Source organism: Anopheles coluzzii, chromosome X (genome assembly GCF_943734685.1).
Source record: "Anopheles coluzzii chromosome X, AcolN3, whole genome shotgun sequence".
NCBI lineage: Eukaryota > Metazoa > Arthropoda > Insecta > Diptera > Culicidae > Anopheles > Anopheles coluzzii.
In genome coordinates this window covers 15,671,357-15,934,537 of record NC_064669.1, presented here as the reverse complement: position 1 = coordinate 15,934,537, position 263,181 = coordinate 15,671,357, and the positions used below count along the sequence as shown (strand labels likewise).

Here is a 263,181-nt window from a genome sequence, read left to right as displayed (position 1 = left end):
ACGAGGAGTGAAACTCGAGGTTATCAATGGGTCGATTCGGAGCTTCCCGTTTTAAATCCTTCTATAAGCGACTAGCAATTCGTCAAATGAACGAAAGGAAAATAATAACAAAAGACAGACCCCCGCTGCTCATTGGCGCAAGCACGGTGTTGTATTTAGTTTTCGTTTTTTATTTTAAATCATTATACCATTTCCTCACACTTTTCCAGAGAAGCTAATGGTTTGTCTTTCCTTTCAGCAATGTTCACATGGGGTTTCGTATTGTTTCTTCTTAGTTATTGATTAGTTGCCGTAGTACTGTTCCGGTCTTTCTGGTTACCCTGCCCTCTTCCACTTTATCCTTGGTACAATCAACTGTTCTTTATTGACTTCCTTGTCGGAAAATGCGTGTATGCGTTTTCGAGCGTATGTGAGTTAGTGGGAGAGTGTTCTGGTTTTATTTCCATGGTCTGTTCGATGTGCAGTGTTCACCAATATGTTTTGCTACTTTATATGAATGGTTTCACTGTTTTCTCGCTGTTCTATTTCAGTCAAATTGTAGATCTTTCTCTGCCTGTTGAGTTTTTTGTAAAATTTTTGTTTTTTGTTTTCTTTTTTTGAATTTATTTCAATTTATTCTCCTGCAGTATGAGAAAAATTTCTTCTGCTGTTAGTGCAACGAATATATGCGTTCAGCATTGGTATCGGATTTGCTGGACGATCTACCAGAAATAATACATGTTTTGCGAGAATACACCTTTACGCTTCAATTGGCGTTTTCACTAATAGGGTTACTGAGAGGGTTCCAAAGAACGCATTGATGTGTTATCTTCCTTCTTATCAATTCGTTTGTTATCTCTTTTCTGTATCTGCTCCCGCCCATGCCTACAAACATACGTTCAGAAGTATGTCTGTTATGTAAATTTTTACTAATCCGTAGCTTCCGCTTTGTGTGTGTAGGAATGCGTTTTGCTACATTTTCTCATCCACTGTTGTTTTCTTTCAACAGGAAATGTCATGTCCAGCTTGTGATGTTATTTTATTTTTATATAGTATATATTTATATACGTTATTTTATATCTATGTATATTAAAGATGAAAAAATGCTGTTTGTTTTTGCTTTACTGTAAGTCGCTTCCTTCCTCAACGTGGGGCGAGGAAATGAAACGAACTTTTGTAATTCGCTGATTGACGATAATGGTTGGGGAACCGGGCTTGTCCAATGAGTGTGACTTCTTCCATGTTCTAATGCTGTTTGATGTAATGTGTGTATGACCTCATCTCATACATCCCTTTTCATGCTTACTGTATGTGTTTGTATGTGTTTTTGCTGCCCTCTTATCCCGCCCTCCCAGTTTCGTCTAAGTTTAAATTTACATGCTTGCCTGTTCCTTTCTCAACTACAATACAGGGGCGGTCCACAAACGGAGATAACGCAGTAAGGAAATATTTTACCAAACGAGACACGTTGGAATACAGCACAGCAATATGAGATAGGGGAGTAAGCAATATTGCTGTCCTCTCCGAGGCTATAAATTATGTTAATTTCTTTTTTTTACTTTGCTTTTCCGTTCGTGTATGTTTTTTTTTTGTTGTTGTTAATTTTTGTTTTTGGTTGTATACTACAAATGTACGCCTCAACAGAAAGAAAAGTCCCACCTGAATTATTTCTTACATGAAATCTTGGCATTTCATCGAGTTCCGAGTGCAGTGATCTTTAAGCGAGCTTAGTTAATTAATGATTGGAACATGTGAATTAAAAAACAAACAAAAAACATTGCAAGATAGTATAGCCTAACATCACATATACTTTCACGTACAGAAATCCGATTTTTGTCTAAATAAATCTGTTAAAAAACACACAAGAGCCCGCACGACCTGCCCTACTGACAACAGTCTGTGGGATACTAAGAGTAGCGATTGTTTCAGTTTACTGCCTGTTTGAGTGTCTGTGTGTGCATGTATGTCTCTATGTATGTGTTCCCTGCCATCCAATTGCCTTGGCGACACTTACTACCCACCACATCCGCACACTTATCATCGAGTAGCAGTCCGAAGCGTACTCCTCACCTTGACAGTCAACCACCTTCAAGGGTTGAATGAAAGAGCAGATGATGATGATGATGAAGAGGATGTGTGTATGCTGCGAAGGTGTAGATTTGTTCGAGGTGTAAAATTGTGCACTTGTTGTAGCTTGATTGTTTCCCTGGCCCATTTCCGTGGCCACCTCCACCTTCATCAGGGTGAATAAAAATGCAACTAGCCCATCTTTTCTCCATCCGTGGTCGATGTTGAGCAATTAAAGTTTCCATTACTTTGTTGTTTTTGTTGTGTTTGTTCGTTTATCAGCCTTTTTTCTACCCTTTTTGTTTTGTTTTTGGTAGGTTCGTTAAAAAGTAAGTAGTGTGAGTGTCTTTTAATTGCATTTTAATCTACCGGCCAGTATTTCGTTGGTCGTTCCTTTTCGTCTCCTGCCTTTCCCCACCAGCCAATAGAACACACATGCACATCCGGCAGTGAAGTTTGCCGTACATCACGCGTGCCGTACACCAGCCAGTGATGGCCAGTGTACTAGGTAACAGCTACTACCGCTCGATCTAGTGTATTTAGAGCACGCAAGAGCGGAAAGAGGTAAACAGTACTGTCTTTCCCCGAGTTACACGAATAATGCGTGCTGGAGACATTTGTGCTACTCAAATATCACTTAGTTCGGCCAAAATATTGTTGATAAAAGGTTATTTTCAATTAAATACAATTCAATTCAATTCAATTAGTACGTTGATGCACTTAATTACAAATTCTATACACATCGTACAGAAAATTCGATTATTTCTGTTCGATTATTCAAACTTTCAACAATAATGCAATTTATTTTGCATTTCACTATTGTTGGAGAAAATTGTACTGATTTGGCATATGAACTAGTGATGGATAAAATTGGCAACAATCCGGAGTCAAATCCAATCCGACTCCGATAATTAAGGAACCAACTCCGGAAGGTAGATCTCTCCAGCATTATCCGAAGTCGGTCGGAATCGCCAAGTGTCGTCCTGAGTCGTCTGGGGTCGTCCGGAGTCGGCCGGAGTGGGCCTACGAAACAAAGGGCTACGAAACACGCGCAAGGTGAAAGACGAAAAAACACAACGAAATGAAATGCCTGTTCACAAGCACATTGCACCGGACGGCTCCTGTTGAACCGACCGATTCTGATTCCAGTCGACTCCGGACGACACCGGACGATTTCGAACGATTCTGGCCAACTTTGGCTGACTCTCGACAACTCCGGACGACTCCAGACGACTACGGACGACTTCGAACGACTACGGACGATTCCGGACGGAACCAGTGGATCCCATTTTTCCAACTAGTGGAATCGTACTAACAAGAGTCGCAGTCGGATCGAAGTCGTGGATGTGCTCCAGAGAGCACATCACTAATATCAACTGTCACAATTAAAAGGTTGTGTAACTCGAGGAAAGACTGTACCGCAATAAAAGTAATCTGCTAGAGGCAGAGAGAGTGTGTGTGTGTGTGTGTGCGCCGTACAAAAGAATTGAAGGTACCGTGCACAATCGCCGAACCTTTTCCGAACTTCTGCCTGCTGTCGAAAATTCGAGGTAACCGTCACCTGATTTAGTATTTCCGTTGATTTACGCGTAAGTGCTGCCGTTGGTTTATTTCGTGCTGTACGCACGTACTCGAGTTGTGTGTATGTGTGTGTGTTTTGGTTAGTAAAGTGCCAGTAGTACACCGAACAGCGTTGCGGTTGTTGTTTTTCTTTGCGTATCTGCGTGTAAAGAGACACACTTTGAGCCGTTTCGGGTAACAGCGTGACTGACACTGTCGTTCAAACAATAGTTTGCAGTTTGCAATTAGGCTAGGTACGCATCCAGCCAGCCAGGCGAGAATGCTGCTGTTGATACGACGAATTGGGTTGCGAGTGATTGTAAAATCGTTGCCTATCGGTCGCCGTTCTGTGCTCCCAAGCTCCGTGTCTGCCCTGTGGGGGGGTGGGGGAGGATGGGGGTCTGTTAACTTACAGCGCCTACATATACACGTACATCCCTCGTGCCCCGGTAACTTCCTCGGTAACTCCCCTCTTTAAGCTATGACGTACAAACTGAGCAGGTGAGTTGAAAGATGTAAAAAACGAAAAAACAACGACAAAAAAACAAGAACAGACACCCTCACTCTTTGCACCTCTCACACCAAGTCCCGGGTACGGGCAGGACCACAACGTAACTTGCTAGCAAAAGGGAAGGGAATCATTCGAACGAAAGCCGCCACCGTACCGTTTCTACCACTAATATGCTTGTATATCTCTATAAAACTATCCTTCCTTAAGACGGGAACGATCGCCCCATGACACAGAGCAAGCCCGGGTGTGTGTTGTAGTAATGCCCAGTTGCCGCGTGTTTGATACTTGTCAATCCTTTTAATTCATAATTTGCATACAATTCCTGCCCGGTCGACTCGCGCCACAGTCACTCCAATTCCTGTGTTAATGTGTGTGTTTGCGTGTTTCTTCTTTTTTTGCCTTCCTCCCGGTATCTCGTCCGCCTCATTCGGCAAAATATCCCTAATCCTTACTGGGTAGTGTAGTAGTTTACGGTAATGTGTACGATAAGTGTGTTACGAGTGTTTTTGCGCTTCGCTACATGAATTCGACTATTTTGTTTTTAGTTTTTGGCCGCGTGTCAGCGTGCTGCGGTGAAGGACCTTTCCTATAACTTTGTCTCCATGTTTCACCGGAAACCGGAAAAGAAGATAAAAACAAGCCAAACTACGAAACAAACTCAACTCAACGACACAAACGACACTTTTGCATACTTCGAGGCGTAGTTGCGGAAAACGATGCGCCCAAAAGTATGCGATCTGCACAACAAAACCCTTCCGTTATGGCTTGCTCGAGCACTGTTACAGCAAGTTGAACAGATCTTTTAGTAAGCATCAATATTGTTTGCTGCTTTAATTGAACTTACGGAAGCAAATGTTTTTTTTTTTGCAACACGGAAATTGGTAACTTCTTTCTGAAAAAAAAATCTTAAACGAATGGGATTTAAACCGTGCAGCAGAAGAAAAAGAAACAAAAAATGGCACCAAAATTAGGCGTAAGTTTGGCGCAAAAATCCTTCACGAACCAAGTGTTGCCCTTCCCCGCCAACAAAACCACGCTCCACAGCCTACCGCTGACACGATGGATCCCACGACCGCTCTGTACACGATTCGCACGGGTTCGCAAAGGGCACCATACCCTGCGCTTCTCCCCACCTTCCCCAAAAACACTAGCATTAGCATCTAATTGTAAGAATTGTTTTAACCTTTAGTATTCTCCTTACCGCACTAGTAACCGACCCTCTCTTACAATTTTCCTACAGCGCTAAGGTGTATATGTGTATGTGTGTGTGTGGGTGTGTCTGCCTGTGTGTGTGTTTGTGTGTGTTTCTATATATATTTACGATTAGCATTTGTTCGGTTTCGTTTACTGCCGCATCGCTTTCCGGTCGATTATTGTGTTCGTTTCCGTTTTTTTCGTCCTGTGTGGTCGTGTGTATTTGCCTGTAACAATAGTAGGTGTCTTGCTGTGTTGTTCGTTTGCCCACCGATTGGCATCCCGCCCAAGGGCACAATCGGGCAGTGAAGACCCTAAAGAGTTCCATCCTTGTTTTGTTCCACGTTTTTTTCTTGTTTGTTGCACTTCAGCCGCTTTACAGCTCGGTCACCGCGTAGAAGCTGTTCTCGTCGTGCCCTGGCTTCTCCGCCAGGGCCGAGGTGTCGGCCCCGTTCGGGTCGCCGTCCCCGTTCGGCTGGCCGGCCGCCCCACTCTCCAGCAGCTCCTCGCTCGTCGGTGGCGGTGGCAACCGCAGCCCCGGATCGTCCGGGTCGCTCTGCAGCTCGAGCGGCGGCGGGGGCAGTGGCAGCGACTGGATCTGCGAGGTGGTCAGCCCGGCCGTGCCGTACCCGGACGAGGAGCCGCCCGACGAACCGGACGACCCGCCCGTCATCGGTAAGGGTAGGGGAGGCGGCGGCGGCGGCGGCAGCTGCTGGGCGGCCAGGTCGGCCGCGGTGTGCTTGCCGTTCAGCCCGTTCGGCTCAATCTTGGGCGCCGGGATCGGCTTGAGCGTGGCAAACTTGCTGCCGTTCGGGTGGTCCGTCAGCAGCTTGCGCTTGACGTAGATGTCGTCCTTGCTGGTGGGCGCAGCGCCCGCCACCCCCTTCGGTATGTCCGGCAGGGGGCAGTTGATGATCGACGGCAGCGGCTTGCTGCTGTAGCCGGGCGTCGAGCTGAACGTGGTGGTGTTGGGGTTCTTGCCGCCAGCGCTGCCCTTGTCGGCCGGGCCGCCCTCCACACCCTTGCCGGGGGCTGGATGCGGTTGCTGCTGCTGCGGCTGCTGCTGCTGCTGCGATGCCGTTTTGCCGTTCGGATCGTACCGCCCGTACTTGGCGGTCGAGTAGATGTAGATCTGCTTGTCGGTGCCGGCCCCAGGGTCGGTCGTGCAGGCGTCACTGCCCGCGACGGTCGCCACCGGCTGGGGCAGTAGCGCCTTCTGCGGGTTGCGCAGCGGTGGCAGCGGGGGCGGCGTGTCATCGCCGTAGACCGGGGGCAGCGTCGGGTGGGCCCCCGGGACCCCTGCCGCCCCGTGCAGCTTGCGGTTGATCGTCATCGTCTGGGCGGGATGAGCGTGGCCACCGGCGTGCTGCTGCTGCTGCTGGTGCAGATGGAGATGGTGGGCGGCGGCGGCGGCCGCCGTCGCTGGATCCAGCATCGCGCGCTGCTGCTGGAGCTGCTGCATCTGCAACTGCTGCTGCTGCGGCGGGTGGCTGTGGGCGTGATAGTGCTGCTGCGGGTGCATGGCGGGTGGATGGAACTTTCTATCGTTACAGGCGGCGTAACTTCAGTAGAAGTCGTTCGCGTCGAGCGTCTTGCAGTGCTTACTGAGAGTGGCGTACTTGCCGTTGTTCGGGCCGTGCAGGTGAGTCGGGCTGCTGTGGGACGGCAGCCGGCCGAGCGTGTGGGTGCCGCCGGCCCGCATCATCGCCTGGTGATGGTGCATCATGTGGGCCTGGGCCTGGGCCGCCTGTTGCGCCGCCTGGGCGTGGGCCTGCTGGTGGTGCAGCTGCTGCTGCGCCTGCTGCTGGGCCTGCTGCTGCGCCTGCTGCTGCATCTGGCCCAGGTCGTGCTTGGCGCTGCGGCCCGGATGCGCGATCGTGTGCGACCCGCTGATGACCGGCGGGCTGCATCCATACCATGAAACGAAACGAGAGCGGAAAGGGTGGAGAGAAAAGGGAGGGTTGAGCGTTTGGGTGCCCACTGGTCGCGCGACTTACCCCTTGGGATGATGTGGGAGTGTGCGAGTGTTCATGTTTGGATGGCTCTGTGGATGCAATTGGTGTGATACGTACGACTGCTCCTCGACCTGCGCATAATCATTTCTGCAAGAGAAAAACACACACACACACGCGCACAAAACCATTGCCCCGATGTGGGTCGAGATGGGGGTGGGTATGGTGGGATGGTAGTGTGAATGGGATGATTTTGTTGTCGTTGTTGTTGTCAAATTTTCCCCAATTTTCACCCTCCGGTTCATGTAAATGACTATATTCCCCATTCCCCCCTTCCCGTGCGCGCAACCTACCTCTTGCGGATGTAGATCCACGTGTGCGAATCGACCCACACCATGATGGTGAGCAGGATGGCCGCCATGAAGCTGGCGATCAGCATCAGCACCAGCCCGAGCAGGCCACACTCGCACAGGCCGCGGGTCGCCACGAGGTAGCTGTAGTGGACGGCGCGGCAGTCCACCAGCGCGGTCAGCCCGGTCAGCAGACGCTCGCACAGCTTAATGTCCGCGTTGACCGACCCAAGCTTGGGCGCTAGGCCGGCGTTCTTGAACAGTACGGGCGAGATTCTAGGAAGCGAAGCGGACGGAAGAGAAAGTACGTTAGTGTAAAAGAACAGAAAGCAGCAGACGACGAACCCCCTCCACCAGCTCAGGCTTGGCTTTGGGACAACAATGATAACTTGGCTTAATTTTTATCTAAAAGATCGATGTTTTAGAGTAAAACCTAACTGCTGAGTCCCTTATTGATTATTCTTTTCATCAATGAAATCTATAATGTTGTACCTCCAGATGGCCATTTTCTATATGTATTTATGTAATTGTTTGTTTATTATTTTATTTATTTATTTTAATTGATTTGAACGCTATGAATAAGTGAAGATTAATTCCTATTAGAAGCAAAAATTGCTTTATTCAGTATGTAGTTAAAGTGAGAGAAGAGGAGATGGGAACGGAAAGAAGGTACAGTATCGGACAGAAAGATAGGGCATTGGGTTTTTAACGCACCGTGCACCCGTTGGGCCAAGTTTATGTGTGGTTTGTATGTGTTTGTGTGTGTGTGTATGTGTGTGTATGTGTGTGTGTGTGTATGTGTGTGTGCATGTGTGTGTGTGTGTGGATGTATGTTTGAATGTGTAGTGATGTGTGTGTTTGTTTCACAAGTAGGTCGTTTCGGATAGATTTGTAAGTAGCTTTTTTGTGTTTTGGGTTAGGTTTTTGGTGTGATAAGCAGGACCACCGCCCTCGCGATCAGTTTGTTTTTGATATATTAACAATGTTACGGTCTTCTTTCGCCGTGGTCTTCTGAGGACATCCGGATGACTGGCGCGTTTCGGTTGTTCAAGCGCGTTTCAGTTGTCTAAGCACGTTTCGGTTGTCCGAAGCGCGTTTGCCACAAAAGTGCGCGATCGTTCCATTACGAACTCGATCCTTTTGCGCTTAATGCCAGCAGCAGCCATTCGCTTTTACATATGGCGCTGATAATCGGTACAACGTTTACCTCGACCCATTGTTACTAACATTGCTTGCTTGGACCGTCAAGAACGCGCTGGTTAAAAACTTGGACACGGCTGATCCCGTGCTCTGCCTGCGTTCTACTTCTATACGCGATGAATTACATCGTTGTCGAGGAGCGAAAACATCGCATGGATAAAAACTATCAACGAGTACGCGAGTAAGCGTCTTCCCTTCAAAATCGAGAACAGAATACTGCCGCGCTCATGAAACAAAACGCCCATTGAAAAGAACAACTGCGCGCCAGCTCAATGCACGCACAAAGTTTACCATTCGCACACAACGTGCAACGCAGAGATGCACGAAGGCCTTTCAATGGCGTGCACTGGAGAAACACCTGTGAGAGAATGCCGAGTTCATTGCTATTGTGCGTGTGTCCATTTCGCACCGGTGTCGCATTCACATTCATGAAACAGCACACCTGCGTTTTCGTCCGAGGAACAAGGGCTGCTGTCGATGCAAACTTTAGTTTTTATCCAAGTGTAAACGCACAATGTTTCACATGATAACACACATAATAAGAATAATTTCAACGCAATATGACATCATGGCAAGCTATGTTTTTCAGACACAAACCTGCGCACTTGCAAATACACATTAAAAAGCACACTCACTTTCTACTACTACACACACACACACACACACACAAACACACAAACACACACACACACACACACACACACACACACACACACACACACACTCACACACACACATACACACACACAAATACACACATACACACACACAAACACGAGTAACGTGGCAAAACAAGTGCACGGTGCATTGAAAAAAAGGGTCCTATCTTAATGTCCGTTACTGTACTGGGTTTTCCAAGTCACTTTAGAATGTTAACAGTGTTTTTCATCGCGTGCAAAATTTTATTCCATATCACTGTGATATTTCATTATTATTATTATTGGAAATTAGATATCAGAGTGATGTGGAATAACATTTTGCACGCGGTGAAAAACTATGTTTACATTCGAAAGTGACTTGGAGAACCCTGTATGACAATACAAGCGTCGACGTGTGGGGATAGCCAATTGAGGAGGGAGGGCAGAGGGATCTAGAAGGAACGTAGAAATGAATGGTAGAGAGATGGTTAGATCAACATCGATAGTGCCTGGGATCAAATCAACAGTAAAGCAAGACTGAGTAATATGCCGTATTTTTTCCTAATGAATCACATCCCATAAGTTGACAACGGACTGGATATGGGGTAAAGGAGACTTTCAAGCCGACTGTCAAGCCATCTTTAAGGAGAGGTGACTTTAGAGGAGACCTTCAAGTCGAGTAATGCCTCTAATACTGGTAGGACTTCATATTATGCTGGCATATTTTAATAGAGGTCAAACTAGAGCAACATACAAAATTTTAAAGCAGCAAGCAGGATCATTGAAGTCAAGTGTTGAGCGAATTAGTAGGTAGATAATTTGGCTGATTCTACTAATGATGCTATCTATATGGACAGAAAAGGTTAGTCCGTCCTCAAACAGTAGGTTTCGAATTAGATTAACACGATTTAACTGCATACCCATAAACAAATAATAATATATCAACGTACTACGAGCACAAGAAAAGGTTACTACCGAGCATTTTTCTGAACACACATTTAAAAAGTTGGACGAACACCAGCAGTACAAGGAGTTAACAAACAACTGATGGGTGAGGCGATCCCGCTCAGTTGCGATTGGAAGAAATATTTTCAAATCGTCGGCGAAGAGGAGATGGCCAGGACAGGACATAAGGATTGAACAGACATCATTTATGAAAAGAATGAAAAGAAATATGCGGATGACATCAATTTCTTTCCTCTGATTCTTTGTGTACTGATTGTGAAAAACTTCCACTCATCCTAAATTCATTAGTTGAATGATGTTCTGCTAATTGCATGTGCCTTTGTCCCTCTTTTACTCGTCCATATGCCTTCGATTATAAGCTACTCGATTTAACTCTGTCTCGAGTTTCCTCTATTTATGACCTTGGGACTACAGTTTATTGCCAGTTAATCTTCAAAAAACAATTGGAGGATGTAATAACTAAACCAAATAAAACCTTGGGATTCATATTCAGGGCTTTACCTGATTTTAGAGATCTTTCCTGTTTAGGAACTCTTTACTGCAACCTAGTTCGTCCAATTTTGGACTATGACATGGAGTTCTGCTAGTATTGAGCGATGCACTAGACTAGGAAATGTCGATGTATCTTTGGCTTACACAACTCCTTCTCTATGACTGCGACTACAATTATTTATTTTGCCATCACTAAGCCAGCGCCGTCCTGTGAGTCAAGTTTTATCGGCGGGTTACTTGCTTCATCTATTGATACTCCAGATTTGCTTGCATATGTGTCTATATGTATCTTCCCGTGGCATCAGTTGATGTCATCCTCTAGACATTGTATTGTCATACAGGGTTTTCCAAGTCACTTTCTAATGTGACATTGTTTTTCACCACCTGCAAGATGTTATTCCAAATCGCTCTGATATTAAATTTTCATCAAAATAGTTTTTAATTTCAAATAAATTTAATCTGAGATGAAATGTCGGATTAATATAGATTCACATCTTGTTTCACATTTGAAAGAGACATGGAAAACGATCCTCTGTTATCCTGTTTCAGGTAGTTAAACTATTTTCAGGATCTCTTTGAATTTAATTCGTCTTTAAATGCTTAGCTGCTCTTCTGCTCTTTTTCTTTTCAACAGTCTTCCTAATCTCTCTTTCTGTTTATGTATGTATATAAATGTATATATTTGTGACTTTTTCCACATCCTTGAATTATTGTTATTATATTGAAGTCAAGATACGATACTCAGTTAAACCTTAAAGCCAGACTGTGAAAGTAATAAAAGAATTAAATGAATTAAATGAATGAAACTCACTTGGACACGGTGCTCATCGCGTTGCGCGCATTGTTGATCGCGTTCTGTGACTCGCGCAGCCGCTGGGTGAACGGGTTCGAGCGGGAGATATCGCACTGCGTGTAGTAGAGCAGGATGTCGGCCGGCAGCTCGTGCGGCGCCTGGTGCACGAGAAAGTCGGCCGGATCGTTGCACAGGTCGCCGACGGCCACCGAGGTCGAGAGGTACAGGCCGGACATGAGCCACGAGCCGGTCACGGCCAGCAGCCCGCACACGCTGAACAGGATGAGGGCGCAGCGCGAGTGGCGCGCCACGCCGACCAGCAGCACCGCGCACAGGACGAGCAGCAGCGCCAGTATGGCGACCGTGCCGGGCCAGCGTATCAATTCCCACTGGTCTCCTTTCTGCAGCGAGACCAGAGACAAAAAACATTCGAAACTCATAAAAACCCAAGATATAAACAGGGACAGAGAGAGAGAGAGAGACAGCTTACCGTGAGGAAGTCGGTGATGGTCAGGCCCACCAGCGGGCGCCGGATGTCGTTAGCCGCGTTCTTTGCGATCGTAATGTTGCCCTTCGCGGTCAGCAGCGCCTGCTGCAGCTGCGCCAGGGCGGTCTGGTTGTTCGTCTTCTGGTCGAAGATGTCCTCCAGCTCGGTCAGCTGCTGCTGGATCTTCATCGTGAGCGTGTTCTCGAGGATGAAGGTTTGGTTGCGCACGGACGAAACTACGCCGTCCACCTTCCGGCCGGCCTGCAGCACCTCGAGCAGCCCGTTGTGCAGGTCATCGTTGCCGTACAGGCCGAGCCCGATCGCGGCACAGCACAGCACGGTAACGATCGAGAGCGTCACCTTGAGGCTGGTGATCGAGTGGGCCGGCCGGGGCTTCCGGTCGCAGCAGCGCGTCAGCAGGTAGAGCAGCAGCCCGAACAGCGACACTATCAGCAGGGCGGCCGGTATCGAGCCGAGGATTCCGAGGCTCTAGATTTGGTGGTAAAAAGACGAAAGGAATAAGAGAGAGAGGGAGAGAGAGAGAGAGAGAGAGAAAGAGTTAGAGAGATAAAGAGACAGATAATGTTAGTTCCAAGAGTCTAAAGCAGACATTCAACAGGACACAAATGTGTCAACATGAGGTCGTCTAACCGTTCGATTCATCCATCATTCTCACTGAAAGAGATGAATGAGGCCATTCAGTTCAAATTAATTATTATTCTTAAAAAAACCCGTTCCCATCCCAAAACAAATGACCCAAAAAGACATGGATGAAATGGAATTAAATTGCTCGTCACGGCACAGCCGCGGAGAAATCAATCAATCACATTCGCGAAGTAGGCTAGGCCGCGACATGTCGTCGTTGCGGTGCCAAGCATGGTCGGATAGCGGGCACCAACGCCCTATTGCAAAATGCAAATCTCCCGCCCTCCCCAGAGAGGGCATACTGCCAAATGAGATCATTAGCAGCAGGTACAGTCGGTAACAACATTTGCCACATCCGCTTCCTCTTGGCAGGCAAGTGAAGTAAAATAGAACGCCAAAAAGAGTAGAAGAAAGTGCCCTGAGCGCACAACGAACTACAAGATGTATCGAACGTCCCCAAAGCGCCTTGAAGCACCTAATAAGCACGAGACGCTGTACGGGTTGCAGAAATTGAGGCGCTCCAGAAGCGAAATCAAGTGGATAATGCAAGGATAATGCATGCCACCACCCGAGATAGCGGGCAACCATTGTTGCATATTCTCGCTCTACCTTACTACCACACTCGCATGCTTGCTCTCTCTCTCTCTCTCTCTCTCTCTCTCTCTCTCTCTCTCTCTCTCTCTCTCTATTATATACACACGCGCATACTCACATTCTACGGTAAGAAAGAAAAGCAACAACAACAACAAAAAACGGTTCAATGCAAGTTTAATCACCTCGAGATAGACATCATTTGATGGGCGAAATGTGTTGTTGATCCGGTGGAAGGTGATGTTGTAGTGGGGCAGGGCGTGCAGCAGCTTCGCTATCAGCGGCACCCGATATTGATCGTCGTCCTCGGCCATCCCCAGGTAGCCCATGGTGGCGGCCGGGGTTTAGGAATGCTTCCGCCGCCCGCTAGCGACCCTTTACACCGGGGCAGACCGCGCTGTGCTGGCCGTCTTCAATGCAGCTGGTTGAAGCTGATGTAGGAGAGAGGGGAAGGAGGGATGGGATTTGTGCGGAAGAGTGAGGAGGAAAAGTGTGTAAGAGAAAGAGAGAGAGAGGAGCGGTCCCCTCGCTGGCCCAGTTTGAATGGTGCGGAGTTTGAGCTGATGGATGATGGACGCCAGCACAACACCGCACGGCCAGCTTTGGTTCGGGAGCGCACTACGGAGACACTACGGGAGTTCACTTCCGTTCTTTTTGTTGTTTTTGAAGCAGCCAGGACTCGCGGGGGAGGTACCACGACGTCTTCCTGTACCGCGGAGAGCGACCTGAGCTGAGCGGATGTCTTCCCGATGACGCACCAGGGAGGAGACAGTGCGTCACCAAATCCCTGGGATCGCTGGGTGCCTGGTCTGCGAGACGTGCCAGGCGACGGTATCGAACTCTGAAGAGGCTGCTCTTGAGCAAAACCTAACTCCCTGTGCCTGTGCCTCTATTGTCTGGGAACGCTTTTAAGATGTTCTCGCTTGCCAGCTTTTCGGCTTTTGAAGTTATCACTGCAGTGCCATTACTTCGGCACACATACACATACACACAAACGACACTCTTCTCTCACTGTGTCTGTGTGAGATGGCGATAAGCGGAGGCCCTCCTGCGCTGCTGCTACTCAGGATCTTCAATGTCCATGCGGGCTGCCGGGCAGATGTTTGCCCCGACGACCCTCCGGGGAAGTTGGTTCCGCGCCGCGGGTTGTCGCCCAGATGCTCGGCCACTGGGAATGGCTGTACGGGCTGCACACCCACACCCGACGACGGTACAAGGCTCTGCTGCTTCTCGTGCGATGACGGCTCACTGGCATTGCGTGCCGTGCCAACCACCGTTGCCGTTGCCCGTCGACTGCATCGCCGCAAAAAAAGGTTGTCGCCCCCCCCCCGGGGTCTCAGCAGCCTTCGTGCGCCATCGCCCACAGCTTTGACGGATGAATCACCGGGACTTACTCGCTAGGGTCTAGCAGGGAGGTGACGGTGTATGTATTTTTTTTTTCTTGTATATTTCCTCTACTCCTGTAGGACAAAAACGCAAATTCTGTGCTATCACACACACTCACGGTACACGTACACAAGGATAAACACGCGCGCACACGCACCCAGGCTCTTTGTTGTGCGCACCCGAGGCGCGTCTGTGCGAGACAGCGAACGAACGAGAGTGAGCAGAGCGTCCTTTTTTTTTGCTTCTTCACTTCTGTCCCTTCCTGCCGTTCTGCTCCCTTTTGCACGGCTGCGAAATAGGGCGCAGGGAGCAACGCACGGGATTCGTGCTGTTCTGTCACGTTTTTTGTTGCACACGAATTCACTTTAATTTCAATTTTGATTGGAGTTCTGGATAAAAAAAAACTCCTGCAGGATTTTCACCGGGCGCGTTTTCTACAAGGTTCTGGCTCACAAATCACACCCCTTTTTTCTGCTGAGTTGAACGCAACACAGCACTGTTCGGGGACTGCACGCTTTGCCCTACTTTCACTACAGCACACCGCGCACGTACGTGCCCAATCGACGATCGTGTCACGAATTCGTGTTTGCACGTTTTGCGTCCCAACGTCCCAAGGCAACACAACCGACCAGGAGAAACCGTGCGGTACTCGCCTAAACGCAAACACGTCGTCGTCGTGCTGGCGTTGCCTTCAATGCTCCGGTCACACCCTTGTTTTCTTTTTTCGTCATCCTCCGACGGCGAACGCTGGCTTGGGCCTGGAAGTCTGGACTGTGGTCGGTGCTGCCTGCCTGCCGTGCCAGGATAACTCGGGCTGCGAGAGCGTCCCTGACGAAATTGCCGGAGAGTCCGAGCGAGCTGGCGAAGGTGTGAAGAGCGAGCAGACAGAACAATGCTGAATGAGCGGGAGAGTGAGAGAGACATCAAGCAGACATGTCTATGGAAGTTGAGATTGCGAGAATACCCGGTTCGGCCACGGAAGTGAGAACAGAGAGTGGAAAACTACGGGAAGTACGAAGGGATGATAACAGGAAGAGGGGTGTCGTTTTTGTTTGCATAGAAGGGAGTTGTAGGGTAAAGGACCTTTCACATACTCTCGCTCTCTCGCTCAAACACATACATACACAATGACATCTGCGAAGCTCTCTTCTGACTTGATTCTCAGAACAGCACATGCTTTCCCAAAATGGCTCTCTTGGAAAATAGGATCTGCTGGAAAAGCCCGAGTACGAGCACCCAGAGTTTCTCAACCCTCGCAGCTCTGCCGACGACGACGACGGCTCCCCATTATCCGGGGCGTACCGCTTTTACGCTTTACGATCTCCAGACCGAAACGGGCCAGCCACACCTCTTCACTGCCAACTGTATTCAACATTGGGACAAGGTTCTGCAATCAGTTTGCTGCTATCGTCCATCTTGTGGAAAGACTCTCCTAGTGGCTAGACAACTCAGCAAACCCAAAAAGACGTCACGCGAGTAATGAGGACGCATGATCGTATCTTCCCGTATGTGACACATCAGACACGTTGCTTTATTATGAGGACCACGATATTTATTCTAGTGGTATCCGTTCTTCCCAAAAGAAAGACACCGCACACACACACACCCCTCACAGACGTCGAGTGGCAAACGGAGGCCTACCTCGCATTTTTGGCACAGTAAAAGCAAAGCCTGGGTAGCGGACAAGTTGACAGTGTATTTTAGCAACCTCAGGACGGCACCGCTGAAACGCCCTCCTATTCCGGTTATCGTTCCAGGTTGGGATCGATGCGACCGAAAGCCCGGGTGTCCACGGTGGACCGTCAGATCGAGCACTGGCAGGCGGCCGCAATGGTGACCGTCTTGAAACGCCAGTACTCGCGCAGCGGCTCCGGCAGCAGCGTGGAGTGGTGGTCCTGCTCGCCCGACTCGTTGTCCGACCGCTTGGTCAGCACGCGCACCTTATACGGGATCTCCTTGCAGCTGGAGCCGCGCCAACACTTCCGGCTGTTGGCGCTCCGGTTCTGGCAGATCGCATTCACGATGTAGCGTGGGAAGTGCGTGTAGCCAAGATCGAGCAGCTCGTACTGTGGGAGAATTCGAAACGAATGATCTACCGAGCTCCTTTCCTGAGAATGTCCCCGAGCACCGAGGATCGGGACGGACCTTACCTTTGTCTGGCACGCACATGACGATGGGTACTGGGCGTACAGGTCGGTCGATATCTCCCGGTTAAAGTCGGAACGCTTACGGGTCACGAACCCAGCCATGCTGGAGCCGTCCGGCGCTTCGGGGCGCTCCTCCGCATTTCCCGGCGACGCCGGCGAGTACCCGGCAGCCTTTGCCGAGCCCGCCGCCAGATGGCGCAGATAGTACCGGGCCCAGTCGTACTTGTGCAAACGGTCGGCCAGCGGGAAACAGTTCAGTGGTCCCCCGTCGGTCGGTTCCGATGGTTCCGTTTGCTTGCCTGGCCCGGATTCGGATGGGTCACGCATCGGCGGACCATCCGAGTCGCCGAGCTTCTGGAACGCTTCGCTTGGGAACACCTCCGCGTACTTTAGTCGGCCATCGATGGGCGCCAATATCAAACCGAACAGAAAACCACACACAACCAGCTGCGGGACAGGAGTACAAAGATTTTTAGCTCTTCTTTAGCAAACTCCTAAGCAATGCCTCTGCACTCACCGTTAACTTCATGTTTTGTTGAGCTAAACTAGAGCCTGTTGCAATAGCCTGCAATAGCTCCCTTGGGCGATGCCAAATCCACCAGACACTTCACCAGTTCATCACTACGCCGCGTCCAATTCAGAGTAAATCCAGCAACAAGATGGCCTGGCACGGAGATTACCTGGACGGCCAACAACTGGTGTACCACTAACCAGCGTCCACGTACGCTTGCTACGCTTTTATAATACACCGGGGCTGCGTAGCTCGAATTGGAGTGCATCCAGTGGATGGCGTCGTTGCCAGTGGTTACTAATGGACGACAGGTCGCCCCCGAAATGGCGCCACGATATAAAATTACCTTGCTATACGGAGCTAAACCATTGTGTTTTGTGCATCTCTATCTTCATCCACACACGAGCACGGATTGGACCTACTTCCTGTTGTTCCTGCCTTGTTATCAGAACTCGTCTTCGCTTTTCCACGGATTCCAGCAACGGGTTTGCTGCAGGTGCGTTGAAATAAGAACAATGGAATTCCGGTGGGTGTGATGACGCTTGCTCATTGATAAAATGTATGCCTTGGAGGAGGAGTTATTATACGTGTACTGCGGTAATATGACTCGTTGACTGGGACGCGTGTATTTCGGGAAAATGATTCAACCGCCTTTGAACTAGTTCTGAGCTATAAGCTACATCTCTATTGGACAGTTGTTGTAGTTTGTGTTCTTTATAGAGGCTCTGGCTACAATGAAGTTCTTTCGCAATGAAGGTTAATTGCGTTTGAAAAACAAAAACGAAACATTACTCCTGAAAACTGAAGGTCATCGGCGTCGCACCAACCCGGAAGATGCACGTGATGCGTAAAGTCGCATCACTTGGCTAGGCCGAGTAATTCCTGATTGCATCCGTTATGGCGTTGCGAACGGGGCGGCCGTTAAGCTGTAAAGGCACGCCACACCACTTGATGGTGCAAACCCTAGAAACTTGAAGGGCGGAAGAGAAATGGATACCCTCGCTCACACACACAAACACATACACTCACACACAAATGCACACCGACCAGGCTGAGACTGCGGCGAAAAATGTTGGATTGTTTCCTTTTTACATTTGTTTTATTTTTTCGTTTGTTGTCCCAAAGTACTGACAGGAAAATGGTACTTAAATCTTTAGATATTCCCCAGGCTAGTGCGAGAGGAAACGAGCGGGTGGGGGAAAAGGGAGTTCTGGACTGTAAGGAATTCGAACACCGCATGTATGGGTTTCTGGACGCTACAACATTCCTTCAAAAGCCCTGAACCTGAGGAGCCTCAATATGGTAGAGCGAAATAGAAGCTGTAGAATGGTGCGCGTTGTCAACCCCCCGACCAACCAGTAAGCCACCAGGCGGGGAGGAGGGCCGGGACATAATCGCAACAAGGTATTGGATGAATGGGGGGGGGGCTCTACCTGGAACTGGAGGGACGGGGTGGGTCCTGCAATCGGTACCGGTGCAATCGAAGGGCGATTTGCGCTCCCCGTCCGGTCGGCTTACTGCGGCAACTGGAACTGGAGCAGCCACTCGACACTCTGCAGGCGCTTATGTCTCGCGACCCACGACGCCCGGGAAGGCTGGCTGGACGGGACGCGGGCAGAGACAAAGAATGCACACACATACACACGCGAACTCCAGGCAGGTCCAGCACTTCACGGAGGCAATGGAAGCCGTAGCAATGTCCCGTCCACCATTCTGCCCTGACAGGTACAGGCACAGTGTAGAGCGTGTCGCGTCCAAAACGCACGCTGATCGGATCGATCGATTCCTGCGGAAGGTGATGGCAGTGCACACCACCAGCGCCACCACCATCACCACCGATAAGGCAAAGTTGAGAATCGAAGAAGCGGTGCACGGCTGCGAGCGACACAGTTCGATCCGATGCGACCGACCGGACGGGCCAGAAACGGTTACCAGACATCGCACCAGCTGGACGCAGGGCCGTCTGAATCCCGTACTATACGCCTCAGGGATTCTTCTGGTTCGCCGTGATGAAGCGAAAGCAGCGCCGCTACAGGTATGGCACCTACGCCCACACGATGGACTAAGTGGATGTGCAAGTGATTATTAGTGGCGGTGGTGGGAAGGGGAAGATATGAAGAGTATTCGCAAAGCACGCTATACGCAGTCCTTGGATAGGCTTACTGTGTGGTTCTGTTACAGTTTTTCAATCGATTTTCCCTTGTGCTCAGTTTATAGCAAAAAAAAACACGTTCTTATGAAGTTTGCACGAATGACAAATTTCACAGTGATCTTCCTCAAACACAGAAATCACCTAGAAGAAACCCCTTGCAGAACACACTGGAGCATAACACGTTCCAGTATACCTCCAGCCTTATCAGAGCGCATCTCTGCACATTCAAACCTCAAAACAGTGTGCATCCTCAAACAGCACGCCCTTCCACACTAATCCGCAACCTTCTTCAATCCGCCTTCCAGAACGACGTTCAACTCGCTCCAGCTGCAGGAGCTCGAGCGTGCCTTCCAGCGGACGCACTACCCGGACGTGTTCTTTCGCGAGGAGCTGGCGGTGCGCATCGATCTTACCGAGGCGCGCGTCCAGGTCTGGTTCCAGAACCGGCGGGCCAAGTGGCGCAAGAGCGAAAAGACTACCGGTGGCGGACCAGGCGGCGGCGACCCCGACCAGGACGGGCAGGACGTGCTCTCCACCAGTACAGGGGCAGCGACGACCTGTCCGCGCGCAGACGGCACGGGCGATACTGGGCTGCTGGGTGCTGAGGTGGGCCTGCTGGTGGACGCGGCCGATGCGACCGGCAGCAGCCGAATGCTGAACGACGACGAAGACGACGATGGGCTGGGACTTTCGGACGAGGTCCTGCACGGGATGGGCGGGGGACTGAAGTCCCAGCACCATTCCCAAGCGGTGGCCTCACTGGGCGGGTTGGGTAAAAGCGATGCGATGTCGGGCGAACAGGCTGGACATCACCTGCATCATCATCTACAGCAGCAGCAGCAGCATCACCAGCACCATGTAGGACCTGGCGCGAGAACATCACTGCTGGATACGGTGGATGTGGTGCTGCCGGGAAGTTCGAGCAGCTCGGGGCTTACCTTCGACGGGGGCTCCCTGCACGGTATGACGCTTGGGTTAGCAGACGATCCGACCGGCCCGGGTGTCGTCAGCTCGTCCGGCTACAGTGTAGTTGATGCGGAGCTGCCCCGCCTCACGATTGGCTCGCTGTCGTCGCCGGGCCGACTGTCGCCCAACCTGTTCCTGAACCTCAACTTTGACCATCTGAACTCGCTCGATGGCAGCCGGTCGAGCAGTTTGACGTTCGAGTGGAACAGCTTTACCGGCGCCAGTACGACCACCTCGTCCACGACGAAGCTAACACCCACCGGCACACCGTACACCACGACCTCCACCTCCGTCAGCAGCTCTGCCGACGGCTGCCTTGGGACGGTCAGTGCGGCCAGCCAGGATAGTGGCGGCTGCTGCACGCTACACTCAAACGATGGGCCCGCGCAGTCGCTACATCACCATGCACAGCAGCAGCAGCTTCAACAGCATCAGCACCACCACCATCATCATCATCAGCAGCAGCAGCATCCGAGCTCGGTGTATGAGGACGAGATGAAGTTCCTGCACGTGGACCACTTCGGTGCGATGGAGAGCTTCAAGCACGAGTCCCTCTTCAACCTCGATCAAACGTTGCTGAGCGCGTCCGGACCACCGGGCGCCAACGATCAACCGATCACGCTGCTTCAGCAACCGTCCACACACCATCAGCAGCTGGCAACGGCACACCAGCAGCACCATCACCATCAACAGCAGCAGCAGGTACTGTGCGGCACACATTCGGCGCAAAAGAGTTCGCTCCAACAGCAGCAGCAGCAGCAGCATCATCATCATCATCACCATCACCATCATCATCATCAGGCTGGGTCGGTGCAGCATCATCACCACGGGCACCACAGCCTTGGTGTGCTGGTGGACGAGCTGTCCGGCTTTCCGTCGCTCGCGGACCACCATCATGGTGGTGGGTCGGGGGAGGACGAACCGACCAGCGGGCAACCACCTGGAGCTGCTGCTACCTGCGGGGACGATCCGCAGCGGAGCTCTCCGTCCGAGCTGCTCGACCTCGAGCGCCCGATTAACATCCACATTAACGTGGAGGACGGACTCGACACGCTACACTCGGATGACGGCAAGTTTTGACGGCAGGCCCCATCCCCGCCAATCCGTATGTCGATGATTGAAACGCCATTTTACAGCTAGATGCCAGTAGGAAGGGAACTACACCTCCCGAAACCAAAAAATAACAGTGCCAGAACAGTGGTTGAGTGTGTGGGTGTGAAGGCTCATTTCAGTGAATCTTTATCGGTCGGACTTCAGCAAGTTACCAAGCAACGACAGCGCACGCCACCGATTCACAAACCCTTGTAGCGTGTATGGGTTACGGTTTTTTTTCTGTTTTGTTTCTTTGTTATCTATTTATTCTCCCGACGACAGCCATCAAGCGTTCTTCACCAAGTGCTCAAGCGTTACCTTTTTTTTTGTTTTACGTGTACGTTACGTGGGGAAATTTTTAACCATACTGTGCCATGCTCGCTACACGTCATCTATTTGTGTGTAGTTGGAGTTGAAGGTTTGAGATAAAATAAAAAGATTTAGACCGTGTTAGACGAACCTGTTTCACAACCAGTTGTGAGTGTGTGTTTGTGTATCTCTCCATGTATTTGCTTTTTTGGAATACTAATGGCCAAGCAAGTACTCAGGATCCTTAGGATTTTCATTATCTTTACCTTGAGCCGAATACAAAGAACTCTCGAGAATGCCCACTTCAGACACCGAGCTCTTTTGTGCATCATCATATCCTGCTCGTCTTCACCATCGTCAGGATGTCGGGGTCTTCAAACGACCAGATAAATCGCCGAAATCTATCGCCTTGGGGCGCATTTCGAGCACTTTAGAAGGGACACCTGCAAAAGTGAACTCATTTCCACAGGGTGGGGTTTTTGCTGAATAATTTTCTATGTCAGATGTTGAGCTCTAGTAATTAATGCTATTTTGAATTTGATGTTGCCCTCAAAATCTCAGAAAACATTCCACCAGCCACGATATTTTTGTTCTTTTTTCATTTTAATATTGGTTATTACGTTAAGTTGAGGTTGAACTTCTTCAGCTCTTTGCTGTTATTACTCATTGCGAGCATTTTAAGTTTCATTTCGGTTACTCATAGGAGATTAGTAAGGTACGGATTAGTTAGGTTTGGGAACTGTTAAACCATTTGGATGACAATTTGGAATAAACTTGAACTTGTACTTCAATGACAAGATCTGTGATGTTTGAGATAATAATGTCTAGATTGGGAGCGTAGTTCCTGTTCTTTCCAATTTCCAACAGGGAAAATCCAGCCACTTAAAACCATGAGCCATGCCTTAATTGGGACGTACAATCAACACAAGTCTATTCTGGAATGTCTGTTATCAATTCTGCCCCAATTCGAGTGACTTCAGGTAAAATATTTAATATATATATATATATATATATATATATATATATATATATATATATATATATATATATATATATATATATATATATATATATATATATATATATATATATATATATATATCATTTTTCCTCTTTTTAAGAGCTGTCAAGCCTTGATCTCGTTTCGGATTTCAATTCGGAGTCCAACAGCAACGCAAATGTTTACACCAGGCGTCGCAGCAACTCTTCCAACCCTTTTGCTAGCTGAAGCAAACTGCGTACATGTTGCTTTGGTTTTGACTTGTTTTTTTATTGATTAATGATGATGTCTTAATGATTCTGTGTTGCTGCTCTCCCGTCATACTCTTATTAATCCGTTTACGAAAAATACACCCACGCACACCGTACCCAAGCATTGCGAAACACACGCGTGCGTACTCCGACTGTCACAAGATTTGTTCATTGATTTCATCCAAGTTGTCTTTTACTCTTCCCCGTTAGCAAATATAAATCTTCCATTCGTCCATTGCAGAATCCGACTGAGGAGTAGGCTCTATAGTGGAGTTATTGCACCAGTGGCACTTGTGTCACAGGCGGGCATGCGTGTGTCCCCAAGCGATAGTTCGGTGAGCGGGGGGGGGTCGTTAAACGTTAAAGTTTGACGTTCGGTATCTCGCTGGTACATAGAAACACGTTTAGCAAAAAAAATGGTTTTATCACTTCTCACATCCCTGCTCTTACTACCTTGCTGCTCTGCACATTGCTTTTCTGTTTTTCCATTCTGGACATGTTCGCATTCTTCATTTGCTAAAAACTAGCATTTCTTCACATATCTTTCTTTTTCGTTTAAACCTGATTGAAGCTTTTGGGATCGTTTATGTTTCTTTTCGCTTGTTCACAAAGAACACTTCACCCTTCCCTGTTGCTGGACGACCGTCCTCGCTTACAGATTTTGAGGGTAAGTATTAAATATATTCGAGTGTGTGTTGTGTGTGTGTATGTATGTAATATATGTATAGCAATAGAGTTATAAAAAAACTAAATTTTCCTCGATACACGAGAATCCGCCTCTTTCTTCCCCGTTCGTGCTTTACTCTGGGTTACTGCAGTGGTTCATTTTTAAGTTTCACTTTTTAAATAAATACAAAGGTTTGCTTACTTTTTCCTTCTTGCAATCGTATCCATACAAGGAGACACACACACACACATTCACACCCACACAAATGCACAGTTTCTTGGGAAGATTGGTTCTTCGAGCTGCTTTCGAGCTGTTTTTGGAGCTCAACATTCTACGTTTGGACTGAAGTAAGTGTCACAGCAGTGGGTTGCTTGCGTGGGTATGTGTGCGTGTGTATGCTGTTGGTCTCTCCCTGGCTGGTTGCATATAATACGTATCAATATACTACTAGGGCTAAATGAGTGTAAGGTGTGTATCGTTCGCTTCGGTTTCCCCCTGATTTCTGATGTTATCATCATGCCGTGCGATTGTGTTTTACTTACTACACCCGCTATAGTATATGTGTGCATGCGTGGGTGCCTATGCGTTTTATGTAGATAATAGAGTTTTAATTGCATTTTACGCAGGCACACACACGCACGCACACAAGCAAATGTTTGAATAAATATCGTAAATATCCGTAGCGCGTTCTGTCAAATAAGCTTCGACCGATGGCAGTGGAGGCTTGTCCTAAAACGGATCCGGCATCCTATCCAACCACACTACTAGCTCCCTTATTCTTCGTTGACTGAGGAAAGGAAGTGAGAAGCACTGCTACAATCGTATGTTATTTTTCCATTTTTTTAACTCGGGACGGGATAGAAAGACAGAGAAGAAGAAAAAACACAATTTGACGACTTTCCCGATCAGATTTGGAAAGTTTGATGTCTGCTGAGTGTTGCTGCTGCTACGGCTATAGCTACTGGACCGATGCTGGCCTTTAGTATTCCCACTGGGTGGCCGTATCGTAACCGGTGTCGACGAGCTTGAACGTGCCATTCTTGGTGGCGCCCAGGTAGCGGCCATCGCTCGAGCGCAGACAGATGCGCGTCGGTTCGCGCAGCTCGATGAAGAACCCATCGCACGGTACGTCCGAGTCGGCCGCAATGCCTTCGCCATCCACGCGCCAGTACTTGCCATTCTGACCTACGAATTTCACGAACAGAGAGAGAGAGAGAAAGAGAGCGTGCGTATTAGTAAAAGAAACGTCACATGCTGGCAGTGGATAGCTGGCAGCCTTACCCTTGAAGTGTACAATGCCCTTCTGGGCTCGCTCGACCAGAATCGTCTCGTAAATGGCTTTGTTGCACTCGAGCTTGTTGCTGCCCGGCGCACGGTAGCCGACGAAGCCCTGCTCGCACTTGAGCACCAGAATCGGCCGGTTGATCAGATAGAAGTAGAACTTGGTCGTCTCCTCGATCGCCTCAGCCGTCGCGAACAGGTGGCCGGAGCGCTTGGTCGCCAGCAGCTTGCCGTTGTTGGCGCGGAACGACACCGACCCGTCGCCGTGCCATTCGAGCTCGAACAGTGCGTCAGCCGAGCGGCGGTTGCCGGTCGCCTGGATGCCGCCTCCGGTCGACAGGCACCAGTAGCGGTCCTGCGTGGTGCGCAGCGCCCACCGGTGGGCGGACCAGTCGAACTCGAGCTGGAACGTTTCGTTCTCGCCGATCTCGTCCTGGTTGGCGGTCACGTCCACGCCCTGCTTCACCGACACGTACTTGCTGTTCAGTGCGGCGATGAAGGACGCCTGCGGCAGCGAGTCCTCCAGCGAGAACAGCTCGTCGCGCGTCACCGTCTGCGAGCGGGACTTCAGCACCGCCTTCGAGCCGATCGGCGACAGGTACAGGCCGTGCCGGTCGCGCAGCGCCAGATGGCCGCTGTGGTACTCGGCCGAGAACAGGCAGTCGTCGGTGCACTTGTTCTCCAGCTTGCCGTTCGAGTTGAGATACCTGGGGAAGTGCGGGGATTAGCCGATTAGATGGGCCATTGGAAGTCGGGCGACCGGCGCTCAACCCCGCCGTACACTTACTTGTTGTTGCACGTGTGCAGCGCATAGCGGCCGTCCTCGTCGGCACGGAACTCCAGCGTGAACAGCGTGTCCTCGCCCCACGGAATGTTGGCGTCGACGTGGATCTCGTCCTGCGTGTCGGACAGATGGGCGAAGCGCTTGCGACCGACGGAGCGCAGATTAACCTACACAGCCAAATGGGGAAAGGGAAGTTGTCAGCATCGTTTGTCGACGTCAGGCACAGTGCTAGCACTACAGTACACCCAACAGGTCCATCAACCTACCTGCGGCCGAGCGGCAAGATGGACGCTCCACAGCTCACTCTTGCCCGGGGCCTTCGCCGTGCAGGTGAGCTTTTCCGGCGTGCCGCCGAGGAAGTAGCCGCGCTGCTCGTTCTTCAGCGCCCAGCGGCCCGAGTTGTCGTCGGTGATGCTGATCTGGAAGCGGCTGCCCGCGTCACGTTCCTCCGACTCGCACAGCACGTTGCCGAACGTGTCCACCGACAGGTAGCGGCCCAGGTGCGACTTCAGATAGATGATGCCTGGAGTTTGGGGTTGAAAATTGGAGTTTGTAAGTGTGAGGTACTTCGCCGTCTAGAGGTTTCGCTTCTTCCGCTTTCTCCAGACTTTGGTCCCTCCCCTTCCTTTCACCCGGGCGCACCTATCGGAGCTAAGCCCAAAGCTTAAAGGCGCCGTGTGCGAGCGTTTGGCAAGCGCTGGAAATGTTTTTTGTCTGCTCGCACACGCAATCTGCGAACCGAAGCATCCACCAGCCGGCCAGCCAACCGGATCATGATGGATGCATGCACACACACACACGCCCAATGCGTGCCAATAAAGCAAAAGGCGCCGGGAACGAGCCGGCACGCACCGGTGCACGCGATCTTCCTCATCGCAAAAGCTCAGGCAAACGCACGTCCGAGTTATATTAAAAATTCAGCGCAGCGAGGAGAAAACGCAAAGAAAATTGCCCGAATTGGAGAGGAGCAACATCGGTGGCCGATCTTCTGCACCCGAGCAAGCACTCCAATCCGGTATCTCACGAAATGACAGTAATTTATGGGAAAATGAAATCGGTAGCCTCATCCACGCGTTCGTACGTGTGCCTGTGCTCCCGTTTTTTGCTTCTACTTCTTTTTCTCCACCCCTGCCCAAGCCAGAGATATTCGAGGGCGCATCAAAAAATCAATCGACCATCGTATGCTCTCAGACCCTCCCCAAAACCTGCCGATAACGGTAAGTAGTGGTAGAGCTGTGCGCCATTTTCTCCATCATGCCCGTGCAGCTCTTCCACAACAATCAAAAATCGCAGCTCTCTCTCCCTCTTCGGAGTTATTAATTATGATACAATTATATGAAAGCGCTCAGATAGCAAGAAGCACACGGCAGAGGAGTGTGTACAGCGGACGAAGCTCATCCACTCGGAACCACTCGGGGATGTTATCTCTAAAGCCTAGTGCGCCCAACTTACTATCGCCGGTGGTGGACGGTTCCAGCGTCCAGAGCTGCTTCTTCTTCAGGCTGGCCCCGTTCGCGTTCAGCTTGTAGCCGAACGTTTCGGCCGTCATGTATTTGTACTGGCCATTGATCAGCCCGATCGTCCACCAGCCCTTCTGCTGGTTCTGTAGCAGGATGTCGCCGTTTGTATTTATCTCGTAGCCGGAACCATTCATGGTGGCGACGGTCGGTTGGAGATACAGGGTGACTGCTTGGGAAGCTCGAGCCGAGCCCGCGGGTTTGCACGCAAAAGATGGTCCGGTGACGGTTCCGGGCACGACACACGCGATTCGCTGGTTCTGTTGGTTCTGGAATTGGAAATGAAATGCAAGCAAACGAAAAGAACGATCAGTCAACTTCAACTAGCAGCACACGCGCGGTGTGTATTTTTTGTTTGGGAAGAAAGTTCTTCGAACATCCAATATCCATCGGAGCTGCCAACATTGCGTCTGATGATGTCGGTTAGTGGACTCGCGTAGGCGTGGACCTTGAATATCCATTAGCTGTGCGCTACCGTGTGCCAGACTAGATATTTCCTCCCTTCCTTTCTGCTTAAAATCCCTCACAGCACTAACAAACAATGCCATTCTTTTCTACTTTTGTGTCTCGTGCCTGTTTCATTCCAATAGAACACTCGCCGTCCCGACTTCTTGGAGAGCATCATCGGTAATGCACTGCACGTTCGGCAACCGTTGCCTGGATGGGTAGAAACTTCATAACAATCCATCACTTGATCATTCAAGCCATTCAAAACCATCACTCCCACACTGGTTGGAGGTCCCCATATTTAGATTAACTATTCCACACAGCACGTGCCGCCATTCGCGGTGAGAATAACTGAGAGCCACCACGCCAACACTTCTTGCCCGACCTTTCCCAACGAAGACGTTGAGCGAGAGCATGCCTAACGATCGCCGGAAGCAGAAGTCATCAACTCTTCACAAACACACACAAACATACAGCTATACAATAACACTTAAAATCTGTGGGAGTTCCATAACTTCCGCAAAGCCGTGCAGCGGTACAGCGTATTGATTGGTGGTTGTAGGTGGACGAACTTTTCAGAAGTTGTTGGTGTGGTTGAGGACGACCGATTGGAAAGGATAAACCGTGACAATAGTGCATCCTTACAACAAAAAAACGCACACACACAACATATTCACCTTGAATTTACTAAACCGAAGATACCCCCAAAGTCACTCCCACGAAAAACAGCTAACGCGAAACGATCACCTCGGACGGACGGCACACCAACTACCCTCAGCCTCGTGCGGACTTCAACTGCAGACTGTGGACCGGTGTGGACTACTGCGACGCACTACTCAGCCAGGCCCGGGGGCCCACCGAGCTGCAGCTGCTTTGGCTCAGTGCGTTCATCCAGCTCCCCCACCACGAGCTCTCTCCTTCGCACTCGTGTGCGCTTTCTCTACTCGCGGTGCCCCTTCCCGTTCCATCACTCTCTTTCGCCGTCCCGTTTCGCTTCGATTCGCAGCCCGGTAGTCAGGGGAATACCCACGGCACAATCATCGGTTTTCGATTCTGTTTTTGTGTTTTTGTGCTTCGCTTACTCGTTGCCGGTGAGGGCGCAGGCGGTGAGAGCCTCCAAGCATTTGGGTTCTTAATGATGACCGCCCGGACCACTGCCCGGGGAAGGCTTCGCGATTAGCGTGCTACACAGCAGCACTACACCCTCTCAAAAACCTCCACCCCGTCATGACTCATCGTTGGGAGTGGGAGAGAGAGGGGCAAAATAGAAAAAGAAAACAAAATTGCTTCGGCAAAATTCTTGCCACTTTGCCGTCCCGAAACCTTGGCAGCAATCGATGCATCCTCCCGTACGTTGCCCGTTCGCCGCTTATCGCCAGTCCAGCTTACTTTCGGCGAGCTGCAGTTGTTCGTCGAAGCAGATGCGGAAAGCAGACTGATAAAGATGACGATGGCCGGTCGCTCCGGGCTTGGCGAAGGTTTTTTCGTGATAAGGGTATGACTATTGGCAATGTTCAACAGCCGCTGGCGTTATCCCCGGACGCAAACACACAGAGTAAACACACAAAGTCGCGTGCTGATTTCTGGAGGTTGCGCTGCCGTTTATCTAATGCAAATATTCCGCTTCAAATCGGTACACAAACTTCACGAAAACCAACGGAGGGGACCCAGCTCAAGACCTCTGGGAGATATTCAGGAATATCTGTTGGTGGATTTTTCGTGTGTCTGTGGGTGTTGCGCTTGTCCTCGAGCCTTAACACAGGATGTGTCACGTACAAACGCGCACGTCCCGTATGCCATCCATCATTGCTTCAGTCGCACCACTTCGTCCGGGCGTTTGAAAGATGGTGAGGCACGAGGTACGCCATATTTCCATAATGTTAATCCCGAATGCAGTGCGCGCGCACACACACACACACACACGCAATAAGGAAAACGGCTTCCAGTTTGAGTCGGTGAGTCATACGCGCCACTTCGCCCGTTCCTTTGGCCCTTTCCTACCGACCTAAGAGCTGCATCCGGTAAAACTATTGCCATTGGACCTTTGTACATATATATTTAGATTCGTCGTGTTTTCCAGCGTCGTGTGTCGCATGCTCTGTGCATATGCGCCTAAATTTGCCCTCCGCCCGGCAACATGCATGCATCCAAACAACGCAACGACGTTGAAAATTGAAATGAGCAAACAAAACGACCCAAAAAGGAAGTCGAAATGAATTTTAAAAAAACGCACGAGGCGTTGCGCGCGCTCCCTCAAGGTCAAGAGCAACGACGGAGCAGCAGTCGTTACAGAATAAAAACCTTTATCGCTGTTGTGTGCCCTCTTAGCTATCGGGGCCCAGAACTCAACAGCAGAAGAGAGCACATACGCTGTCGGGGCTCTGTTCCAAATTTAAACCATTTCTTCAGGGAAACTGCAACACCGAATCGGCCGCGAAGAATGCACAAGCGCCTCTTCACCGTTCACTGCGGGCCGGGTGAAACCTAACGGTGATCGGTACGGTGAAAGAGAGGTGATCTTTGTCTTGACTGACACGCACACGCACAGTGAAAGCGGGGCGAGAGAGTTTGTAGCCTTGGCGCAAATGAACAACAACACACCGAAAAAAAACAGTCCAACGGGCTGGAATAGTCGCGCATGCAACACGGTATGGTATCCTCAACACGCGAAGAGACAGCGTGAGGGTCTTAGGGCCGAGGGCATTCCCCCAACGCGCTTCCCTCCTCCGCAACAGCTATTTTCAGCGCGAGTGATCGCAATCTTTCGCGCAATCATTCCCATCTCTTTGTGTTGCGCACTGCCGCAACATCGGTTTTTCGCGATCTCGAGACGCACATGTGTTTCACACCCCTCCCTCGTGCTGCCCGACACCCACCATCATCCGCTATCGCGGTACTTCATATTTTCGCTTCCACTTCGATCTTCCACTACAAAACGGACTACACTACTGCCCAGGCGGTGTTTTCCTTTTTCCCCAGTTTACTCTCCCCCCTTAGCTCGTGGATCATCTCTCTTAACGACTTTCTTTTTCTTCTGTTTTTTTTTCCTTCTTCTCCTGTGTGTGTGTGCTCTTTACTAACGGGCGTTGCACTTTTTTTTTCATTGTGCCGGTACTTTTCTCCACTTTATGTGCAAATCGGGCCTAAAGTGAGTGAGTTTGTTTATGGTAGCGTTCACAATCAAGATGCAGACGCAGGGTCATGTAGGGAGTAAAAAACATGTATGTGTACAGTAAACATCAATATAGCTGTTTTTTTTTTTTTTAATTTCCTCCAATAAGCAAACGCTTCAGAAATCTGAGCACAAACATAGAAGCAAAACTAACATATTGAAGTTCGAAAAAAAAAACATTTTAAATAACACAAAAGTTTGGTAAAGAGGCGAACAACCAGTGCGCAATGACTGTAGCCCGACCATTGGCTCACCAACAATCTGATTACGCCTTACGAAGCTGGAAGATTGGGAGCAAGATTCGCAAAAGCATTCAACACAAAAAGAAGGAAGCCCAAAGGAAGGAACCCAAGCAAAACGAAGGCACAATAAACAAATTCGAGCGAGTAAAGTAATAGCAACAACAACCAACAAAAAAACAAAAACACCAAACAATCCAGAGAAAGAAAGAACAACGTTTGCGGCTAATTGACTCTCCATACACCCGGGGGCCGGACTAATGAACACCTCATTACGGGCAGCACCTTTCCAGGAGCAGGACAGAGGAACAGGAAGGAAAACAAAGGAGAGGAGAAAGGCCTGCGCGCTAAACAACAATGCGCACTCTGTTCATTGTGGGCTTCCCTGCTGCCCTCATCATGTGCAATCGGCGCAACCCCTTCTTTTTGCTGAGCTAGATCTGCGCACCGCGATCAATATTTGCACCATTCTCTCCTACCAGGGTTGAAGATAACTACACACATACACACGCATTCATCGAAAATCTGCTTTTACAATGAGGTGAAATGTGGATTGGAATAAAAAAGCGCTTGCAAGCGCATATACTGTTTGTTTCCTTCTTTTTTCCGCTGCTTATGGCTCTTGACACTCGGTTGCCAATTAATCTACGACCTTACTGAACCAATGCGAGGAGGGGTGGCAGATCAGGGAAAGGGGTGGAAGAGTTTTGGGGTGAAAAAGATGATGTACCACACTGCACCGTTACAGGCACAACCCCTCCCCTCCCTCTTTGTATACGGCTTTAAGCCTTGAAGGATTTCTATTTTTTACTGCTGCCTTCGATTATCATCTTTGTCAGTTTATAAGCTGTTGTTTTTCTACTTTTAGTTTTAGTTTTTTTTTGCTAATGAAATGTTACAATTCCGTTTTTTACAGCACCTTGCGTTCCACCTGTTGTTTTACTATCAGTTTTCTTCCAAATTATTGCTGCGCAGTAAAACATCGCATTGGTGCAATACTACAAATTTGGTCCTTCGAGCCGGATCAACACTTATTTTTGGCGATGTTTTTGCTTTTTTACAACCCCAAGCATTAGGGATGTTTTTTTTTTTGTTTTTTTTGCTGTCTCTATGCTTCTTCCCGCACTCATTAATCCACCACCTTATCCTCCCCGTTTCCTACCCGCCTGCTAATCTCTATCTCCTTCTCCGTTCGTCATCAATCATTAGAGCCACATTTTTTTCATCGGTCATTCCAAGAGGAAAAGAAGATGAGGAGAAGACAGCGAGCGCAAATGGCCTCGTTTTTCTCTATTGCTTTTACTGTTGTAAAACTCCTCTTCTTCTTTTCTTCTCCTTTCCCGTTTTTATTTCGGCCGGTGTGATTATTTATTTACACTTAATTTTCCTCTCGCCGGACCCAATATATATATACGGACCGTGGTGCACCGTTGCCTAATTAGATGTAACTGTAACCGAAAGAGCGCGAGAGAGAGAGACATACAGAGGGAGAAAGGCTTTCGCTTTGGGGCATAAAGGCTAGAGGCCGCACAGCTGAAAGAAATGGACAGAGCGCAGCAGTAAGCAACGAACCCTCCAAACCGAGTGCAAGAAAAAAACAGCACGTACACTAACTGCACGCGAAGAAAAATAGGAAAATCCCTGCCAATTCGCCGGCTGCTCCCGTTCTTCCCTTTTCGTCATATAGCCCCGCAGGCTGTGAGTGTGTGTGTGTGTTCGTTGCAAACGGGGCCGAAACGGGATTTATTTGCAAAACGGTATCGAACAAACAGTGACCGAAAAATCGTACACCACACACCCATCCCACCCCTTTCCCCCAATCACGCACAAACACACACAAAAAGAAATAGGCATTTGAATTACATTTTGTGATTTCCTTTCCCTCTGCATACCGTTCAAATTTCCATCCATATTGCCGTTAAAATGGTGAATAAAATATGATGCCTGTTGGTGCCAGGTGGCAACGGGGGGGAAGGTGGGCAGGAAGGAAGCTAAAAACTGCACCATTTCTTTCACCACTTCCGCTTCAGAAATCATGCGGAAGGAGGTGGAGAGATACGGTTATTATAATTTTCTACACTGTATTTGCGTGTGTGTGTGTGTGTTCTACACGTTCCCAACCCAAGGAAAGGGTTAAATTGGCCACCGCACGCATTAGAAAGGAATGATTTCCTCCGCATCGGAATCTGTAAAATTGCATTACCTTTTGTGTCTGATTTGTGTTGCAGCAAAAAAAAAAAAACACACAAAAGCGCGCTTCCGATTGAGAATGGCAACGAGAGAGCCGCATAACATTTCCGGACCAAAGCTCGGCATTACTCGGGGAAGCAGCGAAAAAGAAAACAAACGCCGACTTGCTTTATTGCATTCAACGGCCGTTAACGTGCCTAATGAGATGCAAGCCCGCTGTATGGGATAGTTCACAAGGTAAAGCGCATTCCACTCCAGCTGCATCATCTTCGTGCCTTTTTTTCTCATTGCGAAGGCTGGCACTCTGCTGCCGGCACTCGTCATTCGAAATGTAATAAAAGTGTAAAAATAGAATGAGTCATGGCTAGCGGAAACATAAATGTGCCCGGGCAGTCGAGCGGGCGAGCCTAGCGGGAAGTACTGCGGGAACAGCACAGATGACTCAAAACCCTCCTGAGCGTGTGTGTGTGCTAAAAGTGCAAATCGAGCTCGCCTCTCAACGTGTGCTCGGGGTTTTACGGCCCGCAAAAACCCTTACAACCCTGAAGCCCCTGTTCTGCCCCTTGATGAGTGATGGCACTGGATGGAAAAATGGAAAGAAAATAAAAACATTCACACTCATACTCCCTCGATATGTTTCTCCCAGGTCGTTCCGCGTTCCAGGGAAAAATAAAACCAACCCCAACACACAACACATGCTCGGCAGACACACACTCATCTACCCGAGAATGCAACAGTCGCTACTGCTGCTGCCTAGGGAACATCATACAGCCATGGGTGCAAGGGCGTGAAAACCCCTCATTCCATCATCTGTGCAGCACATTGTTATGTCCTCCCTGGGCATACGGTAACCAAAGGGATCAACATCCCACGTATCGAAGAGTGTGTAGCCTTTGTATGCATTTTCCAGACTCGCACACTTCACAAAACATTGGTGCGCACGCGGCAGTGCGAGCAGGAGCATCAAAGAGAAACCCCCTACAAAACAGGGAGCATTGCGCAGTGGAAGTTTCCGCTGCCAGAGACCGAAGGCAAACACAGACTCTGCGCAGTTTGGGAAAAGCCGGTCCCTAAAGGTAGACAAATAAATATGACTGTTTCCTCGTGCTATTTCAGCGTTTCCTGTTGCAGATGATATCCTCAACTGAAATCCTCCTGAAATTCATGTGCTACATGTAATTCTAATCAAAAGTTCAGGGAAATAATGTTCAATGCTATGGGGAGGGAAACTGCTATACGCGTTTCTCAGTCTCTGGAAACTATTCGGAAAAAGTCATTTTTCGAAACAACAGGATGACTTGCCCATTACTCAGACGTTGCTAGGATACAGCGGTGCCAGGGAGCCCGCAGGACGTGTTGACATGGCAATACACTTTCCCTTTCTCGTTTTATTGCTCTCGACGCGGTCGCTTCCTACACGACTGCGCAGTGGAGAACGAACACTTCGGACGAGCTAGGAAACAGAGAGGTTGATGTACCTCCCTGTATCGATAGTTTTTTTTCCCCTGTGCTATACCACACCCAGATGACAGCAGCTCCGAGCAAAACAGAAATCCTTAAAGCGACATTTCCTGACGACCGACTCAGATTGGGCGTTGGTCCAGGTTTTCTTGAGGTTAGCGCCGCGCCGCAAAAGAGACTTCTTCAGCCTTCCAACTGAACAACAAAAAACTACCGGCAAATGGAACAGAAGGTACTATGAGATTCTTCCAGTTCCTCACCAGAGGTAATTCCCTAAAAATATACACCACACAACAATCAATAATGCATAAAGAGTTCAATAGCCGCGGTTCAATATTTCTCTCGCAACATCGTTCTAGGGAAGGAATCTTTTTTTTCCTTTCTTCTTCTTCTGATGGATCTTCTCGCCCACGCACTATAAATCTGCCCGCTGGGTAAAGAAGGCGGCAGAGATCGAACGGGAGGAGTGGTTTGTTTTGTTTTCTTCTTTATTTATAGCCATCGTGGATCGCTTGCCGATGGATTTAACCCCGTGTTTAAGAGGCGAAAGAACTCCGTTGGAGCCAAAGCCTCTATAAACTATTCAAACAACAACAACAATCTAACCCCGTGTCGGAGCGATAGCAGGAGCGATTGATGCCCTGGAAGAGTCGAGGAGCTCGGGTCATTCGATTAATCGCTCCAGAGGGTCGTTTACCTATACACTCGGTTGCGTTTTCATCTTCTCCCAGCAGCTCACTCACACACTATCTGGGGCGTCAACCCAACATTACGATCTTCAACTGTCAGTATCAATCTTGTTATGATATGTTTTTGTTACAACCCGGGTTTGTTGAAGGGCATGGACTTTCAATTAGTTGCAGAGTGACATCTTGGAAATTGAATTTAATGTCCAGTTAATTGTTTTCGGCAACTATCCAGTTTAAAGAAGAAGCATTGTGGTACATCGATGCTCCATAAAGGATCAATCTCTAGAGAAAATATATTTCCAATGTAGATGAACAAAAAGCTGCCTAGCGTACTCTTCTTAGTCTGGTTCATGTAGTTTCTATCTCAGGAATCGAGAAGTAAAAGTCCCCCAGCGCCAGCAAGTACCGTTTTTCTCTGGAGTGACGTTGGAGATGCCAGAGATCGTAGATGACGGATCTCGCACCGTCATTCATCAAAGCGCTGGAGCTAGGCAGAGGAATTGAGCCAAAGAGAGAGAGAGAGAGAGAGAGCTCGACGGCACACGCAATCGTACGCGCCGCACCAGAGGTACGCAGAGAAACTAACTGTACCCGTAGCGCAATTGCCCAGAGCCGGTGGTGTTTGTGTTACGCTTCTGCGATTACGCTTCAGACCACCACTTCGCCATCATCATATGCCCGTGAAACGAGATGCACTCCAGCGCTCGCCGAGCCCCTACACTCTGTTTCTGCTTCTTCTGCCCGGGGGATCAGATCATTGGCCGATCCACATTGCAGACGGCTCGCTTCTTTCCTCCACTTCATTCCACCACTGTTCAAGCCACATCGGCCGGCTTCTTGCAGAGCAAGTTGACCATGACCGTGAGGAGCAGAGCGAGCGAAAAGGAAGGCTGGCAGACGCGTGCGGAGGAGGCAGTGCGCGTTTTGTACCGCGACGTCTCGAAAGCCCATTGTTGTGCGCTACCTCCAAAACACGTTGATTATTATCGCACGCAATGGAAGCAAAAAGCACCCCGCCCCCTTCGGCTGGGTAGAGCACTCAACCCAAGCCGCTAAACGTGACGTGCGGTTAAGCACACACAATTGGTTGACACAATGCAGCGCGTTGCACTAACGAGGTAGTGGTTAGCGATAGTAGGTGATTCAAGATTCAAGATGTGCAATCTGCATGCCAAATTGCACTCCTGCCCCTAGCTCCTCCAGGCACCCCACCCTCGTTGCGCTGTTTTATTAACTCCTTGTGCACAAGGGATTTCACACAACCTTTCTTATTTAGGAATAGACGACGAACGCGCAGAGAGTGCGAAAGGGAGAAACCGAGCGAGAGATTCTTACAGACCATGCCATCGCCATGTTAGCTTGCCTCACAATACGACAAGAGCAAGTCGCAAGGCCCAGATTTCCCTCCCGGGTTTACAACAAATATAACACAACAGACGGAGTCCCTCCCCCCACCAGCCTCTACCTTTTACCAAACTCGCGCTCAAGTAAGCTTTTTCTCAAAATGCACTCACACACACAATATGCCCCCGCCCCATCCAGCGTGTCTGGGTGCATTGGTGCTGCACATGTGCATTGCGTGCATGCCTTTAATAATCCCCCGCACCTACTCTCTCCTGAGGGGTAGGGTCTAAGGCGGGGCTTTTTGAGGAATAAGGGCAAAAGGAAAGGTGTAGGAAATTGGTCCGCCTGGGACTGACGAACGCTCAAGATAGTTAAGTAGCACCCTCTCACGGCCTCCCATGCGCAGCCACTTAATCAAGGGCCTAATATAACACACTGCGTGGAGCTGCTGCGTGGAGGAGCAGGCCTATTTGTGGCGAGGAGGGAGAAAATTGAAAGAAAAACATGAATAAAGCACCCATCCATCGCCCTGGCTCCAGGTGAAAATCTCATCCAAAGTCCACACGCGCCTTCCCGGGCCGCGCGAGACGCGTTCAAAAAATCCATCATCACCATCAGCGGCGAAGGCCCAGCTTTCCAATATCCAAGTCCGAACCTCACCCCCCCCCCCCCCTCTTCCCTAACGCTGTAGGCTCTCCCCTTGCGTTTGCGTGCTGAGATAAGCGAAAGATGCTATCGATTGCACTGATTGTGGACTGGCGAGTTTTGCTCTGCTCAAGTTGTAAGTGGGGTTAGGCTGCATTACACCACACCACACGCGGATCGGATAATTATGGCAGCGCACGGCCCTGAAGAGTTCGCATGATATCATACACCCGGATCCAGGGCGTTGTGTCATTCCATTCCACGTTTCGAGATGCCACACAGCAGCTCCCGCGCATTCTCGAAGTTGTTGCAGTTGTGCTCCCAAAGCACTTTACGTTCCGGGTGAGCTCTGCTATCCATCACGAGTTGGGCCTGGAGTCCGGCCGCGTTTGGGCACACCAGACTGATGGAAACTTACAGCCATAAAATAGGTCGCTCCAGAAGCCGGAGGACCGGTGTGACACCTGGTTCCAGCAACTCGTTTGGTATGAGCGTTCAGGTGCGACACATTGCCAATAACTCTGGAAGCGCACAGAAACAACAAACCGTTCAAAGATACAAGAAGACATTAGAGGAGCTGGACCTGTTCTACCATCCACTTCTCTGAAATCGTAACGATCCGTAACCAATAGCAGCAATCTTCTATTTCCCAAGTACATTACTTACTCTCTCTTCTTCTCTATCTTTCTCTTTCTATCCCTGTCTCTGCTTCCAAGATCTCCCAATAGCAACAACAGAAACGCACATGTCGATCGACGACTCTCTACAGCGCGCGTGTGCCGCACCGCACGAACCGGATATGCGCTCACTTGCTCCGGATTGGAAAATACATATTAATTCGCAGCAATCAACACGGGAGAGAATGGGCGCAAGAAGCAGCAACAGAAAGGCATGAGATAGTTTATGGAGCCTCTCGTCTGAACGCACCGCCGCAAAGCCGCACCGGCAATATCACCGTTTTTTTTTTTTTTTTTTCGGGTGCCCCCCAACAGACCACATTTTTTTTTTGTTACAAACCAACCAAGCGGACATAAAATAGATAGTGTAAAGCATGTGAGTGTGTGTGTCTGTGCATTAATAATCTGTCTCAAGATCAATATAAATCCCCATTTTCTATAGCGTTGGGAGAATAATGGGGGAGAGCGGTTAAAAAGACACCGGTAAGACAGCCGAAGCAAACCGGAACAACCGGAGCTGAAAGCCCGAATCACACTCCGTCAGCAACATCGTCGGTGGGGAATTGGATATCCGAAAATAAAACTAAAAAGTTGGAAAGAAAACCCAAACCTTCAAAGTCGATGACATCTCAGGCGAACTTTGTAAAGCGCAACGACTGCTGCTGCCAGAGAGGGGGGACGAATTTTTGGAAAGTCATGTCTGCGGATCTCCCGGGTTTCGGAGTGGATTTCCTCTTCAAACTGTGCGCAAAACAACAAAAACAACAAAAAACTGTCAAGCACACACCGAACCTCCAAACATTTCCAAGTGTACATGTCGGACGTTCCCCTGCGGCTACCCAGCATGTTCGTACAATATGGGTGCATTAAATGTTTTTTTTTTCTTTTGCTTTCCATTCGACTCCCTTCTACACTGACCAAACATTAGGCCCAAATGGAGCTGCGTAGGATAATCGGTTTTCGCGCTGGCTTTCAAAATTTACCGAGAACTCCTCTCGTTCGGGCGTCCGTGGAACGGGGAAACCGGGAACGATAGAAATTCGAAACGCATATTGAAGTTATTACTACATCGCCGCGCATGCATTTCCCAAGGTTCCGGCGGGGCCCAGGATCTGTGGCCCTCAGTTCTTCAAGGTCCAACAGATCTCGAGGCATTGCGGGAAGATATGCGGAGGAAAACCGAAACATCACATCAGGCTCTCTCTCTCTCTCTCTCTCTCTCTCTCTCTCTCTCTCTCTATCTCTCTCTCTATCTATCTCTCTCTATCCATTTTACGTCACCGATGTCTAACGAGTTCTCAGCGCATTTTTTTTTTGGGAGTCAGCCGCGGAAGAAGCCGGATAATTGGGCAACCGAACACCATTGGGCAGGCAGGCACTGCTCAGCGCCATCAACAGGCGTGGCAGCTACAATTCCCGAATGTACCGGTCCGGCGGAGTGAAAGACCCCGGACAAGAGCGAACAGTGAAAAAAATACCACCACCAGCACCAACCGTGCATAATTATCCTTTTCGTGCCAGGTGGTATGTTGGGGGCATCGTACAGGAATTCCGTTGCATTAGAGCGCTCGAAGCAACCAGAATCTCGCCTGCCATTAAGGCTACTCGGACAGCTCAAGGCGAGTGTGGATGTGAGTTTGAATCGTGTGTTAGCACTATAGAGAGCGAGGACTTTGGAGCATGAAGATGTTTGGTCCATTGTTTTTCGACTCAACAGAACAGTGGCGATAGATTCCAGGCTACATGTCGACCTGACTTCCTGCTTTCAGTCACTGTCACCTGCTCAGGAAAGTGGCAGCGTCGCTGCCTGTCTCGAAAGTGTCTACAAAGCAAAATGCTTCCAGAAATTTGAACCGCAACAAACAGCAAATGATTGCGACTTCACCGGTCAAAGTGTGACATCGTCCAAACACCTGTCTTCATCTGATCGGCTATTCGCCCCCACTGTTGCGGATCTTTTCATGGCTGTCCAATAACAAAGGCTGTTGAAAATTGAGATAACATCGAATTCAATTAACCTCTCCTGCCCCATTTCTTCAGGATATTGCCTTCCGGCTGTCAACTTCTTCGCAGTCGAACCAGTGTCCGGAGTCAAACGGAACCGTATGTCGTTCGGGCAATCCCGCCACCGACACCAATGCGCGGCTAATGGTTCGTGAAACCGTTTTCCTTTGCCGCTCAGTTTCCGCGCATTAGTTCGCCTTGGGGGGGGGGGGGGGGCATAAATCCCTGGCGAGGGTAGGCGATGGGCGGGCTAATGTTTCCGCCGCGCCTGCTGCTGCCTCCGATGGTGTGACGTACATCGAAGAGCACATTTTTTACACATTCTTTTCCATAACCCTTTCCATATTCTTCGAGCAAAACTAATTGGCGTAAGAAGGCCCACACAGCACCGCAGAGAGGTTGTTTGAGGTTTATTTGTTAATTTTTTTTTTTTGATCCGCGGGCTCTTTCTTGATGCAAATATTGTTCTAGAACCGAGCCACATATGCTACTGCCGGGCCTTATTATCCACAGCCTCCGTTTGTTGTACTTCACCGGTAAGGGGGAACGGGGACGGAGAAGACTCTTTAATGAGCATGGGCCGAACGCGCGCCCGCGCTCTCTCAGGCTACATAGAAAAAACATGTTTCGCTTATCGGCCTGCGCCGCTGCTGGCGCATTTGTTTGTCCGAGCATTTTTTTTTTACCTTGCTTGGCTTTGTTATGTTTCTTTTTGCTGTTGCTTTCGATGCCCTCGTTTGCAACCGTTTTTTTTTTTTTTGTCTACACGCTTCTCTGGGAGAGTTCGACGGAAAGATTCGTATTGCTGGTACAACATCAAAGAAAAAAGGGCAACACACCAAACGGAGCTCAAAAGTGGAAAAGTAAAAGAAAAAATAGCGGCGCTTCTACCGAGAAGCAGCCAGGCAGCATGTTTTGAGTGAGTTTTTTCTTTCTTTCTTTTTCTATAAACCCTTATTATTATTTTGTTTTTGCTTCCTACGGTAACCACCGACCAGGATATGCAAGATAAATCCCCTGCAGCGAAACAAATACCATATGCAGGGGGGGTAGGGAAGGCAGGGAAACCGTTGGATGGATTTGGACTGAAATCCATGGCCACGTGTTTTTGGAGCACGTGGTGCAACACACAATCAATAAAAAGTCGAAACAAATAACATGACATTCGCAGATAAATGATGTTGCAAAAAAAAATGCAAGAATTCACAATAAAAAAAAAAAACAAAAAATCACTCTCAACAAACGAACGATCGCAATCTTCCGGTTTTCTGAAAGCACAAAAAAAAAAGGAAGACAAGTTTGCGAACGTGATAATGGAAAGGTATGCGAAAAACCACAGAAGCGTGTGCTTGAGCTGCGGTAAAGAATAATTAGCGAGCGAATGGCATGCGAGCAACAGCAAGAAAGGAGCGAACAAAGCTCATCCGCAAGAAGAAAACGGCAGCACAGTTGAACGCATCAAACGACTCGCAGAATCAAAGGACGGGATGAGTCAGCCGGCATGAACGGCAAACAAGCAAAAAAGGCAGTTGCATTGACATCGGCTCATTCACGTCGAGCGGTAAGAGCGACCGAGCAGTTCGTCGCTCACGCCACTCAATACCGACGTTAGACCGTGGTGACGGGGCGAGCTTTGCATTGCGTGCACATTCGCCAGTACACAATCGCCACTCACTACGCAACACCGCTCACACAAGTGAAAGATATTGCATTTTGATTTATTATTATTATTATTTTGTGCTTAAAATGCAAACGCACACCTCAATGAGATGCCTTTCCTGTTTGAAAAGAGATTAGAAAAACACACACACACACAACGGTGCGTTTATGCCTTCTCTTGGGAGTGTAGCAGCGAATGACTGAGATCAGTCCCCCCTGGAGGCTTCACTACTTTCGGGCCTTTTTTCGCTTAATTTGGCAGTTTAGAATCGAACGCGCGGGTTAGGCAGCGAAACCTTCCAAGCATTGCCGATTATTGCTCTTTTTCGCAAATTGCACAACCGTGTGTGTGATGGTGTATGAGTTTTGGGAAAATTCACTTCCTCCTGGGGTTGATTTTAGCACATGCGGCAGAGGGGCGTATGTTCTTGCTTCTCTTTCTTTCTTTATATTCCTTTTTCTATTTTTTTTCCTTTTTTGGTTGAACATCCTTCCGTTTCGAACCTCAAAGTCCATTTCCATTCTTTACGCTGCTGCTGCTGCTGCTGCTGCTCCGCCGTTACGCTTTAATGCCGCACGGATGCGCAAAGGCCCAGCAGCAGCACCGAGCCCGCGCGGGAGGAAACGCGAAGCACACACACACACACACACACACAAAGAAAAGGTTCGTTGCACGCGCTGCTGCTTCCCTTTGCGCAGTGACGGTGGTGCGATACCCGCCCTTCCATTCGTTTCCACCTTTGCAGACACACCTTTCGGAAGAATTTTCAAGTTCGGTGTGTATGCCAAAACCATTCCCGGGGGCCTTTCCCTTTGTTCGGTTAATCAAATCACCCGTATTCCGTGGTTCGGCAAGGGCAAGGGCCGAACGGCGCAATGCACGGACACACCGAACAGGGAAATAAGCTACTCGAAACGGTCCAGAGACTTATGATTTATTCCTTTTTGTTTCCCTGTATTTTTTTTTCACGCTACCGCCTAGGGTGTGTGCTAGGACATCACCGGCCCGGGAATGACGTGTCCGGGGAGAGGTATTTTATGTTTTGGCTGGACAACATTGAAATATACCATACAGGGGGGGGGGGGGGAATATGATATGCCAGCGCATTCAAACGTGGTAACTTTTTTGGGCCACAGAAAAGACTTAAAATGTGTTGTGGAACGCCAAAATAAACGTTTATTGGAAAAAAAATTGTGTAGGGACAAAAATCCAACCCATTCAAAGCAACAAAAATTCAATTTGACCCCATGCAAAGGGTGTCTGGAAATGTCCTGCCCATCAGTACCTGAGCTGAGGCTCAATTTACATTTCCACTTCCGCAGAATTGTTTTCCAAAAGTTTCTCAAAATGTTTCCCGAAACAACGACCGCCGTAACGATCGGCAAAAAGAGATAAAAAAAACCCCTTAAAGCGGATCCAGGATAACACACACTCACCTTTCCCTTTCACCGTTAGACACACAAACACACACATAAATAAATACTGACAGACGCACAAAAACGGGCAAGCGCTTACGCACTGAGAAAATGTCCCTGCCCAACAAACATGCGCAGACAGAATGAAGCCATCACAGGACGAGGGCAACGAGACAAGCAAAAAAAAAAGCATTGCCACTTTTGCACCGGTACAACACACCGGCCGGTCTCGGCGACCCGTCTGCATTGTTTTGCGAACGAAGGAAATTGGAATTATAGCAATATTTTCGTGTGTCTGTTTTCCCCCTTTTTTTAACAATCATTACAAACTATTGCCTACCGCTGAAGGACGCTGCTGCTGGTGCCGCTGGGAGTGCGCGTGTGTTGGTGGGCTGTCGTGAGTTGTTGGTGGACGTGGAGTAGTGCGTAGAGCGGGCACAGGAAGTTGCTAGTAGTCTGGAGGGAGGCTGCGGTGCCTGGCGATTGCAACGCTTTTCTCACACACGGTCTGAAACGGTATCTTGTGTGCACTTGTTTTCTTTCGATGGCTTGCGCGAGGATTGAGGGCAGATTGAGTTGGTTTGAGATTTACCGAGAGGACACCACTGCGAGCAAAGAAAGGGGATGGTTGCGGTTAAACTTTGGTTTTGATTTGTTTTTTTCCTATGACGACACTTTCGCGGCAACACGAGACACTAACTACCCGCAACAACAAGAACAACAACAACAAAAAACCGGGGATATTCACTGTTTCGCTGGCGCTGGCGAGAGTTTGTTTCACCTGGACGACGACCGCACGACGCCTTGAGGTTTTGATATTGGGTTTGATTGAATTTCACCACACCGGGTCCCGTTCGCTGCAGCAGGGACCAAAACAGACACGACAGAGGGGCGGATGGGTAGGATGGGGATGGGGTTGAGATCTGGCAACAACACACCGAGCGAGGGTTGGCACACGGGGGGAAAACGAGTGGCCGATTGGCGTTTGCTTCGACTCGAAAGGCTGCACACGGAGAAAGGAGCTGACCGGAGCGTACCACTTGGCTGACGGAGCACAAATGAAGTTGGTCGGCGAGCCGCTTACACAGTTATTAGTAACGGGGCGCATCGGCCGACACGCACCACACCACCACTACACCGCGGGCTTGTCGCACGCGCACACCAACACACGCGAAACCACCCGCAACGCGCGGTGCAGCGGAGAGAGTGAGAGAGACCGACAAAACGTGAGAAAGAGCGAGCGAGAGAAAGAAAGCGCAAGCGAGCGAGAGAGAGAGAGTCGCTCGGCATTCTCCCGAAATTGAACGCAACCGGCAGCAGCAACGCGTTGCGGAGGATGCTGTGCGGCGCGGCAGGCAGCCGGGAAGCCTGGAAAACGTACCGTGAGCCGCAAGAAATGGAAATCCCTTTTTGGGAAGGGAAGGTGTGCAGGTTTGCAGCCCAGTGCTGTCTTCTCTGCAAACCGGAGAAAAGCGCGACAGAGATGGAACGACCCTGGACGCCGCCCGACAGCTTCCCCGGTGGAAGAGGGGCAAGCGTTTTGCTGCAAAAGCTCCAACCAACCGCGCGCGGTGAGCACTGTGAATGTGAGCGTTTCCTCTCACCGATCGGATTGATTCGTTAATGCAGGGTTAGTTTCTACGTTGATTTGGTTTCCTTGTTCCCTTTTTGCCCGATAGATTTAAGCTGTCCTTTAGGAAAATCACTGTTATGTTGAGCTATTATTGATGCATTTAGCTCACATCAGTGCGGTTGTGCGGTTTGCAGCAAAAGCAATAGTTTATGTGTATCTGTATGACTAACTTAACAATTATTTAATCAAAAGCTTCGACGAAAATAAAACTCTTCGACGAATGATAAACTCGTTGCCGCTAAGTTTAGGCTCTAGGACATCTATTTTTGACAGTTCGCATCAATTTTTGACTCTCACGCACCTATTTTTGTCTCTAAGTAAAAAAAGTGTCTTGAAGTTGTCATGATAGATTTTAAAAGCCCGATTGATTTGATTTAACCTTGACAACTGTTATTTGACATTACTAAAACACTCTCCAAAATTTTGTTTTAAGATAATACAGGCGGTCCCCGAGATACACGGTTAATGGGGACCGAAAACGGCCGCAAAATACCGCGTAATTCGAATCTCACTCATTTTCGTTTAATTTTGGAAGTAAGGGATGGTTTTAGCCCCTAACCATATTTCTGCACATGTTTTTTTTTTTAGTTTTTTAGAATGTTTTCAACTCATTTCTTCAACTACTTCCCTGGCCATGACGCTTTTAAATTTTTAAATGATTGCTATAACGTACAAGAATCAGTTAAAAAGGTGTCTGGCCACTAGTAGGTCATGCTGCCAAATAAATAAATATAAATAAATAAATAAATATTTTCTATAGGTTAGTTCACCACCGGAGGCATTCTTAGCATGTTTGCTAAAAACCGACTCATAGTGTAAATTTGTCTATAATTTTAAATAATCGCGTCCACATGCATTGAAGTACATTGGCATTCATTGTAGAAGTAGTTATCATCATGATAACTACAGTGTTTTACCATATGGCGCTCTAAATATTATTAAAACACGAATTTAATGCTGTCATTTAATACTACGAGGACCGACATTCTGAATCAAGTGTTCAGACCTTAAAACAATTTTTCAATTAAAAAATTGTTGTGCGTATGTGGATTTGAACATTTTTCCGACATTTTGTCCGAAATATGAAACATGAAGGGAAAACCGTCTGGAATATGAATCAAAATATTCCTGTATTTTCATGAGTTTTTACAATGTTTCGAGTAAAATTATCGGAAATCCTTTTTTGTTCCATTTTGAAGTTTTGCTCCAGTAAAGTGGGTTATAGAGAGGCTTGACCGGAAAAAAATGAATCAGTAAGAAAATATGAAATGCCAAAAATGCCTTCAATATCCGCAGTTCTAAGCGAAACGGTACATTTTACAGCCATTGTTTACACCTGAAAATACGTGCCAACTTTTTTAAAACGATTAAAATTTCCAAGATTGGCATCAACAAGTAATATTTCAAATTCTTTCATTGCAATGTTTCACTACTTAACTTAAATCTAACCTTTTTCTGAACAAACAGGTACAGATATTACGTTAAATTTTGCAAATAAAGCGATTAACTTACATTTTTACAGCTTTAGAGGCAAAAATGGATGCGCACTGTCAATAGTTTGTGCTTTAGAAACAAAAATAGTTGAGTTAAGGCCAGCATTTAGTTGCAACGACTGTATAAAAAGGAAATTAAGCTGGCTATCGAATATAATAGTGCCAAAAGCCAACGTGCTAATCTCATAAAAGAAAACATTAGAAAAGCGGATTTCAAAATCCATCGACCATACCGGACATTACAGCTATGTGTCAACCATGCCAGGGAAAGGAAAATAACAGATCGTGTGTTTGTGCGCATTTCCTCGTCCATCTCGTCCAACACAGGCACAAGCAAGCGTAAAGACAGGGCATCTTTTTTATTTTATTGGCTCCCCAGTGTTGGCGAGGTCTATGAGCAGCTCGGATTGAGGGTGAGCTGTGCGGTCGGGACTGCCCGGAAGGTGTGATTAAAAAAAATAATCAGCTGCAATCACCCACCAGCACTCGCTCAACCGCGACACGGAAGTCGGATGCGGCAAGATCGATTGATTCGATACAGGATCTCCCGCACTTCCCTCCCCAAACGGAGGAGAGAGAGATAGCTGTACGGGTGAACGAAACCGCGAAGGTGAACTGAGCATTCGAAAGATGTTGCGAATAGATGAAAAAGAAGGCAAAAGAGAGCGAATGAGTTTGACTTGCGATAGTATGGCGGTGGAAATTTTGGGGAAAAACTGTTCAACCTTCTCCTTCCTGTGCGCGTGCCGAACGGAAAATGCAAATGCATCGTGCTTGCCTTGCAGCGCTTGACCAGAGTGAAACGAAAAGGGTTACCATTTGAAAGCTCATGAAATTTTATGGCTCTTCGATACTATTCCGATAAATTCGGAGAAACGTCACCCGTACATGGTGGAAAGCGTTCCCTTCATCCGCCCTCCCCCATCGGCGTACTCTTTTGGAGCTACGTTCGGCAGATGGTAAATCATTTTTCACCATTTTATTTGTTGTTTTGTTTTCTAGGGCAAAAACGCAAACTTTTAGCTCCGGCAGGCACACGGGCACACATTGCGTTTTACTTTTTTTTTTTTTCATCATCAGTAGTATAGTGATCACATGAAACCGCAATGGGTGTCTCTAGCGAGGAAACTCGCTTTCACGCCTCGGCTAAACAAGATACGGTTTGAGGGGGTATACGGAATTCGGGGTCGAAAAAGGGAAGCGTCAAAATTGCGATCGTCAAGCACGCCAGCACCACCGCCCGTAACGGGTGATAAAACCTACTCGTCCATTTAGCCAACCGACTCCGGGCTTTTGGGTCCGTGTGCTGCCCACATTCCAGGGCATTGTTTTCCGGAGCGCAACGAAACGCCTTGATAAATCATCCTCACGGTTGTGGAACGTGCGCGAGCGGGGCCTTTTGCTGAAACGACCGAACGTCCGGCCCGGGAAGAAGCAGTAAAAGCAGAAGCATCAACCGGCATTAGCCATACGATCAGAACGACACACGTACACACCGGTGCAATGTGGAACCAAAATCGACCGTCTGACGATGGCCACTGGATGTGGTTTGCCCCGGGAAGTGGAGAAAGAATGAAAGAGAGAGGCCTGGTACACTACTGTATGTTTTGATTAGATGTCTTTCTTTTGGTCCTTTTTCCCGTTATTATCAACTGCTGGCAGCATCCCCTGCCCCACGATGCACAACCATTATCATACATTGACAACTGTAGTCAGTGTTGTACCGTGGGGTAAATAACTTTTAACCTAGTATTTATTTTTTGAGTTTTCATTATCGTTTTTATCTGCAATTTTCTACATATTCAATTATTAAAAGCAAATACGTTTTATTCGAATTGAAGGCTCTAAGGATTTTATGAATTCTTAGAAAGCATGTCTCGTTACTAAGTTGAAAGCACAATTAATCAAAGCGTTGTGCCCTGTACATTTGTACCATAGATCTAGCAGATCCAACTACACAGCTAATTTGATAAAAAATAGACTCGAACGAGTTTATACACTACATGGCCTTGAAAAAGGGAAGTGACAACTGTGCCAAAGATCTTGAAGCAAGTTTGACTGGATGCAGAACAAAACCGCGTTACAGATTATCCACTGCTCGAGCATGGAAATTGACGTGTTTGTCGTGCAATTACGGTTCAAGCAAGGGACTTTTCTCTTACTGCTGTAATAGATGATATTTCACTAGTCAAGGGGTGTCGCTGCAACCTCTTTGATCTGCGGGCCACATTAAAAAATCCCATGCCATCCATTATATCTTCCATCCATTATATATTAACATGTCCACTTTTACTTCAAATTTCCTTCGGATACCGTTCTATAGTAGGCATGGCATATGCACCAATTACATTCAACAGGCAAGAACCGACATTAGCACCATTGAGAAAAAATCAAGTTATCCAAAAGAAAAAAATTTACCGAGTAAATAACCCGTGGATTTTTTCCAGAAATTTAAAATACCCGATTTGGTACATCCCTGACTGTAATCATAAAGCCTGTACGGGGTACGATGCGGCTGGTGCTTTGTCAACCATTTTGATTGTTTTGATTTTTCCGTTGACAGGCATCTACCTTCTCCCCTCGTTCTCTCTTTCTCTTCCTCCAGCTTCAATAAAGCTGTGAGGTAAATTCGTGCAAAGTTGCTAATTTTATATTGTTTCTTTCTTTTTTATTGCCCTCCACCACACGCTCCTGGAGTGGGAGCGGAATGGGGCACATGTCCGGGGCGTCGAGTTGATTTAGCTTCATTTCAAAGCCGTATTTTGAGCTGATGAGTGATTTCCCTGTTGTTATTACTGTTGTATTGCTTTTGTTTATTGCTTTCTTTTCTTTTTTTATTTCACACTTTCTTACCTTGATGGCGCTATCTTTTGCCCAATTGTTCCTTCATTTGCTTACCGAGTTGGGCATTTGAGATGTTATCTGTTTTGTCTTTTTTTCTCTTTATTACCTTACTCTTTCCCTCTTATATGTTATGCTCAATTAAAAACCATTTCTCCCACTTTCCGCTATGTCGGTCTGTTTCATCAAACTGCATTGTTGCTTTTGGGTGTTCTGCTGCTCATTAACATGACGGAGTAATTGTTACGTGTTAGCTCAATTGCATCCCTTATCCTGTCGCACGCAAACTGCCCGTCCACATTACTCGATAAGAGCCTTTGTCCATCAATCATGCTCATGGTTCGAGCTGCAACCTGAAAAAGAAAGATTCAGAGAACGACGGGCATACCGGGAAGCGTCATATAATGAGCATTTGATTGCATAAAGACTTCGAAGAAGTGCAGTATGATATGCACTGCTTTGGGGGAGAATATCTAGAAATTGCTAGGTCTCCGTTCCCCCGTCAGTGCCGGAGGACGGTGCTAAAATGAATGTTTAATTAAGATAGCTAGTGTGCCGGTCGGAATGATTATTATCGCGTTTTAAGTGCACTGCAAGGAGAGTCGTTTGAGTGACAGTTTACGGGGATTTTTGACGTGTAATCTTCACTGGAAACCACGGATTTGACCTTATTTTTTTTTTGTTACACACACATCATGTAATGTTTAAAATGTCACAGTCAGCCACATGCAATCAACTAGAGAAGGTTCCGACCCCATACGTCCAACCGTCTCTGCATCGTAAATATGCTCCAATACAGCTTCAAGAAAACGGAAGCGATCCGATTCAATTTGGAACGTCGCCAACTTCCTCACGTTCAAGCTGGTTCGTTCGGAACCATGCGTAGGTGTCATGCTACCCGGTCTTGCCACAGACCATACAGCACCATTTTAACCGAGGTCACGTACATAAATTGCACTCGTTTAGACCTCAGGCTGCCACAGACAGAGGTTTTGTTTGGTGACTGTTTTTTTCTTATGCTGTTGGAAGTTTTCATTTGCTTCTTGCTCCATTCGCTTTTCGGCACGTCCCTGGTCTCGTCTTACCAGGCATCAGATCGGGCATCAGACAGCCCGAGCAGACGGGTACGCTTCTCGCATCAATTAGTAATTTCCTCGCGCAAAACTGACACTTCCCAGCCAAGTAACAAAAAAAAATCAAGATCCCCCCTTTCAACAGATCACTAGCGGCACACGTTGTACAAGGCTACCCTTGTGCATTTTGACAGCAGAAACGTTTGCTTACTTCCTCTGGTTTATGTTGTTGTCGCTGTACTGTTTCGCGGTCTGATTTGCATATCGGGAGGAAGACGCGCTGATGAGAATAGAGTCAGCCCTAGCTGTGCACCGGGCAACCGAAGCAGGAATAAGAAAGAGTATTGCGAACGCAATGCCACATGTGTCACCGTCCCGATTCCGGAACGACAGTGACGTTGAAAAATTTTGCTCATAATCATGTGCATATGTGTATGTCTGTTGTCTTTTATCCCATTTTCATTCCCCTGACCACCGTCACAATCGAAATGCTACCTAGACAAGTTTGAAAACTTCAAAACTTAAATTTTATCGTCAGCTCTAAACTTTCCGAATATTTTCCCGTCATTGGAGCAAGTTCCCCAAAAGTCATTCTCCTGGATCTTAGTCAGCAAGACAGCTCCAAACATTCCAATAATGTTTGAACGTTATTGAAGCAAGTCCCTCAAAGATCACTAACCCAAAAACCATTCTTTTGGATCTCAGCCAACAAGACATCTCAAAATATTCCAAAAACGATTGCCCGTCATCGCAGCAAGTCCCCCAGGGTTCACTCCACCAAAAACCATTCTCCTGGATCTTAGTCAGCAAGACATCTCCAAATATTCCAAAAACGTTTGCCCATCATTGGAGCAACGCCCCAGTAGAAGATCCCCTTGCCGTGTTATCATCGCAATCATTGAAGGAGCAAGCGCTAGCACGAGCGCTCCAGCACACACAATCAAACGCTGGAGCGTACAGAACGGCTCTCCCACACTGATAGTGCTCCCACACTAGCAGGCGCTATAAAGCAGCGCTAGATTAGGGCGAGCAGATTTAGTACGCTTCGTCACGCGCCACCAGACACCTTGCAGCCTGGATGGCCGCATGCCCGGTGACAGTCTAGTGCGGGTGCGTCAAGCAGGTGCAAGCAAGTAGTGTGTCGGTAGTGACAGAGAATGTACTGCCTGCTAGCGCTCGTTTACATCATCGCGTCGTGCGTTTGGCCAGTGCAGACGGAGCCCGAACCCTCGGAGGTGCTGCTAGAGTCGCTGTCCTCGCCTGCCCCCGGCAGCTGGCAGTGCAGCCGGCCCGGCCGGTTCCCCAATCCGGACGATCCGAGCTGCCGCACCTATCTGACCTGCATCCCAGACGGCGACCCCGGTCGGGGTCCGTTCACGCTGCGCCAGGATGAGTGTGGCCCGAGCGCATTGTTCAGCGGGCGATACCAGCGCTGTATCACCGGCACCGACTGTGCCGCGCTGGAGGATTTCTACGCGATCGAGCACGAGTGCTACGAGTGCGGCAAGTTCGTCCTGCCCGGCACGACCGACTGCCGGCAGTTTGTAAATTGCCTCAAAACGAAGGACCCGGGCGTGTACGTGCCAATCCGGCAGAGCTGTCCGGCCGGGAAGCTGTTCTCGGGCGAGGCGCACGCGTGCCTGCCGGAGGAGGAGTACGAGTGCGATGCGGCGCACGGGACGACAACGCCCCGCCCGGTGACGGACGTGTCAGTGCCGGCGGCCCAGGTAGCGGATGCGACATTCGGCGGTGGTGGTGGTGGCGGCCACCTGTCAGACTTTGTGTGCTTGAGTGAGGGTCGCTTTCCGGACGAATCGGTACCGCACTGCCGCGGGTACCGGTGGTGCACGAGCGAGGGAACGGAACGGTCGATCGGTCGACTAGTGTCGCGCAACTTCCTGTGCGACTCTGGGCAGGTGTTCTCCGAGACGGAGAAGCGCTGCGTACCGCCGGACAGCTACCAGTGTCCGGACGATGACGTCGGTGTGGAGCGGTTCCGGTGCGTGACCGTGGGGCGGTTCGCGGACCGCAGCGCAGCGGGGTGCGAGCGATACTTTCACTGTCAGCAGACGGCAACCGGTACGCTGAGGGCGACGCTAGCCCAGTGTCCACCGGGGACGGTGTTTTCCTGGCTAACGACGCGCTGCGTACCGGGCGCCGAGTACGTGTGTCCGGTTGCGGCGATCGGGACGGATCTGGCGGCGGCTCTCGCCGGAGAAGAAACGGTGGCGGTGGTGTTACCCGCTCGGAAGCCGCCGGAGCAAGCGGGCGAACTGGAACCGGCGAATGGGAGGAGCAGATCTCACCGTAGCCGCTGCACCAGCTCGGGCCGGTTTGCAAACGATGCCGATGCGCACTGCCGTACGTACTTTATCTGCACCAGGGATGCGAGGGGCGCCTGGGCCCGGGTGCTTGTGCGGTGCCCCGCTGGGACAGTGTTTTCCCGCACCGCTGCCCGGTGCGTCGGTAGTGAGACGGTACCGGCGACGTTCTGTACGCAGGCAGAGCCGTCTACAGTTCGTCCGCGGCTGGCAGTGGACGGCGGGTCCCGAGTTGCTGCCGCTGCTGTTGAAGTTGCTGCTCCGGAGGACGACAGTGACGAGGAGCTGGAGTGTAGCGAGCCGGACCGATTGCTGCCCAATCCAACCGACCGTACCTGCCGGACGTACTTTGGCTGTCGATGGGACACCACTGAATCGGAGCAAGCTAGTCGCCGGTTGCGCTTGCAACTTCTACAGTGTCCTCAGGGCATGGTGTTCTCCACTGGAGCAGCTCGCTGTATGCTCTACGCACCCTCCCGAACCGATCAAGAGCATCCAGTGGCGGACGATATGTTCGACGATGGCTCTTCCGGCGCCTACGCTTCACAGTGTGGTGAACCCGATCCCGGCTCAGGAGAGCCTGACGACCCATCCGTAGACATCGGACATCTCTGGACATCGGGCACAAGCACAACGACCACCTTCCATCCCGTTTCAACTACTGCAGCGCAACAATCAACCGGCAAACCCACCATCTCAACATTGGCCCCAACAGACACGCCGGTGCGAATAACGCCACAGGACGGACCGGGCGAAGATGAGGGCGGTAGCTTCAGCTATTCCGGACCCGTGCCTGAGTATCCGTGCACGGCGACCGGCCGCTTCGCCGACATCAACTCGGTCGACTGCCGGTCGTACTTCCTGTGCAAGGTGCAGCAGCCGGCCGGTTCGTTCGTCTCGGTGCACCTGACCTGCCCGGAGGGGATGGTGTTTTCACGCAACGTCAACAAGTGCATCGTGTCCAACCGACACGTCTGCTAGCACGCGAGCACGGTGTAAGGATAGGTCGTTTGTGTTTTATGTTGTTGTTACTGCCAGCAACCGCCCAGGCAGGCTGCTCCGGCCGATGATTGGAATAAATTGTCTCGAGCAAACCCTAACCCTGCGCCGTTTAAAACTGTTTAGTAGTAAGTGCTGGAGTGCTGCTGCTGCTCACTTCCTACCAGTGGGGTAGGCATCACGTGGCCTGACGCTAACGCGCATCAATCAATTTTAATGAGATGATTCAGCGTGGCGTTACGTAACAACTGCCGTGCACTGCAATCGGTTCAAGTTGTCCCACGAGCCGGATAGCGCTGCCGCAGCCACGGATAGAAGATCGATGCGATGAAGATGCTCCGAAACAAACAAACCAACAGGAAAAAAACGACACAAATCGCCATAGAACCCAACTCCATACAGTGGGAAGATATGGACCTCCGCTAGGCCGTACGTGCGTGCTGCACCGGTGCTTTATCTAAATATTTATAAAGTGGCTTGATTAGAACCTGGCAAAAACAGCGCCGGAAAGGTTTTGGAGGTGAGCAGGGGCAACGAAAAGGAAAGGTTAACGGCAGCGTGAAGCAATCAGGTGCAGGCAAGCGCAACCGACACTACGGGCCTACGGGTTATTATTGGCCATCCCGCGGCCTATCCCGCTGTGCCGGTGCAGCTCGCTTCCCCCAAATGCTGGCTGGCGCTGGACGGTTGGTTTGTTTTTTTTTTCCTCCTCTCGGTGGTCGTAAAATTGAATCAAATTGTGAAGCAAACCACGGCCTCGACGACTGCTCGACGGCCACTGTGCGCTATCACTTTTTGAACCCTGTCGACAGAGGTGAAGTTGTTGTGGCAGAAGCGGATCTATGTATCCCTGGACGAATTGTAACGAATCGCAGATTTTTTGGCTAATCCATTCCCTACTGACAAGGCTCCCTCGAATATGAAAGGGACAAAAATTAGTTTGAACATGTTTCATCTTACGTTACATGTACAGAGTCTCAACGGCAGAATTTCCCGTTAATCAGACAATCTATTAGTTGAGTCCTATGATTAAGGCCAAATCTCAGGATAGTATGGTTTTTTTTCGGCTGGCTGTAGAAACAAAAACTAAGAGAAATCATTTATTTCCATTCAAATGATGCAAAGTAAATATTTACGCTTACTTGCAAAAATAAATCTACGACCTTGCAAGCTGCATTTCGTAGATTATCCGGAATTTTCGCCAACGCGGACGAAGACATGCGTGCAGGCATGTTTTTAAGACCTACCTCAATTTTTATCAATTCCTCCCTGGGTTTTGTGATAAAATTGTTGGAGTAACTCTTTTGCATCATATTGGTCTAGAAAACATCGATGGGACACAGCTGGGGGATGTCGAATCGGTTCCTCCTCAAATGGTCGCATTCAGATTTTTTCGCTGCGAAGCCAGTGGACGCTATTTCTGCTTCCTGATATGTTTGTTCATGTTTCCCAGGTACTTTTTCACTGTTTGGTCAGTTGCATTGACCTCCCGGCCAAGCTAACGTAGCAGTCTAGCCACATGTCCCTCGACATCTTCAATTTCAGCTTGCATTGGAACCTCAAGTCGCTCAGAGGGACGTCCACAAACTGCCGCACGGAGTCCGTTTTAGTCGCTACCAGGTCCCGTTCTTTCATCACGCACGCTCCTGAACAAAGTTACTTTACTTTTTTGGTCATCACAGTTAGAGTTTGACTGATAGAGGTGTCAAATTTTGTTTACTGACTCATGGTATACTATTATTGAAAGTTAACGTCTCGTTAGTACGGGTAAAGATAAAATGAAAAATCGACATTTTTATTCCTTTTTGCAATACAAACAATATGACATTATGATACCACAAACACTCGGAAAAGTCTGCCAAATTGCTTTACTAGCGTAAAAAAATGAAATACCACACAGATCTGCAAAGATCTTAATAGCGGATTGCTATCCATGTACATATTCCATGCCCTTGCGTACATTATTCGCCAGTCACTACAGCCCGACTTGATCTGCGCTGACAAAATAATCAATCAAAAGCCTCATCATGTCAAATCGTTGGGCGCCTTCTTTCGGAGTTGCCAGCAAAAAAAGAAAAAAAAAACAATTTTTGCCCAATTTGTAGGTTTTCGTTTTTTATCCTAGTTTTCCCTTCATTAGCACACCAGCCTTTATCGACCAGCGCCGTTAGCAGCAAATGAACCAGCGCTCTCTCGTTACTTTCTTTCAATCGCTATCACCGGTCGTCGACGGTCGGTCGGCGGATCTGATCGTGGCGGCGGCGGAGACTGCTCCAATAAGCTCGAGAAGCCTCTGGCCTCGCTCCGGCAGGCCAGAGGGATAAGTATAAATTAATCATGCCTCTTTCGGTTCGGACTGCTGCTGCTGTATGCTGTGGAAAATGGGAAGGACGGCGCGTCCGCGTGTGTTAGTTCCGAAAATTTCACCTCCAATCATCAGCACGCATTGGCAGCGGAAGGGCTTTCCACGAGTTCGAGCAGCTGATAAATATATATCACCTCCACGCAGTAAACGGCCGCTGGGCCCACAGGGGTTAGCTGACGGGTTGCTTGGGTGTAACAGCAACAGCATCTAAAAAACTGCTTCCCCCCAACCGATAATGTGGATGCGTGCATGTGCAGGTGGATTGATCACGCGAAGAAAGCCGTCATGTTTGGATGAGGATGAATTAATAGACGGTCGGCGAGCAGTTCCGTTCGACTGTCCGCTTTGGCTGGTCTAAGGCACCTGTATCGGTGCACGAGCTGCCACCAGGCAGTGTACCTGGTACGGTAAGCCAGTCTTTATAAGCCTAACGTCTTCATATTGCTATTAGTGGTTGTTTTTCAGACACATCAAAAAATGGACACTTTGAAATGCCCCTTGGCGGGTGGGACAGCTCGGAGGCGAGCTGAAGTGATGCACAAACTTGTTAGTGCCTCCCTCTCTCGTTTTCTCGCCCCGAAAGCCAAACTAAAAATGCAAGATGATCAAAGATTAGGAAGGCGAAACACGAACAAACAAACAAAAAATAGACCGAAAGAGGAAAAAGCTTAACCCGAACGTTCGGACATGTGATCGGTGATCGGCAATGGTGCCCATAAAGTGAAACTCATAAACCCGACAAGACCCGGTATCAAACGGATTGAGCGGATCAAAACCGGCCACGGACCGGCCCAACGAATTGGGGGCTGTATTTCGTTGTTTTTCTTTGCTTTTTCGTTTTCTTCTTTTTTTCTCGTTGCGTCGATCGCGCCCGATCGTGACCGGGGGCGGTAAGGAACCGTTCGGTAGGGCGGGAGGCAATTTATTAGGTCAATGGTAATTGCTGCACAATTGTGGCTCCGGGTGCCGTTTTGGGCCGAGAGCTTCGACTGATCATCATCTTCATCAGCAGCGCACCCGCAAGCTAGCCCGAAACAGAGGAAGCGAGGGAAAAATAAATCGGTAAGTATTTTTTTTTCTTCTTCCTTTTTTTCTTTCGTTCTTCTCCAACGGAAGACGCGTTCGAAAGAACAACGGCGCCATAATGATGCAAAACCGCTCGGAAAAACTGGACGAGAAAAGGTTTATCGTAAGGTGTGTTTTAGTCGATATTTTATTTGCTTTCCATGTACTATCAGTACAGTGTACAAGCAAAGTGAAGCGATAGGAGCTTTCGTTTACGTTTATCACGCTTGCTCTCTTTCCGTTTTCTTCACGATACATCGGCGCTGGTGCACCGCTTAGGTGACTACCCGTAAGGTAACGAACCTAAAACTCATCCATTAAAGAAGCACCAGCACGAGCGTTAACCAGGAGAGCGCGGAACGGGTAACGAAGGCGAGAAAAAGAAAATTTTGCCGTCCAGATAATCGAGCTAGCGTGGAAAGGCGTGAACGATGCCGGTGAATCATAAAATGTAACAAGCAGCGAAACGGTCAGCCACGTTTAATAGCCCATCTGAGGCATGGTCTGTTGCGAGACTTTTCCTAAATAAATCCATCCACTCAACATGAGTGTGTGATAGAAAGAGAGAGATATAAAAGAGAGAGAAAGAGAGAAGAGAATTAATCAAGATAGAGATCCTATCGTATTGATGAGGACGCGCGCCTTTTTATCTCTAATTTAACGCATGCAGATCAACAAAGCTGCACAGTCTAATCAGCAGCATGATAAGCTGGCGATCGAGAGTAGCGCGTTTGGGAGATTAAATCTCTTGCCGGGTAAAGAGTTCTCTATATCACACTCACTCTCTATCATTAAAGTATAGTCCCTGATGTTTGAAAATGCATAAAAGGAGCTCTCTTCGCTTGTTAAAGTCCCCGGAGTATCATTTTAAAAATAAATAATCGTTTCACACCTCACGCACCATGTAGTTCGTGTGGGTGCCTGATAATGTGTGTGCAAGGTCTTGGAAGCGACTCCCCCCCCCCCCCCTCCCGTCACACCCCACAAACACACCAGCTAAAGATTTTGATATCCGTTCCGCTCACTCAGTGCCGTCTTCACCACAGGCAGTGGCGAGAATCAGGTCTCTTGGCAAGGCGCACCGCGCCGGTGGAAGAGAAGAGCTATTAATTTGTGCATCGTTTGCATCTCGTGCAAAATAGCTTCTTTCGTGCACGCACGCACGCCACACCTTGCAACGCATCGTGGCGCGCCGCGATCCAGAATAAATTTTGGACCGAAACCCGACGGAAAGCAGAGGGACAAGCGAGAGTGCGTGTGTACGAGATTTGCGAGCTATGAATTATGCTGCTGCTTCCGAGCCCGAGCTTGAGGGGTTCGCCTGATGGGTAGTTAGCTTCTTCCCTTCAATGATTGGAATTGAAATTGATTTTGGGCGAGGGCGGAGGGTGGAGATCTAAAGCAAACTGCCGCGCGCGCTGGGCACGCTCGGGCGATGCAGGGTTCGTTGGACGTTGGACATCGCTGGTTTCTCCTTTCACCTGTGTGCACCGGTTCGGCAACGGGGATCATAAATCTGGAGGAGCGTGCTCGGCAGTCATTTAGGCTAGGCTTAAATAGCTGGCCGAGTGTGGTAGTGTGTAGTGGCCGAGATGAATGGAGCAGATTAGTAGTAATTGTTTCAACGAAAAGGTATCGATTTTAGACACCTCACTTGGGGAGGGATGTGTAACGCAAAATGTTTTAAGATAGAGGCGAATGATTAAATGATCTAGCTGAATACTTTTTAGCTGCCAACTTTGTAAAATCTCTATGTTAAGTGTAGCCTAAAATTTAAATGTACCATGACGAGGTGAAACATATTTGAGAAACCAAATTGAAATACCCTTTTTTGTAACGTGCGCCGGTAGCGTTCCAGCCGCTCAGCAGTTTCAGCCGTGCGAGCGACACTACTGACCTACAGACGGCAGCGCGGCGTAAATTCATCACAACGTGTCAGCAATTTTCTAATAGCAAATGACTACCACACGCCACAGCAGTTTCCTATACTGCAGCTGTGGTTGGCGAAAATAAGTTGTACCTCATCGATGATTGTGACTGTTGATATTTGTTTCCAGTGGTGGGTTTAACGAAAGGCGGACAGAGCAGATTTGCGGGCTTACCCATTAAATGTTTGTACAGCTTGTATTACAGTGGGCAAAGGTTGTTCCCGTGGCCCCGTACTAGAGTAAGGCCCCCGTGATTAAGGAGGTTATAAAGATGCTCCTCACGCAGTGATGTTTCAGAAATCGTTCCTATCGCAGTAATATACTTCGCATTCATTTGACTTTCTAAGTAACTTTTTCTACTTCGCCTCAACTAAAACATCTCCTGTAACTCATTATTCGCATCGCGGAGATTTTATAAAACACGCACACGGTCTGGGAGGTCACAACACAATTCACTCATTGATGATAGTAAGTGCCCAATTCCAGATACATTAGGATCACCTGCTTCGGAAGGTAGTGCCCTGGAGCCAACCATTGGCACCAGTGGAACTGGCCATATGCATGTCGCAGTCGTATTCTGATAAGTAGTGCGCCGTATCCAATAGTTGGTTCTTGGCGAGCTACGTAAAGGTTACATTAGCTTTTCCTGCTTCGGAAGGTCACGGAAGGGCACTGGAGCTAGCCCTTGGAACTAGAGATCCAAGAGTCAGCGGATGGTACTAGTACGGAACTGGCCATATGCATATGGCAATTGTATCCTGATAAGTAGTACGCCGGATCTATCAGTTGATTTTTCGCAAGCTACGTAAAGGAAATCTATTGTATTCGATGGAGTAAAACCCGTTTTACCTATAAGGAACTATGTTGGTCATGTGTATGACTTGGAGAGCTCCTCTGAGAGTTTTCCAATGCCACCCCTTACTCGTTATTTTCATTACAACTATTAGAGTAAAATTATCTTATAGATACTTTCGTCCTTCTCAAACCTGTGCTGGGGTAAAAGGTAAACTTATCATCATCTTCATCAAAACTGTTTCAGAGACTGGTACCGCTCATGTTTTGTTTTTAATCATTTGCAAATGTAGCCGGAGGTGGTGTTAACAACGGAAAACATTCTCAGATCTGATCTGTATCCAGCAGAGTTGAAACATTTCCAAAGGATCGCTAAAATCAATGAATCATTAAAAGTATCATTCAAATTATTCAAATGGAATCTTGTTTATTTTTTTTGTTCACTCCACTACATCACGTTGGACCGATACGGTGCTTTTTGTAGCTGACTGTTAGTAACATCTTTTTTTTCATTGCCTCCAATCTCACAGTTGGGTTGTTTAAAATACTGCAAAAAAAACCATTTCAGCACTACGGCCTTAAGATTTAAAACGGATAAGCCCTCTAGAAGCACCGAGGGAGCGAGTGTGCCCCAACTTGAGGTCGCAAGAGGGCGTCGAAGCGTCTGCCATTATGGCCGGGATAATGGATCAGCAAACGAAGTGATTGGTGAAAGACCAATCAGTAGTAACGAACACTCCTGCAACAAACTAAAACCAGCAAGCGCTTATAGCGCAATATAAGTAAGTTAATAAGCGCTTCGGGAAGCTTCGTAAATGACCAGCTCGAACTCTATAGCTGACTTGAGGCTGTTTAACAAAAAATCGCTCTGATTTCGTACTTTGTAGCTAATTAAGAGATAAGACGGTCCATTGTGGAACTACGGGACTTTTTAACAAGCACTCTCTGGAACCTTGCGGCTGGTTAGCCTGATTTTAATGGTTTGCGATGGAACTTGATGGCTTGTTAAGAAGTTGTACCAAACATGGTGGAACTTTATAGCGTTGAGATGCATGACATCGGTACGAGGTGGCTCTTGTCAAAATGTCAAAAACTAACGGCATCAATAATGCCGTAGCTGATGCAAAAGCTAGATTAGTTCATTGAAGAAGAAATATTGAGTCAAGTGATTGTGATTGCACAGTTGTGATATTAAGGATTTAAAAATACATACATGCAAATAAACAAAAAAAAAATCGTATTGTTTATATCATTGATGATGAAAATTGGCTGTTTAAGCAATTTTGGCTATTTGGGTACAAACGTAGCAATCAGACAAAGAAATATAGAGAGAGGGATTTCTCCCTACATCAATCATCATCTCCCTAGTACATCAAACTAAACATGAAATTTATTTCACACACACCAATACGTCAATGAATAGCAGCAATAAAAATGTTATTCCTGAAACCATTAATTTACAACCCAGTTCAAATTAGTAACGGCCAATTTAAATGGCAAACCCTGTTCTTTCAACCCAAATGTAGCGCGACCACACGAACAGTAAACTTGTGCAGGCTGCTTCGTGGAATAAGTTTGACAGTACACCAATACCATCGCATAGGCATGCGCGTGTGTACTGCCGTCTGTGTATTGGCAGCGCGGTGTGATTATTCAATCGGGCATGTTTGACAGACGAGGAAAACACACGCGCACGGGTACCCGGTAGAAAGGCGCAACAACCCGACTTTTCGGCAACAACACTCGGCCGATTTTGTGCATTGCATAGAGCTTAACTTGTTGTGTTCGTGGTGATAGCGGCATTTTATCCCAATTTGCCCTGCTCGCCACATTGTTGCTAGCGAATGTGAGTGTGCTCCCCAGCCCCCATCGCCAGTCCAGCGGAGTCCAGCCGGTTGTTTTGATCCGCACGACACACCTTTCCGGGCAGAATGTTTTCCTCCAGCACCGTGTCCACCCTGTTACGGCAGTATGCCATTTCCTGGTAGGTGTTACCTGGCTTGGAGCGAGAAAAGTTTTAATTCAGTTTTGGGGTTTCGTTTTCTTTTTTGTTTTCTAGGAGCATCATACCGGTGCGCTCGAAAAACTATCTCAATCGTCCCCGACTACGCAATCCGGTTTGGTTCGTGAAGAAGACGCGCACAGTACGTTGTTGCTCAGAGAAATCGAAGGGTTTTTATTTGTGCACTAAACTTACGTTTCTCTTTCCCTTGCTGTAGCTACATAATGAACAGTTCACCGAGGACAATACCGCGTTCCTGAACGAGGTCAAGCGGGAAACGATCCTGTCGGCGGCGCAGCGCAGCCAGTCGAATCTGCTGAAGCTAGCGCACGGTGAACAGAATGGTCAGCTGGCCCAGTGGGCCCCGGGTCTGAAGCGAACGGGTGTCATTGCAAAAAAGATCGGCCAGTACCCGTTGTGGACGAAGGATGGCCAAAAGATACGCACCACGCTGCTGCAGGTCTGTTAGCGCCCGTGTGTTCGTCTACTAAATATCCCTTCAAACTAAATATCGATGTGTCTTTCTCGTCCTTCCTCGCCGTAGATCGTCGACAACGAGGTGGTAAAGTATATCCCACCGGAAGAGTATCGGCCGGCGCAGGAACCGCGCCAAAGCCGCAACTGGCGCAAGCCGTACGGCTGCCTGTTGGTCGGCGCGGAGCACGGCGATCCGTCCCTGTTCACCAAGGAGTACGCCGGCCTGTTCCACGAGTCGGGCGTCCTGCCCAAGAAGCATCTGTGCCGGTTCATCGTGTCACCGGAGGCGCAGCTGCCGTCCGGTACCGCGCTGACCGTGAGCCACTTCCGCGTCGGCGACTTCGTGGACGTGCGCGGGCTCACGGTGGACCGCGGCTTCCAGGGGGTGGTGAAACGGCACGGGTTTAAAGGTATGCCGAAGTCGCACGGCGTGACCAAGACGCACCGCCGGCCGGGCAACATCGGTGCGGGCGGCAATAAGGCGCGCGTGTGGCCCGGCACCCGGCTGCCCGGCCACATGGGCAATCGGTGGCGCGTGCTGCGCGGCCTGCGCATCCTGCGCATTAACCCGCAGTACAACGTGATGTGGGTGATGGGCAGCAACATTGCGGGCAACACGAACGGGATCGTGTACATCTACGACACGATACTGCCACTGCGGCGCCACGGCGCGAAGGGTGTGCCGGCCGGTCCGCCACCGTTCCCGACCGCACTTGAGCCGCTGCCGGCGGACAGCGGCGACATCTGGCTGGAGGATCTGCACGATTTCCGCAAGCTCTCGATCACGTACAGCGCGGGCAGTGAGTGACGGGCAGGAACGATGGTTTATGTACGTGGGTAGATTAATTATGGAATAAAGAAGAACTGTAAAACCAACACCGAAATGCCTTCAAACAGAAACGGAATGCTGTTCTGTGGATGGTTCTGTTTTCCTCTGACGTTAGACGTTGGTCCTGTCTTATTGGCTGGCTGCTTTTCCTGCTCGTATTTGCTTCGATTGGGGATCAATTCAGGTATGGTGAATATATACCATACTTTAGCTTGTATCCTTTTTACCCTTTTTTGAAATATTGATTATAAAATACGATACATTACATCCATTATATCCATAAATGATGATAAGTCCTACCTCTTAGCCCAACAATGGTTAAAGATGGACAGGAGTAGCTATGTACCTTTATGGTAGGTTTAAACAAATAACTCGTACATTATTTGTGATGATTAAGGATAACACTCAGAAAAACTCACTGGTTATTAATATATCGAAAACGATCAACATAGTTCCATTAAGGAAAAACGGGCCTAACTCCAATGAATACGATGGCATTCCCTAGCATTATTTACGAAGTTTACCAGTTCTTGGAACCAATGGATCTAATGGACATTACACCGCCTATATGGACAGTCGTTTTTCGCTTTTTGTGGCAAAACAGGAATAGATAGATAAAAACAAAGAATGTATGAATTGTGCGAAATGCTATTTCACATCTTTGTATTTTTTTCAAAAAATTTAGATTACTTAATAACATTACTTATTACAAAAAGAGACGAATTTAAGGTCGTACCACAGCTATAAAGACATTTAAAAAACTAGTAAATTTGGCCAGATTACAGGGCTATTCATATAAATTTCAAATATCCCCTTCAATGTAAAAAGTACGCCGAAAACAATGGTCTCGTAATCCAATTAAAATGAGTTATTTATGACTAACCCATTAAGAGACCTACACTAAAACCAAATCTGTACTGGTCCTAACACCATGTGTTCTGGTTCGAGAATTGCACATGACCTAATGCAGCGATGTCAAACTCCTTTTACCCCGCGGGCCTAAATGCCACTGAAAATAGTAGCACGGGCGGCGGCCTAGTTTTACATTAATATAATGTGATATGATATGATGATACGATACAAAATACGCTCTTTTCATTTTGAGACGATAGTTACATTACAAAAGTTTAAGCTTTGATGTGAACAAAATGTAAAAAAAAAAAATAGCAGTATCAAATTATTTTCAATTGGTCATGGGCCTCTGATATTTTCAACACGTGCATCATAGTTTAATGGCAACTAACAAGATTCAGTACGCAAAAAATAATGTGCAAAAACAGACAATGGCTAACGCATTAGTGACAATACAGAGCAGTAAATTTTGTAAAGTAAAGTTGAGTTTGTTTGTCATTTTGAATATCAATATTTTACTTTTATAAATTTTTATTATTTCACCCATACCGGTCCTGGAACTACTCATGAGTCCATATCAATCCTGGAACTGAAGGCAAACCCATAAAGGTCCTGGAACTGATGCTGAATCCATACCGGTCCTGGAACAGGTCAGGAACCCATACTGATTTAGAAATAGCTCCCGATTTCATTAATTTCCAAAAAATGTAGCTGGAACTGTTTAGGATTCGGAACGATACTTGGACCTGGTTAGGGTTTGTATCCGATACTATTCCAGTCCCAGTCGACAAACCATATCCTACTTTTATCTATTTCTTGCAGATTTGCCGCAAATTGCACGCACATGTCCGAAGCAGGAGAAACCAATGTACCTGAGAAAAATTATATCATTTTTTTATCTGATTCTAGCCTCAGTGGTTACGGAATTTAGATATTTACTAAAACATTTGACTCTATTTTATACCTTTAAAACATTTTTTCCGAGGAAAAAAACTCTTAAGCGACATTCTGAGTAGGGATTTATTTTATAACTTAATAAAACACGGGTAACATATTTTACAATTTGCACAAAATAGGCTTCAGATGTGAGTTAGTATGCATTTTCATATCCGATCATACCCGATAAAAGGTCTCGCATGGTCTCGTTTGCAAACATTTGTGCTAACTTACTGCGCTCGTTTTCTCATCCGGCTCTTCTTGCTAGAAGCCGCAATACGGTTTAACCATCTTTAAATAACTTTCTGTTTTTTTTTCTTTTCAACTGTACACGAGTGTCATTTATAAGCTTTCCTGCTACCGGCAAACTTCACCTAGCACCCGAAACGGTGAGCATTCAACAACTTTCCACCATCGGTCGAGCTTCCCCGTTCGTTTCACTCTCCCCAGGAGCATCTGTCTTGCTGCTCTCCGTCAGCTCCACCACAGCGGCGGCCGGTCCATTTTTGGCCGGCAGCATCGCACCATTCCGTATCAGCTCGTCGCGCGACTCGACCCCGCGCTTCAGCAGGCACACGAGTGCGGCCGCCTGCTCCGCGTATCGCTTATTCTTCTCCCAGAACGAGCTGGTGTAGCGCTGGCCATCGAACCGGATGGTCGCCCGGAACAGTTTGTCCTTCTGCTGCACCTCGTACTGGGCCCGCGGCAGCCCGTTCCGTACCGCGTGCAGGTAGAGTTTGGATTTTGGCAGCGAATTGTCTGGGAGAGAAAAAAGAATGTGCTTGTTACACTGTGTGGATGGAGTGAGGAGGACAGAAAAAAAACGCCAATCCATACCGTCAATAAAATTGGACCGTATAAAGCAAACGTTTTCCTCGTTCAGCGGCTCCGGATCGGAGTCCGGCGATTCCTCAAGGCACTGCTTTTTGCTAGCGGTCGGCTCGTTGCCTTCCGCTACCGAACCACCGTCCCCAGACTGCGTGCGTGGCCGACAGGCGCGTCGACCCTTGATGCCAGCGAAATGGTATCGGAGCTGCGTTTCTCGACAGTACTCGCCCATTTCCCAGATATCGCTAAAAGGAGACAGAGAAAGAGAGAACAAAACACAAATATTTCAATTAAAATGTTAAATAAGGTGTAAAATGGCATCTACAAAACCGCACCATATCTGCTGCATCGTTTGGCTGTCCAGGAGACGGCGCCCGATCGGGCTCTCCTGCAGGCTGCGCAGCATCATCTGCACGCAGTACTTGGTGTTCGAGGGCGAGTTGTCGTACCGGACGGATAGCTCCAGATAGCGCCGAATCACGTCGTCCAGTGGCAGCGGACCGTCCGCCCGAAACACGGAACAGTTCCATTCGGCGGCTCGGGCCACCATCACGCTCGTTGTGGAGCAGCGCTGCGCAAACCGCAGTATATCGTGCCGGCGGGTGATGCTTTGTGAGCCACCGTTCGCAATGACCGGAATGTGCAATGCGTTTGCTACCCGGGCAATGGCGCCTGAACGTGAGGAGAAAAAAAAAGAAAATTTGTTAATACAAATTATTTTCAACCGCAATGTTAACCCTCGAAACTGGCAGCTTTTACCTTCATTAACTGGATCGCGCGGTCGCTCCGTCTTGGTGCGCCCGTGCACCCCGATCGCCCGTATGCCGGTGGACTGCAGCTCCTTCGCCAGCGCGACCGTTTCGTCCAGATCGGGCATGACCCGGATCTTGCACGTCACCGGTATCCGCACGCCCTGCACCAGCCCCTCGAGGATGGCCTTGGCACGGGGCAGATCGTACAGCAGGGCCACCCCCATACCGCCCTTGATGGAAAAGTCTTTCGGGCAGCCCATGTTCACGTCAATGGCGGCCACATCGTTTTGCATCTGCGGGCGGAGGAAGCAAATTCAAGTAAGCAAGAAAACATGTCCAAACGCACCGCACCCTCGATCCTACCATCTGCCCAACGGCAACAGCCCGCTCGGCCGATGCCGTCCCAATCTGCAGCACCACCTTCCCCCGCTCGTCCGGGCAGGTACGAAACACGACCGTACCGTCCGTGGTGTCGATGTAGTCGATCGTACCGAGCACCTCTGTGGGGCGAAAAATCCGATCCGCATTAGTGATGGGAAGGGAAGCGGGAGAAGCCACCGGCGCCCGGTTCCGGCTTACCGTTCGTGTGGCGTTCCGCTCGCAGCAGCTTCCAGTCGATGATTTCCTCCGTGTACACCAGGTCGGCACCGTACTCGAGGGCCAGCAGCCGCATCGGCAGCGTGCCGACGCGCACCATCGGGGCCAGCACGAGCTTGTTCCTGTAGTCGATGTCCGATTTCATCCTGCTGGCCGGGTTGCTGGTCGCATTCGTAGCGGGCTGATAAACACAACGTGGCGCGAGGGGTCGAACGGGAGTTTTCGTCCACCCACGGGAGGTTCACTCGCTGTAGCACCAAACTTAATGTATTGGGGTATTTTTATATTAATTTTCAATAGACTTCGCAACTGTTTATATGATGTTCCGGTCGCGTGGTGAGTGAACCACCAAATCAAGCAGACCAGGGCCCAGCCGAGAACTGTCAAACCCGTTCGAGAAATTGCGAAGCGTAGCAAAACAACCAACCGATGTTGCCCGTACAGTAGTGATGGGTCATACGACTCCACTAACGGATCAACCCGGAGTCGGATGCAGCTAGGCCGGAATCGATTCCGATCGGTGGGTGCAACGAGTTCAATAGGTTCATACGATTTCAATGGGTTCAGTAGGTTCAGTAGGTTATTATGAGTTTTGTAGTATTACCCACTAGGCAGACTATTTTCACTATTTTCTCCGCCTTTTGCTACCCCTCATTCGCGATTTTGAACGGTCGTGCGACAAACACGCACTCCTCTTCCCAAGTGCCACAAATCCTCTAAACGACCACTAAACGGCTTCTAAACGACTCAAGCACTCTACCTAAACAGAATATAGAAAGACTTCGTTTAGCAGACGGCAAACGACTCATGCATTCTAAAAATAGCAAAAAAGCTGGTGGCGCTCTCTGTTGGTGGGATACCCCAACCAGTTGAGCTTCATCGCTTGGAGGAGAGCTTTCTCATTTCCTCTGTACTGTTGTATGGTTTCGCATTGAAGTTATGCATCGCTAGAACTAGAACGGCGATACGATTGTTTAAATACTAAACTCCAATGGAAACCACCAGCACTGAAGCAAGTGAGATTTGACTAATGGTCGTTGGTGTTGATACCCATGTATCTGACCACACGACCATTTATATAGATTTTTGCTCTGAAAGTTAGAAGGCTATATAGGTCATGATAAGATGAAACTTGTCGAAACACATTACAAGAAAAGGATAGCAATATAATGATGAGTTGTAATACGCCATCTATTGATCAAACCAATGAAGCTGTGGAGCTTTCATTTTTTTTCTATGGATATTCAATTTTCCAGTCGTTTAAGCTTAATCTGTGGCGCTTGGGTTGTCTTTCCAAACCCGCGCGAAAAAAAACGAAAGCTTCTTAGCTTTATTGGTTTGCTCAATAGATGGCGTATTACAATTCATCATTATATTGCTGTCCTTTTCTTGCAACGTGTTTCGACAAGTTTCATCTAATCATGACCTATGTAGCTTTCTAACTTTCTGAGCAAAAAATCTATATGAATGGTCGTGTGGTCAGATACGTGGGTATCAACACCAACGATCATTACTCAAATCTCACTTGCCTCAGTGCTGATGGTTATATTGGAATTTACTATTTAACCAATCGTATCGCCGTTCTAGTTCTATCGATGCATAATTTCATTACGAAACCATAGAACAGTACAGAAGGAATGAGAAAGCTCTCCACGCGAGGAAGCTCCGCTGGTGGTTGGGTATCCCAAGTGCCACAAATCCACTAAACGACCACTAAACGGCTTCTAAACGACTCAAGCACTCTACCTAAACGGAATATAGAAAGACTTCGTTTAGCAGACGGCAAACGACTCATGCATTCTAAAAATAGCAAAAAAGCTGGTGGCGCTCTCTGTTGGTGGGATACCCCAACCAGTTGAGCTTCCTCGCTTGGAGGAGAGCTTTCTCATTTCCTCTGTACTGTTGTATGGTTTCGCATTGAAGTTATGCATCGCTAGAACTAGAACGGCGATACGATTGTTTAAATACTAAACTCCAACGAAAACCACCAGCACTGAAGCAAGTGAGATTTGAGTAATGGTCGTTGGTGTTGATACCCACGTATCTGACCACACGACCATTGAAATAGATTTTTGCTCAGAAAGTTAGAAGGCTATATAGGTCATGATAAATTGAAACTTGTCGAAACACATTGCAAGAAAAGGATAGCAATATAATAATCAGTTTTAATACGCCATCTATTGATCAAACCAATGAAGCTGTGGAGCTTTCATTTTTTTTCTATGGATATTCAATTTTCCAGTCGTTTAAGCTTAATCTGTGGCGCTTGGGATCCCACCAACAAATGGCACCACCAGCTGTTTTGCTATTTTTAGTATGCATGAGTCATTTGCCGTCTGCTAAACGAAATCTTTTTAAATTCCGTTTAGGTTGAGAGCTTGAGTCGTTTAGAGCCCGTTTAGTGACCGTTTTGTAGATTTGTGGTACTTGGATAGTTAAACAACCAAGCCTACTGAACGCGTATGAACCTATTGAACTCCTTGCACCCACGGGTCGGCATCGCATTTGTTTTTGCTGAACCTACTGAACCTACTGAAGCTCCTGGAACAAAAATTACGACCCGGAGCGCTCCGGGTCGCGTTTGGATGGCTCCGACCCGGTAGGTTCGGGTCGACTCGTCCATCACTACTGCACAGGTAACAAGCATGCTGTTGGGGCTCGTGTTGTTGGTTTCATGTTGGTTTTAGTGTATGAAAATTCATAAATACGGCAACATTATTAATTTTAGAGCATCGTGCGGTTTTTTCTTTCAATATTTGTAACACATTGACTGTAGGTCTATTTTACATAAATTTAAAATAATAAAAAAAACTGTGCGAATCAATTCACACCCCCAGCTTCCAACGCTGAAAAATACAGGCGGTCCCCGAGATACACGGTACCTCTCATACGCGGATTCGGAGATACGCGGTTTTCTAAATTTGACAATTCTTTGAGCAAATTGTACTGATTTGACACATCAATTGCAAATTACCAAATAATTTCCGTTTTGATCGAATGTTAAAAACTATTTCAAAAGGTTTAAAACAGTTATATTCAGTCAGAATCATATCAAATAATTCATAAAGTGACTAAAACCACCCCCTACCTGCAAAACCCCCCCTACCTCTCGTGAAATCACGAGATTCGACTTACGCGGAAATTCGAGATACGCGGTATTTTGCGGTCGTTTTCGGTCCCCATTAACCGTGTATCTCGGGGACCGCCTGTACCTGTTTTGTTTGAGAATGAAATAATCCAATCCGACACACACATACACATACACGCAACGCCGAATAGCTTTTGTGCGCATCGCTCGGTTTGACGTTTGGGAAACCCAATAAACAACCCAAGTGACATTTTCGAGCAGATTGTTAGCGTTTTTCGAGTTGCTGGAAGCTTAAAGAGCAGGCTTAAAACTGGCTTAAAGAGCAAGCGATATTCCAGAGTTTAAGCTTATTATAACAGTTGAAACGTCAGAGTGAAGCGCTTTTTTTGGTGCCATTTTAAGAATTGTCATCACGTTGGGCACAAGCTACCGACCCAAAACAAAACATGCGTAATCTTCAATCCGTATCAAACAAAAAGTTTATTATAAAACACTCTCTCACGTTGTTTTGTTATTTCCCCTGCGTTTCTCCGCTATTCGGATACTCCTGGATAGATCGTGTATTTCTTCTTACTCAGTGTTTTGGTTGTTGAACACCGAGGACGAAACTGCAAGCTTCTTGTTTGTCCGGCTTCTACCGAAGTTCTGACATAAACATCAACGCTTCAACACATCGTTGTTCACTCACACATCCATGTTTTCAAGCGTTTATATGAGGCAATGGGTTAAATCGAGCTGTTCACAAGGAGTTTAAGCTAAAATTGTAGAACAGTTGTCACCTGGGAAATCTATCTACCCACACATACACACACACACACGCACACAGCTTAAAACGTCAAAGGTACGTTTGTTTACATTCATCTTGCCGTGGCGTATAGTGCGTGTTTCGCGTGTTGTTACGGGCAGCAGGGTGTTGGGGTGCTTCAACAAGAAACAGGCGCGGACAAACAGACCGTCTCGTCCTTTGGCGGTGTGTTCCGCCCGATTATGAGCGTCCCGGGTGCGGCGGGAAGCTCGGTGTGCCGGTAAAACGTCAACAGCGACCGAGGCACGGCTAGGCATGCCAGGCCCGCCAGGATGTGTTATGTCGTGATCGCAAAGTTCATCCGTCGGCGGCTGGTGCTAGCGATAATCTTTCTCCTTTCCCTGTCCTACTGCATGGTGCACCTGATACGAAAAGTAATGCCTGGGGGCATGCGGCCAGTTGTTCATGTGTGTGTGTGATTGATTTTTTTTTTTGCGTTCCCTCTTCCCAGAGCAACAACCTTAGCCTGAACGGGGACTATCTGCAGACGCAACTGCTGCTGCGCAAAAACATTATCTGGACCAAAGTGCGGCACACCGGGCAGCCGGGTGCACTGGGGGCGGAGGTTCTGCCTGCCGGCACGGCCAACGAAACCGACGACCAGCCAGCCCAGCCGGCCAGCTGCCGGAATTCGATCCAAGGCCGGTCGCTGCTCGTCGATGACCGTGGGTACGTGTGCCCGCGGGCCGACCTGCTCGCGAACGGCTGCTGCAGCGCTGGGAGCGGCGGCACCACGGCGAACGCGGACGCAGGCCGGCTATTCCCGTGCCGCACCTGTCTGCCGAACCGCTGCTGTGCCGTGTACGAGTACTGTGTGGCGTGCTGCCTGAACCCGGACAAGGTACGCCGGGCCGTGCTTTCCCCCCTCTGTGTCCGCATTCATTGTATCACACCGTATTTCGTGTATCGTTTTGCCGTTTTAGCGACCGATCCTGGAGGAGGTGCTGGCCAAAGCGAACGGCCGACAGGTGGCCCTGTACGCGGAGGTGACCGACCAGTTCGAGCTGTGCCTGACCAAGTGTCGCACCAACTCGCAGTCGGTGCAGAACGAGAACAAGTACCGGAATCCGGAACAGAAGCACTGCTACGGTGAGATGAGCGAGGCGGCGTGGGCTTCCGCAAGCGGCAAGGACGCGCAGAAACCGCTCCCGGACGATCCGTGAGGGGACGCAGGACCGTAGGAAGGCAAAAAACAAAAACGAAAGCTAAGCGATAGGTTAAGTGTGAAAAGTCAATTTTATATTACACACTGATACGCACACATGCACACATTCACACACATGCGCTCGCGCTCTACTAGGCGCCATTAGTGTGCTTTTTGTTGTTGTCATCCGTCCACTACTGGCTGGCCGTTTTGTGTATTCCCCTCCTCGCCACTCTTTAGAGAAAAAGGGATGCGGACGTGGAAAACTATGCGCTCATGTGTGTGTGTCTGTGTTAATGTGCGTGTGAATGTATGGCTAAAATAAAGACAACCCCGTGTATTTGTTAGAAGATAAATCCTTAACAGCAAAAACCAAACCGCCTTGATGTACGTTTATTTTAGTGTAAAAAAAACATTGTTATCCTTTGATTACGCATCTCGCCAGTGCCCGAGGTGGATGAACGTATTACGTAAACGCCTCCGCCCACCAAAGACCAACGGTGACTGGTGGCGCGCTCCGCTAGAAACTCCGTGCCGAAGGTCCCCGAGAGAAAAATGATGCATCTCCTTTTATACGATCTTTGTGTCAGCGTGTGTGCGATGCGAGGGCTAGTTTATGGGAGCCGACATCAAGCGTAACGTTGGTTTTTTTGTTTTTCTTTTGGTTCCCTATCCCGACGCTTTGCTCCGATTGGATTAAACCCATCTCTTGCTCGCTGTCCTTTTGTCCCAACGCGCACCCATCCACCTAGCCTCGCAGGGACATCACAGTTCGATGATGGTAATTATTATGATTATGTTACCTGTTGCATTTACCGAACCCATCGTTTCACCGTACCGTTGGGCCGTGGGGTTTACCCACACTAGTGATGGGAAAAATGAAGTTTTCGTCGGAATCGATTCCATATAGTAGATCCGGAATCAGTTTCCGGAATAGATTCCAGAATCGGCTCCGGAATTGGTTCTGGGATCGGTTCCGGAATTGGTTCCGGAATCGGCTCCCGGCTGCAGAATCGGAATTCGCTCCGGAATCGGAATCAGTTCCAGAATCAGATTCGGCTCCGGATTCGAGATTGATTCCCGAATCGGAATTGGCTCCAGAATCAGAATTGGCTCCGAGATCTAAATCGGCTACGAAATCAGAGTCAGTTTTGGCATCCTCATAAGAATAGATGTTTGGATCTAATGACGCTACGTATTGATAGCAGCAAAGAATCAAAATTTACTTGTAAACGAACCATTCTCATAGAGATTTCCAAACTGATTTCGCGAATGAAACTTCTTATTTCAATTCAAGTCTTGATTCTCATTCGGAGCTAATTCCATTTACTGGAGTCAATCCGATTCCGTTATCGGGGCAAATTGCGATTCCCATGTCAATTCCGATTCCGGAGCCGATTCCGAAATCGATTCCGGAAACTGATTCCGGACCTACTATCCTGAATCGATTCCAGAAAACTTCGGAGCTAGCCGCAATCGATTCTGATGAAAACTTCATTTTTCCCATCGATTATTCGAAATAGGGTCTAGATACGTCTCCGGAAGCGGCTCCGGAATCGGAATCGAATCCAGCATCGAAATCGGCTCCGGAATTGATTCCAGCATCGGAATTGACACGGAACACGGAATCGGAATCGGAATCCGTCGAATTCCGAGCTCCCACCACTATCCCACACACCAACATGAAGATGCCGCCCATTTTGCCACACGATCAGCACCACCACCACCCCGGGGCCGGTTTCGGTTTGGGTCCGAGATCAACCGACGGCTCGTCACGTTGCCGAACCGGATCCGCCGAAAGCAGCGTCCCTAAGACGGACACACTTACACACACGCACAAGCACGGGTGCAGCAACAAGCAGCAGTGGGGCCGGGATGGGTGATGCGCATGCCCGGTGCGGCACAAGGATACTACCGCGACCGAAGCCGGCGCCCCGGAGAGCATGTGTGTGTATGTGTGTATGTGTGTGTGTGTGTGCGCGTTTTACGATGCTACCACGAGGCTCCGGACGGTGGCCGTACCGCTCGCGGACGTCAGTCTTGGCGGTGAACTGTTGCGAACAACTTCAGCCTTCAGCGGGAGCGTCCGAGGCCACCGGGAGCGCGCTTCAGGCCAAACCGTCAAAGGACCCGCGCGGTCGCTGCCGGCCGTAAGTGCTGACCATGTGCTGAGTGTGCCGTTGTGGTTGCCGCTATCGCTGTACCGTGCGATCACCGCCAGTCTCAAGCCAGTCTCGAGCCAAGCAAGCAACAGCCCACCAAACCGTCGGTCCGTGTGGCGAATGGTGCTGGTTCCGGGGCACGCCTGATACGGGCAAGCCGGTGTGCAGTCGCGAATCGGGGTAACGCGAAACCAAAACAAGCAAACAGGCGGAGGCGCGCGCGCGTGATACCACGGCGGTTTCGTGTGGGGTAGCCGTAGGCGCGCGTTGCTCTCTGCCCGTACCACGTGAGTGCGGTGCGTTACACCTGTAGCAGAGTCGTCGTCGTCGGCTGTTTGTTTTCTTTTCCGTATTGGTTGGTGCTTGCAAAAACAAAAGGAGAAAAAGTGAAGCACAAAGTCGAGTCCAACGGTCCCAAACGCTATCGTCCATCAACCGATATCTTGCCTTGTTTTGGGAGCGTCCCAGAGTGTCCAAGAGGTAAAGCGTAGGCACACCAGGCACAACACCGAATCGGCCGAAATCCTTCCAAATCCTACCACACAAACGAACACACACACACACACATACACACACACACACACAATCTGTTGAATTTTGTGGCACGAAAGTGAAAGTAGGGCTCCAACTAGCAAACGTCTTCCCAGCAGCAAAGCCGCGCGTGTCCCGTCCAAAAGCGACGATCTCCGAAAGCAACAGGATAGCAACCAGAAACAGATGGTGTCTGAGCCACGGGCCACGCACTAGCCTGCAGCACACACACACACACCACCACCACCACCATCCACATTCCCATATGCCATTGCCGCCCGCAAGCTTGTTTACCGACACCAACGTGCCGCGACCACATATCATTGCTGGCTCCCTTTCCCCGCACTGGGTCACGTACCGGGGCGCGAACAAAACTTGAACTGATTAGAACGCAACCGTTGGAGCGCCTTTCGCACCAAACCGCGTGGATAAGCGACGGAGACGGGAGAAACTCCAAAACTTTCCACCCCGCACACACTGAACCTGACGCAAGTGACGCATCCAGGCGGGCTTCGGGGCGAGCATTTTTCTCCCCCGTACCTGCGAAAATTGGTATAGAAATGTGTTGATAACCTCTCCGTAGCGGGCGAAAAGGAAATTGAAACCGGCTGCTCGCCACCGCCTACTAATCTGCCTACCGCCTAAGCGCGTGTGTATTCTTGGATCGAGTAGGTAGAAGACGAACACACTCACACACAGTAGCGCCTCCCTTGCAAGGACCTTTCCATACCACACAAACACACATATCATAGCTGCGTGCGAAAGGTTTCGGGGAAAAACAAACCGTTCTATTTAGTCTGTTGTGGTAAGCCGTGCAACGAGGAGAAGATTTTTTTTACTGTCGAGGCCAGTATCAGTAGTAGTTACGCGTTAAGTGGACAATATCATCGCCTCGAGACACCGCACCACCGCCAGTGCCAGAGAGAAACAGGACAAACAACAACAACAACAAAAAAAACAAAAAAAAACGGCTTGCTCCAAGTACCTCCAATCAAACGAGCATCATTTCCCAACGATCACACACACCACATACAGAGAGACACACGGAGGACACAAGAGACGCTCTGAAAAGGTGGCGGGTTGGTAGACGTGCAGATTAGCAGCAATCATCAACCAGCCGGAGCAATCTGTCAATCTAATCCTGCGAGCGCGCGCGCGAATAGCGTCCTCACAGTTGAGCCGGGGGGAAATTAAAGGTAGGTGAAAGCGGGGAGCAGCATGAATATCTTCTGTAAGCACAAACACACAACACACACACACACAATCTGTGAGCTTGATTGTGAAGTAGTAGATGCGAAGTAGTTAAAGCGATGCGAACTGCTGGTTGGAGAGTAATTCACAGCGGCCGATGTTCACAGGAGGTTCATTTTAGTGCGCATGGTTTTTGGGTTTGACACGTTACCGTGGCAAAGATAATAGCTATGTTGAAGGGTTACAAGCAGCAATACATAATTATTACCTTGCTTGTGAAAATACTTACCTAGCACTCGACAGCACTGTTTTGTTAACACAGGTAGATCCCGAGATACACGGTACCTCTTTGGAGCGGTTTTATGGAGATACTTGGTTCTCCTAATTTGACAGGTCTGTGAACAAATTGTACTGCTTTGACACATCAATTGCCAGATAAATAAAAAATAAACATACTCCCTTAAATCCAATTTTATAAATCAATACAAGAGGTTGAAAATTGTATCCTTTTGACAGAATCATATCAACGTACTGCTTCGAATTACGGATTCTTAAGACGTTTTTGGCATTCAATATTTTCCAACTAATTCAATTTTAATCAGCCAAACTCACTTAACTCAAATCAAACCTTCTAAATTTGAGGAAAAATAAGGATATTCAATAATTTTACTCGAAACATCGCAAAATATCATAAAACTGCTACGATATTTTGATTCATATTCCGGACAGTTGCAAGCTCATGTTTCAAATTACGGACGATTTGATTCATATTCCTGACAGCTTCAAAATTCCTTTTATAACCTTTAAATTTACACACACACTACACCTTTTTAGTTTTTGACATGTTTTAAGGTCTGGATACTTGATTCTGTATGTTGGTGTCCTCCTAGACCGACAGAACGACGGTCTTGCATACAACGGGGTTTGGGAGCTGTTTTTTTCTTGTAATCGTAGATACTGAAGAACTGCTACGCGAATTGTCGGTCTCTCGAACGGCCATCAATGCATTTGTCACATACATCTTCTAATATTGTTGTTTTCATGTTATCTTCACTTTCTATAAACATATTAAGCTGTCCATAATTTGAAGCATAACGGTAAATAATTAATTAAATTGCTAAAACCTACCAGCTCAAGCAAGCATACACGCAAATATTCTGGCTGCATATCGCGAAATTCGACTTACAGATATTCGAGATACGGGATTTCTTCTCAGTACGCATTAATTGCGGATCTCGGGAATGACCTGTGCAGCCTGTTCTTGAGCTACGCGGTTCTCAGCCGCACCGTTGTCGCAATGACCAAATATACAGGTTAATCTTTACGACAGGCATACCCGGGTATTTAACATTCGTTTTGTATGGGAAGTTTTATTTTTTATATTAATACTTCATTAACTTTTGTTGTATTGACAATTAAATTTTCCAATTTGGTGCAACACTAGGGATATTGGTTTTATTTAACCAAATAAATGGTAATTTCAAAGTACCGTTTATGCTTTTCTTTTAGCTTTTTTTAAACCTCGACAATACGTTGTATCAAAGGAAGCCTTCAGTGCTGTTTTATGTGAAATGCTGTGATAGTGCCTTTTTTATTTATTTTTCATAAAAAAATATTTGATTTTTTTTTGAAATGGTTTCATAGTCAATATTATCAAAATGTGTGATTAGAAAGTACAGATTTATAATTAGCTTTTTAGCGAGGAATTCTAATTCTTCCACACTTTTATTTGTTAGTAATTTTGCCTATAATTTAAAACACTCGGGAATCCAACCGTAGAGATTTGCTCCAAAATTTGTACTAAATGTGTACAATTTGTACAACGTACTTAATTAAATCAAAGTGATCCAATTAGAACAGACGTGCAACTGCTGTTTAGTGGAGGCCTCATCATATGTTCACGCATCTTGTGACTTTGAGGCTTTTTGGACAGCTCGGAAACCACGTATCGGAATACCTCTTTCTTCACTTCATTGCTGAAGGTATTCTTTAGCTATAGTTATGCAAAAAATCAGGCTGATATCTTTCAGAAACTCGAAGAACTATGCGCTGTAAAAACAGTGGTGAATTGTATGAGACAGATAGAATGTCGTATAGTTTATTTTCATTAACAAAATGGCCACAAAGCTTGCCAATATTGACTGATGTAGTGCTACAGATTTAAGTTATAGTTTTATTTTATTATTATTATTTATTTCATAGTTATAGTTTTATGATATTAGTTTTGACAAATCGTTCAATTGGAACTTGGTGTGCCTTTTAACTATGTTTAGAGTATTAGCTCCGAACATTAGAATGGTTATACTTAGATTTCCATGTGTGGTTTTAGATATTGTTTTGGATTTTTTTAAGCTCGCATAACCGAAGAGTATCCTTATCAATGTATGAAGACGATACGTGGTTTAAATAACTTTTCAGAAAGCTTGAAAGTTAGCTCATATCTGGAGTAATATAAAAGAATTATTAGATTTGTGGACCGCTAATTGCTTTGCTTAATGTAAGTTCATTTACATGTTCTCTTATTTCTATATAATGAAAGATTTATGGTGAAGAATTTGCCATCAATAGATTTGTGGGAGGATACAAAAAATAGATCAGATTCTATGTACAACCCTTAATGATTTTAGCCGATCAAAGAAGCAGAAGAAGAAGAAGAAGAAAAGAAGAAGAACGATCGACCATACTCTAAAGATTATTTATATTTGTTAACAACAAAATGGTAGAACAAACATGCGTATGTCCTTTTAGTTCTTAATTAACATAGATATTAAAAAAAAATCCTTCCTGTCTGTTGAGGAGTTTATTTTTTTTTATTTTTAGAACAGTTTGAAAAATTCGAACTCAAGCTGCAAACATTTGAACTATTACAAGCTCATCGGAATGTCAGGATTACGCAAGATTTGGTAATCTGGGCAAACATTTCCAAAGCCTTACCATTCTCAAACTTTTATTGGAGTCATGTTGATTCTTGAATAATGAGAAATTCATTGGAGCGGAGATAATTACCAGGAAACAATGTCATAGGTGCTAGGTTTCACATAAAAGGTCATGTTAGGCAGACGCTGCATACTGAAGCACAATATAAAAATTGTACAGAGTATAATCTGTTAAGTAAGCTTCAAGATTCTGTCAACTTGCAACTCGGATCCTTCGTTTGAATTCGTTACTCTGTAGGTCAGAGAAAAAACTATGTTTTAGGAAATACTCTGCGTGTGTCTTCAAGATAAAGAAATAATCGAAGCGTGACTGATGCAATCGGGAAAAAAACATTTAAAATAATAAATTAGAAAATCGGTATGAATTTGATAATACTATTGTATGGGCATCCTTCTCTCAGAACATCTTGAGATGAACTCAACGGGTCATCGATAATCTATCGAGCCATTGCTGAGTTTGCTTTGTGCCGTACAGCTGTAGATTTCAGCGACAAAGCGAATTATATTGTGCACTCTTCATTTAGCCACAAACGCTTCTATAGAAACGGCATTAAAGAGATACTGTACTCACCGACGAAGGTCATAAGGATCAGGCGTGCTGTCAGTAGCACGCCAGGTAGCGATATATATTTTATTGGCCACACAGCCCAATTACAATTGAAGTAGGGGACCATTTTTCCGATATAACCGCTATTTGGTGATTGCATTCTGGATCCTGTGCGTTCCGTACTAATGTGCATTTGTACTTTCATCCCATCCGTCACCAGCTCGCCTCGAGTAGTCGCTTTTCCCGGGCCTCGGTTCGGCCCGAGCTCTTCATCACTGAAACGCAGACACCTTTAGCTGGCCAAACAGCGCACACCGAAGACGGGAGAGATGAGCAGTTGCGTCTACCGTCCAGCACGGCTGCACCAGGACCAGGATACCGACCGCCATCTGCATCCGCAGCGTACCAGCGCCAGCCTGAACCGTTCGCCATGGTACCGTACCAGCTGGAAGTTCTTGCCCTCGTTGCCGTGCTAATCGGCATCATCGTCAACTCCTACATCGTCGTTATCGTTATCCTTACGAAACAGGTAAGCTTTGGGTGCGCGTCTTCGCAGTGTGGTACGTTTGGTGGTTTCAAATTTTAAATCGAGTGGCGTGTGCGAGGGCGATAGGTCACGAGATGATGCTCCCGGTTTGTAACGAATGCTCCCTAAATTCTTGGCGAAACGAACTTTGAAAGGTTTTGCTGTGCGGTGTCTGGGTCTGGGTCGCGTCGCTCAAAGTCTGCAAGCTCTTGGAACTTCCCCAAATCACGTTCTCACGCGCCTCGCTTGTGGTAATACCACTCCAAGACAGCACCTACAAAAGAGTTGAGCTCGAAAGCACACCCAGATTTTACAGAAATCAATCTTCAGAAACAAAACGTCGGGTCGAGAAGGGAGGGGGAAGGGGATGCATTCTTTTCCCTTGTCGCTTTTGGAAAAAGCCAAAAACCACCACAATTACCTCGTCACGACAGGGGAAAACGTGAAGTACGTTAATCCTCTATCTCACTGGGTATTGTTTGTAAGTGTGTGTGTGTATGTTTGTGCGTACGTATGTGTACGTTTGTGTCAATGCTTGTCACCGCCCCGCTGGTTGACTGAACCTTCCAATGTATCGTATCAAGTTTCCATATTCTAACTGCGCGGCGCGCGCGGGAAAGGACCAGCATGCGACGGGAAAGAGAATCTTTGAAGGTTTGGAGAGGGGAGGTTTGGAGCAAAGTTCTGTCGAAACGCTTGTCGACCGCACAGCCACCCCCCAACCCCACCACCCCAAGCCCGCACACCCGCAACACAATTCAAAAGTCATCAAGAGGAGATGCCAAGATCCCTTCACCGTTGGCGGTTGCATTGAAGTGGCCCGAACACAGCGCCGGCACGAGTGGGTACACCACACACCTGTCCGGGTTGCACCTTGCTGGGTTGCCTACGAGGCCAATGGCTACGATGGGGCCGCGAACAATATTGTGTATTGTCGCTGGGTGCCAATGTAGTGAGTCGCCGCCAGTGCACGCGCGTGTGCCCATTGTTTGCCCATTCCCATTCGATAGTGGGTGACGATGGGGCCTCGGTCGGGCTCGCCTTTTTTCCGCCCCTGTCATCTAAATTTCATTTCCCAACGGCTCTATATGAACCACCATTCCCTCCTTCTGGTCCGCTTCGTCGCAAGCTAGGTGTAATCCAGTTTACGAGCACCGAGCTCGGAGGACACGCGGCTCTCCAATTTTACTGGGTCCTGTACGGTGTAAGTGCAGTTTTTTTCTGTTGTTACTATCCTCGCTATTGTTGTTTTCGGTGGTGTTCCCCGTGCTCTCTCTCTCTACCCTCGACCACAAACAAGCAAGAAAAGCCTGGAACGTCGCGCACGCAGTCAACGAGCGGCACCGTTTTGTGAAATGAAGCGTGCGATGACAACCAAGCGACGAACGCCCGTGTGCCGGTGGAGACGCCCGGTTGCGGGTATCAATTAAATATTTAAAAGTCAAAATTTTCAAGACCTTTTCATAGCGGCAACCCTTTCCAGTGGGTTCCTGCACGCTCCCTTCATGGTGCGAGCAGGCTATTTGCGTCCCAGGCACGGTCCGCCTCCGTCCCCGCAAGCCGTATCCAGCCGCGCCTCATTCTGCACGCGCGATCATTTCGGATTTAACGCGCTTTCATCGTATCCATCTCCAAATCCCTTCCGTGCACTCTCTCTCTCTCTCTGTCTCTCTCTTGCTTTTTCTCCTCCTCAGGGAAGAGAGGGGCTTCCCTGTTTCCCAAAATCGAGCACAGCAGTAATGTGGCAGGTGGGTGTGTGTGTATGAAAGCGTGCCAGGGATACGGAACAGATGGTCCGCTTCACAGGAGTTTGGTAAAAGTTCTCAAACGTCACATCCACTCCCCGGCATCGCAGGGAAAACGGTATGTAGCGGAGAACAAGGGAAATGTAACGGGAAGGCGGTGAAGATGTACAGAAAATGAAGCGGTAGAGGCAGCATGGCCATCACTGAAGCAGGACTGATAGACACTTGGGAGCATTTTTCCTAGGCGCGTTCTCTCGCGTGTTTGAAGAAAAGCAACACCGCAAAAGAAAAAGAAAAAGAAAAACGAGAACACGGATGAAAGGAAGTGCTTCTCGAACAGCAAAAGGAAGCCCCACGGCCCCAGCCCAGGAAAACCCCATGGAACGGAAAATTTATCAATAACATTCCAAACCCCCGTGATCCGCCGGTGGCTCTTTGCGCGCGCTGCTGCCTAAAGCACCTTCGTCCGTTCCGCCAAAAACGGGACAGCAATCGTTGGCCAAGGGTGGGGCGAAAGGTTGGGACGGAATAGGAAAAACACACACACACACACACACACACACACACATGCATCACTGTCACTGTCAGGAGTTGTTTACAAGGACGAACGTCAAAATACGAGCTCCTATATAATAGCGGAAAATCGTGTGAAAGCGTCAATAAGTTGTGCGGAATAGTGCGGAACGTGCTTAGTAAGCCTAGGGCGCTTGCCCGTGAAGTGGAGATTGCCAGCTAGGTATAGAGAAGTGCAAGAGAATAGCATCGTACGGATTCGGCGCCGGCGACCCCGGCTGGGGCGGTCTCAAGCCGGTGACAGTTCAGGACGGCGACAGCCCAATCACCAATCATCAACAATTCCCAAGCAGAAAATTTGAATTGGCCGTTGGTGGTGTAAGATCGGAGAATCATCTCAATACGTTCCTCGTATCACGGGCTAGAAGTTAAATCTGGTGGATGAGGAAAATTGGCACGTTCACCAAAAATACTCCCACTATCCCCCATCACACCCCCCCCCCCCCCCCCTCATAATCCCCTTTACTCGGTGTGCCTAAACACGGTCTTAACAGGGGCGGTAAAGACCTTCCTCGATCTCGGTGAGGCAAACACGGATAGTACTTGAGAAAAAAAAGAAAAAACCCAAAACAAAGCTGGAAGGGTAAGAATAATGCCGTCGGCACTCCGCTCCGGGGGTTTACCGGCTCACCGGCTGTCCAGTTCGTTGGAATTAAAACAAAAAAAGAGTGCCACGGGAACCAACCTCCCTTCATCACCCGAGGTGTTGATACTGCGGCAGAATCTGGAAGAGACCAGGAAGAAAAATGAGTCTCTTCAGGAACAGCTAACTCAATTGAGATGGCTCATGGAGGAGAAGCTCCGCGAGCAGCGAGAAGATGCGCAGCGTAGAGAGGAAGAAGCGCGTCGCAGGGAAGAGGCCGCAAAAGCCGACAATGAGAAGCTGCGGGTGGAACAGCAGGAGACTCGCACTACATTAATCGCAATATCGGCACAGTTGAGAGACCTGCAACAGAAGAACCAGATGAAAAGGCAGCAGCAACATCAGCCTCCCCAGCAACCAGGGCCATCGACGTCAGCCGTCTCATTGCGGAACGTAGAGGTGCAGGCTCAACCAGAGGAAGACATTGACCACAGCTCGTTTGTTGAGGTAGTGCGCCGCAAGCCCCGCGGGATAAACAGCGGCAAGTCCTCTAGTCAGCAACGTGAGCAGCAGCAGAGATCGCTTCAGCAGCAGCAACAGCAGCAGCAACAGCAGCAGCAACAGCAGCAAGAACAGCAGCAGCAACAGCAACAGCAGCGGAAGATACGTCGGCCAAAGGCAGACCTCATAGAAGTTGTTCCCCAGGAGGGCCTTACATGGGATAGTGTGTACCGCAAGGTACGCGACACAGTGCGAGATGACCCAGCACACAAGAATCTCGAAGAACATATTGGGATGGGTAAGCGCACGCGAGCGGCCCTCCTTCGTATAGAGGTCAGCCGGTCGGCAGACTCCACTCTAGTGCTACAGGAAGTGCAGGAAATAATCGGAGGGTCTGGAGTTGCTCGTGTCGTAACGGAGATGACGGAACTACTGGTTACCCACATTGACCCACTTGCCGAGGAGGAGGAATTAAAAGCAGCTCTCAATGAAGAGCTGCAAGTTAACGCTGGCGTGACAGCTATAAGCATGTGGCAACTCTTTGATGGAACGAAGCGGGCAAGAGTTCGTTTGCCGACCAAAGCAGCCAAGCAGCTTGCCGGACGAAAGTTGAGACTGTGCGGTTGCATCAGCAGTATAAAGGAAGCCATGCCCGTCTCGGTAGATCGACAGCGATGCTACCGCTGTCTGGAAAGAGGCCATCTGGCGCGCGATTGTCAATCTCCCGTGGATCGCCAACAGGCGTGTATTCGGTGCGGCGCAGATGGTCACTATGCCAAAAGCTGCACTTCCGAGATCAAGTGTGCTGCGTGCAACGGTCCCCACCGCATTGGCCATATCTCTTGTGCTCGTCCTGCAGCGCGATGCCTGCACTAAAAATTCTGCAACTCAACGTAGACCACTGTCGCGAGGGCCAGGCCTTAGCACTACAAGCAGCGCGAGAGCACCGTGCTGACATATTGCTTCTGTCTGATATGCACAGGCCGCCTGAGAACAACGGGAGATGGGCGTATGATGTATCCAAGAAAGTAGCGGTAGTAGCCACCGGCTCGTACCCTATACAGCGAGTGTGGGGCAGCGAGCTACGCGGACTAGTCGCTGCTCAGGTAGCCGGTATCACATTCATGAGTGTATACGCCCCTCCAAGCCTATCAGCACATGAGTTTGAGCGACTATTGGGGGCCATTGAGTTGGAAGCCGCGTCTCATTCCCGCGTCGTAGTTGCGGGGGACTTCAATGCCTGGCACGAAGAGTGGGGCAGCGGGAGAAACGGGCAGCGTGGGATCGAGCTACTGCAAACTGTGGAAACACTGGGACTCTCGATCCTCAATCGAGGTCGCAAACCAACCTTCATCGGACGAGGTTTCGCGGCTAGTAGTGTCATTGATGTATCGTTTTCGAGTCGGGAGATTGTTCGCCCCGACACCTGGTCAGTGATCCCCTTCTCGAGGTCGGATCATGAATTAATAGCGTTCGAGGTCAAAAAACCAGATGAGAACCCGGCCGGGGCGCAACAGCACCTGTCGCACCGACCACAAAGGTCGACACGCCAGAATCCAGCAGGCCGACAGCATGACCGTTGCGATAGTAGGCGATGGAAAACGACCCAATTCAACCGACAGTCATTTCGAGTAGCACTACGCGCCAACAACTTCCAGGAGAGAGCGGTGAGCCATATTGGCATGATCGAGGCACTTGTCGACGCCTGCAGTGAAACTATGCAACGGATCTCTGGGCTGCACAAGAGCCCACATCACGACATGTATTGGTGGACCCCAGAGATCAAGCGCCTACGTGATGATTGCCTTGCCGCGCGAGAGAGAGTACAACTGTCTCACGATTTGGAGGAGAGGAGCATGGCGGCAGCAGCTCACCGTACAGCGAAAAGTCTGCTCGAGAAGGCCATCCGTACCAGCAAGCGCCAACAGTTCCAAGAGCTGATAGACATTGCCGAGACCAACGATTACGGAACCGGTTATAGGGTGGTGATGTCCCGACTGCGGGGTAGCCCTGGGCCGCCTGAAACGGATCGCGCCGAACTGGAGAGGATTGTCTCTGACCTGTTCCCCACGCACCCACCCGTATCATGGCCTGTCTCTTCAGATGCTCCAACGACCGTCCCATCAGACAGCAGAGTAGAACCGCAAGAACTACTATCTATTGCTGCCGGGATGGTAACGAGGAAGGCCCCAGGTTTGGACGGGATTCCGAACGCTGCGGTGAAAGTGGCGATAGAGGAATACACGCAGGAGTTTTGTCGCCTGTACCAGGACTGTCTCTCTCGCGGCACCTTCCCGCCGCAGTGGAAAAGACAGCGACTGGTACTACTCCCGAAGCCTGGCAAACCCCCAGGAGAGAGCAGCTCGTATCGACCGCTGTGCATGCTTGACGCACTTGGAAAGGTACTGGAGCGGCTCATTCTCAATCGCCTGAATCGTCACATCGAGCAACAAGACTCACCGCAGCTGTCTGATGCCCAGTATGGATTCCGCCGAGGACGTTCTACCATCAGCGCGATCCAGCGTGTTGTTGACGCGGGCACAGCGGCCAGGTTGTTCCGCCGCACGAACACCCGCGATAAACGCTGCCTGATGGTGGTGGCACTGGACATCCGCAATGCATTCAACACTGCCAACTGGCAAGCAATCGCCGACGCGCTGCAAAGTAAGAATGTCCCGTCATACCTGATGAAGATCATAGGAGCCTACTTTGAAGGACGCAAGCTGCTGTTTGATACTAGCGAAGGCCCTGTCGAACGCCACATCAGCGCAGGAGTTCCACAGGGGTCCATACTGGGCCCTACACTGTGGAATATGATGTATGACGGGGTTTTCGGAGTTGGGCTGCCGCCGGGGGCAGAGATCATTGGCTATGCTGATGACCTGGTGCTATTAGTCCCAGGCACAACTCCGACAACAACAGCAGCAGCAGCGGAGGAAGCAGTGGCAGCAGTGGAACAGTGGCTTCTCGAGCACCGCTTGGAACTGGCTCATTCTAAGACGGAGATGACGGTGATCTCTAGCCTCAAGCAGCCTCCAGAGGAAGTTTTTATCACTGTCGGCGGAGTGAAAGTGCCGTTCTCGCGCTCCATAAAGTATTTGGGGGTACGTGTACATGACCACCTATCATGGGTACCCCACGTTAAGGAGATAACTCTGAAGGCCACGCGGATTGTGCACGCCGTCAATCGACTCATGCCAAACCTCCATGGGCCAAGGACCTCGAAGTCTCGCTTGCTGGCAAATGTGGCCGACTCGACCATGCGCTACGCAGCACCTGTATGGCACGAAGCGATTGGCAATCAAGAGTGTTGCAGATTACTTCGTCGGGTGCAACGTAAGTCGGCAATTGGCGTGGCCAGAACGTTCCGAACGGTTCGTTACGAGACTGCAGTGTTGCTTGCGGGACTCTTGCCGATCTGCCTGGCAATCAAAGAGGACACCCGAGTGCACAGTCGCCGTGGAACAGGTTTAAACTGTGCAATACGGAGGGAGGAGCGCCAGCGGTCCATGGAAGAGTGGCAAGCAACGTGGGACGCAGACGCCGCCAACGGAAGAGCCAGCAGATACGTCAGGTGGGCACACCGCGTAATTCCGGACGTGAGATCCTGGCAGTCACGGAAACACGGAGACGTCACGTTCCACCTATCCCAGGTACTTTCCGGCCACGGTTTTTTCCGGGAGCACCTGTGCGGTATGCAGCTCACGTCGTCCCCGGACTGTACGCGATGCCCCGGCGTTGCGGAGAGCGCAGAACATGCTATGTTCGAGTGTCCGCGATTCGACTCGACCCGAACAGAGCTGCTGCACGGAGTCGTCCCGGAAACGCTGCTTGAACACATGCTCCAGAGCCCAGAGAACTGGAGTAATGTATGTGAGGCCACCAAGCGGATAACATCAGCGCTACAGCAGGATTGGGACGAAACCCGGCGAGAGCTGGCCGAACAAGGCGCCCCACGTGAGGCCGATAATCAACATAATCAAGAGAATGTCCGCACCTCGTTGTACAGTGCGAGGAACACCAGCGAAGAGCAACGGGGTAGACGCCACCCAACACCATCACCTCCACCCAGAGCGGTAGGGAGGCGGGCAGAAGTCCGATCTCTTGGGGAGCGCTATCGCAGGCAGCTACTGGTAGTTGAAGAGCGTCGGCGAATATCCGGCCACAGTGTCGGTGGAGTTATCTCGCAGGACGATGGAACATCGGTCGAGGCGTCTCGACAAGGCATGAACGGTGCAGAAGAGACTGCAGCGACTGAGGCAGACGTGGCATCACGCTAGATGATGTTGGTGATCTGTGGAGGATCTTGGGAGGACCAAAGTATGGTCAAAAGGGCGATCTCCGCACCCTGAGCGGCAGGGAGGACAAAACGAATATGAAAGGGAAAGAAGGGGGGAAATAAACATGTGTTAGGTGCCTGGCGCACGGGAAAGAGAGGCTCCGAGGAGCAGTAAAAGCCCTCCCTCATAGACCCCTCGCGGGGCAAGAGGGAAGGGAGTGGGCGAGGACAGGGGATATAATGTGTAAATCAATATGAACAATAAAACCTGTCCGTGATCTAAAAAAAAAAAAAAAAAAAAAAAAAAAAAAAAAACACACATGCATGAGCAAAAATGAAAATCTTCAACCCACTCGCCCCTGCTTTCGGACCCGTTGTGTCAAACTTTTCACTCTCGAGCTCACATCAGCACACGGTCTGATATTCCGGAATTCTAGTCACAGCTTCTAGACGCTCTCCTTCTCTCTTTCTCTGTGTTGCACCATTTTTTTATGTTGCAAGTTCTTGGAACAGAGCAAGGTATGCTAGTGGCAACCCACTCCTTACACACAGACACACACACGGCACATTCACCGCATGTAAATCGAAGGTAAACCGAAAGATACAAACATCCACCGGAACATCCCCGGTGCGTTACTGCACCACTTTCTGATCCATGTTTTGTGTTGTTCTTTCGCCCCTTGCGTAAGATAAGCTTTCCGCATACCCCTTTAAGAAATTGCAACGGTGCGAGCAAAGATTTGCTTTCATCCGGGGGAGTTGCGAAGATGTGTTTGTGTGTATAAAAATATACATGTTGCTGATGGTTGATGACGCGCAACACCGCCTCCAGAGTGTTGCATTTCAACATCTATCGCGTTGGCAGAGAAGTGCGTTTTTTTTGCTTGAAAACTGACTTTTTCACTTTTGTCATCTTGCCAATGCTAGATGAAGCAGTAGGGAGAATAGGTTAATTTTGCACCACTGATTCACCAAAACCTCCCCCATTGAATACCGGCATTCCTTTTAGCGACGCTTCAACCGAAAGTGAAGGATGGCAGGGATAGGAGCTGGTTATTATATTTTGATTATTTCTCTTATTGACCGGTTATCGTGTTTTCCGCCGTTTTTTATGTTTTTTTTTTGTTGGTGTATCTATTTTAAGACCCCGCTCCTCTTGCTGTCGTACGTTCGTGGCACTTTCCTCTTGCTCCGTTTGCTATCTGCTGTTTAGTCGCTTCATTATTTTTTTCCGTTCGATCCCTTTCGGGCTGTTGCTGCTGGACCGATGCCGGTTTTGCCACCCGACACCGGTTTCGCAAAGCTCACATTGGTACAGGCATCGAATCGTCTGTTTTGCCGATTACAATACCCAACCAAAAGAGCCGCAGGCGATGTTTGGTGGCTGGTAGTGATGAAAAGGGAAAGCCACCCACCCAAACCATCAAGCGCAACCGATGGTGAAAATTTAATGATGCCCGTGTCCTTGCGAATCTTCCACGAGTAAGTTTTGTGTGTGTGTGCGTGAATGTTTGTGTGTGTTTAGCTGAACGTGTTTTACTTATTTCTGTGTTCACTTGTTTTCTTTCCTTTTTTTCTATCTGTTTTATCTTCCTTGCCTCGTTTTGCGGTGTCTCCACGCACCTACTTGACAAAGGATGGCAAAGGCAAGAATGGAAAGGAAGTACTCTATTCCTTCGACCCCTGCCCCGAAAGCGGAACAGCAGTGTGGGATTGGGCGGAAGATGCCTTTTTTCCTTTCCTTTTCGAGCGTGCGTGCATGGGTATCGAGAATGGATCGGTGAGCCGCACGAAAGGCATCGAACCGTGCAGTCGGGCGTGCTGTCCCGTGGACCTGGCACACAAACCCTTGGTAGGGCCCGTTGGTTTGCTTTTTGGCATGTTAAAATCTCGTGCATTTTCTCCAATATTTTCTACACCGTAAATTTTGACGAGCCGGGGAGGGAAGGGGCTATCTATTTTAAGCTCCTGAAAAAGAACCACGGGAAGGGGCAGATTTCCTACCTGCTTGCGTCCAGCGTCATTGCGAATCATCGTCCTCGAACGCACAACCCGCACTCTAGCAGTAAAATCCGTCCCTTCGCTGAAGGGTTGGCAGTACGTGCCGGTTTGGAAAATCGTCGATACAATTCGATTCCCAGTGGCACGATTTCATTCGACTTTCTGCTAAGAACCGGCCCAGAAGAGCCACACTAGACCAGTGAGCAGGGAAGCCTAGCTAGCTAGCAAGAAAAAACCCCAACACGAGGTACCGAAATGAGATAAAAGTGTACGGGCGATGCGCATTAGCCGAAACGAGGAAAACAACTTCTGCTAAACCACACCGAAACCACACGGGAATTCTTGTAAATTCATTTTGTGTGTGTGTTTCGAGGCTTCATCCCTCCCTGCCGCTGCACCCTTCTCTTAAAGGTGTAACCGGGGCACCGCAAGCTCAAGGCTTTAGCAAAAGCTGTTTCCGTAAAGCCAACCAGTTGGTCGATTTGAAACCAAATATCACCAACCAACGCAGCTTCCGTTTGCCGGCTCGGTTTTCCTAGCTTGGATCGGTGAGTTTGTGGCGTCACAACACGCTTGCCCAGCTCTTTATCCAGCCGCCAGTGCGTACCTGTTGCTGTTTCGCTTGCGGTCTGTATCTTCTTGTTTTTCTGTGTTGGGCGTTTTCTCGATACGGGTAGCGCCGCAGAATAAAACAACCAAGCACCAGGAGGAAGGTTTTATTACCATCCAAACCGACCAGCACCAACATATCGCCCGGAACCGGACAGTTGATACCAAAAAATGCTGGGTGTGCTGGGTGTGAGGGACGGTGGATTGCTGCTGGCAAGAAGGTGGTGTTTGGTGATGGTGTGGGTTTGTTCTTCCGCACATTTGCAAGACCAATCGGGCGGGCATGCCGCTGCGCTGCTGTAACGAATGCTCGGCCGAAAATTAAATAAATCAATCAATGTCGGAATGTACTCACCGAAAAGTTCGTCTCGAGGTTTTTGGCAAACCAGCGCCAGCGAGAGCTGGGTGACTGCTTGCGGTTGGACGGAAAGGCTCATCAAATCGCTCATAATGGCCAATTTAGGGTTTTACGTGCGTCAAGACGGTGTGCAAAGGATGGACGGAGGTGTGTGGCTCAGGTATGTTTCGTCAGTTTTCGGTCTGTGAATCAAGAAAAAAAGTAAAACGGGGGAACAAATTCAACGAAAAAAAAAAAATACAACTGAACGAACTCAACCATCCTCCCACCCCAATGTGGCAAACCCGGCTAGATGTAATGTAGCCGGCGTACTCTCACACCCCCACTTGCTACTTCATGTCGTTGTTATCTGTGTGTGTATGTGCGTACACTCTTTCCCTCAAGTTGATTGAATTTGATTTTCGCTCGGCGCCCGGGGAGCTACCGGGGAAAAGCTTGCCAAACTGCGGGAATAAAAAGTCCCGCGACGCGTGTCCCTGTCGCACTGGCGGAAAAAAAGCAGGGAACCCCGTCAGCTTCAATTTCCATCACTCGATCTTTCGCGTCGAATTTGTTACTGCCCCCGTGCTGCTCGCTGCTGTGCGTACAAAGTGACAAAAAAGAGCGGAAGCTTTGCAAAAAAAACTCTCACACACACACACACACACACGTTTGCGACAAAGCTCAGGCTTCGAGCGCGTGACAATCATCCGGAACGCCGTGCCGTGATTATGTGTTAGTGGCGGTGTTTGATTTTTTGACAAGCAAATCGATGCGCAAAGGATGAAAACGCCGAAGTGAGATCAATTTCAATTGGAAGTTGGCGTGTTTCCACTTACCCGGTGTCTCTTTTCTTCGTCCGCCCGGGCCGCTCGTTTTGTTTTGCTGGACGCGGACTGGGCCCAACAGCACATGCACAGCAACAAAGTAGAGAGAGAACGAAACACAAAAAATACATATAAAAGCAATTCGAAATTTGACTAGCAGCAGAGAAAACAAAACACAATAAAGATTATTTGCGTAAAACCTCACCAAACATTGGCTAAAAAAACACACAGACAAACTCATCACTAGGCAGTACCTCTGTGCGGTGATTGACTAGCTCCGGGGCACCGAAAATCAAAACCACCGTTGTCAGTGTGAACCGACACTCTACCAACTAACGCACGGTGACAGCGTACGCAACGTTAGGATCATCGTGTGTATGTGTGGGTGAGTTTGTTGAGTCCCCAGCCGACCGAAAATGGACCGAGTTGAATTGATCATTACCTATGCAGGAGGTGGATAAAGCAGAAAACCAAAAACGTTGACACCGGAGCGCTGATGGGCAAGCTTCCCCCCGCTGCTCCCCTTTGTAAAGCTATTTTTCACCTTATTTTATTGCATTACCTACGGGTACGGGTCTCCGCGGCGGGGCTCGGCCAGGGAGATCGGGAGCCAATCATCTAAATGGAAAAATCAATCTAAATTGATTGAAGAGAGCTTTATTATGAGTGTTTTGCATCTGGCTGGGGGACATTTTTGTTTTTTCGTTGTTTTTTATGTTGATCAATGCGCACATTGTGTACTGTCAATTGCTCCTTTGCCAATCGCGCTCCTGTCGATCTGTGCCGCTTAATCGGAACTAGATTTATTAAATAATTCTTTTACTCTGTCTCTCGCACTGCTTGTTACTCACTTTCCCCATTCGGGCGTAGAATATTTACGGAAAGCAACGAAGTGTCTCATGCAAGTACGGGTGCATACTGAAATTAAAATGGCGAGCAAAAGGATTAAGTAGGATGTGCGAGTGCAGTGTTTTCGAGCGGCTGTAAGTACATCACAGGCACGCGCTGGCAACCCAGGAAGCGTCGGCCCAGATTCGATCTAGCCACCATTAATGCACCAACTATGGTGTGCGGGTATGTGCGGTTTTTCTGGTGTAAATGTGTGTGAGTGTGTGGGTGTGCGGGTAGATGCTATGGCAGCCATCCATCACGGCGCTCGGGATGTAATTACATTTGTCCTCGCTGTGTTCGACTTCCTCATCAACGCTCGGGAAAAGATGCACCGGATCCTCTGTCAAGTACGGCTGATTGGCTTTTATCGTCCGATCGCTTATGTCTTTTCGCCTTCCCATTCGCCATTGTCGCCTGGGTTTGGCGGTGGTGTCAGTGAAAGACGGGGCAGCTTTTTCTGCCAAACCTCTGTACCGCAACACCAACCTAATCGGAAATCGTGAAATGCCTGTAGAGTGCCCGGCTCGAGCAGAAACACACAATGGAGAGGTGTTAATAGAGTTGAACGTATAATGGTGAGCAGGCTGTCCAGCATGCGACTTTTTTGACATTGACTGGTAGGATTTCACTCCACACGCTTTGTGTGGTGTGGGGTGGATCGATTTTTGGACGCTAGAAAGGTTTTATGTCATTTTTTTTTTTTTTGAGAACTAGCAATCATGTGCTGCTGTCAAATCTTCCGTGCTGGTTGGTCGCTTATTATTCCGAGAAACCACAGTGCTCCGGGAACGACACTGGCTGATGATTCCGCGAACTGCAAACTTCTGCGTATCTCAACATTCTACGTATTGCTGCAGTTCCACAAACAATTCCAGAAACTTTGCCGCACCGCGGCCCGGTATTACACGGTGGCTGGATTTACAATGCAGCCGTCCGCTGACAGCACCTGTACCGCACCAGCAGGCTTCACGTAAAATGCAAATGAAATGCAGCGGTTCCAATCCTGCCAGTCGGCAATATAATTAGAGACAATCGGAAGAGGACTTTTTCGTTCGTTTTGCACAGTAAATCATTGCTTCACAACGCCTAAATTTATGCATTCCGCAGAACAAAAGCTGATTGCAATGCAGTAGCTGGTCGAGTGCAAAGGTTTGCTTTTTCCTTTGGATTGGAAGTTTTCCGGCACAAGTCGTGACACCATCTTTGACATGGATAGCGCCTGATGCTATGCATCATGTATTTTATAATCAATTGTCTTACAAATTTTAGTTTAAAAAGTAAGTTCGTGCATGGGTAAGCACTAGAAATTTGTTATGCAATAGCGAAGATGTTACCATGCTGCTACTAGCAGGCGGGAAAACATGTTTCGTTTACGTTCAGGCGTTAGAAACTTTAACAGGGATCCTTTTTTACGTAAGACAACCGCCGGAGCGATAATTAAAGCAACTACGCTGAACTTGAAACGTCAACGAAGAGTATCACTAGGAGCATTGCATACATCTAGGCGCTTGTATCTGCTAGTATGCACAGCAAACATGTTCAACATTTTCGCTCAGATAAAAACGAAGACCGAGCCGGTCTCGTAGTACAGTCGTCAACTCGTACGACTTAACAACATGCCCGTCATGGGTTCGACCCCCAAATAGACCGTGCCGCCATACGTAGGATTGACTATCCTGCTATGGGGGGAAATCAATTAGTCACTGAAAGCCAAAGCCCACTAGTGGTACAGGCAGGCCTTGACCGACAACGGTTGAGCCAAAGAAGAAGAAGAAGAAAAACGAAGACCTAAACGACACTTTGAAAGTGCAAAATGTTGCTCCAATTAGTTTGCTAGCACGTTCAGCAAATACTTTAGCAGCTATTTTACCACCGCGTAGTGGCAGTTGGCGTTCATTTGCTTAGAAAGCTCACACTAAAGTGAATGACGTAATGTTGTACCGGGGAAATTACGTGAAACACAAACAACGAGCAACTAATCGAGGCTAATTAACTATCGGTTACACACAGCATTAATTCCTCCCGACTGTTTGCACTCGTACAGCGGAGAAGTAAAAAAAAATCGCTCATCCCTTCCGTCCCATCAATTGCCAACAAAATGGGAGAGGAAGCTGCTGTTTGCACGAAACCAAATCAAAGCTAAAAGATGAAGCGAATGATTTGTGCTATAATTGCAACCAGCACTAACCAACCAACGACAGGCGGCAGCATCAGCACCACTACTACACCTTTTTTTTGCCTCCCTATACCCAAAACGGCACATCGATCGGGCTTTCACCACTCCAGCACGTTTCGCATTCGCCACCTGCCTTCAGCCCGTGCTTGGTGGCACGCTCCCCAACGCTACCCACTAACTGTCGAAGCAATCATAATAGCCGGGGCGCTGCTGCTCGGTGCTGCTGTAGTTAGTGCGGATTTTGTTTGCATTGCGGATTACGCTCGTCTCGGCGCAAACAGACTGCATCCATTGGCGCTGAAAATTGGTTCGCCTCGTGCCTCGGTCGCACCGGGGAGGATTTTCACGCCCAACCAAACCATGGCAGCAGCGTACCACCGGAGCCTGCACTTTCCGCGTAACCACACCGAGAGTTAAGGCAAGAAACCAAATCCCGTTCAGATCCGTGGTTTTCCAGCCCAGCTGCTAAGAAAGGCGCACAGGGGTCACATTTCGCGTAAACTCTGCCGGACGGTGGAGATATTTTACGCCTGGGCGCAGGTCGACTTGCTTGTTGCTGTGTATGTGTGTTTTTTTTTTGTTCATTGCTGCTTCTCCTTTCTTGGCAGCACTGTCTGCGTTGATACCTTCGCCAGAAAAGTGCTTTTTGCTTCACCGGTGTACATATTTCGTGTTTTTTTATATTTGCTAACGTGTTTTTAGCGCGCCTTTGCAATTCCGGTGAAAATGAAAATCGTACGCCTGAATTGCTACTATTTTACTACGCGAACGGTAACCTAGATGGCGCCCGGCTGGGAAGCGCTTTTTGCGCCTGCAAGGGCTGCAATTTCCCAGCATAGAGACCATTTTACCTACCCCTAGTTAATGCCTTTCGCTTGCTGCTGTGTCGTTATGTGCCTTTGTCGTACGGGTACGATGGGACGACGATTATTTATCGTCAACCCATTCGGTCGGCAGATACATACATATTGGATTTCCTTACCCGGTGTATGTCTTTCCGTCCGGTGCGCACCCCCCGGGAAACGGTGGAGGGGCGCGTGAAAGGGGGCCAATTATCGGGCAACCGGGGCGGCTGGTGACCAATTGCAACGATTGGCCCGTTAACAACGGGGTGGCACGATTTATTTCCCTCGTGCAGACCGGCGAGACCATTACCGGTGTGCTGAGGCGATTAATTTGTACAGGTTTATTGCACGCTTAGGTTATTGGCTGCTACCAACCGCCCGGTGTGCCGACGGTACGCCATCGGCAATGCGATTCGTAAGCCTCGAGCAAAAGTGCAACTCTAATGCGCGTCTCCGCGATTGTCAAGCCGGATGCACTCAGACAGCATCTTTGTGCCTTTGTGCAGAATGGGGGGGGGGGCATGTTATCACATTTCTTATTTTTCAAACGTCAACAACTTTTAATTGGTCCGTCTGTTGCCGCAGGAACTCTCTGTCGGTGTTTTGTTTGTGCGGTAGGTTGTGTGTGAGCGTGTTTCGTTTCTTTATTCCGAGGGCTTTGTTCCGCCCTGGTTGCGTCGTTTCCCAGGAAACCGAAACAGCTAAGAAGCTTTTCTGCTTGCCACTGCTAGCAGGTCAGCTAGCTGCCCGGGGAGCAGGGTGCAACTAGTTACCATAATTGAAGTTATCCGTCTAATGAGCTGCCTCGACCATTGCTCGCTGTCTTTTTATTGTTTATTATTATTATTCCTTTTTTTGTTGCAGATCACGTTCGCCAGCAAAATACTGCTGCTGCATCTCGGCGTAGTGAACGCGGTACTATGTCTGTTCTATCTGATCTTCTACGGCATGAGCCTGCTCCAGCTGCTGCCGGTAGCGCTGGACGCGATGGATGTCGCCTGTCTGCTGTTCGGGCTCTGCTTCAACACGCTCCACTCGATCGCACTCTGGACGCTCTGTGCACTGAACTTCGATCGGTACTTTGCGATCGCGACGCCGCTACACTACGGGACGTTCATCAACACGAAGAAGGTACGGTTTTTGGTGTCGGATGCTACCTTCTCTATCATTATTGTACATTCTTATTAGATTGTATGCCTAACTTCTTCTTTTTTAAAGCATGCGGTTTGATTTTTTTGATTCACTACTTGTATATTTGTGCAATTTCCATTACATTTGTATAGCCTATTCTAGCATTAAATTTATATTTAATTTTAATTTAATTTAAAAATCTTAAAAGTATTTCAAAAACATATTACAGAAAATTAGCCGATTCACAAACACCTGTTGACACTTCTTGAGGCCCATATAAAGGACGATATGTAAAGCTAGAGTTTCTTTTAGCAATCATAACTTTGACCTCTTCTTCTTATTCGTCTTTGAGGAGCAGGGTACTATTTCATTTATTTATTTCACTTATTTATTCAGTTTAGTAGACCTTATTGGCGCTTTCAAACGAAAGTACACCCTGAGGCTTAACCTAAATACTAACAGTAACACAAGAAGCTAGCGTGCATCACGAACACTATTGAGGAACTCAGTGCGCGACATTCCTGGTTCGAACGTACAGCATACAGCATTAAACTTACGACACACCACATAGAGAGGATCGCGGTGGCCGGAACGTGAACGACGGTCCTCAATGGCGATCAGATTCCGGGATCGAAGCGTTCTTGCAGGAGCGTAGAGGTTGATTGAAGCGACCAGAGTAAATCCGAAATGAAAGTAGTTTGTGCATCACGATGGCGTTGTTCGAGAGAATCAATGCCGAGCAGGGCACAGCGTGTATGGCACTCATTACCATTCCAGCGGCTAAGGGCAGGACGACACTAGTGGTTTTAGGTTGGACGGATTCAAGGCGAGCTATTTCATGACATGCGGATAGGCACCAAACTACGGATGCGTGTTCTAGCGCAGGACGCACTAAAAATCAGTACAACATTTTTTAACTATCAAGTCACGGAACTCATGGGGCAGCTTGGAAAGAAGGCCTATCAATTAATTGCCTCGAGGAACCACGCTGACCATCTGGATGTTGCACTTAAGTTTGGCGTTCAATATTGCTCCGAGGTTGCAAACACTGTTTTACGCTCTAATATTCTGTCGTCTCTTTTATAGTCGAGAATAAGAGGCTCACGCAGTCGACTGAAAGTAATTGTGACGCATTTATCTATGCTTAGATTTAGGTAAATATTGAAGCAACATGAGGAAAACTGGTCGAGGATCCTTTGGAGTCGAAATTGATCGGATGGATTCTTAACAGGCAGGAAGACTTTAGTGTCGTATGCATATGAGAGGTGACAGTCAGAAGGAAGAATAAGCGACAGGTCATTCACGTAGAGTATGAAGAGCAGTGGTACAAGGTTGCTGCCCTGAGGGAATCCGAGGGGGTACATTTAGGGGACGAGACGAACATGTCACAAACAAAACTCTAGTCAGGCAATTAAAGAGTCAGGGAGCCAACTCCCTGAAGTTAGGTCGTCCCTGAAGGTCGTGAAGTCGAATTAGGGATGCTGTGAAATGCTGCTCGTATATTCGTATAAACAGTATCGACTTGCTAGCCCTCATCGATAGCAATGTGGCAAAGGCTGGTGAATTAGTATTCGCAGCTCGACTTAGTATTCGCAAATTTTATTGCCGCAACTTACTGCATCGATTTGCACCCCTGCCCAACACCACTAGTCTCTCCTGACCTGTACCATCCAGCCATCGATTTAACGGTTCGAATTCCAAGCACAATGCCTAATCCTACACTGACGCAAGCAAGTAGACCTAGGATGAATTTTTATAAAACCAATTTTACTCAGCTTGATGAGCTCATAACTAATTTTAATAGCCAGTTCAGAATTAGCCAGTTTAATTCTGTTGATGAAGCTTTATCGATATTTATACGCTTTCTTTTATCCTCGTTTGATTCGTGTGTACCAATTATCACACCAAAGAGCGGCCCTGCTTGGTCTGACCGCCACCTAAAAAAACTTAAAAGAGCTAAGGAAGCTGCATTAAAAAAATATACGAAGTACCGATCACCTGTTAACAAAAGCATATTAAATGAAACAACTCGCTTGTACCGTAGTTACAATAAAATACGCTACGGTGGCTACTTGTCTCGGTTGGAGAAGAATTTTATCAAAAGGCCCAAAGCTCTCTGGAGTTTTCGTAAGAAACACAATAGTACAAATGTGACACCTAAATCGATTTACCACAATGACCGAGCTGGTTCAACTGCTTCAGATATGTGTGATATATTTGCGTGTAGATTCGAGGAGGCATACACAATCTCAACTACTGACGACAATATTATCACCAACGCTTTAATTAATACTCCTAATGATGTCATCGACCTTAATTTAACTAATATATCGCAAGAATCTGTTCTAAATGTGCTCAAAGCAGTCAAGCCCAAAGCTAGTCCCGGCCCAGATGGTATTCCTGCCATCATTCTCAGCCGATGCTGTGAGTCCATTGCGCCGATCTTCACCAAAATTTTTAATTTTTCGCTGCAACAAGGAGAATTCCCCTCTATTTGGAAGAGTTCATGGATAGTCCCCATATTTAAAAAAGGTGACAAGGAAGATGCAGCCAACTATAGAGGCATAACATCACTCAGTGCTGGAGCCAAAGTTTTTGAGAAAGTGATCCAAACAAGTTTACTCACGGCTTCATATCACTATATTAGCCCTCAACAACACGGTTTCGTTCCAAAGCGGTCGACGATTACTAACCTTGTTGACTTTACATCACAATGTCTCCGTAACATGGATAGCAGGATTCAAACAGATGCAGTTTATATGGATTTAAAGGCTGCTTTTGATAGCATCGATCACAACATCCTTTTAGCCAAGATGAACAAGTTGGGACTTGGGCGAAATTTAATATGCTGGTTAGAATCGTACCTTGTCAATCGATCGTATGCTGTATCTTTCTCACGGTGCCATTCAAGGTCTTTCATTGCATCATCTGGTGTGCCACAAGGTAGCAACCTGGGTCCACTACTGTTTGTACTGTTCATCAACGACCTATCGTATGTAGTACCAGCAGCGAATCATTTAATGTATGCAGATGACATTAAAATCTACATGACGATAAAAAATGACACAGACCACTCCGAGCTACAACAATACCTTCTCGATTTTCACCAATGGTACAATCGAAACCGCCTGAGCCTCTGCATTGAAAAATGCCGAGTCATTTCATTCACACGCGCACGAGAAATTAAGAATACCAGCTACACAGTTAACGGTTTACCAATAGAACGCACTAATACTATGAAGGATCTCGGAGTCATACTTGATTCAAAGCTGTCATTTGACCAGCAAACAGAGGAGGTGATTACCCGAGGTAATCAATTGCTTGGCATGTTGTTTCGGATAACAAGAGATTTCAAAGACCCAGTCTGCATCAAAGCGTTATACTGTGGTATTATCCGCCCGGTACTCGAATACGCCTGTGTCGTCTGGAAGCCCTCAACCCAAAGACTTTCTGAGAGAATGGAATCGATACAGCGTCGCTTATCCCGATACGCAACACGCTTGTTACCTTGGCCACCTGGCAGTCAGTTACCACCTTATGAATCGCGACTTCTGCTCCTCGGACTGCAACCGCTCCACATCCGACGCCGTACCGCACAACAACTGTTTGTGGCTGGTTTACTGCAAAATAACATCGACTGTCCTTCCCTACTCCAGCAGTTAAACTTTTACGCGCCTGCTGTTCAGCTTCGCTCTCGTCCGTTACTTGCCCTGAACCGTAGTCGAACTGGATATGGATCTAGAGACCCCCTCAACTCCATGATTAGGGTGTTTAACGAAGTTCGTCATTTGTTTGATTTTGGAACCTCAGTGCAATCCTTTAAAAACTGCCTTAGAAGCGAATTATTAAGATGATCTTACTACTTATTTTAATCTAATATTAGACTTAAGAACATTCACACGGATCCATTGTTATCCATTGAACGAGTAATAAACAAATTAAACAAATTAAACAAATTGCACGAGGTTCGAGGATGTGCATCTCTTGGGAAAGGCTTTCGAGACTTAATTGTATACTATCGATTCTAATGGATGGAGAACACGGCTCGAAGGTTCATAATGGTATATGTTGAAGAGCTGCATTAATTTGATCTAGATCAATGACGTCGGGTGAGAAGGTGTCAGCAAAGCGCATGGCAAAAATATCGCACATTTCGTCCTGTGGACGAAAATGCGATCTTGCACAGGTGAAGACCTGTTGGAAATCAGGTGGACCGCAGCCAGGCAGCGAGCATCCTGGAGAATTGTTGCCGGGCCGGGCCATGTCACATCGACGTGCTCTATCGTGAGCAGGCAAACAAGAGGGAGAGAGAGAGAGAGAGAGAGAGAGAGAGAGACGGAGAGAGAGAGAGAGAGAGAGAGAGAGAGAGAGAGAGAGAGAGACGTCGCGTGTAATATTCTATGCTCGAAAAATATCTATTTTATAGAAACATATTGTAAGATATACTGGTCTGTTTAGGTTTCCGACTGCTCCAGTCATGTACCTCGTGTTCGTCTATAGCAGAACTCGATTTTAAGGGTATACAGGTAGTGTCCGAAATACGCGCTGCCTGATGTATGCTGATTCTGAGATGAGCGGATTTTAAAAATTTGGTAATTTTTTGGTCAAATTCTAATGGATTGCAGGAACGTCGATTGTGAAATCCAAAATAAATATATATTCTGTTATATTTTTCAAATCAATTAAAATATAGTTTTAATGTTCAGTCAAAATCATATCGAATAATTGATATCATTAGCAAATCACCAACTACAAGCAAAAATTCGCGCGGTGGTCTCGTCAACTGCCCGACTTAACAACATGCCCGTCGTGGGTTCAAGCATAGAATGGACCGTCATCCCGTAGCAAGGGCTGACTATCCCTCAGCGTGCTACTGAATAAGTCTCGAAAGCCTATATAGGTCGGCTTGTCGGGTAGGACATAGCATCAAATGCTACTACTTATATACTGCCAAATAGAAAACATATAATATACTGTGGCGAAATTAGGATATGGGGGGCCTCAAGCGGTGAAAAGAGGAGAGGGGAGGTCTCCGGTAATTGTTGCACATAAAATTATTAATATGTTTTTATAGAATTGAGATATTGATTTGAAATTTAAGGAGTTCCTGGAAAAACATACTTCCTTTCAGTTAAAAAAATGAAATGTATAATTTGTATAACAATTTCTTCCAATTGGTGTCCCTTCTTTAACCACCTACCCGCGTAGGTCATACATTTTGTATATTTGCCTTTTCACAACTTAAAAGCGTTTCTGTTTGGTTCTAGTAGTCGTATAGATTTCAAATATATTGCAAATATATGTTTTAAATTATATGTTTATTAGAATTATTAATTTTATTTTTCTTCGTTTATAATATATAATAATTGCGTTAACCTAAGCCGATAATTATCATGAAAAATACGCATACTCCCACAGAATACTGCCAACTCATATACAAATTGAATTATCTTCATACATCGGTACAAGTTTATACAATTAAGGAAAACGTTTATGTGAAAAATATACATAACACAGGATTTAGAAACAAATCTTATGTTCTATGTATATTAAACAAAAGAAAAATACATCTTCACTAAAAATTTGAAGTCTACATACTAAAACCAAAGAGAAATACTTTTCAGCTGTGAAAGTTGCCATAGAAAATGTTTAAAAATGTTCGCGACCGCTCAGTCCGTTCAATCCGCCACTGCTCATATATTCGATGTATTTTTAATTAAAACCACAAACACAGAAAATCGAATTTGGCAACCTTTACATGCGAAACAGTAAAAAATGCTAGATTGCATATATTCAGGCGCTTAAAAACCTGTGTGCATTTAGGCGCTTATATGAGAGTTGCTGTACACCGGGGCACTTAATCCATACAATCCATTATCTAGCTAGCATTATCACATCTTAAATCTTACATAGAACATCTAGATCAAATGAAAAGTCTTGAAAAAAAACTGTCAAAATACACACGCAACTTACCTGCACCCTATCGCATGTGACTTGATCTGCCTATTTCCTTTTCTCTTTCTCTCTCTCTCTCTCTCTCTCTCTCTTTTCTAAATTTATCCTTTTTCTACTACGGTTCTCGGTTAATTGCCATTATCTGACACCTGGCGCCATATGCTTCATATCCTTCCTCTCCCTCACGCCCTTCGGCTATCTTCTGTGCCCCACGCAGCAGGTCCTGATAACGCTCGGTGCCGGCTGGATCGTCTCGACGCTGTTCAGCCTGCCGCAGGCAGTGCGTATCTCGGCCTATAAGTTCGACAGCGACTACAAGCTCTGCCTGCCGATCCTGCAGACGACCGAATCGCTCATCTACAGCATCTGCTTCGTACTGTTCACCATTCTGCTACCGATAGTGCTGATACTGGGCTGCAACATGAAGGTAAGTTAACCTTTTCCCCTCGATAGCATTATCAAGTGCCCGGTGTAATTACGCCCTGACCGAGTGCGCCCCCAACCAGCTACGAAATGTCAAACTGGACACACGCGAACCAGGGACAGCAATCAGGAAAGTCAACCATCATCCTCGTACTTCCCGGGTGATTCCCGTCTAAACCGTTCGCCACTGAACCATTCGGTCCGGGAAAATTCTTGCGTGATTTTACGACACCTTCACCCCGTCCCGATGATACCTGGGCTAGAGATTAGGTTCAGTGCGGTCTCCTATATTTAGCCGGCATTTCGAATAATGCCGTATTTAATTAGGTGCCTTGCGGCAACCCCGCCCCTGCCGACCAGTCCCGACTTTTCGTCTAGAAATGTATCCAAAAGCTGCTTATTACTCGCGGGCGCGCACGTGTGTGTGTGTGGCCCAAAACGACAAAAGGATAAAAGGAAAAGGGCAAAAAACACCGACCAAATTTCGAGCTCCTGTGTGAGTGTGGTTTTCTTTTTTTTTGTGTGTGTTATTAGTTCACTTTCCTCCCAACTGTTCGAAATGAGTGGGAAAAAGCACACACACAAACACATACATTGATATATACACTCATACACAGTACTCAGCTCATGAATATGAATGTGCGATAAAACTTCAAAAAGCTCCAGCCCCGGAGATCACGGGTGCCGCCGGGCGGGCGTAGTAATTGCGCCCGAATGGTAGGCAACCGGCGCTGCACGCGTCACCGGTAGATGCCGAAAGCGGGAGCGCCTGCCTGCCGGGCGGTTTTGGGATCGAAAGGCAAACCATCATCGCCATCATCGTCGTCGGAGCTTACCATTTGCATCTTACCTGGTGTGGAAAGGGGGTTGCATGGAGGTGGTCGAACGCTTGCCTACCGGATGCTTGCATGATTTCTCGCTTTTCCAATTTTGCGCTCCGGGCGGGTGACGGGCGGGACGGGGCAGCCATTTGTTCGTTTTGTCACGACTTGCAGGCGAATCTTGTGGCCCACTGGAGGTAGGCAGGGGGCGTGGGTTACTGTGCGGGAGCGGGTCCCGAGAATCGATAAATCGATAGCGGGCGATATATTTTAATCAACTTCCCCAATCGTTCGTGCAATCGTGGGCACTGCAGGTTATGGTAGTACGTTTGGATGTACTTTTACCTTTTCCCTGTGTTTCTGTTTTTTTTTCTCTCCAGCCCTGCCGCTTACTCTCTAATTCCACGAACTTACTCATACACATATCCGTTATCCAGGAAGCGGGGAGGAGGGAAGGATTATACCATTCCCCTGGCAAAGGAATTGTCGTGAACCTTTCCTTCAAGGTCGAAGCAGTGGCTGCCAAACGGATCGCCTGACGGTGTAACCTTCACCTTACGACTGTACTGCGGTGACTGTGCATGAACTTTCAACTCGCTCACTGCTGTACTGTTCAATATTAACGAGCTTGATTCGTCCCTTCTTAATTAGCCTTCGAGATCGAGTTTCAATATCCACTAGATCATTCTGGTCGTTGTAAAAGTCGAATGTAAATCGTGACAATATGTCTTCCTTGACTTTATTTGATTGTTACATTTCATTGATTTGATGGTGGTCTTCTTTTATCTCCTCTCTTCTCGGTTAGCTCTGCTTTTAATCAGTCTTGTACAGTGTATTTTGGATGGCATGATCTTCTCTTGTCTCTTTAGCCGGTCTCGTAGTACAGTCATCAACTCGTACGACTTAACAACATGCCCGTCATGAGTTCAAGCCCCAAATGGACCGTGCCGCCATACGTAGGACTGACTATCCTGCTATGGGGGGATCAAAAAGTCACTGAAAGCCAAGCTCATTTCACTAGTGGGTACTGGCAGGCCCTTGACCGACAGCGGTTGTTAAGCCAAAAGAAGAAGATCTTCTCTTGTTCCTATGTTCCCAAACATTCCAGAATCTTTGATCTTTGAACTTTAAAGTTAAACGATGGACTCTAAAATCTAACAGGCTCTAATAACAAAGGAAATTCTACGGATTAATGGTACATACTTTTCTTTGGGGTCTGAGGTCCTCTGGGCGTTTATCATATCTGCAATTGAAGAAATCATTCCGCAGAATCAGTGATCTATACAGTGGAACCCTTCATAACGAGTTTTTCGCATAACGAGGAAATCTAAATGTTCTACAAATACCCCTCTAAACGAATAATATCTCGCATAACGAGTGATTTTACGTTTGTTCCCGATAGGAAATTGTGATCATTTAGAGAGTTTCAATACTAATAATCGTTAAATATCAAGCTATTTCCAAAAGGGGCAATGTATAAGTGTGGATGAAAAGGAGGTGACACATTAACGCCCACTGCCAGTCCAAAACTCACGAAGTCATACAACAATCGAAAAAAGCCGGGGCAGGCCGTGCGCGTTTACTCTACGCCCAGAAAACTCTTTTCAGATCAGATAACGGAGCTGAGAATTTTGCTGCGCTTATCGTCAGGTAGAGTAAGTGTCAGCGCCTACACGTGTGATCCGCGCCTACAAAACAGCCGTAGTCATACAAAATCATGAAAAAGTCTGCGCCCTTGAGGTGAGGTAGTGTCTTCAGTTTAATTGCTCCATTTCTTTCCTTCTTATTGGACAATTTTGTCGACTCTTCGGCTTCGGCCGAGGAAGTGGGCAGGAAGTGGATTTTAGTGTGAAGTGTACCTCCCTAAGAAGCGTGTGTTGTACAAGTGTGAGGTGTATTGATGAGTGTGTTCTTGCATGAATTCTTGATCTACCTGCTCTTAAAGACGAGAATGCTGATTCTACGAATTGATCAATGCATTACTGTCGCTACTTGGAAGTGTTCCGTATGGTCATGATACATATAAACCTTATATACCTCCTCTTTTTTGACCTGGAACCAACTATTTCACTTTTCATACAATTTGTATGAAAAAGAGTCTCTCGCATAATGAGTTTTTCGCATAACGTGTGAGTCATTGGGACGAAATAAACTCGTAATTTAACTGTATTTTAAATGTTTTAGTCCTTGGCATAGTTCTTTGGCGATGTTCTCCGTACATTTGGGAAATACCTCACATGATTGAGATTTGTTTACAACTGTACAACATCAGTCATCTTTACGACGTGATGCTCTCGCTAAAATGATTCAATAAACATACCTCCTCGGATCTATGCCAGGCACCGAAATAATGGGCTAGTTTCATCTCCCACAGGTACTGATGATCGCCCGGTACCAGCGCAATCGGATCGCGTCCGCCATCCTAGAGGTGACGCTGTCCGCCCAGCTCACCATCACTCACCAGCGCAATCCGTTCTTCGTGCCGAGCGCGACCGGTGCCGGTCCGGCCGGTTCCGGCCCGGTGGCCGAATGCAAACCGTACACGCAAGCCTCGAACCAGAACAATCCGGCCGCGAACGTGATACAGCTGGTCGGGTCCGCCATCCTGTTCCACTGTCCGTACTACCTCGTGATCCTCTGGAACAGTGTGCTCCCGTTCGTCGGCAATGGGTGGCGCACGCCCGCCCTGCTGCTCAATCTGGCCTCCTTTCTGCTGCTCCTGTCGCCGACCATCAACGCGATCCTGTACGGCGTCCGGAGTAAGATCGTGCGCCGCTCGTTCCGCAACATCTGGCGCAAGCAGAAGCAGAAGATCGAAATCCACTACGAAATCCAGGCGCGCACCCCGTCGACCTGCGGTTCGCGGCGCCCGTCCCTCAGCGGTACCCAGTTCCAGCAGCAGCAGCTCCAGCAGCAGCAGCAGCCGCTGCTGCTCGCGTTCGCCGCCGAAACGAGCCGGCCCGGTTCGGCCGACACCCGGTCGGAGGTGGGCCTGGAGCCGCCGGACGGCGGTTCCCTCGAGGCACCGTCGCTCCAGTCGCCGCTCGGGCGCGTCAAGTTCGGCAGCTGTTCCGCACTGAGCGGGCCGCTGTTTGTGGGCGGTGCGGCACCGAGCGCACACCACGGCGGCAGCGCCGGACCACGGCCAAAGATCACCATCACGAAGATACTCACGGACGAGGAGCTGGCGGTGCAGACGCCACCGCCGCCCCCGTCGCCCAGCTCGCCGACCGCGTTCGAGTTTCACCATCACCACATTGCGGCGGCCGCCGTCGACGGTGGGCGGCTGCCGGCGGCTCTGGTCGCCACGATACCACCGATGATCAGCAACACAGACAATCTCAGCGTCGCTGGACAATCAGGTGCCAAGCTGCACCCCGCCGCGCCCCTGTCCGCCGGCCTAGTCTGTCTCGAGCCGAAGATATCGTTTCGGAAGTTTTCCTCGCTGCAGGAAATTTTAGGCAACGGGACAGACTAGCAAGGGTAACCGGGCGAGGCGGGCGCGGCCAGGTGAGCTATTATACACCTACCCTCTTATACTATACACGTAGAGAACATAGACATATATACATATATACCTAAACGTATATACTATTACACGTACCATTTAGATGTGAAGCAAACATTTACACTGCTGCGCAGGGGGAGAGCTTGCGCACTCACCGAGGCCCACCCTGGTGGACCGATTAAGCAGCTCGGTCAAAAAAGGAGGGTGTGAGGTGTATTTAGCAGGGAGGCGCGACAAGCTTGATGCCTCCTTTAAAAAAAAAGGAAATATATGTAATGAGATGAAAAACTCCAGTACAGTGCGGTTACGAAACAAAAACAATAAAAAAGAAAAAAAAAAGAAACAAACAAACGAAGTAGAAGCACCCTTGCAAACAACTGTTAAACTGTTCTAGAAGAAAAAAATACTTTCTTCGCTCGATGCTTTGAAAACAAAAATAAAAAAAAAGTAATGAAAAATTATATCGCAACAATTAAAACACTAGAGACACCCCATTTGCGGGGTGAGTGATGGAAACGAAGGAATTTAAACAAAACCAGAAAAAAGAACAGAGAAACTTAAAACCACCCACCCGATCAGAGCCCACACGTGGTAAACGAAACAATATTTAAGAAGTAAAGAGGATGGGGAGAGATAGAAGCTCGTGGAGTATATATTTCATTGCACGTACAAATCATGTTTGAAACTTTAGGACAACAGCAGCCGTTTAGCAAAGTAGTAGCGCAAAACCAAAGCAGAAAAGGAAAAGGAAGAAGAATGAAGTATTCATGAAGAGTAATGAAGTAAAAACGTAAAACGTTGTACAAGACCTAACCAAATAAACCAAAGGAAACTAAACTAAAGAGAAAGAAATAGAGTAAAAGAGAAAAATAAAAAGAAGGGAGGAGAGACAGAGAAAGAGAGAGTGAGTGTGTGTGTGAGAGAGAGAGAGAGAGAGAGAGAGAGAAAGAGAGAGAGATAGAAAGCAAACGAAATGCGAGGTTATCAGCAAACAAACCCTCCTAGTTCACGTCAGAATAGAGTTTAGGTTATTGAATGCTGAAAAAAACGGAACGGAAGCTAGAGCTAGGGCATATCGCTGATAATTGATGAATTTGCAGGTCAGATTGCCCGGTCCTGCCAACTTTGCTCCATATAATGTAGCAAAAAAAACCACCAGAACAAAAAAAAACTAAAAGAAAACAGAAAAACCGATGGAATAAACTACAAGGAAATGTTTTGTGTTAGCTCATATTTATGTGTTTGATTTTATGCTATTCTTCATACAACTTTGTTCGGCAGCTGCTGCATTATTTCTGTTCGATTTTTGACGTCCCAGCTGACACACTAACAAACGAAAGCACTTACGGGTATGTGTGTCACAGTGTATGCGGCGCGAGAAATTCCGCCACAGAGCGGACGTACCGTGCACCGTGCAGCGTCGTGCTCGAAATTAGCGTTAATTATGCATGCTTCCGACTCGGCGTGGCACGGTCGCAAACGCTAAGGGAACACAACCAACAAGCACAACAAAATAGAAAAACACCCACACACACAAAACAAACAAAAAGCCAACGCCAAACGAGCATTCCGGAAGCCCCGTGTAATTGTTTTAAGTCCAAACGTTTGCCTTTTCCCGCCATTTCCCGGGGTTTTCTCCTGTTGCAGGCGAGGGTAGAACGCGTAATGTGAAGATAGCCAACGATGGTAACGAAAAAAGAAGCACACACACATACACACATAAACATACAGAAGCTCAACAAGCTGTATTCTGCACGCAGTACGTTGAGTCTGCTGGTCCTTGCACGTTGAGTTTTTGGAACACAGTAGCCCAACTACAGACACACAATCGCATACTATATAGATAAAGACAAGGATAAAACGAGGGAAAGGAATGGTGTACAAAATGCAAGTTACTACATACGTGAGGAAATTCCATCGACCAGCGAACACAAAACGAGAAAGAGAGACAGAGAGAGAGAGAGAAAGAGAAAGAGAGTGAAGAGAGAAAAGGCGAGTAGATGTGAACTACTAGTAACCATCGGTTATAAATAAGTAATCAATCTCCTCATCCTTTTCCTCGTGCCTACTCTCGCATTTTGGTCAACCACTCCAGCCATCAACCTCCCCGACAGGCAAGAGCTTTAAAAGTTTATTCGATTATTTCACTTTATCGGAATTTACCCTCCGATGGGCAGATGTGTATGCGTGCATGAATATGTTTTACGCTATCGCGGTGCACGGCGAACCACACCCGCACACAAGCTGAAGGTCAACCGAGTGCCCAAAACGTGCTTCCCCACTGATGGCTTTAAGTTGGACGAATGCCGCTAACAGTTGCGTTACGCTCGCTGGTCCAATCGAACCGAGCATTAGGGGCGTTAGCCAGAGGTTAAGGGTGGTGGTTCGAGTCCCGCTTTTTCCACTCCCCACTGGTCGTCGTTATCATTTCAGCACCCACACACTATCCGTCACAAAAAAGGATATATTGCATATTCGAGAATGCTTTCTTGCCCCAAGCGGCATGCAGGGATAGGATGCGATGAAAAGAGGTCGCTATCTTTGTGTGTGTGTGTGTGTGGGTGTGTATAAGGGCTTTCATCTCTCTCTGTCTATCCTTTAGCAGTGAGACTATATTAACTTTTTCCGACATGGATTAAAAAATGAAGAATGTCAACAGGTCGCGCTATTTTCTCGTCATGTTTTCACTTCTAATATTGTGCGGGTCCATTCCGTACCTACCACCCACCCCTCCCTCCCTGCAGGCAACGTACACGGCGGAAAAACGGGAAATTCTTATTTAATGTGCAACCGTTTAGCGGAGTGCATGGTGGCAAGCGGCCACACTGCCCCGCAGTCTGTGCACGAAGCTCCAGCGCAGATGCAAAAAAAAGCAGCCCCGCTTGTGAACGTGCAGTGCATGTGCGGTAGAAAGTTGGAGGAAAGTAATTTAATCTTTTTTTCGCTCTCTCTTTTTTTCACTGCTGTTGCTCCTTTGCCCTTCCCCTTACTAGGCAGGCTCGTCGACCTCGCGGCAAACCCGACCCTAGGACTAGGAATGGGATAGAAATTTAATCGGAAATGTTACGAGCCTCCCGGTCTGCCTCGGCACCCCCGCCATCCCGTACACCTACAGAATGGGCCACCAGCTCGCTTCGGCAACAGGAAGTGTCTATTTTTAGCCGCGGTAGTGGCGGCGGCGCGACTCTGCCACCGTCACCACGTCACCGTCGCCGCCGGAAGTGCACATCCATCAGGTCGTGCACCGAAAAGCGCAACTCGCATAGACACAGTGTGTGTATGTGTGCGGTCTGTAATCAACTTTCCGACCGCACGCTGTACTAAACACCAGTGGTAAGTGGTGAGTGTGTGTGTGTGTGTGTGTGTCCCGAAGCCTGCTAAATAATTTACCCCCCGCTCAATAGCATCCCATCTAGCTTTCGTATCGTTTTGCGTTTTTCATGTGCATGTGGTGGCGTTTGATGTCATCTTCCTTTCTCTACCGCCATTCTCCTCCATTTACGCCCTGTTTAAGGAAAGGTCCAGCAAGGAAGTGCAATAATGTGACAGAAACTCTCTCTCTCTCTCGCGCTGTTCATTTATAGCACGACCGAACCGAACGGAACGGATATGAAAATGTGTGCCTCCGTTCGACGGTGGCTGGCAATTATACACGCACCGGAAGCGTGCCGGTTGCAGCACGGCGTACGCTGCCTCCGTAGGTGGATACAAAAATAGGCTCCATTCCGCCCACTTCTTCCCAGCTGTCGGAGCAACCGAAGGTGACCAGTGCAAATAGACCAGCTTGTCACCTGTACGCTAATGCCCGCAAAGGCACACGCGTCCCCCCGGAAGCGGCCGAGCAGAAGATTGCTGCTAAGTGCGAAAGACAACACACCAGGGCAAGCGCGCTTCTCACCTTGAACTGGGGATGCGATCGAGCGTTACGCAATTGCGAAGCTCCGACCAGCCGACCGGGGGAACGACCACATGTGCACACTAGGCCAAGACATCTTCACGAAGTTGGTGACGTGCTGGGCGGCCTGTGCTTTTGCTCCCGGAACCGTCTAGATCGCCGTTATCTGCCGTCTAGCGGTCGCACTAAATTTTGATGTGTCCAAAACGCGACGCCAACCGCACAGAAGACAAGCGAGGTAGAGGGGAAGTAATATTACAACAACAACAACAACAAAACCCATCACACGCCTCAAGAACGCCTCAATGGACGGCTTCTTATCACGGCATGGAATTCATTCCATTTTGACTAATACCTTGAGCGCCCTCGACCCGCCGACGGTCAAAAGCTGCTGGGGTATCTTGCCGCCCTCGTTGCACCATCGGACGCGCCGCACAATGTCACGATCGTGGTCAGGTGGGGGGGGGGCACTGTGCCACTACCCGTTCCCTGTGCCAAGACATGGCACAGAAAACGCGCTTTACTAGAGCGAGGGAGATAAACTACACAAATCCACCACCGCCACCAGCCAACGAATTAGGTCATGAAAATGACGGAAAACACCATGTGAGGCGTGCGTTCTTGCGGATAGGAAGCAAGCGAACGCCCCCAAAAAAACACGGCACCCCCTAGAGCTGGACACGGCCGTTCGAAGGGGGTTTCGGTAGCGTTCGGTATGACGCGACACGGCAGCATTACACAAGACGCGACCGAAAATAAAACGACGCAACCAATAGCAACCGTTGGGCGCAGAGGAAACGCAGGACCAGTAGGTGCTCCCCACCCAAAAACGGGGCGAAAAGAACGGCCCAAAAAAAAAAGACAACAAGGGTGGTAAAAATATCGTATCCGCGCTCTATCGAAAAGAGGGTAGATGGGGAAGAGCAGAAGAATCCAACAGGCAGTGTCGACCGATAGAACGGACGCCATGACCGCACCACCGGGCAGTGCGCTGGGTGGAGGATGAGGCTGAGCCGAGCGATCACTGATTAGCGATCGGATCCGTCTGAGCAGGTCGTGGAGGAGATCTTTTTGCGGGGTTGTTTTCTTCTTCAAATTGTATTCTGTGCTACTGCTGTTGCTGTTTTTGGTGGTAATAGAGGCAGCCGGCCGCGGTATCATCGCAGTCAGACTTTCGGCCACTTCGGCAGCAACTCTGCGGCGGAGTACACTCGGCAGCGGCGTGCCCCGGAAGCAGCTTCGAAACCGCGCGCGCATATTGGCACTACACGTGCGCTAGAGTGATCGGTGTCCGGTGTTGGGATTCCCCCGTTCCCTCTGTAGGGATTTTCGTCAGTGATTGTTTTGGTGATTTTGAATTGCATCTTGGTGCGTGGATTGTTTTTTTTTTTTTTTGAGTTATTGTTGGATCGATCGTCACCTCAGCTGGAGCACAAACATCTTCGTAAAGGTTCCTGTGCGATGGTATTGTTGTGCTAGTGTGTCCAGCGTCCATTTCCAACCATCCTTTGGCCGAGCCATCGCACAAACGCACGCATCATGTTCAACTGGTAAAGTACCATCCAAACCAACATTGCCATCATCGAGCCTGTTCCAAGCCTGCACCGTTCAAACCTCAATCAAAACGGCACCGCACCTCGAGCAAGAGAGCGCGTCACGTGCCCAATCAATGCATGCCAACCAACCGCTCGACTCCAAAGTTTACCACATCCGGCGTGTGTGTGTGTGTGTGTGTGTGTGTGTGTGTGTGTGTGTGTGTGTGAGTATGAGAAACTGTCAATGCTTCACGCTGCAGGGCATCATCACACGCCACAGATCAATAAGCTTAAGGCACTTGGCTGTCTTTCCCGTGATGCCTGATTTTCCAGAACATCCGGTGACAAGGGAGTAGAAGAAATAAAAGAAGGTTACCATGTAGAATCCAGGCACGGAGCACTCTGCCAGTCCCTTATTCACTCCCAGTTACACCTCTCTCTCCCCTTCTCTCTTTGTCTCTCTCTCTCCTCAACCGGAACTTGGACCGGTGACATCTTCATGCGCTTCATGTTGGAGTCGATTTTTTGTTCCTCACACGTGTGCAGAGTAGGTTCTTCTGTTTACCAAGTCTCTCCGCATGTGTGCATGTGTTTGTGTACGTGCGTTAAGGGTTCGGCTGTCGGTTGCCTATAGCATCCGGGAAGAAAATCGACCGCCCGGTCGGGGTTGGAGTTGAAAAGGTATCAATTTCCCGCGAGGCATTTGCGAGGGGCATGCGCACGGCCGTGCAGGTGACTGCACGACGAAGTAGCACGATGCACGAAACCCGACCGTCCGGCTGCTGGTGCGGCAGTGTTATTGATGCCTGGCCAGTAGTGTCCCAGGACGGGGTCGTGCATCGTCACCGGTCGCTAGTCTTAGTGCCTTCCGTCGTGTTGTTTTTCTGTCCTCGGTTTGTTGTGATGCGCCGGTTCGCTAAACGGTAGCGCGCAACGATGCCGAATCCTGCCAGGGACAATCGATGGTGGGCACAGATGTTGGGAGTCGGCACGGTCCCTGTCACCTTCCCGCTAATCTGCTGTTCCACACACTCACACGCTCTGTTTCTTCACACAGCCGCACGCTGACGCTTTACTTCCACATACCGCTGGCTGCGGTGCTGCTCTACTGGTATCGGCCCTATCTGTTTGACCAGTTTACCGTCGGTACGACACAGGCACCACCGCCACCCCCACACCATGCCACATCAGACGCGCTGGTACCGCCCGATCCGGGCCACACCGATCTCTCGGTAAAGCTGTCCTACTCCACCCTGCACATGTACGAGACGGCGGCCATCTGCTCGGATTCGGACATTTGCAGCAACATCGGTCGGTAAGAGTGGGACCTCCGAAGCAGGCCCTTTTCCATTCCTGACGGACACTCTCTGAACGCAACTGCCGAGCGCTGACACACTCCCTCTCTTCTAGCGACCTGCTCAAGCGGAACGGCTCTGCAGTGGATGCCGCCATCGGGACCATGTTCTGTGCCGGGCTGACCAACCTCCAGTCGATGGGTTTGGGCGGCGGGTTCGTGATGAACGTCTACCGGCGGGCGGAGCGGCGGGCCTACACGCTGGACGCGCGCGAAATCGCCGCCGGCCAGGCGACGGAGGATATGCATCTGCACGATCCGAGCACGACGAACGAGGGCCCCCTGTCGGTGGCGGTACCGGGCGAGCTGAAGGGCTACTGGGAGGCGCACCGGCGCTTCGGCCAGCTGCCGTGGGCGGAGGTGGTCCGCCCGAGCCGGGAGCTGTGCCGCCGGGGCATACCGATCTCGAAGCACATGCAAGACTCACTGTCCTTTAACTCGAAAGCACTGCTAGACGAACGGATCAGGTAATGATGAGACGGTGTTAGTTTGTCCTGGAGCGTAAGGGATGATCTAATGTAAGCGATGAGTTGTTCAGGGATCTCTTCACAGATCCAGCCACCGGGCGGCGCAAAGTGCAGGGCGATCTGATACAACCGACGCAACTGTGCGATACGCTCGATCACATCGCAACCGAGGGTGGTGACACGCTTTACCAGGGTCCCCTGGCGGAAGAGTTTGCAGCAGATCTCAAGGACATGGGTAGCATCATAACGCTGGAAGACCTACGAAGCTATCGGTAAGAGATTTTCTTTTTCGTAGGGGGCAATTATTGCGGACACTATTTCAAGACAGATAGATGTAGAACCAATTGCCAACGAAATGCGGTTTTTGGATATTGTTTGGAATCTGTTGCGATTCTTCAGAACTGTTCTGGCATGCTACAGACTGTATTGCGTATATAAGATATTCATGTCGACAGCTGTCTAGAGAAGTGAATTTCATCTTCTTAAGTGGTAAACATCCGTCAGAGGTTTTGTGTGCATTTTGATAGGCTTAGAGCTCTCCTCCTGGCGAAATGCAGCCAATATTTTTCTTAAAGCTTCTCTCCAACACGACATCCAGGATAACTGACTAATGATTCATTTCCCAATGTCATGCATTCCTGTGTACAGTGTTCGCTGGAACGAATCTATACCGATCGAGCTGAACGGAGATACAATGTACGTGGCGCCTCCTCCGGCAAGCGGTGTCCTGCTGGCGTTTATCATGAACATCCTCAAGGGCTATCACTTCCAGCCAGACGATGTGCACAGCATCGAGGAAACAATCCTCACCGTGCACCGTATCGTGGAGGCGTTCAAGTTTGCGTACGGAAAGCGAACAGAAATCGGTGACCCATTGTTCGTGGATATTGCGGAGGTAGGTAACCGTGCATTACGGCAACAGTAAGTTATGTGACATGCATCTCAAATGTTCTAAATCCTTATATCTGTTACGTAGCTGACATCCAATCTCACCTCGATCGAGTACGCGGAAGCGATACGTGCTCGTATAGATGAGATGAAAACCGGAACCAAACCGGGCGACTATGACGGATATTTCTTTACGCCAAACAATGAAGGCACGGCACACATCTCCGTGCTAGGTAGGAGCTCATTCTATTGGAGCTAAATAACCAGAACTAATTACTCTCTGTACATCTGCTTCGACAGCACCATCCGGAGATGCAGTGTCGGTGACTAGCTCGGTCAACTTCTAGTAAGTCCTCAAAACAACAAGTCGGACAAAGATTTTCACTATCTTCTGTGTCCCTGTGTATTGCAGCTTTGGAGCGGGCCTGATGGGACCTCGTACCGGGATCATTGTGAACAGTGGGATGGATGACTTCTCTTCTCCAGGCCTGCGCAACTATTTTGGACTGCCCGGCTCGAAGGCTAACTTTATTCGGCCCCGAAAGCGAGCTCTATCCTCCATGTCACCCACGATCGTGACCGATCCAGACCATGAGGTCAAACTGGTCGTTGGAGCAGCTGGTGGAACGAAAATTACCACCGCCGTTGCATTGGTATGAATGAATACTTTATATACTAATATTTAGGAATCAATTAATCCTCTCTTTCCATCTCTCGTCTTGGTAGACCATAATGCGTGTCCTATGGTTTGGATATGATATAAAAGAAGCGATTGATGCGCCACGGTTTCACCATCAATTGATCCCGATGGCTGTACAGTACGAGTATGGTAATTTGGATGTAAGTAGGCTACTTAAAGCTTCTTTTTTTTGTTTTACAAGTGTAATTATTCACATTATAACTACCATTATGCAGCTGATCGTAAAGGGACTGAGAGCAAAAGGACATCACACGATGCGATATCGGGAACGTGGTTCCATCATATGTGCCATCGCCCAGAATGCATCCGGCATTTACGCGAATGCCGACTTTCGGAAGGGTGGCGATGTTGCCGGTTTTTGAAACATTATCCAAAAAGAATGTCATGGTCGCATTCAAGTGCAACTTAGCCTTAAAACTAATAAGATAGGTATGGTTAGGAGCAATCGTTATAAAATAATTACAGCATTTAAGCAACATCAATCTTAAACAAAAGCAAAGACGCGCGCCTGGCGTCTATCGCTGTCTTTAACTCTCTTTCTCTCGTGGTGCTAGCTAGATAGTGTACAGTTTTTGTAAAATGTTACTAGGTACAATTTATATTTATCAGTTAAGGTAAACGTGCCGTTTTTCCCTTTAATTCAAGGGTTAAATGGGTAAATATGGAAGAATTCTACTAGAATTTGAGGCCGCATAAGCAATCTAAATAAAACAAATCAAATTGTTTCCTCAAATAAATGTCTTTCTCATATCATCACTCGCAAATAAATCATATTCTCACAAGTAACTGATTTTACAAATGTCGTAAAACAGTCAGTAGACTCTAAACGGCTTAAGCAAAACAAATCTGAAAAAATATTCTTCTTAGTCCACAAATACACGAAACGCAGAAATGCTGAAGATTGGTATCTCTGCGCAATTGCGAGCGCTGAACTGTTTTAGGGCGGTGGCAACGCTCATCGGATGCGATTTTATCGGACGAGATTTATATGGGATTTGACAGATAACGTCGGACGTGCGATTTCGTCGTCCGACGTTATCTGTCAAATCCCATACAAAATTTGACAGGCCGTCCGATAAAATCGCATGCGAAAAAGCGTTGCCACCACCCTTACTATTATACACGGCCACAAGAAGCCTCACCCAAAGATTCCACGTTGCTTCGATCAAACATGTATACAGGATTTTCCAAGTCACTTTCAAATTTGTTCATCATTGTTCACCACGTCCAAGATGTTTTTCAACAGCGGTCAAATGGTGTATTTGCTTCACAATTAAATTTGAATTTTTAACATGATTTTCAACACATCACTGTCAAACTCAATCCAGATTGGGACGTGTTGAAAATCATACTGAAGAAATTTAAAATTATTGGTATGAAAATTAGATGCAACAGAATGAATGGTCAGATCGATCCCAAGCGCCACAGATCTGATGACTTATTGTAACTCATAATTATATTGCTGTCATTTTCTTGCAATGCGGTTCCACAAGCTTCATCTAATCATGGCATATACACCCTTCTAACTTTCCGAGCAAAAATCAATAAGAATGGTCGTGTGGTCAGATACGCAGGTATCAGCACCAAGTATTCAAATCTCAGTGCTGGTGGTATACATTGGAGTTTAGTATTTAACCAATCGTATCGTCGTTCTAGTTCTAGCGATGTAACTTTAATACGAAACCATGTAACAGTACAAAAGGAATGAGAAAGCTCTCAAAGCGAGGAAAGCTCCATATGCATTTAGAATGCATAGGTCTTTTACCATCTGCTAAACGAAGTATTTTTAGATACCTTTCAGGTTGAAAGCTTGAGCCGTTTAGAACCCGCTTAGTGGTCGTTTAATGGATTTGTGGCCCTTGTGATATGAAATAAAATTTGCACACGGTGAATAACAATGTTTACATTCGAAGCTGACTAGGAAAACCTTATTATCGCAGATAGTGTACGGACCCATCCGAGTTCGGGTGGACGATTTAATGTGGCAAGATAACATGTGAAAGTGAAAATAATAATGTCGCGCTACCGCGAACATCTCAGGCCGAAAATAAACGACGCGAGGTTTCCTCGCCCTCGACAACCTCGCATAACAGTAGAACCAAGGAATGTATAGGAACGAGGTCAAGTATTAGACAAAATTGGTTTGGCCATCTTGGATCCCTTGTGACAGCAGAAAGCCCTGGAAAACTCATCAAACCCTTAAACCATTATTATTAAAAACGTGTGTATTTTCGGTCCAACGGTAGAACAGTTCAGTTGGCATATCTGCCTCATCTGCAATCTCGTTCGCAATTCCGCAGAGATATCCACCACGAGCATTTATAAGATTCCTCGGTAGCAAGATCGAATGACGTTTCATTGCTATACTGGATTGACAACCGAGTTATACGAGTTTAATCGCGGTATCGAGGAAACCTTGCGTCGTGTATTTTCGGCCTCAGGATAATCGAACTGTTCTACAGTTATTATAAACAAGGTGCGAACCACGACGACAGCGGTTCGTGTATTTCCAACCTTCGTCTCGTCTCAAGCCAGACAGCACCTGCTGTCCGATTTCATACTCCAGGATATGCGACGTTAGTTTTTATGTTGTGAGAGATTAGGATAATCATGGATTGTATATCAATCAGAACAGTTTCTTGCTAATGCACTATTTTAGTTTATCGTACTCTCTTTTGGGCAAAACATGACCTAAACAAGCTTAGGAAAACAAGCGAAAATTTTGTTACTTGGGTATTAGATTTACGTTGCTGCCTTGTTCCGCCGTGGAACGGAATCCTTGTAGTGTTGTGCTTGATGAATCTTTCGTTAAGATTCATTCACATGCATCTTTAGGCCCGTGTCTGTGCTCCATCGCATGCGATTTTATCGCATGTGCTGTCAAACGCTTTTTCGTATAATATTGCGATTAAATGGATGATTCAAATAATATAACGATTATGAAAAGTTAAGTTGAGATTGTTCCTACAAAACACCACACATTTAGTTTGACAGATAAAATCGGATGCGGCGTCCGACGAAATCAAATTTTTTTGATTCCGTCTTATACGGACGTCACACGAGGCGTAAACTCAAAAAGTTTACGCTTGATTTGTATGGGAGAGCGTAAACTTCCTGTCAAAAGATTTCAGGGTAGTATGGCTGAAATTCAGTTTACGCCAAAGTTTACGCTTCGTGTGACGTCCGTATTACGACGAAATCGCACGTCCGACGTTATCTGTCAAATCCCATATAAAATTTTGACAGGCCTTCCGATAAAATCGCATTTGATGGAGCACAGACACGGGCCTTAGGTAGCGGTAAGGCAGCGGTAATCGCTCATGCGGGTGTGCGTGCGGGTTCTGAAAATGTATGGAATTTGACACCCGCAGCGGGTGACAGTTCCCAAATAGCCAGAATTGCTTAAGCAGCTCATTTTGGCACGCTAAAGATCGCTGCTCTAATTCGCCTTTTGCAGTAGATAAACAGCATCAAAGTTCTATGTGGGTCTTTCAAACAGCGCCTAAGCAGCTTCCTTATGCCACGATGCCAGGGATTATTTTTCTTTGTGTTTTATTTTCAAGCAAGCGTCATCGATGAAATAAACAACAAAATTTGTTTGGTTTAAACACATATGTATATTTTTAAATCTTTTGTATTGATGAATTACACAAATTTTTACACAATTTACTGATAATTCACAATCGCTTCACTCAATATTCATTCTTCAAGTAACGAATCTAACTTGTGCAGCAGCAATGAGATTATTGCCGGCGTCCGTCTTTGACACTTTGACAAGAGCCACCTTGAACCGATGTCATGCATTAAAAAGCTATAAAGTTCCACCAAGTTCAGTACCCTTTCTTAACAAGCCTTCAAGTTCCATCATGAACCCTACGCATAGTGCTAATCAGCCGCAAAGTTCCAAAGAGTACCATGTGCCTGTTAAAAAGCTCCATAGTTCCGCAAAGTACCGTCTATATCTTAATCAGCCACAAAGTACGACATCGGAACGATTTTTCGTTAAACAGCCCTAAATCAGCTATAAAGTACGAGCTGGCTATTTGGGTTTGCAACCGCATGCTTCAGAATCAAACAATTTTAATTTTTCCGCACGCACGTCCGCACGCTCGCAGTAGCGATTACCGCTACTTAATCGGTCCTGCGCCCGTGCGTACGGAAAAATCAAAATTGTGTAATCTCTCTTAATTTCGGAAGAATTAGCTGAAGGCTGAAGAATTGCGTGTTTTCAGTTTTAGCGCTCAATCAAGAATGACATCTCTATTTGACAGTATTGCCTGAGATATTTAAACCCAAAGTGGGTATAGGGACTAGGTGGGCTTATAGGTTTGGCGGGAAGGCCATATTGGACGAACGAATGACAGGAGGGGATTAGATTGTGATACGTAGTTTTTCACCCACACTACGACACATCATCCAAAATAGCCATTGGAATTCACACGCACACATCAACAAATGATCGAATCCCCTCCTGTCATTTCGTTTTCATTTTTCTACAGTACGGCTGTCAATTTGTTCGGGATAAGCCCACCTGTATAATAAACCCACTTTGCTTAAACCTATGTGTGATCGCACAAACAAGATGTACATAAAGAAAAGGTGTATGTGTGAGGATGTCAAGGTGTATGTGTGAGGTATAAACAAATTCGAATTTTTAATTTCTACAATTGGGGTCCTTTCCGTTAGAAGCTCGTAGGCTGAAATTTCAGCCTGTCAGCTGTTTGCATTGTATGGCAGTTTTCGAGCAGCTATCTAAGTGAGTATAATATACAGGTGGGCTTATCCCAAGGTGTATGAATTTAGAAGGCTGATTTTTATCGCTTCTGCTTCTGAATGAAGATTGTAAGAGTGTTTTGAGTATTCGTCAAGCCTACAGTAAGCTCGTTGGAGCAAAAATTTTCACCCATGCTGTCAAAAAGTGATATTCAAATTTGGTTATAAAAAATGCTATGAGACCACCTGGACTACATACACTTTGATTCCAGATTCGATCACCTGATTTCTTTAATGCACCTTGGGATAAATGTAAACAAACCCGTGTAGGTACTCGAATCTAATTCTAGCTTTTAGGCTAAAATTTTTTATTCTGACGCATGCGAGTGCAAACTACCCAAGCGCCACAGATTAAGCTTAAACGTCTGGAAAATTGAATATCCATAAAAAAAAAAAAACAAAAGCTCCATCGCTTCATTGGTTTGATCAATAGATGGCGTATTACAACTCATCATAATATTGCTATCCTTTTCTTGCAATGTGTTTCGACAAGTTTCATCTTATCATGACCTATACAGTCTTCTAACTTTCCGAGGAAAAATCTATATGAATGGTCGTGTGGTCAGATACGTGGGTATCAACACCAACGATCATTACTCAAATCTCACTTGCTTCAGTGCTGGTGGTTTACATTGGAGTTTAGTATTTAAACAATCGTATCGCCGTTCTAGTTCTAGCGATGCGAAACCATAAAACAGTATAGTATAGTATATAGTGTATCTCCAGGGATACATGAATCTTTAGAAATGTATGATTTTCAAAATATTGAATGGGTACGATCCCATCTGACAACATCTACACATAACTATAGAGAGTCATGAATCTTTGAGATTCATGAATCTTTCAGATTTATGATTGTTTGCGATTCATGAATCTATGCAACCGAGATTCAGATTCAATGAATCATTTCATTGAGCGTTCATGAATCTGAATAAGATTTACCCAACACTAGTGCAAACTGTAACACTATGCAAACCCGCAGCGGGTGTCAAATTCCATTCATTTTCAGAAACCGCACGCCAGCAGGAGCGATTATCGCTGCCTTATACGGACGTCACACGATGCGTAAACTTTGGCGTAAACTGGATTTCAGCCATACAACCATGAAATCTTTTGACAGAAAGTTTACGCTCTCCCATACAAATCAAGCGTAAACTTTTTGAGTTTACGCCTCGTTATAAGTCCCATTGTGATCCCATCGTGAAATACCAAATAATTTCCGTATTGATCGAATGTAAAATACCATTTCAAAATGTTCTGTTCAATTCAGTAGACACATATTAAATAATTAATTTGGTGGTTAAAACCTCCACCAACTTGCAAAATTCCATGAAAATTAGTGATATTTTGGCTGGAAATCACGAGATTCGACTTACGCAGAAATTCGAGATACGCGGTATTTTACGGCCGTTTTCGGTCCCCATTAACCGTGTATCTATGGGACCCCCTGTACAGTCTTTCCTTGAGTTATGCGAATTTTTAGTTTTGATATTTCGATTGTCAAATCAGTACAATTTTCTCCAACAATTGTCAAATGCAAAATAAATTAAAATATCGTTGACTGGTTGAAATCGCTAAAAAGACAGAAGTAATCTAAATTTTCATATGTGTTATATGACATATGTAGTTTAGTGCATAAAAGCATACAATTTAATTAAAAGTTACCATTTATTAACTTTTTTTTCTAAAACTCGTGATATTCGACTTGCGCGTAACGTAGTGAAGGGCAATGATAAGATAAAAAGTGGAATAATCTTGAGATAGAGATTCATGAATGTAAATAGATTCAAATCGTTTTAGATGAACGAATCGTTCGAAGTTCATGATTTTTTTAAAATTAATGATTTTAAATTGATGATTCTCTTTGATTAGTTTAAAGATTGATGAGTCTCGAAGAACGAGTATAGGAATTGGAGATTCAAGTTCAATGATTCACTTTGAAGATTCAGCCGACTCATGAATCTGCATCAATGCTGCCCATCTCTAATCTTTTCGGAACGGATCGCAACCGATCTGGCAGCGCCGAGCGGCTGTCAAACGTTGTTCCCTCTTCCACAAATTTATTCCAATCGTTGTAGCAAGCCGCACTGGACGCGCCTTTCTGCAGTGAACTTAAGCTTGCCCGTGTTCGTGTTTTTCTGTTGACAGTGAACTTCCTGTGCGCTTGTTTGAAGTGTGTCCCCCTATCCGTCCCGGTGCGTAAGTAAAAATGGCTGACGAAAAGAAGGTACGTTGCGAGGCTCACATTACCGAGCGCGAGGCTGTTGCCCACAATGACTAATCGAAATTGCGTCTTGCGATGCATATATATGTGTGTGGGTGCGTGTTTTTTTTTGTTCTCTTCCAATTCGTCCTGGTATATGGAACTTTCCCGGCACCTTCGCATCTCGCGCGACTTGTTCGATGGCGATCCACCGATGCTTGGACATACACACACACACACACGCACATACACCAACACCATCAACCTCCCCCTCAACAACCGACATCACGAAATGCCGGGCGTGGGACGCATGCATGGGTAAGTTTCCATTCGGTTAAACTAGTTTGTTGTCGTACTGTTTTTGTTGGTAATTTGTTTAGCATCTTCGATTAATTGCCAATTTGTCGATGCAGCCCGGATGCTAGGATACGGGAAATTTTCTTCTTTTTTCATCTCCCCTCGAGGACGCCATTATAATTCTTCCACAAGCGGTTCGCTCTCCCCCTCGCAATATGCTATCCCTGTCCCTTTCGCTCTTCTTAGGAGAAGCGTATTTAATGTTATTTTTTATATCCGTTTTAAAAGTGCAGTAATTTGTCTGGCGGCTAGCAAAAAAAAAAAAAAAACAAGAGAGCAGTTTCGTCATTACTCGACTTCGACTAATTTGCCTTGTTTTGTTTAGAAGCTTTGTAAATAGTTTTGTTTGCTCAATTAGCGACGAGAATTCACATTACTAATACCTCTTCTATCTGTTTCTCCCTCCTCTCTCTCTATTGCCTTTTTATCTTCCTCATAATCATCATTTTAGAAACGAATTGGCTGACCACAGGGATCCGAATCGGAGCATATCAACCTGAAAGTTCTGGGCCAAGACAATGCCGTCGTGCAGTTCAAGATCAAGCGGCACACACCGCTGCGTAAGCTGATGAACGCCTACTGCGACCGAGCGGTAAGTAATTATTGTTTTATCTGGATTACACAGCTGCTTTCAGGTGTGTGTTGTTTCGCTGTCCTTTTATTGTCAAATCAACACTCGATTATCACGATTTCGTATCTACGAAGCATTCTAAGCATGCTTTTCGTGTTATGAAAATGTAACAAAAAACATATTTCATAAAACAGTTCAATAAGCTTGACGAAGGATGTTAAACACCATACCAAATGTGAAGGCATTTGCCTTGATTACTCTCTTCACCGGTCTCGTAGTACAGTCGTCAACTCGTACGACTTTACAACATGCCCGTCGTGGGTTCAAGCCCCAAATCGACCGTGCCGCCATACGTAGGACTGACTATTCTGCTATGGGGGGAAATCAATTAGTCACTGAAAGCCAAACCCACAAGAGGTTACAGGCAGGCCTTTGACCGACAATGGTTGTTGAGCCAAAGAAGAAGAAGAAGAAGACTCTTCACCGGAACCGTAGTCCATTGTCCAGTGAAAAGTACCGAAAAGTTAAGCTCAATGACAAATTAATTCATGACTTGGACCCATTTTACCTTATGCTATTATTCCCTTTCTTTTATTCTGTGCGTATATCAGAAGAACATTTACTTACCGGCTGTTTTCATTGCCTTGCTCCCAACCACAGGGTCTGTCGATGCAGGTGGTCCGTTTCCGTTTCGATGGACAGCCGATCAACGAAAACGATACGCCGACGACGCTCGACATGGAGGAAGGTGACACGATTGAGGTGTACCAGCAGCAGACCGGAGGCTTCTAAACACATCCAACCCAAGCGGCACAACACACACACCCCCTCCCAGCCAGCCCGACGGAGGGTCATAGAGTACAGACGTAATTTTATGCTTTCGATCTGGCGCAACGACATTTATTCGTTCTAGAGCAGCCCAAGCCAGCCACCCATGAACCTAGACTATCTCTGACGCGTGTTGCGGGTGGACATAATTTTAAGTTATATTTTAGTTTACACGTACCCCGCCCCCCGGACCTTAGCAGCAGTGCTTATTCGGTATTGTTCATTTTCATTCCCGATGAAATCGGCCGCGGCAGTGCTTGATATGAAAATCCATAGCGCACCCTAGATGGAGCGGGGATGAATGGTGTTCTTTTTTATTTTTTTAACGAAGTGTGTTTGCACCAATTAGCGGCAAATAACAATGGTTCGTCTCATGTCAAGCGAATTGTGACTGCGCGCCAGGACTCATCAAGGGAGGTCTTTCCATGTATCAATTTATTAATTACGTGTATGTATGTGTGTGCGTGTACGGATAATCAAAGGTAGAAGCATTATTTATAACCGAAACAGCTCGATGGCTTTAATCGATGCTAAGGGATTATTCAGGTTTAATCAAGACAAAAACCATTTTTCAAAAAAAAAAGCTAGCAAACATGCATGCACACATTCACCCAGACATACGATTTATCCAAACGAGCAGAAACACATTTAGCTGACAGGAAAATCTGCGCATTTTATCCATCCCCCACAAAAATAAGAATCTGAATTGTACGATACATGTTATTTGATAAATAATAAAAACCAAACAACAAAACAAGGAAATGACGCGGGATTTACAGTCTGATTGCGCTTTCTGCCGGAGCAGAACTACTACCCCTTTCCATATGATTTGAACTAGAACTTCTTACCAGAAACTGAAATAAAAATAATTCATTTCGAAATTAAAAATAAACTAACATTGGCAAACATTTTCGGGACGGTCGAAACAAATTAGGAATGCTGTTTGAGTTCTTTACTAACGATAATGGGATGGCATTGTGATCAACCAGTACATGTGGTCCTTGTGAGTTTTATTATTTGGCTCGTTCATAGTCAATTTGCCTGGTGGAATAATAAAAACATATTAGTACTGATAATAGTTGAATATTATTTCTTATTTGGAAACAAACGGAACAAAAATAGCAAATTAATTATTTTCACTTTGTTCATACACGTTCACACTAGTGATGGGCAATATGGGCCTGCAGCCGGATTTGGTTTGATCCGAATCCAGCTGCTTTCGGATTCGATTCCGGATCAACTCAGGAGTAGGGAGGCGGGGGGGGGGAGAAGGTATGATTGGACTGGAATCATGTTTAGCCTATTTTACGTTCTCGGGTAATTTGAATCATCCTTAGTAAATTATTCATTACAATTAGCTGCTACATTATATGCAACTACCCAAATAACCAAATCGTCCTTAACCCACTGTAAAACCACTTCAAACCCACGTTGGTTTGTGGTGGTCGATGCAGTCGTTAACCCACCAAATTTTAGAACAATCGGAGCTGCCAGTTCCGATCCGATGTATTTATCTTGCCCACCCTTAACCCACCTTTTCCAAAAATGCTTTGAGGAAAAGTTTGGTCAAGGGTTGGCTAAGGTCAATATGCTGAACAGGATTTTAACTCTTCGATTGATTACATTCATTCACTTACATCACTGCCCTTAAACTTCCGCAATATTATTAGTCTATAAACTATGCACTGACCAGCGAAATGGAAGAGTTCGATCGCAAGTAAACAAACACACATATACACATATTACACATGAATGTTTTACAACAAACCAACTTAAACACACACGTTTAATTGCTTCCTTTGCACAATTAAATAACATTTTATTACAGGTGAAACATGTTGAGCAAATAAATTGCCCGTGCATAAAAAACTAACTTCAACAACATTGAAGTGGCTGCTTCTGTGGCCGTGTGGCTTAACCCACCAAACTGATAGTTTTTTAGCTTTGTTTAATGGAACTGGATTTTTAGTACAAGAAATTGGTGGCGTTTTCGGTATCTTGGTTATATGGGTTTGCTCTACGAATTAAGCACGGTAGCAAAATGGATTCAATAGGAGCCATTTAGATTCGATCGGAGTAATTCGGATTCAATCGGAACCGATTGGATCTGTATTCGTTTGGAGTAGCCGGATTCGAAGCCACACTTATTTTGGAGTTGGATCTGAATTAAGCATGTCGGAGTCGGAGTGGATCCACGCATCCAATCCGGAGCTCCCATCACTAGTTCACACATTCCGGTAGATAGCCGAGGCTACCGTACATGATAGCCAAAAACAAGTGAACAAAAAATGGAACGATAAATGCATCTTGTTTTGTAGTGAAAGTGCAGAACAAAAAGGAAAATTTTCAAAGCAAACACAAAGAACGGCAAAGCCCAAACTCAACCCAAAAAGAGGCCGCTAATCCCGCCGTCGTTCTACGACATCTGTGCACGCAAGCTACACCGTGCGCTGGTAGCGCCACCTGACGGCAAATTTGCGTTCGGCTGACGTTTGGTTGGAGAGGAAAGAAAGGAGGAAAAAAACACCATCTGTCAAATCGACTTCAGCCTTCCCGAAAGCAGCAAAAGGTTTTGGTGCGTACCGAGAAGGGTAAAATTGTGTGACTTCTTACGCCGTACGGAAGTAAACGAAAACGCTGCAATCATGTCGCTGGTCTCGCACATCCTGCGCCGTTCGATCTCGCAATCAATCGTCCGCAATGCCGAGGTCGGTGGACCGTCCGCTGTAGCTGGCCATGAAGGTAGGTTATCGGATCGATGTACGCCTGTGCATGTGTATGTGTTTTTCTTTTTTCCTGCACCAGCCCCTCTGGCTGGCTTACATAATATCAGCTGCGCAGCTAGCGGACAACACACCGTCGTCCTGCCGATGGTTCCAACTGCCCGAAACACTCATTCATTGTCTATTTTTTCGTTCCAATTTCTCCACCCCCCCCCCCCCCCCCCCATCCCCCAACACTGACTGACCCATCCCGCACCAGCCGGTGGCTACAAGGTGTGGAAGAAGCTGTCGTTCTTCGTCGCCGTGCCGGCGGTCGGACTGTGCATGCTGAACGCTTACCTGAAGCACCAGGAGGAGCACGGCCACCCGCGACCGGAGTTCGTCAAGTACGAGCACCTGCGCATCCGCAACAAGCGCTTCCCGTGGGGCGAGGGCAACAAGAGCCTGTTCCACAACCCGCACACCAACGCGCTGCCGGACGGCTACGAGCACTAAACGGGCTGGGGAAGTGTCCTGCCAATTGCTGTCGCTGCTGGTGCCGCGGACACGTGCTTTCTGTGCGCACCGGCGCGCATAGTGTTGTTTAAATAAAGTCTGTGAACGAACGTACGATTCAATAATCCTAGGAAAGGTGTCTGTTTTCTTGCTTCTTTTCGCTAGCGCCAAAGGGTGTGAAGGGAAAGGAGGGCGAGCAGGATGCAGGATCATCTGACGCGTGCAAGTGGTCCACCATCGCATTTGTTCGATTCGAAGGAGCAGCTAGGCAAAATGAAAAGAGAGACGCAACCCATACGGGAAGTTTACTAATGGTGTGCTTGCATAACATGCTTAGGCAAAGAGTTATGGACAGACCGTCCATTCGTGATACAATCCAGTTCCTTGAAAAAAACATACGGAATCCATGCAACGAGTCTGCGGTCATCTTTGGAGTGCTTTGCGAAGAGTAAAGAATTACAATTAATTACAAACAATTTACCAAAAAATATCTAATAAGAGAGAAAGGCAGCAAAGACACATATCTACAAAACATAATTTAGCAACACTAGTTAATTTGGCCAGATCACAGGGCTAAGAAATAAATTTCATAGATCCCCTTCACTGAAAAGAGTACGCCGAAAAACAGTGATCTCGAAACCCAATTAAAATGAGTTATTTATGACCATCCCTTCTGAGACCTAAATCGAACCCATACTGGTCCTGATACCAATACATAAACTTTTTTGGTTCAAGAACTGCATATGACCTAATGCCTTCAGAACCGGCGCTGAAACTATGCATACTGATCATATCGGTCCTAGAACCCATACCTGCTCTGGAACCAATCATTAAACCAATAACGATACTGGAACTGATAATGAACCCATACCGGCTCTAGAACCTATCATGAACCCATAACAGTCCTGGAACTTATCATGAACCCATACCGACCGTGGAATATATCATGAACCCATACCGATACTGGAACGGATACTGAACCCATACTGGTCCTGGAACTGTTACTGAACCCATACTGGTCTTGAAGTCTATCATAAACCCATACCGGTCCTGGAATCGATCATGAACCCGGTCTGGTCGTGGAATCTATCATGAACCCATACCGAAACTGGAACGGATACTACTGGTCCTGAAACTGTTACTGAACCCATACTGGTTCTGGAATCTATCATGAACCCATACTGGTCCTGGATCTTATCATGAACCTGTGCTGGTCCTGGATCCTACCATGAACTCATACCGGTTCTGGAACCTATCATAAACACTTACTGGTTCTGGAGCCTATTATGAACCCATGTTGGTCCTGGAACCTATCATGGACCCATACCGGTCCTGGAATCGATCATGAACCCGGTCTGGTCGTGGAACCTATCATGAACCCATTCCGGTACTGGAACGGATACTGAACCCATACTGGTCCTGGAACTGTTACTGAACCCATACTAGTCTTTGAATCTATCATGAACCCATACCGGTCCTGGAGCCTATTATGAACCCATACTGGTCGTGGAACCTATCATGAACCCATACCGGTACTGGAACGGATACTGAACCCATATCGATCCTGGATCATATTATGAACTCATACCGGTCCTGGAACCTACCATTGAACCCATACCGATCCTGGAACTAATCATGAACTCACACTGACCCATAAATAGCTCCCGATTCCATTTATTTTCAAGAACTGTAGCTGGAACTGTGCTGGATTCGGATTCGGAACGATAATTTGACCTGAATCGTGTATGTATTCGATAAAGTTCCAGTCCCAGTCGAGAAACCATACCCGGTAGTAAATGAGCAGTGTAAGAATTAGCATAGGAAAGAAAGTAGGAATTCAGCGTAGGAAATTTAGTAGAATTTGTATAGTGATTTGTATAATGATTTCTTTACATCGAATTGAACATCGCTCGTTAACAAGAAACTGGACACAAAATCAGGAACATTCACAATCCCTACCGTTGCATTCGCATGAAAATAATTCGCATGAAAAACATTCTGTTAGTAGAGATAGCCAACCGAATCCTCTCCATGACTCTGCTGTATGCCTGTTCAAGGTGTATTCCGGAACCTTATACCTTTTCTATTTCGGGAGGACAATAAGACATATCAGGGAGACTTTTCTGATTACATATACTTTTTAAACCATTTTTTATTATAAATTATTATAATTTTATATGGAAGCCAGGCTGTCTCTCCCTCAAATGTATCAAAACCTAGCGGTTTACGGAATCTTCATATGATAGACCGGCCTTTTTTGATGCTACTTTTATTTTACCCTTTAATTTAGCAAATTAATGTTGCCTATTCGTGTTAAAAGCGATAGGTTATTGTTGTATTAAACGATAGATAAAAGTTGAATTTGCTAAATATTTCTTGCCCCTCTCATCCGAGAGAACAGCAAAAGGGTTAGGGAAAATGGATGAAAAAACAGCATTACTTTGGTGTGGACCTAATTACTTCTTTTTCTCCCATATACAGGAATATAAATATTCCCCATTTTACAAAAAAAAAACTTGGATCCAGACCGGGACTTTCTCGACTAGATTCGAACTGCCGTTTGCGTTAAGTAGCTTTTAAACGGCTGCAACTCTCTTCGTATTGGGTGTGATCGCTGTGAATATTGTTTTAATCCCAACTTAAACCCTTCCATCGTAATGAAGCATGCTGTGCTTTCTACACGCACAGTAACAGAATGAATAAAAATCTGGCTAAAATAAAGCAGTCGAAAATAAACTAAAAACTCCCACAGGAAAAAAAAACCTTTAAAGCTCCCACCCCCCCTAACATAGACACAATAAATAACGTTCCAGCCCTGTCTCGGAATGCCCGCCTGTCCTGCCAGTCTACAGCTTGGTGAAGATGATCAGTATGATCATGAACATTATCGCGAACGCCAGCAGCATGATGCAGTGCATTTTGCGGTTCTTGCGCTGGTACGATTCGGACTTCTGCAGCTGGCGCAGCCCGTCGCTGACCCGCACCTGGGCCGACTCGATGTTGTAGTCGATCCGGTCCAGTATCGTGCCCTGCTCTTGGATCAGCTTCGAGATGTCCTTGAAGATGACGTTCAGGTCGGTGATCGAGTTGGTCATGCGCAGCACCTCGTCCTCCCGACTCTTCAGCAGCTTGGTGTTGTCCGCCTGGATCAGCATGATTTGCTTCTGGTTGATCGTGAGGCCGGTCGCGGGCAGCTGGAAGAAATCATCCAGCTGGTCCTCCTCGTAGTCGTAGCTGGAGCCGCCGGCTGCTACCGTCGGCCCTCCCGTCCGGCCTTCTGCGGCCGACTCCAGCTGCAGAAAGTTGTCGAACGTGTCGACCGGATTGAGGCTGGTGGTGTTGCTGGAGCGCAGTACGGTACCACCAGTGCCAGCGCTACCGCTCGGTCCCGCCTCGGCGCCTTTCAGCGCGCGGGACGTTTTGTGCGCCTGCAGCAGCCGGTACTGCTCCGTCAGGCCCTGCAGGATGATCAGACAGTGCTTCTGAACGTTTTTCAGCAGCATCTCCTCCAGCCCGTGGTCCTGCCGGCGCAGCGAGTTGATGTTGTCGTGGCAGCGGCAGATCAGCTGCTTGATCTCCATCATTAAGCTTTCGGTCTGCGGGCGGAAAACAGGGAACCGTTGGTAGCGAGCCGGATATGGGTGAGTTCACCTTGCTTACCGTGCTGCTGCTGGTGGATGTTTCGTCGCTCAGCACCGAACGCACCTCGGCAGTTTGCAGCCGTTTCACCTCATTGAGACGCTCCTGGATCCTGGACAAACAAGAAAACAAACAGATAACCGTCCACGATTCGCATGCTTCACACCTTGAGGAGTCGAGGCCAAACACTCACTTGAACAGCAGGTAGTTGGCTTCGTCGTACTTTCCGATCCAGCGCGGCTGCTCGCTCGACTTTCCCGCTGGTTCGAGCAGAGTCTCGTTGTCCGAATGCTGGTGCCGAAGGGAAAGGGAGAACAATGATGCTTAACCCATATGCAGCTTAATAACAGACGATCGCGCTCTACTCACGTTATCATAGCCAACGTTTCGACTGTGTACGGCATTGTTCCGCAGCATGTGAAACAGCTCGGTCAGGTTTCGGTGCGACATGCTGGAAAACACTTTATTTTCCCTCCTCGAGCGAGAGAGACTGTGTATGTGTGTGCCAGAGGGGGTTTTCTCTAAAACCAGCAGCTGGCAGCTCTTTCGGGCCAGCTACGTGTTTAGGGCTTTGTTTTGTTTTCGTTTGCCGATCGATATCACGCTTGACGTTTCGATGTGAACAGACGGCCCGTCGCGCATAATTGGATGCTCGCGTTGCGATGCTGTCGAGCCAAAACTTCCACCCGGATCGAATTATTACGGTGGATAGCAGCTCGATAATAATTCTCCAGCTTTCCTTGAAGAGCATTTTAGAACAACACCAACTGTTCTAAAACCGACTGTGCCCAATCGATATTTTTGAACTCGAAAATCAGGGTTTCGAGCTATTTCTCTTAAAATGCACCAGTTCAACACTGCTACTGGACGAAATGTGAGCTGTGATACGGACGTCACACGAGGCGTAAACTCAAAAGGTTTACGCTTAATTTGTATGGAAGAGCATAAACTTCCTGTCAAAAGATTAGAGGGTGGATGGCAAACCCAATTCATGCCAAAGTTTACTACTCGTGTGACGTCCGTATGAAAATTTCACAAACCCTTAACAATCACGGTTGCCCTTGATTTTGTTCTAAAACCGAGAAGTTTTATTAGCACAAATAGCCCGCGGAAAATTTGTCGCGATACAAAAGTTGGTCGTCTAGAAGCAATGCAAGGGACGTTTAGAAGAAGCCAGACTATGATGTGGCCTAAAATCGGCAATAATGGGGCTTTTTCGTTGCTTGCTTCTCTGTCTTTTAGGAAATAACGTTGCCAATCTAAGGATATAGTCATTTTATACCAAAAAACCACTGAAATTTCACAAAATAATTCCGCCCGAACACGGTTTATTACGCATAAATCCTCATAAAGCTCATGATAGTTACAATTTAGAACAAAGGTCAGTTGGTTAACCCACCAAATTTTAGAACAGTTGGTGCTATCGGTTCAAATCATATCCATTGAACTAGTCCATCTTTAACCCATATATGTTTATAAAGAACCCAAGCGCCACAGATTTATTAAAACAGTCACAGAAATAAAAATGACTGGAAAATCTAATACTTACTTACTTACTTATCCGGCGCTATAACCGCTTTGCGGTCTTGGCCTGCCTCAGGAGTGTCCGAAACCGCTCACGGTCTCGCGCCTTCGTCTTCCAGTCCGTTATCCCGGCCTTAATGGCGGACTCCTCCACACCATCTTGCCACCTCTATTTGGGCCTACCACGCATCCTTTGTCCTTGTGGACGGCCTAAAAAGACTTCTAAATCTAATATCCATAGAAAAAAACGAAGGCTACATAGCTTCATTGTTTTGCTGAATATATGCTATATATTTTTGTTCTTTTCTTGCAATGTGTTTTGCCTAGCTTCATCTAACCATGGCCTATATAGCCTTCAAATACTTCGAGCAAAAATCTTTATGAATGGTCGTGTGGTCAGATACGTGGGTATCAACACCAACGACCATTACTCAAATCTCACTTGGTTAAATGCTGGTGGCTTATATTAGGCCAATGTCAAATACTGAACAGTTTCTTCATTCTTCTATTGCAGCAATCCAGAACTCAACACAGCACACATATGCTTTTTATCACTTCTGATGCACAATGAGTAAATACAATGAACAAAAAGAAAACTTACCTCAACCACATTGATGGATATTTTTGATTGTTGGATATTTTTTTTAGTCGAGTTCGATTCTTAACTTCAAAGTACCGATCGGCATAAGCACACTCAATCGAACCCCAATTGCCATTTTTGAGCTCGACAATTGGAGTCTCGAGTTGTTTCGCTTAAACTGACGCCTTAAACTTCCCAAATAACCAAGATACCGAAAACGCCACCAATTTCCTGTACTAAAAATCCAGTTCCATTAAACAAAGCTAAAAAACTATCAGTTTGGTGGGTTAAGCCACACGGCCACAGAAGCAGCCACTCCTTAGTTGTTGAACTTAGTTTTTTATGCACGGGCAATTTATTTGCTCAACATGTTTCACCTGTAATAAAATGTTATTTAATTGTGCAAAGGAAGCAATTAAACGTGTGTGTTTAAGTTGGTTTGTTGTAAAACATTCATGTGTAATATGTGTATATGTGTGTTTGTTTACTTGCGATCGAACTCTTCCATTTCGCTGGTCAGTGCATAGTTTATAGACTAATAATATTGCGGAAGTTTAAGTGCAGTGATGTAAGTGAATGAATGTAATCAATCGAAGAGTTAAAATCCTGTTAAGCATATTGACCTTAGCCAACCCTTGACCAAACTTTTCCTCAAAGCATTTTTGGAAAAGGTGGGTTAAGGGTGGGCAAGATAAATACATCGGATCGGACTGGCAGCTCCGATTGTTCTAAAATTTGGTGGGTTAACGACTGAATCGACCACCACAAACCCACGTGGGTTTGAAGTGGCTTTACAGTGGGTTAAGGCCGATTTGGTTATTTGGGTTCCCTGCAACAGTTTAAAGGACTTTTAGAACAAGCCCTTTAAAATCGACTGTGATCTTTTTTTTCGTGGCTTTCTTCTCTATCCTCTAGGAAACAACGTTTCCAATCCAGATTACTGGTCGTATAACCATTTTATACCAAAAACCACCGAATTTTCACAAAATAATGCCGCACGATATGTGCCTTCATTGTTCGACAAATATTAAAGCAAATCAATCTAAAACGAATTAGACGCCATCATCATCCAATAGAAGCTCGTCTTTAGCATGCACCAACGAAACTTTGACAATTTCTACACGGAAAATCACACACAAATCTACAATTTTTGATATCTCGAGTACCATTCGAGCAGATCAAAATTTAGAACAAGTATCACTTGGGTATTTTGCTCATCGGGTTTTGCCTATCGGATGGCTGCTCAGCTGTTCATACAATTATGCAATTTTCTTTTATTAAAGTTGTTTTCAAATAACATTCTTGCATTTTATGAACAGTTTTATAATATGTTTACATGGAAACTTAAATTTTCAATAGCAAAGAGCAATTTCTTCAAACTTTTCTTGTCGCCTTTTTCTGCGATTTGAGGTAGCTCCGAATTGGAAGATCCATGAAGCTACTACATCAACACATAAACTATATGTAAAAGGTACCATAATCGTAATAAATACTACTTCAATAAAAATGAACATTTTAAATGTATTGAAAGAATCTTGAAACATTTTTATCAACAGATAATTAAAGAAAATCGTACTATTTTACGCCAAATCCATCTGTCAAAGCGTACAATAACAACAGCCCGAAACGTCAGTGCGCACTTTTGACACTTACATAATTCGGTGCAACTTTGGAAAGCGGTAAGGCAAAACTTTTTTCCCCCCATCCGGAATTTGCTAACTATTAATTGTGAAATTCCAACCGGCATCCTCGTACACGGGTCTCATCTTTGTTTTCTCCCATTTGGCAACGACGACGTGAACACCCGCCAGCCAGCCAATGATTCGCCAGTTCTGGAACCGCTACAAGGTCGTGATCATCTTCCCAGCGCTCGCGTTCGGCTCGATTGCGGCAGACTACAGCTACACCCGGCAGTGGAAAAAGACTCGCCTGGAGCAGATTCAGCAGCAGCAGCAGCAGGCCCAACAACAACAGCTCGCCTAAAGCAGCACTCAATCTCAACCAACCAACGCACACGCCAATCAACGCGATGTTCGGGCTGAACCGTCAGTATCTGTGGAGTGTGGTGCCGCTGTTCGGGTTCGGCGTCGGCTGGTTCCTCGACCGGAAGGAAACGGAACGCATGACCATGTTCCGCGACAAGAGTGCCCTGTACGGCCGCACGCTGAAGGAGGGCGAGAAGCCATCGTGGCCTTAGGCGGGCAGCCGGAGAGCGAAAGAGAGCGATTGAAGTACCCCCCTTCTAGAGAGCGAAATACATTGATGTTGTGAACTCGGACTGCCTGGCTTATTTGTTGTGTCTTACTATTATTTGGGTATCGTTTTAGGACGTGGTCCCAACATCCGGACCAAGGTGTGAGTGGTGAGGGAAAGGAACTGTATAGGAAGCTTTAATGAATGTTGTTCTAGAGGGACGAGAAATCGTAGGTTAGGAAAATGTAAGCGGAGTTGCTGCCACAGTGTCGTTTTGTTAAATGTGAACCATCTTAAGGCGGAAGATATCATTGGAAGGCATTTCGGCCTGCATTCAGGTTGTACGTCAGTTCGCTTCAAGATTGATAGTTTTTTTTTTGCAATCTTGTGTTTTTGTCTGGAATGGACAATGACCTAATGCGTATTGCGATGCATCCTTCCAAGAAAGTCACTAGTAAAAGTGTTGTACAACAGTTGGTGAGCTTTAAAGCAACACCCACTGCTCTAGTACGCATGAGCCACCTTGTCCATGTTCTTGTTTAATTTTTCGTTTGGATATTGTATTGGAATGCGCTACAGCAGCAGTAGCAGCAGCACGAGAGCACGTAAATGAGAACTGCACACACGCGCGCGCTCTGGCGAAGGTCCTTGTGGACATCGCACTTCTTTGCGAGAGGCGATTTTTGAGCCAGAACCAGAGAGTTTGAGAGCGAGAGAGATCATTTTAAAGGATAAACATGTCAAAGCATCCTTCGATGTGTGTCCTTGCACACACTTGGGCAATGAACAGCACTGGAATGAGCTTAAGGAAGCACGGAGCAAAGGGCGCCTCCATTGCGTCACGATCCAAAATCAACTTCAAAGCTTTTTGTGTTGGGTTTCATAAATCTTTCGTTGAGATTCATTCATATGATTCTTCAGTGATGAGTGATTCGAATCTCGAGTCGAATCTTCAAAGATTCATAAATCTCTAAAGATTCACAAATCTTCAAAAATTCATGAATCTTCAAAGATTCATGATTCTCTAAATATTCATGAATCTCCAAAGATTCATGAATCTCGAAAGATTCATGAATCTACAAAGATTCTTGAATCTATGAGATTGTTAAAATCCATTGAAATTCATGTATCTCCAGGGAATTATTAATATTTATGAATGAAGATGTATGATTTTCAAAATATGGAATTTCCTAAATCCCACCTAAAACATGCCCGTCGTGGGTTCAAACCTCGCATGGACCGTTTCCTCGTAGCAAAACAAACTATCTGGCTGTGTGGTACTTTCCAATCAGTCTCGTCATGCCTGCATAGGATGGCATGACCACGTAGGTTGTTACGCCAAGAAGCAGAAGAATAAAACTCTCAAGCTCTATGAAAGTTTAATGTTTCGAGATCTAAGAATCTTTTGTAATTCATGAACCTTTAGAGATTCATTAACCGTTCCAATAGATATTCAAATTCAAGATTCATTTAGATTCATGAATCTGAATCAGATTTACCCAACTCTAAAAGCTTTGAGCTTGAACAAATTAATTGAATGATTAATTGAGAAATGGATATTGAAATGTTTTTAAATATTAAAATGTGATTTAATATTTCTGCTAGTAATTTGAAATCATATCACATCAAACGAGCCCCAACGTGTGTCATGAGTAGTGGTGTGCTTTCTGGAGCGCACCCACGACTCCGAGCCGACTCCGACTATTGTTAGTTCGATTCCGACATCGGCAAAATGGAGCCACTAAATCCGCCCGGAGTCGTTCGCAGCCTTTCGGAGTCGGAGTTGGTCGGAGTCGTCCGGAGTCGGTCGGAGTCGACCGTAGTCGTTCGGAGTTGTTCGGAGTCATTCGGAGTCGTTTGGAGTGGTCCAGAGGCGTCCGGAGTCGTCCGGAGTCGGTCGGAGTTGTTCGGAATCGTCCGGAGTCGTCCGGAGTCGAAGTCATTTGGAGTCGTCTAGAGTCGATCGGAGTCCACTGGAATCGGAATCGGTCGGAGTCAACAGGAGCATTGGGTTAATGTGCTTTTCATTAGGCTTTCATTTCGTTATGTTTTTTGTCTTTCACTTTGCGCGTGCAGTTCGTATACAGGCCTTTGTTTCGAAGGCCGACTCCGGCCGACTCCGGATGACTTCGACTCCAACCGATTCCGCACGACTCGGACTACTTGAACGACTCCGAACGACTCGGAACGACTCTGGATTTTTGCCAACTTTACCCATCACTAGTCATTAGGCGTATGAATACGCAAATAAAAAAAAGGGGTTGAGATTCCTTTAAGTTTTTATTATTATTATTTTTTTCAAAAAAATGGTTTATTTTGCTTTCAATGGTTTTAGAATGTATGATCAATATACGTATAATGAGAAGAGGATGTGTTGGGGATTTTAAACCAATTCTTCTGTATGCCCATATGGCCCCAATATTCGCATACTTCACAGCATTTACAGAGAGAAAGCAAAAGAGGGAGCTGCGAGTAAGAGAGAAAGGATCCAACGGTGAGAGAGCGAGAGCGGAGTGCTTTGCAGCACTCTGCTGTTACACTAACATCCTGGCGAGCAGCACCACGGTCCGGCCGACTCGGTACAAGCTTGCCAGCCAGCACGCCAGCCCATTCATTCATTCATGCACACGCCGTTCGTGCGCGGCTTTGTAGTGTGTCTTCACTCCACTGCTGCTGCTGCTGTATCCCCCGGAGGAGAGGACGGCTGGAGGAAGTGGCGGGACCGAACAGTGCGAACGGAGGGCGGGCAGCGGCCCAAATAGAGCCCTCTCTAGAGCAGATACACTCGCGGGTGCAGTGGAATTCAAAGCGATCAAAGCCAAAGGATTTATCTTCAAAAAACACGGGAGAGTGAAAGCGAAGTGTTTGCGTGTGTGTGTTAGGGATCAGGGATCATTTGGATCTTGTTGTGTGTGTGTGTGTGTGTGTGTGTGTGTGTAATTAGAAGCGATTTCTACCGCAGTATGTGCTCGGGTCGGCAGCGGCCTCTAGTGGTGTCTAGTGTGTTGGGGCCTACTGCTGTTGCTGCTGCCATTATCCTGCCGTGTGCCAATCGGTCTGCGTGTGTGTGAGACGAGTGGGCGTACACGCGTGTGTGTGTGGATGTGCGCGCTTATGATTCCTCTGCCTGGTGGGTGGCTCCTTCATCTCGCTCACGCTCTCTCCACATGTGCTGCGCTTCCTAGTAAAACGTGCGTTTCTCTCTCTGTGTGTGTGAGAGTGGCTTTGTGTGTGTGTGTCCTGGACTGGCCCCGCGCGCCGAGTAGCATCTCAAAGGGGTGGACCATATAATTGTGCTTAAGCAAGAAGTGGAAAAAGCAAGGATGCAGCTGGCAGCACGGGGCGATTGAAGTTGAACGGGAGTTGAACCACTGCTTGGGTACAGCTTGAGCGTCCACCCTCAAACCCTGCAGCTTGCACCAAGATCACTCCGTGAACAGTGTTCGAGTGCCACCGTAGTGCTGCGGAAGGCCTCCAAGTGAACACTTTGCAAGAGAGGCTGGGAGTGTATGTGTGTGTGTGTGAAACAGCGCTTCCGCAGCGTCGTGTCGTGTCATCAATCAACACACAGTCCTGCCTGCTGCAAGGAGGCTCATCCAATCAAAAAAAAAAAAAGCATCTACCACCCACCCAGCGCAACAGAGAAAAGGAACATCGTCCAGGAGCTGCAGAGCCCCAAAAACACAAAAACCAAAAAAAAAAAAACGCATCGCCCCGAAAACCGTGAGGTCCCCGGGAGCCTTCTGCCGACAGCGACAGCCAACCGTGCACGGGCGGGACCGGGAGTCACCATCCAAGGACAACGAAGATGAACACCGTCCAGAGCACGGGCCATGCGACCGTTCGGAACAAGAAGGACTCGCAGTTCGAGGTGAAGTGCAAGACAAACAAGAATCCGGCTCCCAACTCCGCTTCCCGCCCTGGCTCCCCCTTCCCATCTACCGTATAAACTGTCCTCTGTGACTATCTGCAAAAGAGCTTCTGCTCTCTCCTCTCATTCTCTCTATCTCTCTATCTTTTTTTTTCTTCTCTCTCTCTCTCCTTCTTCCTCTCTCTGTATCTTTTTCTTCCTTCCTCCTGTTGCCGGAGACGCCTTCCGGTGCCGCGGAGTGGGGTGCCTCCGAGATCTAATCACTCCCGTTTTATCCTGCTATCCTTGTTCGCTCCTGCGTAAGGATGCTGCTGTCGCTTTCTGCACGCCTACTTTCGTCCCCCTCTCGGTCCTCTCACTCCATAAACCCTCCCCTCTCCCCACCACCTCGAAGGGCAGTCCTACTACTTAGTAATACTACTAACAAACCACTAACTTACTGCTCAGTTCGCTGTCCCAGCTGCCTGTCCTTGCTTACCTGTGCTAATTTTAGTGCCCGTCTAACGATCCTGCCCCCCAAAAAAACTCTCCAACACTGCGCCCAGGGAAGGGAGGGGAGGGGAGACTCCTTCCCTGGCGCCCTCAACAGCTACCCCATGCGTCTATTAGATGAGTGCTGCTATTAGTGGCTCGTTTTTTTTAGAAGTGCTTCTTCGTTTCTCGCCTTTCCCCGCACACAAAACCAACCCAAACAACAACACTGATAAGGACAACAAGACACCGCCGCCATCTACACCGCTCACCACACTGTTGCCCTGCTCTTGCCCTTAACAAGAAGAGTGAGGTCAGAAGAAGGAGAAAAAACAGACGCAAACCCGATGGAAAATTGGAAACAAAATGCAGAGCAAACCCAATTGTGTTGCCCTCAACCTCAATCCTTTGTAGTAATACACAAAAAAAAAAAAAAAACAATGCCATAACCACACATACACAATCTGTGTGTGTAATGAATGTGTGCCGTAAAAGGGATTAGGAACAATGAACGTGCCCAAAATGGGAAAATCGTACCTCGGCACATTAACCTATTACTCGTAGGAAAAGCGCGCGTGCTGCCTTCCTCGCTCTCTCTCCTTTTCTTTTCCTTCCTTTATATCCCTCTCACTCTCTCGCTCTACTTTCTCGCTCTCTCTCTCTCTCTCTCTCTCTCTCTTTCTCTCTCTCGCTCTGTCCTATGTCCTCCTAACCTCAATTTCCCGCTGCGCAAGTAACACATTAACCGTGATAATTTAGTACACAGTCAACCACATACACACATACCCTTATACATCCGTGCACACATACTTAAATAGTAACAATAGTAAGCAAAACCAAAAAAAAAAAAAACAAGCGCTGGCAAACCCAAAATCACAACAACATTGCCAATAATAACAACAACATTCTAACCAACAACTACAACAGCAACAAGAACAACAATAGCAACTACAGGAGCAATGCAACAACATATTTCCCAACACACGAAGAAGAAGAAGTAGTAGTAGAAGTAGAAGACGCTGTTTAGAAAGTAACGAAGGAAAACTGATCGCTCTTTTCTTTCTCTCTTTCTCTCTCTCTCTCTTTCTCTCTCTCTCTCTTTCTATTCTTTCTCTATTTGTAAACTAACTTGTACCATTCCTACTCTGGACCGAACCACTCGGTGTTTCTCTCTTCTCTCTCTCTCTCTGTCTCTCTCTCTTTCTTTTCTCTCTCTCTCTCTTTCTCTCTCTCTCTTCGCTTTTATTCTTCTGCATAGGAATTAACTGTCTCTTCCTCGGAAAAAAGAAATTGGAGAGGCATTTTTATTGCGCTTTTAGTGATCGCTGCCGTATTGGGGCTAATTGTGTTTTCCATTCTACTTCTATCACCAGGTGCATTGATTTCTTTCTTACGTGTGTTTACATGTTTTCTAAATATGCCAAAAATAAACCCCTCCCCCCCCTATCCTCCTATCAACTATACAACACATATAATTGATGGGCAAAAAGCAAAATTACCTTCACAAAACAACAGTCACAACAAAAAAACCCTTTCACCCTCTTCTAACGTTTCTAACGTTCCTCATACCTTGCTATTTGTTGTCGCGCGCTCGCACACACACTTTTTGCTCTTTTCTGACACGTTTTTTTTGTTGTTTTGTTGTATTTTTTGGTAAAAAATTGGTTTGTTTGTTATTGAAGCTTTCTGTTTTTGTTTTCTCTCTCGCTCTCTTTTTTTTTCTTCCCATTCCATGATCCTTCATACAACGCCCACTTGTTTCATCTTTTCGACTGCAAAAATGACCACATACGATTGCACGAATGAATGTGTGTGTGTGTATGAGAATTTTAAACGCTCGTTTGGTCTCCTCCTCCCCCTTCTCCCTCGATGGAATTCTTCTGCTCGGTCAATTATGCACTTGGTTGTCCTCTACAATGGCTTTCACTGTTGCTTTCGCTGTGCTTTCGCTTGGTGCAACAAAAATACAAACGTTTGCTCGCTCTATTTGGGATTGGACGATATCGACCGCATTGTGCTGCAGTGGTAAACAGATGAGTGTGTATGTGAGAGGATATTTTGGTTTTGGTTTTTTTTTGCGCCTAAACGTTGCGTTTCCAGTGCCCATAACTAACCTTGGGGCGTTGAATTGTAAATTAAATGTTCCATCCTCATGGGTCCCGGGTGTGCCGGAGGGATTTGGTTTCACTAATGCCACTGTGGCTGTGGTACCACGCTGACGTCATCTTGCCAATTATCTGCCAGTGTATACCGTTGCTGCAGCCGTAGCAAAACGGTTCGAAAGCACACCTAAGTGCGAGAACTTTTATCGGTCGTTACTGCTAACTGGAGTAGCACGTTTGTTCCCACGAGAAGCTGTTCGTTCAAATCCCAGTAGATGATAAAAAGGGTGCATGCTAGGTGATGAGAGAGGGAGAGAGGGAGAGAATGAGAGAGATTGTGTGTTATTTACAATATGTAGGAATAGCAGACCATTTGATTGTTATTACTTTTTTTTAATTTATTTGAAACCTCAATTAAACAGAGCTCGCTGCGAACTAAGTAAAGAAATATCGATTGTTTCCATGGTGAGAGTTCTTTCGATACAGTGGAGTGGTTTCTTAGTTCGTGGCGGAAGTTCAGCTGTAATGTAACCTATCCAGATGTCACTGCAATTATCAACATTCCGAGGCAATTTGGTTTGTCATCCGATCCCATTAGCCAATCAAAATTGTTTGTTCATTTCGTCAGCTCGCTTCACGCAGAAGCATCCTCATTCGTTCGTTAGGCTTCGAAACTGACATCGCTGGAAACACACCGAAATGAAAACTGTCATATTCCACCCCATTGCGACCACAAAAACAAAACCATAATCACTCTCATTTTAAAAAATGGACTAAGCCAAAGATCGAATTTCAAACCGTTCCGATTCCAATGTTTACTTCCTTGTGCGGTGCCTGTGTTCCGCTACCAGGCTGGTTGCTTTTCGTCATGTTTCGTGTTGCTTTTCTTTTGTTGTTGTACGTATATGGCCAGCTTGCCCACCTGGTGGGCTTCTTCATCAGTGTCTAGTGTTACCAATTGCAATTTAGTGTGTCCGTAATAGTGATGTGCTCTCTGGGCCCACGACTCCCATCAGATTCCTACTATTGTTAGTGCTATTTCGATACCGATTCAAAATGGGAACTACTAATTCCGCTCAGAGTCGAAGTCATTCAGAGTCGTCCAGAGTCGTCCGAAGTTGGCCGGAGTTGGCCAGAATTGGCCGGAGTCGGCCGGAGTTGGGCGGAGTTGGCCGGCGTTGGCCGGAATTGGTTGGAGTCGGAGTCATTCAGAGTCGTCCAGAGTACATGGGGGTCGACCGGAATTGGTGCCGGTCGGAGTCAACTGGAGCCATCCGGTGCTTGTGATCGCCTGATTTCATTTCGTTGTCTTTTATATCTTTCACTTTGCGCGTGCACTTCGTATACAGGCCATTGTTTGGAAGGCCGACTCCTGCCGACTTAGGACCACGTCGACTCCGGAGGACTCCGATTCCGGAGGACTTCGATTCCGGAGGACTTCGATTCCGGAGGACTTCGACTTCAGACGTTTCCGATTCCGAGTAGCTCCGGACGAGTCCGACTCCGGGACACTCCGGAAGACTTCCGACGACTCCGACTCCGGATGATGCTGGGCGAACCTACCTTTCGGAGTCGGTTTTGAAATTATCGGTGTCGGATCAGAGTCGACTCCGGATATTTACCCATCACTAGTCCGTAGTAGCGCACAAGTGCCCTTCAGTAATGCCGATTCGAATGAAAGCAACCAAACGCCAACACGACCTAGCGTAGGTTCTTTAAAACAACAAAGAAGATAGCTAAGAAGATAGCCAAGAACAAGATTAAACAAAAAAAAACATCACTAATGGTACATTTAAAGTATGTGTGTGTGTCAATGTTTCTTTATATCCGCTTCATCCGTCTTAGTTATGCATCTCCTGTTTTAGTTTTAGTATCAACACACATCACACGTACCATTCTATCCCTCTATCTATCTCTCACTATCATGCCTTGATTTAGTGTACTATGTTCGATGTGTGTGTGTGTTTTGTACGGGGTTTCTTTGCTTTAACTCTTCGTCCCGGACCATTGTTTCGCTGCTATGCTCTTCTAACCCAACAAAAACGAACTCCTCCCACCCCCTTCGAAACCTTCGTCTTCCGTAGAGATCGAAAGCTCGAAGCTGCACGGGCGTCGAATATCGCTGTACGATATCAAATCGGGCCGGTACGAGTGGAACACGCAGAACGGTTCCTGGATCAATCGTAAGTGGCTACTTGTGTGTATTTGTGTGCCTGTTTCTGTTCCTCTTTGCGCTCACACGTCTCCATGTCCATGTTTTCCTGGTTTGCGGTGGCGCCTTCTACACGGCAAAAGGGTACGAGTATGTGTTCATCAACGCGGAAGGTGGCCTGACGGCACTGCAAATCACCCGCGATGGCGGCTTCCGGTTCGAGGTGCTCATGAACAATGCCACCTTCGTGAGTATCTTTGCAGCATTTCTAGCACAACAATAACAACAAATATTACTACTACTACTAACGTAAACACTCCCATCCCAACCGGCAGCGGCAGCTCAACGTTGACAGCTACGACGTGTCACCGGATCGGAACTTTGTACTACTGTACGCCTCGAACGGAAACACGCAGCGCTACAATCGCAGGTAAGATAGTCCAAGGCCTCAGCAAACATCGTGCACACTATAGAAGACTCACCTCCCTTCTACTGCAGCTACTACATCTACGACCTAGCCGCGTCGAACGTGTTCTCCCTGTCGGCGAAGGAATCGGACACGACGGCACCGCAGCTCCAGCATGTCCTGTGGGCGCCGGTGGCCTCGAACGGCTCGGGTATGGGCGTTGGTGGCGAAAAGGCGATGTCCGGCCAATCTTCCCACTCGTCCTCCGCTGGGTCGGCTGGATCGTCTGTTGCAGGCTCGTCGCCGAGCTTGGGCACGGCCTCTTCCCAGGGCATCGCGTACGTGCATCAGGGTGACATCTACTACAAGCCACGCGTACAGTACGATCTTATCTGCCGGATCACCACCAGCGGTAGGTTTCGATGCTGTCCGTCTAAAGTGTGCCGGAATGGACGTGATTTATCTCTGCCCGATGGGAGATACGGCAGTAGTTCGCTACTGCCATAAACATTCTCTCTCGACGTGAAAAGTAAAATTAATCTGCTGTCAATAGCACGTCACGTCCTGTCGGCTTTTGCAAGTAAATCATTTCCCTTTTTTCGTATCTTCTTTTGCCATGGTCTCCCCACATGGTTCGCGCAGGACGGGATGGGCCCGTGCTGAACGGTGTGCCCGACTGGCTGTACTCGAACGTGCTCGAGCTGAAGGGACCGTCATTGCTTTTCTCGCCCGACGGCCAGTATCTGTCCTTTCTATCCTTCAATCTGTCCGGCGTTCAGGAGTACCAGTAAGTATGCGCCCGGCGAAGCATCAATTTTTCTCTAACCAGGTGCCAGCTTCTAACCGATTTCTGAACCCCTTCTTCGCCTCAACCCAAAAGGTATCTGTGGTACGGTGATGGGCAGCAGTATCCCAAGATACACAGTCTGCGTTACCCGAAGGTACATGCGGCCAACCCGAACGTAACGGTGTACGTGGTGCATCTGGGCGTGCTGAAGTACATCTTTCCGAAACCGGTCCACGTGCCGGCGTACATCCGGTCGACCGACAGCTACGTCGGCGGGCTCAGCTGGCTCTCGCCGACGGAGCTCTCGGTGACGTACGCGAGCCGTAACCAGAGCGTAGCGCACGTGCTGCTCTGCCGGGCACCGACGTTTAGCTGTGTGGAGGTAAGGAGAGGACCGTTCGCAATCGGTTCGGTGCTTATTTAAACGATCAATAACTGTCCAGCGAAGAGTGTAAGGAAGTTTTTTTCGATATTGTGTAAGTCTTTCTTAATTTTTTTTCTGAATATCCAAAAGAAGAAACTTTGCAGAATGCTAGGATCTACGAACTTTTCTTTTATGGCCGGATGTCACATGAACTTAGATGAAACTCCTCCTTTGGGTTGTTTTTGTTATGGACAGTGACAAGCTGATTGAAACTTCGACGAATGAGGTCCTATTCGTCCTATGCTACAGAATCATGTGATTCCGTTAGGAATACTGGGACAACGATTTAAATCTACATATAGCAAAGGCTTAAATACCGGGACCGGGAGATTAATGCGAATGATTAGTATACGAATTTCCAGTTCAAGATTGCTGGCTTAAGCATCTGGGAACTTCTGTCCAGAAGCTATAAACTATGAGCTTTTGGAGTTACAATACCCTATCAAATCTTAAATAATTTATTGCAGATCGATAACTCCCCAAAGATTCAGTCATTCAGACCTAGAATGCCATTATTTACTTACTTACTTACTTACTTACTTACTTACTTACTTACTTACTTACTTACTTACTTACTTACTTACTTACTTACTTACTTACTTACTTACTTACTTACTTACTTACTTTACAATACTAATAATAAGGCCCTTTCCGTTTAAAGTTCGTAGGCTGAAATTTCAGCCTGTCAGCTGTTTGCATCGTATAGCAGATTTCGAGCTGCTTGTTTGAACAAAAGTTGTGACAAAAAGCTTGTTTGAACAAAAGTTTTCATCCATCCTGTCAAAAAGTGATATTCAAATTTGGTTATAAAAAAAATGCTATGAGATCACCTGGACTACTTAAAGTTTGATTCTCGATTCCATTACCAGATCTCTTGAATGCACTTTGGCATAATTGTAAACACCACCTTCTTTAGCCATTTTTCGAACAGGTACTCGAATCTAATTCTAGCTTTGAGGCTAGAATAATCTAGACTGAAAATTGCAAGCTATTTTTATGTGTGGTTTTGTATGGAGTGTTGCTTTCAGCCTCCAACTGTCAAACTCCATACAAAAAACTGACTAGAATCGTGAAGGGCCCCAATAAGGGCTTTTAATATTAACCGGTTAAGTAACACTGAACCTATCCAGCAAAAGATGCTGATGGAGTAAGTAAATTTGTATAAAAAACTAACCGTAGTCGTACGCTTACAGACCGTGTTTTTTTGCAATATGGAATCCTTGGAAAGATTCAGTAAACCTGACCATGAGACAAAAAAAATTTAAATTAAAAATGGAAAAGATCTAAAATGGTAAAATATTAGGATGAAATCTTACGGTTAGAGTCCAAATCATAGGAAGTTTTCAAACAACTGAAACATTATGACAAACTCAAACAAATGATTCACTTTATTAAATGTCCTACATATCGAAGGCACTAACTGTTGTAGAAGAAAAACATGAACAATTTTTTGGTTAACAAAAAGGAATCTGGTAAAGGGGTCTACAAAACTAGTGTAACGTGTTTAGCGTACAAAAAAGAAATAACACTGCAATAAAAAGATAGGGACTTTATAACACTATATAAGATAAAAGATTAATTATAAAAATTGAGAGGCTAGTTGTACGTTTGGGTATTTAAACCCATATCTTATTACGTGAAAAAATTACAATTAGTTGACCGAGAATCACCTTCTCATTTCTGAGCAGTATCGAGAGGGACCTCACTCTTGCGAGACCCCACTAAATCTGATATTGACTAAGTGGAAAGTGTTTATGGATCGCTATCAAGTGCCACTTACAGTATTCTTGGACCTACAAAAGAACATTTGAGACTATTTCGAGAGAACTATTGATACAAACTACTGTTGGTGTGTTGTCCGTTTGTATCATTGGAACTGAGCTCAAATGGTTATTCTTATTCTTATTCTAATGGTTATTCAGGCTGGGTAGACATAGCATGTCTTACTGGAGTAAATCTGAACCTATTCCTAAAAGCCTTATGAGTCTCAAAGCGGCGTTTTGCGATGACAGTGTAGTTTCATGAAGGATGAAGAAGGCAGGAATAAGCAGAAAAATTAGTAAACATTCAGAAATAGTTATTTGCAAGACATCTGCGTCCTTCTTGATTCATAATCATCATGGCTAATTATCATTATTAAATATCATCGAGTTCTGATGAAGTACTCTTCAAAACATCTCTTCAAAATTTATTCCACTCTCTTCCTTGCAGATCTTCCAAGAGAAGGCAGTGGCCAACTCGTGGGTACTGATCGGCGAGACGCCACTGTTCATCCGACGTCCGTCGGCGCTGGAAAACTATGCCGCCGATGCACCCCAGCAGCCGCCGGCCGGTTCAGCCCCGACCACGACAACGACAACGTCCGCACCGCCACCGCCACCAACGCCGCCCCCACCGGCAATGCCGCGCCATCTGTACATGCTGAAGCGGCTGAACGTGCGGGACGGTTCGCACGGCTACTATCGTCACCTGGTGCTGGTCCTGCTCGGCACCAAGCGCACCATCACCCTGACGATGGGCCAGTTCGAGGTGACGGAAATCGTCGGGTACGACGAGCGGCACGGGCTCGTTTACTTCATGGCGGCCCCGTACCACAAGCCGGGCCAGCGCCACCTCTACAAGATACCGCTCGGGCTCGAGCAGCTCGCCTCGATGGCGGGCGGCGGTGGCGGCACTGGGTCTTCGGCTGGCTCGAGCGAGCCGCACCAGCCGGAAACTGGCCGGCCCGGGCACAACGCGAGCGACGTGCTGCTGCTGCGCCCGTTCGGCTCCGCCGTGCCGTACTGTGTGACGTGCGGCCGGGGCCCCACCGACGGTAGCGACGGCGCGGACGGTGGCGATCCGAAGCGCCCGAACAACTGTCTGTTCAATCGCGTCTCGTTCAACGACGACTACACGTACTTCGTGCAGGAGTGTCTCGGACCGGAATCGCCGTCCACCTACCTGGTGGAGGCCGGCACGGAGCGCAAGGTGCGCGTTCTGAACGACGGCAACGAGCTGCGGGAGCAGCTTGTCCAGCTGGCCAAGCCGCAGATCATGACGTTTAGCGTGCAGATCAAGTACGACTTTAACGCGCAGGTGAAGCTGTTCCTGCCGCCCGGCGTCAAGGAGGACGACGACCTGCAGCTGCCATTGATACTGCACATGTAAGTCTATGGGGTGCTAGTCGGGCGGGTCGATGATAGCTCACATTCAATGCCATCCTTTTTTAGCGAGGCCGGCCCGGAACGGCAGCTCGTGTCGGAGGAGTACAGCGTCGACTGGAACTGGTACCTCAGCAGCCACCAGTCGTACATTATCGCGCAGATCGATGCGAGGGGATCCGGCTTTCAGGGTGAGTCGCTCAAGACGCAGATCCGTGGACGCGTCGGTATTGAGGTCGAAGATCAGCTGGCCGTACTGATGTAAGTGAAGGCGCGTTTCAGCCCCATAATAACAGTTCATAACGACGTTAACGCTCGCTTTATGTGCAGGTATTTGCGGGATAATCTGAAGCTAGTAGATCCCAATCGCATCTGTGTCTATGGTACGTATTAGCTAGCTTTTAAATCTTTAGTGCCTAGAAGCGTCTTCGTTGTACAAGTTTAACATCCTCTTCCCCAAAACAAAAACCTCGTCTGCAGGCAAGGGCTACGGTGGCTACATCGCAATGCAGATGCTTGCTACGGACGCGAACCAGGTGCTGAAGTGTGTCGCCGCCATCTCGCCGATCGTTTCCTTCCGCTACTTTAGTAAGTTACCCGGCCGCACCTGTTCAGCCTTCTCCTGTTTTACCCTTCATTTTTTTGTACCCTCGTCACAGATTCCTTCTTCACCGAGCGTTACGTGCTGCAGCAGGACGACACCGAGCGGTCGCTGATCGAGTCGGACCTATCGACGAAGGTTGCCAGCCTGGCGTCGAAGAACTTCCTGCTGATCCACAGCACGGCCGACTGCGTGGTGCACGAGCAGCATGCCGCCCTGCTCACCCGCTCCCTCGTCAACCGGGGCATCATCTTCCGGCACCAGGTAAGCGGCACCTACAGTGGTGCCCAGCGAAAGTCGTGGACAGCTTATATTTTCTCCTATCTTCTGACTTTGATGCTTACTGCTGATAGTTCTTTAGGTGAAGTATCAGAAACGTTTCTTCAGAAGTCTTTGAGGACACTCTTCGGCTATGTTTATGTAAAAATCAAACCAAATATCGTGAAACCCCCAGGATAGCTGTGCATAAATATAAGCATGAAATTTATGCGGTCGACAGAAAATCTGACAGTGAATTATTGAAATGAACACGTCCCGTGCCAATATTGATCAGCATGGTTCTAAAAGCGCTTGATATCAGTTGTTATTGATAATTGATGAGATTATTACATTACATAATAATCAAATCCGTATTACATAACCTAGACCAAAAGTCTAGGGTCCGAATAAGCCAAAGTAATTTTTGAAGAGTGTATTATTGGGTCTGATCGCAAACGAAAGTCGATAACTTTTATCTAATCGGATAACATGCTCGATTTCACCGGTGGAATATGTTTTCCACCGGTGGATAATTGTCTCCACTGGTGGCTAACTTTTCCCGATTCGAGTAGCCAGTGATTTTGCCCATTCGTTAATCATAAGGTTTTGTTTACATTTAAAATTTTGTGCTAGGAGTGCACTAGTAAACTTGGCTTATTCATGGCATACGACACTGGATAGTATACGTCTTAATATGCGAAAGTAAGTCTCTGAATATGGGAGTTTTATAACATAGGTTTGAACAAACATAGGAGAATACACCCTTTCTCGCCAAAATAGAAGAAACAGAAGGCTTATTCAAGGAACTATTCAGTGACGAATCAACACAAAAAGTGGCATTAGACCAGAGATGTCAAACTAATGGCCCGCGAGGTCTTTTGGTTTGGCACGCGACCGTTTGAGCCAAAATTTATTGATAGAATCATTTTTGCTTCTATAGTACATGTCAGTCAATTCCGGACTCCTGAAATATGAAGAGATTTCCAACTTCACAGGATTCTCGATTATTTGTCAGACAATTAATACATCGTCATAAAACCTTGTCGGTTTTATTCTTACCTTCTCTCTATGCATGTATGCATAAAAAAGATAAGAATTGCAAAAACTGTTGTAGCCATAAAAGGAAATTCAAACATGGCCATCAATCAAGGCACTTGGCGACCAATTAAGCAATTTCTATAAGACAAAGAGTTGTACAAATTAATAAAATAACTCAGCCAACAGGAATTAAAAACGCAAGCTCTCACACTTTTTGATATATTTTTATGGAAAAGGTTGAAATATATTTCTGCAAATCGTTTAGAAATTAGATGAAATCAAACGTCAGCACAATCACGTGTTACTTTTGACAGAACGTTACAAACGATCTCTATCAGGCTTCCATCAGGCATCCAAGATCAATGTGATTAGATAAACTACAGGGCTTATGACTCTGATTTTTGTCGCCATAATGAATGGAGATTACTATGGAGATTGGCAGGAAGGGAATAACGGGTACTAAGGACTTGTATGACATCTTCCACTCCTCTGTAAAGAGCTGAATGGATCGACCTGTTGTAATTAATGGACTTTAGATAGCATCAAAAGTAGGAATTCGCTACTTTAATTTCAGCTGAAAAATATGGATAATCAAAATGACATCAATATCAACTTTACTTTACAAAATTTACTGGTCTGTATTGGAACCAACCAATTTAAATTCCATTTAAATTTAGAACCATAATTTAGTTAAATTCTATTGATGTCCTATAGGACGAATCAAAAATCTAGAACCACCAAAAATTAAGATAACTAACTAATAAATTGTGGGAAATCCTGTAAAAATGGTTTCCAATGTTATATCAACTTGGGTGCAGCAGATGATATAGTCTGATCGATATCGATAGTCTAGAATATTGACTGAATATTTTTTTGTTTTGTTTATTTTGTTTATTTTTTTATGATGTTTTGAACTGCTCGATTTTTATCCCCATTGCTATGGCGGCAAACTGCAAACTTGGAATTTTGCTAATGGATCGAATAGGATCGAATTTCGTTGGCGATAAGGCCCATTGTTTTTGATATTTTTAAAGTTTTTAAATCATTTAAAACTATCAGAAATGAAGTAGTGCTGAAAATGTGTTTCAAATTTTCCTACATAATTCTTTAATTTGTTAATTAATTAATATTAATAATCAACCCATAATAAACCAATAAAAACCAGAAAAAATGAATGAAAAAGACATATTTCAACACAAAAACAAGTTTCCAAAACCAAAATGTTTTGTTGCGATGAAATCCAGAAGAAACAGTCATGATTACAACTGATAAACTGGTTTGGGTATCTAGAATGTAATGAAGATGCATGAGCGCTTATGGCACATAGTCTTAATCATTACCTTGCTGAACATGGTTTCGATTTACGATAGTAACATGTCCAAACATACTTAGTAACCAGGCTGGGAGCAAAATTTTGCAATCAATTCGAGGCAGTTATTTAATATATCTAAATAATGATCGATTGCTTAATTTCTGATGCATCTGGAAGAATTATTGAGTGATTAGCAATAACATTATTTATAAATTTACTCTGCTGCTTCTGTTAGAGCCTTGCACTAACGATATTTGACGGTTTAGGGCCGTAGAGTGCTTGGCCTGTACATATATGGTTATGAAATATGAAGATGGCCACTCAACATACCGAATCGATGGACCTCTAATAACTGATTTAAATCGATTTTGGAACCAAACTACATTTCATACCTTTTTATACATTTATGCACGGTTTTCCGAGGTTTTTCAAGATTTTTGGTCTAATTTTTTGTATTAGCTCAGCCGAAAAGTGTCCTCAAAGACTTGCGAAGAAATGTTTCGGATAAGTCGCCTAAAGAACTGGCCAGTAAGCCTGAAAGTCAGAAGATAGGAGAAAATATGAGGTATCCACGACTTTTGGCGGCCACCAGTAGTGTGGCCGCCCAACTGCTCTACATCTCATGGTGTGTCGGGTTTTATTTTAAATTTAATTTTGTTCTCTTTCCTTGCCTTTGCCAGATGTACGTCGACGAGGATCACGAGTATCGGAGCGTGTCCGAGCATCTGTACCACACGATCGAGACGTACATTGAGGAGAACTTCGGTAACGATAACCAGGACTGGACGTCGGCATTCTTCCTGTCTAAAACGTAGTTCTTCCAGTGGTAGGAGGCAAAGCGAACCGAAAGAAAATAATACACACACACATACACATACATACATATACAACCATTCTCACAGACACACACAAACACATACACAGACACCTTCACACAAAGGCAGAGAAACATCACAACACGTTTGATTAATGATAGAGTAATGATAATTTAAAGATAAAAAACAAAGAGCAAAACAAGAAGAGAAAAATATATAAGAATCTAATAAATGAGAAACAAGGAAAAACATTTTGCAGCTGAGCAGGGACGAACGTGGAGTAGAGTGAAGTAAATGACATACATATTTAAAGCAAAAAAAAAACAATGTGTGGGTGTATGAAAAAATTTAAATGGATGCAAATTTAAAAAGGAAACAATAAAACGAAACACGTGCACCTCCAGGCACGCAGATACACGCATGGCGCTTTAAAGAGAGGGGAGGAAAGCCAATTTTTGACAGAAAAATAAGAAGAAGAAGAAGAAGAAGAAGAAGAAGAAACGAAGACAACAACCTAAAAGTAGTGAATTGCGCTGGCAATTCGCAAAACAGATAGATACTAGTCTTGTCTAGCGTTTGAAAAAAGAACGCAAAAAACACACACACACACACTTCCCCCGGTGTTTGAACATTTCACATTTGATCCTTCTACTTGTCTGCAACCCAGCATGCGTGTGTATGTGTGAGTGTGTGTGTGTGTAGATTTGCGAGGCTGTATGTGTGTATGAGTGTTGTGTTCATTGTGCGATAGCTATTTTAAACAGTCCCAGGCTAAACAAACACCAGCGAAGAGAAGACAGTGAAATCCTACTAAAAAGCACCGATTCACACACACACATACACACACACGCACTCATCATGTTAAAAATTTCGATTTTTTCTTTCCTCCTTTACGTACGAAATTCAAATTGCCGAAAGTCCTCCAGGCTGTTTGGTGACTGGAACACTGGATTGGAAGCAAAAAAAAAACAAAAACAAAACAAACTGTTCGAAATGCAAATAGTAGACACGGACGACAACTACTAATAAAAAAAAAGAAATATAAAGAAAACAACAAAAACCCCCAGCACGGTACGGGTAAAACCCACGGCCGAGTGAGTTTGAATATTGATTTCAACGTCAAAAACGAGAGCGTGTGTGTAAATTTCTTTTCTTAATATTTTTTTTTATTAAATAAGTCTTTACTAAACGAACATGTTCAAAATCACTCACATTTCCCATTTGTTTTGCGGTTGACCCCTCTCACTCTCTCCCTCTCTCTCTCTTTCTCTCTTATTTGCCTAAACAATCACTAGAAATTGGACTTGTTGCATCGTTTTCTTAATGTTCTCTCTTCTTTTTGTCCTTGTTTGTTTTTGTCACATATACTGCCCTACCCCCTCTCTCACCCCTTCTCCCCTTGCTTCAGAACCGTCCGTTATACTTTCCCGCTTTGCAAAATAACACATTTTCTTCTTCGCCTCCTTTCCTCTGTTTTGCTCCTTTTGTCGGCATCAGTAATAGAATTTCGTTGCACCTTGTACAGTGCTGCCACAACACGACGCGAGGCGTGATTAGGAGAGATCTTTGTTCGATGAGTGAAGGGGGGGGGGGGGGGAGGGGTTGATTAAGGGGAAGAGGGAGAGAGGTGTTTTACACGTTTGTTTGTTTGTTTTTTCCCTATATAAACACATTTGCTTTATCTAGTCTCCCTACTCCTCTGTACATCGCAGCGCTAGCGATGCTTGCGTCGCATTTTGCACCTTTCACACCAGCTGGGAGTTGGGAGTTTCCCCCCACCCCCCGCGGGGAGGGGCGGGCGGGGCGGCTTGTGCACCCCGCACTTCTAATGCTAATAAGAACATAAGAGACTCGTCGACAAATTCATTCACACAGCAATGGGGGAAAGAAAACCCCTTTTCCTGCAGCCAATGTATCGGGCGTATCGCAGCGACGCTCTGTGCCTTCCGCCGGAGTCGCGCGAATATAATAGGAGCTTTTGCTATTTGCTTTTTTTCCTTTTGTTGTGGGGAACAAAAAGAAGAAAAAAAAACCCAGAAATCTGAAACCCTCCTTTTTCCTACAAATATGTTGCTATACATGGTTACATTGTTGATGATCACACACTTGCCGCCCGTACATTAGCGCCACCTGTTCGTTCAACTTGCTTTTCGTTTGCTTTTCTTCGCTTTGATTGCTAATGTATCCCAATCGTTAACACTTTTGGTGACAAAAAAAAAAAACAAAAAAAACGGACCGCTTTATCTACACTTTGCCCCGTTGCCGTTAGGGAAAACCGATCTCCAATCGGTTCAGGGAAAGGGAAGAGTGAGAAACAAATAGTTGGACAACAAAAAGAAAGGAAAATACCAAGCTAGGCAAAGCATGGAGAATTTCAAACGGAAAAGCAAATCCCGTAAGCAAAACGCTATGTAATATATTTAACACGCCACGATCTGTCGATGCTTTCCCTTTCATCGATTTAAGCTGCGGATGGGGGACAACTATGGAATTCATGGCACACCTCGGCTTGTCCGACCGCTTTCCTCATCGTAACGGTAGCGAGTGACATCCCACAATAGTTTACTAACCCTCTTGTTTTCCACCTGTTTTCCTCAATTGAGCGTTTCCTACGGGCATGTCCCTCCTTATGGCGCTGTTGTGTGTTTTGTCTCTGCCTTGCTCCTAATGCATTCCATTGTTTCTTTTTTTCAAAGCTCGATGCACGTGTGCTAATTATAATTAATGCCCTAAAGGATAAAGGATAACGACCGTGCTCGGAAGTCATGGGTGTATGTGTGTGTGTGCGCGCTCGTACGTACACACACGCACTTATAGGGAAGACAAATGATAGGCGAACTTTGCACAAACCTTTTCTAACACCCTTTCTCTACAAGCAAGCAAAAAAAAAAAAACATCCTCTTAAACAATAGGAACATGTAGGGTGTATACATCCCTCGCCGGTGCGTGCTGAGGAACGCGATGTGTTACGGGCGGTGGAATTTGGCAGGCACCACACTACTATCGGCTTGCTATCCGACATTAACGCTTTTGTTGATGCAGTTGTTTTCCATTCCCTGTATGTCATCCGCCTTCATACAGCATCCATCCATACAGCGTATGTACCACAATATAATGTGCGTGTGCGTGTGTTGTGTTTCATAAGGGACGTTGTTGTTGCTGTTTTCGCTTCCGGTACTCGCGGTTGTTTTGTGTTGTGGGTGGGTGGGTTGTCGGTCGTGGGGACGTTTCAGTTATCTATACCCTTCCCTCCCCTCACTGCGTTCTAGGCTTTTGAGCCAATGCTGCCCTTCTGCCAGCGTGCCATTATGGGCAGCAGCGCGAGTGGCATTGGCGGTCGCGGCTTGCTTCCCGGTTCCGGGTGCCGCGGATCCGTTGCCTTCACAATGACTGCTCGGTGTGGGGTTTAGTTTTTTTTTTTTTGTACAAAAAGAAAGACGGTAAAAAAAGACAGAACCTTTTCAGTAAGTGTGTGGCTAAGGTAAAGAAACAAATTCTCGCATCAGAATGGTATAAAATCGCTTGCAAATCAACGAGTTTATCGCTTAATGAATAATGAAAGAAAAAAAAATCAACCCGTGTGAGGCGGGAAACGATACCGATACACACATACTACATGTGACAAAACGTAGTCGAAAGTGAGTGTGAAAGCGCTACTTCAGATGACGGACGTGTGAACACACTGTGCGCTATGTGTAATGAATCGAACAGGGGTTAGCTAAAACATAGAAAGAACGAAACTTAAACTATCGATTGCTAGTGCCGGTCGAGATCGCATACTTTTTCTTCCACCTCCCACTCCCTTGTGTGACTCTGTGTGTGTGTGTGTGTGTGTGTGTGTCTGTAGAACGAAGAAGTGTTTTTGATTCAAAAAAAAAAACAAATCGAGAATTAAAAAAAAAACTCCTAACCGATCACGCGTTTTTTATAATTTAAATTACGCAATATCTCACACGCTCTCTGTAGGTTGTGAAAGTTGCCTTTGTTCTGGTTCTGGACGCGACATGTCAGGCTATGTGGAAGAGGAGTATGTGGAGTTGAGCATCTACGCGCCGAACCGATGTGCAAAGTTTACCCTATTCATTTTACGTTCAGTTCACAATTAAATTCGCTATTAATATCTGCATTTGGGACCGTTGTTTTATTTTACAATTAACGCGCTCTGCCGCTCGCTCGGCAACCTGCAAACCGTTTCGAGTTTGTGGTGCTCGAATTGCGCCAAGCTCGCTTGTCTCCCGATTGCGCCCAAATATCATATGTTTCGATACTATTCGGCAATCGTATGCGGAATAAGTAGCGCTGCGCAATAACTTCGATCAATTATCTGCCTACCACAACCTAGCACAGCACGTTCGCACGTGTGCACCGCACTTATTGAGAACAGTACAATGACGGCACAGTTCGTGGGCTGTTCGTTTTTTTTTTGTTTTGTTTTAATTAAAAATTGATTAATATGTCTACTACTAAAGTTCATATTGGCGACAGAAACAAGACAGAAAAATTACACCCTCAATCTACCCTCCGGCCCTACCGTTCCGATATTTGGCGTTCACACACACATACACGCACACACACACACTCACACAAACACCTCTGAAGCCTTCACTGGGGCTTCCGTTGTTGTTGTTTTTTTAAAAGGTTAGTAGTAATTTGTTTGCTAGGCGGTACAAAAATGGGCGCTTTTGCAATGTCAGGATGGAAACGGATGGCCCCCGTTTTGCCCGCATGGCCTTGTCGATGACGTTTGATGTATGAAGGGCGGGCGTTTGCCCCTAGTAACAGATACAGGATGATGCTCATTGTTTCGGGTGGGCTGTGAGGATGTTGGCTGGTGTGTATGGTGTTTGGTGGTGTTTGGTGGTGTTACTACAGATGACGCCTTCATCGCGACAGACTGTGCGAACGCTCGCGTTCAGCGTTGGCGGTGGACGAGTGGGCACCGACGGGGCTGTCATTACATTTCTCGTGCAGGCGCTGGTGTGCGGGAAGCTTCGCGAAGAACGGATGCCGCAGAGCCTTGTCTGTAAGGATGGTAAGACACACGGTTAGACAACACGGAACGGTGGTTTGCAGCAGCGCACCCGACCCGATCTCTTACCCAGTGTGATGCGCTTGGAGGGTTCGTATTCCAGCATCTTGCGAATCAGATCGAACAGCTGCAGGTGGTCTGGCTTGTCGGTGATGACGCATCGATGGAGCGGCTTGCAGTTGTCCCGCACGTACCGCCCGGTGGAAGACTTCTCGTCCCAGTCCAGCTTGCCATAGCGGAAGTACTTGGACCGTGTTTGCCTAAAGTTAAACGTGTAAATAGTCGATTTAGAGATACAGCGATAACAGATATGCATTTGAATGTCGCATGGAATATCACAGGAATTTCGCATGTCACATGATCATGGAACTGCCAAAAAATTCTTAAAAATAATTCTTCAAACAGGAAACAACTCATTAACCCTCTCACCCGAAAATAATCGATTTCAACGAAACACTCAAGTTTCAAATTTTACTAAAATTATAGAGATTTAACGAGATTTGTAAAAGTCAACTTTTTTAGATCAAAGCCATGTGCACGCAACGTAATTTTGAAACAATTACTCAGGTTTAAACATATTCATGAGACACATCACGAATCTAGTGCCTAAAAATAGCAAAACCGAATGCATAGAACATAATAAATTCAACTAAATTTAATTTTCACTAGCCTGAGCATCATGGCACGTTTTCTGGAACTCATTTTGAAATATTTAGAAGGAAAACCAACCGAGATGGACAGCCGACATTGCAGTCGTAATCTATTTTAACAAGTAAATACAATGGCACCTCTCATAACGAGTTTAATCCGTTCCAATGACTCATTCATTATGCAGGAGGTTCTTTTTCATACAATGTGTAAGAAAAGTGAAATAATTGGTTTCAGATTAAGAAAAGTGCAGGTATATGGGATTATATGCATCTCAACCATACGGAACACCTCCAAGTGATAATAGTAATGCATTGTTTAATTCTTAGTATCAAAATTCTAACCTTCGCGAGCAAGGAGATCAATAATTCATGCAAGAACACACTCATCAATTCACCTCACACTTGTCACTTCACACACATCTTCAAATTCTCGAAATGTTCACGATTTCTTATAGGGAACAAAAAGGAAATTGCTCGTTATGCAAGATTTTGCTCGTAAAGAAGGCTATTTGTAGAGCATTTAGATTTTCTTGTTATGCGAAAAACTCGTTATAAGGATTACTCGTTATGAAGGGCTCCACTGTAATCTATTTCAATACACATTGAACTCTCTCTAACCGAGCAGTTTTCAACCGGTGGGGAATTGCCCCCCAAGGGGGGGGATTTTGAATTATTTCGGGGGTATTTTTTGATAGAAATTTCGCTAAATACCATGGAATGCCACGCTCTCCCCCGGCTCATTTACTTGTGAGGGGGGAATGAAATCCTACATGTACCCTGGGCGAAAAGCTGCAAAAAGGTTGAAAACCACTGCTGTAACCTGAAACCTCTCCAATTAGAAAAAAAACCTTCTTATGTGAAAAATTTTGACAAACCGTTAATTTCAGCAAATTTATGCCCTTTTCATTTGGAAAAGCTCTGAAATCTCGAGTCTCTAAAGATTAATGACTCTTCAAGTATTCATGAAAGAATCTCGAAAGATTCGTCAATCCATTAAGATTCATAAATCTTCAGGAATTCGTAAATCTTCTTAGCCATGTATGATTTTCAAAATATTGAATTAGTGCGATCGCATGGTACAGTGGTGAACTAGCACGACTTAACAATATGCCCATTGTGGGTTCAAGCCTCGCATGTACCGTCACTTCGTAGCAAAACAAATTATCCGGCTGCGAGGTACTAGCCAAGAAGTTTCCCGCATCTTTCCCGCAGTCAAGAAGGCTGCCATAAATGACGGCGTAGCTTGTTACGATAAGAATAATAATAATAAGAATCTTTCCAACCGAGATTCAGATTCGATGAATCATTTCAAAGATTCAATCAGATTCATGAATCTGAATCAAATTTACTCAACATTAGTATGTTCCAATCTGCAATCGTGTTGGCAATTTCCTATAGCCTATACAATTAAAACTGCGTACTAAATGTGTTATCTCTTTCTAGTTTCTATGTACTTGGCCTTCTATGGCCCGTACTTTTCATTCACTGTCAAGCTCTCTAATTTGAAAACCTCTCTTATTTAGTAGTTCCATCGGCTCTCAAATAAGAAAGAAAGAGAGTTGACCACAATCAAATGTGTATGTTTCGATGCTTCAATGATTGTCTTCAACAAATTTAACAACATTAAAGAACTAAAAATTACATTGCTGAAAACTGAAACATTTAACATTTTGCTAGGGTTTTCATGTCGAGAACGATTAGGTTGAATCGATTATGGAAACGGAAATAACACGTAGACTTTTGGCAATGAAAAGGCTGACCTTAGTCGAATAGTGGAAACAGTGAAATCTCTGTCGAAGATTTTGTAAAATGGCCAAGACAAAAATAAACGTAACATGGAATCAGCATTGAAAAAGCCAAAACAATCGTTTCTTACGCAATATCGGAATAGACACGGAGCAGATAGCGGAGATCAAGCCAATTACTAAAGTTCCTAACCAGGCTGCGCATAGGACATACAAGATACACTCAAAGGTACCTAATAGCAAAATCAACTCCTCCTGCAGCTACTGTGGAGTTGACGTCACCGTGTGACACCTCTTAGTAGACTGTCTGGGCTTCGCACAAAATAGAACAAATTGCAAACTGGACCAAAACATAGACACCATTTTATCTAACAATCCAAACAAAATTGCTTAGATACCTAAAATCTACAAATCTATACAAAGAAATATAAAGTGAAGCAGAACCCTCAAAGTCTCTATGAATTAAACATACAAAACGCAGATAATTTCATCAATAAAGCTCCACTACTTAACACATTACTATGGAAACCTAAACCCCGATATTCGAAGTGGAGTAGTTAAGAGGCAAAGTAAATATTTTGTTTTTTGTTGCATTGGAACAAAAAAAATCCTGAATAATGAACATTGAAGGATGATCTAGTAGCATAATATAAAATCAAAGAACTGCAGCAGGTAGTGCCTCATGCTCAAAATTTTTTTGTTCGACTCTGCCAAACTAATCACTGACACTTCAATCATAACATTCCCTTTCGTTTGAAGAATTCGCACAAAAGAACACAATCGTAATGGCGAAAGTGGTAGCGTCCTGAGTCTTACCTTGCCATGCGGTAAGGGATGGTGCCCAGGATCCGTTCCATCATGGCCAGATGTTCGCGATTGTCGTGCGTTGGGAAGAGCGTTACGCCCTGATACAGCTCGAACATGATGCAGCTAAAATCAGCGGAGGAGAGAAACAAAGCAAGCCATCAGTTTCCACCTTCCAGCGAATGCATCCTCGTCCCTCGCAAAACACTTACCCGATCGACCAAACGTCACAGGGCTGCGACCAGCCGAGCTCGAGGATCACTTCCGGTGCGCGATAGTGCCGGGTGGAGACGATGGTGCTGTGGTGCTCGTCGTCAAACGTGGCGCTGCCAAAATCGATCAGTCGAATATCGGTACAGTTGACGCGGCGCACCTCGCGGTTCTGTTACGGAAGCGAAAGGGCGAGTGTAAAAATAAATAACAATAAAATATGCGAGACCATACGGCCCGTACCTTGCGTGGGACCGTCGTGGTGGTGTACTCCGAGTCGACGAACAGTATGTTTTCCGGCTTCAGGTCCGTGTGCGTGAGGCGGCTCTCGTGCAGGAACTTGACGGCGTAGCACAGCTGGTAGGAGATGTGCCGTACGTGCTCGATCGGATATGGCTCGTAGTTGTTGTCTTTCTGCAGAGTAACATGGAACACGCATTATTAAACCGCACGGTAACAAAACGGTGCACTGCTCGCTGCACTTACCAGGAAGTCGAAAACACTCAGCCCAAGCATCTCGAAAGCGATACACGTATGGCCGTGGTAGTCGAACCAGTCTAGCATTTTCACGCACAAGCTGCAACACAAGCAGAAACGGGGGGTTTTGAAGAAAATGGTTTTATAATTGCGCCAACTGGCAAAACGGCAACGGCTGGCTACTTACTGCTCCAGGTTGGGATCGAGCTGCATGATCTTTTCCAGCGCACCAATTTCCAGCTCGGCCGCGTCACGATACTTCTCCACGTTCTTGATGATCTTCAGCGCCATGACGTGGTTGCTGCGCGAATCGAAAAAGGGAGAAAACCGCACAGTCGCGTAATTAGGGCCACGGTGGCGCTTGCGAAACCAATGCACACTTACCGCTCCAAGTCCTTCACCTTGACGACGCGTCCAAACGTACCCTCGCCGAGGGTGGCAAGTATTTTATCTGTAAAGACGAAACAAAAAATGTTAATCTTTACTTCATCTCGGGCAGCGTCAATCTCGCTGGTACGCACATCTGTTATGGAGGATATCACCGATCTGGTAGATCAGATGGCCATCGGCATCGTCCCGGATGAATGGTTGTTTCTGGTCGGTCGGAATGTTGCGGGAAGGAAGCAAAATAGAATTAGTAATCGATAATAGGGGGAGAGTATGGGCGGGTGCAACGGACAGCACACACTCAAAACTGGTGGTAAAAAAACAATACGGTAACGGCGAAAAACCTCCAAACGATCATTTGCGATTATCAGTGTAACTAATTAAATTGCTAGAAACTCGTTATAAAAAGAAAACTAAAAAAAGCCACATGCTTTATAATGCTTGGTTTAAGATGCGTTTACTAAAAACAATGATGGACGATTAAGGACGACCGGTAACTCGCATCGATGAGCTGCTCTCGCACCATCATCGCACACGTTTCTTCGATGCACACACAGGCGGTCTTACCAGGTAGCGGGAGCACAGGTATGACACTAGATAACCGATTAGCAAAAGGTTTATCATTGCAGGATCAAATATGCGCACAGGGTTAAGGGTTAACCGCGCAAACAAACAAACTAACTGGTGGTAGATACCGGGGCCAACTCGCTCGCTCCCGGTTGACACTTGCAGGTGACGTTTGTTTTCGCGGCATTTCATAGCCTGCTGTGTTGATCACTCGTGGACAAACGTGTTGACCGCTGGTACATTGGTAATGTGACAGTTCGTGGGTGTGAAACTTCATAAACCAAACCAAAAAAAGGCAATACTGGGTTTTCCAGGCGTTCTCGTAGCTGTGGGACACTTTATTGACTCTTTCTGGCGTGAAATCAACTTAATGTAATAGGAATTGGATTCAATAGTACCCTTGTTGGACAAATCCAATTGGAATTTGCAAGGAGCATGTCCAAAAAGGCTGCCGTAGATTCAAATTTCTATCATTTGAAGTTCACTTCCCATAAGAAAGAGAGAAGAAAATGTCCTACAACTATGAGAGCCTTTGGAAAATCCTGTAAGTGTGTTTGATATGAGCTTTCACGCAAACTGCAAACTAGATGTCACCAATGTGGCGCTGGCAGAGAGCGAATACGTGATTTAGGTTAGATTTATTTGACATATTTTAATCGGATTAGGATTTCCTGTTAGATTACGGGTTACACAAACACACACGCAGACACGCGCACACACACGCCGGAGAGGTTTCGGATGTTCGGTAACGTCTCGCTAGGATGGAGAGGATTAAGGCATGCAATCGTTGGTAATTTGAATGTCTCATCATGCAGCAGAAACATGCAAGGACGACGCCAAACGTTGTGTGCGTGTTTGTATAATGGTTTGATTGTATGTGTGTGGGTGTGGGAGCAATCCTTACAAAGGTGGACAGCGCTTTGGGGATGCGCGATCGGGGACCGCGCAGCTGGTTCTGCACGAGGCCGGTACTGCCGGCCGCTAGGGCGGCTGCCGTGCGGCTGTTGTAAGCGTGGGCGGCGCCCGTGTTGATCGGCAGGATCGAACCACCGACCGGAGCGGCATGGTGATGGTACGCACCGCCCCCGTACGGTAGCTGCTGACCGTAGTGGTGGTGCAGCTGGTGCCCGGCCCCGTTCAGCAGATGGGAGGCGACGTTCTGCACGGTGTACGACTTCTGCAGCCCGCCCCCGAGAGCGGTGCCGGTGGTGGCCGTACCGTAAAGTTGCTGTTGCAGTTGCTGCTGCTGGTGCTGCTGATGCTGTTGCTGGTGCTGCTGCTGGTAGTACATGCGCACGTGGGAGGAAGAGGTCCGCTGTCGTTGGTACGCCGTGCCGGACTGGAGCAGCAGCGACGCGACATCGTCCTCGAGCCGGGGTGACCGTTCCGTCGTGCTCGGATTAACGGTGGCGTGCGATCGGCGCTCTCTGCGCGGCTGCTGCGGTGGCTGCTGCTGCAGCAGCTGCTGCCTACCCGGATCGTCCAGCGGAGCGTACTTCTGCAGCAGGCTTTCGATCTCCCGCCGCCTGTTCTGACGCTCCCGCTGCCGTGGATCCTTGCTGTCGGTGGCGTCGGCCGCACCGGACGAGTCGCGGTCGTCGTCGCTCGACAGCGGCACCGTGCAGATGCCGTCCGCGTCGAAGAACCGGCCACCGCCCGCCGTACTCTTGCGGCGCTCCTTCTTGGTGGTCAAGCTGGACGCGGACACGGAGAAGGCGGACCCGTCCGCGAGCGACCCGTCGCCGTACGGCTGGCCGTACTGGTGGGCCTGGTGCGAGTGCAGCAGATGGCCCATGTCGGTCGTGTCGCTGCGCTTGTACGGTTTGATCGTGCGGCGCGACTTGCCGCCGCTGCCCGGCATGCCCGACACCTCCGAGAGCAGTTCGGTCGGGTCGTACTTCGACTTGAACACGTTCTCCTTGCCTCCCTCGCCGTGCTGCTGCTGCTGCTGGTGGTGGTGATGGTGCTGATGGTAGCTGCTTTCCTTTGCTCCGAACGTGCGCATACCGGAGCTACGGTCCGCTGCCCCGTACGTCCGGCCGTTTCGATCGTACAGGCTGTCCACCATCGCGGTGGAGCTCGTGCCGGAGGACAGCTTGGACGAGCGGCTGCTCCCGAGCAGCAGTTGCAACTTGTACGGCGTGCGCTCCTTCGCGCTTGAGTACGATTTGTCCCGCACGATGCTGGCCGTGGTGGAGCTTTTCATGAGCGGGTTCAGCAGCCGCTGCGTTTGCGGCAGCTGCTGCTGCTGATGGTACGCCGAGCCGGACGGTGGTTCGAGCGTTTTCTCCTTGTCCTCCTGCTCCTTGCGCCGGTGCACCCGGTCGAGGATGTCCGAGTACTTGGACTCGAGGCGCGAGATGGTGCTGCCGGTACCGGCACCACCAGTACTGCTGTTGCCGCTCGCCGCACCGGACGCCTTGCCCGGGACCACCAGTGGCGTCTTGTCCTTATCCTCGGTTGTGCTTTCGCGCTGCAAATTGGAACGTGGTGGACGCGTTATCTCACAATGCTTGAGAGTTGCGATAACCTTGCTGCTCCCTCTGCTAGACAAAAGCTCTGCCGGGAGATGATACCTGCGCCTCGAGTTCTTAATGCTCCTTCACCTCTCTCATGGTAAAACCAGCGATGGTCTGTCTGATCGTATATCAGCTATATGTAGCACTTGTAAAAAGGACCCTATTCTGAGAGACTACAATCTTAACTCTGGTGTAATCTCACGTAACAAAGAAATTAAGGACCTAGATTCTATTCCTGACTCGTCACTTTCCTTCCGTCAACAGAGTACGTAAGAGCCCGTCATCGACAAAGCATATCGGAAGTTTGGTTCCATTCATCGTGTGACATCTGATTTGAATGACCCTTGCTGTCTAAAACAACAGTTCGTCGCCAATAGGTCGCCGGTCCATATTTGAATTCAATGTTGTAACATGGTCTCCGCAAAGTTGTTAGTCCACACGTATTGAGCGTATTTATAAAAAAGATCACAAGAATAGCTAGATGGAACATAAACCAGCCTCCAACATATGAGATTAGACGGCTTCTTCTAGGCCTGCTGTCCTTAGAAAGGCAAAGGGAGGTAGCACAAGCAGTTTCGGTAGCAAAGAATGATTTCGATTGCAAAGATTCATGAATCTCCAAAAATTTACGAATCTGCAAAGATTCATGAATCTCGAAAGATTAATATATCTCGAAAGATTTAAGAATCTCTAGGGATTTATAAATTTCAAGAGATTCACAAATCTCCAAGGATTCATAGAGTATATCTTCAAAAAATTCAAGACTATAAAGAATTTCGAGACTTCTTGGCAAGTACCACGCAGCCTGAAAATTTGTTTTGCGACGAGGAGACGGTCCGGTCCATCCGAGGCTTGAACTCACGACGGGATTATTAAGCGGGATCGCGCAAATTTAATATTTATAAGATTCATGAATCCCTGGAGATATATCGATTTTCATGGATTTATGAATGTTATAGATTCATGAATATTTGAAGATTCATGAATCCTTGAATATTCTTGAATCTTTGAAGAGTCGATTCGAGCTTCAAATTACTGATCGCTGAAGATTCATATGAATGAATCTAAACGAAAGATTCATAAAACCCAACACTACTCCTGCGCGCTACGCAATTATATTCAATAAGTAAATAGGTCGGGCTTTCACTAATAACAACGATGCATTTGATTTCAACTTATCGCAGAATGTTTTCAGGGTTAGATCCAGGAAACAAGTACCACAAAATCCATATTTTTGTTATCGAATATTTGTGTTACTTGTGCATAAAATTTTCACTACCCAGGTATGTACCTTATACAGTCTATAACTATTAATTGAAGTACACATTCATGTAGGATGCTCAAGATCCCGATCTATTTTGATCGATAATCTATCAAATATAAACTACCCTTACCTATACCTAATATCTCCCTTTTTCTCTCTTTCTCTCACTCTCTTCACAGTGTTTGGGTACGACACATCCGATCACTTACTCTGCTGCGCGTGATACTGCTGCTGCTGTTACTCGATGCGTGCAGCTGGTGCGTGGATGCGGTGGACGCCCCGCTGGACGCCGTCGGTGAGTCGAAGCGTTTGCCGAAGGTGCGAAACAGTGGCTTGTAGTACGAGCTCATCGTACTGTTGAAGCTGCTCAGATATGGCGACCGGTGCACCGAGTCGGTAGACGACCCGAGGCTGCCATAGTCGGAGGTGGCCGTCGCGCTGCCGCTTCCGTGCGAGAGGATCGAGCTGGTCGACGCGGATGTCGTGAGCTCGTTGAAGCCACTAGCGGTGTTTGCAGTGAGGTTAACAGAATTAAGAGAAAAGGTGTAAGTGAGAGAGACGGAGATGGAGATTTCAAACGGAGGCGAACGGTGGTGGTGGTGTTGGCGGTGCTATCGTTGCTTCTAAGATGTTGGGTTGAGTTTTTGAGTCCTCGTTCCTGTTCCTATTCAGAGATGTCGTGAGATTCGACATTCAACCTCAATCCTTCAATACTTGGATGTACCTCAATGAATGCATGTGCCTCATAAAACTCATTTCCGAACAGTATAAACAACCACGGCCCACACAGACGGTGTTTGTGGGCGGTCCTTTGTTATGCTTTTGCTGCCAGAGCACAGATACCCCGGAAAACCTCCGGCCCCGAAGGTAGTAAATACAAGGCGACTGCAGAATACCGCAAGCGCATACACAATTCACACAATTTGCAACACACTGACCCCCGCCTACCCCACTCCCCTGCCTCATCTCTGCCCTTGCTGTGGCTTGGCGTAATACCCACCGTGCCACTGCTGCTGCGGTCGGGCAATGAAAATACCGAAATTACACTTCCTTGCTGGCGCGAATTCTTCCCCGCCTCAAACATAAACCATGTGCGAGTGCGCAGAAGATGACGACCAACAGGGGGAGATGCGGTAGAGGTCTAGAATAGACTTATTCGTGCGTGTTTATGTGTGTGTGTATAAATTCGCTTTGTTTCAGTAGTCCACAGTAGCCGAGGCCTCTCGAAGGGTAAATCTCGGACCGCTTATCTGAAAACATACGACAACAGACACGCATGCACACAAAGGCAGAAAGGAGGCCGTGTGTTGTAGTATTTCAATGATTAGGGAGGTTGTTGGTGACGTCGACGGTCGCAAGCCGACGACCGAAAATTGGCCGATTTAAAACTATTAGATAACGCGCAATGTCATTCGGGGAGTTGGAGAGGGGAGTGTGGAATATACTTCCGGTTTGTTGGGGAGGGATGAGGAATTGGTGAGGTTAAATGTTGATTGTTGGATGTATGCTATGCACTCCCCCAGCCTGTGAACTGCAATGTGAATGCTTCGGAGGATCCCCAAACCATACACACACACACAGATTAGGTACTACTCAGAGTAGGGACAAGTAGGTCCTTAAATATTCCTGATACTGAGGTTCTGTCCACCTATCCACTGATGATGTAACTAAAGTCTTGCAATAGGAGCATTTCAGAATTTGCACATCACACGCTCGGATAACTTTCGACTTCACGCAATCCTACAAAACACTCGAACCTAAATATCACTCGAATGAAGATGGTTGATGTGCTAGACCCCTACACTAATTCCACTATCAGCTGATCGAACCGACTAGCACGGACATCGTGGCAACACTCCATCGATCCTGGATGTTCCTTTAGGCAAGGGACGATACCCCGTGCCAGCTTACGGTACCCACGCAACACCAAACACCACCGCCGATCCGATAGTAAGGAAAAATGCACCACCGTCCATCATTACCGAAACTGCGATCGCTTCTGTTGCGTCGTCTGGCCGTGCTGTGGCTGATGCTGCTCCAACTTCTCGCTCGGATTGCGGCGGAATCGTTGCAGTATGCTGCTGCAACTGTCCGACAACAGCTGGGTGACGCTGGCAGTGTTGCTGCGTATGTAGCGGCGCCGGGTACTGGGACCGCCCGAGGTGGTCCCGAGGCTGGTCAGCCGCTCGGCCGACAGCCGGGACGACGTCGATGATGCCGAAGCGCCGGTCGAGGACGACGAGGGTGTCACCGTGGTGGTGGTGGTGGTGCTGGCCGCCATGGCCGGTTAGTACAGCAGCAGCACCACGGATTTCGCACACTGCTCACTCTCTCTCTCACTCTCTCTCTCTTACACACGCACACTCCTCTATCACACTTCGTCGGAGCGATGCGTTGCGGTCAATGCAGCCCCAGCGCACGAGGGGACGAATGAACAATTCTTCGCACTGTCTCACACACACACTATTCCTAAAAACACACACGCGCTCGCACTTGTTTATCTCGTTCACCACTGTTGTGCGTGTTCTAGAAAGGGGCAGCACTTAAGGGGGGGCTAGAATGAGGGGGCGAGATCTGCACAATACGGTCGGCTGCCACAACTGCACACACTAAATCACCATCGCGCGTGTCTTTTCTCTCTTGCTATATACACACTATCTGGCGAAGGGTGAAGCGGACGGGGGTGCTATCAAAGCCGAAACCTGCACTATGCGTAAGTTGCGTGTGAAAGCGCGAGCGTGCGCTCTCGTGCGCGCTCACAGCCGCGCGCGTTTGCCGAGATGGCCGGAAGACGGCAGACAGACCAGCTAATCCGACGCACGGTTGTTTAGTGTCTTGTCGCCACACACGGAGGGGAATAGCGGGGCAGGAGGGGGGAAAGAGTGAAGAGTGCTTCCTCATACTACTATCCTGAACCCTGCAGCGCATCAATAGTGACGCGTTTCACTTGCTACGCGCGTTACTTGCGCACTCCGCAGAGCAGCCGAGCCCAATGATCAACAATATCCCAGAAGAATGGATTGTGATAATGGCTGCGGTTGGCGAACTAAACCTACTCTCCGAATCCGTATGCGCCGCACTGTCCTGCTCACGCTCTCTCACTGTATCAATCTCTCTCTATACCTCTTTCTGTTTCCCTGCATCTGTAACACTAACGCGAACGCGCTATTTTGGGGTAGGAAACACACTTGCTATGCTTGCTATCAGCAGCAATATGTATATGTATTTATGTCACAATATGTATGACAATATGTATTTGTGTCACACAGCTGGGCGCGACGCGAACCGAACCCGAGTGTGTGATATGATATACCGAGCTACCGATCTTGATGCACCCGCACTCGCGCGTAACGTGTTTGATCCCGCGTAGCGCAAGTGTTTATGGAAGAAGAAAGAAGCCAATGAACAACAAAAAACTCCCACCGCTCCACTCCATTCCTCTCCAATCAAACAAACTGACACAGTGGCGGGCACCACTGCAGACAGAATGCAGTTCGTACTCGCTCGCATTGAGCTGTGGTGGATTTTATTCATCGCGATCGCTTTCTCTCTCTCGCTCTCTTCCTCTATTTCTCTTTCTTGCTCTTTATGTATCTCCCTCTCTTTTGTCTGCTTGTAGAGTAGAGCACGCCGTTGTGACATGGCTCGTTCAACAATAATTCTCCAGGATGCTGCTTCCTACCCATGTAGACATCTGATCTCCAACAGATGTCGTTGCACCTTATCCAGCTATCGAGCTCGCTGCCCTGCGCACCGTGCCGGACTGGGCGTTGCTGTCGAACAATTTCTTCGTGGGGCATGAGTCCTACCGGACCTCATAATATCGCCTTCATCGCCGTCATGATGCTCGGTACAGGGCAGTAAGCTCGTATGTTCATCCTTTTCCTACAAACTACATGCTCGAACACACCGCCAAAGATGGACCGGAGCATGTGTCGCTCAAACACGCCCGGAGCGTTTGCATACTCCGCCAGGATGGCCCAAGGCTCGGGTCCATAAAAGACCATAGGGCGATTCACGGTCCACGAACCACCGGAATCATTCATCATTCATCGCGTTCATGGATGATAGACCCATGCTCCCCTTTTCTGCTTTTCCCACACCACCGTACCATCGTGTTGGAAAGGATACGAGATGCGAGAGACGTCATCAGGGCAACCACTAATGTGGCGTTGTAACATAGACGGTTTGATCACTTCCAGGATATATAGCTCATAAGAGTCAATCCAGATGCGCACAACATTTAAACGTGCATTATTGCATACTTGGGAGCAAAAGGTTTGCTCCGGAGCTAGTCAGATTGGATACAACCGAGTAAAATCTGCGTAGTATCTATCGCCCAAAAGATGTTTAATGAGTTACAGGGCACGGCCTACAGATACAAATGTTATGAGGAATTTGGACGTAATTGAGGAATTAGGTGCAAAATGCATTCCATTCCTTGTCCATCTACCGCATTAGTGGTGGGAGCTCGGAATCGGACCTACCGGATTTCGATTCCATGTTCGGCATCGTGGCATCAATTCTGCAGCCGATTCCGAATCTGAAATCGATTCCGATTCCGGAGCAGACTCCAATTCCGGAATTAATTCCCGAATCGGAATCCAACCGAGAGTTAGCATTTGCTCCGGAATAGGAAATCGAATTGACTCCGGGATTGGAATTGCCTCCAAAATCTAAATCAGTTCTGGGATTGAATTTAGAAGTTCTGGAGAGCGAAATCCGTCCTAGAATCTCCGAAGGCATGGATCGTTTATAAGTTAATTTGGATTCTTTGCAGCTTCCAATACAATGTTGGAGCAGCATAGCACCCTAACGCCCGTATTCATGGAGATGCCCCAACCAACTCCGATTCTGATTTCGCAGCTGATGCCGAAGCCATTTCCGGAATCGATTCGACAAAACTTCATTTTTCCATCACTAAACCAAATGCCTCATCGTAATGCAAAGAGGGCCAATCCCATCAAAAGATGTTAGTCCTATGCATTACATATCTATTTACATAGATACAAACTACCAATATATAAGGTAAACTTGAACTTCAACGCACAGTTGCTATGAGAACGTTGCGTCCATCTTACACTACGCTGGACTATCTCCAAGGCTCTGAGTGACGTGAGTCACGAAAGGCCTGCGAACAGACGATTGACAGACGTGCCTATCTAAAGGGACAGAGTTTTTGTAGTTCTTCCACGAGTAGTTGTGAGTTGTTTATGTTCATAGTCGAACATCGATATATTAGTGGAGTTGAAACGATGTAGTAAACCAAAATAATACAAATAGCCAGGCAGTACTAAAAGCAAAGCATAGTTAAAGCACGATCGTGTAACATTGACTCCCGTTCATTCCGTTACATGTGATGATACAAATACAATAATACCTTTTCTTTTGCTTTTTCTGTTTAGCGTTTGTTCAGTGGACAAATTCACAGCTTGTCGAATCTTGGCTTGAACACGTATGTTCACATATGGGTACGTATATGAAGGCGGCTACAAAATGGAGGCGGAACCGGATAGGGAAGGGATGTATGGTGTTGTGCCTTTGGGGGGTTTAGTTTTGTTTTTTGTTTGTTTGTTTTTTTTTCTTTCAAAGTCCTAACTCTAAGTGCACACATAAACACACACACACACTACCATGTATATATACTTTTAGAGAATACAAAAACAGGTTGCAAGGCACTGGATGATGGAAAACGATGGAGAGACCCGGGGTCATGTGTGTGTGTGTGTGTGTGTGTGTGTGTGTGTGTGTGTGTGTGTTTTTTTTTGCGAGTTTATGTGAGAATACAATATACGTGGAAGGAAAGGGAGTATCAGAAAGGGAAGGGAAGAAGAGAAGAGAGATATTGAGACGTTTGGTTGATGTTGTTGTTCATTTTGGTGCTTTGATTTTGCCGGCAGGCGTGCTAATATGCGTATCACGGGGGCGCATAAGCAGCAGCACACATGAAGCACCAGGCGACTCCATCGAATTTGCATTTCGCTTGTTGGAAAGCTGCCGAGGAACGTGTTGAACTGCCAAATTAGGATGACCACAGTGAAATAGCAGAAAAAAAAAACAAAAACAAAAACTAGCACACACGCATACACGTTCAAGTGATTATCAATGAAATCTCGACGGATGATGATGAGAATGAAAACTTCATACAAAGCATTACAAGCACACACAAGAACTTTATTGTATTATTTATGTTATTTCACATCAATGGCTCAATTTCGCTTTTGTTTACATTGATTGTTATCCAAAACGGGATATACTGGAAAAATTAACACACAGGGAAATAAATCAATAAGAAATCCCTTAGTACTAGATCAGCCAAATTTCCCTTCTTCTTTTTCAATTGTACCGTGGAAGATGTGCTTCATACAGTCCCTTCATACACTAATAGTTTGAAAATGGTGTAACATTTTGAAAAAATAGAATATATATTGTTTAAGCTTAAAAGCATGCTTACTTATTTGAAAAGAAAAGAAAAACGGTTAAAAGACCCATTCGACAGTATGACACCGTTCTACTCTCATCACTAACTCGCTAATTTTAACACACTTATCGCATTATACCCAAATGGGCAATGTATGTTCGCATTATATTTCTAAACCCCCAACCGTTCACGCTCTCTACTACGCTCTGGAGGTGTGTACTAATGCGGATACAGAGAGGGAGAGAGAGAGAGAGAGAGCACGCGAGATAATATACTGATCTGACCTGGATGTTGCTCACGACTTTTCGATTTCCCTATTTTTATTTCTCACCCGACGACAACTTAACCCAGGTGCGCTAATTCACGCAGCACAAATAAGTCGCATGCGTCCTTCAACTCAGCAGAGAGCAAGGAGGTGCTGTTGCAATATTGAAAGCAGATGACATATTTATGAATCACATGAAACCCCTTCCATAATAAAAAAAAACACTCCCATCATTTAGCACAAGCCAGATGAGCAATATTTTTATATAAATTGATTACGATGACATCTCGTTTTTCTTTGACAAAACATATTTTTCCGCGAGCAAGCGCCCAAACAGCATGAGCTCATGCTCCAAGGCTGGTGCCATTAGGGCAGGTAATAATGCTCTTTACCGATCTGTATGAATCGCAAAATTCTCTTTGCTGCAAAAATGGAGACATGAAGAAAAAAAATAGCTCAGCCAGCGAAAGAAGTTTACTTTCCTTCTAGAACAATTTCTTTTCCTTAGTCCTCCGTACCTAATCCCCCTGACTTCTTAGCCGTGTTCTTGCTTGGACCTAACCAGTGTCACCACACACAGATACACCTTTCCTACATCCCTCCCACAAATGAGGGGGTGATTTGTTTTCTACGCCGGTCTCGTATTTACGCAAACGTGCGCATTAGCGTGCGCAACAACAGCAAAAAAGGAATAAAATAAAAACTGCTTTGCTGCTTCTTGCTGTTGGGGTTAGCTTTTTCACCTACCCCCCCCCCCCCCCCCCGACGAGATGATGGTAGCTAAAAGCTACACCACCACCACCGTCCCCATCCAGCGCTGCGCACATGCAAAAGGAGGCGCCTGGTTGCTTACGAAGTTAGCAAACCTATTCGCAAGCTCATCACCATCATCAGCTACCCTCCCCGAACAGTTTTAACTGGTGGCGAGGGATTTAATCACGCGCGAATATAAAAATACTTGCGCAGTGAGGTAGAGAAAAACTACACCTTCTCCCCACACGCAGCATACCGCCGAAGCGATGGCGTCCATTGGGGGTTGCCTGGGCAGAGGGGATGTAAATTTCGTTTCTCGAGTGCGAGCGAAGATAAAAGAAGAAAGAAAAAAAAGAGGTCCTGCTATACGACCACCTTGTCAACTACGGGCAAATATTTCTTTTTCTCAAACTCACATCATCACCTCGGGGAAACAAAAAAAGATAGCCTGTTTGTGTGTATGTTGGCCACCGCGCATTATGTCACAAACATATGATGCTCGCGGAACGGATCGTTCAATCACCGTTCGGCCAAGCCAAGCAGGTTTGGGTATGGTGGAATGCTGTCACATACACATCGTGATGCTTTTATTTTTAATCCAAGCGAAGCAAATATTGCGATGGAGAAATACACACACAGACACACACGGCTCGCGATGTCAGGCAGCCTGTGGGAGAGCAGCAGCAGCAGCAGCATTTTCCCCGAGCACACGAGGTGCGTGGGGGAAAAAACGCTATAAAAAAAAAAACAACGAGCGGTGGCAGGTGAAGGTGTGGACCGGCCAGTGCCGGGGCTCGCAACACCTTGCGAAAGACAAAACAAGAAGACGCGCGGCCGGAAAAGAAAAACGAACAACAACGTTCTAGAATGTTTTCATCTCTCCGCCCAAGCGCGGGACGACACGACACAACGACGTGAGACCCCCGTGAGAGTTGCGCACAAATTTTCGCATCCGATCGCCACCAGCGCGAAAATTTGTTGAGCGTATATTCCTATGACTATGACGTGTGGTGCACACACACAAACACACACACACGTCCCAGAGTAAAAGATTTTTACCCTTTCTACACCTTACTCTACATTTTCTGTCTTGTTGCTCCTTCCAAAAGCAATCCGCAAAAGGTTAATCAATGTGTCCGCTGATGTGCGTCATATTACGAGAAAAGATCAGGGCGTCATGTCATATGAGTTTAGATATATGGGAGGATTAAAGGTCTGCCGTCTTTACAAGATCCTGTTTCGCATCACCCCACAGCAGTAATTTCGGGCACCGTTTAGATACTCGGAGCGTTTGGAAGTACCCCCCAAACTGGGAGTTCTTGATAACGGTTTGGAAATCTCCTCGAGCAGGGCAGCGGGAAAACCGCTCCAACTATAGCCTCTTCCGCATTTTAGCTTATGCACCAACGATGACAGTTGAAGGTTGAAGTTGTCGGCAGTTGATGGAGGGGTGTTTGGGTGCTTGAAGGCGGCATTCCGTTCTGTCGGAACGTTCTTGGTGCGTCGAGAGTGCGATAGAGGTGAATAAAGAGATAAAGAGAGAGAACGAGCGATAGAATGAAAGGAGGGAGGCTGCAGCCAACTACTCCAACATCTTGTTCGCTGGTGGACAAATGACCACTGGGCAAACGCACGCGCAAATTCACATAGCCACGCCACGGTACACGCTATAGTACACCTAGCGGGATATTCAGCACTAACTGCAAACGCTCTCAAGAATTGTTACAATCGAAACACACGTAGGTAACAACACGAAAAACAGCACACACTAAGGAACCTCCAGCGTTAACGACACACGCGATCAATACCCTGGTACGAAAACACACCACACACTGCTGTGGCGGATGCTGGGTGCGGGTGGCCCACACGATGCTCCGCGGGATCGCTCACGGTGGCTGCTCCACCCGCTCGCACAGTACAGCAAACACACACACACACGGCACGCTACACGAACAAACAGCGTGCCCGCTTACGCTGGCGCGGTAAGGAAGACTGGCGTGGCGTTAATGTGCTCTCTTGGGTCTTTACTGTGCGGCTTTCCGTCTCGGACGGAGTGTTTTGGGGGCGATGATAGCTTCGTCCTCTTCTGCTTCTTTCTACCTAATGACAGACATATATGAGTATGAGTGGAGAGGATCTGAGATGAATGATGTGCGTGTGTGTGTTATTTTTTTAATCTCCTCTCCTTCTAGTTTTTCTCACAACAGCGGGTTTGGGGGTGTTGAGGTGTAGGACACTTGTACTCATCTTTTGAGAGCGTGCACAGGAGGCCCGCAATGCGGCCCGGTGTGCCAGTATCAATAGAGAGAGTAGGCCGAAGGGTCACTACCAAGACCAAGACGGCTACGTAGGTACGTAAATGTAACGCGTATCTTAGGTATACGCGAATCTGTGCATCGTGCATGCAAAGACACATCTCGTATTCTCTCAAGACTCTGTTGGATCGCCAACAGATAAAAAAAACAACACATTAATGCACGCTCTTCATGCATAACTCTCTTTCTATCTGTCTCGCTCTTTCTCTCTCTCTCTCTCTCTCTCTTTCTCTCTCTCTCGATCTCGAATTGTATCTTGTTGTAATAAGATACACGTGAAGGACCACCAGCAAAGGATCAGAAGAAGTAACGCACCGAATTTCCCTGCTCTCTTTCTCTCGCTTTCGTTATTTCTCTCTTCCCGCTTTTCCGATTTTCTATCCTCATTTATCTCATTAACTCTCTCTCTCTCTCTTTCTTTTTCACTTTCTCTCTCACTCACTTTGTTTCTCTCTATCCCTCTATCTCTCTTTCCATGTTCGCCTCGCTAGCGCTCATAACCATCGCCTCGACTGCGTCTACAGCGGGTATTCGAGAAGGCACCTATTTATAAACATATCCCACCGATCCGCCCCACCGTCGATCTCGGCCCGAAAGCGTGATCGAACACATGAGCACACACGTCAGCGGGGGTCGTTGCTGCTTTGGCAAGCGATACATACATCTCGCTAGAACGAGATACACACGCAGTGTGTGATCGTGGCTTCAAACCGTTAAAAAAATCTCTCTCTCTCTTTCTCTCTCTCTTTCATGTCTTTATCTCTTTCTCTCTCTTTTATCTCTTTCTCTCTCCGTCCTACTGTATACTGAACAGTGCCCGGTTAGGGACACTCTAATTCGTCCTACCTCTAGAATGTTTTTATTGGCGCAAACCCGACACGAACCGTCACACAAATTTTACTGTCGCGGCCGCCCACGCACCTACAGCTGGGCGAGGAGGGATGGCGGGAATGATGTTGAGGCAATCCTCTGCGGAGGATCATTTCAACGCGACAAAAACGAATCACGGGGAAACGTCGAGTAAAAGCAGTTCAAGGTTCTCGTGTCTCGGGGAGACAACAACGCACCATGAAACGGAGCAGGCTGCAGTTGTCTCTTTCACTGTATATCAGATAAAACCTGACACGATCACCTGCATCAGTTGTGACGCACTTTTCTAACCTTCATCACCTTTGACACATAAAACGTTAGATACCGATTTTGCCAAATGAGGCACTGAGGATACTTTTCGCTAGAGGCACTGAGGATACTAATCGTTCATTCTCTCTTTCTTCCTCTTTTTCTGCATCTCTCTTTGTTTCTATATCTTATTTTTTTCTGCCTGTCTGTTTATCTGTCTCTTTCTCTCCTGCCCTTTTCTATGTCATTCCTTGTTGGATGTTGTTAATGGATTGAAATTGTTGCTTGGGCGGTAATCGTCCTTCTCTGAGGATTTTTAGTTTTTAATTTGATGCCTGCTTTAATGCCTGCAAACTACCAGCTTACACACATTATATTTCATTAAGTAAAAAACCCTTAATAAATCTATAATCGCCCGGGTTGGGCAGCGGAAAGTGTTTGTATTTTTGTATGTAGTATTAAGAAATAGAGAGATTACCTATGGCTTATTGCGCGATACACGGATTAAAATAATTTTAATCTTCATTAAGGAACAAAATGCTGAAATCACACGGACAATTATTGACCGATGTACAGAATGCTTGCATATATACTACATATTTATAAATCAGAAATCTATTTCTGTAATATTTACTACCTTACTCAATGCTAATTTCGATTATTGCGATTCTTGGGATTTGTTCCTTAGTTTTAACGCTCTTTGTTCGAATTTACACGAGACTTGGGCTCATTGTTTTGTTATTCGTTCAAATGTCAATTATAATTTGTACTGTTTATCATTTGCTTGTGACCTATTGCTATACAGTGAAATTTGCGGTCTTAGTTTCTACAAATGCTTAATTCTAGGATATTCCATGAAAAGGATAAGGAATTAAATAAAGTAACCGTGATCGGGAACAAAATTGTGACTGACTGACTGACTGTGACTGAATTCGACTGAACTGGTTCTACTTTTTTGGCTGATTATTTGTTTAATCTGTTTTTGGCAAATCACTTAATATGGCTCATGTTTTGTTGCTCTTCCTCTCTTGTTTGTTCATTTTGTACTGTTTTTGTTATTGTTTTCTTTTCGTTGTACTCTACTCAACGTTAATATTGGTTACAATTGTTTTTTGGATTTGTTCATTTGTCGTGGCTTTTTTCGATTGGCGATTCCCTTGGCGTCTAGAAGTCAAATGCTTTCCCAGTGTCAAGTAGAACCCAAGAAGAACTAAGTATTAAATTTTTTGTGTTTGAAACCAAAATAACTATTTAAAAAAAATCTCGAACATTGTACCTAGACAACTAAGAAGGCTATGCGATCCATAGCTTTCTAGTAGACTTGGTCTCTGCCTGCCTAACATATTGCTATAACTTAAGCTATTTTCCATGAATTTGGAAAGTAACCAAGTTTAACGCAACTTCATTGCAAATGGTAGTGAGGTTTATGGCTTTTGGGGGGGGGGGGGGGGGGGGGGTATTGACACTGGGAAAGTTTGTTGTGTTTATCCAACCGAACGGCAAGGTTGGGATTGACCAAATTTACACCAGACTTGGGCTCGTTGTGGTTTCAAGCATTCTTATATCGGTCAAATCTCACATATCAGTAGTGAGGAAATTCACTTACAAATAATTACTGTACAGTGATATACAAACACTTAGTATCTATTTTAGATAGTTTTAGGTCAAAATCGATTCTGATTTCGTCAGATTTCAATATGCAGTTTCTTCATTGCTTGCCGTCTTCGCTCTTATTCTTTCCATCTATTTCTATCTATACCTCTAGCACTAGCTCACTAGCTCATTCGCTCACTCTCTCACTATCTTTCCTTCCTTTGCTGCCATTATCTCATTCCTTCCTTTTCTACATCTATTTTGCATGTAATTATTACTACCCTTTGTTCACTTTCTCGCGAGGACCCTTGCTCCCGCTTTGGTTGCACGCTTTTTTAAGTCGTTTAAGTCGGAATCACTATACGTTATTAGATTCTTTGTTTACTTTTCGATTTCAACCTTCTATACCAGACTTGGGCTCGTTGTGGTTTCAAGCTTTCTTAGTGAAATCTCACATATCAGTAGTGAGGATATTAATTTACAAAAAAATACTGTACAGTGATATACAAACACTTAGCATCTATTGTAGATAGTTTTCGATCAAAATCGAATCTTATTTCGTCAGATTTCAATATGAAGTTTCTTCATTGCTTGTCTTCCTGCGTCTTCTTCATTGCGTATCTTCTTTCGTCTTATAACTTCCTTCTCTTTATCTGTCCATCTCTTTCTCATTCCTTTTCTTTCATTTCTTTTTTTTTTCAAAATAGATGTAAATTTTGCATGCAATTATTATTACCCTTGATTCACTTTTGTACGACGACACTTGCCCCCGCTTTAGCTGAACGTTTTCTTGGGGAATCACTAGTCGTGAGTCACTACATTTACTTATTTACAATTTCAGCACTGCGGCATACTGTACAATTCACTTTTTGTCAAGCGAACACGTAATCTAAATTCATCAAATTTCGTCTGTCACTGATTAAATCTAAGGCCTCGATTACTAATACTATCTTTTGCACTAATTTTCAACAGAGGAAGGAACTTAAACGTCGTTTCGAGTTGATTATGCGTGTAATAAAAACACCAATGTGGGTGTGTGAATAAAAAAAGAACTGGCTATGTAGTATGAAAACAGTTAACGACATTGAAATCTATCTGTAGTTGCGATTATGACTTAAAAAAAATTACCATTCTAAATGAAGAAAATGTAGTTATATAAAATGCCGAATGCACGAAACAATCGATATATACAATATCAACACAATAAGAGACAAAAAGCTTATACAAACTAACACATGCCAATAACAGCATAAGCCGTCCGGGTTTGTTAAGCGCCTGCTTGTGTAGAATTTTATGCGTGTGTGTATATGTAGCAGTTTCGCAGTGGCCCACAAAAATGGCACACATAAGAGGTTCAGTATATATAAATAAGTTTTTGTAGCACGGTGCAATGTGATAGTGTAGCTAAGTAAAAAAACTAATCGGTGACCCAAGCATCGACAGCATAGTAATCATAATAAGGATCACAATGAGAGCGAGAAATTCGAGGAACACCTATGCACGCACCATAGCGCGGTTCTTACTGTTTCTATGATTGTGTGCAAAAATCGAAAAGCGCAAGAACAGAAGCAAATCCAAGAGGGTGAACCCGTTATGCTAAGCGCACACGCTTCACAAGCAAAAGGCAGCACACTCACACACATTACTCGCTGCGTTGGTAGGAATGCATCGGTACCTCGATATCGTTCGGCGTGCAAGGCTCCTCGTACTGCCGTTCCGGGCTGTTCGTGGTGGTGCTGCCGGTTTCGGCATCGGTTTCGGTGTGCTCCTCGTTGGTGGAAAGGAAGGTGCTATCGAAAGCCCGCTGCTGCTGGTAGTGACGGCGGTCCCAGTAATGAATCTCATCTGACGGACCCCAATTTTGTCGCTCCGGCGAGGAGAACGGCCCAGGTGCACCATACAACGTACCACGCTGTCGTGGCCGAATCTCATCGTACGAGATGGTGGGCATATAGACGTGGTGGTGGTGGGCATCGTACGAGGTGGTGGGATGTGCTGGGAATATTAAGTGATGCACATCGGGCAGGGGCGACATCCCTAGCTGGCCAGCACCAGCATTTCCTGCAGTTTCCTCTGGTTGTGGACTACGTTCCACCGACTGGCCATCGTACCCTTCCTCGTTCTGTTGCACTTCTTGCCTTTCCCCCTCATCCTCTTCCTCAACTTCTTCTTCCTCAACTTCCTCATCCTCAACGTCCTCATGCTCATCTTCCTCATCCCCAACTTCCTCATCCCCAACTTCCTCATCTACAACTTCCTCATCCCCAACTTCCTCATCCTCAACATCCTCAGCTTCCTCATCCTCAACTTCCTCATCCTCAACTTCCTCATCCTCAACTTCGTCATCCTCAACTTCCTCATCCCCAACTTCCTCATCCCCAACTTCCTCATCTACAACTTCTTCATCCCCAACTTCCTCATCCTCAACATCCTCAGCTTCCTCATTCTCAACTTCCTCTTGCACATCTTCCTCATCCTCAACTTCCTCATCCTCAGCTTCCTCATTCTCAACTTCCTCTTGCACATCTTCCTCATCCTCAACTTCCTCTTGCACATCATCCTCAACTTCCTCTTGCACGTCTGACTCTTCCACATCTTCCCCTTGCTCAGACAAGGTTTCCTCTTCTCCTAGTTCATCCTCCTCTTGCTGTCGTTCTACGGCAACCTGCTGCTGATGTTGTTGCTGCTGCTGCTGCTGCTGATGCTGTGGTGGTACATGATAGATTGGAGCGACGACTGCCGTTTGGCAGGGTTTTGGTACATCGAAGTTGAGCGGTCTGCTAGTGGTGCGCTGTAGGAAGCTGACCGGTCGGACATAGTGCGGCGACGATCGATTCTGCTGCTGCTCCTGATGCTGCTCCTGCGGCTGTTCCTGCGGTTGCTTCTGCTGTTGCTCTGGATCAAGCCCGCACACTGCGTTTGTGGAATGATCAATGGGTGAGGTGTGTGAAAAACGGTACTACACTTCATATGCACGTGTACGTACGAAGCTTTCTAATCTAGAGCTGGGGGGCTTTTGGATCGGCTGGAATTAAAATAGTCGGCACCTGCGTAAAGTTCATGGCGTTAATGCGTGCTGTGTGTGTGTAAAAAGGAAAACCAGGAGGGAGGGCGAGTGGAGAGCGTTGTATGAAGATAGAGAGAAGGAGAGAGAGAGAGAGAGAGAGCAGACAGTTGCTTACCTAGCGGAAGATCGGATATTGGCGACAGTGCTGGCGGTACTGTATCGTTACACACCGCCGCTAGCAGCAGAGTAAGCAGTCTCGCGTTCGGCTGCTGCAAAGCTTTTGCTTCAGCTGCATTTAGGCGTGAGTACAAATCCAAAGCAGCGGTTAGACAGGTGAAGAAAGAAGATTGAACTTAGCCATTGGCCGGCAACGAAACGCCTTCGGTTCGCGTGTGTACAGCTGTTGCAAAAATCCCGAGACATTTCCCAGAGCGAATGAATATAAAGGGGGGGGGGGGTGTATTACGGAGGGAAGGGGGGAGTTAAATGGAGGGTTAAATGGAGGGTGGGGGTTGGTGGGAAAGAAGGAGTTTTGCTGTCGTTTGTGGCAGTGCTGCAAAAAGTCACTGTCAATGTCATACACAATTCTGACTGAAACAAAATCCATGTCAGCGTCACGTACTCAATTACGATGATGGTGAGTTTGATACTCAAACAGTTGGCGTACCCAAAACATACTTCGTGACATTTTTGCGACCATCGCTTTTTCAGTCACTTTGGCATGACTTTTTTTCTGCTATGATCAGTTCTGCAAAATGTCACTGACATAGTCACAGTGTCATAGTGGCTGTAAAAAAAAGTCAGCGTCACGTGCTCTACTGTGATGATCAGAGGTGAGATTCAAACAGTTGGTGTAACCATCACATGCTTGGAGATTTTTGTGTTTTGCAACCAACTCTTGGTCAGTCACAGGGGCGCGACATTTTCTGTCGATAATCATCACGATAGTCATGAGTAATATGCGGGGCGTGCAGCAAATGGATCTAAGCAACAACCAGGGTATGCTTTCTCGCTCTGTTTGACCCGACAGACCATTGAACCAGACAGAACGAGAAAGCATGCTCTGGTTGTTGTCTGGGATCACACATATATCCTATGAATCATGGATGAATCATGTGGATCATACATATATCCACAAGTATATCCTATGAATGTCGTAATTATCACCGACTGAAAATGTCGTTACCGGGTGAGTGATCAAGAGTTGGATGGTGAAAAAAAAAGATGTCACCAAGCATGTGATTGGTCCACTAACTGTTGTCCACCAACACCTGATCCTCACAGTTGGTGACTGAAACAGTTGCATTTTGCAGCATTGATCACAGCCAGAAGAAGTCATAACTATGCTAGCGACGGTATGAAACACGGTTTGTCAGTAAGACCATTGCATTTGACTCAATCAATCGCATGTCGCGTTTGGCATGTCATGACGCATTTTCATTGAGTATCAGCAATGAACAACAAACTACCACGAATATGTTCATTGTGTTTGGTTGCGATCATCACGTGATGCTCATGACATTTTGCAGCATTGGGCATGGTAGTATGGGGACGTTTGAGGACAAATGCGGGTAATGGGTGGGGGGAGGGGTATACACACTCAATCACTAGCTCTCTTTTTCTCTCTTTCTTTCTTTCTCTCTCTCTCTCTCTCTCTCACTCTCTCTCTCTCTCTCTTTCTCACACATACAAACACACACACACACACACAAACACACACACACTGTATGTGGAGGAGGGAATGACACACACACACAGACACACAAAACAAGCCATGATGGAGCCGGGGAAATGGATGTGGAATGGACCGCCTTTTGAGCGGGCAGGTACTTGGGAAAGCGGCGGAAAGGGGATGAGGGGAAGGGGCTTCGCGCAACACTTGCGTAGCAGCGTTCTTACCTAAGGGTGGCGGTGGGGCCGACAGGTCATCGTTCGGCAGCTCAGCATGGTAGTCGGTTTGCGGAGTGGACGGTGGCGGGGGCGGATTGGGTGTCAGCGCAAAGACATCTTCCGCCCCGCTGCCCACCTGCTCGGAGCGGTAGCTAGCCTCTGGCCATTGTTCCTGATCTGGCCATTGTTCCTGATCTACCGAATGTTCCTGATATGCCGGTTGTTCCTTATATACCGGTTGTTCCTGCTCGTTCGATGTGTTCGGCACCGGTTCGGCCACGTCATCATCATCGATCACCACTATGGGACAATCGTCAGGGACAGCGGACGGGCCGGTCAGCGGCTCAATGACGGCCGTGTTGGCATTTGGCTGCTCCACGTTGAAACTTTCCTGCATTGCGTGGTGCTGTACAGATTGGGCGACTTCCGGTGAAGCGATGGCTTCCGGCTCCTGGTAGCAATGAACTGCTGGTGGAGCATCGACAGGGGCAGCGACGGCTTCCGGCTCCTGGTGGCGTTGTGGCTGGTCGGTAGGTACAGCGACTGCTTCCGGCTCCTGGTGACGATGTGAAGGAAGGGCGGGCGAAACGATGGCTTCCGGTTGATGGTAGCGCCGTACGGAGTAGCCGGCAGCTGCCTTCTGCGGCGGTGCATTCTGGGCGGGCGACGGAAACACGTAGTGGCTTGTGGGGGGCGGCGGCAGCGAGTCAAAGGCACCGGCATCTGCCGACGTCACGGTAGCGCTGGGCGCCTCCAGCGGATGGCGGCCCGAGATGATCCGGCCATAGTTCCACGGGCGGAACAGACTCTGGTTCGCGTGGAATTGCTCCATCGCTCTGGAGTGCTGCCAAAAGTGAGCGAGCGCCTGGTGCCGCTCGTAGTTCTGCCAGTAGCCAGAGGACGACTGCATCTGGTGCATCTCTCCTGCCCGGTAGAGGCCGTGCGCCTCCTCCAGCGAGGGATGGGAGTGCATTGGGTGTGTCATGTACGCTGCCCGCTCATTGCCGAATGGTGGCCCGAGTGCCGGGCTGGATGAGGACAGTGCCAGCCCCGATTGCATCCACGGGGGTACGCCACCCCCGGCCGACTGTGCCGGCGGATGCGGTGCCGAGTCCGGGATGCAAGACGACGACTGGGACGGGCGCACCGGATCGTACCGCTGCATGAATGGTGGCGGTTGCGGCAATGGAGCTGGCGCATCAAACGGGCGATGCGACGGGCCGTGTGCAATTGGCAAACCCGTTGAGCTATACTGATGGGAGTAGGGCGTGGCGAACGACGCAGGTGGAGAACGGTGGAGGTGGTGATGGTGTTGGTGGGGGTGAGGGTGGTGGAGCGCTTCCATTCTGTATTGGTGTTCCATCGAACACAACTGCAGCAGTTCCAGCGTTCGCTGGTTGGGCGATGGTTGGTGCTGTGGGGCGGGCGGTGAGATGTGCGGTGGCATGTACGGTGGGATGTGCGACGGCAGCGGACTTGGTGGTGGCAGTGGTTCACTCTGAACCTGCTGATGTTGACGCTGCTGTGTCTGTTTACGTTTTTGGCGTTGTTGCCGCTTTTGTTGCTGTTGTGGTTGTTGTTGTGGTTGTTGTTGCTGCTGCTGCTGCTGCTGCTGCTGCTGCTGCTGCTGCTGCTGCTGCTGCTGCTGCTGCTGCTGTTGCTGCTGCTGCTGCTGCTGCTGCTGATGCTGCTGTTGTTGCTGTTGTTGCTGCTGCTGCTGTTGCTGCTGCAGTTCCTGCTGCTGTTGTTGCTGCTGCTGCTGTTGCTGCTGCAGTTCCTGCTGCTGTTGCTGCTGCTGCCGTAATTGTTCTTGTTGTCTCTGTTGTTGTTTTTGTTTCTGCAACTGTTGTTTTACAGGTTGCTGCTGCAGTAGCTGCTGCTGCTGCTGCTGCTGCTGCTGCTGCTGCTGCTGCTGCTGCTGCTGCTGCTGCTGCTGCTGCTGCTGCTGCTGCTGCTGCTGCTGCTGCTGCTGCTGCTGCTGCTGCTGCTGCTGCTGCTGCTGCTGCTGCTGCTGCTGCTGCTGCTGCTGCTGCTGCTGCTGCTGCTGCTGCTGCTGCTGCTGCTGCTGCTGCTGCTGCTCCTGCTGCTGCTGCTGCGTAACCAACTGTTGTTGTTGTTGCTGATGCTGTTCTAGATGCTGTGTTTGATGTTGGGTTTCCACTGTTGCATTCCGCTCCAGCTCTCGGAGCCGATGCCGAATCCATGAACGCAACATTTGCTGTCGCTCGTCCTCCTGCCGCTGCTCCATACTTTGTTGTTGTTGATGCTGTTGTTGCATTTGTGCCATCTGCAGCTGCTGCTGCCCGTTGCCTACCGGTTGCGGTGCCTGAAGCATTTGCGCCCGTCCCTGTAACCATTGCTCCTCCTGTTGCAGCGACATTTGCTGCTCCTGCTGCTGCTGATACTGCAGCCGTTGTTGCCGTAGCTCATACGGCTGCACTTCATATATCTGCAGCTCCGGTGATGGCCGACGAGGCGGCTGATTCCGCACCGGACCATAGGTCAGCTCGCTATCGCTTTGCGTTACTACGTCGCGGCGCAATTGCACCTGTTCCGGTTGTCTAGCTGCCTGGTTTTGCGCCACCGGTAGCTCCGGAGGGTGCCCTCGCAGTCGCGCCTGTAGCCTTTGCCCCTCCTGCTGGAGCGGCATTTGCGGCAGCGGCTGCTGCTGCTGCTGCTGCTGCTGCTGCTGCTGCTGCTGCTGCTGCTGCTGCTGCATTGGTCGACGAAGCCGCACTTCTTGCAACTGCATCTCCTGCCGCAGTCTACGTTGCTCCCAGTCTGCTTGTTGCTGCAGCTGCTGTTCCCGGGCTTGCAGTTCAATGTTGTCAACGTCAATGACAATGTTCAGTTCTCGGAGTGACTGCTGCTGCTGCTGCTGTTCACGCTAAACAATGCACACGGACGAAACGATACGAGATACGCGGATGAGGTTACGCGGATCGGGAATGATACGACAAAGGAACAAATTTTCTAACTCGGACGACGAACTGGGTGGACATTTTGGGTACAGTTTCTTCGAGCCGTTGGGACCACACGGTTTGTTTGTTGTTTTAAATAGCAAAAAATGAAGAAGAGAAGAAAAAAGGTCCAAACCACACAATACAAGTTCGTGTGTTTGATGGGACAAATTACGTCCTGGTATGTTTGCGTCCTGCTGCGAGCATCACATACTTCCTTCACCCCCTGGCAAGCCATTCCAAAGCAAAAGCTCGATTCTAAATCAAGCTCGCGTTTCATGCTCTGATGCCAGCGGGAAAAAAAACTAAACAAAACGTAACCAACAACAACTGTGGAGGAGATCCAATCCGAACGAACATCAACGTCAATATACCGTTTTCGCGCCTGCGCGCCCTGCCTGATCGTTCCTACGGTGCTGGCGGCTTGCCAAAGGTCCTTTCCTATCACCGACAACGAGATGACGCAAACAGCCCTCGCACCACCACCGCCAAGGGTAACCGTTTAGGGCAGAAAGAAAATAGATTCAGGACTTCTGTGCACCCAAGGCGAGGCCTTTCCCCTTCATCCTCATGGTCGGAAGCAGACTCACAACAAAGCGTACCGCGGCGCGGCGGGCAGCCGTTGCCGAACGGTTGCCAAAAGCGCCAATGCGCCAAGCGTTGGATACAGAGTGAAGTGTGAGTGTGAGTTTGTGTATGCGTGTGCATAACAATCGAAAATTTTGTATCTTGATGTGTGAGTGTGTACAACAAAATAAAAATTTATTCAGAACGAAAAAAGGTTGAATGTAAAAAATAAAATGAATAAAACAAAATCATTAAAAAAGTCTCATAAGTCATATCATAAGTGCAAGGAAAAATACAACAACAAAAAAGCAATTAGAAGAAAACGGACAGAAAACAAAATAAAACAAGACTTTAATAACGGCAGATATGAATCAAAGTTAAAAAAAAACACAAACACGCACAGAAAATGAAAGGGATGGTAACCGATATTAAGTCACAACGCAGTAGAATGGAAGGAGACAATCGCAAAGACATAAAGAACAAACTCGTATCATTCCCGATGCGCGTACACAAACATCCATGGAGACAATCCACACGGAGAGTAGTGAAAAGTTCAAACGGACCAGGAATTATAACACACACACACGCGCGAGCATACACCGGAGGGAAAACACAACCAAACACCATCCCGTGCAGAATAATGGCACGCGCCAAACCTTGGTGACGATCACTTTCGCCGTCGGTTGGCCCCGGCCAGATTTCGGCTTGTAGATGATGACCTGCGTGGTCGGTGGGCCCTCGTGGTCCGGCTTAAAGATCTCCTGGAACGAAATGCCCGACACCGGCACGTCCTTGAGCGTGAGCTCGCCGTTCGGGCCACTGCCGCGGATTGTGCTCGGGACCGTGCTGGTGACCGGACCGGTTGCCCCACCAACACCGCCACCGTTGACGGTCAGCTCCGGACCCGGCTTCCCGCCCGAGCAGGACCGTGGCGGTGACTTGGAGCGCTTGCTACGGCCATCACTGGTGGCAGTGGTGGTGGGCGCCGCCGGTGCTACGGGGCCACCCGGATCGGTGGGTTTTTTGGGGGTATTAGTGTTGGTACCGTTCTGTGGCGCTTGTTCGCCGCCGGCAGTGAGGATCCTTCCCGCTTCATACTGCTGCTGCTGCTGCTGCTGGTGCTGGTGTGTTACTTTTGGATGCACTGTACAATACTGCGTGATTACGGGGGACAAACGGGGTAAACATTGACCCAATGTGGCGTTTGGAAAGAAAATGGAAACAAAATTACCGTAAAAACATTAGCGTCACGACGTTCGTGCTTCCGGGTGCGTTTTGGGCAAACGGGCCAGAAAATGAAGCGAGTTAAAGAGGAAGGAAAGTGAAGAAAAAAGGAGGAGGATATTTGATAGGCAGCTGTGTTGTGTTGCAGCTTTGACCGTGACGCAATCAACAAGAACCGGCGCGATCGTATTCTAAGCAAGCTGGGTAACATACGGTCATACTAAGAAACGCATCATGGGCTGGCGTGGGGTTGTGGTGTGAATCGAATAGGACACGGAAATAGTTTTACCAGATGAATGTAGGGGTATTTTTCATTTTCATTTTGATGTTTTATGAGAAGCTATTTAACCATAAGGGAGGTAATGGTTCCTATATTTGTCATATTGTGTTCATATTGTGATGATAGAAGTCATGGAAACCTAAAATAAACTGTTTATAACTTCAATGAAACTGAGTTCTGAAGCTTCGTTCTTATCAATAGCAAGGAATCCTTTCATAAAATCGAACTTTGGCGTTATTCAATCATAATGCCGAACTTACACGTTATTCGATCATCAGAAATGTATTATTTTTAATAATCAAGTCAGCGAACCATGTGTGTTCCGTGTCGTTAACAGATGTTGTTCGCGAATGAATTGGTTTTTCAAAGCAAACCTTTTTACAACACATAAAGTAATCTTCAGTTAGCATTTGATCATCTAGTTTGACCATTTAGCACTGGTACAATGAAGTTGCGTGGAGTGCGAGGTGTAATGCGAGCTCGCTTCAAGTCTTTGACAAGCTATAATTTGGACTGTTACAGCCAAGCTACACGTACTGGACGATATCGGACGATGCCATAAAACGTAGGACCGCAGACAAGAAATTTGCGTCGGGACGGGCCGTGTCGGATAACAGCGAGCCGATTTTTTGTGGGATTTGACAACGGATGTTAACGGATTTATGGCAATGTCCGATGTCTTTCGGTGCGTGTAGCTTGGCCGTTAAAGCTGTGCGCGAGGTGTCCACAAAGCAAATTTGAGCAGTCTGCGAGCTCGCATGGACACCTCGTGAACAGTTTTAACAGCCGAAATTATAGCATGCTGAAGATATGAACTTTCGAGCAGGTTGCGAGCTCGCTTGAGGTCTCGCAATCGCGACAACTTCATAGCACTAGCGACCTCGCTAGAAAGCAGGTTGTGAGGGTAAACAGTTTCTTAGCAGTTAAATTAAATCGCACTCGGCGAACAAAATATACAGCTTGCTATAGATTCGAAATCTTATATATCTTTTTGAAAAATCCACAAACATACAGTAAGTGATAATTACAACAAATAACGCCGAATAAAATAAATTATAAAAAAATTATCGTTCATTCGCCGAATTCATGAATGTATTATAAAGGTTACCAAAGATTTCAGCAATATTTGAGTAGAACATAGTACTCGAAACATCACAATATTTTGCGGGAAACTGCTTAAATGCGAGGGCGCTGGGGCTATGAAGTTGTATGGAGTGCGAGGCCTCCTGCGAGCTCACAAACTGCTCGAAGTTGGTTTGCGGGATTCAGCAGTTATAATTATAGCACCTCACGAACAGTTTCAACAGCCCAAATTATAGCTAGCTTAATATCTGAAAATTGATATTTATTTTTGAAAAATCCACTAAGTATCATAAAAGAAAAAAAGATGAAATTTTTGTGGAAGCGATAAAATTAACCAATACTTGCAAGCAATTTCGAGCAATAGAAATTGTTCCAAACCCTCAATTAAAATGTTCATCGGGTATTATAATTATAACTGATAAAAACTAGGGGCGAAAAAAGTGCTTGCACCCTGCAAAACAAATTCAAGCAGACTGCGAGCTCGCATGAGGCCTCATCTGACGATTGCAATCAATCAACTAACGTTCAATTATACAGATTATTGTTGAATCGCTTTGGAACCTCAAAATTGTAAGTCTATTTTTTATTATTTGATTATAACGATTTATTCGAAATTATACGTGCATTATTGTACGACATCTCGCGAAACATTGCGAGGGTTACAGGTAGTATCTCCTGCTCGAAATATTTTTCTGTTTATCTTCATGATTTAATAAAAAAGAAAAATTATTCATCGTTCTTTGTCCAAATGATCACGCACTGTATTTTTGTGGATTTTTCAAATATTTTAAACAAACTACAATGATAACTGGCATAATTGTTCGAGTGGTGCTATAATAACTGATAAAAATATGGGCGAAAAATGCGATTAAATGCGAGGGCGCTGGAGCTATGAAGCTGTACGAAGTGCTAGACCTCATGAGAGCTCGTAGACTGCTCGAATTTGTTTTGTGGGATAGCAACGATCCGCTAAACGTTGCGAGGGTTTCGAACAGTTGCATGCGAGAATTGGTAAGTTTCATCGCTCCCACACATATTCATTTTTTGTGGACTTTTCAAAAATAAATATCAATTTTCAAATATTTAGCTAGCTATAATTTAGGCAGTTCAAACTGTTTGATACATGCAATTATACAATTATAACTTATAACTCACAAGCTGCTTAAATGCAAATGCACTGGGGCTATGAAGTTGTATGGAGTGCGAGGCCTCATGTAAGCTCGCAGACTGCTCGAATTTATTTAGTGGGGGTAGCAGTATTATAACATCCCTTAATTGCATGAGATCTGTGCGTTGTGTGATCACTACGATTTTTCTGATTTATTACAAAAAATAAAAATCAACATAGCATGTATATAATATGATTGGTAAATGCTCTAAGCTATTGTAATGCTACAATGTATAATGCTGTAATGTACAATGCTCGAAGCTATTGTAAATAGTAGAACATATGTTAAAACTTCAAAACAGATGTTGATGGAATTTTGCCTCAAGCATTCCATTGTTTCACATTATGCATCATTATTTGGCTCCAACTTTTATCCGTAAGATTACAACGTTGAAATCATTCCAAATTTTTCATTAAAGTACAGTCTTGTAACAACTGAAAATGTGGGTTAACTTAGGAGAATCCCTTGGAGTTTGCAAATCAATGCTTGTTAATTTACCATTTTCATCGTTATATTTTATCTTCTTCTAATTATTCATCAACGGCACAACAACCGTCTGTCTTAAGGCTTGAATCCATGGCGGATATCTTATGAAGTCGTACGAGTTGACGACTGTACCACGGGAAGGCTAAAATATTTTGAAACTACTATTCATTAAATTATTCATCATACGTTCACATTTTGAAACACAGAGATTCAAAACCAAAGTAAAACATAAAAAAGAGAATTACTAAAAGTAAAATATTAAAGCCATATAGGTTCAAACAAAAAAAAGAGACACATTGCTCAAAATTTGTGCTATACAGACAAATTTTGATGAATTTTAAATAAATTTAGCAACAATGGCAGTAAAAAATTTCTATTCACGCATAACACTCAGAGCCTTATCCGATGCAGAAACAAAAAAAAACTATCTTTCTTTATGAGACACGGCACTCGTTAGGAATCAGGGACTATCGATTGATGCACGTTCATGGGTTTAACATTGCTGGAGCGCGTTCGTTGCAATTCAAAGGTCCGTTTGAGGTGTTCGAGGTAACGAGGACTCATATTATCCACACAACACTTTAATATTCCACAAATTTCTTTTAACATGTTTGTAACAATATTGCCTTTCACATTGCCATTGCCTTTCAGTTGCCAAAATCTCATACCATACTGAAAGTGAAACAGTAAAATTCATTTCGCCGTTCGCCCATGCTAAACGGTAATTTGAACCTCCTTTTGACAATTTTTCTCCACCCAGATTTCCACACATCATTCACTTTGTAAATTTCCAGTCAGTGGGGAATGGGAATGAAATATGGTCAAAGTAGGATTTCATTATGAACCATAACCATACCGAACCAAACCATAACAAATGGAGATGGAATTTAATATAAGTTTTAAAAAATCATGTCCACGTTCACTCGAACACCACACTAACCTAAACATCTTCAAAACAAAGCACAACTCGAACCAATGATCGGTCGACTGAATTTATAGCAGGAGCCGCTTCTCTCATGACGCTTGCAAATCGAAAACTATTCATCACGTGTCATAGCCACCTAGCAAACAATAAAACATATGATAGCTAATAAAGGTGTTAATAAAATGAAGCAGTTGTGTTCAAAGCAAATTTGACCATCACCTTATTTTAATTATTTCCACTGCCGCGCCTGCTATTGCCAACTGGTACCTTTGCGGAAGGTGTTCCAACTGGCAATATAACTGTATTTTGCCTTTTATTGAAATGAAATACCTTGCGTCTCTAGCTGAGCTAATCCATAAATTGCTGCCACTAAATGGTACAACGAAATAGAACCGCTCATACCGACCCCTCCCCCCAACAGCTTATCGGATGTGCGCTTGAGGGTTCGTCGCTTTGGTCGTCGGCACAACTGTTTTACTGCACACTTGTGTCGCATTGCATTGAGTGTTGAGTGTTGAGCATTGATTTGCGTTTGATTTGACGCGCTGGGCAATATCGCATAAAACCAAAAAGTGCAGCACATCACACTTGCGTAAAAATACTTTTGCATCATCACTACCACATAATAATAGAAGCTTGCATCGAAATCGCCGCCGGTTTGGTTGATTGCATCCCGTGTCCATGTGCTTTAGAGTTTTGCCTTTCTCCATCGGAACAGCCGCTTTGAAACGCCTAACAAGTTTGATCGTGGTGTGGCGGGTGAGTATTGTTTTGGGATGGGTGGATTGCAATTTTGGAATGATTGTAGAATATCTGAATGATGCTCTAGCGTGATCATGGGTAAGTGTGATGGAAGGAAACAGAGTAAGTGTTAGCTAGGATTGCGCAAGAAGGGTGAAGGGCAAAATAGTAGTCAAAATGTGTGCAGATATTTACGGCTTGCTTATATTCAGCTGGCTGTGTTTGCATAACACGTTTATGCACACAATACTATCGTCGTACACGGGGGTTTGCGCACACACAGCACCAATTTACAATCGCGAAAAACAACCGCGTGCAACTTCACGAGATCGAACGACTTTTCCGCGAGCCGGGGTTTTGTTTTTGCTTCAAGTTTACTTTTATAGTCTTTATCACTCACAATTGTTCTTCACAAAATTCTAATCACTCGACGACGCACAACACTGTGGAATAATTCCAGGCAATGCTCTGTACAACGCCGTAAGCTGACTTCGTACAACACACGTTGGGTCAAAGATTTCAACGAACACCGAGGAAGAAACTCTAAGAGACGACTGAACCGGTTGAAGTTAGAAAACGAAGTGATCGACAGCGCTTCGATCCTGCTAACGTTAGGCCGAAGCCAGCGGCTCCCCGAACACAAGCAAAATTCTGACACACGCACACCAACGCGAACCGGCAAACCTATACCACCAAAGGGCAGTGCATTTGCATCATCGTGCATCTCCGTCAGATCGCTGTGGCGCGTGTGTGATCCGCTCTTGGTTTCCCTTTCTAGCGCAGCACTGTCGGTCGTCGGCCCCCCCCCCCCCCCCTTGGGTGTTGCTTGCTCACTCGGTAGCGTACGGGAGTGCACGACGCTTTCTCGCTTACCCTATCCCATCTCACACACAAACTCACACATTCGCACAAACACTAATACTAGCTTAGGAAAACACGATCGAGCATGTCGTTCGGGTTGTGCTTGGCCGAAAATGTGTTCATCGGCCGGGAGTGTGGCTGGATGAACTAAACGGATACCCTTTGGGGGCAGTTGCCGGTAATTCTTTGTTTTCATTACAGAATAGAAGACAATTGCGTCAAATATCATGCTACTATTCCCATTTTTGGATTATTTTGTAGCAGAAATCGAGTTTGATTTTGCCAATCAAATGCATTCTTAAATTGTGTCCCGCTCCCAAAAAAGGACCCTCTCTCGGACCGCTCACCAACCGCTTCGGGCAGGTTCGATTCGAAGGTTCAAACATTTCACGGCGTCTTCGGCACAAAAAAGGTTACCCTCGCCTTCGATGTCTAGGCCCTGTTGCCAAGCTTTGTCTCATCCTCCCTAAACTGTAACATCCCCAAGTAGAACACAACTCGCAAACGAAAATGATGATTCATCGCAAACGTACCTTCGGCTTCGCCTTTGTCATTCACCATCATCGTTCTGCAGCTTCGGCTGAGCGAAACAGCAAGAAACCCTGCAGTAAGGTCAGACATTGCAATAGATTCATTCAATGTTTTGAGTGACTTTCCTTTGATGAAGATATCACGACAAAGCATGAGATCCGATGAGTAATGAATGTGTTTTAGATAGTCAATTCTACACACACACACGTACATACAAACAAGATCGTCTGTATGCCCTATTTTCAGATAATGTATGCTCATGAAATGTTTCAAAAATATGACACTCATTTTAAACAGTAGAAGAGCAAAATAGTGTATTGTTCAACGCAAAGTCACCGACGAATCTATGTTCCTTGTATATTTCTTATGCCCTTATTGCCCGATCTCACTCCTGAGCGACTTGAACCAATCTTTGCCTCACGCTTGCCCAAATCCCTTTTTATCAATGGCGTTCGATTCATTAAGGGAAACAGCGTCATGTTTAATATAACATCTCCCTGCAATGGGTTTGGTTTTGATTGCGTGCCTTGCGTTCGTTATGAGATTTTTATGATTTTGAAATACAAAAATGATGGTAGCCTATAACGAAATCTCTCTATCTCTCTATCTCTCTATCTCTCTATCTCTCTATCTCTCTATCTCTCTATGTCTCTATCTCTCTATCTCTCTATCTCTCTATCTCTCTATCTCTCTATCTCTCTATCTCTCTATCTCTCTATCTCTCTATCTCTCTATCTCTCTCTCTATCTCTCTATCTCTCTATCTCTCTATCTCTCTATCTCTCTATCTCTCTATCTCTCTCCATCTCTCTCCATCTCTCTATCTCTCTCTATCTCTCTATCTCTCTATATCTCTATCTCTCTCTATATCTCTATATCTCTATATCTCTATCTCTCTATCTCTCTATCTCTCTATCTCTCTATCTCTCTATCTCTCTATCTCTCTATCTCTCTATCTCTCTATCTCTCTATCTCTCTATCTCTCTATCTCTCTATCTCTCTATCTCTCTATCTCTCTATCTCTCTATCTCTCTATCTCTCTATCTCTCTATCTCTCTATCTCTCTATCTCTCTATCTCTCTATCTCTCTATCTCTCTATCTCTCTATCTCTCTATCGCTCTATCTCTCTATCTCTCTACCTCTCTATCTCTCTATCTCTCTATCTCTCTATCTCTCTATCTCTCTATCTCTCTATCTCTCTATCTCTCTATCTCTCTATCTCTCTATCTCTCTATCTCTCTATCTCTCTATCTCTCTATATCTCTATCTCTCTATCTCTCTATCTCTCTATCTCTCTATCTCTCTATCTCTCTATCTCTCTATCTCACTATCTAGCTACTGTTCCGCGTGGATAATCTTGCCAGTTTGACACGGACAGATACGCAGAGAGATCCCCATCATGGTCACCTGAAACGAATCGGCCAGAGCCGTGAAGTCATTCCAGCGCAAGACAGTGACCGTGACCAGGGACCGGCCACAAGCAATATTCCGCAGTTGAGAATCGTCCCGGGACCCGAGCATCACAAAGGATTGATGTGCGCGACCCACTCCCGCACGTTCACCCTCGCCGCTGGTGGTCGGTCGGTCGTCTGAACCAGCTTCGTGCCTCGTGAGGTTCGATGCGCTAAACCACCACCGAAGGAGCATTGTGTTGTTGTTGGGAATTGGGTCGTAAAAAGATTCAGCGCGGCACGCATATTTACGTGTACCAGGACAGGCGCGGGGACGAGGCGGCCGAACCTCGGGACCAACATTGGGGGAAAGAGCCGTGGGTCTCTATGCACACCAGTGCGTATGCATCTCGCTACACCCGATAAGCCGGTTTATATGCTCGCGCAGAACCAAAAGTGAAGCAACAGACGTAAGCAAAAATATGAACATAAACACATAAAAGAACATAAACGCGCACCACGTATATTGAGTCCCACAGAGTTTCGACTTTCAAGACGCAAGACCCGGCAAACCAAGACAAGACCCGGACCCAAACCACCACAAACACACCCCCAGCACATACCCTTTCCCCACGGTAGCTGAAGAATGCTAGCGAAAGATCACAACGCCGTGTTGCCGCCAAAAAGTCTTCTCTGGACCCGCTTCACAGGCGACTGAGGATGACTGACTGGTAGAAGCAATGACAACGCACGCATGCATGCTTCAAGGATGAACGCAGAGAGGATATCCTCCAGGAGAAAACAAAACCATCGTCGAAAGACGAAGATGAAGATAAAGGAACGTTATCGCAAACAGCCACCGCCTTATCCGCTACACGACGAGCTGGCGGGCGATATGGTATGCCTTAAGAAGTGCTTGTGTGTGTGTCAGTGTGCTTCTCATTGAAAACTTTTACCATCGCACCCGGCACCTAGGGAAGCCTAAAATCAACCGCTTTCTAAAGCAACACCGGTAGAGCCTACGCATCCATCATGGAAGTAGTAGATTTCAGAAGCGCTGTTTGTGCTCTGCGTTATCGAGAACCTCCTGTCTTGGTGCTCCGTGTTCAAAAAAAAAAGAAAAGAAAATAACTTCGTTTGCTTGGCATTTTTTCTAATTAACTTTGGTGATGATGTTTTATGACATGCTCGCTGCTGCTAATTCTGAACGCCAGCATCCCCACACATCGCATATGCCGGGGGGGGGGGGGGGGGGAATGTGCACGAGAAGACAAGCGTCAACGAAGCTGGAGGCGACTGGAATAACGGGGACCGAGGAAGAGGAGAACGGTATAGGTAGGGCAGGGAACGTCATAAACCTTCGCTTCTCGGTATTGGTCTGCGTGCGAACCACGGCCCGGGTGTTGCGGCTCAACATTTAACGACTTACGCGAGGGCCTTTCTGTGCGCGTTTGCGTTTTGCAAAAAAAAAATCCAATACCCCAAAAGCTTCGAAAAATGATGCTCAAAATATTGCGATTTTGGGATTTCTTCGCTTCCCTATGCACACACGCACACAGATCATTTCTAAACACACACAGTCCCAGCACGCCTGCACACACAAACCCGCCCGGTATGTGGGTACCGATTTGCGAGCGCGTCCGTAAGAGAGTGTGCGCGAAGAGACAATAAAAACGACAACGCGCACGCACACACACTGTACGGGGTGTGGTGTAGGGGGGGGCCTGATTTGATTGGTGGATTGGGTGGAAAGCCAAAACCATAATGCGTGTGTGCTGCATTTGATTGTGATGGCATCCCGCGGCAGAATGTGACAACCAGATGTGATAAGAAGGGAGTATTTCGGTGCACACGCTTCTTTGAGCGCGTTTCCAACACGCAAGGAGACTTGTTTTGATGTACGGGCGATTTTGGTGCCGCAATCCAGCGATCCCGGTCGCGAACACGCCAACCTGAAATCCACCCACTCACCCGCATACATACATACACATTCACAAGTGATACGGTGGGGGGAAAATCAGTTGCAGGCGCAAAGAGACACACAACACGATTTTCCACCAATTAACTCGCCCAACTGGAAGGATGCGGATCACTGGACACATACACACGCACACACACACACGCGTAAAGACACTCACTGTTTGATTTAGGGCACTTGTGCAAAACTGACGCGAGGAAAACTTTCAATGTCGTTCACTAACTGAAACAACACCAACGGCACACTGAAAGGATGGGAAAAACTGAGCCAGTCGTACGATCGGTAGCGATTAAACACACACGCACACACACGTACACTTGTGTGTTGTATCGCCACTTGTTATGGCGAGCGCGTTGATCAGCCGTTTGTTTTTCTGCTGGCGAAGCGCGCGAATACCCCGAGCAAGAATCGCGCGCGCGCGCGCTCTCGCTCCCCTGTGGCAAAAAGCCGAAGCGCAGCGCATTGCGGGGGTAAGGGAGATTAAACCCGTGGTTTGGCGGGTGTTGTGCGCCGCACAGGATCGTTTGTGCGCTACGGCAAGCTGGCATAAAATCTTCCATTAACACGATGCGTTTGAGTTTTTTTTTCGTCCAATTTTTCCTTTACCCTTTTCATATCCGAGTTCCTCTCTCGGCCCTGTTCGGAAAATGCGGCACCGATATAATCAACTATCTTTTAAATCATGCCGGTAAAAGTTGTGCTTACGGCTGTTTGCTTTGTTTGTGCTACGCCGTGTGCTCACTGTGCGCTAGGGCAAAAACAACAAAAAAAAGTCATAAAATCGTCTTTCGATTTCGAACACAGGGAGAACGTAGGGAGAACATGGGAAAGGGATCGAGAGAGAGAGAGAGAGAGAGAGAGAGAGAGAGAGAGAGAGAGAGAGAGAGAGAGAGAGAGAGAGAGAGAGAGAGAGAGAGAGAGAGAGAGAGAGAGAGAGAGAGGGAGAGAGAGATAGAGAGAGAAAGAGAGAGAGAGAGAGAGAGATAGAGAGAGAGAGATAGAGAGAGAGAGAGAGAGAGAGAGAGCTAAGCAACGCTTTTGCGCAACTCGACTAAAACTAATTAGAAACTCACACTTGTATGCCCTAACGGCGCAACAACACACACACACATACACAGACAGGGGCAAAACGGACAAGGTCCTTGAGATAGAGTGGCTTTTCTTTTTTTATTTTTGTAGACAGCACGATACACAATCGATCGATCGAAAAAAAGAGAGAGAGAGAGAGAGAGAGAGAGAGAGAAAGGGGGCAGGCGAGCGAGTTGCCTTTAAAAAAAAGTCGATCCTATAGTAGCAGATCGGTAGATATTGAGAGAAATAGAGAGTGAGAGTGTGCGCGAGCGGGTTTAAAATTGGTGGAATAAAAATACGAATTTCCGCTATCTGCGTTCCCTCCCATCCTCCCGCAAGCGCTGTGGAAAATCAGGAAAAAAATCGATCGAACAACCCCCCTTCTCAGCATCAAACCTTGCGTCATCACAATCTGGTTTGTTTTGTGTGTTGGAGAGCGAAAGGGGCATTCGGGGAAATGATTTTGTTTCTACCTCAACCGATTTTAAGTTGGGAGCCGAAGAGAGCCACCCCCAAATGATACACCCGCTGCCCATTCTGGTGAAACGAAATAAAGAAGCGGTTAGCAATTTACCCTTCCAAAACTAACGACGGTGGTCGACCAGTGGTTAGAATATAAGGGGTTGGGAGAGGGGCGATGGGGGTGGTAATAAAACCAGAGTGAACGGGGATGGCAAATGCAGACGAACTAAAAATAATGGTTGGGCGACCGATGTGTGAATCCTTTCCCATAATAGAAATCCACACCCTGCTTCGACAACCCCGCCCCGCCGTGAATCAAATACCTCCTCCTTCCGCCTCCCAGCCTGATTTTATTTTTGCTTTTCTGTACGGTTGTAGTTTACATTAACAACAACAACAACAACAACAACAGCAACAACGACAGTAAACCAAAATCAATCATCTGATTTTGCAAGGGAACGCGCAACGCGCATTCGACGATGAGCGCGCGCGCGCGCACTCGTGTTTGGGGGGCAAAATGTTGCCATTCAAAAAATTGGTTTAGTCCGAAACGGTGAGGACGGCCCAAACAACACCACAAGCAACCCCTGGTGGGCGCCGTGGCGTGGAGAACAGGCCGGTAAGCAAGGTCTGGTTTGAAGAAGCGTCCGAAACAGAAGGAGCGGTTGCGCATCCGGTTCTTTTCTTTTTTATTTCCCCCCGCTCTACAGGACGCTAGACTGGTGTGGAAAGATGTCGACAGGGCACGGCTGCAGCCATTCGGAACACCCAAAGCGCGAGAAGCGGACCACCACCGCCAGCCGGAGAGGCGGTGTGTATTGTGCGTCTCTTCGCGCCCGCCGCTTCGGTCAGCCGCAAACTAGAGTACGCGCAAATGCGACGAGTTGTGGCAGTTTTCGCGCGCATGCGCGCGCCCAGACACCCAGCCCGTGACCGCACAGCATCCGAACAAACGAGTGACACAGTGTGTGTGTGTGTGCAAGAGGGAGAGAGAGGTGGGGAAGGGGCGGGAAGGGGGCAGGGTGCCACCAGCTGCAACCAGACCGGCACGTCATCAGTTGCGTTGTGGCCGTGTGAACTGTTGCAGGAAAAAAAACGCCCTCCACATCAAGTAACGCATAACGACACAACAAGCAGCATTTTCTAGTCGGTTTGAAAACGGACAGACGCGCAGAGACACACACACACACATGCACCTGCACACGCACAAAGCGAGAGACATGCAACTCCGGGGGTTGGGGTGTGGATATGAATGGAAAGTATCCGAGTTCGAAGTGGCGAAAGGGGAGAGTTTTTTTCGCTGGGAAGACAGAAGAAAGGAAAACAGCGTACCTTAGGCTTATCGGCAAGTGAAAAGGTGGGAGGATGGGGTGCAAAACAAAAAAGGGAAGCCAAAAAGGTACCGTAGCAGCAAGGAACAGACGAACAGAAACATCCTTTTGAACAAACAAACAAAAACGAAAGAAGAATATGTATTTTTTGAAACTTTCCCAAAGCATTGGTATTATATCTGTACGTGGTGTTCGCATGAGGCTCCGATGCGCATGATCTGATGGCACTACTATGTCAAGGTTACATTGTGCCAACACCGTTGGCAGTTGTGTTTTGATATCTTGGAAAGCGTGATTCATTTGTTTGTAAAAAAAAACTTGGCTCTATCCCGATTATCGCCCCGACAGGCCCAAGAGAATGATACTTACATCCTGTAACGTCAACAAATCAAATCGGTAAGACAACTCCAAACCCAACACCGATCACTCTGCAACTGCTGAAACATACAAACTCGCGGAAGTCATACACCATCAAGATTGTATTTTCGCTTCTTTACCTTCTGGAGCTTCCAGAAAATGCAAATCAAAGAATTGGTTTCGACGCCCTTTCTCCACCGGATCTTCTAGACGCGACCAAAACGTGCCTACCAACGCACAATAGCTTGCCGGATGTGTGGTACTGATATCAACAACAACAAATATATATAAGGGCCAATTATGTGAGTCAAGCAAAACCTACCTGGACTAACGGACAAAATTTGGTGTTTTACAAACTTTTTAGTGATTTCTTGATTTTTTTCATGATCATAATAGCAAATCAGCATTTTCGACACGTATCTGTAACACTCATGTCGCATATTGGTCGTAAAATTTCGGTTTGTTTGACACTTTTCCATTTGACTCACAAAATAGGCCCAATAATGTGCTAATGATTCCTGTCAACTTCACTTTACTACACTTTCAATATACAAACAGGACACGATGCCTATTTTCCGGCCCTAATCACCCGTCGCGACGTTTTCATTATCGTGTGCTGCCGTTTGAGCCACCAAAAGGGTGAAATCAGACATGCAACAAGTTGCCAACATCGACGCGCAGGGTGCATTTGCAATCGATTCCTGCAATAGCAATTGCTTTGGATAATTTTGCGCCACTATACCAGTACGCCACACCATGTGCTCGCTATTCGACACGGATAGAGGGAAACACAGCAATAAGACACAGAGTTCCCAGAAGCTTCGTTTGGAGACTTCTCCCTTACGCTACTTCTTCCCATTCGCTAGCGAACATTTTCCAGGTGTTCACACGTGCATTGCTATCTCTGGCCTTGGCAGGAGTGGATGAAGAGGGAGAGGGGGAGAATGGGGAACGGGATCGGCTTCGTTTGAAACGCAGCTTCACGGACTATTTTTAAAATGTCGTCCACAGAAGCGAATGTGCGAAAGTGCAAACAGTAGGGCCTAGCCGGTCGGCACCCGTCTAGAGCGGGTCGGTTGACTAGCTACATGGATGTGTGACGAATGGGGGCAAACTTTGTCACGGCCGATTATCACCTCGATACCACTGGCACCAACATTAAACGACAATTATGTCTAGCTAATTGTCGGCGAGGCAGCAAAGAATGCACAAACGCTCTTATTCGAGATAAAGCGATTAATCCGTGACAGGGGTGTGAACGTTAGATGCTGATAAGAATACACGCAAACTCGTACTAGATGCGTGCATTAGCCAGTAGATGCCAGCGTTGCTGGTGACCGCGGCAAAGGTTTGAAATGCCATGTTGAAAAATTGAATAAGTTTAACCACCAAACAATAATTAACATCCAACAGCCGCAAAACTAAAACAAAATCCGGTTCGAAGGACCATTAATTGTCTAAGCGCAACAACTCAACTACAGTCGGTTGGCAGCCATTATTCTTGCCACTGACTCTATCTCTAGTGAACTCGCACAAGTATTTACCATCCTACCGTAATGTTTAGCCCTGCCCCTCCTCCACCACACAGGCAAACGCTTGCGAGGAATTTAATGGCCGAACGGAGAGACAAATCGCGAAGCACATTCGGGGCCGTGTCGTGTGTTGGGTCACCCCTAAAATTTGATCACCGTCTAATGCGTGTCTCTATGCGCGGAGAGGGGGTGTTGCGTTTCTACACACCCATACGGCCACCGAGAAGGGCTTCACCCCCAGAGTTCACCCAAAAACCTTTTACAAAAAGAAATTCAAATAAAGCACCCATAAACACTTGAACTTGAACATGGCGACCACTAACTTAAAAGGACGAGGTAAAAACAATAGCCTCCGTCGCAGGATACCTTCCTAGTTCCCTCGGTGCAAGCGGGCGGAATTTCAATGCACCTAGAGACGATAGCGAAGGTGTGAATCGTGCGCACTACAGAGCGATAGAAAGTGATGGGAAATGTAGTTGAGAGTGGCAGTGGCATTAGAAAATAAAAATCAAGAACGGATGCTCAACTCTTCCTTTTCTATGCATTTGTCTGCTGCTAGGAATCTGACACACAAAAAAAAAAACAGAAAAGAGTTCTGGGACAAAGTGTAAAGTTGAATTTGAGCTTGTTTGCTGATTTTTGCTAAAGCTGATATTTTTGCGAAACTTAAGCAAAAATATAAATTAAAAGCATTAAATCTGGACGACTTTTATGGCCATGCTTCGCAAAATTGCTCCGAGCAGACCCCGCCGAATGTGGATCATAAAACAGCATGATTTACAAAGCTTCCAGGACGGGTTCAGCCGACACGGGAGAAACGACAAAAAAAGCACCATATGTGTGTCCGTCACAGTCACATTGCCTGCGCATCTTTGGTCATCATTCATCCATCGAACTCGTGTGAAACTCGCCACACATAATTTTGCTCGCCATCTCGCTCACGTTAATTAGAATTTTCTATCGCAACCCAATCCTCCAAAGCAAACATACCTTTGATGCGTGCTGTAAACGTTTCAAGCGCAGTTTGGCGTTCTGGGTCATGGCGGACAGTCTAGAATAAACGTCGCATTCTTCAAAATTGCATTTTGACTGAAATTCCAATTGGCAAATTTATGGGCTCACTACCGGCACGAACGATGAACGAGCCGGCAGCGAAACAGTCCAATAGTGGACAAGGACCGTCGGTGCTTCGGTGGGCTTCGGCGCACAAAAGCTTCGCTTGGAAGCGTACCCGGCTTTTAGAGGTCGTAAAACCGGGATACAACAGCATTGAATATCTAAATTTTAATTGACAGAATCCGCCTACATGACCAAATCAAAAAAGCTTGCGAACCGTGAACATAAGTGAGACATAGACTCCAGTAAAACCTCAACACAGTCAAGCTTCCACACCAAGTGAAAGAATCGCATGTTTTATTTTACATAAGTTTTATTTTAGATTTTAGACACTTTTTGCACAGAGCCTGCCAAAAGGCCGTCATTTTCATTAGGGTTCTTTCTAGCTTACTTTGCACTTAAATCTGCACTTTCTTGATACACTTGACAGAAATAGAAGTAATTAAACCGAGCACCGAATACCGAGATTTGTTGAAAATTGAGTGAACGCTCCGGAACGATTATAGACAGATTCAACTGGCTTCTAAATGGAGACTATTTCGCATATTTCGATTATAATTGACAGTAAAAATTAATTCATAGCTATTGACTACGGAGCGCAAGCTTTGTCGTTTGGCTTTATAAATGCGTTCGATTAATATAAGAATAATAATTAAAAACTAAAATAAAACATTGATTACAATTTCAAACGAAGCCGCTCGTGGTGAAATAAATAACAATCAATGAAAACAAACCGCAACCGTCGTCCATTTTCCGCAATGGAGCGCCACAGGCACACAGACACATGTCGCAATGTCGCTACAAAATCAAACCATTACTGGGCTCCCGGACAGAAAGAAAAGTATCAAACAAAGCGCGTACGCGCGCCTGTCACAATCCATTAGCAGCCGCGGGAACACAATCAATCCCTCCCTGCCGCTCCTCCATTACCTCCTGGAGATGTCGAAAAAGGCGCGCGGGCAGAACAGAAGCTTTTAGCAGAAGCTCACCAAACGCAAACACCATCTGCAATTGATAGCCGAGGCTGGTTTGCAAACAAACCAGCAGACTCGCTAAAATCGCTCGACGAGGATCAGTGCAACCTGTTGCATATCGTGTACAGGCGCGCGCGCGCGCGCGCGTGTGTGTGTGTGTGTGTGTGTGTGTGTGTGTGTGTGTGTGTGTGTGTGTGTGTGTGTGTGTGTGTGTGTGTGTGTGTGTGTGTGTGTGTGTGTGTGTGTGTGTGTGTGTGTGTGTGTGGGTCCATGACGACGCGGTTCGGGAATTTTCCCTGGGTAAGCTCGATTTTATTTTTAAACCAGCCAGCCAGTTTCCTGCTCCAGCAATCCTGCCATCCTTGCGAACGGCAGAAGAGCATCATGACGCAGAAAACATGACAGGGTGGAGGGAAATAAAATAATTAAAAAAAAAAATACAGCAAACGTAACAAGCAAGAGTTGCACCCGATTAGACGCGTGATAGAATTGATTGAGTGTGACAGATAATCGCATTCGTGGTATGATCGTTTGAAGGAGGTTTTTCGCGTACACATTGGAAGCAAATAGAAAGCTCGAACAAAGTCGCGAACTTACCTGGTCCTCTTGCTGTTCCACCTGGCGCCTTTGCAGGCGTGTGACGCGTCGGCCAGGATTAAGCGGCACAGCGGTACGGGACGTTGTGGGCAGCTCGGGGTCGTTGTTGCGCTCACGCTCCCATCGGCCAGCGTCCGGATTGCTAAGTATGTAAATAAAAAAAAAAAACAAAAAATCAATTAGAATACTAAGCTTAACAGTATTGGTGTCACTAGTGTATCTCAATCTTATCACTCAATATCACTAATCTGCCTAAAGTCTACACATTGAAAGAATCGCTCAAATCGCTTCCCCCATCCCTGAAAAGGATATTAAGGTAGTTAACTGCCAAATAGACACACACACACACCTGGTACATTTGCAGCGCTGGCACAGTTGGCGGCATCTAGCCTGTACCGTTTCCAGCATTTTTGACATTTCCAAAGGCGGTTTCGACAGTTACCAAATTATCACCACCAACAAACACTTCGCTTTGGCAATCCTTTTTCCCAGCAGTCTCGGAGCACAGCACACGGCGTCAAGGACGATTGGTAAGCAACTGCTGATCTTAGTCGGCTCCCATCCCCTAGAGGAGGAGAACACTTTGGCACGCCAGGTTTGCGTCCACGAACGAACCCGTCAAACCGCGGAATGCGCACGCCAATGATGAATTGGGATAGTTTCACCGCCGCCGCTCTGATCGCCAGAGCCTCGTGGGCCTTGGGTGTGGGCGTGCCTGCCAGGACAGGTAGCCTTGTGGTAGGTTTTTTCCCGCATCTTGCTTGCGAGCGAGAGGATCTCCGAGGACTCGCCGCGCCGGACAAACGGCAATCGTAACGGTGGAGAAACAACAGCCTTGCGCGCGCCAGAGAAAAAAACATACACACACTCTCCCCCAAAACGGGTCACTCCCAGTCGGTAGTGCAACGGAATAGGGCAGAGGCGGTAGCACGGGTCGGTGTTACATAGCTTCACCTCACGCACAGCAACGTGGTGAAAGCGATTTGAATTATTCAACACAACCGCAGTACGTCTTCGACGCTGAAGGTTGCCGAATAATGGGCAAGAATAATGTGTTGAAGGAAACAGTTGAGGGGGTCTGATTAATTTCCTCTAAAAAAATCCTCCACCATCCCCACCAATACAGACACACGGATTAAATAGATATTTTTGTTTTTTTTTAACTGCACGGCACGAGTCCTGCGCATCAAGAGAAGATCACAACTGGGGGGGGGGGGGGGGGGATTTTTCTCTCTCGAAAATTCCTCCATCCAGAATTAAAAAAAAAAAGATTGTTGCTGGTGTGTCATATCATGCGCATTAAAGGATGGTGATGGTGAAGGATAGCATTCTGCAAAACCCTCTCGTGGATATGTGTGTGATCAATTAGTATTGTAATTAAATTTTCTCTATGTTGTGCTGTCGAACTGCTGCCACACGATTCGATGGCGACTGAGGATTTGCCCTTAAAATAAGGGCGTTCGCTGCCTCTACCTATACCTAAAATTATCCACACATATACATACACACGTTCAGCCACTGTTGAAAAGAAAAATCAGGGCCACGGGGTCATCTGATGGACTGGAACACGCTTGAACGTTGGTTACTCAAAATCGTTCTGCTGTGCGAGAGTGGAAAGCGAGCGGGCTTGGTTAGGCATCAGGCACGGTGCGTCTCACACGTCCAATAATAACCATCTTGCTGTGACCCTTTCTTTTAATGTCGAATGCGACAAAAGGAGCCCAGAGAGCAAAGCGTACTAGGGACGCCAAGACGTCACTCACCAATGTTTGTGTATTTCTATCGATCTGTGCTAGTTTGGGAGCAACTGGCGCTGGCGGAACGGTAGCTAGTAGGTGTACCTGTTTGGGTCCAGTTATTAATTGGTTGCTTCGTAAGTCAAACACCTCTTGAAGCTCTTGCTACGACGATTTCTCCTATTCTTTATTTGAAAAGAAAGTTATTTTTCTGCCCTATAAAATCATTGAAGCTCAACGCCATACCACACTTTATCCCTTAACAGTCGTGATGTTAACCCATGCTGACTATGCTATGGGACCAGCTCAACAACAAGCGGTAGATTGTCGTAAAAACGATATCGAAAAAGGGTCCAGAATATACGTCACCAGTTACTGAATTCTTATTCTTCTATTCTTCAGTAATTTGAATTCTAATTCGACTCGAAAATTTCCAATAGGAATTTCCCATGTGCTGTAGATTCCAATGGCGGTCCCAAGAAAGTGTCCCATCATTATGAGAACCCCTGAACGACCCTGAAAGCAACGGTTAAAACACTTAACTGCCTGCACCAAACATGACTAAGGGCCGGGTTTCGGTTCAGTGCCGCACCAATACAAGACTTCTAACGCAATTTTACGCCTTTATTAGCTGCAGTGCTCAGTGCCATTGCTGCCAGGGCTGTCGTGGTTCGCATCAAATGAGTCGTCCAGGGATCTATAGCTCGGTTTGTTCCGGCATCCTTTATCGGCGCAACGCCGACGGAAACGTGAATGATTCGTCACGGTGATAAATCGCCCATTCGGTATGCTCCCTGTACACTTGTAACATTTTTCTAACGATTTTTTATTTGTTAAATGCAAATGTTTCAATTAAGTGTTGTTTCGTTCATCAGAAGCTTCACTTCCGTACACTTATTTCAGACCTTTGGCTTTGTACTTTGATGCCTGACGTGACACGCTCAAGTGGCACGATTTAAACTATCATAATCATCAACTTGTAGACAGCGATGCGATCATTTATTGCAACACGCCAGCGAGAGCGATGGCGATGAGCCATGAATGCGATATGCATTGTAAGTTACTTAACTGACAGCATCCTTCGGTAAACTGTTTGTAATTACGTGTCGCTGTGACACTATTGATTGCAGTTGTTACTTTAGCAAGCTGAACTTTATTTGGCAATTATCGGCATCGGCCGATTCAATCTAGTTTACAACGCTAGTTTTCCCACTCTTGCTACTCTATAGCTCACTTCTCGCTCTTACAGTTTATCATTCTTTGCTAATACTCCAGTGCCGTTGGTCACGTGGTTTTAACCACATGTCAAAACGTGTCAGCAAATGTTAGTTAGCTTTACTTTAAAATAATGTCATAAGGTCGCATGTTTGGTCGATCACTCTTTTGACTAATAATAACAATAAAAAAATCAACATCTAGCCGGCAATAGAGTAAACGCTCATTCATTTCAACAGGAGATAATCACGGTTTACTAGTCCAATACCAAATGTTCACAAGTGATTACCAATCGTCTGCTTGCATGACAAAACCTTCCACAAAGTCTTCCACTCATTCGCATGTCGGAGCATTGAACAAATGGCAGTTTCACAGCACAGTTTGTTTTGGTTGGTGAAATGTTGCAAGCATTCATTTAATGATTTTCTGGAGTGTTAGGTTTCTACTGAAAAATAAACAACATCCGTAGCGCGCAGTGTGGAATGTCCTCCAGACGGTCAAGTAAGATAAGCCAACGGTTGTTAAATATCATTAGAGATTAACGTTGTGCAAAAACACATCGATCTCGATGCCGAATCCGAGACGACCAATTAATGTTTAGGATGAGGTAACGGATTATGGAAAATTATAAACAGAAGCAAAACACACACTTCGTCCGCTTTCACTCGTACGTTTTGATATCATTTTGGTACCGTTTTTGTACAAGTATGGCTTGTTTAGCTCTAATGAGTAGACGCATTTGAACGGGCACATGTAACCAATGCCAAACATTTTAGCTGTCTACACATTTAATAAAGATAATCAAAAGTTTACCAAAACTCTTATTATATTTATCCCGTTTCTAGCTAAAATATGAAAATTATCGATATAAAAAATAAGTAAAAATAAGTATAAGTGTTTACATTTACACCATCCGCCGGTTGCTTCGACCATCTGACAAACACGCAGGAGCAAAGAACAAAGAATAAAAAATATGGCCGAATACGATACCAACTTTTCTCCCGTTCGAGACACGAGTGCTTACGACGGCATCGAGTGTCGTTCAAGCAATCTAATAAGTCTGATTGTGAGACCTATTCGCATGTGGTTGTGTCCCATTGGCCTCTGAAATAGCGTTCAAAGTTTGATCATAATTTGCTTGTGCTTTTTGGTTGATGTAAAGTACAGGGAGATAAAATCAACCGAGCCGAGCTTGACATTTGTGCAACGAAAATCGACAATTGTACAGTGTAGCGAACACTACCGCACGTGCCAATAAATGGAACACTGTTGTGTCATTCAAACTAAGCAGAACTGAACACATGTGGTCATTTATGCGATCGGTAAATCGGTGAACATAACCGATAGGGGCAACATACAATACATCAAACCTCCTAATTTCTACCGAAGCACCTCCAAAACAACACCTTTAAAATCATTCCGGCTGTGATTATCAGCGCACAATTCTTCCAGATGCGTCCTCCTTTTGTTGTAAAACTTCGCAACGTAAAGGATCGTTGTTGAACATCTTATCATTTGGCGTAGGGCGCGAGGTATAGGTCACAAATGACCTATGATATTTCAAAATAATAATTAAAAATTATTGTACCATTTTCGAGCCATTGCCATCACAGCTTCAGACGCAACCAACCCGCGCCGCCGCCCCATGCAACATCATTTGCTCACCCATTGTTGGCCGGAGTGGCCGCGGCCCATCGTAAAGCGCAGCGGCATAAAGGCATGAAAAATTTAATCAATTTTACAACACTCATTTCCATACACCATCGCTGCGTCCATCACCTGCACAGTTAGTCATACATCCGTCAAGCGGGCCGTTTTGCCCAGCATCTCTCATCTGCTTCGCCACGGCAGCGGAAGGAAAATAAAACTCCGCCAGAACGTCGCCATAATTGCATCGGGCATTGATCTTAGAACCGATCCGCATGTTTTATGTTCACCCAAACCCGAAGTCGAAACCCGTGTTGGATGTCTACGGCAGTGCTCTCCAACCCTGTTTAGGATTACGGACCACACCTCGGCCCACATATATTGAGAACATATATTTCATGTTGAGGTATATTTGTAATCCTTGTTCTGCGCACATGCCTCTTAAACGTTTAAACTTGTATATGGAAAAAAAATACAATTTGTTTTGTAATAAGCATTTATTAAAAAAAAATCCTGGGCCACGTCTTTTTACACCACGGAGCACAGGTTGGACAACACTGGTCTAGAGAATACCCTTGCAGGATTTATGAGTTACCGTTCCTGATGGTTCCAGAAGTGTTGTTGCGTTGCAGTCGCGACGCAGCACATATGCAAAGGAAGAAAACACGTGTGCGTCTATAGTTGCTGGCCGACGCAAACACACAAAAAACGTAGCTGCTGTACCCGCTAGAGCTCACCGTATTTCGTGCGGATGCAACAGAAAAAAAGAGTGCACCACAGAACAAAACGCAATGCGTTATGCGTTTGTCGAAGCGAGCAGATAAAGTTTTCCATCAGCGAACGAAGTTTTGCCATCGTTAAACGAGGGCAACACCACTTCTTTCTGCTCCTCTTCCGCTGCCCCGCCGCACAGCAGCCGCATACCCGTACCGGACGTTAGCAATCGACACAATCGGACGCAACTGTGAGCATGACACGACGTTGAGGAACGTTTCATTCAATTCTTGCGCTCGACAAGAAGTGCTAATTATAAAGTTTAGTGCTTGCAAACAGACAACGAAGGTGACGGCGACAAATGGCGACCGGGTGACGATTGGGCAGGAGGACGAGAAAGTTTAATAAATACATGCCTTTGCACACTATTTCAAAACACCGCGCGTGCATATGCACTTCCGATCCGAGCGCTGCATTCCTCCAGGGACGGCAAACAATCCTATATTGGTGGGTTTCGATCGGCCCCGGCCCGACGGCGGCCTCCACTGTTCCGGGCACAGGATGAACCACACCGCATGCATGAAGAGAGACGCAGCAGCGCTCGCTGGGAAAAGCAATTGCATCGGCAGCACGTCGGGAGATTTTATGTATTGTTATTGCACCCTCCCGCCCGGGGTTGAGGTTGAACAACACTTTCTGCCCGGTCGGTCGGTCGGTTAGATCTTTGATTAGCCATATTTTTGTACCGTGGAGGTGAGGGAATGGCGGCTGGCATTTGAAAGGCCCGACAGCACGGCTAGGATCCGTGTGGGCAGCATGTTGCTAGAACCGCAGTCACACGTGTGGTAATATTGCTTTATCGAAAAGGTTACTGCAAGTCACATCTATTTTTGAAGAACATGGCACACTTTGACGACATCGACAAGCAGATGGAACAAACGCTGGAAGCAATCATGATTTGGAACTGTCATCGAATCGTTTCATTATGTTTTTGTGCCAAATTTTGTTTCGTTTGTGGCTCCGTTCAATTTAATTTTGTGCCATCATTTCGGATTTGTTAAATGGCATCTTTCGGCGCGCTTTAAAAACCTCTTTTTCCACACGTTATTGACACTATCAAATGGGGATATCAAATCTACTTTATTTACATTATTTTTGCCCGCAGCTTCCTGCTTCATCTTTCATCTCCGATATAAAAAAAAAACACACCGACCGGGAAAAGTTTCCATTTCTCCGATAGCAACGTAACTAACAGGATGGACGTGCAAGTGATAAAATTATCGTATCATGTTCCTTGTGGCACGATGTTTTTTTTCTTTTTTCATTTGTGGGAAGTATAATACGATCAACGTGTTGTGAAGGGATGACAGTACACGTACAGATAAAATGAATCAGCAAACGAGTAGCTAGATACACCGTTTTCGAGCCCAACAAAGGTGCTTTTGAATATTGTGCAACTATAAGTAAACATTTCACAGTCAACGGAAATACTGATGCCAATCTGAACAGTGTTCAATCGTATCTGAACAATTGAAACCCCTTAGGTGACCCGTTTGCTTCATGGAGTTGAGGGTTTTTGTGTGTGCCTTCATTTACGAAAAATATTTAAACTAATTGATAAGCATTAGAATTTATCTCGATACCTCTAAAATTATTCTCTCTTGTTGGCCTGCTCACGATAGAGCACGTCGGTGTAACATGGCCCGGTCAACAATTATTTTCCAGGATGCTCGATCCCATCCATGTAGACACCCGATCTCCGACAGGTCTCGCTTCGCCTGATCCAGTTCGCTGTAATCCCCTGTTACCTCCAAAATTATTTATGGACTATTAAATACATACGAGATCAACTCATTAGCAACAAAATAAACATTAAAAAGGAACGAGCCTGGGTACTGGAGAAAGCAAATATAATTCTAGAGGAAGCAAATATTTTAGCAGCGATGGATAGGCCATGCTCGGATACGCATCCGCATTTCAGTTGGATGTCAAATGTTTACTTATCGTAGAACAATGTTTAAAGCATCTTAAGATTGTTTACTGGGACTCGTGTAGAACAGTGTAAATGCGATATGCAAAGATGATGAATCAGGAAATGATTAACAAGCCTAGCGATGAAAATGCTGACTTTGCCAGAGGAGCAACCAGAGCGTTTTAACGACAGAAGCTAAAGAAACTAAAGATACTTCCTGTTTGCGATACGCATCATATTTGCCTATTTTGCAGGATTCTGATTTTAGCTTCCCGCTATTAAGCAGCACAGAAGTGTTTCGTGTCAAATCGGAGCGCTAGGGACGTGACAAATTTCCCCTTCAAACGGTCCAATTCCTTGAACAAACCGGAACACTTGAGTTTTACTGCCTAGGCATTCCGGCACTGCCCGATCGGGGGCCCCGTAACGCAACGATAAGCGGGCACTCAGACCTGAAAATTCTGAGCCGACATATATATCCGGAGGATGCAATGAGCAGCGAAGGGAACACTTTTCTCGCTCTGCACTCCCCTCGCACGCCGTATCTCGCTCCAGTCGGTCGGCGATCATGTATCGCGGCCGGGCTATTGACAATGACATCATTGTCAAACCCTTCTTGCCGTTCGGATAAACAAAATAGCTGGAGCACAAATTTTCTACGCTTGGCGATTTAACTGCCACCACCGAAATATGACGCTGGCACGCTGTTTAATTCCTTGCTCGAAGTTTGAAATTTTATTGCTCGGCACTGCCACGGCGCGCAAGACGAATAATTTTGAGCCTTGAGTGGGTTGAAATCCGTACCTAACAATTGAGACAAAGCACCTACTCAGCAAAGCAAGTGTAGCGTATGGTGTACTAGGGGGGAATTTCCTATTTGTTGTCACACAAAATAAAAATACGAACGAAAAACATGTGAAATTGCAGCATTACTGCAGCTATTCAGATCTTTACATCAGCGCACAACAACAACGCTCGACAGGCATCGACAGTTAGATCGCTCGAATTAGAAGTCAATGTGTCCGGGTGAGAATTAGGTGTAGTCTTGTTATTTTTCTGGTTTAATCAAATAGGCAAGATCTGAAACCGGGACAACAACAAATGCAAACATCTTTTCAACGTCAACAATAAAACAAAAAAGAGGAATCAAAGATAAATGAAATGATTTGACGTTTAAAAAATCGCCTTAACACTCAACAGTGAGTTCTTCTGGAAACTACACGGAAGTCAGTTTGTGCTGACCCTCAACCCTGTCCATCTTTGGCCGATCCGTTCGTACACCCATGGCCAGGTTGATGTAACTGACCCAAACGAGGCAAGTTACCCAATCAGCCAGCTCCAAGCGCAGGTGTGCACCAACATTCGCCCCAAAACTGGTGACATATTTTGTCCGCCCCCGCATGCAGCTGGTGCTCCTTCACTTCCTTCTTCCGAGGGCACAATACCTTGATGGGGAAGGGGGGGGGGGGGGGGGGGGTCGGATCCGGCCTCTAGCTGGACGAGGCAAAAGGCACACTAGACAACCAAAAACTCGATGCTCCGACGCATGCTCAATAAACCAATAAATACAATCAATCACGAGAAAAAGCCAAACAATTACGAACACGACCCAGCCAATCAATCATAAAAAAGTTATAATAACAACAACAAAAAGACAAGGTTTGCGGAAGAACGATTGAGAATCTCTTATTCCCACCTTCCAAAATAAAAAAAAAACATCGATCCGATCGTCTATGCTTTGGGATGATGCTGTTATGGATGTCTCCCACCGCCCAACAATGAGGATTAGGCAAGTAGATAGAAAGCGAGTAGTACTGGGATTTATTGGATTTGTTCATTATAATTTGTTTAAAGTGTACCGTTTTATAATGGGTTCGTCATTATAACTCTCCTCATTATTTTCTTACTTAATTTCTTAATTGGCTTTGTCAACTTGGATTTTGGGTTTCTTTTGCCTTTTGCTTATTTCATGTGGACATGTTAAACAAACGATCACTTTAGATCTTTTTCAATGTATTTTTTTTATGTTTATTCGATTTCGTTTTTTTCGACTTGTCGTCCATTTGCTTGCGATTACTTCAAACATGTTGAGCGGTTTGCCAAGCACACCTATCTGCGCGGAGAGCGGAGAGCAGCTCGCTAATTAGGCGCTAAACGTTAAACCATTACAGAGGTTGCGTGTTTCAATTCATATCTGTTACGTAGTATAGTTCTAGTCGTTAAAGAAGATGTCAAGTCAATTTGCTACCCAAGTGACATTTGTTCTAAATTTTTAGCCATAAAGGTGCTCGAATGGTGCTCGAAATACCAAAAATTGTGGATTCGTACGTGATAAACCGTGTTAAAAGCGTCAACATTTCGTTTGTGCGTGCGTATGACTTCCTTTAATTGGATGATGATGGCGTCCAATTCATTTTAGATTCATTTTATTTAATATTCGACGAAAAAGAAGGCACATTTCGTGCGGCGTGATATTGTGAAAATTCGATGGATTTTTTGTATAAAAAGGTTATACGACCAGTAATAAGGATTAGAAACGTTATTTCCCAAAGGATAGACAAGAAAGCAACGATAAGCCACATCACAGTCGATCTTAAAGGGCTTGTTCTAAAAGTCCTTTAAACTGGTGCAGTTTAAGGGAAGTTTAGGGCGCCAGTTTAAAGGAAATGGCTAGAAAACCCGATTTTCGAGCCCTAAAATGTCAAATGGGTAAAGAGCACCTAATCAAATTATTTATTGATTTCAAAAAATACTTCTACTAAAATGTAAAGGTGTGCGAGCGGCGAACCCTGTCTCTTGGTGCGATCGCTTTCGCGAAGCTCGTACGGCTCATTAGCGCCCGACCGCGGCGGGCTAACCTTGAACTACAACCATCAGCGCGATTGCAAATGAGGCGAGCAAGCGCAAGCGCGACCGATCACCATGCGATGCGCATTGCATACACGCCAGGCGTATAACAGAACGAAACGCACGATCATCGTCGGCATTGACGAACGAACCCTAGTCGCAAAATTGAAGATTTCGGACGTCGTGTGGACGTCGTGTGGACGTCGTGTGGACGTCCACCCGACTTCCACACGACGTCCGGTTTAACGGCGAAGCTACACGTACCGGACGACATCGGACGATGCTATAAATCCGTTAACGCCAACTGTCAAATCTCATACAAAATCGGCCCGCTGTGATCCGACACGGCCAGGCCCGACGCGAATCTCTTGTCTGGGGTCCTACGTTTTATGGCATCGTCTGATGTCGTCCGGTACGTGTAGCTTGGCCGTAAGAGGTTACTCGACCAAGCGAATTTTTTTAGACGGATTTTATGGCAAAAATTGTGGCGGATTTCCCAGGGTTGTTGTATCGAATAGCAGCCACAAAAAATAAATTTTATGGATGGCTAGAAAAAAATTTTTGCGATCACACCAGCTGTTCATATGATGGTGGTGGGAGTGATATCGCTTATCTGCTGTCTTCTTTATCCGTTCTACCAGATCATACGCGTTTTCAGTGACGTCCTTCCCCACCTCCTTCGTTTTCCCAGCAGTTATTGGCGAATGCTTGACCTTGTGTGAGCGCGCTTGACTTGGGGTTATTGTTTTTTTCCTTCCCGTTTTTTTTGGCTGCTGATGCATTGCGCGTTGGCTAGAGCGCCGTCGTTCGAATCTGGATTCGATCAACGCGCAAGTTGTCGTGTGGATGGAATCGATTTACCGTTCGAGCTATTTGTCGGATCGATTGAATGCATGCTTCGTACTGGTTTTATGTTATTTGTTAGCGCAGTTAGTTGCACTTGAGCAAAAAAAAAACAATTCAAACAAAAGATCATTCAATGCACTAGTCCGCTCATGTTAAGCCAACCAATGCTTAGTTAAAGTGAACGGAAGGTCAAATATTAAAATGAGGGATATCATTGAACACATATTGTCTTTCCATTATTTTTTTCTTTAATAATGTACAAACCCTCCAATCTTCTCCCACCCCTCCCTCCCTTCCGCTCTCCCTCCCACCAGATTGAAGGTTAGGATTTACCCACCATGGTGTACTCTTTTAATCCTAATTACCGGGGTCTACTGTTCGGAAGAGAAAAAGAAACGTCTCCCCTGCCTCTCGCTCGATGCTGTAAGTGAGGAGCGACCCGCCCCGGCTTGGCTGACGCATGCATTGCTCGCGTTGCCTGGCTTGCTCCTTCTCTCGCCTTTTTAGGAGACGCATTATCGTTGCGGATGGTGCTGCGCGGCCATGTCGCTGCCTGGAGGATGGCATAGAAAGTTGTGTTCTAGCCCGTCGCTGTCCTGGCGATTGACGCAGGATGCGTAAGTGGCGTTTATGCTGCATGCATAGTCGATAGCGCTGCGGCTGCGCTCGGGGATTGGCTGTGGCGACCGGCCCCCGGGAGCCTCAAATGCCGGTGATGCAGTCGGTCCTTTTACGCGCAAAGCTGCTCCACGAGTCCCCGCATTTTATGGATGGCTTGGCTGGATTTGGCTGCCCCTCGTTGTCGTGCTACCCGAACACAACACAACAACGTGACCGTCCTGCGTTCAAACCCCGTTTGATCCAGTGGCCCAGGACTGCCTATCTCGCTAGGGGTACCAATTAGTAACAGGTCACGTCAACTCGCACGACTTAGCAACATTCTCGCCATGAGTTCAAGCCTCGTATGGACCGTCTCTCGTAGCAACGGCTAACTATCCGGCATGACCGCGTAGGTCGTTGCACCAAGAAGAAGAAAGGAGTGGCTGAGGCAGACAGAAAAGCAATGGTTACTGTGTCAAATAAGAAAAAGATGAAGAAGCTTTGTACGATCCGCAGCTCATAAGATTGATGTGGACAATACATAAGGAAGAAAATCGACTTTAAAAAATGCATGTTGATCCCTTCCTGTATGTCCCCCCCGTTCCTGTATGCTCCTTCCAGTTCGCTTCGCTCTCGTCCCCCATTGTTTAGAACCCATCGTTGTTTCGGAACAGTGAAGGCTACTACATGCAATCCCCGCCTACATCTTCTCATCTCACCTCTTCGAATATCACCCTTCCTGCTCCTCCGCTTCCTTCCGTTCTTGTTAGCTCAATAGTGAGGTGCGGGCGGATTAACCAGTACGCAAACTAAGCAGCCCCGAGAGGCCCCGAGGAAAGGATCCTTCGTAATCCTTCTTTGTCAGAACCATCCGTAAACGATCCAGTTCATTCGTGTCGACTCGAACTCGTTGCACCCACGGGTCGGATTGGCGCCTGTCGAACTACCTAGCGCACTCGCTGACCACATACCAGCGCTCCATGGAACCACTTGGTCGATTGCAGGCCGTGGCCGATAAGATTCCACAGCTCCCTGCCATCTCCCTGCTCTTATTGCTGTACAGGTGATTTCGCCATCCCCCACGTGCCGAGGCCGCGTGCGGCATTGCAAGCTTCAATTTTCTTCTTCTTCTTCTTCTTGTAGCATTGCAATTTTCTTCTTCTTCTTCTTTGACGTAACGAACAATGCTGTCGACAGGACTGAAACGACTTCTTAACCTTACTAAAATCACGCTATCGGATAGTCGGTTCTTGCTATCTGGGGAATGGTCCGGATAAGAATCGATCTCGTCCGGTCTCGTAGGAACCGGTCTCATCACAGCATGCGTTCAATGAGTCGGGGCGCTGGTCGAAGAGAGCACCAGAGTGACGATAAAAAGATTGCAGCAGATTGCCGTTTGGATTAAAGGGTATACAATATGCGGCATTTAATTTAATTGTTCCTCAACCGCATAAAAAGTTTACCAAATTTTGTCCCAAATCTACAAACATCATAATACTGTGTTTGTGGTTGTGTTAGTCACAAAACGCTTTAGATGCAGTGTGGCACATAAACGTGCTCGAATTGGTACATCATTTGGTGTGCCAGAGCAATTGCTTCTAACAATTTACCCTTTAATTAACTTAACTTCCTTTAACGCATCAAGAGGATTCGCAGCCAATGTCACACACCGGAAAAACAAGGACAAAGAAAACTCCCTCACGTGCGAGAAAGAGCAGCAACAACCACAGATTTGCACCAATAACTTGGTGAGAAAGCGACGGAACATCATCGTCTGTGAGCGAGAGTGAAACAAAAGACAGAACCATAATCTTCCCATCCATAATCAGCCACTATAATTTGTGCGGCTGGGGAAACGAGAAAAAAACTATGATCTTTTTTCTTTTTATTCCGCATCGCATTAGCTTTCAGTAGTACGAGTTGGAGTTTGATTGATTGACTTCAATTGAGCTGTCATGGTCGGTATGTTGTTTTTTTTAATTCTACTGTTTCATTTCTGAGTTTATTTCCACAGCTATACGCCGTTAGTCAAATGCGGAAGCGACAGTATCGCGGCAGCACACTCAATAGATGGCGCTGCTATGCTTTCAGAGCGATAAGAAAGGCTTTGAAAAGCGATCGTAAGAGTATTCCGGCTGGGCGCCTTAAAAGTGGCTCTAGAGTGAAATAAGAAAAAAAAAGCAATTGTTCCCTTAAAAGTTTTAAAACATTGCCACATTTCAACAATTTGCATTGCTTCCTTTTAAAAACTTCATAACAAAACGAGCAATCAGAAGCACCAGCTCAATAGAGCGAGATAACGAAAGAGGGAAGATAACCATCGAATTCCAGAGGCGCGTGGGTTGTCTTGTCTCAGTATTATTGCTCTATCATACACTGCCTCTTTCTTCTCCTTCTCCTCGCCTATCAAACGTTTTTGCTTGCGATCTCCATATATGGCGGAAGAACCACAACCGCAACACACTCACCGGAGTCAATCTGTCTCAGGTTTTTTGAAGCTCTCGCTGGTGCCTCCGTGGATGTGTGTGTCTGTGTGCATATGTGTGGACAACAAAAACACAAACAGGCTTCCCGGTTGGTCACGGACAGGTCGGCAAAGTTCGAAGCCCCGGCCAAGCGGTGGGAACCTCGAACCCGCGCTACTCTACAGACAGCCGCCACATATGGTGTCGTCGACGTTCGAGTGTCTCGAACGCACGCTTTGAAACATACACATGGCACGCCGTCACAAGTGCGAGAGAGGGCGAGAGTCAATAGGTCTGTTTTTGTTTTTGGAGGTCCACTCCCAGGCAGTGGATGATCCTTAGCGAAAGCCGTAAAAGGATCCTTGCTAGCTCGCCCGGCTGGGAGGAGGGCGTCGAATCACCGTGAACTCGCTCTGAACGCGGAAGCTGTGACCGACGGAACCGCTGAACCGGATGAGTTACGAGTCCTTTCACGGGTGCCATATAGCAACAACAAACTGGTCTTACTTAGACACGATGCGTTATGGATTGTAATGCCTTGTGACCAATGACAAATGATGATGATGTGCAGTCAAAGTCGTCCAAGTTTTGCACCTGTTGCAACGGCACACCAATCAGGCGGCGGGGCAGGAGATTAAGTAGGGTTACTTAGTGGACACAGCTGGTCAGAGCAGGGAAAGATAGAAAGAGAACTTTTTTCTGTTCCTTCGTTACAGAGCTCTTAAACCCACGAACGTATGACGCAAATCATGATCGGGAATTGCAAGCATTCCTGGCACTCTCAATTGCCCACCTGGCCTGCTCCAAGACGAAGCAAGTTCTGTTTCACTCTTCCCAACCACCTTCCCCCATTTGGGTAAAACAAATCCGCTTAATTTTGACATTCTTAACGATGACTTGTTCTCTTGCAGCATTTTTTTGCTTTGTTTTTCAATCATCCTCTGCCCCTTGTGCCAGAATGTGTGGGAGGCTTGATGACTAATTTAAATTGATACTTGCTAGTCTACTTTCATTGCTACCTTGTTATATCATCCTGCAAAATAAAGGTTCCTATCTTAATGCTCATTGAAATCTTTCCCTACAAGCGTGTTCTTCAAGGACGAGGGATAGGAATGCGTATCTTTACTGCAATACAAATTTTTTGTTCGTAAAAATTTCTACACAATATTAATCCATAAATGTAAAGCAAGCAATGTACTTTGGCAGAAGTGCCAAATCGAGTATGGAAATAATTGAATCCATCAACATGTTTATCTCTTTTGCATCCTTTTTTCTTCTGAATCTTTTGGACACAGCAAGTGCAATCAGTTGGGTAAATTCCTTCTTATACGGTATTAATATTTTGAGTTATTACCAGCTTTGTAACCATTTCGTTTTTATCCACAAAAAATTGGTTATTTTCGTTACGTTTACATTTTCACATGATTTGGTTTAGCTTTGGTTTAGCTTTGGGAGTGAGACTCGAAGCAATTATTGATGGGTAAAGTTGGCAAAAATCCGGAGACAACTTCGACCCGACTCTGAAAATTGTGTTACCGACTCTCAGTATTATGTGGAGCCTTTTGAAATTGTGAGGGATCTTCCGAGGTCGTCTGGAATCGTCCGGAGTTATGCGGTGTCGTCTGGAGTCAACCGGAGATATCCGAAGTCGTCCGGAGTTGTCCGGAGTTGTCCAGAGTTATCCGGAGTCGTCCGGAGTCGTGCGGAGTCGTCTGGAATCAACCGGAGTCATCCAGAGTCGTCCAGAGTCGTCTGCAGTCGTTTGGAGTCAACCGAAGTCGTTCAGAGTCGTCCGTAGTCATCTGGAGTTGTCCAGAGTCGGAATCGGCCGAAGTCGTTCGGAGTCGTTCGGAGTCGTGCGGATAGCTTTGGTTTGTATTTTTAGTATTAGGATTAGTATATATTTACCGAGTCGTTATTGTTAAGAAAAATACGACAGTTGCTTAAAAATTGTTTACCATTTTAAGGAAAAAATCAAATGGACCTCGTTATGAGAGCATTTGACGAAATGCCGAGCTGGTGAAGAATTAAATTCTTGGTCTTTTTTCAAAAATCTAAAGCGATTCTGATTGTTTTAACCAATGATTAGGTCCAATAACTATTTGAAGACAATTCGACGAATGCTTTCAATTACTATAGCGATTTATTAATATCATGACAAAAAATGGCCTTCAAAATGGGAATGAATGTAAGCCAAGGTCAATAATAATTATGAAATTATATTTTGTCTATATGCCCGGTAGGATTTTCTAAGTCGCTTTCGAATGCAAACATAATTATTCACCACCTCCAAGATGTTTTTGAACAATTGTCAAATGATGTCTTCATAATAAAATTTTAGTTTTTACACATGATTTTCAACACATCACAAAGAACAGTCAACTGAATCCACCCTGAAACGTGTTGAAAATCATGCTGAAGAAATTAAAAATTATAATGAAAAGGAAGTGAAATTTCCGATGGATGTAAGCAAAATTTAAGCAAAATAAAAACTGACCCAACTTCGTACATTCATTACAAGGATTTCTTTTCAGGATACTCAATTCTTGCTAAGGTGGAATGATCGGAACCACACAGCACATAGCTTTAGACTATTCTTGGTTTAAAACACTAGCGACAGAACTTATCGTGTGTAACGAATCAGCACCTGTCACTGCACGCACCTCCGACTGTTTCGGGCACACCGCTGTGTGGCCGCCGTGTTTCACCCGTCAATCGCGTGTCGGGCAACACCGCCAAAGGCGACTCGGCCACCCCCAAATATGGCATCGGGTGACCCCGTCTCGGGCGTTTGGTGTGTTTTGTCTCGCCACGGAAACGACACCGGGGACTAGCGCGTACTTGCTTTAAACACTCACTCACACACAGATGGAGGGATGACTAATTACGCTCGAGAACTCCCCCAACCTTCGCCAAACGGATGGTTGGGTTAGTGGAGTTAAGGTTCTAAACGCGCGTCACGCACGTTCACCAGCAAAACCAAAGCCCTGCACCATTGCTCGGCGCAAAGCGAATGACGAGGTGAAAACGTTGACAAGCTGCCGGTGCTACACACTCACCAGCTGTTAACCATTTTGCAAGCGGGATGGAGAGCTGTTCCCAGATTGCTTTGGGGACTTGGGGCGAAGAACTCCCTCCAGCCTTTTCCAAACCATTCCGCGTCGCTGTTTGCTGAAGTTCTGTTCGTTTGCATTTTAATTGGCTCGCCGGCCCGCCGCACACCTTTTCGGAAGCAAAACGGGCAGAGCGGACGCAAACACCAGCACCAGCCAAGAAGTAGACCGCACATCAAACGGAAGGCCCGTCCCTTTTTCGGACAACTCCCGCAACCTGTTGCCCAAAGGGGGCGACAGAGAGCGCAAGCAAAGGCAACACCAGCAACCAGGGACGAGGGTAATAGCCACGGCCTATCCGTTTGCAACTACTAATCGGTTAGTATCTTGAACCAACCCACACAAACACAGCCGCCTGTGTCTGGGGACAAGATTCGAGTTCTTAGTCTAGGATCTCTCCCAGCCATCCCCACTTGCTCCCTCCCCCAATATCTTTCAGAGATCGCAATTCTAGATGTCCGATTTGTACCTTGGACGTATGACAACACCTTGTGCTCTCTCAGGCTCTTGAACGAACCGGCCCCCGATATCTTATTCCGAACTTCGTTGCGCGATGATAAATTTCTACTTCCCGCGTAAGTTCACCCCGCTTCACTCCTAAGCCTCGCAGCAGACCACAGACAGTCGCGGGTAGCGCCCTCGGGGGAAACTTGTTTTCTAGCTGTGTGTGAGCGCGCGAAGAGTTATGAGAGGTGAATGATTTATACTCTTATACACACACACAAACAGACAGACAAGAAGGGTAGAATGGTAGATCTGGCAGGTCCACGAGACGAGTCTCGTGTCTGCTCCCCAGCACCGTCAGTTCCCACGCACCTCGCTGGGATGCAAGCCGAGCCAAGCCACCAGGCGAGCCGTGCGCGGTAGTCCATCTTGGGGACGGCCTAAAAAAGGAGTCAGATATTTTATACCACCCAGAAAGGGTGAAGCGGGGGAAGGGTTGACTGGAGGCTGTACAGGCTGCTGCTGCAAGTAGCTATATCTGGGGTGGATCTCTTGCCCAAACCGAACCGAATGCCGTTTTTGGGTTTGGGGAAGGCGCGCAGGGTAAAATGTCGCTCACCCAATATTGTGTCTGTCGTGTGTGCGTGTGTGGCAAAGGGGTGTTCTTGCGTCGATGCAGCGAAAGGAAGCCGGGGAAGGCAGTGACTGCCGTCAGTAGCCGATATGTTCGTTGGTTGATATCGTGTTTCGCTGCAAAAGTCAATGGACGAGCGAGCGAGCGCGCGCGCGCGGGCGAAATCGGGCATCGAATCCGTTTTGGTGGGCTCGGGGGCAAGCACACGCACCACACACAACAACAACAACAGCAACAACATCCACTTACAGACCAGGAGTGGCGTTGGTTGTAATCCGGCCTGGGCGAGCGAGAGGGAGCGAAACCGGCTGCGAGAAAGCCGAATGGATGGATGCGCCCCTCATTTGCCCAGGGTTTACCGTCCGGTGGACCGGTTTCGAACGTCTCGACCCTAGCGGGGCCAGCGGTGTACTAGTGAGGGGTGTTTCGCAGACTCTCGGCGCACCATTGGAACATGCTGGCCGAGACCGCCGCATTTCACTTTGGAGAGTGACTGGATGGGACAGAGGGAGGCAGTAGGTTGCCCTTCGCTACCAAACGCTGTTTTCCAACGTTTTTCCACACGAGCGGAACCCCATCAACACACATACACACAATGAGTCGAGAAATCGATATCGCGCGGAGTGCAAACGGAAATCCGACGAGACATTGACTTTGACGTAGTGCAACAACAACAACCGCAGGCCCATCGAGGGAGATCGCCGCTACCTTGAGTGAACTGTCGCACGGGGCCGCTCCGTGCTGCTGGACGAAGATCTTGATCTATTGTGAGTGTGTCTCGGTGACGAATCGAACGACCTCTGAACGGAGATGCAAGCAAGCGTGCCTAACCTTGGGAAGGCATGTCCGAATATTCGAACCTCACGATAGCTGCTAGACTTGGAAAACATCCAATGAGATCTTATCTCGTCGGGTATCGCGCCGAGTTAGTTTAGCAAACCAACAACCCGGGACCAGATACCGGCCTGAAAGTACCATGTTAGGCCCTCCGGGGAATTTCAATTTCAAGTCTTGCTAATCGGGTTTAAAGCTGTACTACCAACCATAGTTTGGGGAGTTTTAGTTTTGGAATTGTGTGTTTCCGTATGTGTTGCTGCCTTCACTAATGCCTTGAAGTTGTAATTTAGCGAAAAAGGCTTTATCTTGTAAAGCAGGGATCCAACCCAGTATTCTATTGACAATAGCAATGGGAAACCTCCTAATCAAAAGCAGGTTGATTTATCAAGCTGAAAAATGATTATTCCACAACATCAGTGTTTCAATACACTTAGACATCCTACTGTTGCCAAAATGACTTCTGCAAACTTTGCTATTATTCGTATTCAGTTATCTACTTGAATCTGGCTGTTCAACAATATTGCAAATCAAAACCGCTTTAGAGTGTACATTTAAGATGACATGTGTTATGTGTTTTCAGCAGCTACGCGAGCCAATATACTCGTTTTTGGCAGTTGAAGCTCTCGCTCTAGGTAAAATAGAAGGGACAAAATCTAACGTAACGATGATTTTTAATAAACTGTTGTCCTGAACAGCTTCTGCACTGGTTGAACGAAACAAAAATGGAAAGTACTAATTCTCCAGAATAGTATAATATGAAAACTTCAATATTTCAGTGTTGTACGTTCCCAAATTCTCCCACCTCCAGCTGTCTCGCTAATCTTTGAAATATCTTCTTCTACACACAGCTGGAATTTGAACTCAGCTTTGGAAAGCGTTTGCCATCCCTCGTGCATAAAGATTGGACGACCCTCAGTAACCGCACGTGGTACGAGATGACATCTACTTACAGCTGGCCGTGCCTCGTCGATGCTGGAATGGGTACACCTTTGCGACTGGTTGGTGGTACTGCTGCTGCTGCTACTGTTGCTGCAGCAGTGTGGTTCGCTGCAACTCCAATCTTTGTAGGCCGCTGCTGCTGCTGTTGGTCAATGTCTTCGCCGCCGTAACTGCTGGTCGCGAGCGTGAGACAGATCGAGTTGTTGTTGCCGTTGCCGTGTTCGCTGCTCTCGTTTGGCAACCGGTTGCACTTCGGCACCCACGTTGCGACGGCTACATACACCGTCGACCTCTCGCCCTCCTCCTCCTCATCCTCCTCCTCTCCATCACCCTCGTGTTCCTCCAGCCCGTTCTCCCCTGGCTCATCACTGACGTCGTCGTCGTAGTATTCACGCCCGCCATTACCATTCACGTCCGGTTTGCCTGTGCCGGTGCGGTTCAACCCGAGCCGGGATCGCTGGTACCGGCTGCGCAGCTCCGGCCGATGTTCGCTGCCCGCGTCCGCTCCGGCACGGCTTCGCTGACCCAACTTCCGCTGACCGGCCGGATTCCTCCGGGCGTGGGAGCTGATACTCTCGAACTTGTAGTAATAGCTGCTGTGATTGATGTTCCGATACTCGACGACGGACGTTTGCGGACCGGCTTCTTCGTGCTGCTTCGACCGCTGCTGCTGCTGTTCCATTGCCTGGGGATCGTGAACCTTGGTAAAGTCGACGTACAGTGCGTCCTCGTCGTCGTGCTCCCGCTCGATGGCCGAGACCGATCGGCACCGGTCGTCCTCGTGCATGGCTCCCTCGGAAGACGACACGCTCCGGCTGCGATGCGGCAGTTCCTGCTGCGTCATGGCGACGCGCCGTCCCGCCAGCAGCACGCCCCCGCCGATCTGTCCCGCCTGACGCCTGCCCGGCAGTAGTGCGTGCTTCTTTGCCTTCCGGATACGCTGGTATGCGTCTGCGATGAGATGGCTGTGTCCAGTCATCTCCTCCTCTTCTTCCTCCTCCTTCTCTTCCCCCTCTTCCTCCTCCTCCTTGTCTTCGTGCAGAGTGGCAGTGTCTGCGTCCTGTCCCGTGCGCCGATAGTAGAACTCTTGCTCGAACGGCAACCCGTTCGGGAACTTGCTGGAGAAACATTCACTTCCACCGCTGCCGGCGCCACCAACGTTCAGCAGCCGCCGGTTGCGCTCGGTCGGTTGCTCCCGATCCGCTAGCGGTAGCCGTTGCGGTATGGCCGAACCCTTCTTGCCGCCGGGCTGGTGATTCTGCCCACTGTTGACCGACACTGCCGGCTGGTGGTTTTCGTTGTTTTCCTTGATCACCCGTCCGCCCCGCTGGCTCTGCAGATGGTTGTTGTTGAGCAGATCGATCACGCGCATATTGTGCTGGTGCAGCACCTTGGCCACCTCCCGTTCGGCATCGTGCGGCGAGACGTTTGCTGTCCTGATCGGTGCATTGCAGCCTGGCCCGGTTGCCTTCTTCGCTACCGTGCCAACGCGACCGGTGGTGTTTGTGTGGGCCCGGCTCGAGACCACGCGCAGCTGCGGCTTGTGCGCATTGTACGTGCGCTTCTGGGCGGCGGTGGTGCTGGTGGTGGTTGGCTCGACCACGCTGACACCGTTCCCTGCGGGCCGCGAGTACTTCGGCACGATCGATTCAACGGACGTGCCGGAGCTGCCGGGAGACTTGCGGCAGGTGAGTGGAGTCTGCAGAAACCGATTGTTCGGCAGCTGCTGCTGCTGCTGGTGAGGGTGGGGATGGAGATGGTGGCTAGCGGCCGTTCCGGCCACGGTGCAAAAGCTGGACGTCGTGAGCCGCCGGTTCCACGCGTTCGGCTCGACGATTCTGGCCGAGCGGGCAATGATGCGGGGCGACTGGAGCAACGGCGTGTCGCCGATCGGCTGCTCCGGCAGCTTCTTGGCCGGCGGGACCGCCGCCAACGCTCCCGCAGCACGATGCACTGCACAACGGTCGGTGGGCTGCTGCTTGCCGCCAACCGTTGTCGTCGTTGTTCCGGGACGGCCCGACGGCCCGTGCTGCTCCTGGCTCGATGAGATCTTCTGCTGCCGGATGGCGGCAAACGAGGTGGTGGTGGTGGTAGGGCTGCTGCCATTGCTACCATTGCTTAGCCAGTTGTTGCTGACGTTGCGCGCCAGATTGCCTACGCGGTAGCCGAGCGGCGCTATCTGCAGGCGGGCAGCGGTGGGAACCTGTCCGCCGGCCGTTTCCGTGCCGGAGGAATGGCGCGAAGCGTGCCCGACCCGATGGTTCCCGCTCGATGCTGGTGAGGAGCAGGTGCCGGTGGTACCATTGCCAGACAGCCGGAACGAGCCGTACTGCCGCGAGAACGGCATGGTGGAAAGGCTGCTAGACATGGTTGCTGGATAGTGTTGGAGGTAGGTGGGGCTGAATGCTGGCGAGCACTTCCTTTAATCACAACACACAAACGATCAGCCGATCAGATCATGGATGGATTGAGGGCGGCGAAGAGGATGAGGCACTAATAGATACTCCAACTCGTTGGCGAGTCTGCCGTGCAGGTTGATTGAGAGGAGCAGAATGTTCTGCTTAGATTGATTGTCAGAGAGACAGACAGATAGAATAGACAGTTTATTTCTATGCACGACGCCCTCTATCACTAATGTAACTTTCTAACACGAAAGCTATCAAGACACCAGAAGAAATCACAGCCACTGACAGCTCTGCACTAAGGGCGGAGAGGGAAACACTACAAAGAGCACTAGCAAAGATGGCGAGCAGGACGCCGCGTTGTACGCAAACGACACTATGATGAGACCATGAGACAATATGACTAGACTGGCTCTCATCTGTAACACCCACAATCGCACGTTATATCTGCATGCAAACCAACACTACACAAACACGCACAGCCAATGAACGATCGGGAATTCGGCAGACGCGCCGTTTGCACACGATCCGAACAATCAGAGCAGAGTAGTGAAACGCTTCCTTATCACAGACGCTACGCATACACTCTCACACGATTCTTCTTACACACTAGCGCAGTAGTAGTTCTTGCCTTTGGTCGCTCGCTCGCAACCGATGCACGACCGCAATGGACCGCATCACATCACAAACTGCAACGCAGGGAAACGGGTTGGGCTGGTTGGTTGATCGAGAGGCGGCGAAGAGACGCGTACCAGGCACCAGAGACCTAATAAAGAACGCAATTGCAAAATCAACCTCCAGCACACACACACACACACACTATCGGTTGATAGCAGAGTGCGTCGACGGCGTGTGTCATTGGCCCCGCGTGTGGCTCTCTCTCTCTCTCTCTCTCTCTCTCTCTCTCTCTCTCTCTCTCTCTCTCTCTCTCTCTCTCTATATATATATATATATATATATATATATATATATATATATATATATATCTCTCTCTCTCTCTCTCTCGCATGTTCCAATCTTCTTCTGGAGCGCACTTTACCCTGTCTGTAACGATGCCCGGGGACGGACACAAAGCAGCAAACGAGGAAACCGAGCAGCCAAGTGAGTCATTTTTAAGGTGGAGAGATTAATTGAGCCACTGCCTGACTGACCCACCTCCCGCTTCCGTCAGATAGTCAGATTTCTACAAATATGGTGCAAGCCGACAAAGCAAGTACACGACAACGCCTCGCAAGCAGAAAGAGAAGCAACAGAAGAAGAAGGACGTCGCCGCGACATGCTAAAGGACCCCTCAATTAAGACTAATAAACTACAGGCGATTCGCGGCTGAATATCATCGGAATGTACTAAGCGAGGCTTCTTCGTGGTGCTTACCGGGAAGATTTTTTATGTTGTTGTCTTCTACTACCCAACCCCTGTACAACAACAACAACAAAAGTGAATTCCTTTTCTCTGCTCATTTCGCTCTTTCTGGCTCCATCGCGTACTCGCGATCGCGAGTCCACTGAACTTGTACAACGTCTGAGAAGGGGAGGGTCTTTGCAAAAGAACGCACTCAGGCTACGGGTGGTAGCCACACTGGCCGGGAGGGAATGGATCCTCGCACCACATGTTTGCAATCTATTCGCAACGCAAAACATTCACCGACGAAACGAAAAACCACCACCCAACAATCTGTTGCTCTGAAATCGCCCCGCCATCAGCTTCCACACGTCTGGGATTAACCTTCCCGCAAGTTTGAATCAAACTTTCCATACCACATGTTTCCGTGCAGTCTGTTTTTTGTGTGTGGCTTTAATGTCTATACACCGCGTCTCTTCATACGACAGTCTCAGACTCTTTTCTTGCTTGTTCAGACGCACCACTCACCACACCGGGGACAAAAAAAAAAACAAAAAACGAGCACCACGCACATAAACCACACACTTTTGACTCGATCTCGGTTGACTACGACATGAGGGGGCCACTACTACTCTGACCACCGGAGAAAGAAGATGCGTTTAAATGCGCGAAAATCTGCGCTCCACAACCCTCGGACGCACGCGGAAGACTGAGCGTCGGCGGTGTCCGTCCTGTGCTGAGTTGTACGAAGACATAGCCCCGAGCATAGCAAACCCCGGTCCTTGTGCAATAATTGCCTTTCAATTGACCCCGACCGTGCTGGGCTGGTTGGGCTACGAGACATTAGAATAAAAGGGGGCGCAATGTTTAGTTTGAAGTTTGTCGTGTCCGGAACGGACTGTGTACGTCCCCTGATAACACACATACACACACTAGATCACGCGATAAGCATCACGATGGCAAGTGGTGGTCATCATCAGCTTGGACATGCACCGGGGAGAAGGTTGTGAAATCGTTATCATGTGTCACACATCAGCACAACCCCGCCGTCGCAATGGTTTCTTCGCCCTGGCTCCGCGTTACAAACCACACTGCAATTTCCAGGAATGCTGAGATCATCAGAGATTAATCCAGACCCAAACCAAGTGCAAGTCAGGAAACGAACGCGTAGAATCGTGAAGATTAATTAGTGATATTGATAATGGGATCACACACACACACACCCGCGCGCGCCAAGTGCAGCGGGCGAAACCGGCAACAAGCCGGCATGCGAAGACATGCTTTGACAAACAAATGGAGCATCACGATCCACCGCTGCCGGAAGAAACCACTTGATCAGTAGTTAGGAGCAGCAACACACAAAACACACACACCCTCAATCAAATGCTCTACTAAAGAGTATCGTTTACGTCGATCGTCCATGACGGTGCGGTCGCGTGTGTGATACCAGAGGGAGCGAAAGAAAGAAGATGCCAACGAGAGCATATAGGTGGCGATGGCTAATATACCGTGAGCAGCAGCACACACACAGCAGTAATGTGCTTATCGTCCGATTAAAACCATCGATTTTGTAGCTGCCTTTGTTGGTTTTAGCTCAGCTTTCAGCTGCTTCGCTTGAGTGCTTGGAGACTCCACCATGCCCATGCCAGACGCGTGACCCGTCATCCAATGTTGAATGAGGGGGAGGATGGGATCTTAATAATCCCTGCCAGTTATTTATCGCACTATCGGGCGTAAATGAGGTAGCTCCACTCTGCAAGTTAAGTACTCTCACGCAATCCGGCGCGAGACAACATCCCGTAAGCATGGGAGGGTACCGCGCTGCTAAATCACTGTACTGGCAACGACCACCGCCACTCCGCTCGAAGTGTGACGCACTCCGGGGGCACCGGAGTTTCATCATTCCCCTCCTCCCAATAGTTGGACAATAAAACGGAACAGTCGGATATGAAGCGACCAGTGAAAACATGTGGTGTTTGTGGAGCTAACGATCTATTTAATTCCCAGTCCTCTTCGCGCCTCTTCTGCCTTCCTTAGTTGCTGTCTCAGCTCATCCCGCAACGACGGCTCGAGCAGTAGAACGGCAGATAAAAGAGGATATCGAGATAGAGAGGGAATAAGAGAGAGCTAGTGAGACTACATCGCACATAGCAAAAAAATTAATGGTGCAACCGTATGGGAATGAGTCATTCTGAGTCCTTGGAAGATCCGCCAGAAGCAGGGAGAAACCCCGTGCAGAAGGCGAGTGTAGATATAAATTACAAAATGGCACTGTTTGTTGATCGGTACACGATCGGTGTATATATGCGTGTGTTTGTGCACGTACCAGCAGCGTACTACGAAGTCGCAACCATATGCGCGCGAGATGGTTCCATGATGGCAACAAAGTACACCACCATCATCATCATCATCACCACCTTCTTCCAGGGCAAACTTCATCTCCGCACTGGAGGTTTGGTGGTTCGTTCGCTTGTTATTTTTATTTTGGAAACCACGGCGGTAATACTACTCTACCCCCGAATGTTGTTCCTTCCCCCACTACCCATTTCGGGAAAGGAAAGTAGCGTGGTCTCAATGTCACGCCGTGGAGTGCGACGGCGTAGATTGGTGATAGCATCTCTGTATTTAGAATTGGCGCGGCAAATTAAAGCGGGCCACACCGTCTCGCGTGCTGAAGTGAACTGCGACCCAGCAGGGCAGACGATAGTACAAAAGGACAAGAACGGAAAGAGAGAACGAACGGGTATAGTAATGAAATAATTCTTTGTGATGCTGACTAACGTTTGTTTAGCGAGCAACAGAACAGCAACAAAGCAGTCTGCACTATGTTTGTTTGGGTTAGATTTTTATTTCGATATGAAACACTCGCCCGAAAGATGCCGGCCTGACGATGCGACATACTGTGACCCTGAGGACACTACTGGGAGCACACAGACCATGTGTTTTTTTGTGTGTGGACTTGATAGCGGAGAGAGCACAGTGGCTCAAACGTTTATAATCAGAAAATAACTAGCTAACCGAAGCGGCACCGCATTTGCTCCCTCGTAATCAACGCCTCAATCTTGGTGTCTGAAATGTTTGGACATCGGGAATTTCAGGAACTTACAAACCTAAACACAGCGGATGAACTAGTTTCTTCAGGTTCACTTGCCTCCTCCAATACATCGTTCGTCATGTTGCCAAACCTCCAATCTGCTCAAATTCCTCTTCTTGCTCCAAGTGTTGGCGATCTTCATATCGCCAAACTTCCAAAGCTGTTGGTTCTAGCATTATTCTAACCTCAACAAAAACCCTCGATATCTCAATCGATGCATGTTAAAGGTAGGTCCTAGATTGGGTACCTTTCAAGCTGTTTAATAAATTCCGTTCTACTTTCGCCCACCGGCACTGTGGAGTGGAACGTTGTTAGGTGGCCCCTCTCCCCACATCGCCGGATTTTCCGGGTCGGATGACGCTCTTTAGCTCGTTGACCCAATGACCCTCTGACCGTCGGGTCGTTTACCACCTTGTGCCAGGTGGCGTTCTCGGTAGCGCTCGGAATAAATAAGGACCCCAATCATTAAGTGTTACACCGATTGTGGCACGCGACCCGCCGCACTGGGGTGAGGGTGGCATAATTGGAACCAATTTCATTAGCCGCGGGCTAGCACTACCTTTTCTATGCACAGGGCTGTGGTAACATCTTACAACGGTAATGCTTGATTCGCGAAGCTTTTGCGTTGTGTTTTTTTGTTTTATTTGGAAGGATTACTACGTGGCCCACTTGCGATCCAAAGAAACTGGAGCACAGAACAAATTGCACGCCCAGCAGCCTACTTTTTGTTTGGAGCGATAATATAATCTGCTGCCGAGGAGAGCATTACAGCACCGTCGGCCAGGATTTGCGCACACCCAAACTGAAGGGCAGGAAGGAAACGCATTCAAAGTACGTCCTTCCAGCTACCATCCAAACACAGCAGCTCATCCTACACTTGTGCCCTTGTTATACCCTCTTGAGTGTTTAATTTCATATCACTCCGTCTCGGGGCATACAGACGAGAGACAGAGAGCAATAGTACACTCCGTCGCGCCATTGGCTCCGTGTGTCCAAAAAAGGCAATGCGGCAATCGTGTGGCTGCGCAAAAGCCCAAGCAACGTGAAGGGAAGGAGTACTCTGTACGTCTCATTAGGAGCCTCGGGAGCCTTACGAGCCGGACCTAAAAAGGCAGATCTCCGGTCGCTACTGCAGCGCTCAACGGGGATTGCAAGGATGACTTCTCGTGCATCCCTGAGCCACGTATTTGCCGAGCATGAAAGAGCGGAGGAGAGCAACATAAGTCTTAAGGTTGCGGAGGCTTTGGGGTGTTTTTAAGTCTTCAAGCTGGAAACCGAACCAAATGATTGCTTCATACGAAACATTAACGGCAACAGCGGCGCAACTAGTTTACGTCTCAGGGTGTAGGTGGCAATGAACCAATTTCGTTGGATGGAAGCAAAGACAAACCCTTCCATGAGAGACGCTCCAGAAATGTTGCAGATATTCATGAACGTACATTTAAACGAATGATCCTAAAAACCCTACCAAGGCCACACCGTGCTATCTTCACAACAGAAAGAAAACTAAAAATACGACGCGCATAAACACCCCTTTTGAGTGATCTCCAACAAGCAGGGCACTTGAAATGCGGCCTCTGCCAGCTGTCAAAAATGTACAACTCTTCAAACTTTTCCAAAATCCCTAACGAACAGCAAAAGAGGGAATTAAAACCCAAATGCAAGCGGCAGTGACAGCGGCGTCGGCCGGCCAGTGCACTGCAAGGGTTTGAACCGGTTGTGCATTAGCACCAAGCATACGACGGGGGCTCTATCACTAGCTGCAGCAACACTGTGCAGACGAGTGCAGAGAACCAACCCAACGATCGTCCCGCGGGCAAACCAGCTCGCACGCATACACACACATATGGCTGCCGCCCACTTGAGACGCTCGGTCGGGCGCTTGGGTCGGATCATAATCCGGCAGCACCGGAAAAGGGACGGACGGACTGCAGCAGCAGCAGTCGAGGTAAGTGGGTTGTCGTCGCGAAGGGCACCGAAGGGTGCACAGTGGGTGAAGCGGACTGTTCCGCGACTCTAAGATTGATTTACGCCAATTGCATCTCGAGAGCTCACGCTTCCTCACGCCGTCCCGGCGTATGCTGCACACACTGTAGCAACAAACTTACAAAAAATCGCTTTAGCCCAACGTACCGTACCAAGAGTCTCGGTGCTCAACCTCCCTTCCCTCCTCCCCTCCACAATTACCCCACCTGCACACACCTGCATAGGTAGTGTGGGGCTGCCCTGCATCTAGAGGGTGCCGCTTTTCTTTCGCGCGTTGCAAAGTAAAGTGAAACGATTTTGTGCTTTTTTTATTATACACCATCGCCCACCTCCCTTGTGTACCACCACCACCAGTGGCAGACGCGGGTTTGAGTTTTCGTTTCCTACCCACAGGGATTTACCCCGTCTCTCCTCCGTCCCTCTTCTCTATCGTTTATCTTCTTTTCATCATATTGACGGTTTGTGCACAAGTTTTTTTGTTGCTCTCCTCCGCTGTCTTCGGCTTGGCTCCGACCTGACACAGAAAGCACCACCCAGCAGCGGATCGAACCCATCGACCCACCCCGAGGAGCTGCACGCTTTATCGCTCCCTCATCAGCGTCGCACGCTACCCACCCCTCCAGTTCCATCCTGCCGAAGCCATCCCGCACATTGGCCGCTCCAAATCTAAATCACATATTATATTTGAAACGGTGGCGGCCACTTTAATGTGCGATTGCTTTTCCAATGCAGTTTTTTTGTTCAAACTCAAACAGTGAGAGCTTCATCCAGGGCGACGACGTTCGGTAGCTACAAAGTAACACACAATAAATGATTCAAGGCGCACGGCGCGGGAGAGAATGAAACTGCTCCAGCTGCCAGCTACCATTAGACACATTAAACAGGAACGATAGCGAACCATAATTGTGCTGCCGCCGCCACAGTGAGCACATACGAGCGGGCGAGCATAATTTGTGTGGCAATAATGCGGGCGCGCACACAACCCCACCACGCACCAGCCCCGGGGAGCACATGAATTTACAACAAAAAAAAAACAACAACAAAAAATGCCGAAAACAAAAAGGCCAACCTTAAAACAGCAAAAATGGCACAAAAAAAAAATAAACAACTTCCCGCTTCATGAGGAGGGTGAGGAGGAGGACGGGAGCCAGGGGCATAAAGAGGCGAAAGAAGGGAGCAACAACATCAACAGCAAGAAGAAAACAAAACATAAACCCCGATCAGAGAAGCAAACCCACCAACAATTAGCCACAACATCCGATCGGTGCGCGCTACCCAGCCAGCAAAACCGATCGATGTGAAGTGGTTTTACTCGTTTCCTCCCTGTTTTTCCTCCTGCATGTCTCTCTCGCTTTCTCTCTTTCTCTCTCCCCTCTCCCTCTCCGTCTGTCCACCCGTGCCAGCACGATTGCAATATTTTTCGCCCATCACCGCTTCCGAATTGTATGTTCCGACCAGGCACGGCAAAATCTTCCGCCGCCCGCTAGCTTTCCCTTCCTTCGGTGTGTTTTCCTTTCCGTTTTTTTTTTTCACACACCACACACCTTCCTATATAATGAAAGGGATGATCTAGAAAAAAAATCGTACAAATGCACAACACACACATACTGCCCCTTGGTGTGGTGTAATGGGCCAGTGCAGCCAGACCGTGTCACAAAAATTGGTAAACAGTGAGAGAGCCCCTCACGCGTTGATAAGAAATTGTACACAGTGGGAAAGGAATAGGGATGGGGGAGGGAGTAAGGTAAGGGGAAGACGAGCAGAGGAGAGGATTTGGTTTGTTTATGAAACGAGCATGAAATGTGGTGCCGTAACGCGATGCAATTCACGGTCAACTGCACGACTGCCCTGCGGAAGGCGTTTTTTTGTTGTTGTTGCTGTTTGATTTAAAGTGGAACAACTTCAACCACCCGATTGGAAGATGGCAGTGAAACAAGGCAAGAGTGAGAGAGAGAGAGAAAGAGAGAAGATGAAGTAAACGGTTTGAACATGTTGCTTCGTAACATAAGAAGGCAGCAATTTTGTAAAACATATTACCCACTCAATGCTGCGCACAAGGAAGTGGGGTTTCAAAATGGAGCACATGGGTGAACAAGATGCAAGGCACCACATGATTGATTTCTCGAAACCGTTTTACAATGTCTAAGGCTCGCTCAAAACTGCACAATAAACGCTAACGGATCCATTTTTTTGGAGAGTTTTCAAAAGTGTCGCGAATTGGACAGCTATTAACCTATGCCAGCCGGGCACCGAGAACGAACTTCTAGGGGACTGTCCAATTTGTTCAATCACAAGAAATTCTATAACTTCCTTTCAGAGGCCACTTCTAGCGCATCTCCCAAGACTTGGGAGATCTTGGGCCTCGCCGCCCCGAAAAACAAACACCCAATCAGATCCATTTTTAGATGGCAAAGGAGAACGGGGGCGGGAGGAGGGGAGATCACTGATACATAATATCAACTGGCCAATAAACAAACCACACCCTTATCAACACGACAGCCACGATCGCCAGCAAACACTACGCTCGTCGGCCGAGGGGTCGTGATTTATTTCCTGATAACTGGCCGAGTGGCGCTCTACTTCACAACGGGCAGAAAAATGGCTCGTTTTTGAGGTTGGAGGGAGCGAGGACAAGGAAGAAGCCTCGAGTCGGTACACATCCGATAAGATAACTGCACGACGTACACCAAACCCTTGTTGGCGGTTGCAAATGCATGGTTGATGGGATGATTTGATTACTGCGTCTGCGGCTGTGTGAGAGCATACAAACACGCATTTCTTCACGGAAGTGGTAAGAACTTTTGATTGATGCTGTCCGATGAGGGGTAGGGAGATGAAGATCATACTTTGGGAACTCTATTCTACCGCTCAGACTCAGAATTTCTCGATCACTGCGCGCACCAGCAGAGAAGATTGGAACAGTTGAAAGGTTGAGAGCCACAGGAACACAGACACACACCACCAACACACACACGCACGAGATCCTGACCCTTGCTGATCGAACGATCGGACACAACACTTACACCAGAGCAAATTGGCTAAAGCTTCGCTAAAATCACAGGACACCACACCGGCGTTAGATGACGCGCGTTCTCGGGCACACGCGGTACGGCGGCGACGACGACGTTACGCGAACTCGGACGCGGCCCAGTTGCCGGTGGCGTGTCAGCGATAACACGCGAGAATACACGCGATACTCAGGCGCGCACGATACACACACACACACCCGTGGCGGGTACGACGCTGGCAGTACGACGAACGTACGGCGTCCGGAACGCAATGGCGGCGACGACGACGGCGGCGGCTGCGATGACGACCCCGACGGCACAACGAAAACGGTTCGAAAAAGTAACGTACGCTGCTGCTACCACGCTGCTGTTGGTCCGTGTCCGAGTCGAGCGAATGCGTGCGACCGTGAGTGAACATAGCAAGCGACTGAAACGGCACGGAAACGGTCGGACCGGTGCGACCTGCTGCTGCCGAGAGCCTTCTTGCTGTGCGTTGCGTTTCTGTGTGTGTATGTGCGCGCTGCGTTGCGACGAGAGAAAGGAACCGTACACAAGCGCAAAGCTTTAGCGCGGCGCGGCGGAGTTGGAGGACAGGCTAGAAGCATTGACATCTTGCCACCGCCAAGGGTCGCGATGTATTCCGAGACGCACAAGACTGGAGCTGGACCGGAAATATGCTGCATCCAACAGGTCCACGTTGAATTCTCCGCTAAGTGTTGAGTGTAAAGTGCATATGTATTGCAAAGCAAATGAATTTAAATCAAAAAGTCTCTTGAACGACTCGAAAGAAAACCAACGTCACAAATTGTTTCCACTACAACACACTGCCAACGGAAAACGATCGCCAACGGTAAAGGGTAAATTTTGACACTGTGTTTCCATTGCCAGCGCTCATAGTGCTGGACTTTATTAATCCCCCCCCCCCCCCCCCCGCTCTCTTTAGCCGCCTTCTTATCATACTGACGCGTCAGTAAAAGGAGTGTGTGGCGGCGGCTGCTGCTGCCTCTCTCCTCTGCTCGACGCACTGGAGGTGTGCGTCGGTTTGTTTACTGCATTGGGCAGAGGCCAACCCTGTGCACGTCCCACCGCACCGGTCCTACCTATTCGCCATCGTAAAGAGCACGAAAGAAGGCTACCAAGAGCGATGGAAGACGGAGAGTGAAGGAAAAAAATGGACAACTAAAGGGGGGGAAGGGAGCAGTGAGCCCGCGAATAAGGCGCACACTGGGATTAGAGATGGCGGTCTTACGGCGAAGTGGTGCTATTCCTTTTTTATGACTGTTCCATTATTATTTTGTTTCATAATTTACTGATTACATGAGAAAATTTAATATCTGAAGCTGATACAAATGAAAAAAAAAGGAATCTGAGCAGCGATTAACACCTTTTTTTTGTGGCACAGTATGCACCCAGCCCAGACACTGTTTTCAAAATTTCGATTAGTAACTTATCTTTGCCAATTTTCAGAACTCAACCGTAGCTCACAGATAAATTGCAGATAAGTGGAAATAAATTTTATCCTATCAATTCTCTTGAAAATTTGAGTTATACGCAAAATACAACTATTTTTGTTGTAAAGATAACAGTACAAAAAAGCATTTGAACTAGTGTTGGTTTTCATGAATCAATCGTTGAGATTCATTCATATGAATATTCAGCTCTAAAAATCTCTAAAGATCAATGAATCTACAAGAATTAATGAAACTATAAAGATTTAGGATATATGTATCTGTAGGATACATGAATTCATACGGATTCATTAATTTCCAGGGATTCATGGATCTTTAGAGATGTATGATTTTCAAACTATTGAATTTGTACGATCCCATGGTACAGTGATGAAATCGCACGACCAAGCCTTGCATGGATCGTCTCCCCGTAGCAAAACAAACTATCCGGCTGCGTGGTACTTCCCAAGAAGTCTCGAAAGCCTGTATAGACTGGCCTGACCACGTAGGTTGTTGCTCCAAAAAGAGGGAGAATAAGAAGCTCGAGTTCTATGAAGTTCTCTGGAGATATATGATTCTTTTGAGAGTCATCAATCTTTCGAGATTCATGTATCCTTACAGTAACACAAATCTTTGAGATTCTTGAATCTTTTCAACCGCGATTCATTGAATCATTTCGATGATTTATTCAGATTCTTGAATCTGAATCAGATTTACCCAACACTAATTTAAAATCTTTCACGACCATAACATTTCCAGTACTAAACATACCATAAAAATGCTATTATGAATGTACAATAAGAGAACATCACAAAGTTGTTATTTATTAGTTCAGAAAAATATTTGCCTACTTGGACATACGTTTTATTTAGACACTGTGTTAATAAAAAGATCGATTCAATAATGTTTTAACAAGCGATGACGTTTGTTGTACGAGGAAAAAAATATCGTCATCGTGGAATGGTTTAAGACAAATTTTCAAGGATCTACGTACGTAGTATCTAAATATTTTTGACGGCCACATTTACGGGACATTCTTGAAGCTTTTTTTATTTATTTGTATTATGCTTTTGGTAAACCCTAATCAGTCTTTATGAACTTCATGTTTGCTCAATGAATATATTTTAAATTTGGCCTGAATTGTAGTGTTTCTCGTTAATTCTGATAACACGCTAGCTCTGATAGCTCTTTTTTTTTAATATCTTCCGCAATGTTCCCCAGTACGCAATGTCATCTTAGTAATGAACTGTCATTTCGCAACAGCACGGATGAATCAAGTATTTGCAAACAAAAATGTAATGAATTTAAATTGAAAATAAATGAATGAATTTGACGTGGTATACAAACGCGCCGGAAAATGTTCTTGCAACATGTGTTTGCCAGTTTGATTCCATACGATTCGGTAACATATGTTCTAGCAACATTTTCATATACGCGGACCTTACAGGATTTCTCTAGCCTGCTCAACATCGGAAGCGAGCAATTCAATCCCGTAAAATACATTTCAACAATAACAATGGAAACTTGAATGATTTGTTATTGATTGCTCGGTATACGGTATACGACATTCAGTTGACAATATTGAATAGAGATTTTACGGATTGGAAATGAAGCTTACAATGTTGAGCTGGCTAGAGAACCACTGTAAGTGCACTATTTGTTTGTGCAGTATTTGATGTACATGATAAACTGCGTTTAACTATATAATTTGACGGAAGGAATGACAATTAAGCCTTTAGCGTTGAACTCTGCAATCAATTCACTCCAGAATCAATGAAAAATTATTCATATCAAACTTTTTTTTCTGTACCGCACTGTGTAGCGTGTGTTACTTTCGCTCTCTCGTCTCCCAATCATCGGCCTTTCTCCACCGCCGCCAGCTCTTGGTAGCTTTGTCTCGCTCTCGTCTGCCCAGTGCCCCTAATTTATGCCATATTTGTGGACGCAGATTTATCTTTCTCCCACCTACTAAAGTGCATGGTGGGGTGTTCGATCATTCTCGTCTATCGTTTGCGGTGCTCGGCGGCTGTGCAGCAAAATAAACCACAACCACGCGCTTTGAACGTTTTGTTTTGAATTCTTCCAACGATATGAAAGGGTTTGGGGAGAGATGGTTCGGTGGCTCTAACGTCAAACCCCCAAAACAAGAACCATTCGCAGAGAGATACAACTCGCCGTGCCTGTCTGTTAAAGTTCAACAGCAAGCTACTGCTGAAAACTGACAGCTGACAGGGTCATGGCGTGTAGTAGTAGTTTGACCGGACGCAACTTCTTCCATCAGAGAACTTGCCCGTAGCCCTCGCTAAAGAAACCACCTGACAGAGTACACGCAACACAAAATTGCATGCCAACCAGTGGGTCTGCTTACTTGACGTGGAGGTCCTGCCGTGCTGGTGCAACAGCACAAAACAACAAGCACATAAATGCGTACGCAAAAAAGAAAAAAAAAACAACACAATAACAACAAATAACACAAAACATGGCCCACGGGTATCAGCCCGGCCGAAGAGCGTGAGGGCGTTTATAGCGTGCCGCGAAAATTATCACCCTCTTCAAGGCTGAGCGCTGCCCCGGCGCGCGCGAGAGGTAAGCCTGGTGTCCCAAGAACCGGGCGGCAAAAATAGGGCAAGGTTGCACACACCGTTTTGGACGGAAACGCATGAGGTCTGGCCACACATGAGTGTATGACACATCCTTGCGCGCTCCTTGAACCTGCCGCTGCCTCATCGCTCGGGTCTTTGCGCCCGGGGGATGTCTTTGCCGCCGTTTCGCTTTCTTTGGAGCAACAGTGGGAGAAAGATCAGGGGGGAGGGGTAGAGGGGAGATATAATGATTGGATATTTTAGCTTTGAACGCCAATCTAGTGTTGTCATTCTAGAATGGAAGTCTTTTTTGTCTAGCTCAACTACAGGTAGGACACCGTGCCGATACGATGGAAGGTACCGAACGATAAAGCACGAAGCCGAGGCGACGATAATGCTATACCATTTTAAAGATTAAACACAGTAAAGATCTGACACGATGATGGTGCAGAAATGGAGGACGCAACAGAAAAAAAACAGCACTGCAAACGCTTCAACACATTTTGCGACCTCACGCTACTAAAGGAAGCGTTGGGAGGAGTTGATGGGGTAGGAGGTCTTGGTTGGACTCAATGTGCACGAGATCCCTCCACATGCAGCCATACCCTCATTCTAATGTCGGCCGAATATTCCAAAGTATGTGCGCGCGTTCGGCCGTTCCTGCCAAACAAGAACGAGGAAGCGCGTTCGTCGGCTATGGTGCGTCAAGATGATGGCTGCGGAGGACAAGCGAATACAAAGAGCCGGCACAAGAAGACACAGAGTGCAGCTAACGCTAACAAGAGCGCGGCCGAGTACAACAAACCTTCTCAAGGTGGATCACTAGGCAATTCCCCCCACCACCACGCGCCCGTGCTTCCTCCGGAGTGAAGCGAAAAAAAACCCGAATACGGGGAAGGTTACTACCGAAAGGTGACATGGGCATAAGACGGGCGAAATCGAACTGTGGAGCGCATAAAAAAATCACATTCAACAGCCACATACACACACATGCACATATGCTCACAGGTATACGCACACGCACCACAAGCAAGGCAAGAGGTGAAAAGTGCAGAGATGATGATGGTGTGTGCTACAAGCGACAAGTCGCGAGGAGGTCACTCGTTGGCAAAATTTATACAGCGAGAAGCATGGCTACGTGTATGGCAATGAGGGGCCAGAGTGGGTACGCTACTGATGGTATCGTATCGTAAAAAAAGCTCTTTAAAAAATATTCTCAAGTTCACCCAGAAAATTATTGGCTTTTTTGTTTAATTTATTATGCCATTTGACAGCTCATTAGGCCTATCATATACATCGAACGACACTCGATTCTGTCAGAAGCCCCAGAATCTAACGGGAGAATATTTGAAATCATATTAGCACATATTAGAATATTTGGTCTCATATGAGGGCATCGTCGACTATTTTGTTTTGATTCCAGCGTGCTTGACAGCTGGTCGAAGCCACCGGCGGACGGCAATTGTGTAAACAAACTGATTCAGCACTTTTTTTTTAAATCAATCAGGCATATTCTATTCTGAACTCGATTCGATTCGATTCGAGAAAATGAACTCCAAAGTGAACTTTTCCAAACATACAAAATTGATCAACTCGATTATATGAATAGAATAGGCCTGAATAATTTTCATATTTTGGTTGGAATGGAACGGAAGTGATGAAAGTAGTATTAGACTTGTGTTGAGTATAATTACAAATGTACATATCGATCACAATTCATTTAATGGTTGAATTTTAATGGTACCAATAAAAGTTTCATCGACTCGAACGTTCGAGTGAATTTTCTTGAATGCCGAATGCAATATAATAGGCCTGCATGTGTCTTATATTTAACAGGTAGGCTGATAAGTCTGACACATAGATGGCGCCGCTAGTATTAAATGCATATTATTTTTATATAGCACCAACCTTCAAATGATTCGTGTCAAAATTTGACGTCTGTATGTCAATTAGTTTGTGAGACAGAGCGTCTTTTATCAAGCAACTTTTGTTATTTTGTTGTTCCACCAAGACAACGCACCGTGCCACAAGTCATTGAGAACGATGGCAAAAATTCATGAATTGGGCTTCGAATTGCTTCCCCACCCACCGTATTCTCCAGATCTGGCCTCCAGCGACTTTTTCTTGTTCTCAGACCTCAAAAGGATGCTCGCAGGGAAAAAAATTGGCTGCAATGAAGAGGTGGTCGCCGAAACTGAGACCTATTTTGAGGCAAAACCGAAGGAGTACTACCAAAATGGTATCAAAAAATTGGAAGGTCGTTATAATCGTTGTATCGCTCTTGAAGGGAACTATGTTGAATAATAAAAACGAATTTTGACAACAAAAAATATGTTTTTCTTTGTTAGACCGGGGACTTATCAGCCAACCTGTTATAATTCGATTCAATAGTTGTTTAATTTCGAAGACATCCTCAATCCGAATCTACATAAGCAACAGACTGTATTTATGTGCAGAACTATCAGGCCTATTATTTGCTCGAATGACGTTCGATTCCGTCGGAAGCACTCGAGCACTTCTTTAAAATCTTTTTTTTTTCAATAATTTTGTTGGAAATGGGGTAAAAAGTGAGTGTTAAAAGTGTTGAAAAATTATTGTTCAACAAACGTCAACAGTGGCTTAAATTATATGTGTTGTGTAGGTAGCGCAGGTGTAGCCGCGACTCAATGCTGTCACGTAACTGACAGCATGTGATGTCAAAAAGGCTGGGAAGGACTTCGGCAGCGATCGGATGATCGATCGCTGCGACTCGGTATCAGGCTGCGGACTAGGATGGTCGATGTTTGATAATTGTTGTAATAGAGTATAAGTTTTAATAAGAGTCCGAGTGTGCCGTTTTATTAAGTGTGTCAAATGTACGTCCCGTTCCGAAACACAACAGTGGCGACGAGTGTCTAATTCTTTGTGTATTATTTATCTTCTGGGGAGAAAAATTCCGCGCCGCAAGCGACCAAGGATGAGCACCGAGGAGACGGGTGCTGCGGAAGAGCAAATGAGGATCGATGAGGAGCAGCGTCGTGCATCGTTTGGATTGGCCAGCGCCAGCGGAGGGTTAAATTCGCAGAACGGAGGACTGTTGCAGCCGCAATTACATCCTTTTGCTGACCAGCGCATGCTCGGGAGTATGCCGCGAAGTGAAACCGCCGCGATGCAGACATGTGCTCAGCCGCCATCGCACTTGGGGTCATTGCCTCACTTCCACGGTGGTCAGGCGCCATCGCAGTCAGCTCCAGCGCCGCCATCGCAAATGCAGCAAGCTTCAGGTCCGTATGCTACCGAAAGTTCGATGTTGCAAACGCTTCAGCATCTGCAGCAGCAGATGACACAGCAACAACAACTGATTAATCAAATGCTGTGTCAGCGTCTAACTAACCTTAGTGCACCTACGGCCGCGATACAGCCCGAACAAATAATAGATACGTTAGCTAGGAACATTACGGAATTCAGATTTGATGAGGAAGGTGGAGTTACGTTCGGTGGGTGGTTTGCGAGGTACGAAGAGTTATTTAAAAAGGACGCGGAGCGTATTGATGATGCAGCAAAGGTCAGATTATTATTGCGGAAGCTCGGGCCGGTCGAGCATGAAAGATATGCGTCATTCATATTACCGCAGCGGGCGGGAGATATCTCTTTTGTGGAAACGGTTCGGATGCTTACAAACCTATTTGATACACGGGAATCCTTGTTAAGTAAACGGTTTAAGTGCTTGCAAATAACTAAGAAAAGGAATGAGGATCACTTAGCGTATGCGTGTCGGCTTAATAAGGCTTGCGTTGAGTTTGAGCTTGGCAAGCTATCGGAGGAGCAATTCAAGTGCTTGCTCTTTGTGTGTGGTTTGAGGTCAGAGCATGAGGTCGAATTTCGTACGAGGCTTTTGGCGCGCATCGAGGATAAAGCCGATCTGACGCTTCAACAATTGTCGGCAGAGTGCAACCGAATAGTGAATTTAAAGAAAGATAGTGCCATGATAGAGTCCCCAGCACAGGAAAGTGTGTTGGCAGTCCAGTCAGAACGAGTACATTTTAAAAGGTCGCAACCGGGTCAGTTTATGGGACCAAGTAAACCATGTTGGGCATGTGGTGATAGGCACTGGGCGCGCGATTGTCCATATCGCAACAAAGAGTGTTTCAAATGCAAGGGGATAGGCCACAAGGCGAGCCATTGTAAGAAAGACCGAAGGTCATTTGGACAACCAAGGTTCCAATTTAATCGTGGATATAAGAAGCGGAATAACAGCGTATCACGGGTGGTTACGGTAAAGGTGCAGAATATAGAATCCGGAAGAAAATATGTGGAGGTATTACTGAATAATGCGCCAGTTCGCATGCAGCTCGACACAGGGTCGGACATATCAATTATCAATAGAAGCGCATGGAATTATATAGGGAGTCCAAAGCTTACGCCCGTATCGGTTATAGCGAAAACTGCATCAGGAGCTGGACTTGAGCTCGAAGGCGAGTTTATATGTGAGACCACATTAGGGAATGCAACGACAAAGGCAACCATAAGAGTGGCAAAGCAAGATCTTCTGCTTTGTGGTGCAGATCTGTTTGATGCTTTGGATTTGTGGTCGTTACCCATACAGAGTTTTTGCTGCTACGTAGAAGGCTCAGATTCGAAACCGCCTGATGTGCAGAAACGGTTTCCGCAAGTGTTCCAAGGCACGGGGCTGTGTAAGAAGGCAATTTTAAAGCTTGTGATCAAGGACAGCTGTCAGCCAATATTTAGACCCAAAAGGCCAGTAGCGTACGCCATGCAAGAGGTCGTCGAAAAAGAACTTCGGCGCTTAGAGGAGATTGGTGTGATAACCCCGATAAATCATTCAGAATGGGCAGCACCAGTAGTGGTAGTAAGGAAAGCCAGCGGAGCAGTGAGAATTTGCGGAGATTATTCCACGGGACTGAATGATGCACTTCAGCCGTATGATTACCCTTTGCCTCTCCCGGAGGATATTTTCGCACGTTTGGCAAACTGCAGCGTCTTCAGCAAGCTAGATCTCTCTGACGCTTTCCTCCAGGTAGAGATAGATCCACAGTATCGGTCGTTGTTGACCATCAACACGCACCGTGGGCTTTTTAGTTACAACAGGCTACCACCCGGTTTAAAAATAGCACCGGCTGCTTTTCAGCAGATTATTGATGCCATGTTAGCTGGTTTGAATGGCGTATTTGGATACATGGATGATATCGTTATTGGTGGTTCAACAGTTCGAGAACATAATGCCAATTTAGAAGAGGTGCTGAAACGTATAGAAGAGTATGGATTTACTATTAAACCGGAAAAGTGTGCATTTAACGTGGAGCGTATCAGCTATTTGGGGCATGTTATAGATCGTAGAGGATTAAGACCGGATTCAGCAAAGATTGAGGCTATCTTGAAACTCCCAGAACCGACTGATGTTACCGGAGTCCGTGCATTCTTAGGAGCTGTTAATTATTATGGGAGATTTGTGAAGAGTATGAGGGAGTTGCGATACCCTCTAGATTGCTTACTGAAGGGAGACAAGCCATTTCGTTGGACTGAGGAATGCAGGGCGGCGTTTGAGAAGTTTAAAGCAGTGCTATCGTCTGATCTTTTGCTCACCCATTACGATCCAAGACAAGAAATTATTGTTTCCGCGGACGCATCGTCAATAGGCTTAGGCGCTACTATAAGCCACAAGTATGCGGATGGATCGGTACGTGTAGTTCAACATGCCTCGCGAGCACTAACAAAAACTGAGCAGGCCTACAGTCAGATAGATCGCGAAGCACTTGCTATAGTATTTGCCATCACAAAGTTCCATAAGATGATCTTTGGCCGCCGCTTCCTTTTGCAAACTGATCACAAGCCGTTATTGAGGATATTTGGATCAAAGAAGGGGATCCCGGCCTATACCGCGAATCGTTTGCAGCGTTTTGCCTTAACTCTGTTGGCGTATGATTTTGAAATCCAGTATGTGCGATCGGAAGAATTTGGAGGAGCAGATGTTTTATCGCGGTTGATCGGAAACCACAGTAAGCCAGAGCCAGAATGCGTAATCGCGAATATAGAGACCGACAATGATTTAGCGTACGTGGCAGTCAACGCGCTTAGTATTTTCCCGCTTTTGTTCAACGAGGTTGCTGAAGCTACGCAACGAGATTACCTTTTACGCAACGTGAAAAACTACATAGTGAATGGATGGCCGAAAACGATGGAACATGGCTCAGAGCTTGCTAGCTTTTATAGTAGAAGAGAATGGTTGAGCAACGTAAAAGGGTGCATTCTTTTTGGAGAGAGGGTAGTGATACCAAGAATACTACAAAAGCGATGTTTAATGCAGTTGCATAAGGGACACCCGGGAATCGTACGCATGAAGGCAATTGCTCGTAGTTATGTGTATTGGCCGCATATGGACGAAGACATTATTGAGACAGTGGGTACCTGTACATCATGTCAGTGCGCATCGAGATCTCCGCCGAAGGTGGAACCAGCAGCTTGGCCCAAGCCGTTAGGTCCGTGGAAAAGGATACACATTGATTATGCCGGGCCGATAGACGGAGTGTATTTCCTTGTGATCGTGGATGCGTTTTCTAAATGGCCAGAGATAATTAAAACCACGTCTATATCAGCATACGCAACCATAGCCTTGTTAAGAGCAGTATTTGCTAGATACGGAGCGCCTATAACCCTCGTAAGCGACAACGGCCCGCAATTTGTCGGACAGGACTTTAAGGATTTTTGCAAGCGTTACGGCATAGCACACATAACCACTGCACCATATCACCCGCAAAGTAATGGACAGGCCGAACGCTTTGTTGATACGTTTAAAAGAGCTTTGAAGAAAATAAGAATAGCCGATATAAAACTCGATGAAGCTCTTGATACATTTTTGCTAACGTACCGCACTACCCCGAACCCTTTGTTAGACCGAAATCAAACACCCGCTGAAATAATGTTTAATAGACCTATTCGTACCGATTTGGATCTCATAAGACCGACTGCAAGCAAAACCGAGAATGAATCGTTGAAAACCACAAGAGCTTTGAGTGCAGGAGATAGAATATTCGCAAAGGTTTACGCAAACAATAAGTATAGATGGATGCCTGGTGTGATTAGTAAGCGAATCGGAAATGTTATGTATGAGATTAGAACTGGCAATAATCAGTTACACAGGCGTCATATAAATCAGCTACGTAAACGCATTATACCGAACCAAAGCATAGAAACCACTAGTATTAACTTGCCGCTTGATATTTTAATTGCTGAGTGGAAGCTACCGGAACAGCGCAGCCCGTTAGAAGTGTTAGAAGCTAGGCCACCTACTCCAGTTTTAACGAGTGATATATCGAACCCTCCGAGACGTCGTGAACGCGTGTATGTACAACTGGACGGTCCACCTCGCCGTTCTTCTCGCATTAGAAGACTGCCGCGCAGATTACAACCGTACCAGTTGAATTAAGAGAAGGAGATGTTGTGTAGGTAGCGCAGGTGTAGCCGCGACTCAATGCTGTCACGTAACTGACAGCATGTGATGTCAAAAAGGCTGGGAAGGACTTCGGCAGCGATCGGATGATCGATCGCTGCGACTCGGTATCAGGCTGCGGACTAGGATGGTCGATGTTTGATAATTGTTGTAATAGAGTATAAGTTTTAATAAGAGTCCGAGTGTGCCGTTTTATTAAGTGTGTCAAATGTACGTCCCGTTCCGAAACACAACAATATGTGTGGTTGAATTTGTGCGTTCCCGACAGTTTCAGCTGTCAGCAGAAAATCTGTCGAATGCACCTTGCCGTTCGAACAATACGGTACCGATTTTTTTTACTTCGTCGACTCAAATCTGCCGAAGGGTTACTCGAAAGGGGAACGTCGCTAGCAAAACGATACCAAAATGAAAATAATGAACATGCGAGTCAATCTTGACGAATGCCGAACGCAGGCCAGGTATGTCTTTCAGTATGTTCGTTTCATCCTGGAAAGCCGACAAATACGTTCACAAAAGAAACCATTTTGCCCCGCATTCCCATTGGGCAAAATTTATGTACGCGCAGGCAATTCGATCGGTCGCTGTACATTGCTGAGTTGCGAGAATGGTTTTCGGTACGCATTGCCTTTTTTTTAGGGCTTCTTTGAGCAGCTGGCCTTCTTCGATGAAGACAGCATTGAATTGATTGACCGCAACACCAGCATTTAACCAGGCGGAAGTTGCATTCAGAAATGCCAGAAATGCTGGAGCTTTACTGCCAGATTAGTTTGACAAACGGTTGGCAGGTATTTTGCATAAATAGAGGCAAATCACTATGGAGTGCCTAGTTGCCAATGCTTTCTGCAAGGTTCTCGCCAATGCAGCTTTGATCTTCTTATCCGCTTGATTTATGATGCTGTTTGTGGTTGCACACATTGATCGTGCACACCCTTTGATGGGTCGAAATTTTGTCATTTCCCATGTCGGCACTAGGAATGCTGTACCTTTACCTGCATGTCAGAGGTGGCAATTGAGTTGTTTCACAGCTCCTAACTAACAGATGTGCTGCCCCAGTCAAGCCACCCAGCAAAAACGGTAAATGTCTCAGTTTACTACGGTGACAGATGTTTTAACGCCACTTTTTACGACATTTTCTGACAGCTAATGGTTGCCAGTTTGCATTAAACAAATCGAATGCTGGTTGAGCATCGTTTACGCATGTCATTAGAGTGTTAGCGGTCGCGTATAATTACTACCACTATCGCCCGCCGCATACGAGCGTAACTTATTAAACGGATGATTTATGAAGTTGTTTCCCGCCGCGAAATGGGCACACTAATCTCTCCAGTCCGATCCGATTGGCAAGCGACATTTAAGTAGATATCGAGCGCGCTAAACGCTTGCCGCGCAGAACTTGTCAATCCATGGCGCCCGCGGGCATACGACGCTACACGCGGCACTAAATTCCACCAGGAAACCGATAATTTATGGTCAATACAAGGCCGGCACTCTCTCGCGCTTCCCTTTCCGCGCTCCACTGGGAGAGGAACCCCACTCGAACCCATCCATCCACGCTGAGGTTATGCCACGAGGCACGGCGGCACAGCGCTAGCGCCACCCCAGACCAGACCCTTTTTGGCTTGTGCCGTCTCTCCGGCCGCCCGCGTGCAGAGAGAAGCGCAATAAAACAGAACCTCTGCGTGCACACCACCATCGCTGGAATTGTGAAAGGGAAATGTCATTTGAATTTCATCGATATCGTGCGCGTCATTGATTTCGTGTTCTTGGTTCTTGGATGGTTAGTACAAAAAAAAACGGGGAAAAATAATGTTCGGAATAGTACGCTTGATGCACCTTCTCTTCACACTGTTATTCACGAATATTCCTTACTGGTGGCTCTGAAAAGGGCACCAGAACGATATCATAAAATGCAATAAACGTCTAAGCTCACCCTTATGCCCTTGTGAACATCACTGAACGTGGAGCATTTCCTAGGAACTTCCAACCATCTTCATTTCCTGATAGAATGTCAGCCGATCGATTACAGTCCCCGAGACAATACTGATTGTCTCTCCATCATACAGGCAATCGGTTTCAGAATGTCTATTCTAAGGAAGTGCACTAACGTCGTACTCCGCCGGCAACAGTTCCGAAATTCCAGCAGATGGTTGGAGCTCACAAATCCAATATCCAATGAGGTGAGGTTACCCAGCGGTTTGTCTATCAAATTTCCTCCCATACATTGAGCAAAAACAAATTTGCAACACACCCTGGGGATCCGGGTACGACCGGAAACCGACAAACCATTTGGAGGTATGGTTGTAAAAATAAATCCCATCCGCCTCACAGGTGCAGCCAACGGCCCAGTCACCATGGATGGCCTTCGACGACGACGACGACGACAACTACGTCGATGATGATGACGATTACGATTCCCTCCCATCCCCAAGTCTGCCCACAACAAAAACAACAACCAGGGAAAGGAAACAATCAATTTCGCAATGCAGAATACACACACACACGTCGTGGAGGACATACAGCTCAATTTATCTACCTTCAATGCCCTTTAGGCGCTGGTCTAGGGAAACCTGCGCGAGTGCCTGCTTATCTAATCGCACCGAGGGCAGTCGGGAAGGGATACCAAGACGTCTCGCCGGGTCAGGGTTGGAGGAAAAGTTCACACACGGTTAAAAATATTCGTCCCACACACACACTTCACTTTCCCTCTTCATTGCGATCTCTGCAAAAGTAAAGAGGGAAGAGAGGGGAAGACGCGAACCGAGGGGGAAAAACTTTCTTTGTACACTGGTCCAGATACGCCAGGTTTCATGAGCACCAAAGCGTGGCGAAGGTCGTAAGTACACCGATAAAGCCGCACCGATCTCGCACTCTTTCCGGCAACGAAATCCGCCCCCAAAAAAAAGCAGTGGCAAACGGTCAACCATGCGGTTCGCTGTGTGTTCGGGGGAGGGGGAGAGGTAGACACCGGCAGACGCGTCGTGCATTGCGCTCGAAATTCACTTTCCGCTGCGTGTAATACCACCCCTGGGCTTACCAATTAATGGAGCGCGGGTGAGCGTTGGAACGTATCTCGCGCGCGCGCACACACATTAAGTCGCCCGGCGGGGCCGAGGGTAAGCAGTGGATGCAAGGGAACAGCCGCACCATCCCGCCGCCATCGAGATGCTCCCATTTTCACTGGCCAGCAGCACCGTGCGCGCATAAGTTTCATCTGATTTGCTTTATGTTGAATCTTTTTTTTTTTGTTTTTGCCATCCTTTCCTTTGCTTTGCTTCAAGCGTGGAAGTGAAACCATACGTCACCGGTTCGAGCGCGGTCTAGAAGGCACTTTCCACTCTGTTTCACGCTAAGATCTGATCGGAGGTGCGGGTATGGAGCAGAATGGCGGACGTTGTACACGATGGAACTCTTTCTTACAACTTCGAAGTATTACAGATATCAGGCCGATGTACAGGCCGAGAATAATTTTTGACCTGGGCACAGTTTGGAGGCCCAATGCCCCAATGTGTACATGGAGACAGGTGATAGATATTGTACAAAAAAAAAGAATTCCAAGTATCTATTCTTCCAACACGAATTAGAGTTATTCTACTGAAATATTTTCTCCTACAACGAATGTTCCACCAACCCACACAACTCCAACTGCCGGTGCAACAGGTGGGTTACATTTAGACCCAAACCGCACACACCACTATCTGTCATGTTATAGGAACTTGGAAACATTACGATGGACACAGGAGGACGGCGAGAAAGAGCGGTAAGAAAAGCAACAACACAAAAAAAATCTCTAAATATCAACAACCCCGCTTGCGCAGAACCCATATAAAGGAAGAAGATAATAAGCTATCCGAAACCGACATCTCCGGGCTGATTGGATTAATGTCAAATCGATGGCGAACGCCGAAAACACGTCGCGACCCGGTCCCGGTGAGAACGAGCTCTTTTGGGGCGGGGAATGGTGATGGTTGGAATATGCGTTACCAATCAGTGCACAGATAAAGCAAAAGCAAGAGACACAGTATACACGCAGCCTGGAACAAACATAAACAAGCAATCTAAACGACGCACCAGACACACCATTCCGGACTGGTGCGGCTGTAATTATCGTTACTATTAAGATTATGATAAATGACGCGAAGCTTTTGAGCTGTAACGCTGTACTGGACCGCGTTTATTAAGCGTGCTTTGCGCAACAGCTACAAAAAAGGCAATCAAACAGATGACAAATAGTTTGAATTTTATGTTTTGTACCCGAGCGCAGTACAGTTATAATGTAATAGAGCACTATAGATAGTTTTTTTTATTGGAAACAGCCGTATCCTGTACATCAGGTATGTCAAACTGGCGACCCGCGTCAATTTTGAACGCGGCGCGTGAGATTTTTTTTAGAATTGCTTAAAGCACTGCAAACCAAAAGATTTGTTATTACTATTTGTCTATGTGTATTAAGATTTTCAGAGAAGAACAATCATTTTGTCGCTATACACCTACACGTACGTACAGAGAAACTGAGGCCCTAGACCTGGATTATAACAACATTTTGGGAAGACTCGATTGCACATGGTGTATGGTAAAACATATTTGTGTCAACTGTCTAGGAACGAAAAAGGAATGAACAAAATATATGAAATATCTACATACACACACTTGGAAACTACGCAACTATTAGCGATGAATTGTTGGAATTGCATCCACGGCACAAAACCATTACGGATCATCGCTACTCCGACTCCAATTCCGGCCAAATCCAAACCGACAGTTCCGCTCGATACCGTTCGGAGCCGCCGGAGCCGTCCAGATCCATTTGGAACCGTTGGACGTCGGTCGGTTATCAAACAGAGCGGCTAGTCTGCAGTCAGAACTGGCTCCGGTTGTTCCTACCGATTTTGACGATCTCCGACTGATGAGTAGAGGCTTCAGTCGGCTCCGGATTGCCCCATACAGCTCTACAAGGCTCTGGCCTTAGAATGTAAATATATTTGATGCCTATTGGAGCCACTTATGATTTTGTCGTAATCATACCACCATGAAAAATCAGATAATGTCCAATATGTATGACTCATTGAAAGCGTTTTTATCCAAGTTTAAATTATTTGAACCCCCCATGCTACAAGACAAAGTATTGTACTTTCTAACTTCCCCAAAACTCAAAACCAAGATAGAAGGATAACATTTAAAATAAAAGGATTTAGATTACGGATTAAAATAATCGAAATGCCGAAACCCTGCAATACATAGCTTTTTAATAGGTTAGCTCACACAGTCCATATCTTTATTCGCGAAACCGACGAATCTTCGTCGGATAAAATTATCATAATTTAAAACAATATTTCCTAAAATACGGGTTCTTGTTATAAGAAATGCACAATTTACCACCAGAACACTTGTGCCTTGGAAATCAGTGCAAACTCATGTTTAAACACGATTAAAGAAGATTTTTCTCTCGATGCGTCGAAAGATTGGAGGCAAATATTTTTGTTACGCATCCAGCGGTGGATAGCTTGCAGATAGTTCGCAAAAAATACGCCGAAAACTGCTAGACTTCCACTACCCCAGGCGAAAAGTGTGTGCTATAGATATTTTCTAGTGAAATATGCGCTGTGAAAACGAGTGTAATGAAAAATATCCTATTTTAACAATAAGGATAGTAAAAATTGTTTGTTACTTTGGAAGTACATTAAACATTTTTTTCTCACATAAAACAAAAGAGCACATACAAGAATAATGTCGGAAATTTGTAAATAACAAACGTTTCCAGATTTGAAGCGAAGAATACAAAATGTCAATTTGTTTAACAATACTGACCTAGAGCAATATTTAATATATTTTTGCAATTGTTCAGGAGGAACGGCATAGCGTATGGCTTAACTTTTGATATAAATATTGGAGCTGCTGTACATCATTCGCTGCGTTGTTCGCAATCCAAACACGGCCACTAACGGATCGATTTAGACTAAACGAAGTCACGGGTGTACTAACTGTCACAGCGAAAAGGATATTATACTAATCATTGCCCGCACCTCAGACACGGGCGTACAGCAACGGTTAGTGTCAGATTTTATTACTTTCCTTCGAAAGCAATTAAACGTGCGCGTACTGTACCGGCTGCGTAGGCTTTCGATGCATTCCAACATAAATGGCATACGTACAGTATATACGGGCCAGCAGTGAGGAGGACCTTGACCACGGTTGATTATTGCCAGAGGTGCAAGTGCGTCTTAAAACCTATTCCAAGATCTGTTACTTCCGCGAACTTAAGAACAATCCCACCGGTACCTGGCGGTAGGGTCGCGAGTTCGAAACGTTGCAAATACTGTATTAATAACGAGCGATTAAAATCGTACCCTTGCACCAGACGAAACGATCGGTCAGAGTAAGGTGCGCACGCTAGAGCAATTGCATGAAAACCGAGTACGTGACAGTGCTGTGTGGGTGGCTGGTCGCCAGATTCATGCCTATCCCGGTTTTATCGTCGAATCGATTTAACTGGTGTTATTGCAAAAAAATAATAATAAAAATAACTAAAAAACCAACCACCCACCCGTCCCAGTCCGGCGCTGCTGTCAATCACCAATCACTGCCATTTTGCCGGCATCATCATCGTGTAGCGCCACAGCCTTGAGCGCGGCGTTCGGGGAAGGAAAAGAAAGCTAAAACTGAGGCACTAAAATTGCGGTGAAATAAATAGGAAGCTGCACGTCCCGCGCGGACCTTCGCCCGCGGTGCGATTTGCCCTTGCGCGCTGCGGTGGTGCTATTGTTGCAGCCTCCCACACGCCATCGAACGTCGTGTACGTTTCCGTACGTCGACCGCTCACCCCGAAGAGTCCCGAAGGTCGCGCTTGACGGTGGTCAGTTCCCTGACGCGCGGGACTTCACAATAAACTAAAAATATATTGGCGCGGCATTGCAGCACCACACATTGTACACATATTGCCCAAAACTGTCTGGCGCGAGCAGCAAACCGGTGGGAGCGCGTTTGGGGCCGGGACGGTCATGAGCAACTCGAAATGGGCACAAGATGAACCCTCCACTAACCCACATATACAGAGGAGTGTGTTTTTGTTTGAAGTGTTTCTTGTGCCTTTGCTGTTTGCTCGTGTGCCAAACAAATGATCCGTCAGCTGCTCGACCTTAACCCTCGCGCGCCACCTGAGACGGGTGGGCTGGTTTGGCTTTTTGCACGAATTGTGATGCTTTTGAAGATTAAATAAGAGGTTGTTGACAGCAGGAAGCACAGCGTAGGGCGACAATGCACAGCCCCAGTGGTTGTGTGTGTGTGTGTGTGTGTGTGTGTGTGTGTGTGTGTGTGTGTGTGTGTGTTTACACTTTTGCTTTCGTTCACCTGTCGTGGTGCGAGCATCAATTAGCGTTTGTTAATGATTGTTTACTACATTTTGATTTTCAATAGCCTCCATTGTGCTAGGATCTCCATTGTTCATCCTTTAGGAGCTAATTGTTCTATAAGATAGAAAAAAAATTAATGAAATTAATTCAATACTTGAAAGTATAAGAAAAACATTGATACACAATCAACTGGTGCAATACATCACAAATGTAGAACACTCGTCTAAGGATGGATTTTAGGAAGGGTTAATCTGAACATTTGAAGCCTTTTCTTAAACCTTTAAATCACTCGCTTTGATGTTGGACTAATATTGTACTATCTGTTGTAGTGTAATGGCTTTAGGTTTAGTTCAGTTAAAATTGTTTCAGCCATGGAATTATTGCCCAAAAAGATTTTTTAACTCTAACTGTTATTAAATAAATATTATCTTTTAGATGCTCTGTTCTGTGCTCGCCTTATTTAATATTGAGCAACCTTCATTACTACCTTGTACTAATCATCCTATCATGCCCCTATTTTTAAAAACTAGTGATTATATCGTAATATATTCCCGAAAAATACCGGTCTAATGACTCCATTATCACATGAAAATCTCGTAATGGACAAATGGTCAAAATAATGCAAGAATGAAGACATGTTATCATGATGATAACGTGATGAAATGTTGTTATTATTTCGACAAATTAAAAAAATCAAAATTGAAACAATAATCCAATGATCGTTATTTTACTCGTTATACCCGATACAAGAGGTTTTTGTAGAGCACTGCATTGCTTCGAATTACGGACACTTAACACTTTTTTGGCATGTAATATTTTCTTACTGATTCAAATTTAATCTGCCACACCTCTGTTCAACTCACTCTACTGAAGCAAACCTTCCTAATATGAGAAAAAATAAAGACTTCTAATAATTACTAGAAACATTTCAAAAACTCATGAAATTACAACGATAGTTTGATTCATATTCCGGAAAGTTTCGAGCTCAGTTTTCAAATTACGGACGTTGTGAATCATATTACGGACAGCCTCGAAATTTTGTTTAAAAACGTCACATTAACATACGCACACACTTTTTTAGTTCTTAACCTCTTTTAAGGTCCGAACATCCAATTCTGAGTGTCGGTGTCCTCATAGAAGGACAGTACGACGGTCTTACTGACAACGGGGTTTGGATGCTGTTTCTCTAGCACTCGTTGTGCACATTGAACCGAAGTACTGTTGTGCGAATCGGCGATCTTTCCAGTACGGCCATCGCCAATGCATTATTCGACACACCTATCAAATATCGTTGATTTATTATTATCACTATCGTTCAAATTCGTTCAAATATCGTTGATTTATTATTGTCACTGAATCTTTGTTCTTGTTATTATCACTATCTAAAAACACGTTTTTATGCAATTAATCACAATTTACTTCGGATGTCTAGGAAAAACAAGATAATAAATCTTGCTTCGTATTCCGGACAGTATTAAATACGTGTTTTAATGAATTCCGAAGTACTTCAATGCATCTCGACAAGATTTACAGGAATTATAGACGAAATTGCACTGAGTTAAACAAAACTGCTAAGAATGGCTCCGGTGGTGAACTGACCGACACAAAATAGTTATTTACGGTGACATCGAGGGCCTACTAGAGGTCAGACACATTTTAAGTGGTTCTAATAAATCATGGCAAACAAGTGAAATTAAAAAGCGGCATGACCAGGGACTTGATATAAAGAAATTCAATAACAACATGATGAGTGTCTGAAATTTGAATCGTAACGGTCTTTAGAATTGCTTGTTGTGCAAAAGTCGAATCACATATTCACATCGAGTACCAAGCACGCAATTCCTTCATATTGTAAGCCGAAACAGGTGAGAAACGCTGCCAACTTAAGTAATTGTTCATACGTCACTATAAATGGGTTCTGTTTTTTTTCTGAATTATACGGTGATTTTCATTACGGGAATATTCAAGACATGAGTTGAGAATTTTCTTTAAAAAAAAGAACGAATTTGAAATCATAGTTAAAATTAAAGCATAAGCAAAATTTAAAAAATACTAATCTTATGTACGAAAACTTTCTGAAACTATTATGTATAATTAACGTGTCCTTCAAGTGTGAACAGTCGCAAGCTGGACCAGAATCGTTGCCAACTTAAACTATTGTTTGCACGTGGGTATCAATGATATTTCTGTTTTAGATTATACGGTACTACCCGTTTTTATGGTAACGTTAAAAACACGGGCAATTTATAACAAAAGAATGTAATGAAATCAACACCATTAGATATGTGCGTGTGTAAAGGAAAATGGAAAATTATTTCCATACATGTTTGTACCTTTACGAAATGAAGTTATGGATACTACAGCAAATCTTACTGACGCTGATCATTAGGTCATTTTCTTCCAAAAATGCTTTTTAAAAAAAAGAAGCACACAAGCAAAAATAAGTACGCATTTCCTTCGAGTATGAACAGTCGCAGGCTGGACCAGAAACGCTGCCAACTGAAATGATTGTTTGCTCGTGGGTAATAATAAATATTGCTGTTTTTAGATGCATACGGTGCTACCCGTTCTTTTAACCTTCAGAACAGGTGTTGGAAAATTTCTAAAACAAAAAAAAAACGAATCAAATGTAAGCGTATAGTGTAAGGGAAAAATTACAACAATATTGATACAGGTTTTGTATCGTTCCGAAAGAAGATTATGGATATTCTACTGAGCGTAATGCGCAAAGCTACATAAAGTAATAGTCTTTAAACCATTCCCAAATTCTTAGCTTTCATAAATACTGCGCAAGTGTAAATTGCAGAACAAGAACACAGAGTTTCGCTATCGTGAATACAATATTTTCAAAATAAACAATTACACTAATCGCTCGTAAAAGCATTATTCGTTCAAGAGATTGAAACAAAAATACAGGAGCAAAACGCAATTTCAACAATGCTGCTCTTGCTTAGATAGCATTGCGCGATAAGAGTGGTTACTGCTTTTGCATGATATTTTATCTTGCATGAATCATTCCAGCAAGACTTTCTACTGCAGCCCGCTGATAGAATGAACAAAAATGCGATCTATTCAATATTGCTGACACGATGAAGCAATTTAGTGTCGGTTGCCGAAAGCAATGACCCTTTAAGGTATCGGTGTGCGGTATCGGATGCATCCGACCTATTGAGTGGCCATCCTTAATCTCACAAGCTTTTAGAGACGAGGAAATGTCTCAGAATTGCAAATTTACGGTCGTACAGTGTGTGGAAATAGCGCTGATTTCCTAATAAGCCTGCTCGTACATGGTGCTGTACGTATGACCTGCAAGCAAGCGTTACAACAGTTTCTCCTTCTTTGGTTCTCTGTCCAGTAGAATTTCCGTGTTTGCTACAAAGGCCACCCGCGCCGATGCCTTCCCAACGTCAGTACGCCAACCGCGACTTATGACTGACTTTGCTTACATTACTACCTTAGCTTCTACGCTACACCTGATACCGAAAGCAGGCAAGAGCCGGCCCCTATCAGTTTCTCTTACCTTGGCTCGTCCAGCCGTGGCTGTTTGTTTTGTTGTATGGAGTCACGCTCCGCGGATTGACTCCGCCGCCGCTTGGGCATAATCATCTAAAAAGAAACAAACCAAAGGAAGCAGCATTAGATTTGAGAGGATGTGCTTAGCAGTTTGCCAAACCCGCGCTTGGGAGTTAGGAGAGGAGACCACCGGAGTGGCCATCCGGGTCCGGGGCTGTACGAAACGTTCGGGCTGGCGCCGTCTTGAATGTTGTCGTGGCTGTTTGTTTGCTGTTTGCTGCTGCTGGCACTGCAAGCTGACCATCGGCCACCAAGAAGTTCACTCTCCGATCCCAACCACCCCCTTCCCTCCCACACTCTCACTTACCCCGACAGGCCGCGCGTTCGGTAGGAATTTCCTGGATGCTTTCAGCACCAGCTCGGACAACGGATCTGTTAGGTACGCGAACAAATGCGTTAACATTGGTCGGGTTGTTTGGGTTTGGGCACGGGCCAAACCGACATCGGCCCCACACGGACGGGGGGGGGGGAGAGAGGCAGCTACTGTTTTCGTGTGCACAAACACGCACTCACACACGCCACGGAACGCCGAAAACGCGTACGCGCACACACCACTGCTATGGTTGGAACAGCTGCTGTCACTCTGCTTCGCTTGCTTGGGGTGCAGATTGTTGTCTTTCCGCACTAACACACACACACACAAACACACACAATCACGGGTTATGGCTCGGAGCGATGCAACGACGCTTGGAAGTTGATTGTTGTTTTGAAAACAGCGCTGGCTCACCAATACCAATGCGAACTGCGAATTCATATATTAAGCGCCTGCAAAGCGAAATGGAAACGTTAAAAGAAAGGCGAACGAATCGTTGCATCTTGAGAGCCATAAAACGTTGCACCGGCGTTCGGTCACGGTGTGCCGGAATGCTGGTGCAACGTCCAGTCCGGAGGAACAACACCGAGCATCACCGGTTGTGAGGGTTGAGAAGCGGAGAAAAAAAACATACACACACATTTTCCGGAGTTCGGTTTGCTTCTCCAGTGGCCAGCAGGGTCGAATGCTGGACCATGTAGGGTAGGGAAAAGGGAATACTTACCAAAAGAATACACTAAACTTGTATCGATTTTGAAAACGACACCGCACATCGAGGGTTGATCGGAAGAAATTGAGCAAATTTGGAAAAGTTTCGGATCACAGCCTGCTGGACGAGAAAAACCTAAAACCGTTTGCAACACAAAACCGGACTTTGACAGCCAATCTGCACGGGCTGTCAAACGGTTTCGCCCGGTTCTGCCCGCTTTCGCCCAAGCCGTATTGGATTGGAATGTTTATTTACGTGTTGATATAGTAAATCGATCTAAAAATTAATTGAATTATGGTATTTTTTATCTCTACTACTGCATTGTATGCTATGAGTCACGGAAATAGCGTACAACGGCACACTGCGTGCAGAATAACATTATCGCATTTTGCTCGCTCGCCTCATTTGTGCGCCATCTACATGTCAGCGCCCTAAGCTGTACGCACTAGTGATGCGAGCTCCAGTTTTGGATGCGTGGATCCACTCCGACTCCGACATGCTTAATCCGGATTGGACTCCGAAATAAATATGGCTTCGAATCCGGCTGCTCCGAAGGAATACAGCTTCCATTGGCTCCGATTCAATCGGGATTACTCCGATCGAATCCAAATGGCTTCTTTCAAATCCGTTTCACTACCGTGCTTAATTCGTAGAGCAAAATACTTGCAATACAAAAGAAAGCTTGCAAGCAACTGTAGCTTGTAGCAAATATCCCCACCAGCATTAAACGGCTTTGAAGGCATTCAGAAGGCATTTAAGGCCTTAGTCGCCTTAGAAGGCGAATAAAGATTTTCAACCGAAAAATTAAAATAATACCTTATTAAAAATCATAATACAGTGGAGCGCCGTTTATCCGGGTACCTTTTATCCGGCTTTCCGTTTATCCGTGCTGTTGAGAAATGACAGTTCAATACAAAAGTGACATTGCGTTAGGCTGGAAATAGACGAACCGAGATCATCGCGGTACCGCGAAAATCGCGTATGACTTGAGCTGTCAATTATGTTATAAAATCTGACAGATAGGCGAGATAATCGCGGTTCGTGTATGGAACCATCCGAGGTCTGGTGACGATTGAATGTGCCAAGAAGAAATATTTTTCTATCAATTTGCGAATCAAATTACTTATTTCTCATAGTTTATGCAAAATAAAACTAAAAAACTCATTTCTCGACACGAGTTTACACACAAATCCGCCAGAAAAAGTAAAAATAATCGGTTGCGCGAACCGGTAGCGCGTACCGCGAAAATCTCAGCAATACCGAAGTCGGGTATCTCTGCGAAACAGCAGGCGCGATTGGAGGCGCGGAAGATTTGACAGCTCAACTGTTCTACAACTGTTATAAACAAGGCGCGAATTTCGCGGTACCGCGACGATCTCGGTTCGTCTATTTCCAGCCTTATGAGGAGGATATTTGAAAAAGCGGTTATAAGAGCACATTGTCATCACAAAAAACGCTATAATTCATGGCAAATTTTAAAAATTCTCTTTCGAAAAACATGAAATTAATAAACACTGGGTTATTTTTATCAAAAAATAAGAAAAAAATCCAAAAAATAACCAGGAATTGGAGATAAAATATATCATTTGACTCATTATCCGTGTTTTTCGCTTATCCGGGCGAGGTCAAGTCGCGAGAAGCCCGGATAAACGGCGCTCCACTGTAATTACACCTTTCAACACCTTTCAACGGGTTGGTCTTTAACAACCTAATAATGCAGACCATCTTTAATAAAGTGAAATAGCTCAGAGCTTAACGCAAGAGAACATAACACGTAAATCGTGCTATCAAATCTCACGCTCATATCTGGGAACTCTA

The 263,181-nt window shown here is 46.8% G+C and overlaps 16 protein-coding genes across 22 annotated transcripts; 10 read left to right on the top strand and 6 right to left on the bottom strand.

Annotated features, from left to right (window-relative positions):
• Nucleotides 1–6,783: 6,783 nt before the first annotated feature.
• On the bottom strand, nt 6,784–15,592 carry LOC120955593 (protein tweety). Of its 2 annotated transcripts, XM_040376657.2 has the most exons (6): nt 13,611–15,592; nt 12,193–12,678; nt 11,721–12,103; nt 7,617–7,889; nt 7,309–7,413; nt 6,784–7,215 (listed from the first exon to the last, which is right to left on the bottom strand). In XM_040376657.2, exons 1-6 carry the CDS (start codon nt 13,752–13,754, stop codon nt 6,876–6,878), a joined length of 1,731 nt encoding a protein of 576 aa, XP_040232591.1. In that variant the 5' UTR covers nt 13,755–15,592; the 3' UTR covers nt 6,784–6,875. The 2 variants fall into 2 exon arrangements, with proteins under 2 accessions (XP_040232591.1, XP_040232678.1); XM_040376744.2 differs by lacking the exon at nt 7,309–7,413.
• A 606-nt stretch (nt 15,593–16,198) lies between these two features.
• LOC120955848 (uncharacterized) lies at nt 16,199–17,754 on the bottom strand. The gene is made up of 3 exons (XM_040377077.2): nt 17,476–17,754; nt 16,962–17,405; nt 16,199–16,877 (listed from the first exon to the last, which is right to left on the bottom strand). Exons 1-3 carry the CDS (start codon nt 17,485–17,487, stop codon nt 16,614–16,616), a joined length of 720 nt encoding a protein of 239 aa, XP_040233011.1. The 5' UTR covers nt 17,488–17,754; the 3' UTR covers nt 16,199–16,613.
• A 1,160-nt stretch (nt 17,755–18,914) lies between these two features.
• On the top strand, nt 18,915–22,153 carry LOC120955530 (homeotic protein ocelliless-like). The gene is made up of 2 exons (XM_040376528.2): nt 18,915–19,504; nt 19,927–22,153. The coding sequence occupies exons 1-2, from the start codon at nt 19,479–19,481 to the stop codon at nt 21,665–21,667; spliced, it is 1,767 nt and encodes a 588-aa protein (XP_040232462.2). The 5' UTR covers nt 18,915–19,478; the 3' UTR covers nt 21,668–22,153.
• A 1,084-nt stretch (nt 22,154–23,237) lies between these two features.
• On the bottom strand, nt 23,238–44,524 carry LOC120955722 (protein singed). Of its 2 annotated transcripts, none has more exons than XM_040376955.2 (6): nt 43,772–44,524; nt 27,424–27,757; nt 26,238–26,494; nt 25,975–26,138; nt 25,188–25,894; nt 23,238–25,091 (listed from the first exon to the last, which is right to left on the bottom strand). In XM_040376955.2, the coding sequence occupies exons 2-6, from the start codon at nt 27,623–27,625 to the stop codon at nt 24,886–24,888; spliced, it is 1,536 nt and encodes a 511-aa protein (XP_040232889.1). In that variant the 5' UTR covers nt 27,626–27,757; nt 43,772–44,524; the 3' UTR covers nt 23,238–24,885. The 2 variants fall into 2 exon arrangements, with proteins under 2 accessions (XP_040232889.1, XP_040232801.1); XM_040376867.2 differs by lacking the exon at nt 43,772–44,524 and adding an exon at nt 28,613–28,778.
• Nucleotides 44,525–61,570: 17,046 nt separating this feature from the next.
• Nucleotides 61,571–63,296, top strand: LOC120953205 (39S ribosomal protein L3, mitochondrial). The gene is made up of 4 exons (XM_040372965.2): nt 61,571–61,925; nt 62,001–62,085; nt 62,161–62,403; nt 62,488–63,296. The coding sequence occupies exons 1-4, from the start codon at nt 61,873–61,875 to the stop codon at nt 63,226–63,228; spliced, it is 1,122 nt and encodes a 373-aa protein (XP_040228899.1). The 5' UTR covers nt 61,571–61,872; the 3' UTR covers nt 63,229–63,296.
• Nucleotides 63,297–65,103: 1,807 nt separating this feature from the next.
• LOC120953199 (tRNA-dihydrouridine(20) synthase [NAD(P)+]-like) lies at nt 65,104–67,708 on the bottom strand. Its single transcript, XM_040372953.2, has 6 exons — nt 67,197–67,708; nt 66,981–67,117; nt 66,625–66,910; nt 66,201–66,537; nt 65,875–66,110; nt 65,104–65,796 (listed from the first exon to the last, which is right to left on the bottom strand). The coding sequence occupies exons 1-6, from the start codon at nt 67,357–67,359 to the stop codon at nt 65,435–65,437; spliced, it is 1,521 nt and encodes a 506-aa protein (XP_040228887.2). The 5' UTR covers nt 67,360–67,708; the 3' UTR covers nt 65,104–65,434.
• A 3,426-nt stretch (nt 67,709–71,134) lies between these two features.
• Nucleotides 71,135–72,628, top strand: LOC120955907 (SREBP regulating gene protein). Its single transcript, XM_040377137.2, has 3 exons — nt 71,135–71,481; nt 71,559–71,948; nt 72,031–72,628. Exons 1-3 carry the CDS (start codon nt 71,380–71,382, stop codon nt 72,268–72,270), a joined length of 732 nt encoding a protein of 243 aa, XP_040233071.1. The 5' UTR covers nt 71,135–71,379; the 3' UTR covers nt 72,271–72,628.
• A 936-nt stretch (nt 72,629–73,564) lies between these two features.
• LOC120953369 (trace amine-associated receptor 4-like) lies at nt 73,565–108,385 on the top strand. 2 transcript variants are annotated; one of them, XM_040373256.2, is made up of 5 exons: nt 73,565–76,140; nt 79,839–80,147; nt 96,376–96,642; nt 102,818–103,024; nt 106,216–108,385. In XM_040373256.2, exons 2-5 carry the CDS (start codon nt 80,049–80,051, stop codon nt 107,317–107,319), a joined length of 1,677 nt encoding a protein of 558 aa, XP_040229190.2. In that variant the 5' UTR covers nt 73,565–76,140; nt 79,839–80,048; the 3' UTR covers nt 107,320–108,385. The 2 variants fall into 2 exon arrangements, with proteins under 2 accessions (XP_040229190.2, XP_040229180.2); XM_040373246.2 differs by having other exon boundaries at nt 73,566–76,140; nt 102,815–103,024.
• Nucleotides 108,386–110,953: 2,568 nt separating this feature from the next.
• On the top strand, nt 110,954–116,944 carry LOC120953355 (glutathione hydrolase 1 proenzyme-like). 3 transcript variants are annotated; one of them, XM_040373225.2, is made up of 10 exons: nt 110,954–112,794; nt 113,837–114,094; nt 114,190–114,600; nt 114,672–114,872; nt 115,249–115,495; nt 115,577–115,721; nt 115,789–115,834; nt 115,901–116,141; nt 116,215–116,328; nt 116,404–116,944. In XM_040373225.2, the coding sequence occupies exons 1-10, from the start codon at nt 112,784–112,786 to the stop codon at nt 116,548–116,550; spliced, it is 1,821 nt and encodes a 606-aa protein (XP_040229159.1). In that variant the 5' UTR covers nt 110,954–112,783; the 3' UTR covers nt 116,551–116,944. The 3 variants fall into 3 exon arrangements, with proteins under 3 accessions (XP_040229159.1, XP_040229149.1, XP_040229166.1); XM_040373215.2 differs by lacking the exon at nt 110,954–112,794 and adding an exon at nt 113,483–113,744; XM_040373232.2 differs by lacking the exon at nt 110,954–112,794 and having other exon boundaries at nt 113,915–114,090.
• Nucleotides 116,945–123,007: 6,063 nt separating this feature from the next.
• On the top strand, nt 123,008–125,682 carry LOC120953426 (small ubiquitin-related modifier 2-like). Its single transcript, XM_040373335.2, has 3 exons — nt 123,008–123,188; nt 123,994–124,113; nt 124,753–125,682. The coding sequence occupies exons 1-3, from the start codon at nt 123,171–123,173 to the stop codon at nt 124,882–124,884; spliced, it is 270 nt and encodes an 89-aa protein (XP_040229269.1). The 5' UTR covers nt 123,008–123,170; the 3' UTR covers nt 124,885–125,682.
• A 1,758-nt stretch (nt 125,683–127,440) lies between these two features.
• LOC120952723 (cytochrome c oxidase subunit 6A, mitochondrial) lies at nt 127,441–128,263 on the top strand. The gene is made up of 2 exons (XM_040372195.2): nt 127,441–127,662; nt 127,903–128,263. The coding sequence occupies exons 1-2, from the start codon at nt 127,566–127,568 to the stop codon at nt 128,136–128,138; spliced, it is 333 nt and encodes a 110-aa protein (XP_040228129.1). The 5' UTR covers nt 127,441–127,565; the 3' UTR covers nt 128,139–128,263.
• A 2,009-nt stretch (nt 128,264–130,272) lies between these two features.
• Nucleotides 130,273–132,402, bottom strand: LOC120952711 (syntaxin-16). Its single transcript, XM_040372185.2, has 4 exons — nt 132,147–132,402; nt 131,971–132,068; nt 131,799–131,889; nt 130,273–131,734 (listed from the first exon to the last, which is right to left on the bottom strand). The coding sequence occupies exons 1-4, from the start codon at nt 132,225–132,227 to the stop codon at nt 130,985–130,987; spliced, it is 1,020 nt and encodes a 339-aa protein (XP_040228119.1). The 5' UTR covers nt 132,228–132,402; the 3' UTR covers nt 130,273–130,984.
• A 3,045-nt stretch (nt 132,403–135,447) lies between these two features.
• On the top strand, nt 135,448–135,897 carry LOC125906560 (uncharacterized). Its single transcript, XM_049605975.1, has 2 exons — nt 135,448–135,560; nt 135,693–135,897. The coding sequence occupies exon 2, from the start codon at nt 135,700–135,702 to the stop codon at nt 135,862–135,864; it is 165 nt and encodes a 54-aa protein (XP_049461932.1). The 5' UTR covers nt 135,448–135,560; nt 135,693–135,699; the 3' UTR covers nt 135,865–135,897.
• A 13-nt stretch (nt 135,898–135,910) lies between these two features.
• On the top strand, nt 135,911–136,159 carry LOC120956756 (NADH dehydrogenase [ubiquinone] 1 beta subcomplex subunit 1). Its single transcript, XM_040378482.2, has one exon. It carries the CDS (start codon nt 135,911–135,913, stop codon nt 136,076–136,078), a length of 168 nt encoding a protein of 55 aa, XP_040234416.1. The 3' UTR covers nt 136,079–136,159.
• Nucleotides 136,160–139,778: 3,619 nt separating this feature from the next.
• Nucleotides 139,779–155,794, top strand: LOC120950506 (prolyl endopeptidase FAP). The gene is made up of 14 exons (XM_040368602.2): nt 139,779–139,945; nt 141,675–141,789; nt 144,603–144,701; nt 144,814–144,917; nt 145,006–145,100; nt 145,169–145,488; nt 145,719–145,863; nt 145,957–146,245; nt 148,499–149,433; nt 149,500–149,691; nt 149,761–149,813; nt 149,911–150,018; nt 150,090–150,295; nt 153,320–155,794. The coding sequence occupies exons 1-14, from the start codon at nt 139,883–139,885 to the stop codon at nt 153,452–153,454; spliced, it is 2,859 nt and encodes a 952-aa protein (XP_040224536.2). The 5' UTR covers nt 139,779–139,882; the 3' UTR covers nt 153,455–155,794.
• On the bottom strand, nt 155,665–206,070 carry LOC120950461 (uncharacterized). 2 transcript variants are annotated; one of them, XM_049605131.1, is made up of 13 exons: nt 194,100–197,916; nt 189,042–189,150; nt 184,479–187,356; nt 181,248–182,485; nt 162,891–162,963; nt 162,754–162,820; nt 162,557–162,670; nt 162,379–162,469; nt 162,136–162,306; nt 161,895–162,064; nt 161,695–161,808; nt 158,553–158,743; nt 155,665–158,475 (listed from the first exon to the last, which is right to left on the bottom strand). In XM_049605131.1, the coding sequence occupies exons 2-13, from the start codon at nt 189,090–189,092 to the stop codon at nt 158,336–158,338; spliced, it is 5,298 nt and encodes a 1,765-aa protein (XP_049461088.1). In that variant the 5' UTR covers nt 189,093–189,150; nt 194,100–197,916; the 3' UTR covers nt 155,665–158,335. The 2 variants fall into 2 exon arrangements, with proteins under 2 accessions (XP_049461088.1, XP_049461089.1); XM_049605132.1 differs by lacking the exons at nt 189,042–189,150; nt 194,100–197,916 and adding an exon at nt 198,826–206,070.
• Between the last annotated feature and the right edge of the window lie 57,111 nt (nt 206,071–263,181).

Bases quoted from the DNA above. Each gene is read 5' to 3' on its own strand.
- LOC120955593 (XM_040376657.2), bottom strand. From the start codon at position 13,754: ATGGGCTACCTGGGGATGGCCGAGGACGACGATCAATATCGGGTGCCG. The intron at 12,104-12,192 runs GTAAGCTGTCTC...GTCTCGCTGCAG, and splicing joins CCATCACCGACTTCCTCACG to AAAGGAGACCAGTGGGAATT. The intron at 7,414-7,616 runs GTAGGTTGCGCG...TTTCTCTTGCAG, and splicing joins TGGATCTACATCCGCAAGAG to AAATGATTATGCGCAGGTCG.
- LOC120953355 (XM_040373215.2), top strand. From the start codon at position 113,716: ATGCCGAATCCTGCCAGGGACAATCGATG. The intron at 113,745-113,836 runs GTGGGCACAGAT...TTCTTCACACAG, and splicing joins CCTGCCAGGGACAATCGATG to CCGCACGCTGACGCTTTACT. The intron at 115,496-115,576 runs GTAGGTAACCGT...TCTGTTACGTAG, and splicing joins TGTTCGTGGATATTGCGGAG to CTGACATCCAATCTCACCTC.
- LOC120953199 (XM_040372953.2), bottom strand. From the start codon at position 67,359: ATGAAATCGGACATCGACTACAGGAACAAGCTCGTGCTGGCCCCGATG. The intron at 66,911-66,980 runs GTAGGATCGAGG...CTCCGCCCGCAG, and splicing joins CTGTTGCCGTTGGGCAGATG to ATGCAAAACGATGTGGCCGC. The intron at 66,111-66,200 runs GTGCGGTTTTGT...GTCTCCTTTTAG, and splicing joins CAAACGATGCAGCAGATATG to CGATATCTGGGAAATGGGCG.
- LOC120950506 (XM_040368602.2), top strand. From the start codon at position 139,883: ATGAACACCGTCCAGAGCACGGGCCATGCGACCGTTCGGAACAAGAAG. The intron at 139,946-141,674 runs GTGAAGTGCAAG...TCTTCTGCATAG, and splicing joins AGAAGGACTCGCAGTTCGAG to GAATTAACTGTCTCTTCCTC. The intron at 144,702-144,813 runs GTAAGTGGCTAC...ACACGGCAAAAG, and splicing joins GAACGGTTCCTGGATCAATC to GGTACGAGTATGTGTTCATC.
- LOC120955530 (XM_040376528.2), top strand. From the start codon at position 19,479: ATGAAGCGAAAGCAGCGCCGCTACAG. The intron at 19,505-19,926 runs GTATGGCACCTA...TCCGCCTTCCAG, and splicing joins CGAAAGCAGCGCCGCTACAG to AACGACGTTCAACTCGCTCC.
- LOC120955848 (XM_040377077.2), bottom strand. The intron at 16,878-16,961 runs GTAAGGTCCGTC...ATTCTCCCACAG, and splicing joins CATGTGCGTGCCAGACAAAG to TACGAGCTGCTCGATCTTGG.
- LOC120952711 (XM_040372185.2), bottom strand. From the start codon at position 132,227: ATGTCGCACCGAAACCTGACCGAGCTGTTTCACATGCTGCGGAACAAT. The intron at 132,069-132,146 runs GTGAGTAGAGCG...CTTCGGCACCAG, and splicing joins GAAACGTTGGCTATGATAAC to CATTCGGACAACGAGACTCT. The intron at 131,735-131,798 runs GTAAGCAAGGTG...TTCCGCCCGCAG, and splicing joins CATCCACCAGCAGCAGCACG to ACCGAAAGCTTAATGATGGA.
- LOC120955722 (XM_040376955.2), bottom strand. From the start codon at position 27,625: ATGAATGGTTCCGGCTACGAGATAAATACAAACGGCGACATCCTGCTA. The intron at 26,139-26,237 runs GTAGGTTGATGG...TTGGCTGTGTAG, and splicing joins ATCTTGCCGCTCGGCCGCAG to GTTAATCTGCGCTCCGTCGG. The intron at 25,895-25,974 runs GTAAGTGTACGG...GCACTTCCCCAG, and splicing joins CTGCACACGTGCAACAACAA to GTATCTCAACTCGAACGGCA.
- LOC120955907 (XM_040377137.2), top strand. From the start codon at position 71,380: ATGTGTTATGTCGTGATCGCAAAGTTCATCCGTCGGCGGCTGGTGCTA. The intron at 71,482-71,558 runs GTAATGCCTGGG...CCCTCTTCCCAG, and splicing joins TGGTGCACCTGATACGAAAA to AGCAACAACCTTAGCCTGAA. The intron at 71,949-72,030 runs GTACGCCGGGCC...TTGCCGTTTTAG, and splicing joins GCTGCCTGAACCCGGACAAG to CGACCGATCCTGGAGGAGGT.
- LOC125906560 (XM_049605975.1), top strand. From the start codon at position 135,700: ATGATTCGCCAGTTCTGGAACCGCTACAAGGTCGTGATCATCTTCCCA.
- LOC120952723 (XM_040372195.2), top strand. From the start codon at position 127,566: ATGTCGCTGGTCTCGCACATCCTGCGCCGTTCGATCTCGCAATCAATC. The intron at 127,663-127,902 runs GTAGGTTATCGG...ATCCCGCACCAG, and splicing joins CGCTGTAGCTGGCCATGAAG to CCGGTGGCTACAAGGTGTGG.
- LOC120953426 (XM_040373335.2), top strand. The intron at 124,114-124,752 runs GTAAGTAATTAT...TCCCAACCACAG, and splicing joins ACGCCTACTGCGACCGAGCG to GGTCTGTCGATGCAGGTGGT.
- LOC120956756 (XM_040378482.2), top strand. From the start codon at position 135,911: ATGTTCGGGCTGAACCGTCAGTATCTGTGGAGTGTGGTGCCGCTGTTC.
- LOC120953205 (XM_040372965.2), top strand. From the start codon at position 61,873: ATGTTTTCCTCCAGCACCGTGTCCACCCTGTTACGGCAGTATGCCATT. The intron at 62,086-62,160 runs GTACGTTGTTGC...CCCTTGCTGTAG, and splicing joins TCGTGAAGAAGACGCGCACA to CTACATAATGAACAGTTCAC. The intron at 62,404-62,487 runs GTCTGTTAGCGC...TCCTCGCCGTAG, and splicing joins TACGCACCACGCTGCTGCAG to ATCGTCGACAACGAGGTGGT.
- LOC120953369 (XM_040373246.2), top strand. From the start codon at position 80,049: ATGGTACCGTACCAGCTGGAAGTTCTTGCCCTCGTTGCCGTGCTAATC. The intron at 80,148-96,375 runs GTAAGCTTTGGG...TTTTTGTTGCAG, and splicing joins TCGTTATCCTTACGAAACAG to ATCACGTTCGCCAGCAAAAT. The intron at 96,643-102,814 runs GTACGGTTTTTG...TGCCCCACGCAG, and splicing joins CGTTCATCAACACGAAGAAG to CAGGTCCTGATAACGCTCGG.
- LOC120950461 (XM_049605131.1), bottom strand. From the start codon at position 189,092: ATGAAGCGGGAAGGATCCTCACTGCCGGCGGCGAACAAGCGCCACAGA. The intron at 161,809-161,894 runs GTAAGTGTTTTG...CGCTGATTTTAG, and splicing joins TGTGACGTTTGGTCGATCGG to CTGCATCATGTTCGAGCTGT. The intron at 158,476-158,552 runs GTAAGAGATCGG...CCATCCTTACAG, and splicing joins CTCCAAGCGCATCACACTGG to ACAAGGCTCTGCGGCATCCG.